Source organism: Podarcis melisellensis (assembly GCF_964234715.1).
Source record: "Podarcis melisellensis genome assembly, chromosome: 1".
In the NCBI taxonomy this organism is placed as follows: domain Eukaryota; kingdom Metazoa; phylum Chordata; class Lepidosauria; order Squamata; family Lacertidae; genus Podarcis; species Podarcis melisellensis.
In genome coordinates this window covers 69,564,656-69,853,013 of record NC_138528.1, presented here as the reverse complement: position 1 = coordinate 69,853,013, position 288,358 = coordinate 69,564,656, and the positions used below count along the sequence as shown (strand labels likewise).

The 288,358-nt window shown below is 41.8% G+C and overlaps 3 protein-coding genes and 2 long non-coding RNA genes across 7 annotated transcripts in view; 3 read left to right on the top strand and 2 right to left on the bottom strand.

Annotated features, from left to right (window-relative positions):
* The first annotated feature begins 113,083 nt into the window (after positions 1 to 113,083).
* Positions 113,084 to 115,973, top strand: LOC309378208. The gene is made up of 2 exons (XR_014171852.1): positions 113,084 to 113,885; positions 115,770 to 115,973. It is a non-coding gene; the product is annotated as an uncharacterized lncRNA (long non-coding RNA).
* A 1,323-nt stretch (positions 115,974 to 117,296) lies between these two features.
* On the bottom strand, positions 117,297 to 253,416 carry INSC (INSC spindle orientation adaptor protein). 2 transcript variants are annotated; one of them, XM_081926123.1, is made up of 14 exons: positions 253,315 to 253,367; positions 249,961 to 250,011; positions 208,109 to 208,179; positions 180,476 to 180,821; positions 179,041 to 179,093; positions 178,579 to 178,702; positions 177,095 to 177,208; positions 169,903 to 170,028; positions 142,157 to 142,328; positions 134,947 to 135,125; positions 123,892 to 123,958; positions 123,636 to 123,791; positions 121,877 to 121,953; positions 117,297 to 119,362 (listed from the first exon to the last, which is right to left on the bottom strand). In XM_081926123.1, the coding sequence occupies exons 3-14, from the start codon at positions 208,141 to 208,143 to the stop codon at positions 119,234 to 119,236; spliced, it is 1,578 nt and encodes a 525-aa protein (XP_081782249.1). In that variant the 5' UTR covers positions 208,144 to 208,179; positions 249,961 to 250,011; positions 253,315 to 253,367; the 3' UTR covers positions 117,297 to 119,233. The 2 variants fall into 2 exon arrangements, with proteins under 2 accessions (XP_081782249.1, XP_081782250.1); XM_081926124.1 differs by lacking the exon at positions 249,961 to 250,011 and having other exon boundaries at positions 253,315 to 253,416.
* Positions 253,417 to 266,306: 12,890 nt separating this feature from the next.
* On the bottom strand, positions 266,307 to 274,557 carry CALCB (calcitonin related polypeptide beta). 2 transcript variants are annotated; one of them, XM_081889429.1, is made up of 5 exons: positions 274,483 to 274,557; positions 272,778 to 272,873; positions 272,108 to 272,230; positions 268,938 to 269,122; positions 266,307 to 266,782 (listed from the first exon to the last, which is right to left on the bottom strand). In XM_081889429.1, the coding sequence occupies exons 2-4, from the start codon at positions 272,861 to 272,863 to the stop codon at positions 268,963 to 268,965; spliced, it is 369 nt and encodes a 122-aa protein (XP_081745555.1). In that variant the 5' UTR covers positions 272,864 to 272,873; positions 274,483 to 274,557; the 3' UTR covers positions 266,307 to 266,782; positions 268,938 to 268,962. The 2 variants fall into 2 exon arrangements, with proteins under 2 accessions (XP_081745555.1, XP_081745554.1); XM_081889428.1 differs by lacking the exons at positions 266,307 to 266,782; positions 268,938 to 269,122 and adding an exon at positions 270,286 to 271,199.
* A 2,877-nt stretch (positions 274,558 to 277,434) lies between these two features.
* LOC309367178 lies at positions 277,435 to 280,504 on the top strand. The gene is made up of 3 exons (XR_014166945.1): positions 277,435 to 277,514; positions 279,374 to 279,526; positions 280,251 to 280,504. It is a non-coding gene; the product is annotated as an uncharacterized lncRNA (long non-coding RNA).
* A 7,731-nt stretch (positions 280,505 to 288,235) lies between these two features.
* Positions 288,236 to 288,358, top strand: part of CYP2R1 (cytochrome P450 family 2 subfamily R member 1) — a 10,421-nt gene continuing 10,298 nt past the window's right edge. Inside the window, exon 1 of the mRNA XM_081926109.1 lies at positions 288,236 to 288,358. This exon is cut by the window's right edge and continues 160 nt beyond it. Within this exon, the coding sequence (XP_081782235.1) occupies positions 288,291 to 288,358 (68 nt within the window). The 5' untranslated portion in view covers positions 288,236 to 288,290.

The following is a 288,358-nucleotide window of genomic DNA, read 5'->3' as shown; positions in this document are numbered from 1 at the left end:
TGTAAAACTGTGCCGGTTGAGATGGAACTCTTGAAGTTGGGCTGTTTATAAATAAACAATTTCAACACAGTGTTCACAGCCAGGAAGCAGTGACTAAAACTGGTCAGAGACCTCTGGCAGCTATTATGGTTAAGCATTTACTCAAATATTTAACAGTTGCTCCCAGTTGCCAAAGGCAAGGAAAAGGAGGTGGGAATGAGAGAGATTCTCCCCTTTGCCATCTCTTAATACTAGGATCAAATGAAATAGATTAGCAGAAGTTTCGGGACAAAAGGAAGTTCGTCTTCAGGGAGCTCATAATTACCATACAGAGTTAGTAATTTAAGACACAGTGAAGTCATTAGTCACTTTCCATCCCACAGAAATAGCTCCCACAAAGTAGTCAGTGTTGGTCACTTCCTGTTCGACAGTTGACATCGTGCTTTGTCCAGATTCAGAAGATCAAGGATACTAAAAACTCCAAGAACTGGTTTAAAGATACAGATAGGTAGCCGTGTTGGTCTGCCATAGTCAAAACAAAAACAAAAAAATTCCTTCCAGTAGCACCTTAAAGACCAGCTAAGTTAGTTCTTGGTATGAGCTTTCGTGTGCATGCACACTTCTTCAGACACTTCTTCGTATCTGAAGAAGTGTGCATGCACACGAAAGCTCATACCAAGAACTAACTTAGTTGGTCTTTAAGGTGCTACTGGAAGGAATTTTTGTGTGTGTTTTGGTTTAAAGATAAATGACTGGAACAGTTCAATCCCGTATATGTCTACTCAGAAGTAAATGTAATTGTTTTCATTGGAGCTTATCCTGAGTTAGCCCATTAGTCCGTCTAGCTTAGTCTTGTCTACACTGACTGGCAGATGCCCTCCAGTGTATCAGATAGCGGTCTTTCCCAGTCATACCTAGAGATGCAGTTAAGGGCTAAACCTGGGACCTTTTTTTGTGCAAAGTGTGTGCACAATCACTGAGCTACAGCCTTTCACTATTTGTTCATGTATTTCTTATTTCAAAATTAAATTATATACACATTCATAGTTGGGGCTTCTTCTGTAGAAAACGTAACAGCAGCCTAGATGTTTTCTAAAAAGGAGTAAAACCCCTGGTAGTTCAATCTGTCGACAACTATTAGCAATGATGGCTAAATGGAAACTCCATGTTCGGAAGTAGCATGCGCCTAAGCACTAAAGTTGTTGTCATCTTACTTGCCCGTGAGGCAATGGGTGGAATTCAATGTCACCTGACTGCTCCCTCCAGAGCTACTTTTGGGGAACACATGGAGAAGAGGCTGGAAAGCCCCATAGCACAGGCAGAAGGACTTCTGCTGATGGGGGTTTGTTAGGTGAGTACCGCCCCTTGTGGAACACAATGGCCAGGTCTATTTATAGCTTGCCCTTTGAGCAAACTAGAGAGTTTAAGTTTTCACACAGGTCTGGTCATGGCCAACATACCCTCCAACACTTTGAAGCCAAAATCTGGGACGCCAGCTTCCTGGATGCCATCTTCCCATTTTTTATCATGAGAGCACGGCAGCCATTTTGGTTTCCATGATATCATGTGATTTTGTGGCGTGGTTTCTGCCCCCTCCTCAAAAAGTGCTTTTTCAGGAATAGCACCCCAAAACCTGCATTTTGGGGCGCTGCACGAGATTGCCTCGAAAAACAAGCTCACAGCAATCAAAGTGGTCACTGTGCTCTCATGATAAAAAGCAGGATTTCCCAGTTTTGGGGGGACACTTGTGGATGTGATAGGCTAAGGACAGGAAGCCGTAACACACCAAGGCAAGGGCATAGCCTGCTGTAGCAACTGGCTACCTTCAGTGTAGAGTAACCAGCAGAAGCAGGGATCCAGCCTTAGGGTGAAGATGGAAAAAGAAATTCCACCCAAATAGTGACCACAGGAAAGGAACTCAGTAGATTGTGATGATAACTTGGCATATAGAATAGAGAAGGGGAGAGAGAGACTTCATTAGCTTAGTCTGAAACAGGAAGAATTAAAGTCTCTCCCAAGCTGTGATAAAGGAAGTACAGACTGCAAAGGGAATACGAAAATGCCTTGTGAAATTAAACAGTGCTTCTCTCCCCCACCATCACCAACGCCCATATCCTTGACAAGAGAGGAAGTCAATGAAAATGATAGACTGATGTTCAAGGAACATAACTTGATTATTCTAGCAGCCGTGAAAAAAGAAAATGTTGCAAATAATTTATCAGGATACTGGAGAATAAAAAAAAAAGTGTAAAAGAAAAGCCCATGACAATATATGCTGTATATTTTGGCATGATAAGTCACTTTGGATAGCAGATAATTTATCCAGCTGTGCGATACATCTCATTAAAGAAGCAACCAGGAAAAGTAACTTCTGATTTGCAGCGTGAAGCTCCATCTATCAAAGAACACCCCCCTCCCTGGTTTCCTGTAACCTAGGAGGCTTATTTGGAGACACCTTGTAAAACGGTGTATTATTCTGCACTACAAAACACATTGTTAACAGAACAACAGGATCATTCAGAGTGCACTTTAATCAATGCAACAAAGAGGGACACTTTTTGTTTTCTGCGAGGTGGGGGAGAGCCCTGCATGATCAGGTGTGTGCATTTAATGTGTTTTGTCAGATAAGATCAAGATTTTGACACGATCCTGCCTTTTCAATGCCTCATTAATATGATGGATTGGAAAGTGTTGCACAATAGCGAAATGAGATGCAATAAACCAATGGCATGGGGTTTTGATGAGACATGAGATGGGGTGGGGTGGGGGAACATATTGACTACATAGAAATAGAATACCTTAGGCATGAAATGCATGATTTCTTTTCAAGGTCAACACTCTTGCCCATCCAGCGCAGCAATTTGGGGGGAGACAAATTTAAAGTAATCACTTTACATGTGTATGCATTCTGGATAGCCATGAGTGCAGCAAAAGGCATACTGATTTCTGCTATGCTCAGGATACACCATGACCCAGTCTTATGCATTGCAGTTGTCGGGATTTCCCATATTATTTTATTAGTAAATAATGTTTGTAGTGTGTTTCCCCATTCTCTGTGCTTTTCCAATGTCAATTGTGAGAAAACATTCCCAGTCTTGAGATCAGTTCCCACTTTTCTAATCTATTTTCATGGAGTTATGCATGAACCTACGCTATTGAGACAGTCTTGTCTACATAACCATGCTTGTGGTTTGCCCCGTGGATTTAGATATTATCTGGAGAAACCTCAGATTCCTCAGAGCTTATTGATGATCCTCAATGAGAAGATCCAACATGGCAGAGTAATCATTCAAAAAATAAAAAGTTCTCACCACTCTTCCACTCCCTCTGCAGTCTGTAGGGGAGTATCTCATGTGTTCAAGGGTATAAACTCAAGTATGGTCAATGCCCTCCTTGAACTGGATTTCCTAGACTAGACACGGGTGGCGCTGTGGTCTAAACCACTGAACTTCTTGGGCTTGCCAATCATAAGGTCAATGGTTTGAATCCCTGTGACGGGTTGAGCTCCCTTTGCTCTTTCCCAGCTCCTGCCAACCTAGCAGTTCAAAAGCATACCTTCCCCTGCGGCGGGAAGGTAAACGGTGTTTCCGTGTGCTCTAGTTTCCATCTCTAGTTCTGTTGCACCAGAAGTGGTTTAGTCATGCTGGTCACATGACCTGGAAAGCTGTTTGTGGACAAATGCCAGCTTCTTCTGCCTGAAAGCAAATTGAGCACCACAACCCCATAGTTGCCTTTGACTGGACTTTACCTTTTACCTTACCTAGACTAGAATAGCACGTCCAGAACCTTCTCCAACATAATCAGGCTCCTCATACACACCATCTTCAGTTGAACTGAAGGCATATGCGAGCATATGTCCTGCAGGTACATTTGAGGAGTTTGATCTTGCGAGGAAGTGGTCAGACTGAATTTCATATAAAGCACACAAGTTCAACACAAATCACATATTGATTTGAACTAATTAGTCAGGTTTTCGGGGGGCTGCAGCCTTCTAGTATGGATTAAAAGCATACCCCATATTTAATTAAATGTGATTTTTCAAAATGCAGCTTGGACATATGCTTGATGGTGCATGAAAGATGCATTATTCAAAATACATATTCCAAAGAAGTATCTTTGGAAAGCGATGACACTACTCCTTACACAGTGAGCTGTCTGAGCTGTAATGGCAACTCTCTTGCTCCATAGACATTAGAGCAAGTCTAGAAACAAATTTATAGCCCTGGTCTAACTGAGACACCCTATGGCTGCCCTGTCAAAGGGGCTTCAGCAATGAAAAGCTCCCACATCATAACATTTGCTGCTAGTCACATGCCTCATGTTGGCGGATTGCATTTCTCTTCTCTGACTCAGTTATACACTGAGAACAAAATACTTGAAACAAATAAGACTTCCAGCTCCTCATTTTGTGCATATGGCGTACAGCTTTGCTTCCTTATATGGCTTGCTTTTTGTTACAGATCAAGCTTTGCAGGGAAAGTGCAATTGAAGCTTCCATTATGTTCAAAAAATCAAGACTTTCAGTTATGAAACATAGAACATATAATTAACTTTATTGAGCAGAACAAAGCATTTTATAAAAACTCACTCAAACTGAATTAATATAAGGATACTTAGCATAATGTGTATAGTTTAAATTACTGCCTACTAATCATCAGGCAGTTGAGTGGTAAAGTTGTTAGACTTTCAATTTGCAAACAGTATCAAAGAAAAGCCCTGCTTTACTTGTTGATGATTTAATAGCAGATAGCACTGACTGGTCTGTCTGGCATCATTTTTGACCGAATGATATGCTTCTCTATCCTGTAGAATCACAGAATCATAGATCCAGTCCGGTATTCTGAGTGCAAACAAACATCCAAACCCAGGGTGAACATGCAGCAGCTGTGCCAAAATCCTAACAGTGCTTCTGCCTGTGATGTACCAAGGCTATTTCTGTGAGTGCAGCAGCGGTGTGTCAATGGTTAATGGATCACTCTACTACTTTGGAGAGGCCTGGGTTCAAATCCCACTGACAGTTAATTAGTTTCTCTTACTACCTCTACATTTTTCCATTTAAAGTGTTAATTACTTAATTCAATTAACCCTTTAATTAATTCTTGTTACTTCTGACTGGTAAAAGGCAGGTCAAGCTGAAGGGAGAGGGAATGACATTTTTTTTACAATTTGTCAGGATCAGAATTTGAATACAGACCATACATTCATAATGCTATACTCCAGACTACTGACCTATTAGGATGATGTTACAGAGGCCTATTGGGCATGGTCTGGAGGCAATGCAGGTAAACAAGGATAATTATTGATGCAACCCTACACCTACTCACCTGTAAGTAACTTCCATCAACATTAATTGGACTTACAGTGGTACCTCGAGTTAAGAACTTAATTCATTCTGGAGGTCCGTTCTTAACCTGAAACTGTTCTTAACCTGAGGTACCACTTTGGCTAATGGGGGCCTTCTGCTGCCGCCGTACTGCCAGTGCATGATTTATGTTCTCATCCTGAAGCAAAGTTCTTAACCCAAGGTACTATTTCTGGGTTAGCAGAGTCTGTAACCTGAAGCGTCTGTAACCTGAAGCGTCTGCAACCTGAGGTACCACTGTACTACCAAATAGACATGTATCGGATTGTGCTGGAAGTGTTGTGAGCAGCACTGCAGATGATTTAGATTCAAGAGACTATTGACCCATTTTACTGAAACTGCAACTGGAATCAACACTGGTAGTGACACATGCTGATTTTTTCTCTCGTGAGGTTATTTGGAAAAGTTGCACTTCTGCTACATAGCCTTTTGCATGAGTGCATCGCTAGTACTTTTTGCATTGTTGATGGAGCGCCATTAAAAAGAAGATTATTATGAGTTATTTGCATTGGGGCAAAACGAGGTTGAGTAGTGATGGATCACCCAATTGTAGTGATGGATCGCAGATGGATCACCCAGTTGGACTTCTGCAATTAGTTTCAGTTCCAAACTATCTGGAAGATATGTCTATGTTATTGGATTTTTTTGGCCTTTAAAAATAAATAATGTATATGAACACACACACACACCCCAAAAAAATCCCATACAACGTTCACAGCATTGTTTAACTTTAAAGCATGGCTTTAAAAATTATGGAGTCAAGGCTGTCTGTTGCGATGTGATGCTCTCACATTTTAAGCAGCAGACAATGAGCACAGTTGCAATTCTTTTGTTGCTGTGGCAGTCATGGGGCAATGAATGTTCCATGTTATTTTGCTTGTTACATTTATGTAAGGAGCAATTTACATGGAGAACATTACTGTATCTGTCATGTTCCATCCAGAGGCACTGATGCAGAACCGCTTGGAGACAGGCCGCAAAGCACTATTGATGCCCATGGCAGAAGAGAGTCAGATACCATGAAACGCTAATGGCGTTAACGACAGAATTCCTCACTTTACCTCAGTAGGAAGAGAGCGTTTAGAAGGATGACTTGTTAATAATGGGAGAGAGATTTCAGTGCTCTGAAATGGTGAGAGTAGTTATGGTAGCAATCATGACCTGTCTTTAGAAAGGTCTAAAGGTTTAGACCAAAGGTCAAATGGTTTAGACTACCAGACGGTTAGGGTAGACAACATGGTGCCCTCCAGACATTGCCCTCCAGTGCAGCTAATGGTGAATGTAGGTGGGAGATGGACAGCTGGAGGACACCATGTTGACTACCCCTGGGCTAGACTGTCAAGGAGAAGGGCTCTACAGTGGTGCCCCGCAAGACGAAATTAATTCGTTCCGCAATTTTTGTCGTCTAGCGAATTTTTCGTCTTGCAAAGCACGAAATCCCATAGGAATGCATTGAAAATCAATTAATGCGTTCCTATGGTCAAAAAAAGTCTAAACAAAGCCAAATTTGGTACAACAACAGCTTATTAACTGCTCTTTAAAGTCACACATACTGTAAAGAGCAGTTCAAAAACTGAAGGGAAAATAAATTAACTTTATAAACAAAACATGTCTTTGTTTTTAGACGTCGCGAGACGTTTTCGTCTTGCGAAGCAAGCCCATAGGGGAAATTCGTCTTGCGAGGCAAATCGAAAACGGAAAAACCTTTCGTCTAGCGAGTTTTTTGTCTTGCAAGGCATTCGTCTTGCGAGGTACCACTGTATTATTATTATTATTTATTAAATTTGTATACCACTCTACATCCTTAGAACACAGGGCAGTTCACAACATAAAGATTCAAAATGAGAACACAAAATACATGATAAAGAACAAGAAGAACAAAACAAACCAACAACCCTCTACTCCCACAAACACATATAAAAGGCCATAGAATGTTAATCAGCCAAAGGCCTGGTTATAGGGAAATGTTTTCACCTGACACTTAAAGAGATGTAATGAAGGTGCCAGGTGAGCCTCCCTGGGAAGAGCATGCCACAAATGGGGAGCCACTGCAGAAAAGGCCCGTTCTCGTCTTGCCACCTTCTGGGCCTCTCATGAAGGGGGCACATGAAGAAGGGCCTCAGAGGATGATCACAGATAATCACATCTGGTTCGGTTCATATGGGTAGAGGCGGTCCTTGAGGTATTATGTCCCTGAGCATTATAAGGCTTTATAGGTCAAAACTAGCACTTTTAATTGGGTCCAGAAGCTAATTGGCAGACAGTACGTTCAGGCCAGGATCAGTGTAATATGCTCAAACCATCTTGCCCCAAGGAGCAAATTGGCTGCCAAATTCTGCACCACCTGAAGCTTCCAAACCGTCTTCACGGGCAGCCACACATACAACATGTTGAGGTAATCTAACCTAGAGGTTACCAGAGCATAGACAACAGAAGTTAGCCTATCCCTGTCCAGATACGGGTGCAGCTGGGCCACCAGCCGAAGCTGATGGAAGCATTGAGGCCAACAGAACCTCAAGTGACAGCAACAGATCCAGAAGTTTCCTCAACTACATACCCACTCCTTCAGAGGGAGCGTAACCCTCTTCTGAAAGTTTCTGAGCTATGAATTCCTTATTGATATGTGCTACAGAAACTTCACTCCCCCCCCCCCCACGAAGAGGTTGGGTTACATGGAAAAATACACTTCCCTGCGAAATGGCTCTTGAGAAACCAGAACTTGAACAGCCCTTTCTCGATAATATAGGCGAGACAAGGAGCTTGTGCCAAGAACTTGACTGATTACTTTAAATCCATGCTATTAGTCACTATGGCTATGCTCTGCCTGTATAGTCAGAGGGAGTAATGTTTATGAATACCAGTTGTTGGAAACAGGAGGGGAGAGGGCTCTTGTTTCTGGGTCCTATTTGAGAGTTTCCTACAGGCATCTGGGCGGCCACTGTGAGAACAGGGGAGAGCATTGTTTTGTCTAAGTGTCATATATTTTTGTGTTTTGATATTGTCAGCTGCCCTGTGAACCTTAGATGAAGCATAGTATAGACATTTAATTAATAATAAATTAATAAAGAATGATAATGCTGGGCTTGATGAGCCATTGGCTTGATCCCTCAGACTCTAATGTTACTATGTGGCCTTCCAGATGTTTCTGTGCTGCAGCTGCCATCATTGGCCACAGCCACATTTTGGTTCTGAAGCTGGAATGCTGCCTCAATGAAACAGCCTTGAGAAAAACCATTGTTTTGCATGACTGGCCTTCTGTTTTGGGTTTTGGTTTTTTTTTTAGGTTTTACTTTACTTTTTCTTTTTCGAACGGGCAAGTTTTGATGGCAAAATCCAAACCCATGAAGCTTCTGCTCAGTCAGGATCCAAACGGCCTCTGGCAATTTGTGAAAACCCTAAAGCTCAGCATTGCTTTTTTTTTTTTTACTAGGCATGAGACAATAATTCTTCAATGTCTTTCATTTGGTTATCAATCAATGCTATGTAGGGAGACTGATGTAATAATTAGCTCAACATAAACAGCGCTCGGTGGTGGTTGTTTTTTTGCTAGTCTTTCACTAACATTTTATATTTTATTACATTTGTTCAACGGCTAGCTCATGGGGGCCTGATCCCCCAGCTGAGACCTCTAGACACTAATGCAATTAAAGCAGAGTAGGGGAAGGAGGGGGGCTTTAATGTTTACACATCAAAGGGAAAATGAACTTCCAAGTCTGAACTGAATCAGAAAAGACAACTGTTCTATGGATCCTGTCCTTTCAGGTAATTGCCTCCTGCACTCCACAAAGACTTTGAATAAAATAAACATTTCTGCATTTAATATCAACATCTGCCTGAATATTTGTGACAAATCAGTATGTTGTAAACTTATGTCTTTTCTGGCATACGTTCTCAGCTGATTACCATATTTCCGTGTTATTTCTGTGAGGATTTCAGTTCCTCTTTTACATTCTCGCATCGTCTTTCTCACTGTAAACATATATTTTGATCTATTTAATTATTCCATTATCAGATATCATATACAGTAGCTGCCCCTTGTAAACTTTGGGGATTGTGCTTAACCCATGTATATTTTCAAGAAGAGACCACTATAGCTTGGATATATATTCCTTTTCCTCTGAAAAAAGAAATTGTGGTTTTAACCACTAATCACCACTAATGGAAGATGCACTTTGCTATTCCTGACTACAATGACATGAAAAATTTCCAAGGGAAGTCAATATTAGATCAATTTAAGAAAGGCACTCAGGAGGGTGTAAAAGGCACCCAACAGGGTTTTATTGTGTAGTACTTTAAGTACCATGGTTGACCAGGGAGCATTTAAAGCTATTTTCCTTTGACCTATGAAGACTTTTAAGTGGAGAAAGAGAACTTTGCAACAGGTACAGTCTTTCTACATTAATTTTCTGATGCATCGTATCATTCCAGAGGACATCAGGACAAATGTTTAAAGTTAATGGAGGGCATGCTGTGGTGATGTGTATCACACTGGAAAGAAGCAGCTGAGGGATGGCACTTCCTAGAAATTACAGCAGTTAGGCAGATATATTCCACCTAGGTCTTATACAACCATAGAACATCCACAAGGGTGTGCAGAAATAGTCAGGGCAAACTTCAGAGACTAGCATCTATACAGAAGATAGGCCCTTTCATCTAATTGCAAAGTTTTCCTTCACTTAAAACAACTCTTTAAATATTTGCTTTGATGAACTCTGGAAAGACACAGTGCGCGAGAAATGTGTACTTATTTAGTATCTGTGCACGAGAAATGTCTTACTTATTTAGTATCTGACTTCACATTATATCATATGGAATGTGGGAAGGTGACTGGTCCCAACAGTTTTTCGTCTGGCTTGGAAAACTGTTTGGTGGGAAAATATAAAACCCCTTCCAGTAGTGACTGGCGTGGTTGGGCAGAGCTGCCTTCCCAACACCGGCAGTGCTGCAGTTTGCCTAGCCAAGGCTGGGCTGGGAGAAGGCGGTTGTGTGGTTAGGGCATCATAGATGAACTCAGGCCAGTGTGTCTGCACAGCCCCAACCCTGGGACCACTCTTCCCTGCCCCATCCAAATGCGCAGCACACTGGTCTCAGGAAAGTGGCTGCTACTGCCCTCTCCAAGTGTGCTTGATGCAAGTTAAGTAACCATGTGAGGGAGGAAAGTGGGGACAAGTGCCCCACCTCCACACTCACCCTGTGACTCTTCTGGCCATGCTCCACATGTTGGCTGGGCAAACTTCTGAACCAGAGTGTCTGCTGTACTCATGGAAGCTTCCTATACATTTTAGATCCTGGATTTTCCCCTTCACAAGCTAAGACAGTGATAGGAGACAAACATGTTGGTCCATGCTACCCTCCCTAAGAACAATAAAGTGCTTGATCTGACAGTTCATTCAACAGCTTCAATCCTTAAAAAAAGCTCAACAATTTTGGTCAGTCCTGATGCATGTTCACTTCATCAAATCTGGAGATCTTTGAAAAAAGTTTGGGTACCCCTGGTTTAGCCTGTTGGAAGGAAACAGAGAGACAGAGCCTCAAGCACAAGAATGAAGGTCTCTTGTCCCAGTGCATTTCAAAAAACACACTGGAGAGCCAGTGTGGTGTAGTGGTTAAGAGTGGTAGACTTGTAATCTGGGGAACTGGGTTTGCATCTCCGCTCCTCCACATGCAGCTGCTGGGTGACCTTGGGCCAGTCACACCTCCTTGAAGTCTCTCAGGCCCACTCACCTCACAGAGTGTTTGTTGTGGCGGAGGAAGGGAAAGGGGAATGTTAGCCGCTTTGAGACTCCTTCGGGTAGTGATAAAGCGGGATATCAAACCCAAACTCCTCCTCCTCCTCTTCTTCTTCTTCTTCTTCTTCTTCTTCTTCTTCCTCCTCCTCCTCCTCCTCCTCCTCCTCCTCCTCCTCCTCCTCCTCCTCAGGGGCGCTTAGATGCCTCCAGGTTTAGTGCTACATGAACACCCCCTGGAATATATGATTCACCTATCATCCCTTTCCTCATCTCTTCTGGAGCATCTCCAAGGAGAATAATGGAAGCATTTACTTCACTTTGCAAATAGCTACAACATTTTTGCTGTACTAGTGTTTTGCAGTGTGATCATATGCATGTCTATTCAGAAACAAGCCCAGCCAGTTAAATAGTACAGTCGTACCTTGGAAGTCGAACGGAATCTGTTCCGGAAGTCCATTCGACTTTCAAAACATTCAGAAACCAAAGTGTGGCTTCTGATTGGCCGCAGGAAGCTCCTGCAGCCAATTGAAAGCCGCGGAAGCTCTGTTGGACATTCAGGTTTCAAAGAATGTTCGCCAACCGGAACACTCACTTCCAGGTTTGCAACATTCAGGAGCCAAAACGGCCGAGTACCAAGGCGTTCGGGATCCAAGGTACGACTGTATTTGCATGTAAATGTGTATGAGATTATAGCCTAAGAATGTTCATGGTCTTTGCACTATTATTCCCACATAGTAGATGTAGATCCTCATTGTTAATCGTGACTTTTCTTTCTTCCTCAAAACAGGACTTGTAAGACACTTTAAAGAGGATTTTTGTTCAGATTTTGCCCTGCCCTACAAACCCTATTTAAATCAAACAAATATTGTTTCTTTATATTGATTTTCCTCTTATAATAATTCCGCCCTGCTGTGCTATTCTGGCTGCTTCTGAGTAGGTGCCATAAGCTCCACAGGTTTGCAGACAATATTAATTTCTCCCTGGGGGACGTTTGATTTGCATTAAGAGGAACAATGCTTACGTAGCTTTCTCTGGGGCTCTAAGTAAATGGGAGCATTATGGCAGTGCATAGGATTGAAGAACAAACAAATGATGCCATCAGATCAGTTTTTAAGTAGATCCACCTGTGCAGCAATGTCCACATAAGGGACAATGGCCTGTTAACAGCAGCAATAAGCCCATTCATTCATGCAGGCTGTGCGGAATGGAACCGTTGGCCGAGTGCATTCAGAAGAACATATTTTAAATAGGAGCAATATCAATATCAATAACTGCAGGTCAGGCATCACAAATCTGGTGTGGCAACAGGGCTCCCTCCATTAGCATGTCAGCACAGGTTGTTATTCATTAGCATATTTCATCGAGGGAAACAAGGAAGGGATGTAGACTGGCTCCATTGATTCTATGTGTTGCTGCTGGGGGTAATTTATTTCATTGGATAAATAAATGAAGGCTTTGTTCCTTGGGAGTTAAGGTCCATTGAGCTCCTTGGGACTGGATCCTGAGCCGATAGGCATAGGATGGTGCTGTCTATGTCTGATAAATCCATGATATTTAAGAGTAAACAAATACCCCCAGCCAGTATAGCTTTTAAACAGAACAACCTGCTATATTGAAAAGAATGTGTTCCTTGCAGTCACTCTCACTGAAACCCAATGGATGGGGAAGTGATTTAGCTGCAGCCAGATAAATTGTGGGCCTCCGAGTTGACTGTGAAGAAGTGCAAGCCTTATTTAGCCCACAAGACAACAAAGTTATTTTTGAAATACCCCCTGCTGTAATATGACCTCTTAAAATGTCAGCAACAAACAGCAATTCTCTGACATCTATTTTGATGATGCATTTCTTCCTTTTAGGCAATGTGTATGTGGCCACCTTATGCTTAGGTAAATTTCTCAAATAACTGAGAAGGAGCACGCCTAGAGCTCTCGGGGTGTTGGGGATGATAAGGTAAAGAAGATGAGTCAGAAATTAGAAGGAAGATGCTGCTGAGCACATTTCTAGGCCTGGGCGTGTATAATGGTTGCAAATGCACAGAAGGCTTGGGAAAGTTGAAGGCATCTCTCACATTGTAAAGAACTTTGGATTCAGCAGAAATAGATCTTATCTAACCTGCATTGTGGGGTAAGATAACACCCCACCAAACCAATTCTGGGTCCTCTTGCTTATGCAGAGGACTTGGGAGTGGGCAAAGGAAATCAGCCCTGAGTGCTCCCTGGAAGGGCAGATCGTGAAGCTGAGGCTCCAATACTTTGGCCACCTCACGAGAAGAGAAGACTCCCTGGAAAAGACCCTGATGTTGGGGGACGACAGAGGACCAGATGGTTGGATAGTGTTGAAGCTACGAACATGAGTTTTACTAAACTGCGGGAGGCAGTGGAAGACAGGAGTGCCTGGCGTGCTCTGGTCCATGGGGTCACAAAGAGTCAGACACGACTAAACGACTAAACAACAACAACAAATGGTGACTACAAATAATTTCTGGTTCATGATCCAAGTCAGTATTTGTGTATCCCGGTGCATTTCAATTTGCATCTAGTTCTGAAATTGAATCAATGAAGATTCCCCCCCCCCCCTTTACAAACACCTTCTTGCTGTTTTTAGAAGTTAAGTTATTTTTTGCATGGCTTGAGTGTGAAGGATTTCCAGCTAACATATGGCAGCATAGCATTCCAGAGATATTTGTTATTCCCTTAATGCTCCAACAGAAAATCTCTTTTAAAGGCCTACACTAAGCACATGACATAACTATCACATGTTTAATGCAGGCAAAAGGCTTGAAGAGTACTATTGGGGAAAACCTACAACTCTCCATTTTATGTACATATTTCCATTTAAAGGAAATCTTATTATACACTCAAGGAGGCTAGACAAGCAATGAAAATGCACCAGCCGACATTACGCATCAATCGTACAAATTATTAAATTTTTTATTTAAAATCATCTCCTCCAACAACCTCTCAGGAGGGACTAAGCTTTCAGTGGTAAGTGTTTGATTTTGGATTTTTTTTCTCCCTTCAAAATATTATTCCTATTCAAACTAACTTCCGAATTTTTTTCTTCTAAAAATTATAAGGAAAAGTATGATCCATATAATGTGAGACAAACTAAGGGACTCTCTTACCTGAATGCAGTCGAGACGTCAAACCAAAGTTGAAGAAGAACCAAGAAACGGTCTGAATTTTTATATTTTCATGAACTTGGAAAAAAACCTGAACAATCTTTGTTGATCCTGAACTTGAAACTTCTGGTCCATGGGAGTGGGGACTACTTGTTGTGTTCCCCAAGGTGATTGGCTGGAGATTTATGGAGTAAGTTAGTCCTTAAGGTGTCTTGGGCCTAAGTTGCTCAGGACTTTGTAAACTAATGGAATCTTGAACCTGGCCTAGTAGTAGAAGGGAAGCTATTTCTCCAGTCTTCTGCTGCCTTCCTGACTGCCCACCTGGGAACACAGGGTGCTGCCCCTAAACTGACTCAGACCATTGGCCCATCTTCTTTTCCAGATCTACCTGGAGATGTCAGAGATTTTATCTGGGATCTTCTGCATGCAAAGCAGATGCTCTACCACTAAGCTATAACCCTTCCTCCTTTCCTGACTGGAAATATTCCTCGTGGAAGGAGTTACCTGATGATGCCTTCCCCCTGGGTTTTCACTGAAGTGCAGGTACCCAGGAAGGATACAGCATGCAAACCACAGGTGATTTATAGAATGAAAGGAAACTCACAAATGCCCCATGACCTCCTTAAAAGCCAGTTGTGTAAGTGCAACTGAAACCCTGTGCCTATGAACATTTCATCGTAACCCTTTGCCCTGCCAATAAACATTTCACCAATTTCCTCTTTCTCATTTGAAAGGTTTTGAATGCAATTTCTTTTTCTCAATGCTTTTCTCTTTCTACAGTCCTACAGAATCAGTGCAAGTTTACCCTGATTTGTACCTGCATTCATTTGCAAAAATATTGGGGGCTTTCACTGACTTGTCGAATCTTTAGTGAGTTCAGCGAGAGCAGCCAGATAGGATACATAAATGACAGGAATGAAGCTAGCTGTTACAGGCTTGCTGACAACTACGGTTGTTGAAAAAACTAAATAATTCAGAATGATCCCCATCATGTATTGATTGAGCATAAAAATTATTGCGAGCAAAAAGTGTTTTGTGAGGGGAGGGAATATAATATGCATGGAGCAACCCCCCCCCCAAAGTTCTTTGTCATTCATTTTTTCCTCACCTCTAGCCCAAAGCTTTGTCTTCAGGCTTGGAGTGAGATTCATTCTCCTGCAGGTAAGTCTGCTGAAAATTCTAGCCTGGGGGTATACTTTTTTGCTTTGTATTTAATGCTGTTTGAAGCTACTTGAGTGAAACTTGTGAAATCCCTAGTATCACAGGAGAGGTTTGTGTTTTCCACTTAACCCCTGAGTTCTAACTGGTGTTCACAAATTGTCTGAAAGACCTGCTGTATGTATCTGTTCCCACATGCTAGGGAAGATCACTTCACCCACTGTAGACCTGAGGTACTCTCAGTTGCAAGCCATCCTTCACTCTGAATATCTCTTTGGCCATATATAGAAAACTCAAAACTATGACGGACTTTTGCGGAAATTAAAGTCTGTTCAAGGAACTATTTTTTTCACACTTACTGTCAGGAAAGGAAGAAAGAAACAAGCTAACTGTGAATCAGCTGTTAATGTCAAAGAGAAGAGTAAAAATTGCAAGGCAGGTGGCATTTTTAGCAGAGGGGCTTTTGGGCATGGGGAAGGGGAAGGGGCTTATTTACACAGACAAGACTAAGAGAGGGTCATCAACAATCAAGAAACAAACGTGATAGCTACATTCACCAAACATTAAACCTGGAAGTTAATATATATTTTAGCACTCATAAAACAAATGTAATTTCCAAGATTACTCCGCGTGCTGAATCTACTTGGCATTCTCTACAGCTTCTTTGCTGCTGTAAGATTCGCATCGTATAGCTTTTGGCAGTCCCAGCAGAGTAAGCTCTTTCCACTAACAAAATACAAAATGCAAAATTAATAAAAGGACCCTTTGAAACTGACAAATGTGCCTGAGGCAAACTATCTGCCCAGCAGCTGGTTAAATTTTAATCAGTTATTTTTTTTCCTTCCCCCTAGTCCTGTATATCTTTTGTATAGAGCTCCCTTGCTTGAGTGTGGCCAAAGTTTGTTAAAAAAAAAACATTGGTGGGTGAATCCCAATGTCTCTCTCCCACACTCCTTTCTGGTATCTCTCCCTCCACTACGTACATGAGCTGAGAGCTATTATGATTATGATTCACAATTAAACTATGACTTCAGACTACACAGAAGCAGTACAATTACTTATTGCTTACAGTGGTACCTCGGGTTACAGACACTTCAGGTTACAGACTCCGCTAACCCAGAAATAGTACCTTGGGTTAAGAACTTTGCTTCAGGATGAGAACAGAAATTGTGTGGTAGCAGCATGGCAGCAGTGGGAGGCCCTATTAGCTAAAGTGGTACCTCAGATTAAGAACAGTTTCAGGTTAAGAATGGACCTCCAGAACGAATTAAGTTCTTAACCCGAGATACCACTGTACTTGAAACGTGAACACTTTCCGAATGAGCAATAGAACCTGATCTATAAGAAAAAGAAAAGCATTTTCTGAGTGTCATTTCTTTGTTGCAATGAAATAGAATTTTTTTTATTGTTATCTAGTCAGTATAACACAGTATTCTAATGATAAAAGGGAAGAAAACACAAAGTATTTCAACATCTTCTTAAATGTAGATTTTCTGTTGCCTTCCTAAGGTGGTGGGGGGAGGGGGCCACATGTCAAGTTTAGAGTTCAATTGTACACATGATTACTCAGAAATAAACCTAATTCAGTTCAGGGGGGCTTACTCTCATGTAGAGATGAATGAATATGACAATTTCAGTTTTTCTTAGTTTCCATTTTTTCCCCATATTAAGTTCAGCATGTCCCATTTCTGCATTGGTTTGTGAATTTTTTAAAGTTCACATGAAAAATCATATACATTTAATTCTGCAGGCAAATTATTCATACCTAATGCATTTTTGTGCTATTTCCACTACTACCTGTATATACAATTTGTGATCACTTTCCCCCATGGGCATTTGCACTGGAGTCCTGCATCGCAAAATTCAGAGAAGAGCAAATAATGAACGATAGTTTCATTTCAGTTTGTGCATTGGTTACAAAAGAACAAAATAAGTAAGTTTGTATTAAAGTGTGAACCAAATGAATTTCTCCCCAGTCAGTACTCTCAGCCAAATATGTAGGGGTGCCCTATAGTGTGATCATATGCAGCTTGACTGTTTATTCCAAGGTAAGTGTGGTTAGATACCAAGTTTTTCTGACCCCACTTTCGAAGCTGAATTCCAGTGTCTGAAGGAGAGGGGGCTGCATGCCATTGCTCCCAGGCCTATGTTGTATAGGACAAAAAAGCTAATAGTTCCTATGAGCTTTGGTGTGTCAAATCTGAATTGCCTCAGGAAGAGGTCCTTTAATCACCCAGACAAAACTGCTTGATAGGGAGAAAGAGTAAGTACCACCACCAACCTTTGTGACTTTAACCAATAATGCCAACACTTGCAAAGAGTTGATGCAGGTGGTGGAAGACATGGATGAAGTCATGTCTAGAGCAGAACTTTTGATCAGGAACAGGATACATCTGAAATTAGGAAAGCAAGTGAGAATTCCAATAAGTGAACACAAGCTGAAAGGTTTCACAAAACCTTGAACCTCACCTGGCCAGCAGAAATGGTCCTATCTTTTTGCAGCAATCAGGAGCAGCCAAAGAACCCAAACTGATCAAAACTACAAATTTAACCATGTTCACTGCACTGTTCATTGCTCACTATCTGCTATTTTCTTGCAAATACGCATGGTATATTATTGTTTCATTGGTTATATGCCAACTACAAAAAAGTCTTGCAGCAACTTGCAGTATAAAATTACTTTACATTTCTAATAGCAACAGACAGAAACCCCGCCAACTTCCGGTCACAGTAACCAATAAATTTTATTTATTTACATTTATAAACCGTTTAATATTTTTTTAAAAAAAAATATCTAAGCCGTGTACAACATAAAAACAGTAAACAATATATCTGAAACAAAAATATAATATAAAACCAATGAAGCATCACTATAAAGGCATAGAGAACTAAATAAGAATAGGAATTTGGGCTTTTCCTGCAAATGACAACAGGGTCCAACTAAAACACACATGGAGATAATGAAAGGTTCTAAAACTCCAATGCTTGGGAGAAAGGGAAAGTCTTTGGCACTGAAAAGGAGTCAATGTAATGTGTACTAAAAATTAATAATACACACAGAAACTAATTTATTTCCTCCTTGGGGTTGGGGGGAGGCCTAGCCTCTCAATTTGCTCCTAGGAGTTGTAGAATCTGATGCTAGCAAAAAGGGTATTTTGTCTAACTTGATGAGGTACATTAAATTAACCGTGGCAGGGCCAGCTCTAGATTTAAGGACATACACAAACACATGGCAAAGTGCCATCTAATGCATCTATTTGCACGCCTCTTTTTTGCAGCACTCCAGGGTAAACTTAAAATGGTGGGCAATTCACAGCCACCTGTTGCAAGGTAAAGCTGAGCTGAGTGAATGGGCATGTAGGGCCCAGTCCACAAGCACCACTAGCCCCTTGCACCTGCCTGAAGATGACCTGACCTGACCCCTGGCATGCAGATCTAGGTTGGGGCAGGGCCGGATTTAGGTTTGATGAGGCTTTAAGCTACTGAAGGTAATGGGGCCCTTTATATGTCCAGCTGTCCTTTGTCGCTTTTTTGTGTTGCATATATGCTATATGGTAATTTATGGACCTAATAGGTATCTAAAGCCACTAGCACATAACAAAATATGTATTTTATCAAAGTAATTGTTGAACTGAAATACAATTAAGAAGAAGTATATTAATAGTGAAATTTTTGGAGGGGCCCCAAGAAAGTGGAGCCCTGAGCTACAGCTTGTTTAGCTTATACGTAAATCCAGCACTGGGTTGGGGAGTTGTTGGTACATGCATTTTAGAATAAATAAAAGGATTGTCCTTTCTAAAAGCAACATATCTTTAAGTCTTCTTTATAATAATGAGTTTTATTAGGGTTTATAAAGAGAAATACAAAGCTTAATATTAAATATATTTTTTATCCAAACTAAAACATTAATCTAAATAAAATAAAAACAAAGAGGGAAAGAGAGAGGGAGGGTATTAAAAGAGAGGGGGGAAAGTTCAGGAACTAAAGAACTAAAGAACATCTCTCTAAGTCCTGAAGAATACCTTCTTCTGAGTTCAGAAGAAGAATTAAGATGCTGTTGACCTATTATCTCCCTTTCCCATACATGTGCTGGTTCAATTCTGTATCCAAGGAAGGAATGGTAAACCTGTACGGATGGCAGTTTAGTGCAGCCCCCCCCCTTTTTTGTCTCAGAACAGTTACTTTGAAAGACAAATAGTATCTGGAATTACCCTGGTCATGGTATTCGTTCAGGCTCTGTTTACTGAAAATGTCCCATTTCCTTTGCCGTCTTATTCTACCACCCATTCATTCTCAAGAAGTTTTCTTATGGTATGATCATCTTATTAGTTGAGACCTCATGTCCCCTTGGAACTGGAGTGATATCGGTGCAGTTCCTTGCGATTCCAAGGGGTCATGAAGGTGTGCCATCTTTACTAGAGCAAAGGCTGCCTTTGCTTAATGTAACGACTTCATTATCCGAAAACCACATTTTGATTAGGAAGGGAGATATATCTGCAAGGATTCTGGAGCTGCCAATTTAGCTGAGCAGCCCCCAGCCCAAGACAACAAATTCATGAGGAGACTTGGTACTAGTAATTGGTTTCTTAGACTTGGCTGCCTTGTGTATGTTTACCCTAATGTTTTCACAGCAGCAATGAGCAAGCTTGTTTCAAAATAGGATATTTCTATATAATGCTGTGCCTGAGGCGTTACAATAAGCCCAGAACGCCCCAGGCAGGACACAACTACACCTCCACATATACACACATCCAGCTTCAGGTGGAAATACTTACTACTATTCGCCTTGAGTAATCACACGTCTTTGTCTAAATTACCCTAATAAGATGGCCCATAAAATCTCACTGTGTAGTTTATTCACCAAGAAGAATGTTCTTAATGTCTGATCTTTATAGCTATAGTTCTGGGCTCACTTTCAATAAATTTTTTTATTAATTACAGATTGTAAACATCAACAATTAATTCCTTTAAGCTAGAGATTCGGGGAAATATGACTAATTCTTATTCACCATCATTACAATAGTAGAATGAGAATAAATCTAACCGATAAACTTTAGTGCTACGCCAAAAATGTCTTCCACACACTTTTTGTTATCATTCTCCATCAATTAATGATAAAAGGAACTGTATTATCAAAGAGAAGAGCAGATTATGGTGGAAATGTCATGGCCAAGGGGTTTTGTGAGTAGGGATATTAGATAATTTAAATGGGAGTGGGAATTGCCATTGTTCGCTTATTCATAATGGAAATCAGTCTCGAATTTCTCAAATTTGGGGTGGGGATGGCTTATGGCCTCATTGGCACCCAGCCTTCAAGCTTCTGCACAGAGAACCTTAATTATGTGTCCCTGCTTCAGTCTTGCCTTGCCGATTTGTGATCCTTAGGTTTTCTTGCCCAGTGCCCCCTGTGAGTGTTTCAGCAAAGCCCTCTGCTTAACCCAAATTCCCAGTTACAGTCTTTTATGATTGCTTGCCTCCTGTCTTTCTGTCCTGTTTTTCCTGGCTTTTCCAAGACTTTGACCCTTAATCATGTAAATTTTGTAAATAGTACTTTTGTCCAGGCTGGTCCTGGCAGTGAGTAACTAGCCATCTGAATACTGCCATGCAATCAAGCACTTTCTCATTCCTTATCACTCAACTCAACTATCTCCCTTCCCCAGAAAGGTCTTGGTTGCCATTTGTTCAGCACCTTGAAATGCTGATGGCTTTTGAAGAGCACTAATCCTTATGTCAAATGAATGGGAGCTTGTTTCAAAGGAATTAAATAATTTCAGAGAAGGGGATTGAAACGGCTTGAAAAGTATAATGATAGGCTTGATGGCTATGTGAATTATCCTGTATTATAACCAGAGGTTGAACAGCTACAAACCAGACATCCCCTATGAGATCTGGATGTTTTGTGATCAGATAATTATGCTAAAGATGGTTAGGTTAATGCATTCACTTAACCTAACTGATGATTTATCTGAGGAGTTTGGTGATCCTGAACACACACACAGGTGAATACAATAAATGAGTGTCTTGATTAAGCAAATGTATAAAAGGTAAAATTATAGAGAAAGTAAATACAGAGGTGCTGATAGGAGTGATCCCATGAGGGATCTATCAAGATGTTTTATGCTGCAAATCACAATAATTGTTTCTGAGCAAGTTCCTGGGGCAGGGAGGGGGGAGTGGGGAGTGGGGAGGGGGAAGCAAAGTGTCTCCTGGACTTCACAGACCCAGTACATGCTGCTTCTCTCATTTGCGAGTGAAAATTCGGCCAATTGCAGAAGTTGCTTTAATATCTTCAGAAAAGGTGTCAGTGTGAGAATCATTCTTATAGAGAAAGGAGTTTGTAGAAATGATAACCTTGACTATAAACCTAAACTTGTAGAGGCCATAGTTAAATGGCAGGAGTCACAGGTATTACCCGTTAAAAGGCTATCGGGTAGCATATTCTGGCTAGTTTGGGCCTCCTCCTAGACACTGGATCTAAAAATCGACTCGGGGCACACCTGGCTTGCTTGGATGTGCTAAATGGAATATTTTGCTTTCATTAATGGCAGACACACACACCCCACCCATACCATGTTACAAATAGCTTTTGAAGCATAAAAATAGTGTCCATGGGCAGCAAGAGCCAAATCTGATATTAAAGAAATATAAACCCATAACAAGTCATTGGGAATATGGAATTAGACACATAGTTCTTTGAGCATATCCCAGAATGCACTTACTGCATTTGAAAATATATACTGAACTGGCACCACACTAGATATATATGGTTGATTTTAGTTCTTGTACTAACTGTGCCTTGAATAATAGGAGCTTTGTTGTATCATAGCTTAGATTTGTTCTTAATTGTGTATGCATGGATAAGGCCTTGGTCTATCTAGGCCAGTGATGGCTCCTTAGAATGATTCCATTGTTGTTCCCAGGATTGCTGGCTGAGATTCTGTGGTCCTTGGGCTGAAGCACTGTCTGGTATTCAACTAAATCACTATGTGAACAGAATGACTACTACTACTTATGCCATGGGACTTCCTCTCCACCACATACCCTGAGTTATCCCCAAATCAGCTCTAGAGCATTGGGGGGATGGACCCAGAACATATTTAGCAGGTGTGCAAAATGAGGAGAGGGAGGGGAGTCTGGTTGTGCAAGCAGAAGTCATTTTGCTTGTGCATGGAGCTGGTTAGCACTATGTTGAATACAACCCATTGTTTCTGAGATTAAATGCCTCAGAAGACCAGGACAGGCACAATTTGACCTTAAGTTACAATTGTGTTATAGCGAATTAGAAGAAGTATCTGCTTTGACTCACCACACAAGACAAAGTAGGACAGCTTAACTGCCTATTTCTCCATATTTAATATTTTCCAAACTTAAATCCTCACTACAGTAATGCTGTTGTATTTTTTTTAGCCTCATTACTCCCACCCCCACCCCCAAAATTACTCTACTCAATATTTTACTTTGCTTGCCTTTTACATCTTGTGTGTAAATAGTTCAGGCATAAATACCAATAGCAGATAAAATTAGTAATATAGTAATTTAAATGCAGGGAGCATTAAAAATGAAAATCAAAGAATACAGCACAGCCTTAATCTTTACACTGTAGTGGTTTTTATCCAAGTTTGCCTCGGTAGGCGCCGCGACAGTGCCTAAGAGATGTATATATTCACATTCAGCAAAGTACTGGAGGTTTTTAAATATATATATAATTTTGCCAGAAACCATAGACATTTATTTTTATTAGCATATCTGAGGTATACATCCCTTTAGTCACCAACTTTTGCCTGTAATGCAAAAGAGACAGGTATTTAAGGAACAATCTAAAAGTATAATTACGGAAAATTTGCATCCCTTTCAAGCTTTTTCTTTTGTAAAATAAGGCAGCAACTGCCATGGCATGAATGACTGCCAGGAACCCAACTCTGTCCTGTCTCTCATTATATACCGGTATATATCAAGACTTGCATTCCAATACAGAGTATAGCATGCTGAAGCCCACCAAACTCAATAGACTTCAGATGCTGAGTTCTGTGTTGGATTGTGGCTGGGCTGTGAGGTCAATTATAGCCCATGCTGTGAGTGTCTCCTAAGGGAGTTTTGTCTCCTGAGTTGCTGAAGAAAGATACAAGTGTGTGAAAATTACAACTAATCCAGAATGCGGCAGCGAGACTGGTGACTGGGAGTGGTCGCCGAGACCATATAACACCGGTCCTGAAAGACCTACATAGGTTCCCAGTACATTTCCAAGCACAATTCAAAGTGTTGGTGCTGATCTTCAAAGCCCTAAACGGCCTCGGCCCCGTATACCTAAAGGAGCATCTCCACCCCCATTGTTCAGCCCAGACTCTGAGGTCCAGCTCTGAGGGCCCTCTGGCACTTCCCTCCCTGCCAGATGTAAAGCTACAGGGAACCAGGCAGAGGGCCTTTTTGGTAGTGGCACCCACCCTGTGGAACACCCTCCCATCAGATGTCAAGGAAATAAACAACTATCTGACTTTTAGAAGACATCTGAATGGAGCCCTGTTTCAGGAAGCTTTTAATGTTCCATGTTGTTGTTCTTTTTCCAGTATTTTTGTTGAAAGCCACCCAGAGTGGCTGGGCAAACCCAGTCAGATGGCTGGTGTATAAATTATTATAAATTATTATAAATTATTATTTTGATGATGATGATTCAAGCAGCAGCATTGTAGGGATCATATTGTGGGAGTGTTTAATGGGTTCTCCATCTAAGCCTCACCTCTGCTACACATATAAAACAGAATCACACCACTTTTACAAAAGTCATGGTTTCCCCCTAGAACCTTTAGGGTGCAGCTCTGTGAGGAGAAGATGGGTCTCATAACAACTCTCAGCACCCTTAATATGCTAAAGTTCCCAGGATACACAGGGCTTGAAATACTAAATGAAAATACAAACAAGTGTGAAAGAATAGCAGCCACCCTAACATGTTTTCCTGAGTCCTAGATTTATGAAAGGGTTGCTGCATCAGGGACACGTGACGTCCAAAAATATATATATAACCTCATTTCTCCCAATTAAAACAAGTGTACATTTTATCCCTTATATATACATACTTACAATATTAAAAATATAAATATATTTATATTAAAGGGGGCACTTTACAAAATGTAAGCATCGTTTTTCGATTTGTAAACCTCTGCTGCACCACGGGTCCTTTCCTTTGGGATCGCTTGTTTTTCCTCTAGTCTTTTGAATCTTTTAAAGCTTCTCTCATTATTTTTGTTGTCTGAAGTTGGGCAATAATGTTACTGTGATTAATTAAGCAAAAAGACATGGAAAGGGGGGGTGGGGTAATCATCAGATAATAAAGCCCTTTGGGTTTTGCAATGCATGAGGTGCAACCAGGACCCTTTATCCCCAGAGGTCTGATTATCTCCAGGAAAACTACACCTCCCTGTACTTGCTGTACAGTTATTATGGAATATCTTTACACTTTATAAAGTAAATTACTTTAATCACTGAAAATTGCCAGTGTTGTGAGGTTTCAGCTGTGAGGTTCACAGAGCTTAATCTGCCCGTTTCAAGTCTGAAATAACCAATAATTGTTCAAATAAAAGCAGGGATAAACCATTATTTAAATGGTGGGATCATCCCTTCAGAGTGGCAAGGACACCTTTTGAACATCTGGTGACATGGGACTCTGATATAACAATAACTCCCAGAGTTACAAACCATACTGTTACCCTTCCAGGAAATCCTTTTCATGTTCATTTTTATTAAGGCAACTCAACACATGTTCATTCACCAATATTTGTTTAAGAGGACAATGAAGCATTTTTGATAGCTTTTAAGTAGAGGTGTGAAAACAATTTTAACTGGCAGAAAATGAAACATAGACTTCTGTGGACTGGGTCTGTCTTCCAACTGCACAATACATTAGCTATGTATGTGAATCAGGTTTGTGTGATGGAGAGGTTGACCTGATGGACTGATTCACAAATGCATGAAGATTCCTTCAGCTCTTGCTATTTGATGCCTGAACATTGGATTACTCTTAGCCAGATGTTCAGGTATCTCTATCAAAAAGTGTAGTGTTTCAGATGACCTCCAGTTATATGATAGCTCTATCTCTGGTGATTAATTCTGATGGATGATTCACCCATGCAAGCCTATAGTCTTTAAATTATGTACAGGCATACCAGGAATGGGTATATGTCTTTTAGATAAGAGGTCTGTTATGACATCTGTGGCTTGTGCTGTGCCCAGGGCTTTTTTCAGCTGGAACCTGCCGGAACTCAGTTCCGGCACCTTTCAGGTGGGCACCATTGCCATTATAAAAGAACAAGGGAGGAATTCATGGTCAGTTCTGGCTCCTCATTTCCTGACATGTTGTTTTTGTTTAGTCATTTAGTCATGTCCGACTCTTCGTGACCCCATGGACCAGAGCACACCAGGCACTCCTGTCTTCCACTGCCTCCAGCAGTTTGGTCAAACTCATGCTGGTAGCTTCGAGAACACTGTCCAACCAACACATCTTCTGTCGTCCCTTCCTTCTTGTGCCCTGCATCTTTCCAACATCAGGGTCTTTTCCAGGGAGTCTTCTCTTCTCATGAGGTGGCCAAAGTATTGGAGCCTCAGCTTCACGATTTGTCCTTCCAGTGAGCACTCAGGGCTGATTTCCTTCAGAATGGAGAGGTTTGATCTTCTTGCAGTCCATGGGACTCTTAAGAGTCTCCTCCAGCAGCATAATTCAAAAGCATCAATTCTTCTATGATCAGCCTTCCTTATGGTCCAGCTCTCACTTCCATACATCACTACTGGGAAAACCATAACTTTAACTATACGGGCCTTTGTTGGCAAGGTGAAACATTACCGGTAAATAGGAAGAGGAGCGAGATCCAATATTTTCTTACCACGTCAGTTCATGGAGGAGCAAAGGGGATCAACCCCACCACCACCTTTGTTCAAGTCCAAAGTATTGGAAAGATCCATGTTGACGTGCCGGATGAGCTCTGTTCCCTCCAAGGACAGTACTTTGACCCAGAGTTGCCCTTCCACAAAGAGAATGGCTTCTTACATTCATGGCAGTCCAGCAAAGACTCCCACAGGCTTTGTGTTGATTCTCCTTTCCTTTTAAAGCCCCTAGCACTTCTTCTGGTGCTGTTCCAGAGAGGACACCAACCTTACAGAGCAGTTTTTCAGGGGGCTTTTCTGACATTGGGGTGGTTCAAAATGACCTGAAAATAGTTTGGGTCCAAAGTCCTTTCAGCCACTTAACACTTCTGCAGCCCAATGCTTGCACATGTGCGAAACAATATACCTGCATCTGACAGACAAGAAGAAAAATATGTGGGCCAGAATTTCTCCTGTGGCACAGTTCTAAAGCACTTCAGTTGGCTTAGACATCCTCTGGAACCACTGGCTGGAAATTGTTGAACACTGCTTTCCTCACTTAAGCTTGTGCTCCTCAGGCAGGAGGGAAGCCCAAGCAAAAATAGCACACTGCAACCTTAGGAGGAAGCAATGAAACTTCCTCCCACCGCCAGCAGTAACTCTTTGTGCAGCTGCTACACCAGCCCACCGCACAAAGGGCATTGAAGCCACTCAGTGCACATTCAAACTGGATAGAGATTTAGACCACCTCAAGAACTGGCCTAAATCCTTCCCTGTAATTTCCCTCTGATTGTTCCAAATGAGTCAGAAACTATTTAAAAGGGGTGTGAGGAAGGAGGAATGCAATACCTCTGCCCTGCTCTGCCAGGGAGACAACCTTTACAGCAGATACAATGAATAGTTTAATAGAGAAAAGGGACTTGCACTTGGTTTAACTTGAACTTTAAGCAGGAGATTGGTTCATGAGAGGTACAAGAGCTCTGAATTGTGAAGATTTGGGAGAAAGGGAGGGAGGAGTGATGCACTTCACATCACATGTCACAGAAGAAAAGAAAATGTGTGTATTTGTTTTGCATCACTGTAGTAACCATGTGAGCAAAGCCCATTAAGGGGCTAATTGAGGGCCAAATGAGTTGTGGTGTTAATGTGCAATTTTTTTTTTTAAAAAAGGTAAATACGCCTGCTGGAGTGTGTGCAAATAGCAGCAGGGAAAGAAGGGGTTAATCCTCCATCCACAATGGCTGCCAGCACAGCAATGATGATCACACCCCTCAGCTAATGCTATTTGCAATTTTCAAAACTTGCATGTTAGATGTGAATATGCATTAATGTAGCATGTAGTTTGGCCCTGAATCAGTCACTCATGCCTCATATGCACCAGGAAAGAAATTGAAGTATAGAGGGTCAAAGGTAAGCTGGTTCTTTCTTATAAGAATGGAAGGCTGCTTTCTACACACACACACACACACATGTGTGTGTACATCTGGAAATTAAACTCCTATAGCTCCACATGCGAGATGCAGTACTAAGATGCACAAAAGATTAGAACAAGATCCCCAAGACGGAAAATTAATAGCTTCATTTGAAAGGACAGTATTTAATGTATGTACCATTTTAACTGACATGTCAAAGTGGGAGAGTCCACTTAGTGACAGAAAAATTATACCCTGCAGAGAGGTGAAAAGCCAAATCTACTAGGAGGAGAAACATGGCGTGGGATGCCATCAATCCTACTTTTAAAAGAAATGTTTAAAATTGTTGCACCTTGCTTGAAGGATAAACTCTAAATATGGTTTTAGATAGAGTGTGCTATCAACAGTCCTCAGGAGAAATCTGAGTTATTGTGCCAGAGGCAATTAACCCTGAGTAATGTGAATTTGTAGCAACCTGAAATGACAACCTGATAGAGGAGGCGATGCTTTTTTTGGGGAGGGGGGGCAGAAAAAGAAGATATCGTTTGCTACTGCTCAGGCTTTCAACCAAAGCTTGAAAGCTCCCCGCAGTAATTTGTTTACCAAGTTGACTAATGAGAAGAGTTAATCAAAAGAGTTTTCTTAGGAGAAATATGACCAGTAGCCTAAGCTCGAATAGTACTACATAGATCAGCCACAGCATATGTTTCTGGAGGGATTCCAAGCAGAAATATTGAATTTGATTACAAGGCAAAGGGTAACGATGTTCAGGGGCATTTTGTAGGAAGGTAAACATAGATTCTTCTTTTTAAAAAAGCAAATTATAAAAGTATTCTGTGGCATCCTTTCCAAACAAAATGAAAGATTAAACGAATCTTAGAAGGGTTGGACTCGGGCACTTCTGTTGATGTTATGTGGCACACAATTGAAAGAAATGAAAAAAACACCTGGGAAGTCGGGCTCTCAGGTGGAAGAGGGAAGGTGTCTTTTGATACGCAGCAAACAAATACTTTTCAAAAGCTAATGGCGTGATCTTACACATGTTTTGTGAGTCGAGGACCTGCCACCCACATAGGATTATAATAAGACACAAAGATACATTATTTTAGGTTAATGGGCAAAATTAGGCCACAACTCTATTGGTTACAGCATGTGAGTAGCATTGGCTTAGGCATTGGATAAAACAGTAATACAGTGGTACCTCGGGTTAAGAACTTAATTCATTCCGGAGGTCCATTCTTCACCTGAAACTGTTCTTAACCTGAGGTACCACTTTAGCTAATGGGGCCTCCCACTGCCGCTGCGCCGCCACTGCCCGATTTTTGTTCTCATCCTATTTGGTACTATTTGTTCTTAACCCGAGGTACTATTTCTGGGTTAGTGGAGTCTGTAACCTGAAGTGTCTGTAACCTGACGCGTCTGTAACCCAAGGTACCACTGTACATGACTCCACCCCTCTTAGCAGGGAGTCATTTCAGGGTTAACAACCAGTGGGAGGAGCTTGTTGATGCAAATACAACTGGAAGCTTCCCCATGATGTCACCGGGGGTTGTGCCATAGCCCTAGCCACCAGCAGGGCATCGGACAGGATCCGCGACCGCCAGATTCCTTTAACGGAATACCCATCAGAGGAGGGGTAGATGATGGCCCATACCCAATCCTCCAATACAGCACACATATTCCAATGGGGGACAAAGCGCTGCCACGGCTGCTTAAATTTAGCTAACTCTTCCCACCAACTAGCCCTACTGACCGGCTGAAAGGCTTGGCTGTGGCAGCAGAGGCAACCAGAAGCAGGGAGCCGAATACGCCTCCCTACCACTGTGGAAAGCTACTCCTACTCACAACTTCTCCCTTCTGGGAGGAATAGAGGCCTTCTCAGACATAAATCCCTCTGTGTTTAGTGGGGCTTACTCACAGGTAAGTAGGATTAGGATTGCAGCCTAAATGACAAACTACATTAATAGCAAAATCCTATATATGTCTACTCAGAAGAAAACCCCATAGAGTTCAATGGTACTTACTGCCATGGAAGTGAACACAGGAATAAAGCCTTAGAAGGAAAAGTTCATAATTTTTTTGGTGAAGAGCTCAGATGAATTGGAGCTAAATCATATACAGTGGTACCTCGGGTTAAGTACTTAATTCGTTCCAGAGGTCCATTCTTAACCTGAAACTGTTCTTAACCTGAAGCACCACTTTAGCTAATGGGGCCTCCTGCTGCCGCCGGGCCGCCGGAGCACAATTTCTGTTCTTATCTTGAAGCAAAGTTCTTAACCCGAGGTACTATTTCTGGGTTAGCGGAGTCTGTAACCTGAAGCGTATGCAACCTGAGGTACCACTGTAAAGTAAGACTGGATCACAGAGAAAGGTGATTCCTGGTCCTAAATGATGTTACTTAATGTCAAGCTAGAAAATAAGTTTAATGAATTACAGTGGTACCTTGGTTCTCGAACTTAATCCATTCCGGGAGTCCGTTCGATTCCTGAAACTGCTTGAAAACCAAGGCATGGCTTCCAATTGGCTGCAGGAGCTTCCTGCACTCAATTGGAAGCCGCAGAAGCCGCGTCAGACGTTCGGCTTCCGAAAAACGTTCACAAACTGGAACACGTTCTTCTAGGTTTGCGGCATTCAGGAGCCGATTTGTTCGACAACTAAGGTACTACTGTACTGGGAGCAGGTAAGATTAGCCCTCCCGACTGACAGCTCTTTTAAGAAGACATGAACACAGCCATTTCACGTGTGCTCTGTCATTTTAGGAACAATTGATTGGATCCAGTGTCCGTTCTGTGAAAAGATGCCAAAGTGAGGTGGAGAAGAGGCGCCCACTGGAGGGAGACAGCTTTTGCTGATTCCCCTTTCAGCTCCTTCGCTCACAGTGTCCTTCCCCAACCATCCACTGCAGTTTTTTGGGGAGCCCCGGGGCTTGCAGGGGAAAGAAGGAATCTGCAAAAATCACCTTCCAACCCAATTCCTCTAGCAAAAGCATCCCATAAGCAGAGCTCTGCTCACGGGAACTCTGGAACCAAGCCATGTGTCATGCTCAGAAGCAAGTATTCCAATATATTAAATTATGTGTGAGGGGGGGAAATGACTAATTAATATTACCGCTGAACAACCCCATAGCATGTTCTAAGGATGGCACGGAGAGAAGATAGTTAGTGACTTGGCAATAGCTACCAGGAAGACAGATTGATTAAACCATGATTTATATTTCTTATAGGAAATGACACATGTACTTTCTAGATATCAAATGAGCGGCACATCTGATGAAGAAACTGAACTCATATATCATTCATGCAGAGATATCTTAAACAGCTACAGTAAATATGATCAAAGTATTTAATTGTAAATTAGGTTAAATATCTTATGAAAGGGTTTGGGAGATAAGCAAAATCTATAAGCTAAATCTGTAGTTACCTAAAACGATGGAGATCTTTTGAGGTACCAAACTTTTAAAACCTCTTGTGCTTCAAAACCTACCATTTTCAAAAACGAAGCAGAGAGCTTTGAAGGCATAAAAATCTTGAGGCTTTCAGCATATTTTATTTCATGGAAGAGTAAATTGCCTAAAATTATGAAAAGCGCAGTGAACAGAATTACAGAACATAGGGCAAAATGCATCCATGTGTTTGTCCAGATATTGTAATAATTAATAATAATGGGGGATTTTATAGTTTTTGTTATTTCATTTTCTTAGTTTGTTCACTTTTGAAACAATAATCAGAAACAGAGACAATATTCCCATTTTGAAGTTTGGGAACTAAAGGGTGAAAAAGTAACTGAATATGCAGCCATTCGCATGTAGGGCTGGTATGAGTGTTTTCCACTGAACATGTCCCCAAAAGGAGATGGAGGAATCTTCCTCAGACATTGAAAGGTAGTGTGGTGTAGCAGTTAGAGCACTGGACTACCACTTGGGAGATGAGAGCTCAAACCCCCAACCTGCCATGAAGCTCAGTACTGTCCACATTCAACTGAGCTTGTATGGCTAATGAAGGCTTTGTTGTTTAGTCGTTTAGTTGTGTACGACTCTTTGTGACCCCATGGACCAGAGCACGCCAGGCACTCCTGTCTTCCACTGCCTCCTGCAGTTTGGTCAAACTCATGCTGGTAGCTTCAAGAACACTATTCAACCATCTCGTCCTCTGTCGCCCCCTTCTCCTTGTGTCCTCCATCTTTCCCAACATCAGGGTCTTTTCCAGGGAGTCTTCTCTTCTCCTGAGGTGGCCAAAGTATTGAAGCCTCAGCTTCAGGATCTGTCCTTCCAGTGAGCACTCAGGGCTGATTTCCTTAAGAATGGATAGGTTTGATCTTCTTGCAGTCCATGGGACTCTCAAGAGCCTCCTCCAGCACCATAATTCAAAAGCATCAATTCTTCAGCTATCAGCCCTCTTTATGGTCCAGCTCTCACTTCCATACATCACTACTGGGAAAACCATGGCTTTAACTATACAGACCTTTGTCAACCACGTCATTCCCATGATCCCATGGACCCTCCTTACAGATGTTCCTACAGGAAGTGGGCTCAGGGTAGAGACAGCTTGCTACCCAAATTGACACCAGAGCTGAAGCATATGAATGAACTTCAGTGGACTCCCTTGAGCCTGGAGGCAATTCGGCAATGATTTCCATTCTAGCCTGTGTTCATCAAACGCAGCACTTTCTCCATTCCTTTGCAGTTCAGCTTCCAACAAAAACTATGTTATTTGGCTCACTGTGGTAGAAATTTATGTAATTAATTATCATTCTGCTATTTGCACCATTCATTTCAACGCAAAGGAAGTGCAATACAAAGTTTAAGAGTGTGTGTGTGTGTTTGTGTGTGTGTGTGTTTGTGTGTGTGTAATATCAATTACATATCATTTGCGGACTGAAAACACCACCACCAGTGAATATTGATCATATTTTCTGGACTGATTTCTGTTCTGGACATGCAACAAATAAGCAAACAGCTGCGGTTTCATTCCCATTTCTTTTGGAATTCTCTGACAGTCTTATCCCCAAGGCAAGTTTACAACACCTGATAACATTCTTTCATAATGTTTTATCTATATCTCAGAGGGTTATTTTTCAATCCTGTTCCATTTCATAAAAACAAACTGTTCTTCCTTTATTTACTTATATGTTTTTAACCTGTTTTCAGAAAGGATTAACAGGGGAAATATATAGAAACCCCATTCCAACTGCTGGTGACCTCGGTCAGAATCTTTGCACTGATAATATCTGCTCACCTGGGACTTCAGGGGAGTGGGGGGTGGCCGTTGCTGCATGGCACAGCTGTGGTGGGTTCAGGGAGGCTGCCATCTTTCCAGGCACAGCTGGGGGAGGGGTGACTGGCACTGCCCACCTCGGGCCATGTCAGACCCACAGGTGAGGGTGGGCAGTGCCCGCTCAGCCAATCAGAGCCTGGGTCTTGGGGCTGTGACCAGCCCACACCTCAGCTTATTTAAGGGAGTGGCCAGGTGTCGGCTACCCTCTTAGACAATCATTGTGGGATTTTTCAACCCAACCACTCAGTCTTCAGGGACCTATCCAGAGAGGGGAAGTGGGCATGTTGCTTATGGACCTTGCTATGATTAATTTGGTCACCGTAGTTTCAGGGCTAGGGAGGAATTTTCTCCTCCAAGCAAACTGGCCGGTTTGTACGTTTTTGCTCGCCTCGTAGCAACCGTCACAACTTTGGCAGGTTAAGCATTGGGCTGCATCCTTCATCACAGGGCTGCCCCATTGGAGGGGTCCCAAAGAGGTGACTCTGTCCAGGAGTCCACTGGTGGACTAACGGGTGACTACATCTCTCCCAATGGCAGCCTGTGGGGGGTTGTGGCATCTAATCCATTGTGGGGGCGACTCTCCAGCAGAAGTTTGACCCCCGCCAGGTTCCTATCTCGTAGCAGGTAAGCTGCTTGGTGGAGGATGCATGCCCAATGCCTTAGCCAAAACCTACTCGTTCCTGTAATCAATAAGGTTGTGGCCTCATTCAACCCAGTACCAGACTCCTGTGTCATTTTTGTGGCACTGCCTTCCGCTACCAAGGCCATTAAGCACCTGTGCCAGCAATCAGCTTTTTCAGTAAGGCCAGTAGCTGAAACATAGAGTGAAAAATGCAGGCCTACACAGGCTCATTATACATTTCACCATTCTGTTGTGGTCATATGTGGTGACATGACACATAACACAGGTTATGACACTTCTGAATACAGCCTACTTACCCACTCCTAATTCTGAGGAGTCATTATTGGAAAAGCAATTGATATAAATATCTGAAAATAAATTATAATTCAGGTTCCCCTGCTTGTAATTAATATTTTCACTACCAAAGCTTTTATAAATTGAAAGGCCATGGAACAAGAATTATTTTACATCTGTGGCTTATAAATGTTACTACCAATACATTATGTATATCATTCTTTAAATGCCATATCCAAATGCATTTTTGTGACTGATCTTAATTTTGCATATGCTTTTAAAGTAGCATTCATTAAAAAATAATCTTGGTAAATTGATGGCAGGACCATCTTTCATTTCATCAATCAACTATCCAAAACCTTTTGTGACAATTTCTTGCACATCACTTAACTACAGTGAGGAAATTATTGTTTTATTCTCTGTTGGAAACTACCCTAAAATACGAAAAACATTAAAAACTTATAAAAAGGGATTTGCTGCGATGTCTCCCAAGCTGCCATTTAAAGTCACTGGAACAAAGTTTGAGAGGGAGTTTATTGTGGGAATTCAGTGGCTCTTCCCTTATGGTACAAGCATTATTTCCGATTTGTGCAGGATCTGGAAACTGAGAGTACAATGGATGAGATCAAATGCTACCATTCCCATCACATGACAGCTCTTGAAGCAGCAGATGCCTTAACTAATGGAAGAGGGGGGCATCCCCTTTCCCTTGAAGCCCTCTGAACCATAGCACTCCCAGAGCATTGTGGGAAAGGGGAAAACAGAGGAAGTTTGTGGAGGCATTATCAGTGGAACAATTGCGCATGTGGAATGGCAGCACTGGGTTTTACTTTTTTAACAAAAAGGTTTTGTGGGTAAAATGACCTATACATATAAGAATAATACAAGGTTGTTATCATGCTGTAGTTCACATGGTTGCAGACAGATGGCGCTGTGAACTACAGCATGACAACAAACAATGAATGGGCAGTCTAGGCGAGTCATGGAGAGATATTCAAAACAGGTCAGGACAACTTCATTGCAGCCCTCCCCACTACCACCACCCCTTGCTGGCTTCTCTTCCTACCAGCCCTCAGGGCTCTGCTCTCAGGATCCAGATCCCCAGGCCAAACTTCACTGCTTATGGCTGTCTTCCTCTTTCCCACACTGCTTTTCCTTGCACCACCTTCCACAAACCAACTCTTCATCATTCTTTTAACTATTATATCAAATTAGTTAATCACTAATGGTTATATCTTTTAACTATTATATCAAATCAAATCAAAGTTGTCACTAACAAGACCAATTGTCCAAATACCTCCAACACTATTATCTGAGTAACGCAAGAATAGGATTTATTAATGGGTTCCCAAGTAGAGGCCTGCCCTTGAGGTGGGTGATAACACAATACATAAAAATGACAATCACTTTTGTTTACATGCCAAAAGAATAGAGACATTTCTACAAGGGCATTAATTTAGTTACAAACTAGTCTTGTTTCCATTATAAATTTCTGTTTGCCAAACCTGGTACACGAAGAACATGGTCTTTACACAGAACAAAGCTTTGTAGCTAGGAACATTGTTTTATGTTCTACTGGACAGAATGTATAAAGTGTACATGTTTAACAGCCAATGTTCTCTACCTTTTGTTTAGCTGAAAATGTTGGATGAAATGCATTTTTTTCCCTTAGCTTACAGCAACTATTACTTTATAGGCCAGTTCTTCCATACTGAAAGAAAATGCATTAGTGAAGCCGAATGATTTAATGCAAAACAGCAAATGTCCCATAACCTTTCACTTTCAAATGTGAATTAAGCTGAAATTCTATCATGCCACATAACTTACATTGTTTTATAGTCTAGTTTAGATATTATGAATTCCTGGATTTATAGCCTAAAAAAGGTTTCAGCTGACAACTGCATGAAATATACAACACACACACACACACACTTTTGCTTTTTGTATTCAATGGATATGTGAGCAATATTCCATATTCCAGGAGTTTGCTAGTGCATCTAGAGCAGTGGCACCTTATACAAAGTTTTGGTTGGCTTTGCTTATGACTTTATCAGACACATTTGTAGCCCTCTCCATTCCAACAACATTCATGATTTGTGCTCCTGTGGTTTGAGAACAATAAATCTTAATATAATGGAGTCAACTATATTACTTCTAATTGAAGACAATCTTGATTGCAGCCGAAGGGCACCATTAATACTCCGAAGAAATGACTAAGATTTCGGCATTTGAAAATTGTAACAGAAAATAGAACTAATTAGCACTAATTTGACTCGAAGATTAAAGACGATTCCTTTTTTAATTTTTAATTGAAGATAAACTCTCAGAACAAAGAAAGAATAATAAGTACTTTTTCCATCTGAAAGGCATTAAAAAAAACTTTTGCATTATCACATTAATATGGGACTATGGGAATCCTGACCCCATTAAAGATCAAATAATAAGCATTTAATTATTGACAGCAAATACATTTTTAATCATGATACATGGGTTTTGCTGTATAAAGAGACAGACAACAAAGTACCTCTGACCCAGAATTTCTTTCAGAAGCCCACGCCACTGTATAATCTATAGCCTAATTTTAAATGGAAAGGTTCACAAAGGGACATGTCATTTTTCTTTCTTCTGTACTACAGATTGAGATACCGTAAGTATAGTGTCTGTGAAAATGCTCCCAAGAAGTACCCCAGTTCTTTCTTAATCATGCACTTAAGCTAAATAATACATTGAATGTGTCATAACCAGGAGGACAGTCATGATAAAAAGTGATTTAACCCCTTTTTACTCTACAAAATAATACTTTCTTTTCTTTACCTTGGGACTAGTTGTCATTTATAATTTCTGACCCAGGAAGACATAATGGATTTACAATGAAACCCTGATGCTTTTCCAAGGAACATGGAGATGCAGAAAATAAGCACCCATTACATTAGTAGACAAAAAAAGAAGTACTTTCCTCAGAACTCTAGAGCTTCATTCTGATGCTGGCAAATAAATGCAATGTTTGTATGGGTTCTGAAAGCATTTTGGGGAGGGGGAGGGCTAATCACAGTGATTGAAGATAAAAGAAGAAGAACTTATTCTGAACCTTCTGCTCGGTGACATGAAGACAAGGAATGTGGGGTGTTCTTGTTTATCCCAGAGAGAGAGAATTTTTCTGCCCTGTAGGGTGATGGACAGAACCACACAACTGTTAAATTCAGCAGTCACGACTAGACACAAGACTGGTCGAAAACATTTTGCTGCCTGAGACAAAATTCCATGTATAAAATCCAGCTGGACTGGCAGCTGACAGGACAGCATGCTCCAGCACACCTGAGCGTGATAGACTAACTTATGGGGTACACAATAAGTCACATGCCATGCCCAGCTTTGTCCTTCAACACTTCACCACCATGCCCCCATCCTTAGTGTTTGCTGCCTGAGGCAGCTGCCTCACTCTGCCTAATAATCATGCTGGCATTGTAGCCAAATAACTACTTTGTCCAGTGAATCAACAACTTCTGTTAGTGAAACCAACTTGGACCAACAGATCTTGGACCAACAGATCTCCCACAAGCTTTGAATTTAGGCTGAAAGAGGCAGAATGAGTGATATGCTTTGTGTTTCCTGCCCATACACTACCACATGATTCTCTGTTTCTCAGAACTACTACTTTTTAATGTATCCAATACTTTGGCCACCTCATGAGAAGAGAAGACTCCCTAGAAAAGACCCTGATGTTGGGAAAGATGGAGGGCACAAGGAGAAGGGGACAGCAGAGGACGAGATGGTTGGACAGTGTTCTCGAAGCTACCAGCATGAGTTTGACCAAACTGCGGGAGGCAGTGGAAGACAGGAGTGCCTGGCGTGCTCTGGTCCATGGGGTCACGAAGAGTCGGACACGACTAAACGACTAAACAACAACAATATATTAATGGGCTGCTTTTTTAAATAAATGTACCAAATATTAGATCCTACACAGTAAACATTCTCAAGTTATGGGAACAGGCAGAACTTAGCCTCAGACAAAACTCCTGCAACCCGATTTCATTAGGGTTGAGGAAAAGTGGCCTCCCCAAATCCCACAAGCATTTTGTGGGGGAGGAATTTTGCCAAACATTTGGAGTGGAGGTCAAATTCTCTAACAGTCCCCCCTCCCAATAAATTATTGTTCTTCTTTGTCTTCTTCTTTTTAATTAGGAAACTTATCTTCTGAGAATTTCTCACTTAAGTTGAAGGGAAACCTGCTGTTGTGGTTCGAGGACCCGACCCCCGCGAAGTAAAATGAAGACACAGGGACACGTGATATAAGGTTAATGGGCTAGAAAAGGCCACAACTTTATTGATTACAGCAATGAAAAGGTATTGGCTTAGGCATTGGATCGCGAAACAAGTGGGTTTATTCACCAGGGGTTCATCACCAGTTGATGCTAATCCAACTATAGGCTCACCCCTGATGTCACCGAGGGTCGTGCCATGGCCTCCCGCCAAGCAGGCTTCGGACGGAATACACGACCGCCAGATTCCATTAACGGACTACCCCTAGAAATTGAAGGCATAGGCGATGGCCACACCTAGCACTTCAACACACCACAACACATTATTCCAATGCCTAACCTACCCACCAATACCACCAAAAAGTTGTGACGATTGCTACGAGGTAGGCGAAAAAACCAAAAAGCCTAATGCCAAATGGAAAAACTCCTACCAGGCCCCCCGGGCAACCGGGGCGACCAACCTAAGGTCCATAGCAAGGCCAATGACCTAAGCCCTAACTCAAAGGGAGTGGAGGGTGGGTGACTCGCCCAGGACTACAAAGAGAAATGAGGCCGGGGGGGGGAGGCTGGCACTGCAGCATAAAGGCTGCTGGACACGCCCCCCCATGGCACCTGGTTGGATGGCCACCGGGGGGGGGGGCGTGAGTGCCAGCCAGGTGAGCTGGAGGCAGGGGGCAACGCCCCCTGCTAGGAGCGGTGCTCGGGCTCCCGTCCACAACCACTCCCCTCTCTTTCAGGGAGGAGAGTCTTTCATTCATATCGGTAGATGAAGGAACAATGAGCTACAACAGGAAGATTAGGCCAAGGCCATATCTTCCTTTAATGTTGTTAAAATATTTAGCATTAAATAAAAATAAAACTGGATCCACAGTTTGGTCCAAAATTCATGGGTGGTGAAATTGTGGAGGCCATTACATTAAATATATTTACGAAGAATGGAGGTTTTCTAGCAGGAAGAGCTCAAAAACGGAAAGGTGGCCAGAAATTATATTTTCTGAGGAATTTTGGCTCAGCCCTTGTTTTCATCATTTGAGTCCCTGCAACAATTAATAGTGCTAAGTCCAAATCCCTTCATCCAAACAATCCATTCCTCTTTGCTAGAATTCATCATTACATGAGCACAATTTGTTCATACAGTTTGTATATGATTTGGGTATACACAATTTGTGTATGCAGCTGTCAGAGTTATATTGCTGACAGTATGCTGAATTGCTGTGGTACATGTCTGTTTCATCAGGTCATACTTCAACAGCAAACATGTGCAGTGTTTATAATATGAAATTTACTATTTTGATGTGCGCACACATATGCAAACCATGTTTTTTTTAAAGCAGCACTGCATCATGGACTTCATCACAGAAATGCAAAATCAGCTTTGCTATAGCAAGAAAACAAAACTCCTCAGATAATCATGAAGCAGAAGCAACAAAAGACTGCAGATTTTGTATAGACTACTAAAATTTTCAAAGTAATGTTCGGGGGTGGGGGGGTTATCTAGAAACAGAACTGCAATATTTGACCTAATTTCTGCTGTTGTCATATTTTGGTGAATGCAAAAGGCATAAATGCCTTTGCATAACGATTCCTCCCAGTCCTATCTGTTCAAGCTGCTTCTACCCTTAGGGCATTTTTGTACAGATATTTTGTTTTGTTTTGTAGTTATGAAGTGCTGATTCAATACATTCAGTCCCTGCAAACCACGCAGAAGTAGGCTTGAATTTCAGATTCTAGCCTCATAGAACTGGGTCTGGAGCTGGGAGGAGACTTAGAAGGATCTTTGGCAGGTTTGGACTGGTTTTTTCAGCTTTCTCCAACCTAAAGCTAAACATCCTGGACTGGGATCTATGGGTAATAACAACATCAAACTGATAAAACCATATGCCCTTCCAGTATCCCCATAGGCTCCATAGTAATATTCTGTTGTCTGCAGGGTAATCCAGAAGGACATGCAAGGTCATTGTGGATTGTAGAGGACAGATGGGAAAGATCAGGCAAAACCATGCACAACTTCTTCCCACACTGATCAAGGCAAGTCCCCCCATATGCTGAGGGTAAAGCTCAGAGAACCCTAAGGGCATAATATGACCCTTAAGTATAAAGCACAAATGATCAAATCAATGTAAAAATTGTTTGCATTTTTTTCTGCCAGTGAAATAGAAGGCATAGCACTGTGTAAATGGCAGGAGTATTGTAAAGTCTGTCATATATTACAAAACACAATAAACATACATTGAAACTCTATAGACTTTCATTCGGGGTGACAGATGACATGAGCTAACCGAGTCCCTGTGGTAACTGACAAAATATTTTGACTTGACTTGCAGCCAGTATAAAAGTTTGTTCTACTACTGTGGAGAAGCTGCAGAAGGAATTATTTCTAAGAGAATATTGGAAAGAATTTTTCACTGTAGTGTAAAACTTGCACACACACACACAGAGAGAGATCTCAAATCGCACCTGGATTCTCATTTTGAAGCCTGTATTTGGTCCTAAATATCTTACTTAAGGCATGAGTAAGTGCTCTAAAACCACACTGTCTAAAGTGGTTCTCTCTTTGAATACTCGAAAATGAGGAAGCTGCCTTATTCTGAGTAAGACCTTTAGTCTATCTATCTCAGTCTTGACTACAATGACTGGCAATGGTTCTCCCAGATTTCTGATGGTAGTTCGTCCCAGATGTAGAGGACAGATATGTCTGGGTAGGTGAGTCATGGGCTGGCTCAAAACATGCCAGAGGCAAAGGGCTTTCCCACACCCCATGTACAAAAGCTAATCAGACAAGGGTCTGGTCATATTTGGAGAGCACTAGACGTTCCAAGTATCCCTATTTCCATGGGACAGTCCTAGATTTTCTTTCTGGTTTCTGCTTTTCCTTGTTGTTGTTTAATCAACTCTTCATGACCCCATGGACCAGAGCACACCAGGCACTTCTGTCTTCCACTGCCTCCCACAGCTTGGTCAAACTCATGTTTGTAGCTTCGAGAACACTGTCCAACCATCTCGTCCTCTGTCGTCCCCTTCTCCTTGTGCCCTCAATCTTGCCCAACATCAGGGTCTTTTCCAGGGAGTCTTCTCTTCTCATGAGGTGGCCAAAGTATTGGAGCCTCAGCTTCACAATCTGTCCTTCCAGTGAGCACTCAGGGCTGATTTCCTTCAGAATGGATAGGTTTGATCTTCTTGCAGTCCATGGGACTCTCAAGAGTCTCCTCAAGGACCATAATTCAAAAGCATCAATTCTTCGGAGATCAGCCTTCTTTATGGTCCAGCTCTCACTTTTCCTGGTCCTGCTTTTCCTTAGGACATCCCTATATTATTGGTTGTTGGAGGGTATGGAATAGGGCATCCCCATTTTTATCAGAGAAATATTGGAGGGTGTGTCAGGTTGGGAAAGGCTGCTATATAATAAACCTGAGGGATATAGTGTATCTCTACTTTGCTTTATGTAAAGCACCAAGTAGCAGACGTTAAGGAAAGCAGCAACAGTAACTGAGTGAGTTTGTTTAACCAAATAATCCCTTTTGGCCAGTGGTTTTCAGTAAGCAGTTTAGGAATCCATTTCCAGACATCCTCATACTGTATATTAAAACACAAGTCTTTTTATATATATACTTCTGATTCCATGTATTCCAAGTAAATCAGTATTAATTTAAAGCATTTCAAGAAAATCAGAATTAAATTTAACATATAACCTGCCCTTACCACCCCCATGGAAAGCCCAGTGGAATTAGAAGGTAGACTTTCATTTGGCCTATACTAAATAAAAGCCTTCACAGTGAGGTCTCCTCTTAGTTTGCTGTGCATTATCCTATCTCTGCTCTGTGTTTGGTGATGCCCTCTATTATTAAATGAGCAGAACCACCATTTTCTTCCGGTTAGTTAAAAGAATCACAGAAAGAGTTTCTTTGAGAAAACAAAGGAATGATTATTTAAGAATGTTCATTTAATAACACACTGCACCCTTTACTTCTGCCTGATGGTTTAATTATTACTAACTCAGTGCAGTTCATTAGGGACCTATTGTACTGCTGTTGGCAAAACAGTAATGTCACTGCATGTTAAATAATTAAAAAGAGTAAAAACAAACATTTTGTTTTGCACCCTGAATTTATAAATTGCTGCAGCGTGTGCATCCCTTTAATCAATAAGTGCTCATCTACTTTGTTTTGCAAAGACTACGTACAAACTATCATCTTCATATTTTTTAAAAATGCGGGTAGGTTTTACTTTTTTATGTAATTGCACTAGAAAGGGTTGCATTTTTGTTTTTTCTGTATATTTTTGTAAAATGAAAAACGATAGAAGGCTAAAGAAGCTGAAATAGGCTCTTCTATATTGGTGTTCCCCATCAGATCTAGAAGGGTAGAAGATAAATCTGGGTTTAGACCAACCTGATATTGAATCAAATCAAATAATACCTCCCCCCTCCCAAGGGGAAATGGTATCAAATAGAAGTACGGACAATACTGCATCCTAAAACTTGCTAAAAAATAATGCCTAAGCCTGCCCTTGGTGATAGTCGTGGAATTCTGCAGCACCCTACCTAAGGAGGTAGGTGTTTCTGTTGGTCCACTTAGCTCAGAGTACAGAGAGTCTCACTCAGTAAACAATAAAAGAGGCTGCAACTTGATCAGTTGGGATTCAAATCAGTAGCTTTATTAATTGAGATATGTGGCCCTTAGTGATGAACCACTCCTGGTTACGATGAAAGAATATTAGGTCAATTTTCCATAGCTTCATTATCCATTGAGGGAGATCATCTTGACCTAACCTGGCCACAAATACTTTCAAATCAGGCTTGGGTCTGTGTGTGAGGACAGCTCTCCTAGCCTCGGGCTAGGTATTTCTTGGCTTGTATTCCCTTCTTCTCAGTTCCTACTGTCTGATCCCAATTCTCACTAACTGGCTCCTTGTCTCAGCTCAGACCTCTGGCTCTGATTACCCCTGGGACTGGTGACTTTCTATCTTTGGACTATCTGCCTCAACTGCTCCTGAAGTCAGCTCCAGTTCTCTTCTTAGGCAGGCTGCCTGCCCTTTTCTGCTCCAGACTTTGGCTTGTAACTATCTCTGTCTCTATGATGGACTTCCTGTGAATTTGCACCAAAGCCCTATCTTCTTGGTTCATGTTTCAGACCATTTGTTCTCAGTTCTCAATGACCCAGAGAAGCTAAGAGATGCTAAACAAATACACTGAACAGCCTAACAAGTATTGAAAGTAACTTCAGAATTTCAGATTCAACATTCCCCAAAGCTGCTGGATTTGGGCTCATCTGAACCCTCAATCCCACAGAGCCACTAAGCAGATCTTTTTCTTTCTTTCTGGTTTCTTCTAGTTGAAGAAGGAAAGTAGTCTAAATCATGGTCAGGAAGCCTTAGGCCCAGGGGACATTCCCCAGGTTACATTTTCTCTTCAGCCATACCCTTCTTTTCAGGCCACACCCCTCATTGGTCCTTACTTTGTACTCTCTTTGAGTGTTTTTGACTGGCTGAAATCTGTCGTTGAGTTCTGAAAATTATGTTTGTTCGCCTGGATACAGAGGTGGGGGGGGTGAACACTTGGGAACAAACCTGCTGAGCAACAGTACAACTTGCATTTCTTGATCCGACTACTTTTCTCTTTGGGCTCACACATCACTGGCATGTGGTCCTTGGGAGGATAGCTGAAAGGGAATGCCACCCTCAGATGAAAAAAGTTACGAGCATGTGCTTAAACTTTTCCCATGGAAAAAATAAGCACATATACACTGAAAGCACACAAGCAATTGTTTACCTTGATTGGATTGGCCATTCAGGGGCTTGGAAGAAGTCCCTTCAGTCAGCTACATTGGGAGGGGAGAAGGGAGATAAATGCAGTAACTGGTATCTGAATACGGTAACAAAACTTTTTAAAGTGTTGGCTCTAGACGTGGCAGTGCCATTCAGGCTCTGCTTCAGGTGGCAATCTGTTGCTTCTTCAGCATATCTTTGCAGATTTACTCCTCCCTCCCCCCGCTTCCAAAAAGAAAATGAGATGATTTTGGAATTTTGATCAGTAATGCAACTTATCACTAAAGTCAACACCAACACTCCAAACATAGGGAAAATATAGCCTTTGATGTGCCCAGCCTATAACATGGTTATATAACACAGAGTAATTATGCAGTTGTACGGATGCTGTGCACAGAAGCTCACAGCTTGACCTGCATCTGGCAATTATTTTGCAAAGTTTTCCAACTCCACTGCATCATCTAAAGCAACATTAACACTCTTAAAAGAGAGAGAGATTTTGAAAGCCATCTGTTTTTTGCTAATGTGGCCTTAAGTCTTAATTTTGCTGCTGCAAAGTGGAGTTATGTCAGAAGTGTTTTATTAAAAGCCGTGGCTTGCTAAATCCTGCCCCTTGCTAATTAAAAGCATGAGTCTGAAGCATTCCTCTCATGTGCTGCCCACTGCAGAAGCAGCAAGCACTAACTTTGCAATTGTATGATACTGAGCGGATCTTTCATTTACAAAGGAATGAATATTATTTTGTGGACATTGCTTTCCTTCTTTTTCTTTTTCCTTTTCAAATCCCTTCTAGCCAGGAACATTGAAAAGGAATTTAAAAGTTCAGAAACATCTGTTTATTCAGAAGTCAAAATGAGGCATCTAGAAGAATCCTCCAAAGGCTGCAGAGGTCAGGCAAGTAATAATAATAATAATAATAATAATAATAATAATAATAATAATAATAATAATAATTATTATTTATACCCCGCCCATCTGGCTAGGTTTCCCCAGCCACTCTGGGCAGCTTTCAACAAAATATTAAAATACAGTAGTCTGTCAAACATTAAAAGCTTTCCTAAACAGGGCTGCCTTCAGATGTCTTCTAAAAGTCTGGTAGTTGTTGTTCTATTTGACATCTAGTGAGAGGGCATTGCACAGGGTGGGCGCCAGTACCAAGAAGGCCCTCTGCCTGGTTCCCTGTAACTTGGCTTCTCACAGTGAGGGAACCGCCAGAAGGCCCTCGGAGATGGACCTCAGTTCCCGGGCAGAACGATGGGGGTGGAGATGTTCCTTCAGGTATACTGGGCCGAGGCCATTTAGGGCTTTAAGGGTCAGCACCAACACTTTGAATTGTGCTCAGAAATATACATAGTAACCAAAATGGGTAGGTGGAAGGAAGATGTTGAAACTTTCTTCCATCCAGACTTAGAGCAAACCTTTCTTTCAAGGAACCTAGAGAGGTTCCTCCACTGATTTCCATCATCACAGGAAGCCTTGAAGGAATGTTAGGCAGAGAGGTATCTGGCCCCAGGGCACCCAGTAAGATGCATGGCTGAGTCAACATTTAAGTCTTAACTGCCAAACCCCACAGGCTTTGTATTTTTTCAGGATAGAATCCAAAATCAGGATTGGCTTGGGAGTGGAGATAACAGCCTGGGGAAAAGGGCTGTAGATAGAAAGTAATGGGCAGAGGAAGACTAGGGCACAAGGGAAAGACCAAGCTGGAGATGGAGTGCAGACCTGTCAATCTGTTAGTGAAGAACTTCAAATTTTTGTTCTGTCTCCACTGACAGAAGACTCAGCTGTTTTAAAGGACTTCCATTTCCTGAGTAAAAGATTGCTCTCCCTTTGCTGTTGTGTTAAGATCTCTGTATATATACAGTATATAGGTTTTAATTGTGCTTTGCTGCTTATCTGACTGTTTAAGTTCACTATTAGTTGTTTTTAACTGTTGTTGGTCATTTTAATATTGTGAGCTTCCCTGAGGGTACATTTATTTTATTAAAGTAATTAATAATTTGAAGACACAGGCCACCATCATGTGTGCGTCTGTGACACATATTCAGACAGTGGTAGACACTATAGACAATATTTAAAACCTAGCCTGCAATCCTAAAACAATTTAATCCTGAAAAATGTATTTGAGCTAAACAGACCTGCTTGGAGAATTCCTCCAGCACATTTAGAAACTCTTTCACCTCTGAAAGTAGGATGATATGTCTATGTAGAGCAGACAGCAATTTATGGAGAACAATAGAAGTACGTTCAATTAGCAGTGATTTAAGATGCTTCAGAACCAGATTAAGAGTGTGAGACCTTTCATCACTATGATAAATTAAAACAATATTTCACTGCATGATAGTTAAAAGGCAATGTGTACAAATTTTTCACTGATTTCTAACTTCCAGTTCACATGCACACATATTTCTGCCATTGGTTTTCTCCATCAAGATAATCCTTGGGCACATATGTGTCTGCAACCACATGGCAAAAGTACACTTTTCACAAGAATAGATTTTGCAGGATAAGGCACGGCAGTGCTTTTGGTGCAGCTGAAATTGCTGGTCATCACTGTAGAACTTATCCGCTTTCCTCCTCTGTAATTGTGTACATACCACGAATTCAAACCACATAGCTTCCCCCAGAAGAATCCTGCAAACTGTAGTTTGGTAAGGGTGCTGGGAGTTATAGATCTGTGGGGGTTAAACTACAGTTCTCAGGAATCTTTGGGAACTTTAAATGTGCTTTCAATGAATGGTGGCCACACAGCCTCAATCCTATGGTATGTGGGTAGGTCCAGTTTACAAGGTGGCATTCTCTGTGTCATGGTGTGCTCAGGTAAGGTGTGCGTGTATAGGGTCCAAAACAACTGCATGAACTGGTCCTTTTTGAACAATAGTACAGTGGTATCTCAGGTGGTGCTGTGATCTAAACCACAAAGCCTAGGGCTTGCCAATCAGAAGGTCGGTGGTTCGAATCCCCGCAATGGGGTGTGCTCCCGTTGCTCACTCCCAGCTCCTGCCAACCTAGCAGTTCGAAAGCACGTCAAAGTGCTAGTAGATAAATATGTACTGCTTCGGCAGGAAGGTAAACGACATTTCTGTGCACTGCTCTGGTTTGCCAGAAGCGGCTTAGTCATGCTTGCCACATGACCTGGAAAAACTGTCTGCAGACAAATGTCGGCTCCCTCGGCCAGTAAAGCGAGATGAGCGCCACAACCCCAGAGTCGTCCGTGACTGGACTTAACTGTCAGGTGTCCTTTACCTTTACCTTTTTACCTTGGGTTACGAAGTTAATTCATTCCGGAGGTCCATTCTTAACCTGAAACTGTTCTTAACCTGAGGTACCAGGTACTCCTTAACCCGAGTTACTATTTCTGGGTTAGCAGAGTCAGTAACCTGAAGTGTTTGTAAGCCAAGGGGTTTGTAACCTGAGGTACCACTGTATATGCACAATACTTGCACACATTTTCACAGGTATCAGGAAAAAAGAGAGGGAAAGCATAAATTGAAGACATGCCAAAGTTTTAAAATAAAGCAATCATACTGATAAAGCAATCCCCTTTATTTGAAGTTAAAGAGCAGCAGCACCAATTTTTAAATGGTTGCATTTCCTGCTTCAGCTCATGTGTGAATAGATCAGCCTGAGCAGGTAAAAAGAGGTTTAAATCTGGCCTGATGAAGTAAAAGCAAGTTAAATGTCAATGAAGTCAAACTAGCCATAAGTATAAACATTGAACCCTTTAGCAAGGCATAGATCTTCTTTAGTTTATATTTATCATTCACAGGAGTGTTTTATAGTCCTGCATAGAGGTTGCCATAAAACAACGTTTTAAGGATCTCTCTCCCATATTTCAGCCATAAATGTCTTACCGATCTGAGAGGTAAAACTACCAAGGTTCAATATTAACAAGTTTATTACAGATGACCTCACCATTGTGTTCCCTATAAAGAAAAAATATTACAAAGCATTAACATATTTTGAGCCTTATATTAATGGAGATCATATCTGGATGTAAATTTCTTTACTTGCAGCGTAATTATTTTTCTATGATAATTTGGTTGACAACGCCATTAGCGGACATCAGACCAAAAAAAATCGTCAATGACATGTAATGCCAAGAGAGTGAATTTTCCAGTCGGGCATGCTGTTTGCAAATATAAATCCATCTACTGCCAAGTTTGCAACCAGAAATTTTGCAGTGAATTTAGTATGTCCAGGAACTGGGAAATAAAGTAACACTTGTCAATGTGCAAAAAGCACAACACAATAAATCCCTCTAGTCCCAAAGGCCCTTTCTTATTATTAAATGGAAATCTTAAATTTAACCTGCATATCTGCTGGCCTATAAAAGACCTTTTATTATGCAGATTTAGCATTAGTCTTAAAATTTTAAAGCTAATGCTAAATTTGCATATTTTTTTCACTTTAGGAATTTTCTTAATGATTTCAAATTAAAAGAACTATTTTGTTTTTATCATGAGCATCAGCTGTCTTGAGCACCTGTTCTGACAGATAGAGCATCAAATTTAAAATTAAATGCAATCCATCGGCTCAAAGAGATGCATCCAGATGCTGACCAGGGCTAGTCATAGGTAGCATACAACTCCCTTGTTACAGCTCTGCTGGCTACTGGACTGTTTCCGGGCACAATTCAAAGTGCTGGCTATGACTTACCAAGCCTTACACAGCTTAGCTTCAAGCTATTTGAAAGACCATATTCCCTCATGTGAACCTGCCTGGGCTTTGCAGTCTTTGGGGGAAGCTTTTCTCTCGGTTCTGCCAGCCTTACAGTCATGCTTGGTAGGGACATGGGAGAAGACCTTCTCAGTGGCTGCTCCCGGACTTTGCAACTCCTTCCCTAGAGAAGCTAGACTGTCTCCCTCCTTGATGCCCTTCTTTGGGCAGATGAAGACTTCCTTGTTCCAACCAGATTCTGGGAACTGACTTTCTATGAAAGGGTTGCCACTGTGAACTTATTGATATGGCTTTAATAGATTTTGTATATGTACATAGTTTTAATTCTATCAACATTTGTTTTTAAATGGTTGTTTTTTCTATGTTTTTAGCAGGTCTTATTTTTATCTGTATGCCACCTGAAGTCCTGTCAGGGGAATAGGTGGGGCATCAATATGTAAATGTATAAATATGTCTGTGCTCTGGTAATCTCTAGGTTAGATTACTGGAATCCGTTATACGTGGAGCTGTCTCTGAAGACGGTTTGGAAACTTCACCTGGTGCAGAATTCAGTGACCAGGTTGCTCAGTGGGGCAAGACTGTTTGAGCATATTACACCCATCCTGGCCCAACTGCACTGGCTGCCTATTAGTTTCTTGGCCCAATTCAGAGTGCTGGTTTTGACCTATAAGGCCTTAAATGGCTCAGGATCGCAATACCTCAAGGACCGCCTCTCCCCATATGAACCGACTTGGACCTTGCAATCATCATTTCAGGCCCTTCCTCGTGTGCCTCCTCCACAAGAAGTCCAAAGGTTGCCCACACAAGAACAGTCCTTTTCTCCCCAATGAGGCTCGCATGATACATCTTTAGTCACCAGGCAAAAATGTTCCTCTTCAAACAGGTCTTGGGCTGATTAACATTCCACGTCCTTTTAAATATGTTTATGGGAGAGGGAGTTATGGGTTCGTTTTGTTTTGTTTTTTCTTACTATGTATTTGGTGTTTTTATATTGAATTTTGATGCTATACAAAATAAATAATCAATCAATCAGGACCTGAGTGCAGCATCAGTCTCCCCACTTGTGCTTCCTATCCTCCAACAATGGAATCGTTCTTTCCTTAGCAGGTAAATGGACCATTGGACACTAGGAATAGCTCAGAAACCTTTCCCCAGCCAACAAAGAATACAACCAAATCAACCTGTGTCCTGCTAAGCCCCCACATTTCCTTAAGAACAGCCTCTCTCATAGTAACATTTTCCACAGTGTCTCTACCCGCCCCCCGCAACAATAGCTGACAGAAAGGCATTATTGGTCACTTGAGAACTCTAAAGAGCCCCTCCTAACCCCAACAAGCCAACACATTTTCCTAAAGCAGGAAATAGAAACTGCTATTTAACCCGACGTCAGGTTTCCCACCCACCTACCCCCCTTCTCAAATATTCTAGGCCCTGTTTGCACAGATGAGGCAGGCCTCACAAGGTAAAAATTATGCTGTTCCCCCTTTTAGTCATTACTATAATTCAAACGAGGAATGCAGAAAATCATGTTTCAAGATGTTACATTTTTATGCTTGCGTGCATGAAAGACGTCCTGAAAAGATAGGCACGATACGGCACTGCTAGGCTCTTATTATTCACCTTCATAGAGGCTTCTTCTTCTTTTTTTCTTTTTGGGTACATTGTGCTCATCACAGCTCAATAGTACCTGACAAACATAATGCTAGTTTTCAGCGAGCACAAGCTTGTGATGTTAATAAGGAAGTATGTGTGGATGTGCTTTTTAAACACTACCATGCAAAGAATGAGCTGTTTTCAGCTAACATTGAGCTGCTAATGATTTTAATGAGAGTGCCTTCTGGATTCATATTTTTTTCATAAAATACATCACACTAAAACAAAAATCAATGAGAAACATTAATTAGGGCCTTTTTAGACGCCTTCTGTGGCGTTGTTTCTCTTTTGAGAAGCACCAGATGAAGAATGCTGTGCTTTATTTAAGCTAAGTTGTTTGACATTTAGATGAGAGAGGGGAAAAAAGGGGGGGAGAAATACTAACAAACACAGGAACAATTTTTGACAGCTCTTTGTCATGCAAGAAAGAAAAAAGGAGGCCGACTGCGAGATGCTACTTTGAAGCCCTGGAAATTTGTAATGAAAAATTTAAGATACAAGAGAGGAAGAAAGATGAGCTATTCATTTGGTTCTGCATATATTAACACTTGTAATTCAAACTAAAGGTTTGCTATGTGTTTTTGTAATTTTGACTCTAATAAATATCTTGGAGAATTGCTTTGATATTCCAAGTTCACGCATGTAGCTTGCATCCATTAAGAAAACGGGTAACAATCATCATCAGGCCTCTTAGTACTAATGAGAAGGTCATTGCTCTTTAATTATCACAGACATGAAGCTGAAATATTTCAAAGGCTTTGCGGATTACTCTGGCTATGGCAAGGCTGTGTATCTGTTTATAAGGCTCCCTCCTCCCTCCCTTGTGCCCTCCCTCTCTCAACTAACCTCCTCCTCTTCCCCAACACACAGAGTTCTTCCATTCCAAAGCCCTCTGCTCCTATGTACATTTCATTTTCAGGTTAAGTCTGTTGTTCCTTGCACGCTGGATTCATCGGGGAAATTTAGACGAGTGGTTGTTAGCAGGGGGCAGCACAGAGTGGAAGAAGGGCGAAAGGACAGAGAGGTAGAGGGGATGTGAGAATGGCAAAATGCTCCTCATCAGTGGGCGCTGGGAAATAAATATCACAAGGTTATGTGGTCTTATTTCCCTCAGCAGGAGTGTTATCCGAGAAACAGAGCGATGGTGTCTTGTAGGGAAATGCTTGCAAATTAAAATGTGGGTTCTCTTGCATCTAATCCCAATGTTTACAGCTCCATTAGGAGGAAGGGGGTTAATGCAGGCAGCAGGGAGAGGAGCTGGAAGCAGTAAGAGATGCTGCAAAACTACTGGCTGATTTACCACACAGAATCATGGAAATGTGTGGGGTGTTATATCGCAGGGAGCAAACTTTTTCTGGAAGTTACATGTTGCAAGTGGCAGGTTTAAATAATGTAGATTGCCTTTGTAGGCAAAAGGCCATTAAAAGTTTTACATCCAGACAGGTAGTGCTGCCCGCCCCCTGCAAAGCTGTAACAGTCACCATAACTTCTTCACGATATACCTAATTTGAGACAGAATTCAGAACATGGCTTTACTTTGAGTTTCAGTCTTGACCACTGGCCATGCTGATGAGGAATGATGGGAATTGTAGTCCAACAATATCTAGGAACCCTAGGTTGAGAAAGGCTGGTCTATGTCATTGTGGTACTGACTTTTATCTTCCACCCCGTGATGATTTCCAGCATTCATTCTGGGTGACTGTCTCTGTCAGCAGTTGGACTGTGAAAGCTCAGCATTTTCCAGCTTTCCTACTCTGCCACACTCCATGCTGCAATCACAACAGATCAAGTCAGGGTTTTTTCCTTAATGCCTTTTGTAAAGGACATAGAATCATAGAATCTTAGTGTTGGAAGGGACCCCAAGGGTTATCTCGTCCAACCCCTGCAATGCAGGGATCTCAGCTAAAGCATCCATGACAAAAGGCCATCTAACCTCTGTTTAAAGACTTCCAAGGAACGAGAGTCCAACACCTCCCATAGGAGTCTGTTCCACTGCTGAACAGCTCTTATTGACAGAAAGTTTTTCTGAATATTTAGTCAGAGTCTCCTTTCTTGCAACTTAAAGCCATTGGTTCAAGTCTTACCCTCCAGAGCAGGAGAAAATAAGCATGCTCCTTCCTCCATGTGACAGCTCTTAACATATTTGAAGATGGCTATCATATCTCCTCTCAGTCTCCTCTTTTCCAAACTAAACATACCCAGCTCCTTCAAGCTCTTCTTCAAGCGCTTCAAGACCCTTGATCATCTTGGTTGTCCTCTTCTGCACACATTCTAGCTGGTCAACATACTTCTTAAATTGTGGTGCTCAGAATCGGACACAGCATTCCAAGTGTGGTCTAAGGCAGAATAGAGTAGTACTATTACTTCCCTTGATCTGGACACTATACTTCTGTAGATGCAGCTTAAGATAGCATTAGCTTTTTTTTTTTTGCTGCTGCTGCTGCTGCTGCTGTTGCTGCTGCATCACACTGTTAACTCATGTTAAGCTTGTGGTCCACCAAGACCCCTTGATCCAGGTGTCCCCCATCCTATATTTGTGCATCTGGTTCTTTCTGCCTAAGTGCAGAACCTTACATTTGTCCCTATTCATTTTGTTAGCTTGTACCCAGTTCTCCAATCCGTTAAGGTCATTTTGAATTCTGATTCTGTCTTCTGTGGCATTAGCTACCCCTCCCAGTTTGGTGTCATCTGCAAATTTGATGAGGATCCCCTCTATTCCTTCATCCAAGTCATTTACAAAGACATTGAACAACAATGTGGCAGAACCCTGCGTCACCCCTCTTGTCAATTTTTTCCAGGATGACAAGGAACCATTAATGAGTACTCTTTGGGTTTGTTCAGTCAACCAGCTACAAATCCACCTAACAGTTACCTCATTCAGCCCACATTTTGCCAGCTTCCTCATGAGAATGTCATGGGGGACTTTGTCAAAAGCCTTACTGAAATCAAGATACACTATGTCCACAGCATTTCCCTGATCCACCAAGTTTATAATTCCATCAAAAATAGAAATAAGATTGGTCTGGCATGACTTGTTTTTGAGAAACCCATGCTGGGTCTTAGTAATCACAGCATCCTTTTCTAAATGCTCACAGACTAACTGTTGAATTATCTGTTCTAGGACCTTCCCTGGTCCTTCTTCAGCTTTCTGAAATTGTCCTTCTTAAAGTCCAGAGTGTGTGTCCAACTACATTCAGTTTTCCCTTGCCTCTGTTATCCTGAAACCCAGGAGAACATGATCACGTCCTCTCAAGTTTTTGAACACTTCCACTTAGTCGATCAGTTCCTCCCTATTGGTAAGGACCAGGTCCAAGATAAGTGATCCCCTTGTTGGTTCTTCCACCTTCTGGGAAATGAAATTGTCAGCAATACAATGGAGGAATTTGTCAGATCTTACACTCTTCGCAGAGTTTGAGTCCCAACAGATGTTGGGGAAGTTGAAGTCCCCCATGATTACTATCTCACTCCTTTTTGAATGTTTGGTAATCTGCTCTAGTAAGGCATCATCCAAGTCTTCCATCTGGCTTGGTAGTTTATAGCAGACACCCACAATAAGGTCACTGTTGTTTCTGTCTCCTACAATTTTTACCCATATACTCTCAATCTGCTTTTCATGCTCCAGGTCATGGATTTCTTCACAAGTGTACACATACTTTATATACAATGCTACTACTCCTCCCTTCCTGTTTGGCCTATTCCTTTTGAACATGTTATACTCCTCAGTTGCTACATTCTAGTCATGAGTCTTATCCCACCAGGTTTCAGTAATGCATACCAGGTCATATTTGTCATCCTGTATTAAAAGCTCCAGTTCATCTTGTTTGTTTCCCATACTCTGTACATTTGTGTAGAGACATGTCTATGCATGATGTACTCTTAGAAGATAATAATAATAATAATAATAATAATAATAATAATAATAATAATAATAATTTATACCCCGCCCATCTCGCTGGCCCATCCCCGCCCATCCTAACAGAATATTAAAAACACGATAAAACATCAAACATTAAAAACTTCCCTAAATGATCTAAATCTAGGTAATCTATTCCAACCATTTAGAATGGGGACTCCCTTCTTTGAACAGAGATTTTTATTTGATTGGCTAAAAATTAGAGCAGTTTCAGCTAACTGAAATGCGAATGAATAATTGCTTCCTTTGACATTGACATACTACGGGGGGGGGTGTAAAATATAGTGATTATTATTATAAATAGGGTATTCCAATGTAACTAATAATTGAGAAAGATTCCCCTCTTATTAGGATTAAATAAATTACATAGAACCATCAGCACATTCTTGCCTGACACTTTTGCTCATAATACTCTGGCAAAGTTAATTGCTCTAAAGTAAACTTGCCTCTTTCTCAATTTTACATGTTCTTCATTGCCACCTCTTCTACCTAAATATTCTCCTAGAACAAGCACCATCTTTCTTATTTCAAATCCTTATCGAATCATATTTTCTCCTCACATGAGTCTCTTACAGCTTCTTGCTGTAGACCTTCTACCCCAAAACATGTAGTTTTCTAGGAAGGAAGGGCAGGGGTTGTGAACTCAATGGGTTTTATGTAGGGCTGCCATTCAAAAATGTCTGGACGCTGCAGATTGACCACTGACTGGAACCATTTATTAGGAGGTGACTCACTTGTTGCAACATCTTCACCAGCCTCCCAGTCTGTTTCTGGGCCCAATCCCAAGCCCTGTGAAGCCCCATACAGTTTGGGACTGGGATGCTCTCCCTTCTCACAAATGAATGTGACCATGTATTAAGAACTTTAACTGTGATTCCTGCATCACAAGGGGTGGGACTACAGTTCTATGAATCTCTCCCTACAGAGGTTTTCTTAAGTGTCTGTCCTGCAAACAAATGTGTTATGTTTGGGATGCATGGATATTTTTGCATGGCATGCTAAAAAATCTGATGGGCCTCCATTCCTGTATGAATCTTTTCTTTCCTTGCAGGCATTTGTCCTGCAGAATAGTTAATTACAACCTCCCAGATGTGTTTGTTTAAAATGTGTAGTTTTTAAAGTTTTTTTAAAAAATAAAAAATAAATAATAATAATCTGGTGCTTCTGACTCTTTTCTTTGATTTTAGATATTATTTTTAATTGCATGCTATTTCTTTACTGATTTATCGCATGCTATCTCTCACCCTCATCTTCCTTACAGAAAATGAAGATAAAATGAAGGTGCAAACTGTGTGTATCACATTGAACAACTTGGCAGAAAGCTGGGATATAAATGCAAAAACAAATAAATATTAAAGGACAGCAGGGTTTTCTTTTTCTTTAATCCCCAAGCATTCTATTGTAAGCAAAGAACAAATTTCTTGCCCAACTCTAATTCAGGGATGGCAAACATCTCTCAGCCCAACGGCTGTAGGTTAAATAAAAATCACACAAAAGTCAAAGGGTTCTACAAACATTCACTCTCTCCATCTTCCATCCAGGAGAGCAAGAAGCATCACCCATCATAAGGACACACATCAATCAAGCAAATGCCCCCAGGGAGGGTACAGAACAGGGACAGTGAGAGGTGTGTTACAGGTGAGTCCTGAGGGCCAAATGGAGGGATCTAAGGGGTGCATTTGCTCTCTAGGCCCCAGGCTTCCCACACCTGCTGCAATTAATGCTATGAATCACTGAAATATTTGAGCACTCTGTTGTTTTTTTAATTGAGCAGAGCCTGGGACTGAAGAAGCCATGCATTCTATGCAAACTAAAATATAGTTATATACCAAAAGAACAGCAAGAGGCAGCTATGCAGATATTATGCTAAAGCATTTAGCATAAGGTTACCAGATTTTTTCCAATGAATCTGGGGACACTTTTCAACTTCAATGGATTTTGTATGGGGACTGATTTGTAAATCCGGGGACTGTCCCCAGGTAACGGGGACGTCTGGTAACCTTACTTTAGCATGACTAGAAATCATTATTAGTCTTCATACTCCATACTTATCGGACCCTTTTCTGCTGAAAGCCCTCAAAACAGTGTACAAAAGTAAAACACAAATCACGACAAATACTATGTAAAAAACCAATTAAAGAGCAACTGAGCTCAGGCTGTAACTCTTGGAGTTACGGCTGACATGGAATAAAAATTTACTCCCATTTCCAGCAATTCTATGTGCGTCTCCAGTGATGCTATTTAGAGAACTGCTGCTACTGCGTTTCTGTGTGTTTTTCCTTCTGTGGTGTTTTTTCTTCTTCTTTTCTTTACAAACTTTGGGGAAAAGATACAATGGGAGATATTCTTCATTGCCTTGGACAGTTATTTACATATGCCTGTGCAAAGCTAAACACACAGAGAATGTGTCCAGTCTGTTCAAGGGAGTATAGGATAGTAATGAGGATAAAGAAATATTGTTCCACCCAGGAGATTAAGCTAACATATAAGAAAAATATCAATAAAGGCCGCATATTAAAGGAAGTGGTCTTAAAGTAGAGAGCTGCATCAAGAAATTCCAAAGGCTGCATTCACACAGCAGTTTTTATCTCCATTTCCCCAACATTTCTGAGGTTTTGGATGATGTAAAAACCACTTACATGGTACAATATAACACAAGTTTAGCACTCATTTCTGTGTTACTTGCTTCCAGAAAAGGAAAAAAAAATGCTTGCAAATAACAGGCATAAGCACTAAAACTCATGCTATTTTCCACTATATTTCTGGAAGTGGTTTCTTACATTTTGTGAAAGTTCAGATATAATGCAGAAATTAACAGGGAAACGTCAGGGAAACAGTATAAAACTGCAGTGTGAATTCAGCCTAAGGCACCTGAGGACAAATCTGTGACCTTTGATTTGCCAGACTCAATTGGTTATCTTCTCTATTATTCACTATCCTCCTTCATTTGCTCAGTGTTGGCTGAATTTATGTGCTCCAGCTGGATATACTTGACAAACAAGATTACATGTGCATAAAACTTTTGCTGTGCATGTTCCTTAAGCTCATATTGGTTTTTAGCTGGAGGAATATGGACTTAAGCTGTTGTATATCAGGCCCTCCGCCCCACCTCTGCCTTGTCCTTTTCAAGCTTAAAAATAAGTGGTTGGGCTGCTTGCCTTGGCATATCATTCTCAGCCAATTAGGTAGCACGTTCCTATAGGTGACATTGTGAATCAATAAATATTCATGGAGAAGACCAAGCAATGATAGGCACACTTTGTTGTTGTTGTTGTTGTTTAGTCGTTTAGTCGTGTCCGACTCTTCGTGACCCCATGAACCAGAGAACGCCAGGCACCTCTGTCCTCTACTGCCTCCCGCAGTTTGGTCAAACTCATGCTGGTAGCCTCGAAAACACTATCCAACCATCTCGTCCTCTGTCGCCCCCTTCTCCTTGTGCCCTCCATCTTTCCCAACATCAGGGTCTTCTCCAGGGAGTCTTCTCTTCTCATGAGGTGGCCAAAGTACTGGAGCCTCAGCTTCACAATCTGTCCTTCCAGTGAGCACTCAGGGTTGATTTCCTTCAGTATGGAGAGGTTTGATCTTCTTGCAGTCCATGGGACTCTCAAGAGTCTCCTCCAGCACCATAATTCAAAAGCATCAATTCTTCGGCGATCAGCCTTCTTTATGGTCCAGCTCTCACTTCCATACATCACTACTGGGAAAACCATAGCTTTAACTATACGAACCTTTGTTGGCAAGGTGATGTCTCTACTTCTCAAGATGCTGTCTAGGCCTGTCATTGCCCTTCTCCCAAGAAGCAGGCGTCTTTTAATTTCGTGGCTGCTGTCACCATCTGCAGTGATCATTGAGCCCAAGAAAGTAAAATCTCTCACTACCTCCATTTCTTCCCCTTCTATTTGCCAGGAGGTGATGGGACCAGTGGCCATGATCTTCGTTTTTTTGATGTTGAGCTTCAGACCATATTTTGCGCTCTCCTCTTTCACCCTCATTAAAAGGTTCTTTATTTCCTCCTCACTTTCTGCCATCAAGGTTGTGTCATCTGCATATCTGAGGTTGTTGATATTTCTTCCGGCAATCTTAATTCCGGCTAGGGATTCATCCAGCCCGGCCTTTCGCATGATGAATTCTGCATATAAGTTAAATAAGCAGGGAGACAAAATACAGCCTTGTCGTACTCCTTTCCCAATTTTGAACCAATCAGTTGTTCCATATCCAGTTCTAACTGTAGCTTCTTGTCCCACATAGAGATTTCTCAGGAGACAGATGAGGTGATCTGGCATTCCCATTTCTTTAAGAACTTGCCATAGTTTGCCGTGGTCGACACAGTCAAAGGCTTTTGCATAGTCAATGAAGCAGAAGTAGATGTCTTTCTGGAACTCTCTAGCTTTCTCCATAATCCAGCGCATGTTTGCAATTTGGTCTCTGGTTCCTCTGCCTCTTCTAATCCAGCTTGCACTTCTGGGAGTTCTCGGTCCACATACTGCTTGAGCCTTCCTTGTAGAATTTTAAGCATAACCTTGCTAGCGTGTGAAATGAGTGCAATTGTGCGGTAGTTGGAGCATTCTTTGGCACTGCCCTTCTTTGGGATTGGGATGTAGACTGATCTTCTCCAATCTTCTGGCCACTGCTGAGTTTTCCAAACTTGCTGGCTTATTGAGTGTAGCACCTTAACAGCATCATCTTTTAAAATTTTAAATAGTTCAGCTGGAATACCGTCACTTCCACTGGCCTTGTTATTTGCAGTGCTTTCTAAGGCCCATTTGACTAGGCACACTTACTTGTGAATAAAGTTCCAATGAACTCAGTGGGGCTTACTTCAGAGTAGACATGGAAGGTCTGGGGTTGCATGGAATGGCAACTGTAGCATGGTTTTCGCTTGAGAAATTAGTAGCAATTAGTATCATAAGATATATGTATCAGACATGTTTAAAATTCGAGATATGGTAGCCTTTATGAAGAATCTTGTTAAAATGTTTTCCTTTTCTCTTCAGCCCCTCATTGAAGTGTATTTTTAATTATGCATCATCACCCATACATAAATTCATTTACGTATATTAATTTTTGCTCCACTTAGCAGAGTGGTCACTTAATTAAATGTCTTCAGTTGTTTTAATGAAATGGGCTGGGCGGGGGAGAGGGAGGGAGGAAAGCTGAGTTTAAACAGACTCTTCTAATGTTGTACATTTAAGCATACTATTTGTTGCCTTTATTTCGGCCCATTTGTAACACTGATACCAGGACATTTGTGAGTGTGAAATTAAAAAGTAATATCCTTTTCTAAAGGCTCTAGACTGTTTAGCAGATTTTTAAATGAAATCAAAATTATACAGATTTTTCATTCTGATAATTTTACCAATTCACTAATTCTTTAATCTTTACAGGTCATTGAACACTTTCCCATTAATGAGAAGTAGTTAAGAAGGAATTTTACAGTTTTTCTTTTCCCCCCTCTTCTTCCCTTCTCTTACCCCCCCTTCCTTTTTTGAAAAATGTTGCATATCATTTGCAAATTAGAAAGAACTTGTTCCATTTATGGTACATTTATTTAAAATAATCGAAAGCATGAGATCTGGCTGAACACTATGTGCAATGACGCTTTAAAACAAATTACCATTTATTTATAAGCAAGAAATAGAGTTTTTAAAAGCACACAGACTGCGTTTCATTATTAATGGTATTCTCCATGCAAAACTGATCTCTTTCACTGTGGTGACGCTAAGAAGAAAAATAAAAACATGTAGAAAGAGGAGGAAAGGCTGCCTTGGAGTGAGCAGGTTCTCCTTATAGAAAAAGTAACTAGAAGAAACCACAAGGATAACTTTCTGCACCTCCAAATGACAAAGTAAAGGGTTGGAAGCAGATGTTCCCTTACTCTGAAGAAAGAGTCCCAGCACTGATAGAATGTTCTACCACCGGAAGGTAAAATATCCATTCTATCAGAGGCAGGAAACTTTGAATCCAACTCAGTATGTATTTATTTAAAAACTACTCTTCAAAATTAATTCTAAAGTTGAATATATCAATGATAAGGCATAGTATTCAACGGAGTTTTCATTAGCATGACTAAGTTAGGGCCATTCTGTAACAAGGCTAAAACAGATTTGAAAAAGCTGTAACAATTTTTAAAGATCTGGAGAAGTATAATAGGTCTTCCCTTGTTCACCAAAAATTCTGAAAGAAAATTTTAGGCTGCCATGCAGAAAATAGAAAAACAGGACAGCCACTGTAACTTTCTTTAAAATGCTACCAGTTCCACATGCAAGGCCAGCTAAACAGGCCTAGCTGAGAGGTCTCACATACATGGATAGACCTGATCCAGTAGACATCCTGTAACCGGACTTTGAAAGAACTCTTTACAGAGTCTCTCACCAAAGGCTCCTAAGAAAATCTAGGTGTCATAGGATTAAAGATTGTTTGAGTTAGCATGTTGCTTTTCCACAATGAGATTTGCCCAGAGTGGCTTACAATAAACATTGACTTATCAAAAGTAAAAAGCATTATAGAGGGTGAGGAAAATCAGTTTACAAAATATATCAATAGGTTCAAATAGCACAAAAAAGTAGCACAAAAAATTAGCAAGCATAGGATAAATTCAATATGGCAAAGAAGCAATCTACATTCATGAATACAAATAAAAAAGGAAATGAACACACAATACAGTTCTTCTTATGAATGGGCACCAGATTAAACATCAGGAAGCAGGGAGTAATAATAATAATAATAATAATAATAATAATAATAATAATAATAATAATTTATTTCTTATACCCTGCCCATCTGACTGCCACTCTGGGCAGCTTCCAACAAAAATACAGGAAACAGAACAACAACATGAAACATGAAAAGCTTCCTGAAGCAGGACTGCCTTCATATGTCTTCCAAAGGTTATATATTTACTCATCTCCTTGACATCTGATGGGAGGGCATGCCGCCAGGTCAGTGCCACTACTGAGAAGGCCTGGTTCCCGAGGGGCCACTAGGGGCACATCAGAAGATGGCTGACAATAACATCTCTCCGACCCACACGAGGTAATTTAGAGGCTGTGATGGGAGTAAATAGCCTCCCTACCCCCCCAGGATTGTGGGGGGGGGACTGCCCTTGCCTGCTGTGCCCTATACCACCCCCGAATTTGTGGGGATGGGGGCACTAGGCACAATGCCCACCTGTGGGATTTCGGCGCTCCTGGACGCCGTCTCTGATCCGCGCCACTAGCTGCAAGAACTTCAAAAGAAACAATTTGGATGAAACGAATGCACATATTTCAAGGAAGGAGGGGGAGTAAAGACTTCTAACAGAAGAGATCTCTGATAAAACAAGACGAGTCGGAGGAACAAGTATAAATCATGAGAAGATACGCCAAGACTCGGTATGGCAAAGGGACTGATGGGGGAGGGGGAAAAAACTTTCCTTTCTTTCCTTTATGTGATTAAACAAGAATCCCCCATCCCTCACAATCAGAAATGTCATTTTAAGGACTTAAGCTGTGGATTTAAGGCTGTGTGGAGATAAACTTTCGAACCAAAGCATGTTTTAAGAAGAGCATGGAATGTATAAGGGCTTTGGAATGACGCTGTTAAAAATACCGTCGCCATATTGGAAAGTTCTGTCAGAGGACTTAAGTCTGGGAGGAGAAATAGAGAAATAGAGCTATTTTTATATTGTGGGTGAAATTCCTCAGAGGGACTTAAGAACGACAGTTCTGTAATTAATGATGGAAAGAGCGATGTTATCTATGAAGGCGATGATATATGGAAACCATCTCGATTTGAGGATTGGAAGAACGGAAAAATTCACACAGGATTATTATTGGTGTTTATCGGCTTAAGGAGACTATCAGAAGAGATCATAAAGAAAAAAGAAAATATATGAACAAGATGTGATGTGGAAACAGCAAGATAAGACTGGATAGAATTATGAACTTTGTTTGGACTGATTTGGACATTAACGCAGTAGCAAGAAGATGATCAGAATCCCCCTTCGGATCTTGAAATATGGGTCCCCTCAACAAAATTTAAAATACGGCTTTGTAATTTGGAATTTATGTGATGTGATTCGATTTGATTTGATTGGCCGGTTAATAAAAATTATTTAAAAGATAAGGCCTGGTTCCCTGTAGTTTCATTTCTCGCAGTGAGGGAACCACCAGAAGGCCCTCCGAACTGGACCTCAGTGTCCAAGCTGAATGATAGGGATGGAAACACTCCTTCAAGTATACAGGACCAAAGCCATGTAGGGCTTTAAAGGTCGGCACCAACACTTTGAATTGTGCTCAGAAACATTTACTGGGAGCCAATGTAAATGGACAGTTCTCATGAGGCAGGGATGAAAGAAGTGGTGTCTCCCAAGGATTTGTATTGCGACTGGAACTTGTTAACTTGTTCATGAATGATCTGGAGTTCAGGGTGAACAGTGAGTCAATCAGATCCACTGACACCAAATTATTCAGGGAAGTAGAAACAAAAAGATATTTCATTAAGCTCCAAAAGGATGTCTCTAAAGTGGATCATTGGGCAAATGCAATATAAGTGTAAAGGGATACACAGTGAGGTAAATAATGTTCTTAATTTCACATCGATGGTGATGGGGGTCTGAACTGGCAGTCACTGACAGGAGAAAATATTCTGAGGTTATGGGGAATAGCTCATTCAAAACGTCAAGCGTGCAGCAGATATAGAATGAGGTGAATCCCATGTTAGAGGTAATTAGGAAAACGATCAAAAATAAAGGTGCCAATATCATAAGGTTGCCATAGAAATCAATGGTGTGACTACACTGGAATAGTTCTGTACAATTCTGGTTGCCATATGTCAAAAATGATATTTTAGATCCAGAAAATGGCAACCCAGACTGACCAAAGGGCTGGAGCAACTCCCCCTATGCAGAAAGCTCACACTACCTGAGGCTTTTTACTTTAGAAAGGGGCAGCTACAGAGGTGTGCATGGTGTAGAACAAGGAGATGAGAAGTTTCACTCCCTCCCACATAAAACTAAAACCCAGTATAGACCCGTTGGACCTGACCTAGTCATGTTCATTAATCTCAGTGGGTTACTTTAAGTAAAACACAATTGAATGTGAGCTGGATGTAAATAAATAAATTAGAGAGGTGTCATGGGTTCCATGTTCTTGGTTCCAGGGTTGCACTCCCCTGCAGCTTGCAGGGTACTTCTGGATCCAACATTGGCACTTGAAGCCCAGGTGGCCTCAGTGGCCAGGAGTGCCTAATTCCAATTGCAAATGGTTTTCTAGCTTTTGGACAAATATGACTTTGCCACACCACTCCATGCTCTGGTAACTTCCAGATTGGATGATCGTAATGTGCTCTACATGGGACTGTCCTTGAAGAGGACTCAGAAACCCCAACTGGTCCAAAATGCAGCGGCCATATATTACTGGCTGTCATTGCCTTTAGAGCTCATAAAACCCCTGTTCTAAAACAGCTGCATTGGTTGCCGATTTGTTTCCAGGCCCATTTCAAGGTGCTCACATTAGTGTTTAAAGCTCTCAATTACTTAAGCTCCAGATATCTGAGAGACTGCCTCCTTCCTAACAGACCCACTTGGATGCTAAGATCAGTAGAGGAAGGACTTTGGTAGTTCTGCTGCCCTCCAAAGTTTGGAGGGGTTGCCCAAGAGAGGACATCATCTGTGGTAGCCTCTACATTGCAGAATTCTCTCCCCACAGACATATGTCTTATACTTTCACTTTACAGTTTGTGGTGAATGCTGAAGATGCTCATGTTTAGCCTGACCTTGGGCACTTGAGTTATATATTTTTAGGACACACAATACTTTTGTGATTGTAAGTTGTTTTAAATTGTTTTAATGCTCCTTTTAAACTGTGGTAATCCACCCTGGGATCTGCTTGCGAAGGGGGGCTAATTAATTTATTTATATTAATAATAATAATCCTTATGAAGGACTCCAGCACCCAGGATAACTGTTTCCAGGATTCCTGACTGGTAGGCTCCTACTATTGCCATAATCAAAATGGCAGACAGGGGGAAGGAATTGGGGCATTACAAAACAACTTCCCAATTCTCTATTCTCACTCCCACCATCACCACCAAGTATGTTTAATGGGAAGAGGTAACTGTGATAGCAGGAGGTGATGGCAGTGCAAAGCATACTAGCTGGACCCTAATATTCAGCTGAATTTGGGCTCAAGTTTGACAGTGTTCTCGAAGCTACCAACATGAGTTTGACCAAACTGTGGGAGGCAGTGGAAGACAGGGGTGCCTGGCGTGCTCTGGTCCATGGGGTCACGAAGAGTCGGACACGACTAAATGACTAAACAACAACGAATAAAAAGTTGGAGATGGAGGTAAACCAGTTTGCCATTGTGAGCCCCTGCCGCTGCTGCCGCCAATTATGAAGTTCAACATCTTCATTAGCATGCGGTCCCCTGGTGTTCACATCTGGTAAGTTGTGCCCTAGTTTTCATCATTTGCTAATGTTTTGACCTAGGTTCACATCTCTTTGGCATTTGAAAATATCAAGATTTCATTTGAAGAATATTGGAACCACCTCTTTGTTGTATATACTTGCTGCTGTTTTATCTGCCATACAAGCTTATCCTTTTTAGCAAAGAAATATCTGTTGAACAGAAAAGACACAGATACAATGTGATTCTTTAGTTCATTTTAAAGTGAGCTCATGGCATTTGTAAAATAATAATATCAACAACAACACCATTTCTTTGAGGCATTTAAGGATCTTGTCATAACAGCTTCTGAAGGGTTTAGTCCAAAGCTTGTAGGTAGCATGCAAACTAAAGTCTCAGGAGTTCATACCAAATGTATCAGCTGAAATGGAAAGAACAAGGCAGTTGCTTTCTCTGTCCCAGTGAGCATGTTATCTGGAGGCCCTGTGAATATTATGTGTTCAACATTCTATGAAAGAATGAACAGGAAAAGCTTTCAAAATGAAGTCACTTGTAAATGCATACCATTTCTCAAACTTAAACTGAACATTCCCATAAACTGAGCTTCTCCCTTACAAAAAGAAAATAATGCAGGAGAACTGCAACTTTTCAAATAACCAGGTGTGCACTTGTATTTGAATTGTTTTAAAGATTTATTACATTTTTGTTTTGTTTTGTGTTATCACTTGTTTGTCACCCTGGGCTCATTTGGGAGGAAGGACTAGATATAAATTTAATAAATAAATAAATAAATAGAGAGCTGTGTTAAAATCTAGAGTTGTGAAATGTACATTAATATACCCCGACGCAGCGATTTGAACCGCCGACCTTCTGATTGGCAAGTCCTAGGCTCTGTGGTTTAACTAGTCTATTTCTTTGGCGATCACTCATAGCTGAGTAAGATTGTCTTCCATGAACATGGTCTTAATGGTGAGTCCATAAGTGACTGTGGAGACCAATTCTGCATCCACACACCCTTTCACAGTGGGGTTTTCAGGTGGGAGTTGATCATGGTGAGGGTTTGCCAAACATGCCTTCTTCTTAGCTCGTTTCTCCTTTTTGCCCTGAGTTCATGCTTCTTCAAAGTCCATAACAGCTTTGGTAAAGCCTGTTCTTTAGTTGGAGTGCTTGCAGGCCAGTGTTTCCCATTTGTCAGTGTTTATACTACATTTTTAAAGATTTGCCTTGAGAGAATTTTTAAACCTCTCTCTCTCTCTCTTTTTTTTTACCACCGACATTATGCTTTCCATTTTTAAGTTTGGAATAGAGTAGTTGCTATGGAAGTTGACAATCAGATATCTGAACAGCATGACCTGTCCATCAATATAGATATAGCACAACAGGCTTGTGAAGAGCTACTTGCTCAGTAACCTATGGTGAGCAAGAATTTTGCCTAGGAGACCATGTGTGGAAGTTATTAGGGGAGAGTTGGCTCCTTGTTCTTTGAGGCCATTAGTGTGTCACATGTAACTAGCACAGGTATGTGCAGGAAGACAGATGGCTAACTCTTCTGAACTTTTTTGCAAAATGATAGCCTGGACATTTCATCTTCTACCTAAAAGCTTCTAACTTTCAACCACAAGTAAATAATGAGTGAAAGGTGAGTTGTATGTCCCATACAATGCTGTAGTATTCCAAATAGCACCACGGTTTCACAAAGTGACAATAAAGCATCATACTCCAGCATACTTGCTGGTGGAGGAGAGAATATATATAAAAAAAAAACATTACGCACATTCTTGCCCACATGGCCAACCATAAAGGCCAATTCAATGAACAAATAAATAAACAACTATCTGACTTTTAGAAGACACCTGAAGGCAGCCCTGTTTAGGGAAGTTTTTAATGATTGATGTAAAGTTGTTTTTAATATTCTGTTGGGAGCCACCCAGAGTGGCTGGGGAAACTCAGTCAGATGGGCAGGGTAATAATAATAATAATAATAATAATAATAATAATAATAATAATAAGTAGTAGTAGTAGTAGTAGTAGTAGTAGTAGTAGTATTAAATTTTAGTCAATCAATCCTACAAATATTTACTCAGCTGCTTCATTAAATTTCCATGTGAACAAAAAGAATGCTAGCATTAAAATAAAGGCCATCATTATCTGTAAAATAAAGAAGTGTTGCAGCATTTAGCACATATCCTGCAACCAGAATTTCCAGAGGCCTGTGTAGGGATCCTGAATACTATATTCATCAAGAAAGGACAGCACAATGCCCGGCACCTGCCCTCCTAATAGTAGCGTTGCTACCACTCCTTGAAGAGTGAGATGGTGGGGAGGTGGGTGCTGCTTGGATGTCCTCACAAGAGGGCTGGATTAGCTCCACTGGTGTGCCTGCACAGCGACAACCTTCCCACTGCCTCCCTCTCCTGATATGCAGTAGTGATGTCACAGCCCACGGGGGGGGGGGAGGCAGATGCACAGTGATGACCCTTCCCAACTGCTGCTTTTGGATGTCGGTTGTTTCCCAGGCAATCTGTGCTTCCTAGTACAACTTCCTGCCCCTTCATTTGAGTATTTCTTCAGGAGAAAGTTCATAGTGAGGGTTAAAAGCGGAGGTTTCAGCTGAAAAAAATTAATTTATGTAACTCACTGCTACATTGACAGCCATGAGGCTTAAAAATAAATAAATAGGTAAAGGACCCCAGTCATGAACGACTCTGGGCTTGCGGCACTCATCTCGCTTTACTGGCCGAGGGAATTGCCACTTGTCCGCAGACAGTTTTTCCAGGTCATGTGGCCAGCATGACTAAGCCACTTCTGGTGAAAGCAGAGCAGCGCACGGAATCGCCGATTACCTTCCCGTCGCAGCAGGACCTATTTATCTACTTGCACTTTGACGTGCTTTCGAACTGCTAGATGGGCAGGAGCAGGGACTGAGCAACGGGAGCTTACCCCGTCGTGGGGATTCGAACCGCCGACCTTCCAATCGGCAAGCCCGAGGCTCAGTGGTTTACACCACAGCGCTACCCGCGTCCCCGCCATGGGGCTTAGATGGTTTCAAAATGGCATTATAGAGGTTCATAGAGAACCAAGCCTGTACAAAAGTGGATCCTCGAAAACTGGACACATTATTGCGTTGAATACCATGTAGTGGAGAGAATGCAGTTGCCTTCGTGCTTCTTCCTGTGAGCTTTTCAAAAGCATCTGTATAGATACTGTTGTGGATAGAATGCTGGACTCTTGGTCTATTGATCATCCAGCAGGGCTCTTCTTAAGAAGATCAATGAAGAAACACTGAATCGGGATGGGAGGATGAAGTCAACATTGGCCTTGACCCTGATGGCGATGTCAACAAGCCATGGAGGAGGAAGTCTGTTTCATCACTCAGGTAGCAACAGGTGTCCTTTTAAAATCAAACTAGATGTGGCATTCAACATGCATGTTTAGGGTTCTTCTCTTTTTAAAAACGAACAGCAGCTGTGGGTGGCCCGGATCTAGACCAGGGCTTCTGTATACAGGAAGTGAGTTAGCCCTTTCTCTCAGACCTTTTTCCTACTGAAAACGATCCCTCCCACCCCTCAGGCTGCTATTCTGCTCCTGAGGTGGCAATTTGCAGCATGGTATGGAGTCTCTGCTTTCAAAATTCTTCCTCGGAATAAGAGCTAAGTTTTTAAAAATGCACATGCTGTTTATGCCATAAGATCCAGGTTTTCAGGGGACCTGCTATAGCTGAATTGTTTGAAAAGACATATGGTATCCCAAGTGTAACAGATAGTTGAATCTCAAGGGGGAACAATTGTTCATTCATCTGGACCAAGTGACATTCTTTATGCAAGAATAATTCCTGATTAAAGGGTGAGTTTTAATGGAAACTAATTAGGCAACCTCTTTAGCCTGGGCATAATGATCAAATGAGCTGTCACCCAGTACCTGATACAATGATCTCACTTGGTACAAGATTTTATTCCTTAGCAATTACACTCCCACATTGCACTCCATGTGTTTATTGCCTGGAGCACACATGTCAAATTAAAGAGCAGCTTATGCACCTGATATTTAATTATTGCCTAGCACTACAGACAACCGGGAAATGTCAAAGCGAGCAGTCCTCCATAGGAGCTTATAAAACTGATATCTTCTTTGGCAAATTAAAAAAAGCAACAGAGAGATAAAATATGTATAGGGCAATTCAGTTGTTGCACAATTTTCCCGTTACAAAATATGGCTCCCTAAATCTTAAATAATTTACTATTGCGATAAATACAGAAGGTTCTGTCGTGGCAGAGGAGCATGGCAAAATGAGCTCATCTATTTCTATTAAAAGGCAGCCATGCCTAGTTAAAGGCTTTTACAAAACACGGTCACATCCGAGTTATTTGTGTCTCGTTCATGAGACTAAAGAACAAGTAGGAACAGGTACAGAGTCATACGCAAGTGTTACAAGGAGCTGCTGCATGCCAGACAAAATACTTTGGCACTTCCGTTATGCTGCATTACCTTAAAAGCATCCTTAGCTAATTGGAAGTGGTCCTAAATTCCTTCAAAATCAAATCACTGCTTTAATTCCAGTTATAATGCACCTAAAATGAAAACCTACAGGGATTTTTTTTTTAAAAAAAAAAGCAATTCCAGAAAATGAAGGCATATTAATGGGAAAAGAAAGTTTTATAGCTAGGCAGAAATCGGAAAAAAAGTTAAGAAGGTGAGAAAAAAATCTTAAGCCAGCCAGTTTTGGAATGTCATCTGATTTTATTTTATTTTCATTTCTAAAAATGCATTCAGTGAAAGCATTCCTTTAAACTTACTGCCCAGCAAAAGAACACCCAAAGAGGAATTCGTTGGTGTCCTGAAAAAGGAAAAGTTGTGCGAGTGCATCTTGGACAAATCCTATTCCAAATAAAGGAATTTAATTACCCGTCATCTTAATTGCACAGTCTAATACTAAAAAGGCTTAATAAGAGTGCTTTTGTATTTACAAAACTGCACAGCTTGTGAAAGAACCCTCAAAACATTTGGCAGGAATCCCAGTCGAGGTATGACTGACTAGAACCTCTAATGACTACAACATGTAAACAAGTGTTTTGTTTCAACTGATAATCATTAACTTCCAGTGTCAGACTTATCCCACAAGGTTTTGTTCACTGTTTCACCAGACTGCTTTACAAAGGCATCTGGGGCTAGGGGAGAAAGCAGGAGGGGGGGGGAACCCACAGAGTGTAACTCTCTCTCTCTCTCTCTCTCTCTCTCTCTCTCTCTCTCTCTCTCTCTCACACACACACACACACACACACACACACACACCTGCAGAGTGCTATGAAGTGTTGTCACCCTTAAACTAAAATGGCAGTAGGCAAACGAAAAAGGTCATGAGGTAAAATTATTGTAACAAGGAACAAGATGCCTTGATGATTCCTGCAATTCTCCGATGGGTCCACTCACTGCTTGATGTAGGCAATTGTGTAAATATGCTAGCTCCCCTGTACTAGCATTTTTTAAAACAGCAGCAGCAGCAAAACTGGTTTTTAGACACCCGGCCTTATGCGCGTTTGTTGTTGAGCAATAGAAAGAGACTGAAAAGCAAATTGTTTTCCCCAAAGTGGCAAGCACGTTGAAACAACTGACAGCTATGAAGACTATAAGAAGTCTCTAAACACTGGATTTAAAAAAGGAAAGGGACAGTCAGGAGCTATGAGAATGAGAGTGATACCGTAACAGCTTGTTAAGATGTTACTGATACACACACACCCTACTTGTATGGTGTCTGACTAAGGGCATAAATTGAGCTTCACTAATTTGTCATGATTGTGGATTGGGCCCAGAATTTTAAAACAGGGAGAGGGAGAATTCATCCATTCAATGGACATGAATTAAACACAGAAAGAAAGAAAGAAAGAAAGAAAGAAAGAAAGAAAGAAAGAAAGAAAGAAAGAAAGAAAGAAAGAAAGAAAGAAAGAAAGAGAGAGAAATGCGGGTAAATTCACCATCATTGCAACAAGGGATAATATGCAAGGCATTTTCACAAAACAGGCTTAAAGCAGATTTTGCTTTAATCCAGTTTGTAATGTCAGCTGAAAAACTTCATTGGCCAAAATGCTGATTAGAACTTAAGAGCCTGCAGGAACAGGCCAATGGCCCATCGAGTCCAGCATCCTGTTCTCACAGTGGCCCCCAGATACCACTGGGAAGCACATAAGCAGGACTAGGGTGCAACAGCACTCTGCCCACCTGCCATTCCTAGCAGCCAGCAGCCGGAGGCATTTTGACTCTGACAGTGGAGGTAGAATACAGCCGGTGTAGCTAGCAGCCATTGATTTGTATTACTGACCCCTCTCATCTGCTTTCTATTCCACATGGCCAGATGTAAACATAAATATCACAAAAGTGGTTTGAAGACACACAATTTAAGGCTTGTGCATGGAAACATCCTAGTGGTAGATTCTTCCCCACAATCTAAAAATATTTCTCACTAAACCATCATTAAGGCTGTAATCCTAAACATGCTTAATACTGTACTGTGAAAAAAAAACCCAGTGGAACTTACATCTGAGGAAACATGCAAATGATTACTCAGCAAGAAAGCACATTTCCCCAGAATTATTGTTTTCTTTTCTATTGGTATATAAATAGATGTTTCTCCAACAATGGCTCTTAGAAGTTCAGCATTTCACTGAATTAACCTCTTTCACTATCTGCAGCAGGTTGGATAATACATTTCGATACAGACAGATTTTAGTTGCACAGTAGCGAGCAACGAAGTTCAAAAACCCCCCAACTTTGTTAAACTATTCTGGGTCAGCTCTGACTTGGCTGAAGCACTGCTTTGAATTCTTACATATAGAAAGGAAGTTTTGAAATAGGATAAATAAATAAGTAATGTGGCTTGTCCAATTTAATGGAATTGGCATTTCATCCCTACATAATAAGGTCAGTAATAAACTCAGCATCTTTACTTGTTAATGAAGTACACCAGATTTTAGTACCCAGTGTAAAAATCTATTTCATGCTTGGTGAGATTTGGTTGCTAAAATAAGTTGTTGTTTTTTCCAGGTACCCAAATCAGGAAGATGAGTTCTAAAAGAATTCTCTGCAGTGACTTTTCTATTGCATGAAAGGGTTTATTCATGCTACTCATACTCTTTGATATAACTCCTTGGGACCGGGATAGCAGAGGAATGAAGAATGCTGGATCCATCATTTTAAATGCCTTTAAAAAAATTAAACGACTGATCTAGCAAGTCTTCAATTGTTTAGTTTTATTTTAAGCAACTGCCACACATCAGTAATTTCCTCCCAGCTGTGCTGCATGTAAAATGGCATTTGTGTCTTTATGCAACATATAGGAAAGGTCAACAACTGACCATTATGCTGCATGTAAATATCATGCTCTAACATTGTTCATAATCATTGACCATAAACATGGTCAATGATTATTAACAATGTTCCAACATGATGTAACACTGAGACATTAGCATTAAATAGTCAGATTGTAATTACACGGCGAAAAGGAAAATTCACTGAAAGAGTTCTGTAGTGGCAAAATGCAAAGGGGAGGCAATTAAATTACTAAAGTTTTGTTTTCTTTTTTTAAGAGGAAGCAAGAGGAGGTTAGCTGTTTCTCGATGTTAGTAGCCTGGCTTCTGGTGACACCAGAGTATAGAGAGACAGGATAGATCTTGAAGAAAAAGCTTTTACCTTGCCGGCTGTCCTTGTAACAGAAGTTCTTATATTTGTATTAAATGTTTGGTTGCATGGTCTTGCTGGTTTTCAGTGTTCTGGAATGCATTGGAAGAGTATCCTTTGAATAAAAGTGTGTAGATAGGCATGTTGGAATTATTTGTATCATGCAAAACGAAAACAAAAAACACCACTTCAGCTGCAGTTCTAACCACACTTACTTAGGAGCAAGTCCCAATGAATTCAATGGGACTTGCATCTGAGGAGACCTGTTTAGGACTGCAGCTTTAAAATCAAAGTACGGTGGGTGGCAGAAGGCTAGACAGCAATCGCTACCTGTATTGCTACAAATATTTATGTAGTTCTTGGCAAAGGTGCATCATTTTAGCTGCATAGGACTGGTCTGATCAAATTCAGTGGAAATGAGTAAGATGAGAAGTGTGAATTCACACTGTTTGGATGTGGTGAATCCCTTCGTTTTCTGTCTTCTTTTTCACTTTTTAAAAAGGACTTGCGTATTTAGAGAAAAATCTTTACACGATGAATTTATTTAAAGCTGTAAAATTGCTTTAAAGGATCAGATAGGAGAAGAAGGATCAAACGGCTAGACAGCATTTGACTGTTAAATAATTGCACTGAGGCAGGGCAAGAGGTAGCAAACCCAAAAAGTTTTCTTTGTATTAAACATTATCCATCGGTAGTCAGAATACACTTTGGTGGGGTTATTCCTATGAAGAACAAAAACTGGTGGCTATCTTTGTCTCTTTGTGATTAAAGTAATGATGTATATTCATTTTCTTAGATAACACATTTGTCCCAAAAGAAAATGTTATTCACATGGTGCTGTTCCATACTTAGAATCAAAGTCTTTTAAATTATTTCAAGCTGTCAATATGCAATCAGAGCTGTTAGGACACATTTTTAATCCTCTTCTAACAGCATTATACAGATGACAAAATGGAGCATACATCCATCTCTCCCTCTTCCCTCTGAATTCCCTACAATTGGCTTTTCCAAGCAAGTAAATTTCGTAACTCCAATTTACAACACTAGGACTGTCAGATTATTTCGAAAGATTTGTTTGATTAACAAAACATAATATATCAACAGATGATTCAGAGATGGTTTTAACTTTAAACTTTAAAATGTTGTCTTTCAACCTCTTTGCAGACTTGTGAAAAAGTAACTGAATTTTAAAAGGATGCTTTATTTCCTCTTAAATGTATCTGAGCTGTTATTATTATTATTATTATTATTATTATTACTCAAAGCAGTAGCTGATTTTCAGTAAGCTTTGGCATTTAATGCATATACGTGTACAATAAAACCCTACAGAACAAAAGTCCCTTTAACATTAGCACGGATGTTAAGTGGCCCAATTAATTAAGCTACTGTAGCACAACTTGATTTTATATATATATATTTTAAAGAGAGCCGTATCCTAGGGGCACAAAAACATTTTGGTTCAGGCTAATCACATTTAAAAAATAATCCAAAATGAGACAGAGCCATTCTTTATCATAAGCACTACAAAATTATTTTTATATATAAAAAAGAATCACACAACTATTTGAACTAGTTGCTGGGTCTATTTGCACTGCAAATTATTTCAGAACACATTTGAAATCTTATTTCATTCCCTATATAGAAAATGAAACCGTTATCTTCTGCTGAATACTCTGATAGCCTGGCACCACCCAATGGCAACAATCAGAAATGCAGATAGAAATTGTTGCAAAACTAGAAAATTTATCTAACAAACTGGTAAGTAATGGCCTTTGAATTTGGAAGCATAATTCCTAATCTATATCAGTCAAGACCAACCACTTTTGGATAGCTTTGTTTTTTTCAGGTGACTTCGCACAGATTTCAGGGATCAGATAACGGATTATGACTGTGGCCCCAAGCAACTAGAAACTAATGTACATGTGTTCTGCGGTATGTCTGCAAAGATACAATTAAAAATCATACAATATCTAGCATAGTGCATTACAATTTCTGGAACTGGTGGAAAAATAATTAACAGGACCATCAGCAATTTTCAAGTGGTCCATGGGAGAAAAAAAGGCAAGGGAACGACTGCCCTATATGGGAAGAAGACCTAGTTTCCAAGACCATTACAGGAAGAAGAAGAAAAGCATGCATACTACATCTCTTGACCCTAAGCAGCAATCACAAATTAATTAATAAGAATTACCTGGATATAAGGAGTGACTATGAAATGGAGGCAGTGAGAGATTTTACTTTCTTGGGCTCTATGATCACTGCAGATGGTGACAGCAGTCACAAAATTAAAAGATGCCTGCTCCTTGGGAGAAAGGCAATGGCAAACCTAGACAGCATCTTAAAAAGTAGAGACATCGCCTTACCAACAAAAGTCCGTATAGTTAAAGCCATGGTTTTCCCACTAGTGATGTATGGAAGTGAGAGCTGGACCATAAAGAAGGCTGATCGCCGAAGAATTGATGCTTTTGAACTATGGTGCTGGAGGAGACTCTTGAGAGTTCCATGGACTGCAAGAAGATCAAACGTATCCATTCTTAAGGAAATCAGCCCTGAGTGTTCACTGGAAGGACAGATTGTGAAGCTGAGGCTCCAATACTTTGGCCACCTCATGAGAAGAGAAGACTCACTGGAAAAGACCCTGATGTTGGGAAAGATGGAGGGCACAAGGAGAAGGGGACGACAGAGGACGAGATGGTTGGATAGTGTTCTCGAAGCTACAAACATGAGTCTGACCAAACTGCGGGAGGCAGTGGAAGACAGGAGTGCCTGGCGTGCTCTGGTCCATGGGGTCACGAAGAGTCGGACATGACTAAACGACTAAACAACAACAACATGAAATCACTCATTTCGCAGTTTGCGTTAGTATGCCTAAGAAGTGGATGGAAGGTAGATTTAAGGGGGTGGGAAAACGAGACCCTCTTATATTGCTCTGTGTACTTTTTACAAGGATGGTTCCAAAGGATAAGAACAGCACAAACAACCCAAGGGAGGGAATTGTAATGTATCCAGGGTTTTTGTTAATGTTAATGAAACTTGCCACTCTGCAGTCTTAGCAACCAAGTCCTACGAAACCCCTTATACAGCACGCAACACTACTGAAGAACTGAGTGCATCCACTTGCATCACGTCGTGGTCCACACTTTGAATAAGACATTCTTTTTTCTTTTAATCTATATTTCAATATGAGACTAATCTAACTCTACTGAGTAAAGCAGGGCACTGGGATACAAACCCTCAGTTGCTTTATTGAATGAACGGAAAGCAAAGCACATCTCAGTTCCCTTTAGCAGTGATCTCGAGAGGCATCCACGACCAATGTGAGTGCTTTTCTTGCAAGGGCACTAGCTAAGGGACGCAAATCAGTCACTCAGCCTAACAAATTTAGCATGAACTAGGTCTGCATATAGATATAGATATACGATGGATGCGTTGATCAATGGCAGCAGATTCAGGTGAATCACAGAAACTGTGAGGGTGCGCTGCACTCAAGGCCATCTTTACCATTCCTGTCCATACTTAGGTGTTGCCAAACTGTGTTTTTTTCCCTGCACAGGCAATGACTGCGTTTGCATAATAATAATAATAATAATAATAATAATAATAATTTATACCCCGCCCATCTGGCTGGGTCTCCCCGGCCATTCTAGGCGGCTCCCAACAGAATTGAAAGCACAATGAAACATCAAACATTAAAAACCTCCCTAAACAGGGCTCCTTTCAGATGTCTTCTTAAAGTCAGATAGTTGTTTATTGCCTTGACATCTGATGGGAGGGCGTTCCACAGGGTGGGCCCCACTACTGAGAAGGCCCTCTGCCTGGTTCCCTGCAACCTCACTTCTTGCAGGAAGAAAACCAGCAGAAGGCCCTCAGAGCTGGACCTCAGTGTCTGAGCTGAACGATGGGGGTAGAGACGCTTCTTCAGTTTTAGTGAGCTCCAGGCCCCACCCCTATCCTATTCTCTCTGTTCTATCCTCTCTGTTCTCCATTGTGGCTCCAAAGAGGAGCTTGGAAGTCATGGCTTTAACTTCACAGTTGCATTTTAATAGCAGGTGATACATTCTAAATAATCAGTACTTTCCTTTTTTATTATTACTTCTTTATTTTGGTTAATTTTCTTACTCTTCTGTTTTCATTTAAATATTTAAAAGCATCAAATAGCTGAAATATTATCTCTTATCTGAAAATATTCAAAGCAGTTTACATTTTCCAGATATAACTTGTTCCTTGATGTTGCATTATTAAGTGTTTTTTCCATTTTCTGATGAATAAGTTACTGTTTCTTTGGTCAGTAATTTATAAAATTGTACATAATTCAGGGGGGATGTTGATGGACTTAATAACCTTTATTGTGGCCCCATTTTAAAGACATTTGGGGTACTTTAAAAATTGCTTTTTCATTGTTGCTTTTCTGTACCTCCTGTCTGCTCACAACATTTTGTGTACTGTTAGTTTAATAATTTAATTTCGATTTGTGAAATAGACAATGAGACTTCATCTAGGATCCATTCAACCAGAGGATTTGTGTACCTTGTTGCTCAGAATTATTTTAGATTAGGATCAGAGAGACCACCTCCTACTCTCTCGTTGTACTGTATAAAATGTTTGCTGTAATCCTTGTTTTTTATTATTTAATATTTTTATTTATTTATTAAATTTATATATTGCCCTTCATCTGAGGATCACAATGTGCTTTACAATATAGCAGCACAAAAATGCATGGCATAGCAACCAACAAAAAACAACACACAAACACAGTTGAACCACATTTGCCATTTCCTTCCCTACTTATTCATTTTGGGCAGATGCTTCTGGAGAACTTCGCAATCCAGATTATTTATGGGCATCTTAAATAAGAAAGGAACCGATACAGATCCTTGAGCTGCTCGCCTTCTCTCCTTTCTTCTCTTTAACCACTCATGAGAGGAATTGCTCTCATTTCCTATGATTGCCAAACATATTCAGAAGTCCTATTCAGAAGCCTTTTGCAAACCTAGTTCCACAATTGCACCACCTCTATTCACGACACACTCAAAGAACTCTAAAAGCTTAGTTAGATAGGACTTTCTTTAGTGGAAGCCATGCTGCATCTTCTGTATGCTTGTTCTCAGTGCTGGATTTACGTATAAGTTAAACAAGCTATAGCTTAGGGCCCCACTCTCTTGGGGGCACCCAAAAAATGTAAAGGAAAAAGCCAACTGGATGTACATTTCCAAAATATAAAAACAAATAAAATAAAACCTACATACAGCAATGGTGTTTTGTGTTCTGTAGGCTCCTATGATGTAAGTAATGGACCCCACCTGCTAGCCTGCTCCCTAAAATATCACTGGTTTGCTCATTTCAATATATAGGGTGCCTACATCCTGTGTGGACTGGTTGCATGGCAACATGCGCAGATGGCTTTAGTTGTCTATTAGGTCCATAACTTACCATATAGCATATATTCAACACAAAAAACAGCAACAATTTGTTGTTCACAAAAGACAGCTGGACATATCAAGGGCCCCATTACCTTCAGAAGTTTAGGGCCTCATCAAACCTAAATCCAGCCCTGCTTGTAATTTTATGTTAAATAATATTTAATAATGGGAAACCCAACCAGATGGGTGGCGTATAAATATATTATTATTATTATTATTATTCCCACCCATTTCCCCAGAACAGACGTTAAGCTGACCAGCCTGTAATTTACTAGATCTCCTCCAGATTGCTTTAAAAAAATTAGTGTTACACTGGCCACTTTCTAGTCCTCAGTTATAGATGCTGATTGGAAACAAACTTATTCTCCTCAGAATATGAACAATTCCACACTTGGAGAGGTGGGTGCCATCTGGACCCAGTGATTTTGTTTGCTTTTAATTTGCTCTTATCTTCAATAATGCTTTCCACCCATTTTCTCAGAGCAGATGATCTGAACTGTTCACCCCTATCCCTTTTTAAATATTGTCGTTAGACTCTTAACTTCTCGATCCTCTTCTTCTTGTTGTTGTTGTTTAGTCGTTTAGTCGTGTCCGACTCTTCGTGACCCCATGGACCAGAGCACGCCAGGCACTCCTGTCTTCCACTGCCTCCCTGCCTCCCGCAGTTTGGTCAAACTCATGCTGGTAGCTTCGGGAACACTATCCAGCCATCTCGTCCTCTGTCGTCCCCTTCTCCTTGCGCCCTCCATCTTTCCCAACATCAGGGTATTTTCCAGGGAGTCTTCTCTTCTCATGAGGTGGGCAAAATATTGAAGCCTCAGCTTCAGGATCTGTCCTTCCAGTCAGCACTGAGGAGGAGCTGGCACCGCAGCAAAAGGCTGCTGTAAACGCCCCCTCGGAGGCACCTGGTTGGGTGCCTGCCGAGGGGCATGGGCGCCAGCCAGGTGAGAGGAGGAGGCAGGGGGCTAACGCCCCCTGCTAGGGACGGAGCTCGGGTTCCCGCCCACAACCACTCCCCTCTCTTTATCACCGTATACAGGAGGGGTTGGCTGGGAGGCACAGCCATCCTAACCTGGCTTCCTGACACCAGAGTCACTGTGGGAAGGTGAGGGATGAGACAGGGAGGTAAATGCTGCTCAAGCGCGCCAGCAAGTGCACCAGATGAGCTTAGCTGGTGCCTCCATGCCGCACCAATCTCCTTGCACCTCTCTCTCTCTAATCTTCAGCCACACCAATACCAAGATTTCTGGTAGGCTTCTGTTGACACCATTCCTACCTGTTTCTTTCACAGTATATTCATAATGGGACATACCAGTACAGTGGTACCTTGGTTCTCAAACTTAATCCTATCGTGGAAGTCCTTTCCAAAAGCAAAGCGTTCCAAAACCAAGGTGCACTTTCCCATAGAAAGTAATGCAGAATGGATTAATCCGTTCCAGACTTTTAAAAACAACCCCTAAAACAGCAATAAACAATGTACTGCAGTCACACAATCAATCAATCAATCAATCAATCAATCAATCAATCAATCAGTAGCTGAACTGGGTTCCACGCAGTCACAAAAACAAAACAAAAAAGAGCCACAAAAAAGCAAAACAAATATCAAAAACAAACAGACGTCAGTGTAACACTCAAAACGAAGCACATTCAGCTTCCAAAAAAAAAGTTCGCAAACCAGAACACTTACTTCTGGGTTTGCAGTGTTTGGGTTCCAAGTTGTTTGAGTACCAAGGCTTTTGAGAAACAAGGTACCACCGTAGTTTTCAAACTTAGTACTGCAGACTCTGATTTCCGATTAGACACAAGCCACACCTTTCCTTTGCCTCTTTAAAGGCCTCCTTCTCCTTATGTCACATTGTTCCGTGTTTAGCCATGCAAACTACCCACAACCCACCAGTGAGACTTCATGCAACATCTGGAAGCCACTAAATGTATGAGGAAGATCATGTTACAATATGGGTTCCATTAATTCAACTAATTTCTTATTTAAGCATTCCGTTTCCAGCTACTGCAAAACCTTTCAACTCTACATGTCTCCGAATGACTATTTAAAAGCTTTTTATTTACCCTCTATGGTGTGTTTTTTTAAAAAAATGTGTTAATTAAAGTAATCTCTTTTATACTTATTAAAAATAAATTACTGCACATTTTAACATTTTCCTCCCTGCAAATTTTCTTCTTAATTAGTTATTTAAACTGTGCTGAAAGTCCCAAGCCAATACATTTCAATATTCATTTTTCCATTTCAATTTTTTGAACAAGGGAACAGTTCCCCTCTTTTAGCCTGAAATTTTTATTTTGAAAAAAAGAAGAGGCAAATACCCACTATAAATGATGGAGGATGCACCAGAGTACCAATGAGTATCTATGGTTGTTATTTTTTTACTTTCCCACTTTAGCTTTTAATGCAGGACAAAGCAAAGTTACAAATCAATGCAGAAAATGCCATTAGTCTGGGGAAAGAACATAACATTTTTTTGTTTTCCCCAAGCTACAGATTGTAATCACAGTTCAGAGGTATGGGCATCTATCCAGACATAAGCCACACTGAACTCAATAGGGCTTACTCCCAGGTAAGTATTATTAGTTTACTTTACTGAATTTTGCAAATCTCCATTTATAAAAAAAGAAAAAGAAAACTTTAGGCATATAACAGCAGATTTAAAAAAACACATTTTAAACAAGATAATGCTATGAAATAGTATTAAAATTTATTATTGTTGTTGATTTGTTATTATTATTTACCCACTCTTCACCCTAAGGTCCCAGCATGCGTAAGTTAAAACTCAGTTACAAAAAATGCAACTGCAAAAAGAACATGCAATAAAAAGTAATAAAATTCAAAGAATTGCTGATATTATATTTAAATTTCCAGTCATTCTCCATTAGAAATCTCCAAGGCCGCTTTCTAAAAAGAAATTTCCCATATCAAAACTGTACCGAACATGGGACAAAACATTAGGGTCAATCAACTTTTAAAAAGACATAGAAACGACCATGTCATCCTATCTAATGTCTGGAACTGCATCTTGACCTGGTGGTGAAAAGATGACAAAATGGACACCACACGAGCCCCACTGGGGGTGGAGGGGGGGAACTACTGAAAAGGCCTCTCCTTTGTCACCACCATCCAAATCTCACAACTCTGTTGCGCAAGCAGGATGCCACAACTGGATACCAACTTGTGAGTGCACAGGTACAAAATGTGTGCCTTGATATTACTCAAGATATTACTCAAGAAAGAAGGAAGGTGTCATGAGGGTGATTTTTAGCAGCAGCCACACATCTTCTATAATCTTTTGTTCAAGTGATGAAGAATGAAAGACCTGTGGCTTAGCCCTATGTATCCCAACAGGGAAAGATGAAGAGGTCTCACAAGACAGAAAGCTGGAATTAGAATCACAAAGAGAGCAGAGAAATTGCTTTATACTGAGTTAGACTGATAGTCTATTGAGCTCAGCACTGCCTACAATAACTAGCAGGGCTTCTTTGGGTTTTAAGCATAAGTTTTCTTTTCCAACCCTAGCTGGAAATACCAGGGATTGAACCTCAAACTTTTTGTATGCAAAGCACATGCTTTTCCATTGAGCACCAATAAGCCACAACCCGTTCCCCATAGAGTCCCCTCCCCTGGCAATCACCCTCATCCATCTTACATCAACACAATTTATCCCGACTCACATTGTTTGGTTATTAGTCTGAATGTGATACCTATGTCATAAGAACAGGATCATTATCAACTGTGTTGAATTAGGGGGTGATGTGGGACCCCTAATAATTGGAATCTAAGGCCCCGTGCTGGAAATATGCTATGTGTGCATCCCAGACCCGAAAAGATGAAATGGGAAATCCCACGTTTATTTTAACTAATCCCCAATAGCTTGTTCTCAGATGTGATCTACTTTCTCATAATGTTACATGCTGATGTTGCATGCAGAAATTAGTATTAATTATTATACCCCCAGGATCCCCAAACATGGATATGGTCCCTCTTGCATGAGAGAAAGTACAAACAAATACAAAGTGCATACATTAAAGTATGCAAAGAGAAAAGGATTCATACACTATATACTCTATATGCAAATCCTCCGATTGCAGCTAATTATAGTGCTGGAAAGCAGGACCAAGAAATCTCTACAATCATGCCCCTTCCCGGTGGGAATAGGGAATAAAAAAAGGCATTTCTTTGTCAAAAGAATAAAAGTTTGAATTAATATTTTTATGTAAATGAGCTTCACTTTTCATGTGTTATGTGTCTCTCCTTGGAATGAATATACACACATACACCATATTTTATACGTCTCTGATTAAAATTAGATGACAGGCTGGGATGCACTTCCAAACATGTCACCCACGTACAAAAGAACAAAAGTTATCGCATGCTTTCCCTGTTCTTCTTCTCCTACAGCAACTTTTGCAATAACAAAAGTGTTAATAAATTCAGTTCATTTTGTAAGAACTTCCAGGGCATTCAGAAACCGTCATAATTCAGGAGGCAGCTGCATAGAAACAAAGCCTTGACAATATTTAATTGAGGCTTTTTTAAACAAAAACAAAAACTGCTAATAATGGCGACTGTATTGTTGGGATACTGTACTATCTGTATGTATTTCATGGCTGAGATCCAAACAGTTCCGTGCACAAGCGGAAAACACTTCTCTGCATGCTCTGTGGGAGGAAGAATGCCAATTTTCTTCTCCAGCTGCATCCCCTCACCCTGTATTGAATGCTGCTCAGGAGAGTCCTGCAACCTTAAGGAACAGCTGGGGGGGGGGGGACAAATGAGAGGATGTGATGGGAATGGGTGGTAAAGCCATAGCATGCATCCATGCGATGAATTGTGCCCTTTAGGTCCCATTCCTTCCTTTGAGGCTGCAGTGCTAGACATGCTTATATAAGAGCAAAATGGGACTTCTGAGGAAAGATGCTTCAAATTGCTCTGTATTACCACCCCCACACCTGCTTGTTTCCATTTTCAATATACGTATTTTTCTAAGTACTGTCTGCACCAGCTGCAAAATAATGTCTCTCCCATATCAGTCTCTAGAGTCCAAGGAAGTGTGATAACTCTCCAACAGTTTGACTCCCCCCCCCGCAAAGGTCACCCATCTCCTGAGACAGATGGGTGTCAGCAAAGTGTGCATCCAATGGATTTTAATCTAACTCTCTGGTGGCCCGTTATGTTTCTGTGATTGGGTGTGTTATAGAAGCCTAACTCATCTTATGGCATGACGTAAAACATTTTTATGTTCAGTGGTACCTTAGTTTTTGAACGTAATTCATTCTGGAAGGTGGTTCGAATTCCGAAACATTCAAAAACTGAAAACTCAGTACGGAAAACTCAAAATGGAAACCACCTCTGGTTTCCGACATTCCAATTTCTGAAACATTCGTCAACAGAGACGTTCAAAAACCAAGGTACCACTGTACAGTAAATTAGTGAAAAAAATTAAAATGACAGGGGGATCCTTAAGCAAAGAGAGATAGTTGGAACCTTGGATTACCAGGAAGTCAAAGATGCTTTAAAGGAGGATAAGCAGACTGCAGAGAAGCTGAATGAATTCTACACACCTGTCTTCACTAGGGTAGGTGTAGGCCAGATCCTTGTAACTGAACTAATGTTGCAGAACTTAGGCAAATGATGGTGACGGGAGACAAAGTTCTAGGACTCAATGACAAATTAACAATGAACAAAACTCCGGGTCCTGATTTTATCAGGCTGAAATGAACTCAAATGTGAAATTGCTCGTCTTCTAACAAAAACACTTTAACTTGTTTATAAGGTCAGCCTCCATAAGTAACAACTGGGAACTGGCCAAAGTAGCACACTTTTTTTAAAAAAAAGCATGTTGATTGGGGGGGTGAAATAGGCACTTTGCACTTAGTTGTTCAAAAAGCTCTGAATAAAGTTTTTTTCAGATTAAATTAGCAGTCATGGGATGAGAGATAGTTCTTTAACCACCAATTGCTGAAGGTCAGAGATTAGAAATAAATGGATAGCTATCACAAGTGTGTCGCCCGAGCATTTGTTTGGGGACTAGGGATGGAAAAGAAATTTGATCCCATTCATATTTAAAGACAGACTTACCTAACGTGTACAAAAATGCTAATGTAAATTGTGCATATAAAGGCATACATTAGTGAAGATAACAAAATGTTATATTAGGGGGAATGGTTTGCCAAAATACATATAAAATCAAACTGCATGCAAAATTTATGAGGATTATTTAAACTAAAATTTGCAAATTGCTGCAGAAATATGGAGAGCTAAATTTAAAATTAGAAAATGAGGGAACTGAAATTTTGTTGTTTCCCAGTAAATTCCACTCATAATAGATACCCTACATTTAACAGTCCTAAAGTCATCATGTCCATTAACTTCAATAGGACTACACGTAGAATGACTAACATTGGTTCCAACTCCATTTATTTAAAATGGAGGTTGGGGTTGAATGGAATTGTGGCCTACCATTTGCAGGGGGCCTTTGGATCCAGAAGATGCCTCTAATAAAGGAAAAGGAGAAGAGACAATGTCATTGACACCCCTTTCCCCTGTTGCCACCCAGAATCTCCACTATATTAGACTCTTCCATGACTACAAGAACTTCTTTTCATAGAAGGGGACCATTCAGTGGCAGTTGCTTGGGCAGTGCAGGCAGGTTACCATTGCTCATTTGCCTGACAAACATTAAGTATTGTTGCCAGCTACTGGGACAGGGGAGGAACATGGCAGCGGGACCATTGGATTGGTGGTGCTGGCAACTTTGCACCTGTCCTTCTCAGGGACCAGCAGTGATACCGTCTGCAGTGGCACAACAACCGCTACTGGGACCATTGCACATAATCTTTCATCCTTATAATGGTCTAATCAAGAGTTAACCTCTTTCAAAAGGAATGTTTTAACACATTTTTCTGGGTATGGATGAAATTTAGGAATGAAAACTTCACTGCTCCTCTAAAATTCACAATCTCTTATTTTCTCCATCAGAATAAACTATAGCATTGGAGATTACAATAATACACTGAACTGCCACCCAGAATTTTGAACTGAATTGCTCCTGAGCTTGTGAAATATGGCTACAGACAGCAGTAACAAATGTACAAGTTAGCATCCTCCTATATTGCTCGTGCCCAGAGTCTACGGCCAGACATGCTGGATAGGAAAATGGATGTACCATATAATTGGCAACATAATGCCCGTGGCATTAAATTCCATTTAGCCTGCAGGCTTCTAAAAGTATGGGGCAATGCTAGCTGATTATGGAAGACAGTATTAAGATATGAATTGCCAAAGAGAGCAAGGTTTTGACATGTATATTAGGTTTATTTTATGTGAACAAACTGATTTACTGGTCACAAAGCGTGTTCTCCCTAACAGAGAGCACGTGTTGCGGTTGGGGAAACAGGCCACCCTGCAGTGACTAGGCAAATTTGGTGAGGAACCCAAGCCTTTAAGTGGTTAACTTTGGGTTGCTGGGGAGTTTTGATTGTTGCCAATTTGGAGGAGGGGTCAGAGTCTTTAAATACAGGGGCCAGACGTAGGACGTCCTCTTGGCCATTTTTGCACCGGATCACCCGCCCTCCCTCCCTTTTATAGGGTGGTTTTTTCATATCGCTTGACCTTGCTATGCCTGTCATGGGGTCGTTCGCCTTGGTGCGGGGGCCTGGTAGGAATTTTGCCATCTGGCTGATTGGCTGGTGCCATTTGGTTTTTGCCTACTGCGTAGCAAATCGTCACAACTTGTAAGGTTGGCGGTTAGGCATTGGTTAAATTGGTGCTTGGAGGGGTAAGTGCCTATCCCTCCAAATGATGCGAAGGGAATTCCGTTAAAGGAATCCAGGGGCTTGCCATTCTTTTCGTCCTTGTCCCCGGAGTCGGACTTGGGCCGTGCAAGCCCCACCGGAACATGAGGGTGAGAAGTGTTAGTCTGATTCCCAGCTTCATTTCTCACCCAATACTTGTTTCCCACGCTGGCTTCCGCTGGAATCCGGAAGGGCCAGCTCTGTCCCTGAGGGCATGGACAGATAGTCAACCAATGCCTAAGCAACCACTCACATTTTTTGTATTTTAATAAAGTTGTGGCCAAAATTATGCCAAAAACCTTAAACAAAAAAAATCATGTGTGAAGTGTGAATTTTTTGGTGGGTGGCATTGTGGGACTCAACACGCAACATCATCTTGTGCGCAACAGACTGATTCATTAATGTTACTTTGGGTAACTATAACTTAAAGTACTTTGTATGTCAGACCTATGGCAAGGGGCTGCATTCTAAAGGTCAGCTATTATGCTGTGAAGAGGCTGGAGTACTAATTGGAAAGATGCCCTCCCTTTCTTTACCACTGGCTAAGATTCATTCCTGCAGTTTATAACATGTTGCAAGCCTCTAGAAGCATTCTGGATTTCTTGGATAATTAAACCTGGAAGAAATAATGCACCTTAAAGTTGTTTCGAGAAACGGCCTTGTATTTTAAAGCATCTCTGTTTTCTTTAGAGAGAACTCTACATTTCTATGATTCTATGTTCTCTAGTCTCTAGAGTAGATTCTATCCATATCTTCAGTTAAAGAGGTTTCACAATTAGCTTTCCTTACTTCTGGGTCACATTCTTTGGCATTTTAAAACCCTCATATAATTTGCAAGCTCCTTATATTGTAAAGGCGAATTGCTGATACTGAAAAAATTATCTACTTTAAGCTGCTTTGAATCAGACTGTAAACATTGATTCGAACCATTTCTTGCATGCTTCTTTGGGTCCATTATTAAACCCAAACTTCACTCCAGCTTGGACCCAAGAAAAGGTGGGAGTTGGGGGAGGTTCTCCTTATATTCCAGTTTACTTTTTTCACAGTGTCGATCTGAATCTGACTTAGACTAACAACAAATGTATACCCTTCTCTTGCATCAAGCTACTTGCCCCTTTGCTCTTGCCCTTCTTCTCATGCCTCCTGCAAGCTGTGGGTCTGAGACGGTGGCATAGCATGGGTTGCTAGTGCCCGGGGTTGAATGGAGGGAGTGGGTGGGTGGGAGGGAAATGGAGACAGTATGTATGCACATCCAACTGCCTAATTGTGTCAGCATCACCCAGGAGATCACAGCTGTAGAGATAAGCAAGGAAGAATCATTCCGTTCTCTGGAGAGGCACTTCCATGGAGAAGCTGTATTCAACAGAGAAGCTGGGTGTTGACATTTCCTGCATTTAACAATTTTGTGCCTGGGCAACCGCCCTTGTGTCCCCTGCACACTACACCACTGGGCTGAGATACCTGTGAGAAACTGTACACTGTGTGAATAAGTACTTCCCTTTGTCTATCCTGCATCTGCCAATTTTCATCAGATGACCCCAGATCCTAAAAATGAGAAATCAAACTAGTTCCAAAGGTATGTAGTAGCTGGGGTGTAAGCCAAGTCAGAAAAGTGGAGGCTGTAAGATCACTAAAGTGAGGATTAATGAAAGCAAATGAATTATTTCTGACAGAATGGTTTGATGTTCAGAGTTTGGGGAAGAACTTATACAACTGATGCATGTGGTTTTCACTGCATGGATGCTCAGCTGGATTTGGGAGCAGATTTCTGTGGGTTCCATTTTTAGACATCCCTCCACTCTGCACAGGAACATCTGATCCTGATTTATTTTTTGCTAGGAATCAGCCTCACACAACACAACATTAGGCCCTATAGGAAACAGAGGCAAACAGCAAAGAAAGGCATATAGTGACAGAATGTAGGACCAGAATGGCAAGATGCAAGTACCTAGTATCTATTTATGAAAAATAATAATATATTTAATAAAATCATTTACGTGTACCCTTTCTGCTTACAAAAACACCTGAGAAAGTTTACAAAGGGTTGGGGTGGGGAACCCTAGAAATGCAAACTTGTACTTAGGGATGCCTATTGAAAGTGAGACTATCAAGGTGTTTTTATTCTGGTCCATGTAAGCCCCATCACAGACTCTTTCTATAAATGCTTTTCACGTGTTCCATCTAATTATCTCTCTATAGTCTATACAGTAGTACCTCGGGTTACATACGCTTCATGTTACATACGCTTCAGGTTACAGACTCCGCTAACCCAGAAATAGTGCTTCAGGTTAAGCACTTTGCTTCAGGATGAGAACAGTAATCGTGCTCTGGCGGTGCGGCAGCAGCGGGAGGCCCCATTAGCTAAAGTGGCGCTTCAGGTTAAGAACAGTTTCAGGTTAAGTACAGACCTCTGGAACGAATTAAGTACTTAACCTGAGGTACCACTGTACTATACTTTTGCAAGAAAAATGGTTGGCACACTGTAGTTTGCATCACTGCTGATAGATGGTCAATGCCAACTGCAGCAGATGATAACAGGAGGTGGGCAAGCAAGCAAATGGAGCAGTGTTGGGCAGCCCAGGTGAGCTGTTGACAATGGACTGGTGTTTAAAGGAGTAATAATAATAATAATAATAATAATAATAATAATAATAATAATTTATTTATACCCCGCCCATCTGGCTGAGTTTCCCCAGCCACTCTGGGCGGCTCCCAATCAGTGTTAAAAACAGTACAGCATTACATATTAAAAACTTCCCTGAACAGGGCTGCCTTAAGATGTCTTCTGAATGTCAGGTAATTCTTTATCTCTTTGACATCTGATGGGAGGGCGTTCCACAGGGCGGGCGCCACTACCGAGAAGGCCCTCTGTCTGGTTCCCTGTAGCCTCACTTCTCGCAATGAGGGAACCGCCAGAAGGCCCTCGGCGCTGGATCTCAATGTCCGGGCTGAATGATGGGGGTGGAGACGCTCCTTCAGGTATTCAGGACTGAGGCCGTTTAGGGCTTTAAAGGTCAGCACCAACACTTTGAATTGTGCTCAGAAACGTACTGGGAGCCAATGCAGATCTCTCAGAACCGGTGTTATGTGGTCCCGGCGGCCACTCCCAGTCACCAGTCTAGCTGCCGCATTCTGGATTAATTGCAGTTTCCGGGTCACCTTCAAAGGTAGCCCCACGTAGAGCGCGTTGCAGTAGTCCAAGCGGGAGATAACTAGAGCATGCACCACTCTGGCGAGACAGTCCGCGGGGAGGTAGGGTCTTAGCCTGTGTACCAGGAGGAGCTGGTAGACAGCTGCCCTGCACACAGAGTTAACCTGCGCCTCCATGGACAGCTGTGAGTCCAAAATGACTCCCAGGCTGCGCACCTGGTCCTTCAGGGGCACAGTTACCCCGTTCAGGACCAGGGAATCCTCCACACCTGCCCGCCTGCAAGAGATGGTTAAAAGGGATTTTAGAGACCAGTTTGGCACCCCACTCTCAGAAGCAACCCCCCTCCACTAAACATTGCTGGAGCAGTGTATAGAGGAGCACTTTGGCAAACCCGCTTTCTAAAGCTCCTCCAAAAATCACTGGAGCAAGGTGAGGAAGCCGCTCTCTAAAGCACTCAGCCCTCCTGTTAAACATCTTCCTGGTAGGAAAGGGTCTGGGTGAGATGTGAGGAACACAAGGGGGGGGGCAAAGCTGTGAAGGAAGCAGGTTGGGGTTGGGGTTGAGCTGAGGAAGGGGGTTTGAGGCAGGCTGTGGGGAGAGGGTTGGGCCAAGCTGGGTAGGGTGGGGTAGGGATGGGGGTTTCATCAGATGTAAAGGAAGGGGTGGGGGTTTGGTGAGGTTGGTGAGCAGAACAAGCAGGTGCAGCAGCCCCTAGTACATTATAGATTTTTAACATGCACACATTATGCATAAATGGATATATCAATTGCTCTGCAGTGTATGTTATTTCCCTATTCATTAATTCTCTAATTTCCTCTGTTCCAACAGGTGCCTTGTTGCTTTTCTTTTTTCTGAAGTGTTGCTTGTTGATTTTGTAAAGGTTTTATCTTATATAAGTTTTATAAGAGAGCCAGTGCAGTGTAATGGTTGAGCGGTGGATGCGTAATCTGGTGAACCGGGTTTGATTCCCCGCTCCTCCACCTGCAGCTGCTGGGTGACCTTGGGCCAGTCACACTTCTCTGAAGTCTCTCAGCCCCACTCACCCCACAGAGTGTTTGTTGTGGGGGAGAAAGGGAAAGGAGATTGTTAGCCGCTTTGAGACTCCCTAGGGTAGTGAAAAAGCGGGATATCAAATCCAAACTCCTCCTCCTTTTCCTCCTCCTCTTTTTCTTTTTCTTGTTTTTCTGCAAAAGGCACGGGGGGATCTACACACATATAAAAACTGTTTTGAAAATGCTTTTTAAAAAAAACATTTAAAAAAATACATTGAATTTTCCGTAAGGCTCACCATCGCCATCTAGTGTCATATTGTATATTGAATTTAAAACACACTAAAAAAGTTTTATTTGCAGCTGTATAGCTGAGTCTGGGGGCTGGAATCCTAACTATTTCCACTCAGAAGTATGTCCCATTTAATTCAAATAGGTTTATTCTGAAGTAAGTGGGATAGAATTGCAACCTTGCTTACAGTGAAATGTATAAACAAACCGAATGTATTGTTTAGTATTGTTCTTTTCACATGTAAAACAATGCAAAGAACCAATAACCAAAACTGAGAAACTGAACATTAGATCAGAATTACTGTGGATCATAGCATTAGCTCTCCTGATTTTTTTTAAAAAGAGAAGTATCTGCACTATCCAAATTTATCCATGAGTGGGTAAACCAAATATCTCTAGCTTGTGTGATCAGGCTAGGAAGACAAACTAGGGTGTGTGTGGTTTTTTTTTTTTGGGGGGGGTGGAAATAGTGGGAAATGAAAAACAAAGTAAATGTTACATGAAATGAACAGCTATCCACAAAGAAAAGGCAAACAACCACACTACCAAAAGTGCAAAGCAAAACAAGACCACCAAATTATGGTACAAAAAATATCACCCTCATGGATTCAGTTCAAATGATCAAAGACCCTGTACAAACCCTGTACAAATGTTACTTTCCATCAAGAAATTAAAAACCCTGTAACTGCCAGTTGCTTTCCTGAAAATTCTCAATGTTCTATGTGGTGTCTAAGTTTACAATAGAGGAGAGACCCTGAAAATTATTGAGGGCAGTGACATGGGTCCCTGTGCCATCAAAGAACCATTAGTTTCATTTTGATATTGTAGTCAATCTTTGAATCGATCTCCAGACATTGAGACTCACATCCATGATTCATGATCTTGTGGAGCTTATAGTTTGGTTTCTATAAATCATCTAGACTTTCCCAGCCCAACTGCAAATGCTGAGGACTGAACCTGGGCTTTTTTTGCATAGAGAGCAGCATGACGATGATAATGATACAAAGCATGTTGTCAGGCTTTGGGGAATCGGCTTCCTCCCCCATGGCTGAAGATAAGCAGAACAAAGGAAAAGGAGTCTTCTTACCAGTCAGAAACTTTAATAATCACAGAGAAAGAAAAAAGAACACATTTCCTAGTAATGGTGGTGCTCCCAATTAAAGAGTACACCCCTTCAGTCCCTATGAACCTACATCACTTCTATGTCTCATAATTTGAGCTTGTCCCCTCTGTGCCTTCTGTTCTGCCACTTTCTGAGCCCTTCTCGACTTTGGGGAGGGCAGTGGAGGAATGCTGTCTAGAGACTGTGAATCTGTTGACCTTCTTCCTTCCAGTGTTTCTTCTCCTAGCTGTTCACCATTCAATATATCCCAGCTTCTGCCTTCTGAACTATGTCCCTCTGCAAACCACTGTTCCAAATCTATACTGTCTTCCTGCTCCTGGGAAGATTCAGGAGCAGGAGCAGGGGGAGGGGGTGGCTCCCACCATTCCTCCTCAGTGCAGCCCTCCGCAGCACTGTCCCTGACACATGCTGTATCATTGTGCTACAGTCATTTACCTATAATATCTATAGGATCATTTAGGTTGGATGAACAAAGGATACCAAGACAAGTGGCTTGCTGCAAGACATCCATGTACCCGCAATCCCCACTTCAAATCAATTTATACAATCCAGACCACAATGATTGGGAAGATTCCTGCATCAATGTAGACAATCCTGAGCTACAAGGACTGGCGATCTGACTAACTCACTTCCCTGTGTTCCTCTGCCCTGTGGGTACAAATTGAAATGCCACATACTTGTAATTTGAAGGGTGATGGAATAAAATCAAGGCGTCTTGAGGAAATACACTATGCTTTTTTAAAGTGGCAAATAAAGCAGAAATTTTCATTAAGATGCATAATGTAGTACATTCTGTAAATTAGAAAAATTAAGACTGGTGTATGGCTGGAGGCTTTAGAAAATGTACACCATTAATATTTTAAATTATGCAGTCGCTTCAAGGTCTTTCTCCATCTTTTCCTCTGTAAGCCTGATACAAAACTTTCATTAAAAATAAACTTCAACCAACATCTTTGCAAATAACTTGCAAGCTAGCTTTGTACACCACATGCTCCCCCCCCCCAAAAAAAAGCTGCTCTGTTTGCTAACTGGATGAAGAGAAGTTTGGATATGACTAGCACTATAATGAGGTTGAATGAGCTTCCTTTCCAAAGGTGCAACTACTGGGTAAGACAGAAGAGAGCCATGATTGTATCACCTATTGTTCGTTTGTTTTTAAAATTATAAGCAGCCTCAGGAGATCCAGGTTGGATCAGGGCCACAGTACTGGGGGAAGGGGCTTAGCCCTTCTGTTGCACCATTTTCCCAACAGAAATTTCCGCCAAAGCTTCTACTTCTGTTGTTGACTGCATGTGTAAATGCTGAAGGGACAAAAGAAAAGGTGGATGTCCTTTATGCTTTTCAACATCTTTATGCGCCCCCTCGCCCAGCTTGTCCAGAGTTTGGGGCTGGGTTGCCATCAGTATGCTGATGACACCCAACTCTATCTGTTGATGGATGGCCATCCTGACTCGGCCCCAGACACACTGATCAGATGTTTGGAAGCTGTGGCTGGATGGTTACGTGGGAGCCGGTTGAAGCTAAATCCTTCACAGACAGAGGTCCTGTGGCTGGGACGGCACAATATGGGATTGGGGGGGCAACTCCTATTTCTTGCGGGGGCGCAATTAGTGCCAGCACCGTCTGTTAAGAGTTTGGGTGTAATCTTCGACACCTCCCTTTCCATGGAGGTGCAGATTGCAGCTATAACAAAGGCGGCATTTTTCCATCTCCGCCAAGCTAAGCAGTTGGCGCCTTACCTCTCTTGCCCTGACCTAGCCACTGTGATCCACACGACGGTTACCTCCAGACTGGATTATTGTAACTCGCTCTACGTGGGGCTGCCCTTGAGACTGACCCAGAAACTCCAGCGGGTGCAGAATGCTGCAGCGAGACTCCTTATGGGGTCCTCGCTGCGAGATCACATTCACCCGGTGCTATACCAGCTGCACTGGCTCCCGGTGGAGTACAGGATCAGGTTTAAGGTGCTGGTTTTAACCTTTAAAGCCCTATATGGCCTAGGACCCTTGTACCTATGGGACCGCCTCTCCTGGTATGTCCCACAGAGAAACTTACGGTCTTCAAATAAAAACATCTTGAAGGTCCCAGGTCACAGAGAGGTTAGGCTGGCCTCAACTAGAGCCAGGGCTTTTTCGGCTGTGGCTCCGATCTGGTGGAACACTCTGTCACAAGAGACTAGGGCCCTGCGGGACTTGACATCTTTCCGCAGGGCCTGCAAGACAGAGCTGTTCCACCAGGGCTTTGGCCAGGGCACAGCCTGACTCCCTCCTTCGGCAATCTTCGCGGAGCTCTGGCCCAATGGTTGCCAGTGGTTTGTTTTGAATTAATTTTATAATGAATGATTTTAGAGTGTTGTGTTGTACTGTTGTACTGTTTTATTGTTGTTAGCCGCCCTGAGCCCGGCTTCGGCTAGGGAGGGCAGGATATAAATAAAAATTATTATTATTATTATTATTATTATTATTATTATTATTATTATTATTAATCATCCAGCCAACGCATCCCTTGAACCAATCTGGTCTGAGAGTACTGAAGGACATGTGGACACCCACGTACACCTACTATCAACAGGTCTGATAGCACAGGATTCTACATCACATTGGGATCCCTGCCAGTAGATCAGGCTCCCTGATACAGAGGTTACCACTGCAATATCAGCAATGGCATGCATGGAGTGGGGTGGAACTACCCTCCTGACACCAGCATCACTGCTGCTTTATCTACAAGCTCCACCCCAAGCTTGTTCAGGTAAGCAGCAGTGATGCTGGTGTTGGGAGTGTGTTTCTGCTTCACCACATGCATTTCTGCTGTCCAACAGGTGAAGGGCAATGGAGGTGAGGGACAGGAGAATAGCGGAAGGGGTGGGGCCAATGAGTGTGACCTCACATGTCCTTCTAACTACGTGGGTGAGGAGGTTAATGACTGAACAGGGCTATAATGTTAACATCATTATGAGACCAGGGCCCCATCTGCACTATACATTTTAGGCTGTAAAGTACCACTTTAAACAGTCACGGCTTTTCGCAATGAATCCTGGGAATGGCAGCTTATTAAGGATGCAGAGAGACCTCCTACTCCCCTCACAGAGCTACATTTCTGAGTGGTCTAACAATCCTGCTTCCGGGGAACATTGGGAAATGTAGCTCTGTGAGGGGAAATAGCAGTCTCCTAACAACTCTCAACGTACTTAACGAACTACATTTTCCAGTAGTCTTTGGATGAAACCATAACTATTTAAAGTGATATGCTAGTGCTTTAAACACATAGTACACTAGCGACTCAGACTGTTAAGGAAAAAGCAGTTTCTATGTGTTGTATATGCAATATAACATTGTGCCACCAGATGGCGACATGGAGTCCTGTTTTTCCCTACCTGTTTTCCCTGTTTAAATTTACAACCCTTTGAACAGAAACACTTCTTTGATGTGTCTAGATCCAGCCTAGGTATGCTGTGGACTGCTATATTTCCATAGTACTTCTAAATATAGGTACAACCAGACCATGTTCTGTCAGATAACAATGTCCTTGCTAGTTGGTCACTCAAAATCTGTGCAGACAAGGCCTTAGTATTTACCTCCAGAATATGTTTCGTCGCCTGGTGTTTTTGACTAAGTTACTAAAGGCTCTCTTTAAAGGAAGCCTATACTGGGCCTTTTACTTTCAGGGATATCCCTAATCTTCAAGGCTTGCATTCCAAAGAGAACACCCAGAGCTTCATCATGGCTATTCTTACCAAACGTTTCATTTGTAAGCCCTAATTTGCCTGGCAAACTCCCTCAGGTTTTCACTTTGTTTCTTTGCGGTGACTTTCTGAGCTATCATTTTTCAATTTTCTCTTTGGATGTTGGTTTCACTGGAGTTTTTCCTTCTCTCTGGCTTTTTTCCTGCGGAAAACATTGAGTGCTGCCATGCAAGAAATAAAAGAGAAATCACGCCCACCGTAACTATACTGGTATTGTAGCTGAATCCTGTTTTTATATTTAGAGGCCACAGAATGTGACTGCCTCCTAAATCCGCTTCATCAGAAGAACTCAGAACATTCTGTTCTTTTTCAGTGCCACTTAGAAAAGTCCCAGTTTGGAATAAGGTTACGCTCCAGGAAAGCATTTCACCATTATGTCTGTCAACAAGAGGGTGGGGAAAACCAATTTTAAAAATCCAAGATGCATTCCTATTGTAGTTGGGTAGCATGTCCCAAAATCTCTAGGATAGGAGGGGGGAGCCATGAAGAGAGGAATCTGGAAAGTTCTTTGGAAATGGACTCCACAAAGCCCTGCCTTAAAGGGGTAGTGCAGAGCTGTTCCTTAGACCTTCGTGTCACCTCTGCAGGAGGGAGTTGTCTAATTCACACAACAATTTCTCAAAATGCCAAATGTGCTCATTGACCCCCAAAACTTGGTGACCCCTGTGCCAGGATATTGTTGCATTTGACTAATCTGTTGGGAGGCTGCCTTCCTCTCCAGTAGATGTGGCTGCTTTGTGTCTCTCGTGGAGTTCCCACTTCCATGCAAGGTTGCATGTAAAGTGGTCAAAAGAATGCCTATAGCGGCTTACTTCAGAAATGTAAAATATAGATGAAATCTAATCTTATAATTTTGAAGTCCATACGGAATGCCTGAATAAGATTTTGCACTGCTCATTTTGTAGGCTGATGTCTTTACAGAGCTGGGAGTCTCCAGCCAAAGCTGCTTTTGCCCACCAGAGACCTAGAGATGGACACCAAAATTGTGGCATTCTCTCCTCCTTAAGGCTCTGCTAACTGCACACATATAGGCAAGTTGTTGAGACTTTTGTTGTCGCCCCGGCTGTGCTTAGTTCTTTGGAGACTCCTGTGTTTTATCTGCATTTCATAGTTTTGGGCTGCTTTGCTATTTGGACTGCTTTGGTTAATGTTTTGTTTTACTATCACATACTTTCTGGTTTTCACTAATTTATGTTATATAAACATGGGCACATTGTATAGAAATGCATTCTTTCATTTGAAAAATAAAGACAGAAAACTGCTAGAGAAGCAGGTGCATTGCAAGGCTCCTTTATGTTGCCCTGCAAATGTGTCAGGTTCCTCCCTAGGGAACCCTCAGTGGGAATCAAAGGATAGTTCAATATTTATGCCCAATTAATCCCTGGATTCTTTCCTGAAATTGCCAGCAACTTAGATGAACAATTAGCAATATGATTCCCCCTCCAGTAGGAAATGGCACCATTTAGACCCTGATCTCGGTGCTGGATCCTGCAGGGGTTTCCCATGTGAAAGTAATTCAGCAGTTCTCATTTCATCTGCATTATTATATGACAACTGCCATGTTTAGGCCACCATCAATTCTGGTAAACACCTACTTCAGCCAATGTAACCTTTTAGAGAGAAAGTCTGGACTTTTGTGTAGGTATGGATAGCTAAAATTGAGAACTAGAGTTGTAGCTCAGAGGCAGACCATCTGTTCTGCATGTGAATGGTTCTAGGTTCAATTCCAACAGAAAATTTAGTATGAGCACCAGGGATTAAATGACTGGCATACGTTTTGTGCATACCAAAAGTTGTAAAATAAACAAAATAGTGTATCTGAAAGCTGGGAAATTTAAAGTTAGTGTGGAGCTTGTTTTCTCAACAATTCAGTTTTAATCTTGTATCACAACAATACCATTAAAAAAATAATACAGGTTTAGAAACAGAGTAAGAACACTGAAGCTGAAAAACAGAGGAAAAGTCCAAAAGTCTAACTCTAGTGCAAAACACAAAGTTATAATATTTAACTGGTCATGTGTCATGTTGCTGTGCAGGGTGTGTTGATTTCCAGGATCACTTACGCAATTGTGGGGTGACTGTGATTATTAAAAATCCACCCTCGTTCAAGGAAAGCAAACTTTCGTGGGCTTTTCCAGATGAAGCTTTTGTTGTTGTCAGCGACCATGCTGAGGAGGACTGCAGTGAGCAGCAATGGTGGGAGCCACCCACTCCTCCTGCTCCTGAATCTTCCCAGGAGCAGGAGGACAGTACAGATTTGGAACAGTGGTTTGCAGAGGGACATAGTTCAGAAGGCAGAAGCTGGGAAATAGTGGGTGGGGAACAGCTAGCAGAAGAAGCACTGGGAGAGACAGGGTTAACAGATTCACAGTCTCTGGACAGCATCCCCCCCCCCCAATTCCCAAGGACATGGAGAGCTCAGTGTTAGAACAGAAAGCACAGAGGGTTCAAACTCAGATTACAAGATGTAGGAGTGATGTAGATTAATAGGGATGGAGGGAGGGTAAGCCTTAGTTAGGAGCACCTCCATTCTAGGGAGATGCTTTCTTTTGTCTCTCACTGTGTTTATTAAAGAAACTAACTGGTAAGACTTTCCTTATGTTTGATCTGCTCATTTACTGCCAAGGGGAAGGAAGTTGACCCCCCAAAGCCTGACAGTTGTGTACTTGTCCTGCATTATTCACTGGGTTTTTCAGTGGGTTGTATATTTAATTTTTTCTTGCTTTTAAAACAAGCAGTTAATCTTAAACGGGGGCTGTCATTGTCATGTCAAAAATTAAGATGACAATTTTGTTTTTGTTTTTGTTTTTTTAAATGTGGCGGATGCACCCATCTGCTGAACTTCGGCTTTTTACATTCTTGCAGGTGTACATTATTACCCAAAGAGAATCAATTATTGTTGGAATCCAGACCTGTGGTCTTAGTAATTGGTATTTTTATCTTGCAAAGATTCCATGTTTATTGCTTATGAAAGAACCCACATTTCATCTTTCTGAATGGGTTATATAGGTCAATCCATCATTTATTTATTTTTTTCAAAAAGAATTTATTAATTTTTAAAATTGTTACAAATCAAACCAAATCACTTTGATTTAATACAATTTCTTAAAATCAGGTTTCCTGCTCCTGTTGCAAACATATATCCATCACTTCCTCCCATAGCTGCTGCATTTCTTATTTAGGGTCCAGTTGCCATCCCTCACTTGTCGCTACACCATTCTTGCAGCTAACTGCTTTTTCCTCCTTCCAAACAGCACCTATGTTACATTTTTATATTTTACATTTATACATAAATATAAAATCCATTTCACGTGTGTAGTCTTTCATATACATTGTTGTTCCAGACCTGGTGTGCTGGGAGAATTAATTACTATCTTCCATTGTTCAGTTCTTTGCTGTGTTTATCACTTTTCATTTTTCATCTCATTGTTAACAACACTTGAAATACAGTTGCTCTCTGAACCTGTCTTGCCCTCTCACAACTTCCACATGTTGTGCTGCATTGAAAGGATTGTTTATGTGGAGGCTATTTAAAGCCTTTCAGAACACTGAAATGATTTTACAAATTCTATGCATCACTATGTATAATAATGCCTTGTGACATGGCAATCACCAACAGAAAGCAGCAAAAGTTTAAAGACAAATGCTTGAATACTCAGCTGATCATTGGACTTGTTTAAAACAATTTACACTAATGTAAGTGCACTGATGTCAAAGGCATATGGAGGGCATAAACCATGCATTAGCAATGTCAGCTCTACCATTACCTCAGTTGTGTATCAAAATAAAATCCTGATTTCTTAACAGTTACAGTTACAAGTGTTGCAGCTCCGAAATTTGTGATATACTGGTTATATAAATTGCATTTGCACTTATGACCATCATTGTCTTTACAATAATTTGAGAGGTAAGTACCATGCATTCATTTCTAATGCACTTTACATTATCATGAAAGCACATAATGTCTGTGTTACTGAACCCTGTGACTGGATACCCTGTAGTGATTTAATGACTTCACATAAGATATAGCACATGATGGAAGAAGACATGTTTTTACCTCCCTTTCCATTATAGGTGATCTGCCTGAAGCAACTGAAAGTGTAACTCATTAACTCATGAACAACTGTAAACCAAATGGCCTTGCTCACACTAAGCAAGGCCTTGTGCAGACATAACTCTTACCATTGGAGCTGGTGGGGCAGAAGGCAAGGAGCCTAACAGTAGGTGGAGCAGAACCAACTGTGTTCAAACATATAACCTACCAATTATATGTTTTCCCCCACAACCTCCTCCTTGCTGAGCTCTACAAGGACAACCCAGTCACAAAGGAGGAGGAAGATGGCAGACAGTGCCAGCCCAGGGCTGGTTGTAACGAAGGAGGTAGGCAAGTGAAAGCTGGCTGAGAGCAGATTGAGTTTGATGTGGCAATGCCCCATTTGTCCTAATGGGCCAGCCTCCACTGCTCTTAGCCATGGTTAGCTCTAGCCATGGTTTAGTGCCTATACACTGGTTAAGATCCACAGTGTTCAGTGAAACCATGATTCACATTGTCAAGTAAGTTTTTGTTTCCTTGGAGGGTCTGCATTAGGGATGTACATATGCCAGCTCTTTCTTGGGACTGAATAATAGAGCAAATCAGGGTCATTCAGTAGTTTCTTAACCCTGAACTGAATCATAACATCAATAATCTTCAGATAAATCAGATTGGGTCCCCTGCAAAGCTGTTTCTGTTCTTTTTAGTGCTAATATAGTTGTGTGTTTTCCTATGTACTGTCTCTATGTTTCTCTAGATCCATGGGCTTTCCAAGAAGCGAGGCTGTCCAAAGGTTGCCTGCAGAGCACTGAAGAGTTATGGATTATTATTTTTTAATTAAAACACAGCAGTAGATGATTTTTTTTTAAAGTTAAAAGCTTCATTTAATTTTTACCCACTCCAATGTTGCTTTGGTTTAATAACAAACAAACTCCAGTGCTCTTCAGAACTCCATGGGCAGCATTCTAGATACACTCACATTGCAAGTCCTGTCAGGTGCCTGTAAAGCCTTTGGAGTGCACAAACAGCCACCAGAAAGAAAAGCTGATGTGAAGCTCCAAGGTTTGAAGAAATACAAGCAAAAATACACAGGAATCAGCAGCCTCTGAATTATTCTAAAACAAGAGACAATCTGCCACTCCCTCCCCCTCAAAGTGAATTATAGAGGAAGGTGGATCCCTTTTACTTCCTTCACCCTGTGAAAGAAAAACCCTGGACCTATTTACCTGCAATCTGCCATGGAGCTGCTCCTGTGTCTTTAAATTTCATCCACTTTGGTCAAAAGTGTGTGTGGGGGGGTTGGTTTTCGTTTTTTAAAAAGTTGTTTATATATTCTGCATTACAGCAAATAGGGGAGCATGGCACTTATGGTTTTAAACCAAGCGGATCAGGAGCCCAAATCACAGATGTAAGTGCAAAGAGCAACTCAGAAACAGATTAGAATTTTTGAAAACACACAGCTACAAAGTGATTCTTGGGGCCTGTGCACAGCTCTAGTTTTTATAGGGAGAGACCAGAGGCTTATTTCTCACTTTGCAAGCACAGAGACTGGAGAGCCTGAAAAAGTGCCTTAGTCATCAAGATCAAAAGCAGAGCCAGCTGGGTCAGTCCAATGACCCATCTAGTTCAGCATCATGTTCTCATAGTGGCTAGCTAGACTGGTTTAATGTAACTATAATGCTTAACAACAGCTGGATTTAAACCCTGGATTTAAAACTCACTTCAAATCATGATTTCAGATTCTGATCTTTGGTCAATTGCTAGTCATGGTTTAGATATTTAATTCATATGTAATAATGATGTCTGCATATAGCCCAACTAGACATTCTACTTTTAGGTAAATGCTCCATTATAATGTAGTATTCAGCGGGACTTACTCCTAAGTAGCAGCATAGTCCTATGCATGTCATGCCACATTTACTCCCAGGTAAGTATGGATGGGATTACAGCCTAGCAGTGCAATTCTATACATGTCTATTCAAAAGAAAGCTTTGTTTAGTTCAATGAAGCTCTATATAGGATTGCTGCCTCAAAGTACAACTACTAGACATGGCAATATGACCAAAAAATACAGGTATAGCAGCAAGAACATAATATTATTACAGAACAATCCCACCTTTTCCATTCATATATCACCTACCCAGGTGGTATGCACCAGTAGCTATTGCCTTATCTCCTTGTTTTTGATATATTAGGCTTAGGAAGCAAACATATACCCCACACTTTCTAGAGTGTCAGGTGGGTGGAATAACCCATGGGAATCCGACAATAACTAAGTAGGGTTTTGAACATTGGTGCCAGCTGTTCCTTGCCAAAGGATGCATGCTGTGATTCTAAACAAGATGCATTTCTTCCACATCTGGCTAGGAAAAAGCTCTTTAGTGGTGGAGGGGGTTTGACATTATCAACCTTTTTAGTATGCAACAAAATATTTTAAGCATCTGACTTTTAATAAGTTAATCCATTCATTGTTTGGAGCTGTGCAAAGTGACATAAAAGCACAATGAAGCCTAATTAGACTTGTTCTGTGAAAGTTAATTTGTCAAACCCAGAAGCATAGTTCAGAGATAAATGCTAATATTTGAAAGTCAAATTAAAGTTGAAAAGGTTTGTAATAACAGTTAATTAACTCTTGTTTTGTTTTTGTCTCAAAAAACTTGAACCAACTGAAATACCGCTCGGTTCATCTTTAACATTTTGGATCACAAAGATAAAAATTCAAAGCTTTGAGAGAAGCCTTTGATGTCGGTATTCTCCACAGATTAGATATTATTTTAAGATCTCTTTGTTTAAAAATTCATTTTTATTATCCCTGCATGAAATGCATGGCAATTCCCCAAATAACTAACCATCAGGGCAATTAACATCTTCGATCGACACCATATTCCTGATAATTAATACAGACTTTGTACCTCCCCTGTGATAGCTGCAAGGGTTTGATTTTTCAGAGCAACTGTTCATTTACAGCATCAGTTTCATCCTAATGAAAATGGATTGTGAAACTTTAATGAACAAGACTTTGCTGTCATTATAATAAAGACTTTGAAACAACACGAAGACCTACATAGCAAGCATCTGACGACATGCATGCTGCTACTGTATATCAAGCCAATTAAGCCATACAATGAATATTTACACTGGTGTGCAGTCTTCTCTCACAATGTGACACAAGATAAACTCATAAAAGTGAGCATTCCATCCCACCCCGACAGTATCTGACATTAGGGTTTAATAAACTAGCGTCTGTAGAGCGATGGGACTTGATCTGCCCTTCTTTCTGAGGTAAACAATTTCCTTTCTTTTTTTAGCCAGAAAATCCAATTTACATACTGTACATATGTTGCTTGTTATGAGAGATTGGGGGGGGGGGGAGAGCTCAACAACAATGGGGCGCTATACATCTACTGTTCAATGTCTGCCTTGAGTAGCAGGTATTTATAAAATCAAGTAATTACAAAAGACATCTGCCAAGGTTCCTAAGCTTGTTACCAAAAGGGGTATTTATCCATTGGCATGGTGTAAAGTAAATAATTGATTTGTTCTGAGGCAGACAACTCCAGTGGGAAAGGCTTTGTTTTGTCAGCACTTCTGCACAAGCCGGCTACAGAAAGTGGTTCTTTAAGCCCCGACTTCACAACGTCTTCGAGATATTTTGGTGGTGATATCATCAAAAATCATCTGTCTCCACAATAAATGCTGCCTCACAGCCAGCTTAATTCCTTTAAAGATCTGAATTGGGGCTGCGGGGAGGACAGGACAGTGTGAAGACTCTAGGCCCGTCTCCTCTTACTTACTTTTTTGAAAGAAATATCTTTAAGCCTCTCATTCACCTAAAATATCGAGGCAATGTACAGCATTAATATGTAAGGTGCAATAAAACACAATAAGGTCAATACAACATCATTGTTAAAAAAAATATTAAGCAATTGCATAGGCCTGTCAGCATAAAAACGTCTTGCTGGAAGTTAATAGTGAGGATGTCTGCTGAATCTCTGCTGGAAGATTATTGCACAGTATGGGACCAGTGACACTAAATGCCTGACTTCTAGTTGAAGGCAGTCGGGATTCTGAAACACTGAGACGGGGGAGCAAATAACAGTGCTCCTCCAGATGATCTCAGTGACCAAGCTGGGATAGAAAGGGTCAGGCAATCCTTAAGATATCCTGGACCCAAGTTTTTCAGGGATCTATACAATACAATAACCTTGAACCTGGCCCAGTACCATATGGGCAGTCAGTGCAGATGTTTTAGCAGAGGTGACACATGCTGTTGACCATCTTCCCCTATCAGCAGTCTAGCCACTGCATTCTGCACCAGTTAGACCTTCTAGACCAGGCCCAATGGCAGCCACACACAAAGCAGCAGTCCAGTCTAGAGGTGTCCAATGCATGGATTACAGTGGCCATATTCCTGATCCGAACATGGCCATTGGTGGCACACCAAACAAAGCTGGTAAAAACAATCCATACAGCCAGCAGGATTCTCCAACCTGTATGTCCACATAAGGATATACCAACGAGAACTGTGAGAAGTGTTAATTTACTTAACTAATTAACAAATTGTATACTACTTAAAACATTTAAGTTACTTCACTAATTTCTTCATATCAGTGGAACCTTGGGATTCCTTTCAACTCTGCAATTCTATGATTCTTTGATTCTGTGAAACGCATGTTACCCCCATATGTTTGCCTTTCAGTAAACATTATTTGGAGAACAGCATCGCAAAATTCGAAGAAGTGTGAATTTTGAAAGATTGTTGTGTTTCAGTTCTTGTATTGTTTCAGAAAGGGTGAATTTGAGAGATTCAGTCTTAAACGTGAACTGGAATTCTGTCCTATCCCTGGTCTGCATATCAGAGAAGAAACAAATGCAAGTCTGGAATTGAGCTGGAAGTATTCAATTTTCCCCTGCATTTCCTCCCCCCCCCATTCCTTTCTGCTGAAAAATGCCCCCCTTTTCTTTATTTTTTAAAAGTATATATATAAAAGTCTTTTAAAAGTATATATATATATATATATATATATATATATATATAGCCGGTGTTTGTCCACAGACAGCTTTCCGGGTCATGTGACCAGCATGACTAAACCACTTCTGGAGCAACGGAACACCGTGACAGACACCAGAGCACACGGAAATGCTGTTTACCTTCCTGCCCACAAACTGCTAGGTTGGCAGAAGCTGGGACAGAGCAACAGGAGCTTACCCCATCACAGGGATTTGAACCACAAACCTTCTGATCGGCAAGCCCAAAAGTTTGGTTTAGACCACAGTGCCACCCATGTCCTCTATACACCCAATCAGTTTATACAAGGTGGTAGAGCCCTACAGAAGAAACCTGAGAAGGCACTACAGAAGACAATTCAATGCCCCTTTGATGTCCTGACTCTGTGGCTACTGATACTGGTACTTCTGACATGCTCTTTCTACTGCAAGCAGTTTTTCCTTCAGCATTTATTTTTATTATTAAATTTCTATACTGCCCTTCATACAAAGATCATGGGGCAGTTTACTATATAAAAACACAAAAATAAATTCATTCAGTAAAAGTTTGCTTACATCATAGGCTGCAATAAGGTTATCCATGGCGTGTGAAAACACAGAACATTGAAGTTGTTATCCAGACAGATTTTGGGCTAGTTGTACTGAATAAATATATAAGCATGTTCACTCTAATCCCAGTCCCTAAACCACTGACATAAATGTTTAATAGATTTGTACCAAGGGTAGACTCTTGTACATGATTGAAGTGGCATGTATTAAGCTGCTAGGTTTGCAGTCCTCCAACTACTTACTCTTAAATAATCACATTGGCCTTATTCACAATACAGACACACCAAGTGTTAGCCAATGAGTTTACTTTGGCACCAACATTGCCCGTGAAATTTATGTTTAACAGATGCACAAAGTCCATTATACACATATTTTGGAACTGACATCAGCTTAGCCAGTGAGACTGGCTGACTCCCTGAAAATACAATTACATAATAAAAGAGTTCAGAATTTTGCTGATTGTATTTGCCATTTCTAGGAAATTACTGTGTGCCTAATAGAGTCTGTTGCCTCTGTTATTTAACATTTCATTTTGTTAATGTTATTAAAGTGTGCAAGTTAAACTATTAGAAAATGAGAACAATTTCCTTTCAGATTACAGCCAATGTTATGGCAAGCGCCATAATGGACTGGGGTGCTGTCAGATCAACACAGCTAAACATTCCACCTGCAAAAATGAGCTCATTGTCTGTGGGTTGTGATCCTCCCCACCCTTCACCAGACCAAGAAACCAGACACCGAGGCTAGTCTTGAACCTCCTGGCCGCACTTCTGCTGCCAAGACTACAATCTTTAGTTTTGAAAAATTAAAGTGTGGGGAGTCTTTCCCTTATTTTTAGAACATATGCAGGATCAAGTCACTGAAAAATAACTGGGCCAAGAGGTCGGTGAAGCAAAAGGTGCTGGAATCAGGAGAATGAAGGAAGGAGTAACATTCACTTGCCTCTTGAGCTATAGCCCATCTTTGTGGCCTTTCCTAAAGGAGAATCGCTAGGGGATTTTGCAAATTAAAAATGCTATATGTCCAGTGTTTTCAGCCTGTTTTGATGGATTGATTGATTGATTGACTTAATTCTGAGTTAGAGAGGCAAAGAATTGTGAGGCAGAAGGCCTGTTGAAATCAATAGGACCTTGAGCACTTTACAATGGCTACACCGTGCTCAGTGTTTCAGCACTGAGAACTACCAGGACTTTATGAAGAAGAACCAGCTTCTCAACATGCAAAGAGATAATGCAGAAAGGAGGCGCGTTGGTGTGTTGCTTTGTGATACTACAAAGGCATTTAGCTCTGCTTCCTTAGACCATATTGCTTGGGGTATTTCTCTCTCTACATTCCTTAAGAGAAGACTTTTGGGGAGAGCTCTCTTTGAAACAAAAGGTGGGACAAGTTGTTCAGCAGATGTGCATGGAAACCAGGGCCAGCCTTCCCTGCACCAGGTAGGCTGTGAACTACCCTGCTGCCCTTAGGAACAACAGTGCAGGATGCTGTCTTACTGCCAGTGTCGAAATAAGATTCAATTGCCAGTCTGGTCAGCTTTTTATTTTACCTGGAATGAGGGTGAGGAGGCACCATCTTATCCTTTGCCTCAGGCAGTAAAATGTCTTGGGCCGGCCCTTATTGAAACATGGCTATATATGGCTATATGGCTATAAAGTTGGGCCAACAAGTGCTTAATAATAATAATAATAATTTATTATTTATTCCCCAGCCACTCTGGGCGGCTTCCAACAAAGTATTAAAATACAGTGGTCTGTTAAATATTAAAAGCTTCCCTAAACAAGGCTGCCTTCAGATGCCTTCTAAAAGTCTGGTAGTTGTTGTTCTCTTTGACATCTGGTGGGAGGGCGTTTCACAGGGCGGGTCCCACTATTGAGAAGGCCCTCTGCCTGGTTCCCTGTAACTTGGCTTCTCACAGCGATGGAACCACCAGAAGGCCCTTTGTGCTGGACCTCAGTGTCTGGCAGAACGATGGGGGTGGAGATGCTCCTTCAGATATACTGGACAGAGGCTGTTTAGGGCTTTAAAGGTCAGCACCAACATTTTGAATTGTGCTTGGAAACGTACTGGGAGCCAATGTAGATATTTCTTTTCCCCTCTTGCTTCCATCTCCTCATTGTCCCCATTTCAGTATTTCTTTTCTTGGATCAATCCTTAGCTCAATCCTCTGCTTTAGGATGAGAGGGCTCAGATAGTCTGCAATGTGGGCATCAATCTGTATGAGGATGTGTGGGTCTTGGTCCACCTTTTCTGGGCTGTGAACAATCTGTGACAGCCGAAAAGAAGTTAAATGAAATTGATGGGTAGGTGGAAACTGGTTAGCCCTGCAAACTTGAAACACAATGCTGAAATGGCTGGCTGGAGGAACAAAATTAGTTTGCAAGATTAAAACATATTAATACAACTCAGAAACTGTCATGTCAGAGATTCTAACTCTAATGCTGGATGACAGCCAATTAATTCCAGTTCTGAACAGAATGTAGCACATCATGCTTGCAGTCTGCTTCACATCACCCAGAATCCTCCTCTCAGGGTATAAAATACTAGAATCAGAATGTTATTTTTGCAAGACAAAAATGATTGAGTGCAAACAAAAAGGTTGGCATAAGTTATTGAACATATATCACTGAACTATCAAGGGTTTCTGGACAATATCATATGACCAGTATGAAGAAGGACTGCAGCCCAGTCATAGGTCGTATGTTTTGCATACAGAAGATCCCAGGTACAATTCCTGCATTTCCAGGTAGGACTCCAATCTGAAGTGCTAGAAAATTGCCCCCAACCTATGTAGATAATAGTGAACTAGATGAACCATTGGCCTGACCTGGTATAAGGCAGCTTCCTATGATTGCATGGCAAAGGATTTAAATGGCTATCCCAGAGCTCCCATCATGCTCTGGAATAAGATTCCCAGATACCTATAGATTTTCACTTGTTGGATTTCTTGCCCTCTTATTTTCCATTTCTCTAATTTCCAACCATTCGAGAAGACCAAAATTTTTGTCTTCTCATAGTTTATAGAGAGTTTGTTACATTCGCAATAGAGGATCAGTGAAGATATAAGACGTTTTAGACCCAAGCTCGTTAAGGATAGTAGGACAGCATCGTCTGCGTATAGTAAGAGAGGAACTGGTTTCTGATTAAGTTTAGGGGCATGTGATTCTATTTTTTGAAGGTAATCTGGCAAGTCTGATAAAAATAAATTAAATAGAAAGGGGGCAAGAATGCACCCTTGTTTTACCCCTTTCGAGATTGGGATGTCTGATGAAAGGTGACCTTTGATGTTAAGTTTGACTTGACAGGTATTGGAAGAGTGTAGATTTTGGATTAGGATCAATAGGCGCTGATCAATTTTTAATTCTGCGAGTTTCCTCCACAACTTTGGGCGGTCAATTGAGTCGAATGCACCACGAAAATCTACAAAAGCAGCGTATATCTTAGATTGCCTTTGGGATCTGTATTTTTCAACCAGATGCATAAGAATAAGACAGTGGTCTAGTGTAGAGCAACCTTTGGAGAAACCTATTTGTTCTTTCCCTGGTAAATTTAGATTTTTCATCCAGGTAAGGAGTTTAGATAAGAGGTGCTTAGCGTAGATTTTCCCTATCACTGATAGAAGGCTTATCGGTCTATAATTCCTTGGTTCTTTTGGGTCGCCATTTTTAAAGATTGGAATAATTATTGATCTTAGCCATATCTCAGGTATGATCCCATATTTATCTATAAGCGTAAACAGTTGGGCTAAGGGTTCTGCCCACCAATCTATATAGGTCTTAAATAATTCTATTGGTAGACCGTCTGGCCCAGGAGATTTCCCCGATTTGAAATTTTTAACTATCTCTCTAATTTCCTCTTCCTCTACCCTTGGCCACTCCTGGAGTTTAATAATTTTATTTTTAGTGGTTTCATTTCCTTTAAGTTCACTATGTAGATTGTTAAATACAGATGTAAAGTATTGGGACCATTTGGATTCTGCAATTGGTGGTAGAGTTAGTTGATTTTCGGCTTTCAATCCTCCATACACTAAGTTCCAGAACGCTTTGTTGTTTTTACTCTGAATTGAGTCAAATAATTGTAGCCATTTTTGGGTTGCGTATTTCTGTTTCTTTTCGGCCAGAATGTAATGATATTTTCTTTTTTCATCAAGATAAGAGGGCTCTAGTTTAGTGCGATTATTTTTAAATGTTTGGCGCAGTTTTCTTTTTAGCTGGAAACATTCATCATCAAACCAAGGGCTAGCGGTATGTTTAAGTACCCAAACTTTAGGTGGAGTACTAAGCTCTACAAACATTTGGAAGATTTCATTATAAATTTTCGGAATATCACTGTAGAAATTAGTGATCTTTAAGTTGGATAATACTTGTTTTCTCAAGTTGGCTGTAAGTTTTTGCCCCACTGCTACACTCATTTCCTGGGACCATTTTAATTGGGTCATTTGTTTGTATTGAGAAGGTTCTATGGTATTGTACTTAATGATTTTGGTTTCGTCCTTTAAGTTAATAGACAACGATAATGGCTGATGGTCGCTTTCAGTGCGCGTTCCAATTTTGAAGTCCATGATCAAATTTATAATATTATAAGGGACAAGAATATAGTCGATGACGCTGCATCCTCGGGGGGAGAAGTATGTAAACTCCCCGCTACTATCGCCTTTTGTTGAACCATTTACAATCTGGCAGCTTCCTATGATTGCATGGCAAAGGATTTAAATGGCTATCCCAGAGGGCCAAACATGCAAGGAAAACAGAAGAGCACAAGATAGCATGGGAGGAGAGATGAAAATGATGGTGTGCTTCCTATCCTCTTTCTGCTGAACCCTCTAAAAGTATAGAACTCCATCTTACCATAGGCTAACTAGTGTATTATGCTTGTATCAAGTATATAGATGTATTGAGAAATACATTTCCTCTAACCATCGCTGTATCTTCCTTCTACCTTCCGCTCTCCCATCCCTCCATTTAGATCAGAGGTAGTTAAGCTGTGGCCCACAAGATGTTGCTGGACTAAAGCTCCCATCATGCTTGACCATGCTGGCTGGGGCTGATAAGAGTTGCCGTCCAACAACATCTGGAGTGTTACAGGTTTGTCAGTCCTGATTTAATAGGCTTTCCTCTTTTACTGCACTTACCACTGCAAGTGCAAAGATTCCTCAAACTCTAGATGTCAGCCAAAAGACACTGAGCAAGCTGACTTGCAAATGCAAAGTGAAAATTTTTACATTTCCAGTAGATGTCAGCACATCTCCCTCAATGAGCACTTCCCTGCTTACATTGTGAAATTATGATTTTGGATTCTTTCTTTTTAAAAGGCTGAAGCTGTGCAAATGAAAGCTTTCCAGTTTATCCAAATAAAGCCATTTTTTATAGTTGTCTTTATTGCCTAGAATGATTTTTAAAGTCTTCATGCAGAACAGACTTCTTGAAACAAGGGAAGTGAGTGACCACATTCTCATCTGAGCTCTTTGGAGACCCTTAAGTGGAAGACTGGAGTTAACCTGCAGTAACTTGGCTCAGCCTCACTTTACATTTGCAAAAAATTGTAGGTTGAAGGAACTACAATGGTACCTTGGTTCTCAAACACCTTGGAACTCAAACACTGCAAACCCGGAAGTAAGTGTTCTGGTTTCTGAACTTTATTAAGAAGCCCAAAGTGCTCTGTTTTGAGTGTTACACTTCCGATTTGAGTGCCACACTTCCGTTTTGAGTGTTACACTGGGATCTGTCTGTTTTTGCTATTTATTTTGTGTTTTTACGGCTCTTTTTTGTTTTGTTTTTGTGACTGTGTGGAACCCAGTTCAGCTACTGATTGATTGATTGTGTGACTGCAGTACATTGTTTATTACTTTCATTTTATAGATCAATGGCCTGGTTAGATAGTAAAATCCATGTTATATTGCTGTTTAAGGGATTGTTTTTTAAAGTCTGGAACGGATTAATCCATTACTTTCTATGGGAAAGCGTGCCTTGGTTTTGGAATGCTTTGGTTTTTGAATGGAACTCCAGAACAGATTAAGTTTGAGAACCAAGGTACCACTGTATGCCACAATTAACTGGGTGCACATCAGTGCTTTTTTCCTAGACAAAAAGGTGCTGGTACTGTGTAGCGAACAGAGGCCTAGTCCGGCTCTCTCTCTGGCAGGTGCACACTCTGCCCTGTGGACATTATTACCCACCAAAACAGCTTCACTGCTGAGTCCTGGGTGGACAGAGCCATAACAAGACTCGAAAGGGAGAGGAGAGGAGCAGCTTATCTTCACAGAATGCCAGCTTCACCCACCCCTGCCCTGCTCTGGGTTTGAAGTTACAAACATGGCACTAGCTGCCTTGGCAGGGTAGAAGTTGCTTTGTCACGGGACACACCTTTGGTTCACCCAGCCAAGGTGCCCCAATGGACAGGTGAGTGCCAACCTGTCAGGGACTGGGCAGAGGAGGAATGGTGGAGACCACCTCCCTAGCCTGACCCTTCCAAAGAAGAAGACAGTTCAGAATTACAACAGGGGTTTGAGGGAGGTCACAGCTCAGTAGCAGATGAGGGGGAAAGCTGGGAGATAATGGGAGAGGAGGTAGATGAAGCACCAGAGGGGGAACAGCTGATGGACATAGTGTCTTTAGAAGCATTCCAGAGCCCCCCTCCCCAGAACCTGGCAGGCATTGAAAGTAGGAGAGCAAAGAGCTCAAAGGCAGGGGGCACTTCTCAGCACCCGTAGTGATGACACATAATGGGAGAGAGGGAGGGGGTGGAGACTCACTTGGAGTAACGCCATTACTCCATGAGGCGGCATTTCTAGGCCTCTCTCTGTGAATATTGAATAAAAAGCATTGGTAAGAACTTTCCTTGTCTTATCCATTCATGGCAACCTACCGTGGGGGATTGGATCCTCTGACGCCTGACACAACCCAAAGTCCTGACCCCCATGAATGAATTACAGTTGGGGACACACACACAAACAAATCCTACACAGCCAGTCCCTGACATTTAAGCAGTGCTTTTTTCTAGAAAAAAAATTTGCTGATACCACATACCATTGAGTACCGACAGAAAAAAGCACTGGTGTCCATAGCCTTGTGTATGAAGAGTCAATTGATCAAATAAAATAGCAATACTAATCAAGTGATCAGCATCAATTCATTAATACAATCCTACTCTTGCAATACCGTTTCTTCAAAATATTATTGACTTTGTAATATTTGCTAGTATGTTCTCTCTCTCTCTCTCTCTCTCTCTCTCACACACACACACACACACACACACACACTTAGCATGTCCCCATTGCTGGCTTCATCACCGTCTCTGTGTTTGGGAGACAAATGTCTCCGGTAGGGCAGCTTTCTGTGGTCCTGTTCGCTCCATGGAAGCTCAGGTTCTACATCATGCAGGGAGCCTTTGTGAGTAGAAAAGTCTGCCTGCTTCAGAAGTTCAGCTCCCAACATGTGGAAGACGAAGATGAAGCCAGTGAATGAAATATAATGGAGGGCGTGCTCCCTGCTCTACTTCTCACATGATGGGAAACACCGTCAAACAGGGCTATTGTCTATAGGAATTGCTATGAATATTTCTCCTCATATCATAAATTCTGTGGGTAATGGAAATCTCCTTCATCCAGCCCCAAAATGGAAAACAAGCAAGGTCCCAATTAAAAAGAGTGGCAACTTAAGAATATGCACAACTCACAGACTTAACATATAGAATAAGAGAAAAAAAGAACATACATTTAAAGAATATTGGAAAATGTTTATTGAATATATGGGAAATAATTGTGTACAGCTGAAAATGCAGGTAGCCTTAAGATAAATTCAATAGTGTAAACAAGTTTTGATGGAAGCAATAATGGAATACTGAATAGTATAGTTTTTGTAAAATATGCAGGGATTTATGATATGGGATTTATGACCATGGAAAGAGAAGAAGGGAAGTCATTGATATCTTAAGGATGTAAAATGAGTATTTTAAATTTTAAAACAGAAAACTTAATAAAAATTATATACAAAAAAGAAAGAAAGCTCCTTCATCCAATGGACACTTCCACCAACAGAATGGGAAGTTGATTTTTGCCCATTCCTCCTCCCTCAGCAGTCTCCTCCTACCACCTCTCATGCTGTTCTAAAACAGACCCCCAACCCTCTGGAGCAGATACAGGAAGCTGCAGAGAGTTTCTGCAGACAATCAGCAAAATCCCCTCCCTTCCTGTTCCACTGATAGAAGCCTCTCTCAGATCAGACACTTCCATCATAACAAGCGACATATTTGGATACAATCGGCAAACTCTTCCTCTAACTGTGCGGGGCTTCAGATTATTCCATGCATATTAAGAGTGGTGTTGCAACATCCAGAGCCAAAATGAGGCAGAAGATTAACCATGTTGCCTTTGAGGTATGGTGTGAATAGAGGCTCAAAGCTTGAAATGGATGGTCTAGGTTCAAATTCTTTGTCAGCCATGAAACTCGCCTGGCAGCTTGAGGTCAGTCAGTCTCTCAGATAACTTACTCAGATAACAGGTTTGTCATGAGGTTAAAGTGTGAGGGGAACGATTGTATCCCACTTCAAAGAAGGCTAGGATAAAATGTAGCAATAAAATAGAAGGAATCAAGAACAGTTCTGATCAGGGCCACCGTGCTCAAAAGTTCACGTGAAGTAAAATAAAATTTAAAAAGCTTATATCTCAGCACCTTTAAATTAGAAATCATTTTCAAGCGCAGGTACAAAATTAAAGGTTGTTTCCTCCTTGAACTCTCCAGGCAGTTTATTAAATCAACTGAAAGGATGGCACACTAGGGAAACAATGAAAGCAGCCAGCCCTGAGAAAATTGGTTAATTATTCACCTGAAGGGTTCCCAGAGACATGCATGCAACATAGCTTTTGTTTTGGTTTTTGAAAGAAATAAGCTAATAACTCCCCTTTACCTGGAAGAGGGGGAAAACCTTAATTCTTTGTCCAGCTTAGCTACTGTGCTGTGATTTTAAGTAAAGTGTCTACTATGAATAAACAGAAAGTAAAGAAGATGTCTGTCACAAAGGTCGAAGACACGATGGCTCTGAAATGGGCAAGAGCAGTAAATCGTGCGGAGGAGAAGAGGTATGCCGAGAAGATCAAAGTCCTCCAAAAAGCGGCGTGTCTAAGCTCCTACGAAATGGACCGAGAAAAAGCCACACTTCTGAAGTTTCTGGAAAAAGTTCAGATGACTACAGGGCACCTAAACAAAGACACTCCCTTATTAAATTCACACGCAGGAGCACAAAACAACCCGTCATCCAAATAACTCCAGACCTACTGGATACTGCAGCTTCTGCTGAAATTATTTCTTTGGAGATTGGAGAAGTTTCAACCAGATTATTTGCTGTGTAGAAATGCTAGACTGCATTCCTTAAAGAATATGGTTTTATTAAGATAGTGAATTCTGCCTTGGACATCAGCACCAATCAAAGTAACTCCGTTTGAATAAACCATGGAACATCCTGGAAAAGGCGAAACATGAACTCTGCTTTAAAAGATCTGCCTGAAATTTGTAGTCTCTGCAAATCTGATGAATTATCTCAAATTCCTGAGCACATCACTAAAATCAAGGCTTTATTTCAACTAGAACTCACCGCAACTCAGTTCCAACACTTCTTAGGTGGGCGCCATTACCATTATAAGAGAACAAGGGAGACTTTCATGGTGAGTTCCGGCACCTCTTTTTTCTAAAAAAATAGCACCGACTAAAACCTTTTCAAAAGAACACTTCAAGTGCTTTGAGGGGGGAGCGATTTAAAAAGCAAAAGCAACAACAGCATTGTAAGTTTTTCTTTGCCTTTGAGAGTCATTTTGATCCCCCAAACAAGACTGCTGGTAGGATAAGCAAAAAAGTTTCCTGTTTCCAGTCACCAAAGTTCAGCAGAAATATTATCAGAATTCCGGATTTCTGGAAGATGACCAGGAAGAATTGGGACTATGCAAATTGCACCCATCAGGTGTTTCTCAATACAAAGCTTGCTACCTTCTCAAGCTGTAACCCTATGATCGCTTACTAAGGAGTAAGGCCCATGTAACTCGATGCGACTTACTTCTGAGGATGCTCATACTATGAAGATATATCAAAGGAGTGTGAGTGGGTCAGGAATTAAAAACAAAACTTCTAACATACTCTTCTGATTCAGCCCCCTTCTCCGGGCTGTCAATATTCTTAACTATGGATGTTTCATGTGGGGTGGTGTGTGTGAAAAGCAGTTTTGGTAAGTTTTAGAAAACGAAAAACAGGTTTTAACAGTTTTCACTATAATTGTATGTATTTTGCCAAGGCATACTAACCTGACAGAAACAGATGCTTACGGCTTTTTTTTTAAGGGGGTATTATGCTGAGGAAAGGGCAGAAACCTTGCCAAATTTCACCTAGATTTCGGGACAAGGGCAAATTACATTCAAGTGCTAAATTATATGTAAACCTGTATCCATATCACCTCACGGTGTAGCCTTATTGGGTTTTCATGTTTTTTATCTGCAAAAAGGCAGTTTAAAGAATGATGATGATACTGATAACAAAAACAGTTTGTTAGAATGTGCATGCTACATTTCACTTAGAGAAGAAAATACTAAGGCAGTTCACAAACAACTAAAAGTCACCAGCTGTTTAATTTTATTTATTCGGTTTAATTTCACTCTGACCCAAACTGGTATATCTGAACATATGTTTATCTGAGCCAGTGGATTCTATTCATTTTCTTTTCACGACATGTTTCCACCTTTGGTTAATAGTTTCATTATTCCAGTTCTATATATAATCAGTTTCTTACATTTTCCTTTTCTAATCTAATAGTTTCCCATCAGTAGAACATAACCTTTTAGTGCCAAACACCTTGAGTGTTACAAAAAGATATAGTTAAAACTATAGCAATTATTAAGGAGGCATTGAAATACTGAGCCAAAACACAAAGGTCTTGCCAGTAGGAGACATGATACATCATGGAAGATATAACAATATTCTCTGTACTGCTGTCAAAGTATCTTTTAAAATCTCATGTCTTAGCGTCATGTACACCCACCCACACCAATTAATATCAAAGGTAAGATGGGTGGGGACCAGAAAGAGATCATCCATTTGTGGATTTCACTTCCCAGAGAGGCCTGTCTGGTGACTCCATCAATATCCTTGCAGTGTAGGCAAAGATGCATTTTTGCTCCCAGACTTTTAAATGTACAGTGGTACCTCGGTTTAAGATCAGCCCTGTTTAAAAACTATTCATTATAAGAACTCTGCAAAAGCAGAAGTAGTGTTCCGGTTAGCGAACTTTACATCAGTCCACGAATGGAAGCCAGAAGGTGGAAGGGCACTGGCGGCGGGATGCCTCATTAGGGAAAGCGCACCTCTGTTTAAGAATGACTTTGGTTTAAGAATGGACTTCTGGAATGGATTAAATTTGTAAACCGAGGTACCATTGTATACCCACTTACCTCCATGGCTTTTTACTTCTGAGTAGACATGTATAGGATTACGCTGTTAATGTCTTTGTTTTTGTAATATTCTATATGTCTATTTTAACTTGTGCTTATAAACCATTTGAGCAGCTTTGCTGACATCACAAAAACACAATCAGTCTCCAGTGAACCTCACCCCAAGGAAACTAAACCCAAGAGATGTGCAAGACCTATGAAACCTCTCGTTACTCAAAGACTGGAATGCGTTTAGCAATATATTCATTCCCTCTGTGTTGTGCATTAATATAATCGAAACAGCTTGGCTTGTGGAATAAAGCTCTTTTGAAACATTGAGACTTAACTCCAGACAAATCTGTTCAGGAACAAGAGAACATTTTACACTTATTTAAATCATCATAAGAAGGTCAGAATTGGACCACTGATGTACCATCTCCTGGATTCCAGTTTGTATGTTAAAAAAGATTTACTTCAGATGAGTATTTGACCAAGGATTCTCAATGCAAATAATCTTTAATAATATTGGAGACAAAAACAAATATAAATAGTAGACTTGGTGGATGCAAATATATGTCAGAGAAAATTATTATTATTATCATCATCATCATCATCATTTTTTGAAGTAAACGTGATTTTACAATTCCCATATTCAGCACATATGCCAGTGTGTGCAGAAGACTCTCTATCATACCTATAGTTTAGGCCTGGCTAGTTCAATGCTTAAATACATGCCTAAAGCATTACCCATAACCTGACAGGAAATCGCTGATATGAGAATGTTTCTGGCAAGTCTGCCACTCAGAAAACAAGAGCCTAACTAAGTGCCTGGCACTTTGCCACCAATTCTTCTAAACACTGAGGTTGCAATAGTTCTCCCACTTATGCACGCATAATTCCCACTGGCCTCAGTGATGCTGACTACAGGATAGGCATCTAAGGCCCCATCTGCACTACTTTAAAGCTGTATCATGCCACTTGAAATGGTCATGGCTTCCCCCAAACAATCCTGGGAAGTCTAGTTGGTTAAGGATTCTGACATTTGCTGGGAGACCCCCTATTCCCTTCAAAGATCTACAACTCTGAGTGGTTTAACCATCAATCCCTTTTTCCTAGGGAACTCTGGGAGTATAACTGTGAGGGGAATAGGAATCCTCCTAACAACTCTCAACATCCTTAAAAACACTTCTCTCCTAAAAAAAAAAACTTCTCTTCTCAGGATTCTTTGCTGGAAGCCATGATTGTCTAAAGTGGTATTTTTCTGGTATAGCGCATATGTGGCATTAGATTCGTAATTTAAGTCGACACACAGTTCTACTGAAGTCAAAGTTTCTTTTCTTATTAAGTGAGAGGGGAAAGGTTTAAAACGGAAGTAGAAGAAATTTTCAGCACAGCACTTGTTCTCGCAAATAACTTTACCAGCATTTAGTCATCACTGCACTCAAAGAATCACATTTGTATACAGCATGACTGATCCTTCATTTTCTAACGAAATTTATGTTAACATTCACCTTTGGATATAAAGCTTTTCGTTTTCCATCATCACATTTTGCAACTGACTTAAATAAGAGCAGGACTGCACCCAATAGCTTACATTGTAGTCTTCTTTGTTTCCATTTCATATATTAATATAGTTAATACTATATATTAATATAGTAAATCAGCTAACACTGTAGATATATAAAGTTGTGGTTGTTGGTTGTTGTTTTTTTTAAAAAAGAAACGGTAAACATTTTAACCAGAAGCCACAGATTTTCTGCACAAATGTGTTATTGGTGAAGATTCTATTCCAGTCTTAATATTAAAACATCATGATGAATATCTGGTCTTCTGCTTTGCGGTGTTACTCATATACAGAAACCCCAACTGACATGGTTTTAAATGAAAGGCAACTCTAGAACAGGTCACTTATGAGCAGGTGCATTATTTAACCCTTTCTCCTGATGGTTTTCCCACTCCAAATCCACCCCCATACATTGCCTGTCATTGCTCACAGTCCAGTTTCCCACTTACGAGAATAAACACGCATATTGAACTGGGTGAAGGGGAACGTGGTTGGATGGTAGAAGGAAAAACAGCTACTGTGGGGCAGTGGGGGAGGAGAATCATGACCTCCACTCTCAAAAGCACTCTGCTTTTCATTTCTGGAAGGTGGGAGGAAGGCTGTTGGGGCTTCCATACATGATTCTGTGCAATTAGTACTTTGCCAGTTAGGGAAATATAAAATGGCTATTCACTACACATCAACAACTAACATAGATCACCCTGCATGTGTCTGTATACTTATCCAGCACTATGTACTCTTCCTGTGGGCTTGCTTTCCATCCAGCCAAAGTTCAGATCATTCATAACTTGATGGCTAGGATCCCTTCTGGGAAAAGGAAACTGGCTGCGTATTGACCCCCTATTCTGTGCAATGACCTGCATACTGCTGTACAAATCAAGGGGGGGGGGTGAGAAGAGCACTCTGTGCTGATCTCCTTCCCTGAGCAGAAATGGCAAAATCATGGAGGATAAGGCTAGTAGCCACGATGGCTATGTATTACCTCCGGTGTAAACTGAAAATGTGCCTGGTACAGCCCTTACTTGCCAAGGGACAATTGGGAGTGCCCTATAAGGCTGCCCCATTGCTACTTTGTGGTCATGCCTTTTCTGGTCTCATATATACAGCAGTTGTGGGGCAGGTGAGCAATAAACTTGAGGAAAACAGGTTGGGGGGCCTAATCTGGTCCACGGCTGCTGATGTAGAAGGTGGAGAAAAGGGCAAGCAAATGCCATATTTTTTGCTCTATAAGTCTCACTTTTTCCCTCCTAAAAAGTAAGGGGAAATGTGTGTGTGTCTTATGGAACGAATGCGGGCTGCGCAGCTATCACAGAAGCCAGAACAGTAAGAGGGATTGCTGCTTTCGCTGCACAGTGATCCCTTTTGCTGTTCTGGCTTCTGAGATTCAGAATATTTTTTTTCTTGTTTTCCTCCTCCAAAAACTAGGTGTGTCTTGTGGGCTGGTGCGTCTTATAGAGCGAAAAATACGGTAATCAAGGAGCTGGAACAACTCCCCTATGACACCATTCAACATTTGGGGCCTTCTCAGTTGGGGGAGGGAGATGAGTAAAGAGAGGCATGATAGGGGTGCATTAAATTATGTGAGGTGTAGAGGAAGTAGATAGAGAGATGTTTCTTTTCCTCTCTCATAATACCTTGGCTTATCCAAGTAATGTGAATGGGGTAGCTAAAGTATGAAATGTGCTCCCACAAGAGGTTAGACAAATTTATGGAGCCTAAGGTTCTCAGTGGAACTACCTCTGATATTGGAGGCAGGATGCCTTGGAATACCAGTTTACAAATGGGGAGAGGGCTGTTGTACTTGTGTCTGCTTGCCGGCTTCTCACAGACATCTGGTTGGCCACTGCAAGAACAGGATACTGGACTAGACAGATCTTTTGTCTGACCCAGCAGGTCTCTTTTTATGTGCCTAAGGTCCTCATTTTTTCCCTATGCTGATTTTTTAGCACTTGAAATAAATTAATCATAAATAACATTTTAGCTACGCTGCCCTATGTAACACTATTTCCTATTTTGGGTTATATTTGTGGTTTGTTCATACAAAGCTTTCTTCCATGTTGGTACAGAGCAGGAAGGAATCCACAAGCCTGGGCTTGACCAACTGCTGGAAATCTGACTCTTGAAGGCCATCAGGGCTGATAACAGCAAGTCGCCGCAAGGCTGCCTGAAATAAAAATGTGACAATACGGTTTTAGAATAAAAATCTGGCTTCATGCAATGCTAGAGAAACATCACATGTTCAGAATGACTATTGAGCTGAGGTTCAGCAGACATTCCCTTGACCATTAACTGATTGACACTATCATAGTGATGTTATTGATTCAGTACAGTTACTTATTTGTATACTTGAAAAGCAGCTGAGACTCATAGTGTGTGTGTGTGTGTGTGTGTGTGTGTGTGTGTGTGTGTGTGTGTGGCCACATACCCCAAATAGCAAATCAACATTCTAGAATTGATTTACATGTATCAGGTATCAGAATGGGCAACATTATTAAACGACAGCATTCCTGTCGACAAAAGTTTCATTATTTATGTTCCCATGTTAGTTTATGTGTGCCTAATTAAGCTGATGCTTCCGGATGCTCCAATCATAAGGATATCTGCAATCTGTAACATTTAGGTTGTGATGTCATGTACTTCTGTGGGAGCAATCTCCGTCAAACTCAGAATAGGCATGTATAGGACTGTGGTACTAAAAACACATACCTTTTTCTCTCTTTTTGTAAAAGCTGTAATATGGGTGCTTGAAAAGAAAGCTAAACTAAACCAGGAGTGGATTTTGGTAATATGGTGCCCTGAGCAAGGACAAAATTTGTCCAACCCCGCCCCCTCAAAATATTTCTTATTTTCTCAATAATTCCTTCTGGTACAGTTGCTTTCTTATTGGATCTTCTCAATGGGCTCTCCAGTGCACTATGTCATAGTTGCGGCAACTCACTTGCCCATCTGACCGTGGCCTAACTTTGAGTAGGTGCCTATATAAATATAGGTATCATCATCATCATCATTATCATTATTTTGTGCCTGCCTCGGTTCGGTGCCCTGTGTGGGTAGACTGCTTTTGATGGTGCATGGAACAACATTAGACTAAGTCCCATTCAGGCTTCTATCGAGTGACCCTGACCCTTTGTCCCTTGCTTTGATTTTGTGGCTTAATTTTGGTAGGGGAATCTGCTGATTTCCACCAAATAAACTAAACTGAATCTATTCTTTTAAAGGACTGCTTAAAACCAAGCTCTCTGAAAGCATCCCTTCCTGAAGACCCTGAAATCCCTTTGCTGGCAAAAGGCACATTCATTTCTATGGGGTTTGTGCCAGTGAAGCACTTTGAGGGTCAGTCTTCATTTTGCTCTCAAGTCCTGCAAAGATTTATAGTGTGACCTCAGGCAAGCCACTTCATCTCCCTACTTAAAACTGTTCAGACTTAAAATTGACATAGGAATTGTCTCTGCCCAGTACTTAGCATACAGCTGCTTCCACCCTGATTGGTGTCTGTAAGCATTACCATTATTTCAAAGAGTAAATCACATGATTTCCAACCATTTGGGGACATAAATATGAGTGCAAAACTCAGTTGCGCAAGAAATATTGTCCACTTATCAACATTAAAAAAAAATGTGCCTATTATGGGAATTATTTTATTGTGTCATCAGATGGGAGGTCACAAAATTCTGAGCATTGCTTATGGCAACATGATAATCTTTTTATATAAAAAAAAATTCTTATAAGCTAACTGCCTCTGCAATGAAAATAAAAAATGATTCCAGACTAACAAGCCTCAGTACATTGTAACATTGAAATCCCTATTTCTGGTAACATCCTGGAGGCAGATTTGTACACAACACAGTGGTAGCAGGAACAGAAGAGACCTAGATCATAGTAAAGCTTGTATACACTTGCTTGCTTGCTTGCTTGCTTGCTTGCTTTCTTGCTTTCTTGCTTACTTACTGGCAAGAGTGCACCTATTAGAGTGTTGTGAGTTGCAGCGGGGCAGCAGGCTGCTTGCTGAGACCCTTCTAACCCCTGGGCCCAGCAAGTCTTAAAATATAGGAAGATGTTTGCCTGGGTGGTGGGCCATTAAGGAGAACAATTCTTTAAAAACAATTAAACAGTTCTTTTAAAAAATCATTAAACAATTCCCATTGCCACTAACCTGTAAAAAGTGCATATTAACAGCATTTAAAAAAATAAAATACATTGCCTAAACTTGCAACAAATCAGTAAACAGACCCCAAAAGCACAAACCCGCAACACCATACAGTTGCCTGCATGGTTCTTTGTTCTTGGGTTTCACAAAGTTCTCAGTTCAAGTAAATCAACAGCTACAACGAAAGGGTTCACAGCATTAACACTCCAAGAAGGTCTTGCTTTTTCCATAGCCACAGCTGTTGGAATGTTAATGTTTGCTCACTGTTTAAGCACATACTTTGCAAATTAAATACCATATTTTTCACCTTATAGGACGCACCGGCCCATAGGACGCACCTAGTTTGAGGGGGGGGGGAATAAAGGGGAAAAAAATTCTCTAGAAATTTATACTAACCAGCAACAAAAGGCAGTTCTGATATGCTCTCTAGATATGAGAGAGACTACAAAACACATCCTACTGTGCTGAATATATTTTCAGTGCATAGAAAGCCCATGGGAAAACTAAAGGCAAATAATTAGATGCACTTACCAAACATGCAACAAGAACAGAATCACTGCTATTTCTTTTGGTAGGAGACCTGCAAAGTTCTATGAGGCGTGGAATACCTATAAATTTTGAGAAGAACATTGAGTAATTTTAAATCTCCACAATTCTCAACATTGCATTAGTGTGATATACTTTCCAGATTTATCCGTTTCAGGGAAAATGATGATGAATTCAGTAAAAAGTGATGCTAGAAAACAAGAAAGGAACTTCCCTTGTGTGTATTATAAAGAGCTGAAATGTGATGTATCAGTTTAACAGCGAACTGTAGAAGCATCACTCAGAAAGCACTCACAGTTCTGTTTTCACAACCAGGGAGTCTCTGTAATTTTGGGGATGTCCCCTTAGTTCTCTCTATCATTATTCTATTAGAAAAGGTATAGAATCGCCCCCCTGCCCTCCCCATTTCCCCACATCTGGAAGACCCCACTGGTGTCACTAAATGACTGTAGAGCAAGGATAGTAATTTCTGCCTGAGAGTCAAATGTGGCCTCCACCATCTCTATATGGCCCTTAAGACTCTGAACAAGACACACCCCTCCATAAACCACACCATTATTGGCACCCAGCCCCTTCCTCTGGTGTTTTTACCAGGCCAGAATGTGTCCTTGAACTGAGATATCTCTTGCTTTTCTGGATGGAAGATGGAGAGCGGTGTGGGCAAACCCACTTTCACAACACCCACCATTGCTATGGAGCCTCCAGAAGAAAACATGGTCCTTGGATTGAAAAAGATTTCCCATTTTCCCTGCCTCTTACTTTTTTCTGATAAATACTGTAAAAATAATCACCTGTGTTTTGGAGGACTAACAAAGTCCCATGAAAGGTGTTTTTTTTGGAAAGCTGAAAATGCTTTAAAAGGAAATGCTGTCATAGTAAGAGATTCAAAAATGAAGAAAAATTGATATATGCACCAGCTGTGATCATGGAAATCATTTAACAGTTGTGCACATGTCAGGTCCCTGCTCAGGGCCAATTGAAGATGTGCAACTTTCACTGTCTGCAGCTTTTTGAATAGTGTTGAAACCTGTTTTGTGCATTTTGGTTAGCAGGCAAAAAAAAAAAACCTAACTCTGCAACAGTTGTGTGAATTGCCCTTCCCACACGCATTTGTCTTCTTTTTGCCTTCACAACCAGACTTTTTCCAATGCAAACTAAACATCCATTGAAGTACAGTGGTACATTGGTTTGCATATGTCCTGGTTTGCATACATTTTGGATTACAAACCCGGAAGTGTGTGTCCCAGTTTCAGTTTGCAACCTTTTTTTGGATTACAACCAATTTTTTTGGGATTACGCCCCCCAAAAATTTGGAGGCCCCATTGGTGAAAGCGCACCTTGGTTTACAACCTGTTTTGGTTTACAAACAGACCTCTGGAACGGATTCTGGTTGTAAACCAAGGTACCACTGTAGTCAGGTAAACTGACCCCTGCAGTTGTAATGCAATGAGCAACATGGAAGGGGAAATCTGTACAGTACTGCTGAAGACATACAAGTGGTGTAGACTAGTTCAGATTTGAGTCCATACAGAAGGATGGAAATTCTGCATGGGTGGGGAAAAAAAAAGCCTAAACAGTAGCAAATGGACTGGCCCTCTGATGTAGCACAGCTGATAAGAGGGTATACGGAGAGCAGATAAGTGAGACCACTTTGACAATCAAAGCAGCTGCTTCCTCACTTTGACGGATGCAGCATTTTGCATATTTTATACAGTGCCAGCATGTTAAGCATTAAAATTCTTACAACTAAGGTTTATGGCTGCATGTGCCACTTCGGGATCACGACTCAGTCGGGCGAGCGTAACCGCGGCTTTTTGCTGAACTCGTTCGCAAGCAGCTACTTCTGGTGAATTCCCAGATGACGATTTCTCAAACAGCATTTCCATTAAAACTTGAACACCTACAAAGGAGTGAAACACTGTTGATAAGCATCCCAGGCTATAGTGAGAATATTCAGGACAAAAAGCAGAATTAAAAAGGATGCAGCATGGTTTGCATACCATTTCCTTGGATTATTTCTGAGGCACACTGGTCCAGGACAGACATGTTTGCTAATATCGTCACAACCTAAATTAAAGAGAAACAACCACTTGAAATATTACATTTCACAATTCTTACCATCACCATGCACTTAAGACATGTCCTTCTAAGCTGCCAATTAAGTATCAGCACCTTCGATTTTCTGGGGTATCTTTTATTGCCACCTTTTCATAGTAGCTCAAGGGAAGCCAGATCATTATTTCCGCCTCCCAACAGTGCTCTGTATTAGCTGAAGCTTCCATAGCAAACCCCACAGAGAGCACATTGTAGTAATCCAGCCTAAAGAAACCAGCGCTTGAACTGCTGTGACCAAGCACTCCAGTTCAGAAATGGTTGTAGCTGTTATACCAGTTGCAGTTGGTAAAAGATGTTTCTAGCCACTAAGACAACCTGGGCCTCCAGTAACAGAACTGCAACAGAAGCACTTCCTGGCTGCAATCCTGCTCCTTTACAGGGAGTGCAACCCCATTCAGGGTAGGCAACTGACAAGCTTCTTGGACATGTGGACCATTCTGTCTTGCCAGGATTCAAGCTCAGCTTGTTTTTCCTCAACCATCTCATCATTGTGTCTAGGCACTGGTCCAAGGCCTGCACAGCCTCTCCCAATTTAAGTATTATGGAGAAACAGAGCTTAGTGTTACCAGCATACTGACAGCACCTTATACTACATTGTATAATGTAGTATAAACACTGACAACTGGGAAGCACTGGCCTGCGAGCGCTCCAATTGGAGAACAGCCTTTACCAAAGGTGTCATGGGTTTTGAAGACACTCAAATGCTTGGCAAAACCTCACCATGATCAACTCCTGCCTGGAAACCTATGTCCCCCCTGTGGAAGGACATGTGGATCCAGAATTAGCCTCCACAGTCACTTACGGGTTCACTGTTAAAACCGTGTTTATGGAAGACAATCTTATTTGGCTACGAGTGATAGCCAAAGAAGAAGAAGAAGATAGCACCTTGCCTAATGACCTGTCCCATATGCTCCACTGAATGTTAAATAGCATTGGAGATATGATAGTGTTCTGTGGTACCCATAGTGTAACTGTCAGGGGTCTGAAAAATGCCCTCCAAATGCGACACTGTGGACATGATCCTGGAGGTAGGACTGGGACCATTGCAACGCAGTGCCCCCCGATTCCCATTCCTTGAAGCCAGTCCAGGAGGATACCATGGTCAATGGTATCAAAAGCCGAAGAGAGATCAAGAAGCAGGAGAAAGGTTGCACTTCCCTTGTCCTGCTCACTGCAAAGGTCATCCATCCATGCAGTCAAGGTGACTCAGTCCCATGGCCACTGCTGAACCCACACTGGAATAATCGGTCATCCAAGACATGGCAGTCTCACCACAATTCTGTCCACCACTTCGCCCAAAAAAGTATTTGTTGCTGGTTGATAGTTGCTTCAACTCAAGGTGTCCATGGCTGCACCACCTCTTTCAAGGCAGCAGGAACCTTCCCCTAACACAATGAAATATTAACCATCTTCTAGAGTTAACCATTCATATACCTCCTGCTTGATTTGATAAGTAGGAGAGACTGGAGTCAAGATGGCATGTGGTCAGATGCGTGGCTACCAGCGTCTTGTCCACATCAGTTGATTCTGTCAACTGATACCAATGCCACACTACATCATATTTGAGGCACTGGGCACTTTGGCTGGAGTTGTAACATCTGCAGTGTCAATATCACTCCAAAGTTATCCTCCAAGTGTATAGGCAGCTAGTCACAGCAGGTCTTCAAAAGCTCCAGAGGTCCCTACCCCATAGTGGGAGTCAGTAACCTAACTCATGATTCCATTGCTAGCATGACTACCATGAGTTGTGGTTGTACAGGTCTGCTCTAGAGGAGCAGGAGTACAACTAATAGGTGAAAATGGTAGAAAAGCTAATTTTGAGAACATCAGGGAAGATGATCCTAATGGTAAGAGCTGTTAACCAATGGAGGTATTGCCCCCCCCCCACTGGAAGATAGCCTTCTGCCAGAGATGCTTCAGTTCCATCCTGCATTGCAAATCCTGTACTGAACACAGAGCTGAACCAGATGATTACTGAGGTATCGTCTATGAGTTGTATTCAAATAACTCATACTAACAGTAGACCCCTTGAGATCAATGGCTAACTACAGTATGTTCCTTGGTTTCAGTGGGTCCAGCATGAGTATGAGTTAATTGGACACCACATCAACTGATGCCTTGCATCACAGATACAGAGCTATGAACCAAACTTTGATCATCACCTCTCGACACAAAAGTCCAGCAAGAAGGAATGTGGCCCTTCTGTGTTTTATGCAGTGCATTGCTGCGCTAAAAATAATAATAATGCTAAACTAAGGAGGTGGCTTGCAAACTAGAAAGTGTGAGAATTGTACATAATGAAATGTACAGAAACACAAGAGCATTTGTTGGGGCTCAGGCGATGCTATTGTAGGGCAAATGCACATGTTTGGATAACATAGCTTGAGGCCCTACTCTGTGTATTCAAACAAACAAACCTCACTGATAGAGTTAAGGAAGCCAAGTTGCCATCAATTTGGCTCTCACTAGGTCATTATAGTAACAAAGGATATTTGTTTTGGGTTGTGTGTCACAAAGGTCTCCTGCTTCCTTCAGCAGTGCCACAGTGTCATCTCTCTGAATAAACAGGCCCACTTAGGATGCAAATGACTTGATGAAATGCCAATAGTGACAGGCAGAAAAAATGGGAACTCAAGACACATCTATGTGTTGATTCAATGTTAATTATTAACAGTGTTTCAGGCATGTGTCCCTTGTTCTAAATGATATCCTGTTAATGAAAATTACTTGCTCCATGGAGAGGCTGCACCCCATGCAGCTTTCTAAGCAAAAGATGAAGAATTCAATTAAGGACAATTTGAATACATGCCAATTATTCCACTCCTTCAAGTTATTTGATTGAATCTTAGAAATGTGTTTGTGTGTGTGTGTGTTTGTATTTGTGTCTTTTGACTGATAAATTTATATCAGCTCAATGACTCCAGTTGCCCCTTATCTAATTATCCCAAAGAATTTCTTTATATGTGCAAGACAAACAGTGACCATCATGGTGCTGGGAAATTTATTCAATACCAAAATTACCCCCCTACATACATGAGACTTATTCAGTACAAAACCTCATTTAATTAAAACCACAAACCTAAGACTTAGCATATTCAATCAAACCAGTGGTCTGTAACCCCCAGAATTCTGTGTCCAAACATAACAGTCATGAGTTACCAGGTTGAGGCAATCCTAGACTTGCCTAATATTCATAATGCCTTGAAATCAGTAACTTGCAACGTAGGTTCCAACTTTACAGTCTAATAGCTCCTTAGAATTCCTTATCTGGTCATAACATTTTAACTGCATTGTGCTTAACAACCATTAGTAGTTTTGCCAGTGACAGCAGGCACAGTACATACAGTGAGAAACAGAGGCAGGCAGGGATAAGATAAGATAAAATAAGATAAGAGGCAATACAAACTGACAGAAAAACAAATAGGCAAGTGCTTTGATTCATCTTCATGGAATGACTTGTAATAATTGCACAATAGTTGTGCGATAAACAGAAGTGCAAAAATTCCAGCAATCTGGTATCCTCAGACAACCATATTATTAAGTCCAGGGTGCGGGACAGTGAAAAGAACAAAATGTTCTTCCTTCCATGCTGCAGCATTTTTTAAACAACAGCAGCGTAGGAAGCTAGTTTCTACTGAGCCTCAGACCATGTAGATCAGTATTGTCTATTCTGAGTAGCAGCAGCTCTCCAAGGGTCAGGTGGGAATCTCTCCCGGCCCCACCTGAAAATGCTGGGGACTCAACTTGAGTGGAGACATTCCACATGCAGGGTAGCTGCTCAACCGCTGAGCTAAGGACTTTCCCTGCAAATAACCACTTCAAAGAGGTGATCTGCAAATACTACCTTTGCTTGCACTGTGCACATTTAGCTCTCTTTTGTGTTATCTTTGTTAGCATTTGCAGAAAGGGGAGGAGCAAGATGAAGGGGCGGGCCTTGGGAATATGCTGCCCTGCGCAGAGCCAACATTTGACGCCTTCCCCCAGCCCTCACAGTCCTGGCTTAAGCCAGACTTTGGGAAGGAAGCAAGAGGCTCTGCGATCCTAAATGCACACATGGGAGCAAGTCCCAATGAACTCAATGGGACTTACATTGAGTAGACACATAGAGGATTGCACTATAATACCATCTTGGAGAGTCTGGGGGAAGAAAGCTTAATTTTGTAGAGAAGAAAATTTGGCAATGACATATAATGGAATTTCCCCCCTCGCTATGCTCTCACCTTTTTAAGAATTAGTGCTCTCGTTTTCTGATGGTCAGCATCTCATACAGCAGAGCTGGGAGTCATTATGCTAATTAAATCTTTAATAGTCATAAGAAAACAGCTTTTCATGAGCTTTATTACTGTCACTAACAAGGATGGGGGAAAATGAATCTTAAAACAAAAGTTCCTGTGTTCATTTCACTAGGTGGCAAAGTACATAAATATGGAAGTGCTAAAATGAGTGGTTAATTATCATCTAGCTAAGCAAAATTGCTTCCCGCTATGTTTTATTTCACTTCAGTTAATTGCATAAAGTCCAGTTAAGGAAGACTTGCAATGTTTCGTCCAACCTTCCTATCATAGATATGAGGGTTTGGGGAGACTGGGAAAGCAGTTACTAATCTTAACATGTAAATTACAGAAAGACAGGAAAAAGGCTTCTATGCGCTATGTGGTCCTTGACTCCAGGTGGTGACCCAATCAAGTCAGCAAAATTAGTTCAGAGGCTTCCATTACACAATGTTGATATGCATCCTTCAAAAAACAAATAAATAGGAAAATATATCATAGATTATAAAAAAAAACCTTAATGCATCCTTTTTGCATCATCAACGTTTGACTTCAATTATCATGTTTGAATATAATGCAGGATTATGACAGGGTTTTTGATAGTTTGTGGTGTTTTTTAGAAGACACTGGAAGCAAAGTAAAACATTTACTTTACCTGAAAAATGTGTCGAAGATGAAAAACCCTGTTCCCAAGATTTCTGGTGCCCTAATCCTATAATTCACTCTGAACAACTCCAAATGTCAGCCTGTATGATTTATATTGATTGAACTGTGGTTGTAAGTTATTTTTAATGTGTTAGTGTGCAGCTACCTTTCTGGTTTCCTTTATTTCATGACAGGAGGGGAAGGCAATTGTTACTGGGACTGCAGCATGCAGGAAAGCTTATTTCTTCCTTCGCCGGTTGCCCTCAGGGTGAAAATCCCATTCCCACACCTCCAAGGGAAAGACAAAAGTTCCCAGTGAGGTGTGTGTCCCCTATACTAGTAAATTATTAAAGAAAAGTGTACGCTCTGCATTCAGTGCAACATTTAGCTAAGTCTTCAGAGTAACACTTTTTCTATGCTGCTCCTGCACATCTGGACCAGGGTATTTGATACCATGGGATCCTCAGAAGGATGGTTCCTCTGCATTGGTTTGTCATGTATGTTTTGCAGCTGTCTGAAGGTTCTTTCAGAAGTTACTCTCCAGGCATTCCAAGAATGAATGGGAGAAGGAGGAGAGGAGCTGCATGCTCTGGCCACACCAGCCCTACTTTTGTGCACTGAGAAGAAAGTTTGGAGGGGAAATATGCACATTCACTTCACCCATCTACCAGGAATTCCAGTCGTGCAGGGTTCTGAATCCCATGGAGGGACCTACATGCATCCCATCAAATCTGTGTAGCCACCACCTTTAGATCTTCTGCCCCCTATGCAAAGGTCTGGGAGTGGAAACAACAGGGGAAGGGAAATTGGGACTGGGCCAGCATGTTGGGGGGGGGGCTTATCCCCCATACCCATTCTTGGAGCACAAGAAGAATAACTTCTGCCATTTGTCTTCATTCAATTCTTATGTCCTGAAAACGCTTAAATCCTTGTAAACAAAACAGGGGTGTATATAGCATAGATCAACACTTATTTAGAATATGGAAATAAATTATTATGGATTCACAGACAAAAGTCATTAGATAGCTCCACCCTAACTGTGTTGCTAGAGTTCATAAAAGCCCATCTCCAAAACTCTGCCCTGCTCTTATTTTTATACCCATTACTGGCAATTGTGCCACTTGTTTAATTTCCTAAGTATTTTGAGAAATTTAATTATTGCAATTCATCATATTCAGCTTTGTTAAGAGAGACAAAACGATTACCTCACCTCTTGCTATATAAGCAAGGCTTCCAAAGTTGTTTTCTAAATGTGTGCTCAGTCACTTCGTAAATGACTGTGTCACACATGCCAGGATGTATTGTGCAAAAAGCTCCAGAGAAACAAAGACGACTTTAGCCAATAGATACGCTGTGATGTAGGCAGAAAAGAAAGAAAAGAAAAAAGAATCTGCTTCTGGGCCCCATTCAAGCTGCTGGTGTGTTGTCCCAGAAAGCCATAAATTGATTGAGCCCTAAATAAATATCAGGTTTGGAACCCACTTTGTAAAGGGGGCCACTTTGGTCTGGAGCCACGGAACGGCATTGCATTGCCTCACTTCATTTTCTGACGCTTTGGATGTCTCCCCATTAACTATAATGGAAAACTCAACAAACAGCTATAACTTCTTTTTTTAGTTTTGGCAAGCACCAAGTGCCTATAACTTCTCCAATTTTTTCCAAAACTGGATGACGTCTGGGGTAGCGGGAGATGAAGCTTGCCAAATTTCAGATAGATAGGTGCAGCAGGGTGGTTTATGCAAGGACAGCCTTTTAAAGTTTACATTTTCTTTTAAAAAAAGGAAGATCTTCCCTTTTACACCAGTTGCTGGGAAGAACAAGAGGTCCTGCCTGTGGGCTACCCATGGGGATCTGATGGACCACTGTGAGAAGAGGATGCTGGACTAGATGGGCTTTGACCTGATGCAGCGGGTCTCTTCCTATGTTCTCCCATCCGTTGCTTTTCTGGACAATCTGTTGTGTATTTTTTTGGAGCAATGCTTGGTGCACACTTTACCTTGATGCTGGTAAAGCCCTCAGAGAACCAGTACCCTTCTCTTTTGGGCAGAAAGGGTGTTTCACTCCTACTTGCTCTTTGTTTCAGAGAGAAACTTGGCTCAGCCCTGAGGCTTTCTTTTAAGAACCATTGTGCTTTGAGCTATCAGCGGCAGTAAGCAACAGCAGCAGTCTTCCACTGGTATAGGTGTCACCCTCCTATTCCACTCTCTGCTCCGAACTGAGGTGCCCAAAGGCACCTAAATCTGTCCTCATTAAGTACTGGTGTGCTTTCTGGTGGAACAGATAGGGGATGTGTCCTGCATCCCTTGGCCTACAAGGGAGTCCATGGCCAGGTTTGGCCAGACTGGTCCTACATTACCTGGAAACACTTAGCTAGTTGCAACCCAGTCATTACCCTATAAACAACTGTGTGTGTGTGTGTTCAACCATCATGTATTAACTGGCTCAAAATGACTGGATATAGAAGATGGGAGACCAGTCTTCAAAAATCTACCAAAAGTACTTACTTCACAATGAGCGTTTCAAGTCTATATAACAGAAGGCATATAGCAGTGAATGGTGTGGCAAGACCCAATGTTTTGGCATTGATGGAGTTCAAGGGATGTGAAGCTAATCAGTGCCAGGTTGGGAAATCCCAGGGAGCCTTGTGTAAGCAGCTCAGACTTTGTTAAAGATATATTTATTGTTAAAATGTGTATGCCACCATATACCCATAGATCTCAGGGTGTTTCACAACATAAATATATACAACTAGGGAGGTAGAGGTGTTCTCAATGCCTTTTCCATGACTTGCAAACATTGGAACATTTTTTAAAGAAGCATTGTAATACCTTCCTTTTCAGGCAGGAGCAGCCAGGCATGGGGAACCACCATAGAGTCTGCCTCCCCACAGCATAGTCATTGCTACTCATTGGGAGGGTGCAAAGCAGAGTGGTGTCGGATTGGTGCAGGCCCACCAGCAGGCCTAAGCAGTACTGCTTAGGCCTGATGAAGGACACCATGAAGAGGCACATGAGAAGAAAAGTGAATTGAAATGGACTTAAATCCACGTGTCCTTATTTGTGGCACAGGCTGTGAAGCACTAGACCGACTGACCTAATCCACCCACCACCTGGATGCCTCCTGAAGTGAACAACTTGCATGTGTCAGAGAAAATTATCTTACAAAAGTCAGCAATGATGCCACAAAAAAGAAAGAAAACACAAATTGCAGTACATTTTCTATTAGGAAAATTGCTTTATTTAAATTTATCATCTTTGTAGAAGCCATCATTGCTGTGTTTGAGGAAATACTGGATAACATTTGATCTCAATTAAATTATCTCTCTTCCATTTTTGGCAAGATGACTCACTGGATAAAAACGTCATTTCTATCCATTTGCTCTTTTAATCATTCTAACTTACAATATATTTGGAGTCTGGCATGGCTAATCCATCCATTTTACTGAATGGAGCGATTTGGTCTTTCAAAGAGAATGCTTATTCGTGTGGTTATATATATATATATATATATATATATATATATATATATATATAAATAATATGTGTGTGTGTGTGTGTGTGTGAGAGAGAGAGAGAGAGAGAGAGAGAGAGAGAGAGAGAGAGAGAGAGAGAGAGAGAGAGAGAGAGATATTATTATTTGTGGAAATAAAGAATCACATTCTTAGCAAATAGGGGTCATATAGTAAGTGATCATATTTCCTGCACCATACTGGAGGACTTTACAGAGAACCCATAGAGGTGATCAAATTATTCCAGGACCAGTTCTCGTCCCGAGCTAGCTGGGTTCTTTGAAGGCCAAACCAGGCAAGATTTCTCCCATGCAATTAGCAGTTGCATGAATAGCTTTAAAAAAGCAAGTAGCAGCTGCAAGACAGCAGCAGTCAAGTCAAATGCTTTAACCCTTTGGCACCTGCTGAGGTTCCACTTTGGATAAGGTGCTGCCCCCTCCCATTTGCACCAATGGAAGCAAGTTGCAGGTGAGGGGGAGAATGATCTCGATCAGGCCTGCAGCAAGGACAGAGGGTTCAACCCCTTCCTTTCCTCCCACCAGCATCCCAGTCTGGATTGGGGGCTCTGTGCCTGCTGTATATTTTTACAAACCATTCACATAGTTGCTCCCACGTATGTGGTAGAATGAGTATTTGTAGCTACCCAGGACCTGACCCCACAAATTACCTCCTTTCTTGCAAAATACGTCAGCATTACATAAGAGCAAAAGGAACGCCTGCTTGATCAGACCAATTGCCCGTGCAAAACCTGCAAGCAAGTCTTGATCACCAGAGAATCCTCCCCTCCTGCATTTCTCAGTAACTATTCAGAAGCATCACTACCTCTGTCCGTGGAGGCAGATCAGAGATATTATGGCTAGTGGCCACTGAAAGGCTTATTCTTCATGAATTCCTATAACCCTCTTTTAAAGCCATCTAAGTTGGTGGCCATCTAAGAGGGACGCGGGTGGCGCTGTGGGTTAAACCACAGAGCCTAGGACTTGCTGATCAGAAGGTCGGTGGTTCGAATCCCCGCGACGGGGTGAGCTCCCGTTGCTTGGTCCCAGCTCCTGCCAACCTAGCAGTTTGAAAGCACCTCAAAGTGCAAGTAGATAAATAGGTACCACTCTGGCAGGAAGGTAAACAGCGTTTCTGTGCGCTGCTCTGGTTTGCCAAAAGCGGCTTAGTCATGCTGGCCACATGACCCAGAAGCTGTACGCCGGCTCCCTCGGCCAATAAAGCGAGATGAGAGCCACAACTCCAGAGTCGGTCACTACTGGACCTAAGGGTCAGGGGTCCCTTTACCTTTAAGTTGGTGGCCATCAGTGTCATGAACCACTTGTTCTAACTCTAAATATCTCTATATAACTCAAAATATCTCTAGATTTCTGTGGCCCTCGAGAAATTCCTAGACTCCAGCTCCCATCGGCCCCAGCCAGCATGGAAGCCACAGGGCGGCAGAGTGCTCTAATGCTCAGGTCCTACTTATGGGTTTCCCATGGGGATCTGATTGACCACTATGAGAACAGAATGGGCCTGATCCAGCAGACCCGTCTTATACTATGTTCTTATGGCCATTGCTTGGGCATGAAGGCAGTTCCAGACCAGAACAATCTGAAGGGCCGTAGGTTCTCCATCCCTGACCTAAAGGATAGTTTGCACTGTGGTAGTGTAATATTTCACACACAGTGTCATGGAACTTTATAGGAGCAGGGTAGACCACTGCTCAAAAGAAACATGGGTGCTGTTTTACTTTTTCATAGCTATACAGCCATAGTAATTTCTCTCATTCCATTTACAGTGCTTCATTTAAAAAAAGAAAGAAGTGGGGCTTTAAGGAAGAGAATAATTCCAGAGCTGCTGGCTTGATGATTGCCAGCAGAGACTGTAAACTGCTGGCTTCTTGAGCCAGAGTGCAATGATGGTTGTTAATTAAGCTTCCGTAGCATTGACGTCAATGACAGTCATTCATTAAGCTTCAGTGGGGTTTTGAATCAGCTTTGTTCAGACTTGTGGGGTTTTGCTGGAACTCACTTGAGCTACTCTTTAAGCCCAGAACTATATGCTCTAACACAGGCGGATGAGTTGCCAGAATCATTTGCCTCAAAACTTTTAAAGGATTATAAAGACTTGCAGATAACGTATAACAGGTCAGAAAGAGAGAATTGTATACATCCTAAATATACAATTTGGAATGGAAGCTTAGAGGAAGGTCCTATCCAAGCTATCACAATTTTGCTATAGCAAACCCATGACCCCCCTTTTTAAATAAAGGCTGTTTCAATGAGTATTTTTACATGGTGTCTGAAATCTTTGCAGAGTTACAGCTGATTGTCACATGTTCTCTAAACCTGCCATGTGGGATGTTATTACACAGAAGTGGGATTTGCTGATGACCATCAAGGAGTTGCAACACAGTAGACACATCACTTAGCCATGGCCCTGAAAACATTGCTCAGAAGAAAATGTGAGCCTCAGGTTGAAAAAGGTTTCCCCACCCCCGTTCTATAGCAATATATAAATGTGTATTCACTTACCTGATCTCGGGAATAGGGACTATCCACTCTCTGTTTGTCACCACAAGCTGCTATGAGAATATTCATTGCATCCAGCTGAAGCAACATCTCACATGCTATGGTATCAAAAAAAGTAATGTTGGCAAGTGCTGCTGAAGCCAGCAGGAAAACCTCTCCAGAGGTGGCCTCTTGGCACAGTTCTAGATATATACAAAACAAGGTGATGAAAATATTAAATTAGAACCACTGGATTATCCAAACAAATTTCTGCTAATGTTTATTAAACTAGCTAGGAGGATCAGGTCCGGATTTTCTTTTAGCTTTGCTTTGCATTCCCCTAACCTTTTAGTTTCCACCTTGGTAACCTGATTTACCCTCCGGTGAAACCCAAAGCATCCCTATGTGTACAGCTAATCACTTCTCTCAGTTTACTTTGTGTGTATGAAATTGAAACTGGCCACTCAGCTTTCGTGCAATACTGGTAAGGATGAAATCAAGAGAAAGTTAAATCAAAATGCACTTAAATCAGGAGTAGCCTAAGTGGTGTTTTCTAGATGTTGCTAGACTAGTGGACTACAACTCCCATCATCCCTGACTGTTGGCCATGCTGGCTGGGCTGATGGAAGTTGTAATTCAATACCACCTAGAACAGAGTTTCCCAAACTTGAGGCTCCAGCTGTTGTTGGACTACCACTCCCATCATCCCTAGCTAACAGAACCAGTGGTCAGGGATGATGGGAATTGTAGTCCAAAAACCTTTGGAGACCCAAGTTTGGAAACCCTGATCTAGAAGGTACCACATTCCCTACCCCTGCTTCAAATGCTTGTCTGTGCCTGTAGGTTGTGCTGGGTTCTGTGGAACTTACCTTTACCTGTGGATTGCATCCTTACACTCCAGTCCACCGAGGGTTTCTTTTATGGCTACAGAGTTTCCCTTCAACAATTTACATTTTCTTTTTCAATAGAGAGGCCTGATCTATGTCCACAAAATGTGCAAGCTGATGGAGTCCCCCAATTAAAACAAATGGAAAAGCCTGAATAGTCAAGAGCTGCATGCTTGTTATCAGAGCATGCACCAAACTCTCAGGACACGATTAAGTCTGTTAAGTGCCACAGTCTACTTTCTCTTCCCCCTTGTTGTTGTTGTTTAGTCGTTTAGTCGTGTCCGACTCTTTGTGACCCCATGGACCAGAGCACGCCAGGCACTCCTGTCTTCCACTGCCTCCCACAGTTTGGTCAAACTCATGCTGGTAGCTTCGAAGACACTATCCAACCATCTCGTCCTCTGTCGTCCCCTTCTCCTTGTGCCCTCCATCTTTCCCAACATCAGGGTCTTTTCCAGGGAGTCTTCTCTTCTCATGAGGTGGCCAAAGTATTGGAGCCTCAGCTTCACGATCTGTCCTTCCAGTGAGCACTCAGGGCTGATTTCCTTCAGAATGGATAGGTTTGATCTTCTTGCAGTCCATGGGACTCTCAAGAGTCTCCTCCAGCACCATAATTCAAAAGCATTAATTCTTCGGCGATCAGCCTTCTTTATGGTCCAGCTCTCACTTCCATACATCACTACTCGGAAAACCATAGCTTTTACTATATGGACCTTTGTTGGCAAGGTGATGCCTCTACTTTTTAAGATGCTGTCTAGGTTTGTCATTGCTTTCCTCCCAAGAAGCAGGCGTCTCTTAATTTCGTGGCTGCTGTCACCATCTGCAGTGATCATGGAGCCCAAGAAAGTAAAATCTCTCTTCTATTTCTATTTCTTCCCCTTCTATTTGCCAGGAGGTGATGGGACCAGTGGCCATGATCTTCGTTTTTTTGATGTTGAGCTTCAGACCATATTTTGCGCTCTCCTCTTTCACCCTCAATAAAAGGTTCTTTAATTCCTCCTCACTTTCTGCCATCAAGGTTGTGTCATCTGCATATTTGAGGTTGTTGATATTTCTTCCAGCAATCTTAATTCTGGCTAGGGATTCATCCAGCCCAGCCTTTTGCATGATGAATTCTGCATATAAGTTAAATAAGCAGGGATTCTCCAATCCTCTGGCCACTGCTGAGTTTTCCAAACTTGCTAGCATATTGAGTGTAGCACCTTAACAGCATCATCTTTTAAAATTTTAAATAGTTCAGCTGGAATACCATCACTTCCACTGGCCTTGTTATTTGCAGTGCTTTCTAAGGCCCATTTGACTTCACTCTCCAGGATGTCTGGCTCAAGGTCAGCAACCACACTACCTGGGGTGTATGAGACATCCATATCTTTCTGGTATAATACCTCTGTGTATTCTTGCCACCTCTTCTTGATGTCTTCTGCTTCTGTTAGGTCCTTACCACTTTTGTCCTTTATTATGGTAATCTTTGAACGAAATGTTCCTTTCATATCTCCAGTTTTCTTTAACAGATCTCTGGTTCTTCCCATTCTGTTGTTTTCCTCTATTTCTTTGCATTGCTCGTTTAAGAAGGCCTTCTTGTCTCTCCTTGCTATTTTTTGGAAATCTGCATTCCATTTCCTGTATCTTTCTCTGTCTCCTTCGCATTTTGCTTGCCTTCTCTCCCCCGCTATTTGTAAGGCCTCATTGGACAGCCACTTTGCTTTCTTGCATTTCCTTTTCATTGGGATGGTTTTCGTTGTTGCCTCCTGTATAATGTTACGAGCCTCCATCCATAGTTCTTCAGTCCTCTGTCCAGCAAATCTAAATCGTTAAACCTGTTCCTCACTTCCACTGTGTATTCATAAGGGATTTGATTTAGATTGTATCTTACCTGTATTTTTCCTACTTTCTTCAGTTTAAGCTTGAATTTTGCTATAAGAAGCTGATGATCTGAGCCACAGTCTGCTCCAGGTCTTGTTTTTGCTGACTGTATCGAGCTTCTCCATCTTTGGCTCTTCCCCCTACCCATCCCTAAAATTATCGTGGCCACTTATATGGAATTTGATTCAAATAAATCACATGCTTGTCCAGCGTTGAAAGCTTTTTGCTCTAAAAATCTGCCCTGCAGATTTCCTTTTGTTTAACATAACACTTATCACTAAAAGATTACAACATCACCCCAGAAATCATCCACTATTTAGCAAACACGTTGCATTATCATTTTCTGAATTGCTTATTAATATTTATTCTAGAAGCATTTCTATTTGTATTGCCACAGATAGGAAGATAAATCATGAGCTAAAGTCCCTGTGAGCAGACTTCATTAGTGGCCCTGGGTTACTACACTTAGCAGCCTGCATTGGATGTTGTTCAAGATGATGTTATAATACTAAATAAAATGTGATTGTATGGACAGATGGGTAAAACTAATTGGTCTGTAAGAGTGTAATTCTGCAATTTATCTTACTATCGTTACAGCCATGCATTTGGGATCTAATCCTTTCCCCCACCCTCCCTAGAAGTTCTCTTAGAAATGCTGCAGACACAGCTATTGTTATCATAACCTTTTAAGTGCCTTTTAATTCCTGTTGCACATTTATTTTAACTCACCCAGCAATTGGATTTCACCACAGTTTAAAGATTAAATATATGAGTAAAGTAATTTAATTGTTCAAGCTATAAATATGATAGAGAAACTGGTGGTTGATTGGTGGAAATGTTTATCTACCCCACCTCCAGATAAGTTGCAGCCTTTTCTGTCTATCTTGACATATCTGTCTAAATCAGGTGTTGCTTGGATGGGAACAGGGCTGGATTTAGGTGTGATGAGACCCTAAGCTACTGAAGGTAATGGGCCCTTTATATGTCCAGCTGTCCTTTGTCAACAACAAATTGTCACTGTTTTTTGTGTTGAATATATGCTATATGGTAATTTATGGACCTAAAAGCTATATAAAGCCATTTGCACATAAGAAAATACGTATTTTATCAAAGTAATTGTTGAACTGAAATACAATTAAGAAGTTGCTGTATGTAGGTTTTATTTTATTTGTTTTTTATCTTATATTTTGGAAATAAAATGTACACCCAGGGGTTTTTTCCTTTAATTTTTTTGGGGCCCCCAAGAGAGTGGGGCTTGTTTAGCTTATATGTAAATCCAACACTGGGTGGGAACAACAGAAAAATATCTAAATCTCTCCATCATAATCCTGCCTGCAATACCTCATCCTCCAGCGTGGCTACAACTGACATGTTTAAACTATGTGTTCTTTATAGCCAGCAGCATCTCTGGTTGGAAATTCTGAGGTTAATGGAAACATAGGGAGTATGCCTGTTGTGCTATCTGAGCATTATATCCTCAGACACAAAACTCCACGAATTCAATGATATACAAGATGCTGCCTTATATACTTTTGACATAAGGTAAAGGTAAAGGGACCCCTGACCATTAGGTCCAGTCATGACCGACTCTGGGGTTGCACGCTCATCTCGCTTTATTGGCCGAGGGAGCCAGTGTACAGCTTCCGGGTCATGTGGCCAGCAGGACTAAGCTGCTTCTGGCGAACCAGAGCAGCGCACGGAAACGCCATTTACCTTCCCGCCAGAGCGGTACCTATTTATCTACTTGCACTGTGCTTTCGAACTGCTAGGTTGGCAGGAGCAGGGACCGAGCAACGGGAGCTCGCCCCGTTGTGGGGATTCGAACCGCCGACATTCTGATCGGCAAGTCCTAGGCTCTGTGGTTTAACCCACAGCACCACCCACATCCCACCACTTTTGACATAGTCACCACCTAATGGCCAGTTTCAAAGCATTCAAACGTGATGAGTGCATAATGTCCTCCTTTTTATCTTGCACTACAAAAAAACTGCTATTGTTACTAGTGAATTTGAAATTTCTACAAAAGCACACAATACAGGACGGGGGGGGGGGGGAGAAGACGACAAGAGTGCAGCCTAAAGAGAAAACAAACTAACAAGCAAAATGGACAGTAGTCAGTTAGGCCACTATCGAGAGAAAATGACATTAATGAGATTAACAGAGTATTTATCTATTCATGGGGAGTCCGGCTGATGGGTCCTGGGTATCAACGTAAGTGCTGTTCTGCCAGTGAAGAGGACCTTTTTTGCTGGGAAAGCACACATGGCCTGTAGACTACTGGAAAGCACTGCATGCATAGATGTACTGCCAGGGGGCAGGGCCCAGAATGAGTTGCATACTAGGGAGTAGGGTGGATAAACATCAATGGTTTTTTTTAAAAGAAAACACACAAATAAATCAGATTTCTTTTATTTAAATCAGGTTTTTAAAAATTTAAATCAGATGTTTTTAAATTTAAAAATTGTTTAACCACATCAGTTAACAAACATGGATATATATGCTCAGTGTTTGTTTTTTCTGGGGGGGGGGGCGCAGGGGTACACATACCCCTAAACATTTTGTGAATCTTTGTACTTTTGTCCATTTACTGTATTTATTTTTCCCGATTTGAACTATAAAATGGTGGTTTTCTTGAGTCAAAATGAGAGTACCCCTAAACTTTTTTTTTAAAAAAAGCACTGTATATACTATAATGTTATTGTTTTAGTTAAATAAATTGTTTAAATTGTATTAAGGAAATGATTGTTTTTCTCCTTCCAATACAGTACAACAGAAAAGATGTCCAAATATAAATAGTTAACTTGTTAAACCTCACAATAATTTCATAATTATCTGTCTATGCATATCTAATAGTATAACCATATCAGTAATTTTTGATATAACTGTAAAAACTACTCTGAAACTTTCTTATTCCAAAAACGAAACCTTCATCTGGTTGTAAATATTAAGATTATACCAGCAAGAATGATTCTTTTTGTAAAAAAAAAAAAAAAAAAATTAAATCAAGTCTTACTGACTAGTGATTTAACTCAATTTGATTTAAATCGATTTGATTCAAATCAAATCCACCCTGCAAGGGAGTGGTGCCTTATAGGGTTCCACCACTCACCGCACATTTAAAGCACACACAAGAATAATGTAGTTTACCTTTCACATAGCTACATTTCCCAGTACTCTTAACAATCTACAGTTCTCGGGATTCCTTGGGTGGGGGTTTGCTTTAAAAGTATGGTGCGTACGCAACCATACATATCTAAGAGTGTCCTGTATACACCTAGGAGCAAGCCCCATTGGACCCAGTGAGACTTGCTTCTGAGTATAGGTGAAGAAGAAGAAGAAGAAGAAGAAGAAGAAGAAGAAGAAGAAGAAGAAGAAGAAGAGGAGGAGGAGTTTGGATTTGATATCCCGCCTTTCACTCCCTTCAAGGAGTCTCAAAGCGGCTAACATTCTCCTTTCCCTTCCTCCCCCACAACAAACACTCTGTGAGGTGAGTGGGGCTGAGAGACTTCAAAGAAGTGTGACTGGCCCAAGGTCACCCAGCAGCTGCATGTGGAGCAGAGACACGAACCCAGTTCCCCAGATTACGAGACTACCGCTCTTAACCACTACACCACACTGGCTCCTCAATCAGTGGATTGTGCTCTTAATACAGGGCTGACTCACCTATGAGGCAGACAGAAGCAGCCACATTCTCTTGGGTGCCCCACCCATCCTGCCACTGCTGCAAAATCTTGCCAGGAAATCTCTTGAGAACTCGCTGAAAGCCACCTCCAGGGACAGCAGGCAGGTGGGGGCAGCACCTTTCCACTTTGCCTCTGTTAAGAGTTTAAATTATAAGCAGATAAGCCTGCCCTGGCTGGCAGAATAAGCCAGTACTTTCATTCTTTAAAATTGCAGAAGCAGCAGGCTAGGAAGCAATAGTTGAGTCAAAGCCAAAGGTCTCTATTTTTCTGGCAGCCTGGACTTGAGGGAGCCTTGCTAGCTAGCTCCTACTGAAGCCTGGAAAACTGAAGTAGTCGACATTCCTTAGCCAAAAGTCTAGATTATCTATTTATAGGAATTTGAAACTGATATAATACCAAGCCCTAATTCAAGATACAGTAGTAGGAAGGGGAAACAAAGGGCAATATGCACCATGGCATCTTCAGGGAGGAAGACAAAAAAGAACACTGACACCTGGTATAACAAAAGATAAAACTTCCACATTTATATGCATTTCCCACAATTTAACCCTTAACTGTCCAAGCCTCCGTGACAGCATCATGGAATTAAATTCTTATAATCAGTTTCAAAATCAACATCCCTTAAGTTTGCTGCATTCTTTTCCAGAAATTTTACATTTGATCTCTGACACTCTACTTACGATTGAAATTACCGAGGCAAATGGTAAAATTGCAGATTAGTTCTATGGAAGCAGGTTCCTTTTCCCTAGTTGCTCATAACCAGCTTGTAGAGAGTAATGTGAGGCAGTCAGGTATACATACTAAGAAGGGCTGTGACAATCTCTTCCATGTTCTCCAGGAAACTGCTGAGATGATGAGTGATGGTGAGTTGAGGAGATGTAATCTGAGCTATTACTGCTGCTGCCTCTGCATGGGTAGCTTGGGAATGGGTATTGTCCGTAAGGATGTCAGCTAAGCATAATATTCCATCAACCTAGGAAGAGGAAAAGGTAACAAAGCTATCAACAACAAAAATAAGTGTGACATTTCTTTGGGGAAAGCCTCCTTCCTTCCTGAAAGCATACGAAATGAGAGAAATCTGTCAGAAACAATGTTTTCAACATGAAGAGCACAGCTTGAGGGGGCAAGCGGTATACAATAATTGTGAATAAAAGGTCATAACATCACTTTGGCAGAAGGCAAGTACACCAGTCAAATCTCCCATTTATCCCTGTCTCTCAGCACAAACTGCACACAACTAAGACATCATAGGGACCATGTACAGGTAAGAATCAGGCCTATCCCAACTACTACTCTGAGCTTGCTGCTTAATTGGGGCTGGAAATAGATATATAAGACCAATACTAGCTCATTCTACTTACCCACCCAGTTCTGATGAAGGCATTCTCTCCACACACAAACCAAACAGAGAAGAGTATTCTTATTTACTAGCAAGAATTTTCCACATCAACCAGCAGCAAGGTTGATAAGGAAGAATCTGGCAAGATCAGGAATGCCCTTCAAGTCCTATTCAGGCATTCAACGCACATAAGGATTGCAGAGATGAAGACCACACTTCATCACACTATGCCCACTCCTACACCCCACACTGGCCCTTCTTTAACACTGCAGGTTCAGAAACAGTTTATCAAACATGAGGTCTCAGGGCAGGGCTGTCCCAGCCATTAGTACTCACAATTGCATTTCACAGGAACTGCCTATGCATGTTGACAGGCCGCCCCTCTTCCAAACATGCTTGAGAAGGGTCCTGAATGGAATGGAACAGTGGGTGGGTATATAAGTAAGCAGAGCCCCACTCTCCTGTTTTATGTGCTGAACACCTGAATAGGCCTTCAGTTATACGTTTAACTAAAAATGGATGAGCTCTTCAAAAGGTTGCCATGCAGTAACTTGAAAATACCTGGGATAATTTATCCTTTTTTGAGGATCTCAGATAATTTCTGAGGCCTCTGAAAATATGTACTTATGGTGTCCATCTCCCACATTCTTGGACTTTACCCCTATAAAAATCTCACCCCACCCTAGGGGCCATTAGAAAACTCCCAGGGTGTGGGAGGGACCTATTCCCCACCCACCCTTAGCAAGCCATGTGCCCCCTCCCCTTACCCTCAGGGATCCTGCAGGGCTTTCTTCCTGAAGCAAGGTAACAGAGCTGCTTCATGTATTTGAATGAAATCCAATGAGGAGTGAGTGGGAACTTAGTCTTTTGCACCTGAAATTTCACCTCTGCAGTCTCCAACTGCAAACTAATGCCACTCCGTTAAATTTCCCTTGGAATGTGGGGAAGATATCAGTTCAGATTGTATCAATTCAGGTTCGAATCTAATCTAATAGCAGAGAAGAATTTGGGAGATGTCAAAAGCCCATTTCACCTGTGAGGTGGCTTTAACAAGCCCTCAAAAGTTTTGAACTGGCTCAGGAGAACTTCACCTGCATCTCTATTCTCAACACTGATTTCCCCCTCCCCCACCCGCCGCATCTCCATCTTCCTTTGGCACAAAGTTCCATTATGAGCTCTTCATCACACAGCATTCAGTGCGTATGTTCAAAGTGTCTCCTCAGTCCTTGTCAATATTTAATGTTCTGTCATTCATCTCCTTAAATTGTTTGTTTAAAGCTTTTGTTGCTCTCATTTCAGTTATTTATTAATACACAATGCCAAGTTATCTTAATTAAATGTCCCTAGCCGGACATAAATTAAAGCATTCGGTTTCTGCTGTCAATAAGAACATGGTATGAGAAACACTATCAGGCTTATGAAAGGAAGTGTTTTTATCTTGGAGATAGTTATGAATACACAGAAGATAAATATATCACTGGGGTATTTATTTTACAGAATACAAATAATGTTCAGCATGGGGTGTTCAGAAATGAAAAAGAAAGGATGTTTCCAGCATTCATTTTTGGAGGGACAAGATTTCAACATCCATCTACTTACCACAAGAGATGTTTCTCTAGTCATGGCAAGACTGGAGGTCAAAGCCAGCCTTTCACATAATTCATTTTGCTCCAATGTATATTTAAAAAATTCCGACATTACAAAATATTGTGTCCTCGCAGGCTGATTTATGATCAGCAAATATACGCGCTTAGATACTATAATCATAAAAAGGACCTGGTTTTGTCACCTTGGAGTCACCTTTGAAGTGCCAAAACCGATTCTGGGCCTAAAATGGATGCTCAAGGGCAAGTCAATAACTTGTATTTTTAAAAGGGTGCCAAATAAATTGTACTGTTTGTCAATTGGGGAAACTATAGTTGTTGGGTAGCATGCATGTTTCATTAATTGTGAATCTCCAGGCCTCGCCACTCATCCCTCACCAGCACTGCTCCATGCTCTTCTAGCTTTTGCCTTACTAAAATGTGTCCTTTTTCCTTTCCATTTTCAAAACTTTATTATAAAGTTGAAATAACAGTCCAGTAAGAACTGTGATAATGACTCTGGCTTTCCAGCTGGAGGATGGAGAAGTGTGTGTATATACTTCCAACTGGAATGTAGCCTACTGTACAAAGGTAAAAGCCATACCTATTGTCCCAGCCACTTTTATTGGGGCCCCTCCCCTACCCCTGACATGTGGCCTCCTATGAGGTTTGTCACAAAGGAATGTGGCCCTTAGACTGAAAAGGGTTCTCTACTCTGATGTAGACAGTGCTGAGCTAGATGGACAAATGTTGTGCCACAATATAAGGCAACTTCCTTTATTCCTAGGGAAGACATGCCATTGTGGACTAGGACAAAATACAGTTGTAGAACTAGGTCAGCCCTGTATAATTTAAGACCCAACAAACTGTGGATCAGTCCACCAGACATGCCTTGCAGCCCACTAGCAACTTGAGAATCTCCCTACTTTTGTAGTTCTAGGCAGATTGCAAATACAGGCAATCTACTGAAGCCTAGTGGACTACGATACATGCTGTATAGAGATGGATGAGTCAATCTGTTGATGATCTGGGCCACTTTTGCATGCATTCGCCTGTAGGTCCATTGTTGCATTTCATTTCTGTGTTAGAATGAACCACTTTATGAATATGTGAACCAAAATGGAGCAGAGACATAAGCAGTGGAGGTGCAGGACTAAACCAAGGCATCTTGCCTCCTGAGGCAGAGCAGCAAACAGCACTTCCTTCAAATCAAGATACCTAGTACAGGTGTGCAGTGACCAGAAGGTTCTGTTCAAACCCCAATTCAGAGTTCAGAAAATAGGCCATTTAAGTTTGAGGCACTTTATACAATTCCTAATTCAGCTCAGGGTCTGTCCAAAGACAATTAATTTCTCTTCTCCCTCCCCTACCCCATTCACTATTGCAAAACCAACTTTTTCCCTTCTGAAGCCCATATATATATATTGCTTTTGACAGAAGTGGATGAAATATGCAGACATGCTTACTCCTTGAGTGGTTAACACCTGCCAAATTAGTTCTATTAGCTTTTGTGCTGGACACTTTAAAAAAGATTCACTTTCTGAGTAAAATTATTCCCTCTGATTACAAGATTGTTCTGTCAAGAAGCGATGGAGCTTCCGCTCCCCTTCTCCACCCCCTGGTGTTTCGTGTTGTGTTGTGTTGTGGAAACATCTATAACTTTTTAATTTTGGAGCAGAAACAGATGGAATCTGTAGGGGAAGTTTTCCCTTCTAAGAGCATGAATTCTTCCACATTTCAGAAGGATCACTGCAGGGTTTTCACTGCAAGGGCAACTGTTGCCCTTTTGGTTGGGTAAGAAAGGGGATCATTTAAGTGTTTTGTGAGCAATTAGTCTGAAAATTGCAGACATCGGGGAGCTGCCCCCAGGTAAGGGACCTGCAACTTTCATTCCCTCTTATTACAAACTTGATGTCTCAGACACAGCAGAGCTTTCCCTCTACCTTCTCACTCTGCTGTTTGCTTTCCATTTCTATCCCATCCTACCCTGGTATTATGGAGTTATGATAAGCTTAGAGACATTATTTTTTCTTTCAGTACATGCTTGTCTACAGTATTTTTCAAAATGTCTGGATTGCCAAAGTGCCACAAAGCACTTCAGGGATCCCTGCTTCAACATGTGCCACTCATACAAATCTCATGTTGCCATTGCTAAGCAAAATGTTAGCCCACTTAGCCTTGATATTTGTGATCTGTTGTGATCCAATGTACATTGTACTCAAGGCTAGCCAAGCTATACTGGCACCTGAGGCAGAGAATCCCACAAGTACCAGTATCCCTCCCTACTTAAATAACTACTAAAATTACTAATAATTTCCTGCCCTTTCACAACACCAAAAACATACTGGGCAACTGCCTCACTCTGCCTAATGGTAGAGATGGTCCTGGCAAGAAGCAACAAATAGCAACAGGGGCCAACACCTCCAAAACCCTCCTGCACTCTTCAGACACAAATTCCTGCCTTTATCTAGTCTGATTGCTCCACCTCAAGATGCAGGTAGTGTCACCATTGCAGAGGCTGGCCGAGCAATAAGAAAAAGGGGGGAAATAGTAGAGAAATGATGGCACGCCCTTAGAACCAAACGGATCAGTGGCTTGTTCAAATCACGGATGAATAAAGTAGTGCAAAGGCTGCCAAGAAACAAATTAGTCTCAGAATAAATGGGTTTATCCTGGATACCCAGGGGATACTGTTGAAGGCTCTGGCTCGCAGGTAAAGAGGCACACTGGGGGAAATAATCATTTAGGAGAAATGTCTATGTATTCTATGCCATTAAAAATGAAGACAAGAGAACAGTATCTTTTATGCAGGGGAAACTGATAAAACAACGATTTCACTGGTGATGTTTCAGGATTTTATTGCAGAGGCAAAACCCCTTAATACTTGCTAACGTCACCCCTGGGAAGGTCAATTTTGTGGGTAGGGGGGCTGGTCATAGCCTAGGAACCCTGACTTGAAACATGCACAATTGCGAATGTTGCTGATAGAGCAATGGCAATTCTTATGGTGCTTATTCGTATGATGTCTTATTGTGATCGACAACTGCAAGGAATCCTGATCAAGTAACAGAAGAAAATAGATTGGACCCTTCTCCTCCTCCTCTGTCACACACCCCATTTTCAACTTCTGGGTATGCTATATCACAAGTTCAAAAAATGGGAAGTCTAATGTGGTATTACATAAGGAGGAGCATTTAAAGCATCACCAGCAACCTTACAACTAGAATACTTCACTACAGACAGAGGAGCTACTAGAATACAGTGAATACCAGAATCACAGAATCATAGAATCATAGATTTGGAAGAGACCACAAGGGCCATCGAGCCCAACCCCCTGCCAATCAGGAAACCCCATCAGAGCACTCCTGACATATGGTTGTCAAGCCTCTGCTTAAAGACCTCCAAAGAAGGAGACGCCACCACACTCCTTGGCAGCAAATTCCACTGTCGAACAGCTCTTACTGTCAGGAAGTTCTTCCTAATGTTTAGGTGGAATCTTCTTTCTTGTAGTTTGGATCCATTGCTCCGTGTCCCCTTCTCTGGAGCAGCAGAAAACAATATTTCTCCCTCCTCTATGTGACATCCTTTTATATATTTGAACATGGCTATCATATCACCCCTTAACCTCCTCTTCTCCAGGCTAAACATGCCCAGCTCCCTTAGCCGTTCCTCATAAGGCATCGTTTCCAGGCCTTTGACCATTTTGGTTGCCCTCCTCTGGACACGTTCCAGTTTGTCAGTGTCCTTCTTGAACTGTGGTGCCCAGAACTGGACACAGTACTCCAGGTGAGGTCTGACCAGAGCAGAATACAGTGGCACTATTACTTCCCTTGATCTAGATGCTATACTCCTATTGATGCAGCCCAGAATTGCATTGGCTTTTTTAGCTGCCACGTCACACTGTTGGCTCATGTCAAGTTTGTGGTCAACCAAGACTCCTAGATCCTTTTCACATGTACTGCTCTCAAGCCAGGTGTCACCCATCTTGTATTTGTGCCTCTCACTTTTTTTGCCCAAGTTCAATACTTTACATTTCTCCCTGTTAAAATTCATCTTGTTTGTTTTGGCCCAGTTCTCTAATCTGTCAAGGTCGTTTTGAAGTGTGATCCTGTCCTTTGGGATGTTAGCCACCCCTCCCAGTTTGGTGTCATCTGCAAATTTGATCAGGATGCCCTTGAGTCCATCATTCAAGTCGTTGATAAAGATGTTGAAGAAGCAAGAGGATATATTCATATTCTGGACACTCCAGGAATTTGAGGATGGAAAACACACCTTTATTCAAGGCTGGCTCTACCATGTACTTCCATCATCCACACAGGGCAACAAGTATTGTACAAATTCTGTGTCCATCTACTGTACCTTTGGCCTCTCTGTTATGTGGAGAAGACCAACTACACACTCTGAACAGCTACCTCACACAGCACATAGTTAAAGTACGGCTCTCACTCTCACAGGAGGCTGTGATGGCTGCCAATTTTTATGGCTTTAAAAGAGAATTCCATTATTTCATGGAAGATCAGGCTATTGGGGCAGTATGTGTCTAAATACCAGTCACTGGAAACCACAGGAAGAGGGAACGCTCTTGTGTACAAGTCCTGCTTGCAGGTTTTCAGCAGGCATCTGGTCAGCCTCTGTGAGAACAGAATGTTGGACTAGATTGGTCCTTGGCCTGATCCAGGGTGGCACTTCTTATGTTCTTATGCCCATTTTTGCATGTGGCCCCAGGAGGATGCCCAGAAAGTCAGTCTGAAAAAGGTTCTCCATTCCTGTTATACATCAATAGTAAGATTGAAAGATACACCCCTGAACTACAATTTGGACTCATCACAATTTAGAAGTAGCTATGCCCTACTTCCCAGTGTTATAGATATCACTCCTTCACCAATCATTTCAGATACATTTTTTATGTTCTTAGGAGTCTAGTTTATTATAAGATTTAGATCTCTTTATTCAACATTCCTGGCTGTTTTACATATCAGTAAGATATCAATAACACAGCAATCTCTTTCAATCATTCAGGGAGATCTCCTTTGAGGTGACAGATTTGCTGACATGCTGCATTTGGAAATTAGGACTTTGTTTAATAGTAAGAATGGATCTAAGAGAATGGACCTTCACTTGGCTACCTAGCAATAAATCAATGCTTCTGGTCCATCCATAACAACTTGCTTTAGGATGCTTTCCCTCTTCCTTATTACAATGATGCAATAAACTAAGGTGTACTTTATACTATTTTGGCCTGATCCTGAAGTGGTGGGGGGGAGGAACTCTACTAGGCCACAACCATTTATAAGTGTCCAATAATAAATTTAAAGAGGACAGGAGAACAATCTAATAAAAGCACTTTAACATCCAAAAAGAAATTGCTGTTCAAAGCATTTATATAATTAGCTTTCACACTGAAAGGAACTTTGGACCGCTGCCCTGCTTTCTGTTTAATTCTGGGGAAGTAATCAGCTAAAATGTCAAGCGTGTCCAGTGCTTTGGCAAGACGAGAGAATGGGTCAGCTGGATAATACAAACAAAAGAACTCTATGAATTCAACAGGATGGTACAGAGACTCTGCATTTGAGGAATATGATGTAGGCAAAAACCTTGACTGTAATGCTAGTAATGTTGGTGATTGAAAAATACCAAAGGCTTTCAGTTAAGAGGGCCCTCTCTGATGCAGTGGAGTGACAGGTACGAGGTTTGGAACATGATCCAACCCACATCAGTCCTGTGTGACTTTGCCTCCCCAGCATCTCTGACAGAAATGCCCCCTCCCCCCGGTAGCCACCCAACTTACACCAATGTTGCTGCAGCTAACTCAGATGAGGATGAGGCAAGGCAGAGTTGATGAGTTCAGGGCTGTTGGCATAGTGAGCCATGCAATGGGATTGTATTGTAAAGAGGACTGATGCACAGTAGGGTGGCATTGAGGTTGGGGCTACTTGGGTACACCGGCAGAACCAATCTGTCATTCCTACCAGTGTCCCTGTTTATCTGTGACCTAAAAAGGAAGTCCTGGCCCACACCCGCCCAGCTGAGCTTCTGCATTGTCAATTTGAAAACAGGTGTCTGTCTTACATCGTTTGCAATGAAGATATATGCAAATATTTTATCTATCCTTGAGCAGGGGTGGAGGAAGGGGGTGCGGTGGGGGCGGACCACCCCAGGTGTCATCACTGAGGGGGGTGACAAAATGCCAGGCAGCACTCACCGCGGGCGGCCTGCAGCACGCCCAAGCCACGCGTCTCTCCCGGAAGTGACATGGTGGCTTGGCCGCCCGCAGGATCCACGCTGCCCCAAACGGTCCACCTGCCGGCTCCCTCTCAGCTGTAGGGTGGCTAAGTAGGCAGGCAGATTCCTCGGAGGCCCCATGGAGTATCCTGCCCCAGCTCGCCCCGCCCCATGGCGGCTGACCCCGCCCCTGGGCGCAGGGCACACACGCCGCCCCAGGTACCCAATTGGCTTGCTCCGCCACTGTCAGAGAGAGAGAGAGAGAGATTGTGTTCCTTTTTGTTCTCTTCCTTTGGACAAGCCTTCCATTTTTCTGAAGGAAGCCTTTTTGCTTATTATAGCTTCCTTAACTTTGCTGATTAACCATGCTGGCATCATCACGGCCTTGGTGGTATCCTTCCTGTTATGTGGTTTATATTCTAGCTGAGAATCTATTGTTTAGATTATGAAAAACCTACACACAGACTGGAGAGATTTGAATGCCTTTTTACTCATTTCTGAGAAATTTCCTCTTTGGAAACCTACACACAAACTGGAGAGATTTGAATGCCTTTCCACTCAACCCTTTCCACTCAGTTTCTGAAAAATTTCCTCTTTGGAAGAGGATTAAAATATATTCATGGAGGATAATTCAATCAATGGTAAGTAGAAATGACACCTAATGGAATCTCCAGGTTCAGAGGCCTATATTCATCAATAGCAGTTGCTGGAAGGAAAGAGCAGGTACAGTCTTTTGCCTTCATGTGGGTTAAAGCCTCAGCGCCTAGGACTTGCCGATCGAAAGGTCGGCGGTTCGAATCCCTGCGGCGGGGTGCGCTCCCGCTGCTCGGTCCCAGCGCCTGCCAACCTAGCAGTTCGAAAGCACCTCCGGGTGCAAGTAGATAAATAGGGACCGCTTACCAGCGGGAAGGTAAACGGCGTTTCCGTGCGCGGCTCTGGCTCGCCAGATGCAGCTTTGTCACGCTGGCCACGTGACCCGGAAGTGTCTCCGGACAGCGCTGGCCCCTGGCCTCTTGAGTGAGATGGGCGCACAACCCCAGAGTCTGTCAAGACTGGCCCGTACGGGCAGGGGTACCTTTACCTTTACCTTTACTATGTATCAACTATCCAGAAGCATCTTGCTAGTAACCATAGAACCCTGGATGCTGAACATTTGATCTAGCCTAGCAAAATATACTTTTGCAGAGCTTTGTGTTGTTTTAAAACTTTGCAAATCCTGCTTAACCAAAGTCAACAAATGCACAAGTGCATATACAGAGCCACACTGGTCTTATGTCACTTTCAACTCTCTTGAGAAACCATTGTCTGACAGCCTTGTGGGTGACTGATGTTCACTGCATTGTCCTGTATTAATATGACAACTTGCTCACAAATATGTCTAATAGTTAAATCTGTGAGTACCACATTTGGGATCCTACAGGCTAGAGGGTGTGAGTCTTTTTAAATAATAAATAAGGCTTTGCTTTATATTCCACGTCTGAATTCAAAACATGACGGTACACCACAAATCAACAGAGGAAGCCACAATCAGAAAAAAACCCTGTCAGGTAACCCATAATAATGATGGACCTAAAACCTGGGACTCAACAAAAGTCAAACAGTAGCACTTCCCACGTAGTTCTCATTTTTATTTACCCTGAGGGATGACAGTCAGGTTAGGCTTATGTATAGCATGGTACCCTTAAAAATGAATTGTGCTCACTAAAAATATATATTCTGATCTTGTAGTTTTAAATAAATAATGTCACCAACACTCAGTAGCATGAGGCTGTATCATCCAATACCTGGCACTTAAGTCTTTCCAAAGAAGGTTATTATTTCAATGCAGCTGATTGTATTTATTTTGTGAGATTTAACTTTAAAACCCTTTGAGTGAAATACCACATTTCATACTCAATGAGTGCCTTTTGCTGTGTCCCTTGTCAAGACTCAAACTAACAGAGGCCTCTCTTGGCAAATTATGATTAATGAGAATAGAGAGGAAACCAACTATGCTACAACTGAAGAAGAAAACACGAATGATCAACAGGTGAAAAAGTGTTCCCATTTGGCACCTGGGGAAAGCAACTACATTTTCCCCAGAAACCCAGAACATAACTTCATCCTTCAGAAACCCAGAACATAACGGCATTCCAGATTTTGAGAGTAAAGGTATTCAATTTATGTTTAGATCTGTAACACATAATTTGACCTCTGTGAATTGTTTTCATGTACGCTGACCTGTGACAGGTGCTTCCCCAGTTGTGGGCTGCCCTATACAGTGAGGTGTGGCTGTCTCCTCATTATTAACTTTCAGAAGAGAGTTAAAAACTCTGTGAGGCATTTGATGGCAGAAATATACTATCCCTGGCAATCTGAAAATTATTAACTGTGAGGATATTATGGATGTCCCTTCCTTCTCTTCCCTCCCAACTGCAGTCAAGTAAGTGGGTGGGATGGAGAGGGAGTTGGACAAAGTGTGTGCAGCTGCATGGCTAGTGAAGGGAAAAGTGAAATTCTTCTCTGGCTCAGATTTTAAAGTGAGTCAGGGGAGAATGTGGTGGTTGCCATGTTTACCGTATATTGAGCTGAACATTATGAGCCTCCAAGTCTTGTATTTCCAAGCCAGGAAATATGAGCCCCAACAATCTCTCAAAAGGGAGAGACATAAGGAGCTAACTCAACTTTAAACCAGGCAGTCGTAACACACTCAAAGAATCATGCAAACTGTAGTTTGTTTAAAGTGCTAGAAATTACAGTTCTGTGAATGGGAAAATACAGTTTTGGGGGGGAAATCACATGCTTTGGATGTACGTCAAATATATGGTGTGATTCTGCACAAAGTCTCTAGTTCTACATTGGTACAGTTTTCATGCTTAATTGGGGGTTTTTTTTATGCCACAGCATGCAATGGTTAAAGAGGTTGCTTATTTGTTTATTTTTCACCTGTGTCACTTTTCAGTTATCAGCTGCATCTCTTGACCATTATCCTACAAATACATGCATTGATCTCTGGATATATATCCTTAACCCTCAACAACTCTCAGTCTAGTCTAGCTAAAGGAATTCAATACCCAAACATCAATTAGGCAAGGTAACAAAGTATTTGATAAGAATTAGTTTCAAAAGAAAACTACCTAAAGTAATTTAGGAAAACAAGTAATACAGTATACTAGACTGTATTCCTGCAACACTTAAATGGCTTGGGTATACTGGCCTATATGAACAAATAAGTCAGTCCTAGCATAAAGCAACTCCCTAACAGTCAAAGTCAGGCAGCACAACTCTGTGTAGGCCTATATATATATATGCATGAAGAATAGCTGTTGAAGTCCACATATCCACTGGATGTCACTGTTACACAGTCCTGTAATTTGAATGCTACAAGAAATAATTGGCAGGCACAAGAATCTGAATTTTAAGTTGAGGTTTTTCTACTGAATTTTCAATCACTGTTCTGAGAGCTTCATTTCATGGCCCCATCTATTAGCAAGAGTTCCTTGAATGGAATTAAGGGCATTGTGAAATTTGTTACAGAGATTTGGTTTGCAGCTTTTAGCCTCCTCTGTTCATCTTCCTCCTCCTCCTCCCAGATGTTCTAATGAGAGGGTGAAAATAATTGTATATACTAGCAGTTGCCCCAGATCTCATCTTACTAGGCATTCTTCAGAGACTCCAAATAAGACAGCCTCTCTCATGGACTGAGACATGTGGAAATGTATTTTACAAATGCTTTGACCTCCCTGAACGGATTTAACATAAAATCCTTAGAGCCATTTTGGATGTCCTGTTGGTTCTCTTTGGTTCTGAAATAGGAATGCTTCCTGTAGTTATGGGAGACCAGTATTTTACTTGAATCAGTGAACTAGAAGAGAGGTGGCCAACATGGTACTCCACAGATGTTGCCTGTCCCCATCAGCCACAACCAGCATGACCAAGGCTGATAAGACATTGGCTGCTCCTGGGCAAGAATTCTAAACATGAAAGTTTCTGCCACATGTAAATATGATAGAAATACATCAGAAACAGAGAAACTGCCTAATCTCTGTCTAAAAGCAGTATTCTCTGTCTACTGAGGTAGAGGCCTCCTGGCTTTGTAAAACTGTTGTTCTTGTGTCTTGTGGTCTAAACAAATTTTCTATATATTAATACTGAGGAAGGGAGGTGATGTGTGTACATGTCTTAACTTTCTTTCAAATTGACTTTTGGTTTTGAAAGTGTGGGGAGGGTGATGTGTAACAAAAGGGCAGCTAAAATCCCCCAAAGATTTCAGATCTTCCCTTACATTGACAGTGGCAGCATCCTTTATTTCTTACAATACTTTAACAACAACAACAACACCACATGGGGGCTGCTATCTTTCCCCATAGAGGCCACCTCAGAATTAGGCTACATCACAATGTAGCAGCATTCCAGCAGCATTATGGGGCAGTTGATGGTGGCTGCTACCAGCACAGGAACCTTCCTTATACTGAGTCAGACTACTGGCAGTGGTTCTCTGGGATTTCAGAAGGAGTTTTTCCCAGCCCTACCTGGAGATGCTGGAAATTGAACCTGGGTCCTTCTGTATGCCAAGCAGATTGATGGTCTACCACTGAGTTCTGCTGCCGCCTTTCGCAAGCACCAGTGACTGCGTGTAGAATATGCACAGAAGCAAAACATATGAGAGAAGATAATGCATGACCAAACTCAAGAAAGGGGATACATTTGTGTAAGCTGTTAGGTTTCAGTTGCCCCTCTGTGGCTGAAGATTTTTCTGATAAATCACCAAGTCAGCAGTATGCTTTGTAGTGAGAGACAAAGCCAGCATGTCAGCAAGTCTACTTCATTATAGTAGTGTGTTTGGCTCCAGTACAGAATATGCTTTGGCAAGGATATTTTGTGCCAACTGAGACTGCTTTTTCTTTATGAACTATTTCAATCAGTCCTGAAACACGACGACTGCTATTGGCCAGTGCCTTTAAATGTGGTGAAGCCAGATTCATAAGCCTTCACAAGCTCTGCATACCTTCCTCGTAACCCTGTGTGCAAAAGCGTGTACCATTCTTGTGTGCTGCTTAAACCAGTAAGGCACCTTTGCTAATACACTCACTGCAGCCCTTTTTGCTGCTTATTAGGCACATCCTGATGTTAAAAGAATGCACACCTGGCAGGGGTAGCTGGCTCAGCCCACTCACCATATAGGCATTCTGTCTCATGCGTGCAACACATAGCATGGAAATCACCTAACAAACCCGGTCAGTAGAAGCACTATGCAAGAGCTCCTGCTTGCTCAATGGAGCTTTCCACCCTCCTTTTTCTCTGCACCCCTTAAACTGGCTTAGGGGGAAAGCCCCCAGAATGATGCATGGAGAGGAGAGGGCAGGTGGTTCCATCTGGTAAGCTGATAATTCTCATGCAGATGCAATGTTTGCAATAGCATGAGGCTGAAGTTCATCTACTACTTGCACACACAACTGGCCACTCTGGTTTTGCAGAGCTCCCAGTTTCATGGAGAGCTGCGTTGTGCACATAAGAAAGTTGCAGACATGCAATGGAGTGTATTGCAAGGGGTGATGCTTGCCATAATGCAGCAAGCCCTACCCCCCCATGCCCACATATATGAAGAGGGTGCCAGTTAGGGTCATGTGTGATGTTGGGGAAGCAGGGTTGGGGGTGTGTGTGTGTAGTGCTTAGCTTTATCTTGGATACATGTTAAGTTTAAGTCATAGGTAGGGACGTGGGTGGTGCTTAAACCACAGAGCCTAGGACTTGCCGATCAGAAGGTCAGCGGTTTGAATCCCCGCGACGGGGTGAGCTCCTGTTGCTCGGTCCCAGCTCCTGCCAACCTAGCAGTTTCCATGCGCTGCTCTGGTTTGCCAGAAGCTGCTTAGTCATGCTGGCCACATGACCTCGGCCAATAAAGCGAGATGAGCTTTTTGGCCCCAGAGTCAGTCACGACTGGACCTAATGGTCAGGGGTCCCTTTACCTTTATGGATCTTTTAAGTCAGCCAAAGGTTTTTTGGTCAAGAGTGTTTTGTGTTCCAGGTTGTGGTGACATCCAGAAGACATTGGAAGGCTGATCCACATAGTAATCTCAGGATGGCTGCTCTTTGCTTTAAAATACAGTCGTACCTCGGAAGTCGAACGGAATCCGTTCCGGAAGTCTGTTCAACTTCCAAAACATTTGGAAACCAAAGCGCGGCTTCTGAATGGCTGCAGGAAGCTCCTGCAGCCAGTTGGAAGCCACAGAAGCCCTGTTGGACGCTCAGGTTCCAAAGAACATCATAAACCAGAACACTAACTTCTGGGTTTACGGCGTTCAGGAGCCAAAGTGTTCAACTCGCAAGGCGTTTGGGATCCAAGGTACAACTGTAATGTTATTTCAGCTCACTTATTAGAGCTGAAATCTTTCAGGCAGTTGAAGGCCATCTGGAGTGTTTTAGGGAGCCATGTTAGTGCTGTTCCACATGCAGAGAGAAAGAACCATGAGCCAAACAGCATGTGTATCTGTGGAGTATTCTTCAGTACATCTGTGGAAAACTCTGCTGGTGTAGATGTCCTATGGGTATGTTGGGGACAGGTGTGAATCTGCAGGATCCCAAGCTCCCTTGTTCATTAGACATGTGGACAAAAATTGCCCCACACTATGTCTGCTCTGGGTCCAGCATTGAGTCAACAGGAAACAAAAAGAAAAATTCTGCCCCCACATCTCCTGCCCTGGCCACAGCAGAGCCATGGATATGGTGGTTACATTGCTACAAAATCTTTCTCCTTACCACCTTATACCAATGACAGGAGTGTTCTGCCTATGATACATTTCCCCCCTTCTTTTTTAGGGTGGCAGGATATAAATATAATAATAAAAATTGTAATAGTTTTGCTGATTACTCTTAGTTGTGAGGAATAGTCTTAGGGTTATACATATTTTTATTATGAAAAATGTAACAATTCAAACTGAGAGATGTCCTGTTGAGCTGGGTCTCTCACCTAACTGGCACTAAGAAAAAGAAATGAATAGAATATTTTTAAAAATAAAAAAGATATATTTTCCTTTACTATTATCTTATTCTCTCTGAGCTTCCAGCATGGTCTGTCTGAAGGGGGAAGGCAGCATTTAAGCCTTACGTTTCTAAATCTCATCACTGATTTTCATTAAGCACTGCCCTGAGTTTAAAAGCTGAGCAAGCTTTTCCTCTCTCTTCAGAAAAGTCAGCTTGCTTGCCAGGTGGGTTTCCCTGAGCTATAATAAAACAAAGTTAGCATTAGTCACATTGGAGATGATTTCTCACATGCTGATTGCGGACCTGGTTATTGCCTCCACTTACAAATCCCTAAATAACATCAAAAGCATCATCAGGTGTCCGTAGACTATTTTTCATTCACAATAGTCAGTTCTCATTCCCTTGTAATGGTGGGCTTTTCAGCCATAAATCTAGTACTAATTCCAATTCTTCAAAATGAAATATTTAGCTGAGGTCTAAATGCTAAAGTCTTTCATATAGTACCAGTGGATTTTGGATTCCTTCCCTTCACCATCACCAAAATACAGTTTTCCAAACAGGATTTAGGGGAAACACAGTTCCGCAAAAGGTCACTCCTTAAGACTTTGTTTCTATTCTCTTAAACACAATAGTTCATGTTAGAGTTTGTCCCTTCCGCATAGGAACTTCCCGTTGGCCTCCAAAAGAACCCCATCCCCAAAAGTAGATCCAGGTCAGGAAAACTTTATTTGTACCTCGTTCTTCAAAAAGATTACCAGCTTTCCAGCAAATTTCCATGTCAGAAACTTGTATTCGAGTTGCAGTAGACCTGGTTTTGATCTTAACAGGCTACCTGTTGCACAGTGAATATAGCCCTTGAGCAACACGATTCAGTCAGGGGCCAACCTTGGTAATATGGCACCCTGAAAAAGGACAAAATTTGGTCCCTACCCCATGTCTTATTTTCACACTGATTCCTTTTGGTACAGTTGCTTTTATATGGATCTTCTCAGTAGGTGCCTGTATAAATTTAGGTATTAGTAGTAGTTGTAGTAGTAGTAGTAGTAGTAATATTTTGTGTCCCCTCAGCTCGGCGACCTGTGTGGAAGAACTGTCAGCACTGCCCAAAATCTGGTGCTGATTCAGGCCCTGTGAAGAGAATGCTTGGTTTAGATTCAGTAGACAAAGTTAAATAGTACACTCCATTATCTCTTGCTCTCTTTTACTGGTGGTTGATAGATGAGATTTAAAGAATGTGATCTTTTCAAATGGATTGATTCCAACAGATGCACAAGCCACCAGGCTAGCAGGTAAATGCCTCAAACAAGTTCAAGTTCACCTTGGAGGTGGTACTGAAGCCTTTGGATGCTTAAGGATCTCGACATAGCCTTTCCTTTTAGAACAGAAACATAATAAAGAGCAGCAATGGTCTTGGAGCCTCACCAGGCCTCCACCTCTGCAGACTACACCTTCAGTAGCACTTTAACCAAAACCCGTATCAAAATACTGCAATCGCAAATAATACAAGCTCTGTAGTTTGGTCGATTTAGATATTATTCCAGACCTTTGTGTACCCTTGTAAATCTGTAGTGCTTTTTTTGAAATATGCTCTGTTCATACTGGTGATTTACAGTGAGGCCACACAAATTGTGCTGGAGCCCCAAAGCAAGAACTCACATACACTTTGATCCTCCCCAATACTTGCAGCTCACAGTGGCTTGGCAAGTAAGCCAGGGTTTAGCTTAGAATGGCATTCCTCAGGAGCCTAAATATTCATTCTGAACCCCTACTGTGGCACGGCATTATGTGCAAATGCAGCCTCTGTGTGCAGGTGGATTTGCTTTCAGGGCTCCTGGCTGCACATTTAGTTCTGCACCTTGAAAATCTGTGATGGTTTTATCAAGTCTGCCATGTGTTCTTCTTGGAAGCTCTCATTGTGCCTGGTATTTCAATGTTTAACCATGACCTTTGCATATTTTTGATGACATTTTAAGCCTTCCTCACCAAACCATCTCTGGTAAATTCACTTAAACCCATATATTTGTTTTATTTAATATATTTATGGACACAGAATTAACCTGTGCTTCCATGGACAGCTATGAGTCCAAAATGACCCTAAGGCTGTGCCCCTGGTCCTTCAGGGGCACAATTGCCCCATTCAGGACCAGGGAGTCCCCCACACCTCCCTGTCCCGCCCAAAATAGTACTTCTCTTTTGTCAGGATTCATCCTCAATCCATTAACTGCCATCCATCTTCCAACCACCTCCAGACACTCACACAGGACATTCACCGCCCTCACTGGTTCTGATTTAATGTGCCAAAACACAGCATATTTCCCACTACTAGTTAATTGAAGAAGCCTCTGGGGCCTTTAACATTATCTGATTGTTACAGATAGGTAGCCGTGTTGGTCTGCCATAGTCAAAACAAAAAATATTCCTTCCAGTAGCACCTTAAAGACCAACTAAGTTAGTTCTTGGTATGAGCTTTCGTGTGCATGCACACTTCTTCAGATACACTGAAACAGAAGTTTCCAGGCCCTTCTATATAGTGAGAAGGTGGGGAGGGGTATTACTCAGAAGGGTGGTGGGAATGGGTGATTGGCAGATAGCTGTGATGAGCCTGTTGACGACTCTTAACGACTGCAATAGGTCTTACAAGAAAAAGCAAGGGGTGAGAAGGTGAAAAGTGGCTTTGTCATGTATAATGAGATAAGAATCCAATGTCTTTGTTCAGGCCAGGTTTCTCCATGGTTTTAAGTTTGGTGATAAGTTGCAATTCAGCAGCTTCTCTTTCCAGTCTATTTCTGAAATTCCTTTGTAGTAAAACAGCTACTTTGAGATCTTGTATAGAATGTCCTGGGAGATTGAAGTGTTCTCCTACTGGTTTCTCTGTTTTGTGATTCCTGATGTCCGATTTATGTCCGTTTATTCTTTGGCGTAAGGTCTGGCCTGTTTGTCCAATATAGAGAGCTGAAGGACACTGTTGGCATTTGATGGCATATACAATGTTAGACGATGAGCAATTAAATAGTCCTGAGATGGTATGTGTGATGTTGTTGGGGCCAGTAATGGTGTTGTCTGGGTGTATGTGGCAGCAAAGTTGGCATCTGGGTTTATTGCAGGCTCTGGTGCCAGTGTCCGTGTTAGGTCTGGTTGTAGTATTATTGTGGGTTAGGAGTTGTTTGAGATTGGGTGGCTGTCTGTAGGCAATGAAAGGTCTTCCTCCCAGAGCTTGAGAAAGAGAACTGTCATTGTCCAGGAGAGGTTGTAGATCTCTGATGATGCGTTGTACTGTTTTAACTTGTGAGCTGTATGTGATGACTAGAGGTGTTCTGTTATTTTCTTTTTTGGGTCTGTCTTGTAGCAAGTTCTCTCTGGGTATCAGTCTGGCTCTGTTGATCCGTTGTCTAACTTCATCTGCTGGGTATTTTAGTTCTAAAAAGGTTTGCTGTAGATCTCTTAGGTGAGAGTCTCTGTCTGTAGAATTGGAACAGATGCGGCTGTAACGTAGTGCCTGGCTATATACAATGGACTGTTTGGTATGTTTGGGATGGTAGCTAGAGGCATGTAGATATGTTTGTCGGTCAGTTGGTTTACGGTATAAGGTGGTGTCTATGCGCCCATCCTGTATTTTTATAGTAGTGTCCAAAAAATGTATTTCTTTTTTTTTATATAAATATTTATTAAGGTTTTTTAATAAGAAAATACAATAATAATGAACATTATTGCTTTGTTTTAACAAAGTTTCATAATATTCTTGAGCTTCCTCACGTCTCCCGCTCCCATTTGCATCTTTAATAATTTTTGTCAAGCAAATTATCATCTTATTTCCAAATCTATGACCACATGCTTAAATATCAATTCTTAATCTATTTTAATGATGGCCAATTATTTATAACCAAGCATCCTTCTTAAGATTCCACTAAATCACAATATTTCTGCAGGTAGGTCTTGAATTTCTTCCAATCTTCTTCAATCCTTTCTTCTCCCAGGTCTCGGATTCTGCCAGTCATCTCCGCCAATTGCATATAGTCCATCAGTTGCATCTGCCATTCTTCCAGTGTGGGTAGATCTTGAGTTTTCCAGTTCTTAGCAAGTAGTATCCTTGCTGCTGTTGTTGCATACATGAAAAATGTTCTATCTTTCTTTAGCACCTTCTGGTCTACAATGCCCAGAAGAAAGGCCTCTGGTTTCTTGGTAAAGGTATACTTAAACACCTTTTTCAACTCGTTATATATCATTTCCCAGAAGGCCTTCACTTTAGGGCAAGTCCACCAGAGGTGAAAGAATGTTCCTTCATTTTCTTTACATTTCCAACATTTGTTATCAGACGAATGGTATATTTTGGCAAGTTTAACTGGGGTCATGTACCATCTGTATATCATTTTCATTACATTTTCTTTCAAAGCATTACATGCAGTGAAATTCAACCCAGTGGTCCACAACCTTTCCCAGTCCTCAAACATAATGTTATGCCCAATGTCCTGTGCCCATTTTATCATAGCCGACTTAACCATTTCGTCTTGCGTATTCCATTTCAGCAGCAAATTATACATTCTTGAAAGTACCTTAGTCTTAGGTTCTAACAGCTCTGTCTCCAACTTCGATTTCTCCACCTGGAATCCTAGCTTTTTATCACTTTTAAAAATTTCCTTAATCTGAGCGTAATGTAACCAGTCTCGCACTTTATCCTTCATTTTCTCCATACTCTGCAATTTCCAGTTGTCCCCATCTTTTTCTAACAATTCCCAATATTTCGGCCAGTAGGCTTCCATATTGGGTCTTTTCCAAGCCTTAGCTTCCAAGGGTGAAAGCCACCTCGGAGTTTTATTTTCTAATAAGTCTTTGTATTTTGTCCAGACATTAAACACTGCTTTTCTGCAAAAAAATGTATTTCTTGCATAGATTGATTCATTGTTAGGTTGATTGTGGGGTGAAAATCATTGAATTTCTGGTGGGAGGTGTCCAGGGTCTGTTGACCATGTGTCCAGATGATAAAAATATTGTCAATGTATCGCAGGTACAAGAGAGGTTTGAGTGGGTAGGAGTTTAGGAAACGTTGTTCTAAATCTGCCATGAAGATGTTGGCATACTGTGGGGCCATGCGGCTGCCCATTGCTGTGCCGCTGATCTGAAGGAACAGGTCATCACCGAATTTGAAGTTGTTGTGGGTAAGGACAAATTGGCAGAGTTTGGTGGCAAAGTCCGCTGTGGTTTTATCTGAAATGTTGTTCCTTATAGCTTGTAAACCATCGTTGTGTGGGATTATCTGATTGTGTCACATCATCCAGTTCTGAAACAAACGGCTTTCAGAAGGAACAAAAACCATAGCCATCATCCTCAAATCTTAAATGCCTCAATATGTTTTGGTCATTTGGGATCCTTCAGTCCCACTCTTCATTTGCAGTTATCATCCACGTAATACTGAACAAAGGAGACTGTGAGATTCGTTCACCAGCTGTAGATGGTAATCAGTGTCTGATGATCAACTAAGATGGCCCAAGCTTGGTTAATGATACCACCATGAAAGAAAATAATGACCTTAGTTGTAATTTAATGGCTGTTATGTCACCTCTTACTGTTATTTATAACAGCCCCAGCTTGAATATGTGATAGTGAGGAAGATCTTCAGTAATTCTATATGCAGTTATGTGTAATGACTAATGATCATCAGTACCAACTGTTCAAGCCAAAAAAACCCAGTCAGAGGTGACATTTTACCAAACACACAGAATTTTAAAGAATCATCTATTGATATCTCTTTTGTCTTCAGTATTTTGTATGGGTGGAAATGTTCAATATACTTGGTACAGGAGCAAATGAATTCTGTCTTTCTGACAGCCTTGTGGGAATGCAAAGAAAGAGAAATTGATTTTCCTAGTCCAGCTTTATATACCATTTTCCTGCTATAAAGAGAAGTTTCTTTATTAAGAAGGTTTGTCAGAAGAATTCTTACGGCTTTTAGCTCTCTAACCATCACTGCATACTTTTTCCATCTTAAACCACAACCAGAATTTTAAACTGGGAAATATCAAACTACTGGAGCAAATTGCCTCAACTTTTGATATTTTAAACAGAAATGGTATTTAGCAACTTGGGATATTTTATGTATTTAAAACTGGCTTTTACTTATCCTGAGCATTAAATGGCAGTTACAAAACTTCACAATATAAAAAAAACTTCTGTGCCCTATACTCAAGCTGTGTACATGGGACTGTTTACTCTGCATCCAATGTTCTCCCACTGCTATTTTTTGAGGCTGCATGCACAAGACATTAGTCAACATCAATCCAGAAGTTTCTTGAGATATGCTGCTGTTCCTTGCATTTTTTCTCAAAGCAACTTCAATCCAAGTAGAAGTCTTAAGCCACATTCACCTAGTGAAGCTAGGTGTGTATATCTGAGTGTGTATATCGCTGGATTATCACCTTGTCGTGGTGAGTGGGCTTGCACGTTCCTATGACACTTGTGAGTCAAGCCATTGGGAGTCTCGTAATCCCAGCAGGGTCACTCAAGGTGGTGAGGTCAAAGGGGAGGAGCTAGACAAAGAATGACCCCAAAAGTCCTCAACAGCAGAACAAGTGGAAGATAACAAGCAGTATGTTACAATGGCTGTGAAGGCAGAAGACGGCTGCAGCAGATAAGAATCTACCGGTCGTCGTGATTACTCATGCCATCGGAATAGAGCCTTACTGCAAAGCCTGTGTGTTGTTCAGTGTGCACTGATCTACACACATAAAACAAATTCACGCACAGGTGTCTTCCAAAGAAGAAGAAAGAAGTAGTATCTGAAGAAAGAAGTAGTACCTGAAACAGCCATTGAGCACAAATCTGCAGCTGGCATCTTTATAAATAGGAGTTCCAGGGGCGTGCTGCAGGGGTGGGGAAACTAAACAGGTAATGTGCATCAGGTGAAGACACCCCCCTCCCCTCTCTAATGTGTACAGCAATGAACAAAGCACAGTGGTGGGAAATCACTTCAGTGTGTTTTATGCTGCTAATGAGTATATAGCCACTGAACGCAGTGGGATATGCTTCTGCCTAGACATGAATAGGATTGCTCACACAAAACCACCCATCCACATTTTTGGGTTTATCACAAAAATCCACTCACAATTCATTAATCCCTGCCTTCTCAAGAGCAATCCGTTCCCAGCTCCTCCAACCAGAAGTGTGCCCAACCAGATTTTTTTTTACTCTTGGCCTCCCATCCAAAATGTCTCTCCTCCTGAAAATCATTGTCATAATGCCCTCAGAAACTATTCCTACACTTAATCCATTTAAAACAAACAATAGACAGTTCCCTCCCATAATAAACTGTGTCCTACCACCCCAAAATGGCTGGACAACCTAAGAAGATTCACAGCATAAATAATTTGCCATTCCTCTTCTCTAATCACAGTCTGTATTAATGAACCTAGATCTGAACAGATGCAAGAGCAACTAATGCCATTATCAGCCTTTCTGCAGCACACACACGATCTCTCCTATCCATTTCTATACAAATTAATGGGTCCTAGCTATCTGGCTCTTCATGACATTTCAAAACAAATATGTTTTGTTCAACGGCAATACCTGCATGGCTAGCTGAATAATGATTTCCACGGTGGCATGGTGCAGCTTCTTTAATTATTGAAAAGACCATGGTCAGGGGTCAGGGTGCTGGGAATTGTAGCCCCAACAACATCTGTAGGGCGCCATGTTGGCCCTCCCTGTTTGAATGCATTGTCTCCTGTCCTATAAAGTATAGCTGCTAATTTATATTGCAGCAACTGGTATTCATTACTGGCTAGGTACTGCATTCCTCTTAAACTAATTAGATATTATTTCTGACTTAAGAAATTGTCAGTTAAGCCCTACTGGCACCATCCAGGCTCTGTCATGGGTCTATAATTCTCTGGAGAGTTGCCCTAATTTTAGTAATAGGCTTATTGCTTATCTTGATCCCACCTGTCAAAGAGTATTAGAAGACTACATCCTTTATTCAAAAATAGCTGCTTTCTTAGAATATGAAAAGGCACGGGACAGGATTCTGTGTGGTAATCAGTTCTTAGCTAATCAATTTAGGGCTGCCTCTGGTGCTCTCCAGTTCAGCACTAAGCTAAAAAACAGGGCAACTTTGCCCAACAGCAATGCAGACATTTGTGGCTTGCTATTCACACACACAGGGCTGGGATGCGGGTGGCACTGTGAGTTAAACCATAGAGCCTAGGACTTGCCGATCAGAAGGTCCCGTTGCTTGGTCCCTGCTCCTGCCAACCTAGCAGTTTGAAAGCACGTCAAAGTGCAAGTAGATAAATAGGTACCGCTCTGGTGGGAAAGTAAACAGCATTTCCGTGTGCTGCTCTGGTTCGCCAGAAGCGGCTTAGTCATGCTGGCCACATGACCTGGAAGCTGTATGCCGGCTCCCTCGGCCAATAAAGCGAGATGAGCGCCGCAACCCCACAGTCGGTCCCGACTGGACCTAATGGTCAGGGGTCCCTTTACCTTTATTCACAAACAACCCAACGCAACTAGTGGCAGCTCTGTGTGGACTGAGCACATGGCTTAAGGCAGTCCTGTGTGTGGTGTTTTAGCATACTCAAACTATGACTGAAAGAATATGTTAAACACCTCAAGATTGGAACCACCTTCCTTATGTATCTGCTTTCTACAGGGATTAAAACAATGGGAGCTTTCTTATGGTATAGTGGATCTAATGCTGGTCGTTGACCCGAGACAGTCTTGAGGTCAGGCTCCTGTTAAACCATGCTTTGGGCACAAACTACATGTAGTGTTAACTACTGTATGTGGTTTGCCCAGGTTCTCCCAATAACGGTGAAATCCTTAAGAGCTGGAGAATTAAGAGGTCGCTCTCCTGCCATTCTTCCAATTTAAGTTTCTGCTCAATAGCTAACATCCAGTGATGAATACAGGACCAGCATGAGTCCACATTGCCAGCTTTCCATGCTCAGTGCTGGGCTGTCCCGGGAAATTACGCCTGCTATTCCTAGGACAAATCTCACATTTTCATTATGGCCCACAGTGCCCAATTTGCACCTCAGGGAGTTGCAGTCTAGTTACTATCTATTACCTACAGACCAAACTCTTTCTTTCTGTTACATTTGTGCTTATTGTTAGCATATTTTCAAAGAACATTTGGAAGTTCCTCCTTGAACAGAGCATCTGAATCATAGAGGGGACACCAACAAAAAATGTTTTGACCAAACTAGTGACATTTGTCAGTCAGAGATGGGGAGGATAAGGTCTGTTAAAGTTCTCGAGGGGTGTGTGCTGACACTCCTTTTAATTTCTCTTGCTACAGGAAGTTGACGAACACTATATTTACAATAAAAAGCCCACAAAATCTTTCATTATTGGAAGCATTTCTGTTGGCTCAAGCACATTGGTGTTCTTCCACTTAAGGAACTTGCACAGGATGTTTCTGTTATGTGTTGAAATTGTAATCTCTTCAGGGAGTGTGCCACACCAAGTTACCACAGCACAGCACTAAATATTCCATTAAGTGATGCAGCCTGTTTTATCATTTTGAATGGACTTGTAGAAACATTAGTGGCTTAGAAAACCAAAAAGGTCATTTTGACCAGTGTGAGCTTAATTTCATTGCTTTGTCCCCAACTCTAATTTCACAAATCTGTTTGCCATTTAAAGTGATGTTTCTGAAGTCTAATGCACCATTAGGTTTCATATAATGTACTGGGGAACAAATTAACACAGCATAATTATACAAAGGAAAGATACAACAGCAGCCTTTTTAAAAAGTAGGAAGGGAGGTGGCTGCTAATCTCTTCCCGAAAGATGGTCACTTGTTTTCAGTTTATGCTTCTGAGAATTTTCACAAGGTGAAAATGAGTGAAATATACAATGAGTGAAAATAGCAGGCAAAAGTGCATTGTATTAGGGGAAACTGCTGTGTGAGAATATGCATATTAACAGAATTTGACACTAAAATGCTAGTAAATGTTCATGATGACTTGAAAAAACAACAACAACCCACAAACTGATCTGGAATTGAGGAGAAATGAACTTAAGACCTGAAAAAAGAGAAATGGAGAGAAAGCAAAATTGACATATCCCCTAATACAGCACAAGACACCATGCATCTCTTCACCATTTGTATATTTTAACTTTTTGTCTCCTTTGTGACATTGCACTTAGATGTGATTCTACACAAAGCAGACACACAACATCCCTGTTCTCCCATTTCCTTTTTTGAAAAAGAACAAGTTTGTGGAATAGGGGGAAGGGTTGTTCTGCCATTATTGCTGCAGAGAGAAAGCCAGATAGCACCAAAGATTCATATTGGTTCACCTCAAACAACCTTTGCTGTATGCAAGAATGCAGAAACTACAGCCAACCAATTGCAAAAGCACTGATAGAAACCACCTACATGGTTAACACAAGATGCATCTCCATAGGATTCGTGCCACAGGTACCTGCCAACAGTATCCCCAGTATTGATAATCTGCTTTTCCAGGGAAATGCTGCTCAAGAAGATCTTATAAATTCCTTTCATTTAAAAATATCACCATCCTAAGCTTATTACAAATGTAGCAGAGAAAGACTTGGGATCTCTTTGCATGAACCCAGCTACAATATGAAAGAAAGAAAAAATATATTCATGGACAATTGGCTTACAGTTCTCACTTACGCTGCAGATGTCCCACCATTATTTGCTTCCCTTCAGGACACTCAATTACAAGACATGTCATTGTTAAGTACAAATGAAATCATTTATCATTAAGCTGAAGAGGCGCATTATTCAAACGTAGAAGATGTGCTTTATGAAATGCGATGTATGAGGTCATGATTTAGTGACTGTAATAGTACTCATTTTCCCAAGTTTAAAAATGGGAAGGGAGGCTATGAGCAATTCAAATCATAAGTGGTGGCATTTTCATGTTTACTGCAAGGGTTTGTCGAATAGCTACCTTTGAGAGTTAAAATTAGCCTGAGTAGTACATTGCTGAAAACCTCTTTCAGATCTTCAGCTGTTATATTTGTCTCGGAACCGGTGCTAATTTACCCCTTATGTGTCACCATCCCTGAAGTGTTGACAGGAAAAATGACTCGAATCTATTCAGAACTCTCCACATTTCAGTGAATTGGGGGAGGTACTGGACGGAGCACAAATTTATAAACCAAGTCATATAACCAATTCAGAGAGAATTGCTTCATGTACTTCTTTCCAGGCAACTCTATATTTACTTTCCCTATGCAAAACTGTATATACTTAGGGTGGAATTCAGTGTTGCACTAATGTGATTGTCACACAAGCATAAACATTTCTGCTTGCCAAATAGAGCAATATCTTCTCTGCTCCTTCTACTGGTTCTCCTGACCGTGCTGAGTATTCATAGCAATTTTCATACTTTGTGAGAGCCAGCATACGGAGTGGTTAGAACAGCAATGGAGAACCTCCAGCCTGCTAGGTCTCGCCTGTCACTGACAGTGTTAGAAACTCAGATATATAAATTAGGTGCCACGTGGCTCCTTAAGCCAGGGTTACAATCACCAAAACGGAATGTCTAGTTGTCCTTTTGGGGCCAGACAGCTCAAAAGTCATATTTTTCAATACATATTTTTCTTCCTGAAATTCATTCTGATTGTGCAGATAATATATCACAGATAGTGTGTGGAATCAAGCAAGATCCAAGGATTCCCTGGCATGCACCTCCAGACGGTGGAGACATCAGACACCATCTTGGTACATGGGCATCTTCACTTGGTCGCAAGTGGCCAAGAGCACCTGGCAAATTTAAATGCTGGCCACGCTACACTCACTGCCTCTGTATGCTGAGAAAGGATGTAGAGATGAAATGTAGTGACAATGGAGGGTGAGTGGATGGGCTTTGACCCCACCCACTTTTGATATTGGCCCTGCCTGGGACATTTTCCCTTGGGGGACTGGGGACCAGGGAGATCCGTGTTCAAATCTCCACTAAGCCTTGAAGCCCACCTTCGGCTAGTCATCACATGCTTATTGCAAGTATAAAATGGGTGGAGAAAGAGCCAATTTACCACCCCTGAGCTCTTTGGAGAAAAGCCAGGGAAAATATGTGATAGGTATATGTTATCTTAGCAATTCTTGGAACTACTCTGTAGGGTAGATCAGATTCATAATGAAGGCAAGATTTAATCCAAAGGGTTCCCAATTCACAGCCCAGTTTTGCTTAGCTGCTACGCTACAGTGTTCTACTACAAACAAAAGGAAGGGAGGATCCAAAAACATCCAGCAGAGGCTGTTTGCTACTTGCTTTATCTCAGGATTGACTGGCAAACTAGTCACTTAATAAAAGTGCTATCTGCATCCATTAAAATAAATGGGTGCAATGTTTGCAACCAGTACATCGAGCAAAAGTCCCTTTCTGGAAAGAATAAATACTTTCCCTGGCTTGGATTATACAAAGTCCTAAGGAGAATACTTTAGCACAGACAGAGTGCTAAGATAATCATACCTTTTCCAGCTGTTGGATTCCTTCCTCCACACAGCAGACAGATGCCAATGTCCTGAGTGTCTGAGGATATAGGCACCTGAAGCAATCCTGACGGCAGATCTTAAAAAGAGCAACAATGCCCCCTTCCTGTTGAAGACAAATCAGGAAACCAGTTGGAATAAATTACCATGCAGTCCAATGCAGTCTTATTTCAGGACAAACTATTACTCTTTTCATAATTTCTTCTATGTACATACCAGCAGCTCAGCAGAAACAAGCTTCTATTGAGAACACATATCTTTTAAATTTAAATTTGTTGCACATATGGTGAGTTACCATTAGAATTTCCAATTTCAAGAGCATTATATTCTCCTGAAATAATAAAATGAAAACTGTTCGTTTTGCACTTCAACTAAAAGTAAGAACACACACACAAATTATGCGTAATTATCCACATTTCTGCTTCCCTGTCTGTAATTACTATTTTCAAATAGGTGTAAATCCTACCCCCCCCCAAGACAATGTTAGCTTTTCTGAGTGTCTTGAATTAGTTCATGAGCAATGTGTTTGCTTTCATAGGCTCCTTGCCAGAATCCAGACCCCAGTTCAGAGGCAATTGCCCCAGGACCACAGTATCTAATGGAATAATAAAATGACAGGCCAATGCAGAAATAAACTTAGTTCTGCTTAGCCTTGCTGAAATTCTGGACACCACAAATTTCAATACTGATTCGAGTGAAAATTATCTGCAGATAAGTTTGCTTAAAATCCTCGGCTTGAGTGGTTTTGCAGTTTCATGAAATTCTTCCCTTTCCCTATTACATTTGCATTACACAGCAATAAGACAATTCAGAAAGCTTTATTGGCAATAGAACAGCCCAAGGAAAGCAAATGAAATTCCATTGATTTATGGAATGAAAATGAAAGGCAAAAGCTGCTCTTGAATAGTCCTATTATCTCCCTGGGAGCTAATGCAGAACAGTGGCCCAAGGGTTGCCATCAACCTTTTCTTTGATTCTACATAAAAAGAATATAGTCCAAGAGTTTAATTTAACGTAGGAAAATATACTTATTCATTAAATTTGCATTCTGCCTTTTCATCAAGCGGTTCTCCAACGTTGCACTTAGTTAGTAAATGGATATGAATGTGTATTTAACCTGGTGGTAAGTAGGAACTGTATCCACTTTTTCATAACAAAATCTGACTATATCTTACTCCATTTCCATACCATGGAATATGCTAATGTTCCAGAAGTGCATGCATTTGAATGAGCCTTGCATTCACCATCAGATGAAGGAGGGCTCTCTCGGTGGTTGTTCACACACCTTCAGGAAGGCTAGCCTGGTGCCTGTGGTCTTCCAGGCACCAGACGAAGAACCTTTAATCACCCAAGGCCACAGGCATGTTGCTATTGCTTGATTTCACTAATAGTATTAATCTATGCTGTGTTCTGCTTACAATTGACAGGAGATACTTGAGCTTCTCCCTGACATTTCCCAGATTCTTCTTGAGGAGGGGAGACATCAGCACGCCTAGCTGCTCATCACCACTGTGGAAGGTCAGTGGGACAATCATCTGTCATCAAAATCCTACTACACAGGCAATGTGTGCCACATCTTGCATCGCACAAGGGCCATAGCATCTAGGCCTGGGAAAGACTTCTGCCTGAAACCCTGGAGGACTGTTGCCATTCATTGTAGACTTTAAAAAAGGGAGCGGGTGGCATTGTGGTCACTGCAGACAATGTGCATGTGTTGCCCTCATGCTGCTTTGAAATGTCGGCAGTAGAAAGCAGCATCCAGGGCCAAGCCTTCACCCAGCCAAGGTGGAGAGTTACGTTGCCTCCTCTGAACACCATTTCTCCAAAATTTGTCAGAGGAATTGCCCTTGCCTCAAAGACCAATTATTTCCTCACTATCACCACTCCTCAGCAAGTTTATTTTAAACTTTCCTTCGCTGTTTAAATAGAGCTGGCTCAAATCATCCCTCACCACTGGCTGATGTGAGTTGCAATCAAACAACTTCCAGAGGGCCACACGTTAGCCCCCCCTGGTTTAAAACATCCTTGGAAGGGAGAAAATTGGCCTCAGAGTCACACTTCTTCAGAGGCCCTTTCCACCACTTCATCTGTGGTATATTTTTTACCTCAGAGTGGCCCTCATTGCACATGAAAACTTCACCTGCCATTTTTGGGCATGTCCCCTGAGCTTTTCAGCTACACTAAAATCAGATTTCCACAAGCAGGAAACCCAAGCTGTGTGTGTGAAAGCAAAGAAATGAAATATCGGAATGTGACATAGTTTTATAAATGTTTGCACACATGACTAAAAAACAATTACACTGCACTTATCCTAAATCAAAGGCAATATGTACTGTGCAGAGTTTGTCACTGCACGTTTAAAAGCCAGTGCAGTTGATCAGTTTACAGAATGGCAGCAGGACCATCAGGCTTCACTGAAGGCCTATCTTTCTTCTCTACAGCCTTATTAAGTGGGAACTTTAAATGGATGACACTGCTAAGTCCCCGCTGACACTAGTGCATTAGCTGGAAACAACTGTGTGACAAAAAGGCTGCACGGCAGCATGCTTTCATCTACCACTGACAGAAAGTGAACTATCAGCGTACTTTCAGCAAAAAGCAAAATATATTAACTGCATAATATCATTTGCAGCTTAACGCATCCACTGAGAGAGGAGATGCCAAGTTCAGCACCAAATGTCCCTGCATCTTCAGTTGCCTTAGTCCGCAAGGGAGACCAGAATGCCTCCATGGAATAGGAAACATTTAGTTTAGAAAAAAGTAAGGGAGAACATGAGAAAGAGGTGCAAAATTATGCACAGTGCATAAAGATAATAGACAAAGGTTTTTCTCCCTCTTTCATAATACTAGAACCTGGGGTCATCTAGTGAAGCTGAGTGAATTAAGTATTTCTTCAGACAGTTCATAGTTAAGCTGTAGCATCTACTGCCACATAATGAAGTGATGGCCACCAACTTGGGTGGCTTTAAAAGGGAACTGGACAAATTCTGGTGGATAATAATAATAATAATTACTTATATCCCATCCATCTGGCTGGGTTTCCCCATCCACTCTGGGTGCCTCCCAAAAGAATATTAAAAACACGATAAAACATCAAATATTAAAAACTTCCCTTAACAGGGTTGCCTTCAGATGTCTTCTAAAAGTCAGATAGTTGTTTATTCCCTTGATGGGAGGGTGTTCCACAGGGCAGGCGCCACTACCGAGAAGGCCCTCTGCCTGGTTCCCTGTAACCTCACTTCTCACAGTAGAGGAACCAGCAGAAGGCCCTCGGTGCTGGATCTCAGTGTCAGGGCTGAACAATGGGGATGGAGACACTCCTTCAGGATATCCGTGGCTATTAGTCATGAGAGCTACATGACATGCAGTATTGGAGGCAGAATGTCTCTGAGTACCAGTTGATGGGTACCACAAGTGGGAGGATGCTACTGCACTCATGTCCCACCTGAGAGCTTCCCAGAGGCATCAACTTGGCCACTGTGGGAAAGAAAATGTTGGTCTGGTCCAGTAGGGCCTTTCTTGTTCTTGTGTTTCAGGCAGAGCATGCAAGCCGATGTGATGTAGAACCTAGGATTAGAATTGACTCTGCACTCTACAGTAACGCCTCTTTGCCTTTCATTTCTGTCTCTCTCCCTGATAGAAGGTAAATCCAGTTTATCATAAAACAGCTGGTTCAAAGAGAAAGCTATTTGGGTACAGTGGGTTGCCATGCAGCTTGGGCAATTTTCTCCATATGCTGCACAGGTCGCACATTGCATAGGCAGCTGAAGGGGGAGACTGGAAGAGGTTCAAAGGAGACTGGCAATGTGGTTTGTTTTTTAAAAAAATAAAGAAACAAATAAATGAAAAATAAAGGTTGCGGGAGACAAAGCAGATGGTTTAACAACTTCAAGAAACTGAACATGTTTAATCTAAGAGGGAAAGGATTAAAGGAAGGAGGCTGCAGGAGCTTTTCAAACATTCTGGCTCCTGAGCGTTAAATGCTGGACTCAACCCTTTATTTACCACAGGATGAAAAACCTGGTGTGATCGAAGGGCATTCTAAATATCAGAGCTATAGGGCTGTGAAACATTTTAATGGAAATCCACTCAACCTCCTTTATTAAAACAGCATTGATTTTCATGGTGTAGCCTGTAATAATAAAAGGATGAATCTGTTCCGTGGAGGTGCGTGCAAGAGAGAGAGATGAGTAAACTGCCTAATTCAAGGTCCCCCTTCTGCATCCTCCAGCCATGCTTTATTTTATTTTTATTTTTTAAAAAACAACCCTAATAGTTATCCAGTTCTTAAGTCTTGACTCCAATGTCACTGGTATGGTGAGCAAGCCGTAAATCATGCCCTCACTGCCTCTTTGATGGGCTCAGTAGATCTCCTTTGGAGAAAACTGTTTACAGGAATCTTAACCATGTTTCTGTGTTTGTCTGTCTGTCTGTCTGTCTGTCTGTCTGTCTGTTTGGTCTTGCCTTATTCTTAACTGTGACAAACACTGAAATAATTTAGAAATAATTTGCTTTAATAGAGCCCATTTTCTACAAGTCCAACAAACCATCCTTAAGATTAATAACCCTGCTTAACTGAGGTCTTATTGTGATGGCAAAGCTTTAAAAAGACAGATTGTTTTTGCAAACGTAGTAAGATTTATGGGTCTGGAATCTGACAGTCCAAAAGGCAGAGCCTAACAGATAAACCGTGATAGAGAATTTTCTCTTCAAATCTTCTGGTCAATATGTACAATTTAATGTATTCAAGCACTATATGTATGCCCTGCTTTTCTTTTCCCACACAAAATTAGAGAAATATAAAATACAGATGGGTAAGAGGAGTCCAGTGGAAGGGGCTTTGATTTCCTCTGCCATGTGGCTCTATAGATGAAATACTAGAACTCTGGGTTATTGAGTAATGGACCAAATGAAGCCCTTTGTTACATAACCCACAAGTCACTTAATTATCAGGATACCAGAATGGCCAATGACTTGCCCTCATGGGTTCCTCAGAGCATTTAGCTGCCTACATGGACAGGAGCACCTCTGGTTTGGGCAGATTATCCTCCATGCTTTCATTAACTATGGTTTCTCTGGTGTGGTTATTTGCTTGGATCATACAGCTTCTGTTCACACAAGTACCAAGCTAACATGGAGAAATACCCATCAATTTTGGGATCATAATGGTAGGCACACTTCTAAAGCAGCTTGTAATTTGGGTTTTAGGTGAATTTCTTTTTTAGGGTTAGACTAACTTCAGAAAGGATTATTGTGTCAACAGTTATTAGCTGTAGTAACTTAATGGAAACTCCAGGTTTGGAGAGTAATATAGCTGATGAGGATGATGAAGTAGTCAAACCACAAGCGATGGCTCTCAGCATTATGCTTGTGAGCCTGACCCATATCAGAGACAGAATGCTGGGCTAAATGAAATGTTGACCTAAGCCAAAGAGACCATTCTTATGCTTGCAGGCTGAGAACACAATCCTAGAGGCTAAATAGCTCTTAGCCATTTATTTGCTGCTCTTAAAGCTGCTTCTTATTTTTGACTGTTCTTGGCACTCTCTTTTATCTTATTTTGTACTGTATTGATTTTATGTAAGCTGCCTTGTGTACTTTTTGTAGGAAAGTAGGGTGTGAATTCAGCAACAATAACCAAAATAAGATACAGCAATAATTCAAGGAACTCACAGTATTATTCCATGCAAATGTATTCAAATGGAAAATCCACAGTGCTCAATAGGGCTCATTTTCCCATAAATGCACATAGGATTTCAGTCTGTTTCATCTAACAGATTGGCTATGTCAAATATAATATATTATATTTACTTCTCTTTGTTACCACTCCATGAAATCTGGTATAACTATGAAGAACCCCAACACAATGCCTAAGCATCAAGTTCATTTTTTCATTGAAACCATTCAATCAAGGTGACTGACAGCCCAAACAACTTCTTGTCAACTGACCTTTTGAAATTAAAAAGATGTGAAGAGGCAATCGATTGAAGTAATAGAAAGTTCCCTGAATTCAAATGATTTTTTTTAATAGAAAAAACCTGTTTTGAAAGAACCTTGTATCTCTGTGAAATTAAGACCACATCTTCTGGTGACAAATGATTCTGCCATTTATTTATTAATTATTACATCACAATTTTATCCCATCTTTCCTCTGTAGCTCAAAGCAGAATACATGGCCCATATTCCATTTTGTCTTAACAACAACCCTATAATGTAGTTGAAATATACAAAAAAAATTTAAAAATGTCCAGTAGCACCTTAGAGACCAACTAAGTTTGTTCTTGGTATAAGCTTTCATGTGCATGCTCATTTCTTCAGATACCTTAATGTAGGTTAGGTTGAGAGCTAGCAGTTCTTGCCCATGGAACTCTCATTCTAGTGAAGCCCATCTGACTGCTTCACTGAGTTCACTCTGCAAAACAGCAACTGTAGCAGGAGCCCAAGGCAGGGTGACCGGTGGTACCTTGGCTTCCTGCTACTGATACATTGCTAGGCTGGCTTGCTAAACAGCTGCTTTGGTTATTGTGGTTTTAATATTGCAATTGTTTTACAATTGTTTTGATAATATTTATCTTGGCAAATATGAGAACCCATTTGGACTGACTTGTGGACATTTTTTTTTTTTTAGCATGAATAGATAGATTGAGATAGAGCTTCAGAAACACTGATTTCCTCTTAGAATACAGAATAGCTTTCCTGGGCATTTCATGTTACAAGACACCTACAAAAGAACACATGAGTACAAGGGCGATGTCAGGGAACTGCCATCAGGGCTGGAGGGAGAGAGCGGGCTCCAGAGGGATTCCAGAGAGCGTCCCGGGATTGGGAGAGGCAGCCCATCTTCTGGGGAAGGGAATCAGCGTAGCACCAGTGGAGAAGGGGGCAGATGGGGGAATCGGCGAGGCGGTCCCATGACTCCTTGCCGGGGACCAGCAGGGAGAGTAAGGGTCCTCCGCTGCCCACACCCTCCTTGCGCAGAAGGCTTCCGCGCAGGGAGAGTAGGCGGAGACTAGGCGTCAAAGAGCTTCTTTGCTGGAAGAAGTTCAAGAAACGCCCACTGACGGATTCTGCCAGTGACTGAGACAGACAGAAAAGGTTCACTCAGGCAACCCAGCCAGGTGTGGCGCTGGTTTACGCACGAGCAACCCCTAGAACCATTACAGGGGGCTTACCTTAGCAATGATGCGGCACAGGTGAGAGCCTTCCTGGGTAAGACTGAACAAGTTGCTGGTAGCTGACTCAGCAGAATACAGATTATCTGATGTGTCTATTTCTCTCACCAGGTTCTGGGCAACAAAGACAAGCATAAATTTCATTTACTTCCACATATACATGCAAACAGAGTGATGTCTAGGGCTTGGCTTCTTGGTTTCTTGTGAATTTAGTTAGCTTAAAGCTTTGTGTTGAAACTGCAGAGTTTTTGTTTAGGGGAAAGTGCCCTTACAGTGGTACCTTGGTTCTCAAATGCCTTGGTACTCAAACAACTTGGAACCCAAACACTGCAAACCCGGAAGTAAGTAAGTAACCCAGTTTGCAAACTTTTTTCAGAAGCTGAACGTGCTCCATTTCACGTGTTAAGCTTCCGTTTTGAGTGTTACACTGAGGTCTGTCTGTTTTTGCTATTTATTTTGCGGCTTTTTTTGTTTTGTTTTTGTGACTTTGTGGAGCCCAGTTCAGCTATTGATTGATTGATTGATTGATTGATTATTGTGTGACAGCAGTACATTGTTTATTGCTTTCATTTTATAGATCAATGGTCGTGTTAGATAGTAAAATTCATGTCAAATTGCTGTTTTAGGAGTTGTTTTTAAAAGTCTGAAACAGATTAATCCATTTTGCATTACTTTCTATGCCTTGGTTTTGGAACACTTTGGTTTTGGAACAGACTTCCGGAAGGGATTAATTTTGAGAACCAAGGTACCACTGTATAAGAGAACAAGGGAAGCATTCATGGTGAGTTCTGGCACCTCTTTTTCTAGAAAAATGGCCCTGGGAAAAGCCAAACTGCATTTCCAAACCCCAGAAATGAGAACATCAGTTTTGAGTCCCAGGAGACCTCAGAGGCTGCATGATACATTCATGGGATGAAAACCAAGCAAATATTTTAATAAATCCAAACATTTTCCTTATTGGAACGCGGCAGCCAGACTGGTGACTGGGAGCAGCCGCCGAGACCATATAATACCGGTCTTGAAACACCTACATTGGCTCCCAGTACGTTTCCGAGCACAATTCAAAGTGTTGGTGCTGACCTTTAAAGCCCTAAATGGCCTCGGTCCAGTATATCTGAAGGAGCTTCTCCACCCCCATCATTCTACCCGGACACTGAGGTCTAGCACCGAGGGCCTTCTGGGAGTTCCCTCACTGTGAGAAGCCAAGTTACAGGGAACCAGGCAGAGGGCCTTCTCGGTAGTGGTGCCCTCCCTGTGGAACGCCTTCCCACCAGATGTCAAAGAGAACAACAACTACCAGAAGACATCTGAAGGCAGCCCTGTTTAGGGAAGCTTTTAATGATTGATGTATTACAGTATTTTAATATTTTTTTGGAAGCCGCCCAGAGTGGCTGGGGAAGCCCAGCCAGATGGGCGGGGTATAAATAATAACTTATTATTGTTGTTGTTGTTGTTGTTACATATAGTTAAGAATATTTACTAACCTTTATTTCATGTGTTAAAGCTAGTTCTATCAATTGGCCAAAATACTGTGCAACTGTGGTTAGAGCATCATTAATACAAGATTTCATAGACTTTAATATCTGCTCATCTTCAATCTGGATGCACCTGAAAGAAAATGTAAGAAAAATAGTGTAATTGTCCCTGTGGTGCTTTAGCCATCATGTGAACAAAAGCTAAGACTTAATCAAGATGTGAGACCAAAGAGTAGCTCTTAATATTAAGGCACCAATTTAAGATGATGACCCACAGCACCAGTTCACTTCTGTTAAGATATAGGCTAAAACACAGAAATTCCCCACTATGTAGAACCACCATTCCTCTACTAACAAAAAAATATTGCATGCACCAGAGCCAACAGATTACAAGCACTAATTAAGAGTATAAAGTGATCCATTTATTTCAAACCAATTATAGCACTGGGCAAAACAAATATTTTATATTACCTTTCAGTAACTGTTGTAAGTTCAGAACATTTTTCCACTAGCATTTTTTCATACTGCAGATGAAAGAGAACAGAGATGTGTTGTTTTAGTGTTATCGTTTGTCTTTGCATTATGGGAAATGATAGAATTACATTGCTTTAAACAGAACCAAAGGATGAATTTTAATTTAAAGTATTTTTAAAGTAAATTTAATTGATTGTGGCTTAGAGGGGCAATTTAGAGCAGGAAATCAATGGGGAAAGAAGTAGAAGTTTTAAGGACTTTCCTCCCACCAACCCCCTGTTTCTCTGCTCTAAGCACCCTCATCTCAAAGTGGCTTTTCTCTAAAACAGGGTTGGGGAATCTGTGGCTTTCTAGATGCTTCTGGAGGGCAACTTCCATCATCCCTGTCCATAGGCCATACTGGTCAAGGCCCATGGGGTTTGGAGGGCCACAGACTTCCCCACCCCTGCTCTCAAAAAGAGGTTGATTAAGCATGTTCATGTAACATTAGTCTGGCATTTAAAGATGCTAACTTGAGAACAATTCTAAGAGATGGAAACTGAGCTGTATCCAATTGGCTGGGTTTTGAAGAGAGTACATAGTGTCTTGAATGCAGAAGGTTCCAGGTTCAGTCCTTGACATTGCCAATCTAAAACACTCAACTAATGAGCCCTACAAGCAGAAGCCCATGTAACGACTTTGAGCAATTAGGTTTGCCCCCTTTCTCTCCCCCGTGTGTGTCCCCTATAGCCCCCCCTTTAGCTCTGGGAGATTCAGGGAAACCCCTGAAACAGCAGGGAGTGGGACAAGGAGAGGGCAGGCCATTCCATTCGGCAAACGGAAATGCTTGTGGGAGCCAGTGTGGCGTAGTGGTTAAGAGCAGTAGATTTGTAATCTGGTGAACCAGGTTTGCATCTCCGCTCCGCCGCATGCAGCTGCTGGGTGACCTTGGACTAGTCACACTTCTTTGAAGTCTCTCAGCCCCGCTCACCTTACAGAGTGTTTGTTGTGGGGGAGGAAGGGAAAGGAGAACGTTAGCCACTTTGAGACTCCTTCGGGTAGTGATCAAGCAGGATATCAAATCCAAACTCTTCTTCTTCTCTTCTCTTGTGCTGATGAAGCTATCTGTTCAACACTACACTGAATTCCTCCCATAGGTAGGAAGTGATGTCAAGGACCCTGACTTACCTTGGAAAGCAAGATGCCTGTCAGAGCTATTGAGCTAGATGGGGAAACAGTCTGAGCTAGTATAGGCAGCTTGATAGGTTTCCCATTATTACATGATGTGTCTATTTCCAAAACCCAAGAGGATGAATTGGTAATATGTTTAGAATACGTTTTATTCAAAACGAAACAAAAACATGCATGTAAAGTTTTCTATGGGGTCTTTCCTTTAAAAACAAACAACATATATATCAGCATTCTGGATGCTGTCATTTCACAGTAATCCTACCTCATGCATTTCTTCCCAAGAATTCCTCTTGAATGTATTGTATTCATTTATCATTGAACGGACATGGCAGTTGACTCTTACTGTCATGCTGTGGACCCTCTGCCACCTGTTCTTCTCTAGTTTTTGAACGATCCTGGTTAGCTCAGTGCTTATAATCCAAGCTCTTTTCAGCAACAGCTGCAAGTTATCACAAGCGCTGTGTTCCGATGACAGAGAAAATTCACTTTGGGCATCTTCTTCTAGGCTGATTGGTTTTGACTGAAGAATACACATGCATTCACAATCAGTCATGAGCTTCAAGTCTTCCATCCACCGTTGAACAGAGTCTACCTGGATTAAATGCATACTGAAAAGAAGGGCGGGGGAGATGAAAATACTACATATTAGTATACTAGCTCCTATCTAGTAAATCTGGCACAGAGCTTCTACATTTCAGGCACAAGATTCAGGCACAAAAAGTGTATTGAAGTTCCATTGGGCATATGAAAATGAATACTGGCTGAATGCTAGACATTCTAAGGTTGTTTCCATAAGCATTAATTTTCCAGATTCTATCAAATATCCACGTTTCTAACAGTGGACGGGCAGATGTATTGGCAAGTCAAAATTTAGGGTCTGATAGAGACAGCCATTTCCTGTTTTTTGTCCCCAAGATACTATATACTGCCTCCATTTAGAGATTATATTTTATCCATAATCATGGCTAATAGCCATGATTATGGATAAATAGACCATTTATCTCAGTTTGAGAAAAAGGCAACAGAATCTACTTTGTTCCAGCTAATCCACTTTATGAACTACAGCTACACATGGTTTATAATTTGTCTGCATGCATAAACTGCACAGTAATGTCCATTCCTGCAATAGCTGACATTTGGCTGAATCATATGTGCCTGTTTAACACAAAATACCCACAAAATTCCTGAGATTATGTTACATATTATATGCACATAAAATATGCACATTAGCCATAGATTTCCCATTCATGGTGGCATTTGCAACTCTGCTTAAAGGTTTGGTCTTGAGTGCCTGCTCCCCATTCCACTCCCCAGCAAGTTAGTAGCTTGTTTTCACTGTGATTATTTAACATGCCAGTCACACTTTTATATAAGACTGGTGTCAGATTCTAAACATTTATTTGGATATCAGTCACAATGATTTAAGTTGATTGCAAGTCTAAGTATGTATAACGAGCATTAGAACCCCAGAGCTATTTCATATCATGATTTCCTATGCAGCAACTCAACTTGACTTGTTCAGTAATTTGGGGGTGTTGAACTAATCTTGTGAATATTGGACACATGTCCAGACCTTGTTGTTTACAGGCAACACAAGAATAAGCACACTGCCAGTTATGCTCAATGGAGAGGTGCTGCATCGTCTGTCACTACAGAGGAGCCATACAGAGAAGTGTACTGACCTTGCTGTGAGGGGATTATTCGCAAATTTAATCTGAAGGTACCTTTGATCTGCAAGCCAAAATTATGACTCTAGGAGGATTCCTTGAGGTATCCAGCAACTTTCCTGAGCTAGCTCCAAAAGTCACAAGAGTTACCTTAAACTCAATCTATGACCAATATCTTCCTTATTATGTGTTGTAGTTTTCATGTGCTGTAGTCTTCAAAGCTGTAATTTGATTAGTTATGTCTTGTGCCTGTTGTATTCTCACACTGTAATAGCTTCTTTCATTCATACTCTTGTTCTCAAGATTCTGATTTGTTTTAGTGGATTCACTTATTTTTCCTGGGTTGCATCCAGTGGTGGTTTTGCCTTGGCAGGAAACACTTCAACTTACACAAGTCATTTTGCCATTCCCTCTCTAACCAGTTTGACCCTGAGTTGCTCCTGAGGATTACAACGGGGTATGGCCGAAAGGGCTGCAGTAGTTTGGTGAGGTTGGCAGCATTTGGGTGCCCTGGGGTGCACAAGTAAAAACATTTCCCCCTAAGGCAAAGCCATTAATTGATGCAACCCCTTATTTGAATGAATATATATATATATATATATATATATATATATATAATATCATGGAACATAAAATCCAGCCCTCATAATAGATTTCATCAATGCATTTTGTATTCAGTACAGTGGTACGTCGGGTTACTAACTTAATTCGTTCTGGAGGTCTGTTCTTAACCTCAAACCATTCTTAACCTGAGGTACCACTTTAGCTAATGGGACCTTCCATTGGCACGCAATTTCTGTCCTCATCCTGAGGTAAAGTCCTTAACCCAAGGTACTACTTCCGGGTTAGCAGAGTCTGTAACCCGAAGTGTTTCTAACCCGAGGTGTTTTTAACCCAAGATACCACTGTATTAGCCTGGCTACATATAAAACAACCATACTAGGTGTCTTTTATAGTCCAGAGTGGAATCTTAAGAACAGCAGCTACTTTGCCTTTCAAGGTGCACAACATCTCCAAACAAGCTGCAAATATATAGCTCTAAGCACCACTATATTACTTCTTTATTATTCTACATTTATTCCCTGGTTTCAGTTAAAATTAAAATCAATAACTGAACCGGCAGAGAGAAACCTTTACAGGCAGGAAAACAGCTTAACTGATTTTCCTGAGATTAATAGAAGTATTAGAATGGCAATCATTCTGAGCCCACACTAACAGCTATAGAAATGGCACTGCCTTTACTGTTCCTCTTAGAGATGCTCTTGGTTCAGACCCTAATTAGATTTCAGGATTCGATGCTGGGAGTGTTGCAAAAAAAGGGAGGGATATTCTCTGACCTGTACCATGAACATTCATGCTGAATGTTTTGGGTATATGTTCGGTAGTTCTAGAACTTGAATGAAAACTATAGTTACAGGCCATTTGTCTTAAGCTTGAATTGTTGCTGGGCATGCATCTTTCAGCAAATGTAATTATTGTGATCCAAACATCTAAAGGAGTCTCAGGGTTCTATAGTAAGAGTTGTGTGTGTCGGAAATAAGAACTGCCTTGTAGGGCAGGGGACAAGAGAATTAGATTTTCACCTTTCACTTACAAGGTTTAATTCATTTAATAGATTTTATCCTGCCTTTCAGTGTATCTCCACTACCCAATCGTCCAAGGCAGTTCATGAGTAGGATCCTGGGTTTGAAATACAAATGCACATTTATGCAAAAATTAGAGCGCAAGCTTTGAAAGTAGAAGGTTCTGGGTTTAATGCTCAGCTTTTTCAGATAGGGATGGGAAAGACTCCTGCCTTAAGAGCAACTATATACAGTACCAAGCGACATGGACCATTGATCGGATTCAGTATAGGACAGCTTCATAAGCTGATATGAATTCACATGTCTTCAATATTATGTTTTCCAATATTCTATAATGCTGTGGGGTTTGTGTCAAAATATTTCTCTAAAATACATGAAGAACAGCATTATAAAAAGCTATGAGAATTATAAATATCTTAGCATTGTACAGTAAGTGTTTTAGACCTATAGATAGATGATGATAGATGATAGATAGATAGATAGATGATAGATAGATGATAGATAGATAGATAGATAGATAGATGATAGATAGATAGATAGATAGATAGATAGATAGATAGATATAGATAGATGATAGATAGATGATAGATAGATGATAGATAGATAGATGATAGATGATAGATAGATAGATAGATAGATAGATGATAGATAGATAGATAGATAGATAGATAGATAGATAGATAGATGGACATTTGTGTAACTGTCTAGAGATGAGCTGTTTGTGTGTATCAAACCCTGCACAGACCTAACAGCAGGTTGAACATGTCAATCTCTGACAAAACTGATCATCTCTTTAGTGGGAAGAAAAACTTTCAGAAGAGCAGATGGCTGGTGCTATTAAAGCTGACATTTCGTTGCTGGCAGTGTCAGAAACAATTCTGCTCATCCCCCAGTGGCAAATGCAGAGAGACATCTTCAACGTGTGCAGTTACTGGTCCAGCCAGGCGCACACCATCCTTTCTAGAGACAGATGCATTGTATTGTAAAGCCTTCAAAATTTGAGAGTTTCCCGTTTATGCCAAGCAGTCCGGTCCAAAACACTTTAGATAATAAAGTAAAATACATGGCTAAACAAAGTCAGTCACATTTCAGGTGAAGTAAAGTACTATTGATTTTCAATGTGATGAGCTCCTAAGTATTGTCATTTCTTAGAATGATTTAGGCTAAAACTCTGAACTCACATACTCTTAAAATATATACAGTAGAGTACAAATGAAATAAGTGGGACTAATCCACGTGAATGGCTTGAGGACTTGCATTTTTCTTCTATTTCACTTTTACAGCAATTCAGAAAAATACATAAAAAACAAACAGAGTCACTACGGATTTAAGGCACCCACAGAAAACCAGCTACTTGATCAAAAGCCAGACAGAAGAGCCAGGTCTTACAACTCAGGATTAGATTTCAATCATTAATCCAGTTGTGTACACAGTCACACTGAAGGTGACTTGAGCAAATGTAATTAGGTACACAACATCCATCTTGGACTCATGAAGACCTGATTCATAAACCATAATGCTTGCAATTAAGCCTGATCTCTTCCATTAAAGACAGCAAGGCTTAGTTGGCTTGTGGGTAATAGCTCAGGTTTAATTGGTATGAATCTTGTGCCATAAATTACTTAGAATATGGATGTGATGCATAAGCCAAAACTGACTTCTCTTCTGTCCTTGGTTACAACCCTACAGTTATGAAAATCACTGTTCTGAAAATCTAAGAGTCTACATTATTTTGAATGGATCTAGGCCAGCGCTAGTCACACATTAGTTGTATTTAGATGTCACAATAAACCATGGTTATAATGAAGGTTGCAAGCATAGCCTCCCCCAGGTTTGCACTTATTTCTCCTCTTCTGGCTTGTCTACAAGGAATTTGGAAGTTTGGGGTTCCATTTTTCATTAGCAAGAGCTTGTCTTCTCTTTCCAGTGAAACAAACTATGTTTATTCTTAATGTGTTTGAAAGAAGCCAACTTCAAACAATGGCTTGTTTCAATGAACCAGAGTTAAGATTAACCAAAGTTTAAGGTTTGACTGACATGTGAGAAGTGAATGTTTCTAAGCTCCTCACAACTTTACTAGAGGAGGGTGGGGAGCATAATTCCCATCACAATAAACCATAATTTATCATGATATCCAAACACAGCCATTCTGTACAGCTAAAGATGAATCTAGGGTCCTTTCTCAGGTGTGTTCATTCTTTTCAAACCATAATGTTGAGGAATCACAGGGCTCCTATCCAGCCCATAGAAAAAAGTATGAAAACCTATGTAAAGAGAGCTCTGCATACTCTCTCTCTCTATCTCTCTCTTTCTCTCTCTCTGACCTAAATTAACTATGGAGAACCTGAAAAACACACATGGTTCAAATTGAAAAACACTCTCTCTACTTCCTTCATTCGGGCCTTTATATTCTTGACATATTTTTTAAAAACCACAAATATCTGTGACAAACATGGTTTAATCGCATTTGACCATATGCCCTAACCAAAATTACATGCTTTCCCAACAGTCTAAAATAATGCTTACAGAGCGCTACAGGAGCCAGTGGGAAAGTCTTCCAGATCTGGGGTGAGTAATAGACAGCCCAAACCTACATTAATTCACAGTATGGACCCTCTTAAATGTGTCTACACATTTACCTTTCCATTTCAACTATACACACACATCAATAATTATTTGCACAGCAGGCAACTAATTAAAGAAATTGTAGTCATCCTGTCCAGCAGAAATTATAGAAAATGAATTGCCTTGAGACAGGTCATTTAAACAAAACAAAACAAAACAAATCCCTTCTGATTATTCAATCCATTTTTTAATATATGCTACCATAACCCCATTTCAGTTGAGGACCACTTTATGCTACACATGCTCTGCTTCATTTGCCTTTTATAACCCATAAGCATCCTATACTAGAGTATTTTGTGAGTAGAATTTATGCTAGTAATCAGAATTTAGCAGGTGCTCAACACCTGCATCTAAACTGTGTTCCCAAAATGTTTGTGTAAGAGCATAATGGTGCTGTCTCCTTGGTGCGGTATCCTACGATCCAGCATAGGATTCAGAGAAAAGGGAGAAAGAAGCCATTTCCCACCCAGAAAAGGGTGGAGGTCCATGGAGATGGGGCACACAGCAATTACTTGTGGGGAAAGCAAATTTCCACCAGTGGACGTCCTAGCACTGGATCCACTTTCCTACTGCAGTTAAGAGCAGTATAAATGCCATAGTCCACAACGTAGTCCACAATGGTAGATAAGGTAGATCGGAGAGCCACAGGTGATATTTAATGCTTTTAGAAGAAGTGTGTGCTAGCTTTGAAAAAATTAGGTGCAAGATGGGTAGAAGTTATATCTGAAACACGTATTCTAAGACATTTCAGCTCATCATTACAAACTAGAAGAGAATATAGATTAATTTCAGTGACACGTTAAATGTCATTTCAGCTGGGGTCATTTTTTACCCTCAAAAAGCCATATAAAAGAATGCATAACAAATAAATGAAAATGAGAGCTAATGGATTGTTGCTAGCATGACACAGAAAAGCAATATTTTTAGAAGGAATATGAAGGAGTAAGCACTCGCCAGAGAACATGTAGTCATTCTGATAAGTGTGCTTAGTTTTTCATGAGCATTCATCCCGATTGGGGTTTAGGGAGGTCATGTGACAAACAACATTCATCCCAATCTGCAATGTTTATGCATTTTCCCACCAAAATAATTTCTTCATCCCACACTTTTCAGTGCAGTGTAGATCAGAGCTTGGTGCAGTGTAGATTGGTGCAGTGTAGATCAGAGCTTGTTTTTCCAGCTGATGCTCACCAGAGCTCAACTCCAGCACCTCTCAGGTAGGCGCCATTGCCATTCCAAGAAAATATGGGAGACATTCATTGTGAACTCCACCACCTCTTTTTCTAGAAAAATAGCACTGGTGTAGATGCACTGGCAAAACCAATCCAGCAGTCCAGTCAGTGCATCCGCGCCATGTCATTTTCCACATCAATTGCCCCTCTTGTCCCATAAGCAGCAGCAACAACACACCTGCCACAAAGCCAGTGTTGGGGTTCCACTCCACTTCTGGAGATATGGGGACAAAGAGCGGGGAAGGGAGGGCAAAGCCATGGAAGTCTTTGAAGGTAAATATGAGGAGTCTGTGCTCCATTCAGGATCAGACAGAAAACTAATGTGGGGATTTCAGGAAGGGTGCTATTGTCTGCGTGATGAGAATGGTAAGGCATTAACCTTGGAGCTTTGTCAGTTTGTGCTAATTCTATTAAAAGCATAACACATTAAAGTTACCACTGTTAGAATCTCAGAATATATACAACAGTATGGCATATTGACAAAAAGGCCATTTATCCCGACGTAACAATGGGGGGAAATAGCTACATATAAAAGCAGCAGTAAAAATAATTCAGGAGAAAAGCACATATCCTTCTGCCAGCCAAAGGTATTCTAGCTTAGGTAATTGAAAAAATATATATCTGCCCTACCTATGAATAACTGTGACTGGCCACATAGTAGCTTGTGGCTACACCCTTTGCCAAGCCAGCTTTGCGATGTGTGTTTTCTGCAATCCTGATTTTTAAAAATCAACTAAATATCAAGTGCATGGATGGAATAATGCCCATGAATTAATGTCACCGGCAGCAACAAATGCTAAATTGGTTGTGCTAAGTTGCATCAAAAGAGTGTTTTTCAGTAACCCACTTTGTGCTCAGCCATTTGGACACAACAACAATTCCTGTGGAAGCCTACTACAACCTACAGTTTGCAGTCACAGCAGCATCCTACCCACCTAGCTGGTCTGGAGCAGCGCAGGATTACGTAGTTGCCAGTGGAGCAAAATTTGGTTCCCATTCCTAAATTGGTCAAAGGATGAAAGGTTCCACACACTGAGAGGCACACACCTCTTCTGCATGATTACATTAACTGGCTTCAAGGCGGGCTTCATATAGGTTGACTTTTTTTTCACTCTGTATGAGTTAGGTCACAACAGACAGATTCTGTGTAAGTTACGAAAAAGCAGTGGTAGGGAGCCTCTGACCTGTAGGCTTTGCCAGAGCTACCCATTTGGCCTGTGAGGCTATTCTGACCAAGTGTCACCCACCTGCCACACATAATGGGACATGGATGATGCTGCAGTCTAAACCACTGAGCCTCTTGGGCTTGTCAATCAGAAGGCCAGTGGTTTTAATACACGTGACAGAGTGAGCTCCCATTGCTCTGTCCCAGCTCCTGCCAACCTAGCAGTTCGAAAGCACGTGAGTGCAAGTAGATTAATAGGTACCACTGCAGCGGGAAGGTAAACAGTGTTTCTGTGCACTCCGGCACTCATCCCAGTGTCCCATTGTGCCAGAAGGGGTTTAGTCATGCTGGCCACATGACCTGGAAAGCTGTCTGTGGACAAACGCTGGCTCCCTTGGCCTGAAAGCAAGATGAGAGCTACAAGCCCATAGTCGCATTTGAATGGACTTAACCATCTTTTCTCGCCTGCTTCTTGGGAGAAAAGCAATGACAAACCTAGACAGTATCTTAAAAAGCAGAGACATCACCTTGCCAACAAAGGTTCGTATAGTTAAAGCTATGGTTTTCCCAATAGTGATGTATGGAAGTGAGAGCTGGACCATAAAGAAGGCTGATCACCGAAGAATTGATGCCTTTGAATTATGGTGCTGGAGGAGACTCTTGAGAGTCCCATGGATTGCAAGAAGATCAAACCTATCCATTTTTAAGGAAATCAGCCCTGAGTGCTCACTGGAAGGGCAGATCCTGAAGCTGAGACTCCAATACTTTGGCGACCTCATGAGAAGAGAAGACTCCCTGGAAAAGACCCTGATGTTGGGAAAGATGGAGGGCACAAGGAGAAGGGAACGACAGAGGACGAGATGGTTGGATAGTGTTCTTGAAGCTACTAGCATGAGTTTGACCAAACTGCAGGAGGCAGTGGAAGACAGGAGTGCCGGTGCTCTGGTCCATGGGGTCACGAAGAGTTGGACACGACTAAACAACTAAACAACAACAACAACCATCTTTTCTGACCAAGCCTCACCCACCTGCCACACATACTACAGGTGTGGTGCAGGAAAGGGTGTGGTGGTGCCAGAAAGGAAAGACATGGAGGACAGTGGTGAACATTTTGAGAGATTTTGAGAGATTGCAGTTGTGAGGGGATTGTTACTCAAGCCAACCTACTCAGGTTGGTGGACTAGGGATCTCCTCTTTGGCCCTGATGGCCTAATTGCCTCTTTTCTTCTTTCCGGGGTGTGAGGTGCCCAATGGCTCTGTGGTGGTAAAAATGGCATTTGACTGCAGAAACTCACCTATATTTCCAAAAATGTTACTAGTGTGTCTGTAAATTTATGCAAAAGGTTAACTGATGGCATTGGGTCATTTCTCTCAGTGTCTCGTTTTTCCAGTTCAATTGTATCAATTCAAAAAAACTGAAAATTAAAATTCATCAGAATTTTAGTGCAAATTTTCCTAATATTTCACCTGATATAAACATTTTAAGCAAATATACCCAATGTAATGCACATATATATTTCACATTTACATCCATTTTTATCCACACTTTTTGGAGAACTATATCAAAAAATTCAGAGTTTTATTGGTGCCTGAAGCACATCATTGTTAAACCTGCAGATGTTAGAAGAATGAATGTCTCTCCATGTAATTCCTTATAACTGACATAGGTGGCTATAAAAATTAAGTTTTTCAGAAAATTATTGTTGATTTCACTCCACCGGCATCGATTGTATTGATCATTATAATTGTACAGATGTAGGTTAGATGCAGCAGTACAGAGTTAATTTTTCTTGAATAAATCATCTTCATTGTCACCAGTGGTGACAAATTTATAAATTATGAATAGGCACTTATTATTACAAAGCCTGGATATCTACAGGGTTAATGAAGTGTTGCACCAACACTTCGGAGTATCTGATGATTAAGAAGTCCAGAGTTGTTGACAGAATATTTATTCAGTTGATTGATATATATCATCTAAAAACATGGTCAAAACAAAGAAGAAGAAGAAGAAGAAGAAGAAGAAGAAGAAGAAGAAGAAGAAGAAGAAGAAGAAGAAGAAGAAGAAGAAGCAGCAGCAGCAGCAGCAATTATAAGGCATGCATGAGAGGCACCAATTCCACAATGAAACCCATCTGGAAGCATCCAAAAGAGAATAAGGTTTAGACTGCATTGTGATTAAAGCAATGTTTTCACCAAATAGTTTGATCCTGTTGAGTATCTTCTACCTGCTTCCAGTACCTGTGCAATCATACAGAACCATTTCATTTATAGGAACAATACTTTCACATACTTCCATCATGAATACTTGTGTAAATGTTGGTACAGCTGTTTTACTGGGATTTCTTTTCAAAGGAAAAGAATACAAATAGTCTTGCCGTGATACACTTGTTGCAAACCAGTTTTTCTAACCCTGGAGCATAGTTTACAGGAATAGTCAGGAAGTCTTTTATTTATTTATTTTTAAAAGTGTGATTTTCCAAATCTGCTGTGGAGAGGCTTACGTCAGATAGAAGCTACAAGTCAGAGTCAGCAGTTCAGCAGGTTCATCTTTGAATTCTTTCACCACTCTTGGGTGAACGCCAAGCAGTCCTGGTGACTTATTGCTGTTTAATCTATTAGCTACACTGAAACATTTCTTCCACTGAAATGTTAATGTGTGACAGCTTTTCGGATATGCTACCACAAGACAATAAATAATTCAAGGGTGGGTATTTCTCCAGTATCCTCTGTCCAAGGAGGATAGACAGATGTAGAAAATTCATTAACCTTTTACACAGCAGTTTTCATGATCCAAGAGCTTGTCACTTATAGTGGCCCAGTTATCCTTCAAAATACCTGAGAAGCTACACTGTCCTTATACCTGAAATACTGATGTTGTAGTAGCACAACTTGTCTAAACGGTTCTGCAAACAAAGCTCTGGACCCCTCCTTTGCGAGGGTATATTTTCCCTTTACGGTGTCCTTCCTTTGTTTCTTGATGTCATCATTCCCAGAAATACAAGGTAGAATCCAATAGAAGACCAGAATTGGGGGGAACAGGGGACTATTTGAATGAGGAATCATGAGAAGCCTGAGACATTTTGGCACCTGAGACAAGCCACCAATTGGTGCTCACCCTAATCTCACCCTGCCAGGGAAGAAGGGATAAGTGAATATCTACCTCAGAAACAAGAGAGGAATAAAGATCTACATTGGGATTTGCTGCCTCTGTGGATCCTGCCACCTAAGGTGGTCCTGCCCTTTTTGCTAATGGATGCCTTTTTGTCAATGGAACGAAGACTACTAAATTCTACCTACAAGACCAATTATTCCTCTCCAACATTCACTAACCAGGTGCCTTCACTGACTTATATATCCACCTAACTACGTACGCAATGTAAGCCATATAACACCAGAGAACTAGTCTCACGAAATCCTGCAGCTTAACTTCTGCTAGCAGGATTCATTTTGCAAGTCACCTGGCACCATAGCTGTATGAATAAGCTAATCACATAAGTTTTGAAATGCATGAATCAGCCAAAAAAAAACCACCCCAAAACACCAATACTTTGCTAACCCTGATCTTACCAACACTTGCAATTTTATCTAGTCTGTGGTGACATCATGTTTTGAAAGGCTAAATCTCAAAAGGAATCGAAATTATGGAAACTCAGAGAATGAGAGAGAGGAGGTGTCTAAACAGGTAGCACCAGACAGATAATTACCGGTAACTGATTCAAGAATATGAAGTCACCCTACTCATTTCTTGTCACTGAATGAGAATGGAGCTCATTCACTTCCCAGTGAACTTCTAAATACAAATTAAGCACTCAGTATTCCAAGGCATTTTTAAAAAAATGAACAATGTTTTCCAGAAAGAGAACACAGAGAACAAAAATAAGCCAAGTGTCCTGCGATGATTGTTGCTTTGGGCTCAAATAAAGTTCCATATTATTATACATGAAAACAACCTTTGGAATTAGAAAACTGAAACAGCAGTGGATGCTATTGTCTTTGCCACAATAGCAATATCATCCTCTCAGGCTTGAGGATGTAACCCCTGACACTAAATATTAACAAGCAGATAGTTTTTCTTCAGGAGCCAATTTGCAATAGAAAATAAATATTAGATTGTTACAAATATATATGTCTCCCTGTTTTACTCTAAGGAAATATGCACATTTAAAATATCTAGATTTTTTTTCCTAGAGTATAAAAAATTCTGTATTATCTTGCCCTTTTTGTAGAAAGAAAGAGAGAGACTTCCTGGCCCATTAAATTGTAAATTAGAAGTTTATAGGCCTGCAGACAAATAAATAAGCAAATAAACTGGCTGGGGTTACGATTAATGTGTGAAACTCAGGAGCTTTACACCTCAGATGTGAACATAAGAGCAGCAAAAATCCAGCCCTTAAAACTCAAATTATCAAACTAAAAACAGCAGCAAAACCAACAATCATCTCTTCATGCTCTGTTTCTTCCTGTGAGATATTATAGTTGGCTAATGTTTTCTAATATTGCTTCCTGTCCTGAGCCCTGCGGGTAGAATGCACACACACACAGCTGTATTAATGAGTAAAAAGATCTAACCATTTAAAGAGCTTGGAAGAGCTGGTTTTCACATCTAACAATCTGAAAAGTGAACTAGCCCAGCTAGCTTCCAGAAAAGAAAATGTCTGTACTGTTGTCCTTTCTGCTCTCTAGCCCCTTAAGTGAACCAGCTTCCCCTGACCAAGTGACACATTGTGCAAGATTTGCTTCCAATTTGTCTTAACACCTTAGCTTAAAATGATGGTGGGTCCAAATGTTTAGACTCAAAATCACAGAAGTACATATTCTCATTCAGTCACAACATCCTGCTATCAGAATATAATACATAGGCTGTCAGGATACGCAGAACTGATTGTTTTGCCTGGACTTCAGTGTTTCCTGACAGACTTTTGTCTTGCAAGGATGTATTTTTAATGAGAGCAGGAAGCTACTTTTGAAAGGTGAGCACCTACTGGAGAAAAGCAATAACAAGAATCCAAAAGAACCCAGGACTCCAGACACCTGCCATTTTTGGCACCGTCAGTTTACAAGCAGTTTTACTTAAAGTCTGTGGAAGCAGTGAGAAGGCTGGTATGTAGAAAAACTTTGGGGCTTGACTATTGTAACAGGGATTCTCTTCAGCGGCAGAAAAAGAGCAGGAGAGGAGATCTGTAGTTTAGGATCTTCCATGAGTTTTGTTTTGCTAATAATTAGCTCCAGTAAGCTGCTCTAAAGATGATGGGGGTCTGGTTTGGGATACCTGTCCTCTCGTGTCAATTCCCTGATGAAACGCAAGCCCCTACAGCGTGCCATCAGAGTGCCACACAAACTCAGATTCTGTGTGGTTATAGCAGTGGCAGGGCAGCAAGGTGGGATGGTTAGGCTAGACTCCATTATGTCTTCCTGATCAGAAGTGGAAAGGTTGAGCTTCTGACATTTCAACCTTGATCATAACGGATAAATCCACAAATGAGTACAACTTTTTACATTGTTGAAGGAAATTTGCTGATTTGCATGCCAAGAGCCCGCGACCTGCAATTCCCTTGTGGCTAACAAACACACAGACATGAGCATTTAGGTTTATGGGTTCAAATAGGCCACAACTTTACTGGTTACAGGTGTGACCGGTTTGGCTTAGGCATTGGGTGAAGCCAAGCTATATCTCGACTCCCACCCATCTGCAGGGAGTCCACCTAAGGGTAAACCACCAATAGGGGGAGCCCTATGATTTACATCAAATAGGGGCAACCCAAGAGGACCCCGTTGGGATCGTGGCATGGCCCTAGCCCATGTCCGGGCATAGGACAGGATCCACACCCATGGATGCCTTTAACAGGATATCCTTAATGAGGAAGGGCAGGCGGAAGTTACAGCCTCCCCTCCATCCAAACAAAGGCTTACCCAATGCCTAACCTCACAAAGTTGTGCCAATTGCTACAAGGTAAGCAAAAACCAAATGGCTGGTACCAATTTGCCAAGTGGAAAAAAAATCCTGCCTGGCCCCAACAATATGTCAGCAAGCATTTGTCCATAGCAAGGTCGTGTCAGAGCAAAGCATGAAAAACAGGGCGGGTAGGTTGGGAGATCTGGCAAAAGGGCGAGAGAAGGGGGCCCTCCGGAAATATTCTTGTATGTTATGAATTGGAAAGGAGAGAAAAATTCTGACTAAACTGGAGTGCCAATGTAAACCGCTAGAATACGCCGAGTTGACAAAAATGTCAGAGAAACTGAGAGGTCATACTGATCAAACATTTATTAGAAAATGGGAAATGTACAAAAAAATACCTTAAGGACTATTGTAATAACATGACATCAGTGGCAGGCCTCGTATGACTTCTGTGGCATGATGGATAATTATAAGAGAATATATTACTGATGAAACTTAACAAAAAGAAAAAAGAAAACAAACAGTGAGCTAGATAGATTAAGTGGTGGGTGCATGATTGGGTGACGGGAAGTCATTAGAAATGCAAGAAGAATTTATTGTGATATGATGTAACAAATATTACCATTTTCTTTTCTTTTGTTCTGGATAAACCTTTTGTTTGTTGTTTCCTTTTAATTTCAATAAAGCATTAATAAAAAATTAAAAAAGAGGAGGGCCCTCCGGCCACACCAGTTTAATTTCCTGTAGCCATACCCCCTACCGGTGCTGATTGGCCATTGGGGCCACACTGGGCATGGCCCCACCCACTGCTGGTGGTGCCGCCGGGACGGCCACAAGGTTGCCCACTGAAAAAGGAAGAATCTTGCCAAAGTCCAGAGAACAGTGTGAACAGGTTTCTGTCCTAGGTGCCTTTAAAGCCAGCATTAGTGGGGGGTGAAGCAGGTGTTTTGTTTCATTTTCAAAATTCGCATGAACATTGTATACAGGATAGAGGAAAGTTACACGCAAAATTTCAGCAAGATAATTGCAATGGTTAGGAGTTAAGGGAACGGAAAAAAATAGTAATTGAGATTCCCTTTGTTTATCTTCTGCTCAAAATAGGCACTAAATTCACAGAAAGTGCAAAGCTGATTAGAACAGAAATAGGTAAAGATAAAGGTAAAGGACCGCTGGACGGTTAAGTCCAGTCAAAGGGACTACAGGGTGCAGCACTCATCTTGCTTCAAGCCAAGGGAGTCACTGTTTGTCCACAGACAGCTTTCCGGGTCATGTGGCCAGCATGACTAAACCACTTCTTGCACAACAGGACACTGTGACGAGTGCCAGAGTGCACAGAAATGCCCTTTACCTAGCTTTCCAACAGCTACATTGGCAGAAGCTGGGACAGAGCAATGGGAGCGCACCCCGTCATGCGGATTCAAATTGCTGACCTTCTGATCGGCAAGCCCAAGAGGAGTGGTTTAGACCACGGCACCACCCACTCCTAGAACAGAAATGAATATGGCCGTGTGGCAGAGTGATTTGAGCCATCCTGTTCCATCTCAAGAGAGCAGGATATTCAGTGGTTATATTTGTAAGAATAAGTATATCAGTACAGGTTTCTCAGCTTAAAGGTCTACATCTATGCAAAAACAGAAGACAAGAAGCATTTCTTTGTCATTACACAATCCTATGCATTTCTTGCTACACCACTCCTCTTCATATAGGCTAATACACACAACAGAAACGACAATGTAATCTTGTGCCTCATTAAGGTAATAGGAGAAAACATGCATAGGATCGCAGTCTGAAAGACCTAACAGACACCAAATACTTAACAGACCTAACAGACACCAAATAATTTGCTAAGGCAAAAAAAATTGGGTCAGTAACATACTAGGCCACTAGCCTGTTTGTCAGAAGCTAAGAGCAAATTCACTGACAGAGCTGTGAAGTCGTTCTGCCAGTTCTCTTTTTATCTTGCTTGTTAGATGTGTCTGAACAATTGGTTTTTAAGACCTGCTCCTCCATCTCTATACAGCAGAGAAGCAAATTAAGGCAATTAAATGAGGAGGTAAATTGGAATGAAGGACAACAACTAAGACAGAAATCTGAGTCTGTGGTGACAAGAAGCTTCAGAATAAGTAATTTTCTAGGAAGAAGTTATTTGCAAAGAGAAAGTGCACACATTGAAAATATATATAATATGAACAATTGTCCACTGATTTGACAGATTAACTGGTGAAAAGAAGCTCCGTGAGCTAGCTAGGTGATGGGGAGAAGGATGTAGTCAATAATAAGGCATGGATCATGGATTAAAAAGGTCCACACATTATATTTTTCACACACAGCTCAGATTCTGGTCAGATTCACCCTCTCTAACTAACCTTGGGGGGGGAAAAACAAGAATATTATAAACATTTCAATATATTATTTATTTCATAAAATGTATACACCACTTGATTGTAAAAACAACAACAACTTCAAAGTGGTTTACAAAAAATGAAAAAACAATAAAATAATAATAATAATAAAAAACAGTAACTTAAAACTTTCTAAAAATTAAAATCAACAATAAACTAAAAGCAGATTAAAACTTGCCTCAGTGTTCTAAGTATCTGGGTGTGCATGTCTAAACAAAATTGCATATTATGCCACACAAATAACAATATTCCACATCTGGGAACTTCTTCAATGTGACTAATGGTCAATGCTGCACGGAGGCGCAGTAGCTCATCTAAAACCATCCAGTGACATAAGCAAATGTACAATTAGATTCCCATTAAAAAACAATTTCATCAACCCACAAGGCTACCAGGAATATGTAGCCAAGGAGTTGCTCTTCAGAGGTAAGCTTCCCATCCACAAATGGAAAAATTCTCATCTCATGACATCTAGATATCAGCTTAAAACATTTCTGGCTACCAGGACACTTAAGGACTTCAATTTGTACTACTGTTTTAATGAGGGTGGTGGTTTTAATGTATATCATTTTAAGCTTCCATCATAAAGCTTTTCAAGAATCTGTACTGAAAACCAGATATAGATCTCTTCAATAAGTCAATAAGGTACATAGGCATATAAAAATGCTTCAGGGTTTTAATAGCAAATAAGAAGATGAAGCACAATAGAAGTCTTTGCTAGAATTTGTATTCATGACCAAACAGTCCCAAACAAAGCATTTAATAGACAACAAAGCCAGAAGCATCTGTGTCAGGTAAGTGCGTCACCGTCAATATTCAACACAAACCAATAATGAAAAATCCCACGCAAAGCACAACCCCATGCAAATGGGATAATAACTCAGTGGCAAAACACTGCTCTTAAAATAGCACTCAGAGGAAGAAAACAAATAAGGGTGTTCACATTTAAACACCTGTTCAACTTCCGGAGACTTCCGGAAAGATGTCAACAACCTGAAGCAGACCTGAAAAAAATTTGAAGCAAGGAGAAATTATACGCAACATAAAAATAGTCACCAGGGTCAGTTTGAAACTGATGGGGTGCTTCCAGACAAGGGCTTAATTTGTCGGTGGGTCATTGAGATATTGCAAGTGAGTTGTTGACAATGGTGTTGGGTTCGGTTGTCTTTGAATACTGCCAGATTCTCCCCCCCCCCCGCAAAGAAAAGGAAATCAAATTAAATTTGGAGAGGGGAAATACAAGCTGGCATTTTGATGCTGATGATGTTGTGCAAAAACTTACAGGCAGGTAAAAGGTAAAGGACCCCTGGATGGTAAAGTTCAGTCAAATTCCATTATGGGTTGCGGCGCTCATCTCTGCATTCAGGCCAAGGGAGCCAGCGTTTGTCCACAGACAGCTTTCCGGGTCATGTGGCCAGCATGACTAAACCCCTTCTGGCACACGGAGGACCGTGATGAGTGCCAGAGCGCACAGAAATGACATTTACCTTCCCATTGCAGCAGTACCTATGTATCTACTTATTCATATTTTTAAAGAATAAAGGTAAAGGTACCCCTGCCCGTACGGGCCAGTCTTGACAGATTCTAGGGTTGTGCACTCATCTCACTCTATAGGCCGGGAGCCAGCGCTATCCGCAGACGCTTCCGGGTCACGTGGCCAGCGTGACAAGCTGCATCTGGTGAGCCAGCACAGCACACAGAACGCCGTTTACCTTCCCGCTAGTAAGCGGTCCCTATTTATCTACTTGCATTTAGGGGTGCTTTCGAACTGCTAGGTGGGCAGGCGCTGGGACCGAACGACGGGAGCGCACCCCGCCGCGGGGATTCGAACCGCCGACCAAGCAATCGGCAAGTCCTAGGCGCTGAGGTTTTACCCACAGCGCCACCCGCGTCCCTTTTTTTTTTAAAGAATACAATTGTCTAAATTACAGATAAATTATTGAAGATGAGAAACTTGCATTAGTCACATCTCATAAAACACAACAAAAGAAGTGTTTAAACTACCTGTGGCAATACTTTTTGGTTGTTTTTGTACGGAAGTTCAATCCAGTTAAAACACAAATAATTCAATATTAATTGGAATTTAAATAACACTAGCTAAATCATATGACATAAATAAAACTAGTTAAAAGTATGGTGTAAAGAAGCTTACAAATGATTTAGCCCCCTGTGCTGCTCCCTTTTTGGGACTCCCCGATGACTGCTGACCCTTACTTCAAATTGTGTCCATTTAAGGAGCCAGTTCCATTGAAAAAGGCATAACTATTAATTATTTGAGGGATTTATCCCCCAGCTCTTCCCTGGGCAGCTGCAATGCAATGAAAAGGTAGGGTTAATTCGACTTGGCTTCAGTGAGTTTTAGGAACCAAGATGTGCATTTGCAGGGTGAGGGCAATATGTCTTTGAAGAACTTGATCAAAAGAAATGTGGAATTACGTACATACTTGGACAGGTTGTACTAAAACACACTAAATCATACCAAGTATTCCATAATCGTTTGGGTATCGAGTCTGCTCTGCGCATCTGGTCTGCATCTCTCTTCCTGACAGTCCTGTGTCTGCTTTCCCACTGCCTCTGCCTGCCAGCCCTCTGTGTCTGTTCTGCTTAGTATGTCTACTCATTCTGTCTGTGTTCCAGTCCAGCGTCGATGTCGCCTATCTACTTTTGACTGCCCTGTGTCCCCAGCCCTGCATGTGGGTATCTGTCTTCTTGAATCTGTCCAATTCTCTGTCTCCCTGTCCAACCCCTTTCCACATGCACTACCCTCGCCTGCCCACTCACTCACTCTGCCTGAACATTGGATGCCTCCTGCTGGGGTTAGACTTTGGAAAAATGGCATCCTGAGTGAGGGCAGTATTTGGAGCACATACCCCATTTCTCCCTTGCCGACGAAGGTCCGTATAGTTAAAGCTATGGTTTTCCCAGTAGTGATGTATGGAAGTGAGAGCTGGACCATAAAGAAGGCTGATTGCCAAAGAATTGATGCTTTTGAATTATGGTGCTGGAGGAGACTCTTGAGTGTCCCATGGACTGGAAGAAGATCAAACGTATCCACTCTTAAGGAAATCAGTCCTGAGTGCTCCCTGGAAGGACAGATCGTGAAGCTGAGGCTCCAATACTTTGGCCACCTCAGGAGAAGAGAAGACTCACTGGAAAAGACCCTGATGTTGGGAAAGATTGAGGGCACAAGGAGAAGGAGACGACAGAGGACGAGATGGTTGGACGGTGTTCTCGAAGCTGCGAACATGAGTTTGACCAAGCTGTGGGAGGCAGTGGAAGACAGGAGTGCCTGGCGTGCTCTAGTCCATGGGGTCATGAAGAGTCGGACACGACTAAACAACTAAACAACAACACCCCATTTTTTTATTTTCACAGGAATTTCTTTTAGAACACTTGGTACTGATTACTAAATACTTCTTTCCAAGTCGTGACTTGCCATGTGCTGCCCCAAGACCCACTTATCAAAGTGCCCCTCAGCTCAGCGCCCTGTATGGGGGACCTTGACTGCACTGCCCTAAATCTGGCACTGATCCTGCCTGCCTGCCTGTCTGTGTATCCCACCTGCATGCTGCATTTGTCTTTCCAGTATATCTTACTGAAAATTGTCTCCTTCTTGCTGCAGTTTGGGGCGGTGTGCTGCTTGCATATTGTGGAAAATATGTCTCAATTGGAGGCCTGGAAAAACTGCCTTCACTGGCATCCTATTCGCTGTGCCTGCCTGTCTCCCTTCTGTCTGCTCATTGCCTCTGTGTAAGTCTGCTAACTGTTCAACATGTCTGTCTGGCCATTGTCTGTCCTGCACACCTTCCCACTTTATGCCTGCCTGCCTGTCTTTACCATGTCTTTCCAATCTGCTCTGTGCCAGCCTTCTTAGAGTATCTATCTGCCTACAGGACTGCTCACTGTTTTTGCCTACTGCCCAAATTATCCTGAGTCCATCCTGTGCCTGCCCGGTATCTTTCTGCCCTGTGGTCTGCCCACTCTGCCTCTGCTGGTTGTGACTGCTCTCCCACTTACTGTATATCTGCTTTCCTGCCAGCGCCTGCGTACCATGGCTGGATCTACACTGACCTGTTAAACTTTATTAGAATGATATTAACAACGGCATACTTGTAAATTAAAGCAATTCTTACCTTTGTTTTTTATGTCAGAATGCAGTCTCCCTACTGCTGGTTACGCCTTCTGGAGTCACATTTTAAGAATGCATTATTAACATTAAAAGTGGAGGATCATGTGTTATGAAAACCATTCCTTAACGTCAAAAACCCTGAGTGTAGATCCGCCCAATGTGCCAGTGCCTGCTCTGCATCCATTGGCCCACCTACTGGCTGGGTTTGGGTCTCTCCTCTGGGTCTGCCTGCCCCCCCCCCTTGCATTTGCCCATGAAGAGACACCAAATTTCAATAAGCTCAGCTTTCACATTAGGATTTTCTGCACATTTAAACAGATGGGGGTGAAGGAGCAAGACTTTCTAAGTCTTGAGAGGGTTGTGGATTCTCTCCAGTGCCTGGTATGTGCAGAACCTATTAGTCTAAAGGCAGCCCCAGTTACAAAGCAGAAAGATTCCTTTAGAAAGAAAGGGCATTAAGTGAATTTATCAGTTCATGAAGCCATCCAACTGCCAGAAAAAAGGCCATACATCTTCCTCACAAACACTAAAAATGCGCAAACATGCACACATGGAAGACACATTGAATCACAAGAGAAGTTTTGATACCTGCAACAAATACTGGGGTTTGTTTTTTTAATAAAAAAGAACTATTTCTCTCCCTGTACTAATGAGACTGAATACAGCTCTGTCCCATGATGACCTCCTTTGCAGCTTTATTTCATTACAGAAAGTGTTGCCATCCAGTGCATCAGAAGAGAGTGATACAAGGGGCAAGCTATTCAGCCGTCTTGGTTCCTTCCTATCTCAAAAGGTCCAATTATATTCGGACCTCTGAAGAATGAAAGGAAGGAGAGCCAAGGCGTGGGAAAGAGAAAGAGCTCCTTTTGAAGAGCTTTGACTGCAGGAAGGCAACCTCCCCTGTTCTTTTTATAGATCGACTGTTCCCTGCTAGTTGCAGGTCTATTGTACAGCAGTGCTCCACACCTCTGTCTGGTGGGTAAAGAACCTTAACTCGGCGCATCCTTCCTGAGTCTCTGTTATTCTCTGGCCATTGGGTAACATTTTGTAAATATCTGTAACAAGTCATGGAGAAGCTTTGAGATTTTCCATAAAGGAATGATGAAGGCTGCTATTATAGAAACCAGCCAACTATCCCTGGACTGAAAGGGACAGAAGGGTATTGAACTCCTTTGTTGTCTGACACTATGCAGTTTTCTGCATGGAGTTCCCTCCGTATGGAATGCAGATAGGAAGACACATCTACACACACACACACCATGATCCCAGATGGCCTACATGCTTGGTCCCCTTTATTCAGAGGTTATGTTGCAGACAAAACACAACACACACTTCTGCATGTTCCTTGCATGAACTTCTATCTCAGTTTGGAACTCATGTCAGCATTCTGGTTACATATTAAAGTTCCTGTAACCTGCCCTACACTTGTCCTTTCTCAGGGACAGCCTTCATTCACCATTAACTATTAAACTACCATTATGTTATACTTCATCAAACAAAACTTCACACTTCTGGAAAAGCTCTGATCTGACCACCCTCAAATATCTATCCTGCTATTCAGACTTTGACCCAGAGTTACAAGAGCACTATGGTCTTGTGTATTTTGCTAAGTGCTCCAGTTTGAGGACCAGCTCTACTCAAGAGACAGCAATCTGCCCTCTGGAAGAACAGAGTTACTGTCAGAAAATGTTCCCTTACAACAGGAATGGGCTGTTCTCCAGAAGCTACTAGGAGCTGCCCAAGGGAGGTAACAGCAGCCATGGAGAGGCCATGGAATGCTCCCTCACTGCCACTGCTGCTCGCGAAAAGCACCAGCTCACCCCCCTCCCTGAGCTCAGCGGCAGCAGCAGTGGCATGGGAAATAGGGACATTCTGGAATCAAATCAGAAGCTGGGTTGGCTTTTGTAATTCTGGAACTCTCCCTGGAAAATCAGGACACTTGGGATGGTATGAGCTACTGTATATGTGCTAAGTGGCCTGGTCTGCACCACTAGCCTGACACTGTCTGGTGTAGTAGAGGACAACTCCGTCCCATTTCATTTAAAAAAGATTCAGCTTCCAGTTCAGTAAGTTCTTATATGTGGCATGGAAGAGAGCATGGTGTCATCTTGTCCTTTGCCTCAAGCAGCAAAATGTCTTTGCTTTTAGCATCAATAAGGAAAATAAAAACACTTCCAAAGTGTTGTACTCCAAAAGACCCATTACTCTTTACTCCAAGAGCCATACTACAACTGCTGCAACATCTGCCAGCAATAATTTATGCACTTAGATTGAACATTAACACATTCATGTTTACAGTATAAATCTCAGGTAACAATAAAAACCCAGATGGGCACTAAAAAGAAATATCAACAGGATCAAGTACTCATTCCTAAAAACAATGTGAAACAATACATAAAGCTTTCAGTATTAAAGCTGCAACGAAAGCTTTCTTAAATATGGTTTTCTTAGAACCAGGGGTCAAATAGATGTTAATTTATAGGGCAAAGGGTTTAAACAGCTTCCTTACATAGATAAATTATCAGACCATTCCAAGCAGTATTCTGGAAAGCTGTACCAGGCTATAAATATGCATGAGGTGACCTTATGTGGATTGTTTCTTCTGATAACTTAAGGGTTTGGTTGAAGCTAACAAAGTAAAGGAAAACAGGAGAACAAAGGGAGGAAAGGTTGCAATGTGTGAGCATATGGAATCAGGAAACGAGCATTTATTTCAGGAATTGAGATAGATTTGCTCTCTGGCTTCTATTAGCTCACAAATAGCCATTGATTTTGAACTTGAAGGACTTCATTCTGGGCTGGGAGACCTATTGTCCTCCAAATATTTTAGGGACTCCAGCTTCCACCAGCCTCTGCCAGCAGGCTCATGGAAGTTGTACTCCAGCAACGTCAAGAGGGCACCCCATTCCCCACCCCTTGGCTGGCAGGGGTAGCTCATTAACATGCTCTGATGAGGCCCTTCTCCAGCTCATTTGGCTTGCTGGATTCAGGAAGTGGGGAAGAATTGACATTTCTGTGGTGGCATCAGTTTAATGTGGTGACACTCTCCCTAGTTCTGGGTCCCTTGCACCAACACTTAATGCCACTCTGCCCCCGAGTAAAGAAACTTTTTATTTTCCCAGGCTTTTAATTACAAACCAGTCTGTTCATATACTCATGCTTTAATGTTGCCAATCTTATTTTCTAGTGTTTATTGAAACTTTACCCGGATCTCTGTTTCTGCTACTGCTGCAGTGGTCTAGCTCCTTCTTAAGTGTGTGGTTGCCTATTGTGCATATTTTATGCTTTCTTTTTGCCTGCTATTGCCAACAATTATTTTTTTATAAAAGGGTAGCCACAAATCTGTTAGATATATAAATAAGGTTAGACAGACACAACCACTGAACTAATACAACTGATTTTGAAGAGTTTGCCTTTTCATGGAAAGTCTTCTATTTTAAAAGCGAAGGTCTGGATTCATCGAACCTGGCACGCTAGCCAAAAGCAAGGCAAGGGCTCCTGCTGGCACAACAGGGAACTCCCCCCTCCTCCTCCATCATTGCCCACGTGCCTCCCCCAGACCTACTCTGGTGGGTCAGGAGAACCCAAAAACAGGGCAAGGTAGAGGGGAGGGAGGATTGTTCCATCTGGTGAGCAGACTTGTATGTCCTGATTGAATTATCAGAAGCGTGAGAGGTTGAATTCCTCCTACAGTCTAGATAGGCTTGGCTCAACGAAAATGTTTTAAGCAAGTGCCAAAAAGACTACAGTGAAGGATCCTGTCAACAGGCAGGGATTTCCAACGTGTTGGTGCTGTCATACTACAATACCAATTTCTTACAAATGTGGAATGGGTATTATGTGGCACCTGTTAACAGTGCCACTTCCACAGATCCAAATGGTCAAGTGGAGATACACGGGGTAACGCGGTCTCATAAGTAAACGGGCCCCAAATGGTTAAGGGCTTTATCTACTTGAACTTGGCCCTCACTCCTGTCAGCCATCATGCTGCAGCATTCTGCACTAACTGCAGTTTCTGTATCAAGCACATGGGAAGACCCACTGAGTACATCAAAGCAAGCCAGTCTTGAGGTCAACAGTGCCTGAACTACAGTGGTCAAACTCTCCTAGAGCAAACAGAATTTTTCCATCACCATGGAGAAATCAACAGAAACGACTCCTTTTGCCAAATCATTCCTGCTTAAGGATGATCTGAAGTCCTCCTGTCTCAGCTTTGTTGTTCAGTGTGTGCTAACCATATCAACCCGAAAGCAGGACCATATGCTATGCCTTCTAATGATTGTGCGGCCAGATTTTCCAGAAACGTGGAGTCATGGGCAATTGAAACACAACTTGAATGCAACCAACCCATTCTACATATTTCCCATGGTAGGGAAATATTTTTCCAAAGTCACTAATTTGATAAAGCTGCATATTAAAGTTATTCCACTACAGTACTGAGATAATGGCATCTATCCATTTTTCTTTGTTCACATAAAGGTATTTCAAGATTAAATCAGATTTTACAAGAGAGCTCTGCGATCTCATTGTTCCTTACAATCAGGTTGTACAGCGAGACACTACAAATATAATGAAATTACATGGGCTTAAGTATAGCAAAGTGAGCAGCATACATAATAGGGCTCCTGTCATTCAGACCATCCATTATCGGGAATTCCTAATTTTAATTTTAAAGCGGGGGTGGGAGAATCCTCATTTTGATAATTTATTATGTTCCTCCTGTAGTACAATGTAACTTGTGTTCACACACGTATTTATCGCTGGTACAAAAAACTTATTTCTTGATTGTGTTGTTACAAAGGAGTGCTGTGTCTCTTGTATACTGATTAACATTAACACCAACGCCCCTGCCCTGCTGTCAAACTGCAGCTCCCGTCACAGATATTTTTCCCCCCCTTCTGGAAATTCCATAGATTTTCCATTCTGGACAAAAGCCATATTGCAAATTAATCAAGAGTAAAAATAAAGAAGGGGGGAGTTAATGTGCACTTTCATTTCAAAATGCTTATTGGCCCAGTCACATGTATCACTTGCATTGTTATAAGTCAGAAATGCGAAGTGAGGTTTTGCCACAATACCCCACCCCTGGCTCTCTAGCTTTTTTCCCCTTTCAGCCATATGTCAATTACAGTTCATAGGTCTGACAGTACAGTACAAAGCCAGCGCTAGGCAGAAATACCCAAGGGACTCCCTGCACAACAGCGTAGAGGGGAAGGGAAAACAGATCCATGATACACGATAAAAATAACAGCTGGTAATTCTTATGCATGTAAACCATAGCTGTGTTAGGAGAAAGGGCCTTCATCCATTGAGGAAGGTCATCTCAGTAACAAAACACACATTTTGCAAGCAAAGGGCCCTGAGTTCAACTCCTAACATTCCCAGAAATGATCTTTGAAATCTTGGAGAGCCATTGCTAGTCAGTGAACACAACACTTCATTTCATTTTACCTTACAGTTTGCAGAATAAAGAGTTATTTCAAATGCAGTAAAATAGACCAAAGGCCAAATATATATTTTTCTAGAGTGAGAGGGACATTCTTAGAATTTCTTTATGGCAAGTTGGCAATCTTTATATGTGGGGCTGAGGGGAACAGATGCTAAGTGCAATAACAGTAATGCCTTATTTTATACTCAGACCCTGAATCAGGAGTAACAAGCATGCTCGGATTGTATGAGGTTCAAATGATGGGGAAGGAAGGGGGTCATTCAGTTAGAGAGACTGATGACCTCCAAGTCTCCAGCTATGCAAAATCTAAAGTTTCACTTAGCTTCTGTTCCTTTGTGAAGAGGATCTTCATGACAAATTGCAAAGTATGTACATAAAAAGGGGGCTTCCTGCCATGCATAAGCCTTTTAGAAGACATAAAGGGACCTCTGACCATTAGGTCCAGTCGTGACCGACTCTGGGGTTGCTGCGCTCATCTCGCTTTATTGGCCGAGGAAGCCGGCGTACAGCTTCCGGGTCATATGGCCAGCATGACTAAGCCGCTTCTGGCAAACCAGAGCAGTGCACGGAAATGCCGTTTACCTTCTCGCAGTAGCGGTATCTATTTATCTACTTGCACTTTGACGTGCTTTGGAACTGCTAGGTTGGCAGGAGCAGGGACCGAGCAACGGGAGCTCACCCCGTCACAGGGATTCGAACCGCCGACCTTCTGATCGGCAAGTCCTAGGTTAAACCACAGAGCCACCCATGTCCCTTAGAAGACATGGGAATCTCCAAATTGCATGTATGTTCTGTTTTGCTAATTCAGCCTTTTCTGACTAATTTGAATAATAGGTGGACCAATCTTTGAATAAGAACAGGGCTTTCTTTTTAATCAGGAACCAACATGACCTCTTTGTGTTAACTTTAAAGAAAAGCATTACAATTTTTTCCATCAATGCTATATGACTCTACGCAGACTGAGTAAAATTTACACCATCTGTGGCGCAAAGTGTTGGGAGATGTGAACATTTGAAGCCAAATAGGGAACATATTCGGTGGACCTGTCCAATAACTAAAATGTTTTGGGAAGAGGTAGTGAAGATAATATCATTAATAACATCTTACACTTCCCCACACTTAGACCCAGAAATAAAACATGAGGAGTTAATATCAAATAGAATAGTAGGTGCTCACATGCTTTATACACAAAAACAGAAAAAATAGGCCGCCACAAACTCTGGAACATACACTCCATAGAGAAGCCACCTTTCAGAAAGATAATTTTTGTATGTTTTGACGCTTGTATCAAATATATTTTTAATATGTAGTACCTGTCAGGAGGTCCTACACACGAGTAGGAGTCCGGCAGAGACGCATGCCCAATTGGCATGTTCTCTCCCTCCTGGTGGGTCGTTTGGGAGATTCAGAAGCTTTCTCTAGCCCAAACATCACAGCAACTGATACCAAGAGGCATCAGCACGCTTCAGGATCAGTCAGCGTACAGACTCAGTAGCGCAGCTTTTGACTATACTACATTTATTTACATATACACACTCAGAGCATCTTGACTTAGCTCCTTCCACTTCAGCATCAGACAGCAAAGAGAGAGAGCAAAGGACAAAAATACTATATCATGGAAACATAGTAATAAAAACATCCTCTCTCCATCACTTCCCACAATGTGGAATGAAAACATACACCGTCATGTGATAAAAACAATCCCATGACTGCAACACGGGAAAAGAATCCTAACAGTACTTACCGCTGAACTGGGTAAGCTAGGAAAGCCATACTCATCTCAACTCATCTGCATGCTTCGCCACAGACCCAAATCTAAAAAGGAAGGGGGAAAATATTTTTCAAAGAAGTTTGAAATCAGGCTAAATTTTTCTAGGGGAAAAATGCTGAGTTTTATTTTACAAATTTCTCAACAAGTTCCCAGGCGACCTTCCAAAAAATTAAAAGTAAATTAATCAAAGATACAGATGTGAATTCAAGAGTAATTTTAAAATAATGTTGGAAGAAACTCTCAGGAACTGTTTCTGGAACAGCAGAGAACCCCCCCCCCCCCAAATATTTATTCATTTGCAATGCTATAGGAAACCTAATCTGGAGACAAATCATCACCTCTGGAATACACAACTATACTATAATAACTTTCTATGCCACTTTGAATACTCTAACCCGCAAATGCTTCTGCCCCATTAATTTGTTATCTCTCAAGGGTATCACTGGCCCTTTGTTGCTTTTTGCAACCGTCTATGGGACCAATTACATGTCACAGTGGGCAAGTAAATGGGCATAAGCCACTTTGATGCCAATTTATAATCTAAAACAAAGGACGGTAGATGGAGACTTAAGAGAAGGATGGACAGGTTGGTGGAAGAAAATCATATCCAATCCAGGTTCATTATAAAATGCAACTGGAGTTAAAGGCCCCAAACATGGAATTTAGAGCACATTATGAAGTATAATACAAACAAAAACATAAACAACTTTATATCTATCCAAAACTTTTTCTGATATAATCTGAGCTCTCATCTTGATGGCTAAACTTTTAAAAAGGTCTACCATTCTAGCAATACACTCATCCTCTCCCTTCATACTGAATTCTAACAACCATCTAACAACCATAGGCCCCATCTATGTGGGACCATGGGGGCCTGGACACTCACAAATTTTCAATTAACCCCCCCCCCAGTTTTACACTACAGGACGTGCACAAGTCATGTCAAAACGCCCCCACAATGTGTGAGAGTGGTGTCAGCACATTGGGGAGCCTGCCAACATCATGTGCACATGCTGCGGTGACATTGGCACGCCCCAGGTACGGTCTGTCGTGGGGTCAAAGTGACACACCTGCTAAGACCCATCATTCTAGCAGGTGAGTGCTTTTAAAGTGGGAAGATAAAGTCGTTCCTAACCTCATTATAATATCTGCAATACAGCAGGACAGGGTAAAGGTTCCTGACAGCCCTCATCAGAAGGGCATATTCTTTCTTCCAGTTGAGTATGGCACATGATTGACCATACCCTCCAACATTTTCAGTCCCTAAAGGGGTGTGCCTTCTGGTCTGGCACTTTGGCACTCATCAGCAGGGCTGCACCAAAGCTCTGGCTCGCCCCTGCTGACTTGCACCAGAGTGAATGTCCCAAAGGATGTACTGGGATCCAGACAGAAGCCGTGATTGGCTTCTGTGATCTGGGATGTCCTACTTAAAATGGGACACTTGGGGGATTGACTTGGATTGACTCTGCAATCATTCTCCTGTTGCACTAAGAACCCATTAGTGCAAAAGCATACCAGTGCAAGTAGATAAATAGGCACTGCTGCAGTGGAAAGGTAAATGGCGTTTCTGTGGGCTCTATCACTCATCACAGTGTTTTATGCACCAGAAGCGGTTTAGTCATGCTGGCCACATGACCCGGAAAGCTGTCTGTGGACAAACACCAGGTCCCTCAGCCTGAAAGCGAGATGAACACCACACCCCATAGTTGCCTTTGACTGGACCTAACCATCCAGGGGTCCTTTACTTTTACCTTTATTGCACCAAGATCTCCACCACCTAGCACCTTCCCTTTTGATCACCAGCAGCAACACTTGAAGGTGGGAAACCAGTTGAGCACTGCTGCTCTATTAACCACTACTGTCTCTGGATTTCACTTGAAATGTCTCCTATATTGCTATGATGATTGCCTCTACTGTACTTAGGAAACATTGCTTAAGTCCATGTATTTCAGTGGATATACTCCAAGTATGACTAATGTTGGATATCACACCTTATCCAGAAAAAAAGGCAGAAATGTAGAGACAAGAGGAGTGTATTAATGCTTATGACTGCAGAAACAATGTCTAATTTTCTTCTGAGATGTTAAGAGAAGAGTAATGGGGGTCTTCAAACAGAAATATGCCCCTTGTGCCACTTGACATCATCATAATGGTCACTAGTTTAGAACAGTTTACATTATATAAAGTTGGCAAGTAAAATTGCTCCAATTGTGGCCCCCAACACAATGACCTTGTTGTTAATATTTTCCTTCCTTTATTCCAAGGTCTGCATATGAGAACCCACAAATGTTCTCTAAATGTGACCAATATACTTACTCATTTAGCCACTCATTCATATAATAACATGGTTTGTTTGGAAATGTTCTCTTTTTTCCTGGAAGCAATATGCCTACTTATAAAAGATGCATCTCTAACAAAGAAATAATACTGAAAATTAAATGTAATAGTGCCGTCTGAACAGCTCTTGCGGTTTAAAATTACATCAAGGGACACTTTGCCAGTCAGGGAGTGTCCCATTTCATAGTTCGGCATTTCAGAAAGTGTTCAAGTTTTGTCCAACTTTTTTTTTAATGAATCTGTCTTCTAAAGTCATTTGTTAAGCAGGAAACTGAAATATCTAAGACTTCTATCATTTATCACTTTGCTCCCTCCAGAATGTGTGTGTGTCAGAAACCGAATTCATTTCTCCAGATAGGGCTCCACTGTTGGAGGCAGTACACCTGCTTGCAAGTTTCCAGTGGGCATCTAGTTGCCCAGAGTAAGAACAGGATGTTGGACTAGATCCAGCAGGGATTTTCTTATGTTCTTAAATCAGGGAGGGAAGGAAGTGCAAGGAGGGCGGCAGCTGATGGTATTATTCAGTTGCACTGTGATTTAGTTGACTACTTTTTGTATGTTTTTTTTTTCTTCATTTTGTTAAGCCATTGCAAATGTTTGATTGCTCTAAACTTCTTGGGTTATCAAACGTGCTCTGAATTGTATACTTCAGGGAATCCAGCGTTTCTTTACATCCATCCTATTTTTTTTTTAATGACCAAAATGACTAGGGGGGGAAAAACATTATGAAATTGCTAGGAGAAGTGGGCATCTCATTCTGCATAATTAACCACAAAGTAGCAAATTGCACAAGTAGCAAACAGCTTGTTTTTAAAACACAGGAACTTGCATTTTAAAAAGGAGCATTTCATCTTTTTATTGGATGTTCAATAATCACTATAAACTGCTAATGTAGTCGGTCATAAGGAAACCTGAATATGACACTTTTTTCTGCCTACACATCCATTAGACAACAGCCTAATGAATTTTCCTCTTTCTAGTAAGTTTCACATGCACTCTCTCAGTAATATGAGTTCTTAGATTAAAAGCAGCTTCCCCTCACCCCAAATTTATTATTTTCAAATATGCTTCTGTTTTGTCATGAATGTATGTTTATCTGGGTGACCTACATATGCAAACATTATTTGCTCCCACCTTAAGAAGGAAGAGAGACCCTGGTTCCCATGCCCACATGTGATTAATTACTTCATGAGAAAGGTGTCCTTTCCACCCTGGACCAGTAGTCATCAGTGGGACAGGGCAGGGTGAAGTGGCATTGCTCACCTGGCTTCCCAACACAGAGATTACTGCCAGTACCCAAGAGGGAGAGGGGCAAGGAGGTTGGCACTATTCCATTGGTACCAATTAAATAAAATTCAGCTTTCGGTCAGGTTGTTTTCTGCATCTGGCATTGGGGAGAGCCCCATCTTTTCCTTCATCCTAGGCAGCAAAATGCTTTGGTCCAACCCAGCTTAGAGTGGTACAGACCTGAGGTCCTGCCACTGAAGTCCAGCTCAGAGGGCCTTCTGGCGGTTCCCTCTCTGCGAGAAGCGAGGTTGCAGGGAACCAGGCAGAGAACCTTTTTGGCAGTGGCACCCGCCCTGTGAAATGCCCTCCCATCAGATGTCAAGGAAATAAACAACTATCTGACTTTTAGAAGACATCTGAAGGCAGCCCTGTTTAGGGATGTTTTTACTGCTTGGTGTTTTATTGTATTTTAAATATTTTGTTGGAAGCTGCCCAGAGTGGCTGGGGAAACCCAGCCAGATGGGTGGGGTACAAATAAATTAATTGTTGTTGTTGTTATGGGACTACTATCAAGTGAGTTACTTAGCATCCAAAGCTTACAACCCAACAAGCATTTTTTGTGTGAATTAATCTGAAAGGTTTTCTCACAATCAAGCAGTATGTAAATTTTGTTAAATAAACCATTAAGAATCATGGGATAATCAAGGAGAGTAGTACCATCACTGCGTTTTATAAACTGCAACTAAAACATGAATGTATATTGAGCATTATGGATTGACCAAAAACCTATGACTGTGTAGAAAACAAAACACATTTCCTGAATGCCACGGTCCCTCTTCTAATACATCATCACATTCTCCACATGGAGGGAGCTAAAAACCCATCTACATCCCAGGCCTCCTAATACCTGGAAGCGGTTTCCCACTTTGGCTGTCCTAATCGCATGTTAACAGTGCCATCGCTTACAGCCCCCAGAACTCTGTGGTGCTGACATGCAGGCTGTCCACTTAGCTTGAGGTCAGAACTGAGGTAAATAGATTACAAGTACTATGCACACACACACACACACACACAAACAACAAACACACACACACTTTCTCAGTGCCTCCACTGGGCAATGTAATGTTTGAATCTGCAGGTGTCAGGACATACTGTTAAAAACCCGGTGGAAAGCAATAGTCGTTTGCCTCATTAAAACTGGGGCTTGCAGTGATAATTTGGTATCAACCGAGCTAGAGTTATATAAATGCATCACTGTCTATTTATTTATCTATCTACACACACACACACACACACTATACTTTGTTCAGCATTCTTAAAAACAAACCCCTAACTAGGCTATAGGCAGCATCCTCTAAAAAAATCTCATGTTAAAAGGCAGTTTGTTCAGGGCTTTTCAAAAGAGGTGATAAATGCCAGTTCAGTTCAATGCACAGCTTGCAGATACTGGAAACATCTCAAAGTGTGTCCCAATAAACAATGGTAGCATTTAACATTATTTGCAAGCTGTCACTAGTATTTCTCATCCCACAGATGATTAAACCCGATTACTGCTTTTGACATTAACCTGAACATTTCAAAACCAGCACTGAAGTGATCAGAAAACATCTTCACTGCTGAAAAAAGTAGCATGGGAAAACAGACAAATGGAAAAGTCTTAGAGCAATTATCTCTCACAAAAGAGTAAACAGGATGGGGTTTATTATTATTATTCCATAATAATCTTCCACGATCTTTGCTTTTATTTTCTCATGCTCTTTCCCCTGAAGAAGAAAGTAGGAGAACTTGGCCAATGGGCAGTACTTGTACATTAACAAGGGAAAGACTTAAGCAATAGGTGGAGAAGATCACAGACCTCTGCTAGCTAGTCAACATCCAAGCTTAATACAAAGGAGCCACCATTCAGAGAAGCAGATTTAATGACAAATTCAGGACAGCTTTACCAAGAAGCCCCAGTGAAAGCCTGGGGCTCTTTCAAAGTGAGAGGCTCACAATCTCAAAACTCTACTCCATTTCCTAGAAAGTGAAAATGACATCTCTCCTCAACAACAGCTTTCCCATCTGCCAATCCTTTATGAGAGCTTATCACATGTTACTAAAATGTACTTAAGAGACACAGAGGAGGGTTGTACAACCCTCTGCACTTCTCTCACATCAGGTAATCTCTGCTATGTGATACCTTAAAGCAGCCCCTGGTCTCTTGTTGATTCGTCACAAATTCTCATAAAAGCAGTCCTGGAAGCTGCTGCCATCACTTTTAGTCCCTTTTAGGGTTGTCAACCAATCAAAATGGTCAACCAATCAAAGAATGTCTACCTGATTAACCAATGACTGATTCATTTAAAAAAACAAACAAGCATGGCTGTTGTGGTTGTTTAAACTCAGTACAAATGCCATCCTCAAATACTGAAGAGAACCAAAATTGCCTCTGATTGTTAAAAGGAAAGCTCAGCATTCATTTTCTTTTCCACTCCTTTAAGTTTACACCTGAACTTAAATAACCTCAAATTATAAAGCAAGTATGTTCTTGCTTGAGAGCCAGTGTGGTGTAGTGGTTAAGAGCGGTAGTCTTGTAATCTGGGGAACCGGGTTCGAGTCTCCGCTCCTCCACATGCAGCTGCTGGGTGACCTTGGGCCAGTCACACTTCTCTGAAGTCTCTCAGCCCCACTCACCTCACAGAGTGTTTGTTGTGGGGGAGGAAGGGAAAGGAGAATGTTAGCCGCTTTGAGACTCCTGAAGGGGAGTGAAAGGTGGGATATCAAATCCAAACTCTTCTTAAATTGCGTTCCATCAATTAAAATTGGCAACAGCCAACTAAAATGTATTTTGTTTCTGGAATACATTTCTATTCTACCCTTCATCAAAACAGATTTCAGATTAGGGTACAATGTTATGGATTATAAATTAATTAAAACCTAATACAATGCAATAAAGTACTAAGATTAGCAATTATAACAAGAGACAGTAGACAAAATAGTAAAACAGACTAATTACACAAATTAAAATGCTTTAAGCTAAATAAAAATGTCTTAACTTTAGGTTATTGGTACAGTAAGATCCGTATAGTTAAAGGTATGGTTTTCCCAATAGTGATGTATGGATGTGAAAGCTGGACCATAAAGAAGGCTGATCGCCGAAGAATTGATGCTTTTGAATTATGGTGCTGGAGGAGACTCTTGAGAGTCCCATGGACTGCAAGATCAAACCTATCCATTCTTAAGGAAATCAGCCCTGAGTGCTCACTGAAAAGACAGATTGTGAAGCTGAGGCTCCAATACTTTGGCCACCTCATGAGAAGAGAAGACTCCCTGAAAAAGACCCTGATGCTGGGAAAGATTGAGGGCACAAGGAGAAGGGGACGACAAAGGACGAGATGGTTGGACAGTGTTCTCGAAGCTACAAACATGAGTCTGACCAAACTGCGGGAGGCAGTGGAAGACAGGAGTGCCTGGTGTGCTCTGGTCCATGGGGTCACAAAGAGTCGGACACGACTAAACAACAACAACAGTAATGTGTGGCAGGTAGCTTTCTTGGATAAAGTTTCAGACAAACTAAAGATTGAAAGAGTCAATGGATTAAATCACACCTCAAAATTGCTAGATAAATGACCCTCTCTCTCAGCTGTCTAAATGTTGCTAAATAGCATATGATTCCATGCAGGTTTCTAGAGTAAAGCTATGATTATATACATCCCAGTTAACATCTGTGGCCCCATGTTTAAGCACCAGAATGAAACTTCTGGGATAGAAAAAGAAAAAGAAGCTGTGATATTTTAAAAAAATGAGAAAAAAATACTAATCACTACTGGTACCACTAACAAGCTGCTACAACACAAAATGAATGAGTTTAGGAGGGGGGGGGAAACCAGTAGTTTTATTATCTATCTCTGCATAGATAACTTCATAATCTTGCTCCAAGGCATGCAGAACTCCCAGAGTCTTGACTTCCGGGTTGGCGCCAGCGCCGAATGGCGGACTCCCTCCGAGCTCCGGAGGGAGTCAGCTCGGCAGGGGCTGGGTCCTACCGCGCCGGCGACGCGGGGACCCTCAAAAACCATGGGCGCTGAAACCCATGGACATGGCGACTCGGCTGGCACCTTTTAAGCCCCCCCTCGACCCGCGAAGGAGCCTTTTTAAAGGCTACGGAACGGGTGCCGGGGGGGGTGGTGCTTTGAGTCCACCGCTTCCCCCTGCCGAGCGAAGCCGCATGCCATTCGACGGAGAGCGCTGACTTCTTCTATTGGAAATTCGGACCTAAAGTATAACCCGTGAGTAATCGGAACTTGGATTTAAAAAGGAGACAAATTTATAAAAATCTGGAGCGAGCGGGGGGAGGCGTAAAAAGGAAGTCAGCCCCCCCTGTTGTAGAGGAGCTAAAGCAAAGGACTTAACATCTAAGATCGAGCGCAAACTTATTTTGACAAAGCTACTAAATTCCGCGATGGGAAATTATAAGATTGAGCTGGAGGAGATTAATGGGATCGAAATAAAAAGCAACCCCCCCCCATGGAACCTGGGAGCGTTATTGACAGAGCGCCGGGAGAAGACAAAGAGAAGCTTTGACAGCTGTCAAAGGGCTGTCAAAGCAGAAGAACAAAAAGAACTTTGTTGCGAGGACTTTACCGGTTACATTTGTTACAATTTGGATTTAAAATGTTTAAAACAAGGAATAAAAAGTTACTATGTCTGGTGGTTATGATCTGGAAGAGAACTGAGTTACTGCAATCCACCTAGAGGAGCTGAGGGACATTACAAGTTGTTGGCATTGAATTTGATCAGAACTCTTTATCTCCTGGGAAAGTGCAGAAATGGAACACTATTTTGGCTACAGAGGCTCACACACTTAAAGCAGACAATAGACTTATCTATTGAAGAATGGAAGGAACTTGGCATTATGTTTTGTTCCTGAATAACAGAGCCTTTGCAGAGAAACTTAGAAGCTTTTGGAATTGGAACATCTGTGCAGGTAAACAGGAAAGGAAAAGGGGAGAAAAAAAAAGAGGAGAGAGATCTACAAGAACAACAAGGACAATCAAGAATTGGACAAAGTTGGAAGTAGGAACATTTGGGACATCCAGACCTGAAAAAGTATAAAGAAGAAAAATTGGAGTCTTTACTCCTAAGTATAGGAAAGTCTGGGTGGAAAAAATGGGCCTTTTTGAGATAGACTCCTTCCAAGATTGGACACATAAAATTAAAGACGACTGGTAAAGGACTGTGGCTTAAATAAAAGTGGGGGCTCCAGGAAGACATTAGATTTGATAAATATTGGGAACGCAACCGGGAAAAGGGGGAGGGAAATTTGGAATCCAAAGGGCGTAAAATTATATTTTATTTTATTATATTTTAATTTATCATGTATATGAAAGGGGAGAACGCGTGGTATGGAACAGGTCGATTTTAGGAGGTGGGCAAATATTTTTAGATTGGGTCAATGGCAATAAGCTTAAATCTGGGATAAGAAATTGCTGAATTTATTTGTAAGAATTGGAATACAAGAGAGGGAGGGGAGGGGAAGTCCTGGAAAGAGGTTATGGAAAATAAGATCTTGAAGTGGGATGCTATGTTTTATATTTTGTTATAATTGGAAATGCCTAATAAATATTATATATATATAAAAAAAAAAGAACTCCCAGAGTCTTGTCCTGGTCAAGGTACTTGGGATGTTCAATTGTAGAGCACCAGCTATTCAGGCAAGGCTTTTCCCAGTGCAGGTACAAGTATGCTGAAAGCCTGGGGAAGTAAAGGCAGGAAAGAGGCAACACTAAGGTCCTGCACAGATGACAAATCTGTGTGTGATCAACATGGAGTGACAGACGATCAGTGCAGGCCAAAGGCGTTTTGCTGCCTGCCTGAAACAGAGCCCAAACAGCTCCCACATTCTTGCTAGGACCAACACTGTAAAATGTATTCCTGCATCATATACACACCAACTCCTGACCATATATCCTGATTGCAATTAGGGGAGCCTTGGCCAACGCAGTTTCACAATAACAGTTATAAATGAAAGTATCTGCTTTGCCACTTTAAACCATGCCACCTATCCTATGGTGATCCTTTTCCAACGATGCTACAAAGTTACTCCAACCAACCAAGTCGTTCTAGCTACTTGGAGCCTCTCCAGCTTGATTTATAATTGGTATAAAAGCACTCACCAGACTTTTTCTACTCCTGAAGAAGGGCAACCAAAAACTTGCATTTACTTTTTGTGTTTTAATATTAGGATTAGATCAATAGCAACCAAATTGTTGCTGTTCTGTGTGCAAAGAAATTGCATAGCATTTTATTGATTCCAGGGAGGTGGAGGGGGGGAGAAAGTGATGGCTGCAAGAAAAGCAGACTGCGTCCTTACTGCAGTGATAAATATAAATCAGTTGAAATACTCAGCCACCTAGCTGTCCATTAAGACAGCAGAAAACGAGAAAATTCTTCCTTTAATTAAAATGTCCAGAGAACATAAGAAAATAGTAAGCATTACTCATGGTAGAACTTCAGGATTGACTCATCCAATCAATGCAAGAGCAGCATATAAGAAGAATCTCAAAAGTTTTAAAGGACAAATAAAATTCACCCGGAGTCTTGAATTTCAGGGCATCCCTTGGCCATATTATATTTCATTTTCAGTCATATTGCATTTCCCTTTTGTGCATCCACAATCTTGCTACAAGTAGCCATGTATCTTATATCTAGATTTATTACCTTTCTGCATTTACTCCATTAATTCATCATTTTTTTAAAAAAAATTACTACTTGTGCAGAGTCTGATATTTAGTAGATGTTTCTGCGTCTCAGTGACACTAGAAATACATGAACAACTGTTCTCAATAAATTTGACATAGGAGGTTTTTCTTTTAAAAATGAATCATTACCAGGGCAGTTCAGACTTCTAAGCAGCCATTTGCCTTATGGTGAGAAAAAATAATATTCAGGCAACTGAAAGCCTTTTTTCCGGGGCACAAAGGTAGATACAGACAATTTAACAGGTTAAGGGAGGCTACTAAAAATATTTGTAGACTTTACCTGCTGACACAGTGTGCTCCTCTTTTGGCAGATACATGAGCATTAGCCCGACTTGTAGGAGGTGGATGGTCTAAGCCAGGAGTAGCAAATGTGGTGTCCTAAAGATGTGCTGGACTACAGATTTCATATTTATTGCCCAGCCTCCATGTTGGCTAGCGTGGATGCAACCACAGTCCACAATATCCCAAGGGACCAAGTTGACTACCCCTCTTATAAGCAGTAGCCCATTATTGCCACCTGATGGCTCAGCTGTGCACACAGAATTCAAGCAGGGTCAAAAACATTCTCCATCTCAAGCCTCCTCTTTAGAATTACAGCTATAGGGAAGCCAACAGGAAGCCTTTGGAGAGATGTTAGCAGGTACTGAATGATGTCCTCAATGGAAAACCATTTCACACTGAGTGTCCCTTTAAATCTACTTCTGGAGGTGGTGAATGAGAAGCTTTTATTTATTTACTTAAGCCTTGAGCTGAACTTCCAAGCAGAAGTTTCCTTGGTCCCAAACTGTGCTTGCAATTTTGAAAAGGTAAGTAAATTGGCTAGTGCTTTGCGCTGAGCTAATATATAAGCCTTAGTTAATACAAGGCAGCCTCTTTGCCATATACAAATGCAGGCCGAAATTGGGCAATTTAGCAAGGCCAGATGTCCAGGCTATTTTATTACCTGCTCATCTCCATTTTTCTCCCCAGAGAATTCAGCCAATATTACTCAGCACAAGCACTGCTTGCAGGCACTCCAGGGAGGGCTGGCTAATTAAATGAGGGGGATCCGAAACACAGCTACACCTATCAATTGTATTATTATATTCATTAAAAACAAAGCTTGGGATAGAAATGCCATATTTTATGCGAATTCTTGATTCTTTTTTTTTTCCCCTTGCAGACTGAATATGTAATTTACAAGAAAGGGGACTTGAAGCCTTAAGTGCTTATGGGCTTTATTCAGCTTGCTGTATTGATGGTCCCATTAAGATGATTCCATTTTAGACCCTCAAACGCATTAAAGCCATGACTTACTCACATCCATTTGGCTAATGATACCCTACTCCTCTGAAAGTAAATGACAGCTATTTACAGTAAATTATTCAATTAGATAGGGAGAGAAGTGCTGTGTTCATTTTATATTGTTTGACGTGGCAAAAATAGAAGTGTGCAAGCATGTAGGTGGGGTGTTTTAATCTTACAGAATCAATTGTTTAATCTACAGCCAGAGAGTAAATAAAGATACTTCCACATGTGGCTGTCAGCATCCAATTACCATAGCAAATATTGTGTTAGATGCTGAAGTGTTATAGGGTCCGTTTGTTTGTCTTTTAATTCTAACCACACAACCCCACAACATGGCGAACAAAATAAAAGAGGTTTTCATAGCTTTCGCCAGCTATTACTTAATTAAAAACACATTTTCGAATCCTGTAGCGCATGTCCAATGAAAAGGCCAGGGCATGTTGGAGAAAACGGTGGAAGTTTTATTTGGCTCATGAACCAGAGATCAGAGAAAGTTATTCCAAAGCCATTAGATCAAGGTAGGAAAGTCATGGAGGAAGGGGTTAGAATCAAATTACAAGAGTGATTCTTTAAACTGCGGCCTGCTGATGACCACAGGTCATGGGCTTGCTTTCAGAAAGTCTGCAAGAGAACAAATCAAGATAACGGGGAAATGCTGAAGCAATAGCTCCCCTTAGTAGGTAATATGATATTGGGTGAAATTAAGGCTTCAGAACTCAGCCCACAAAGCAAATCTATGGTGATATTATAAATACCAAGGCCACCATTAGCCATATGCTCATATGCATCAGTAATCAAGTTAAAGGTGGGGTACCAATGACTTTCTGATGAAATTACAACCATCCTAGCTACCATGGGTGTTGAGGCTCTCTGCACTAACATTCTCCACATAGGTGGATCTCAAGCCATCAGGGGTATCATGAGCCCAACAGCACATCTAGTCACAAATTTTTGTCACTTTGTACTTAACCACAAGTCATTAGGAGGTTCAATGTTACCAGTTGTGAACGCAGTTGGGACAAAGGATGTTTATGATGCTATGTACATTAATTGGCTCACCAATGCCAGAATATCTGTATTATCATGAGCAACTGAAATGCAGTTATTAACTATCTGTACTTGCAGTATTTCATATCCCCCTGACCTCACTGCTTATAACCCCACCCAAAGAAACCGTGTGTGTGTGTGTGTGTGTGTGTGTGTGTGTTATTTGTGACTCAGGATAAGACTTCATGCATGCAAAAGCGTAAACTCTAGTCCATGAAAGCTTATGCCGTAATAAATTTCTTAGTCTTCAAGGTGACACAAACTCTTCATTTGTTTTGGTGAAACATAGTAACACAGCTAAACCTCTGTGAAATGAAACTATTGTCACATTTGGGCCTCTCTTCATTGGCTTCACACTGGTTTAACCAGCATGCATTTCCCTAGGCAACCCTAGGAATTGTAAATTTTACAAAGGCATTGACAATTTTTAGAGCTCACACCAACACCACCTTCTCAGAACTCCCAGCTATTGTTGTCTGGACAGAAGGAAATACTTCTAAAACCAATGCAGGTCTATACTGTATGTTGTAAGCAGCTGTACCTTGTGCTGATGCTAATGATGGCACAGTTATAGCCTAGGAAATCCTTGTTTCTGCTATCTGGAATATGCTTCATTTAGTAGACATATGACTAAATATTGTGAAGACATATCTTTTTTGTCACAGCTTTCACTGAGCACCTTGTTATTTCTGATATCCCATTGTTAGCTGTTCTCTCTCTCTCTCTCTCTCTCTTTATACCACTGTTTTTATACCACTTACAGACATTTAAATACTAAATGGTTTAGAAATGTTTTTAAATAAATAAATATCTCAGTGTATTCAGCCTTGGGACAGTTTCTCAATGGTCATTTCAATGCTCCACTGCTTTCAGCTATATATATTTGCTAAGAATCTAGCCCTTTTTCAAAGAAGTTTAAGAAGTAAACTTTCTTGTTTCAAGAGTTATTTGACTAGACCTTTGTGGAATGGACTGTTTTCTTTCAGTCTCTTTAAAACAGATTTTCCCCTTAGCTTTTCTCTTCGTACAATATCTTCCTTGTTCTCTTTACCGTCATCAGATTAACCATATCCAATATCTGCTGACCTTTCTTTAGCTTAGTAGGAAGTGGCTCACTGTTAGCTTTCTGATATTTGATGATCTTCTAAAACTCCCTTCAGCTTACATTTTACATCAAGCTACCTGCCAGCAAAAATTGCATTGGCTCTGCACCAAATTAGAAAACCACTCTACATCTAGTAGCATTTTCACATCAATGAATGTGTTTGGAGTGCTATAGAGGAAACGCTAACTGGGATGGGTGGAATGACTAAATGTAATTCAGACCGGTACTCACTCTCATATTTCATTAATTTAAAACACAGCAAACAATTGGCATCTTGTATTTAAATCATGACATTAAAATGAGAGCTACTGAGGACAACATAAGATCTACACCATAGGCTTAGAGCTCAGCCAGTGCACATTTAAGTTACGTTGCTTTCCTCAAAGAATCCTGGGAACTGTAGTTCATTAAGGGTGCTGGGAATTGCAGTTTTGTGGGGAGAATACTAATTCCTAAGATTCATTGGAGGAAGTGAGTTTGATGTGCTTCAAATGTATGGCGGGGACTGGCATATAATATTTGCTTCTGCTGAAATAGAATCCTAGGGTTGGCTTTGTACATTACACACAACATGTATAAAAGAGCCTTGGCCAAACTAGCTAGATAAAAAATGGGACCAAGCTTTGATAGTTCTGTAGAAGAGGGGATTTCTGCAGATATAATCTGTCATGCAAACTGCACCTGCTGAAATTCCCTCTTCTACACACCCATTAAAAGTGCAGACATCCTGAGTTTCTGGAACATATACTTGCTCTGTCATTCCAAAGAACACAGATGTGGCTCTGTGAAAAGGGATTAAGAGTCTGCCTTAAGCTTTGACTTTATTGAGTGTGAATCTGTTATTGTCCCTTTAAGAGAAGTCAAAGGGAACTCTGAGGAAAGGAGAGGAACACAGGTTTCAGGATATGTTAAGAGTTCAGTCTGGCAGATTGTGTAGGCCTTTTCTGAGTTTGATAATGTTTTTAACATTAAAAGTTCAATTTTCTCCATCTCATTGCTCTGGTGTGCAGCGCAAACATGTACATGTAAAATCCTCTGCATGTATCCATAAAAATGCAAAGTCTATAAAGCCTTAAGAAGAGTGCTTTTTCCTTAGCTAATTTAAGATCCTTCCAAGGCTAATACTTTCATTATACCTATGTTTGGCAGTTTCCACTTCTCCATGGTGAGATTAGTTTTTTCGTAATAGCTTATCAACTTCTGCATTAGACAGTTCTAAAGTATAAATAGAAATAGAGAGATATTTTAACTAACATACTCAAAAAATGTAGAAGATGGGGGGGACACACACTTAAGTGGCATTAAACATACTGGGACTTACATCTGAGTAAGCCTGCAGAGGATTTGCATTGTCACTTTCTATACCACCCTTAAAAATGTTTGAAAGGCTCTATTCCTGTTTCTGATTTCACAGAAATTGCATTGTTCCAATATCATTCTCGTCCGAGATTATCCCTGGTGGCAAGATAAAGGAATTTTCCAGCCTCATGGAATATCAATGGCATGAGGTTTCTTCCACGTATTGAAACAGTATGAATCTGGTATAAGAGAGTAGACTTTACCTGTTACAGTCACGGAGATGCTTACTAAGAAGAGCAACAAAGTCATTTATTAGAGGAAGTACATAACTTAGCTAGACAAGTTTCAAGTTCTAAGCTAAACTAACCAAGCTGGAGATAGCAAAGGTGGTCATGCTTGTCCCCTTTGTTCTTCTGGATGAGTCTCAAGAAGACCTCACTGCTCTGAAAGAAAAGCGTGGAAGGAAGGCAGAAGTTGGAGAGAGGATGCAGCCTCACAATCAGTTTAAGATCAAAGGATATAGAGGCAAGCACAGTGAGCAGAGGTACAGAGGTAGTCTAGGGATCTGGTGATTCCCTACTCTATGTCTTCTAACCCCATGCAAACCCCTTTCTGCAAGCTGAGTTGCACCTAAACTTCCAAACCCACAGTGTTTCTTTTATTTAAAAAATACTTTTTTTTTACTGCAAGCAAGTGGTGATGTATAAAAATATACCTCCCTCTCTTTTTTGTTACTGCATTCAAAATATTCCCAAGTAGTCAGGATGTGTGATCTTCCCTTATTCATCATCATCATCAACCTTTTATTTGACCGTCAGTCAGAAAAAAATACATTTGTCAATACACAGTTAAAACATCCAGGAAGATTTTAGAACTTAGCCAACACTAAAATGGGCTAAACAGATAGCGCCATAGATCTTCCCTTATTATGTTCCCTGTTACATAACATTACTTAGAATGGGTCTCATCCTTGGACATTTCCACTTGGACCTTGGACATGTCCATCCTTGGACATTTCCTCTGTCCTGAATTAGTCAGGACTCTGCCGCAGATAACATCACATTACTACTCTACTCTCTTACAGAAAGCTTCACACCATGCAGCACAGGGAGAAAAATATAGGTTTATACTTTCTAATCAGACTTCACTCATTGGAGCTTTAGGAGTCAAACTAATAATTACATTAGCTATGTTTCTGTGCCTTCAAGTGCAGTGGCTTAAAAAAAAAAAATTGCCAAGAAGGGGGAATGCTATCTGGGTTGACATGCACACACACCACTGCCCCTACAATTTTCATTAGAAAAAAAACTCCCTTTAGTTTTAGTGTTTCCCTCCAATCTAGATTGGGACGATCACCAGGGGCAACACCCCTACTAAGACTAGAGTACAGTACCAATCAGAATTGGAGTCCACACACTAGCAATTTGTGTGGGGTTTTTTAAGACAAACACCAAAATCCTGCACTTAAAAGCAGTCAATGTAACAACTAGTTTGGCCCCAAGTCTCTTTCCTGTTGTTGAATGTAGTTAAAGTTTAAAATTTTGTTTTTCATGAGGCATTAATAAATTGTTCCTTTGCAGTGAATTAATGGAGGAAAAAATGGCAAGGTTCCTATTTCTACATAGTGAGAGGTCCCTGAGCCCATCGCACTGACTGTCTCTACTGAGGTCATCACTCTCATTTGCAAAATAGCTCATTTTTGCTGTTCTTGGTTGCCAAATAAAATGCAGACAAAATACCATCAATGTGGGGAAGAGAGACAAGAAGGAAGAGAATCTGGATACAGAATGGACCAAAATGTAAGCAGCTCTCCTCACTGAAAAGAACGTACTTCACAGAGACTTGCTGTCCTCTACACATGTACCTGAGCCACTTTCAGAAACTGGAGTAGTGCCTACAAAATGTCAGCCACAGCTCCTTAGTAGGCAGATGACAGCTAGTACAACTAGGCACATTTTGTTTCTTCATTTTACTCTTCTCTCAGAGTGCCTGACAAATATCCTTTCCTGATACATAAAACATAGAGCATGCATCAGTGTTTTTATATATGCTGGAAGCCACTCAGAGTGGCTGGGGCAGCTCAGTCAGATGGGCAGGGTACAAATAATTTTTTGTTGTTGTTTGTTTGTTGTTGTTGTTGTTTTGCTCACAGACATCAACACTCAGCCCGGAAGCTGCCAACAATTTCTACACACACTGAAAATTCTGGTCAGTAGGCATGAGGAAATGGCAAGGGTGTGTGTGTTTATTTTTTAAAAAAAAATCAGTCAGAGAAGGTCTGATTAATAAGAGAGAGACTGAAATGAGGAAAGATGGAGGAAGAGACTCTATATTGTCCTGAAATTGCAAAGGTGCTGGGAAAAGTTTCCTTCCTCTTCCCTACATTCTTTGCTTACTTAGTTACTTCCTGGTTTGAAGCAAGCCATAGCTTGCCAATCAATGCGTCTCAACCAACAAGTTGTGGTTTGCACTTGTCCTCTAGGATCAAACCCTAGTTTGCAATCTTGGTTTGAGGTTAAGCACCAAACATCATCTGCTGGTTGGGATGCAATAACAAACTATGGTTTAAAGGTAAAGGTAAAGGGACCCCTGACCATTAGGTCCAGTCATGGCCGACTCTGTGGCTGCGGCGCTCATCTCGTTTTATTGGCCAAGGGAGCCGGCATACAGCTTCTGGGTCATGCGGCCAGCATGACTAAGCCACTTCTGGCGAACCAGAGCAGCGCACGGAAACACCGTTTACCTTCCCACTGGAGCGATACCTATTTATCTACTTGCACTTTGATGTGCTTTCAAACTGCTAGGTTGGCAGGAGCAAGGATCGAGCAACAGGAGCTCACCCCGTCACGGGGATTCCAACTGCCGACCTTCTGATCGGCAAGTCCTAGGCTCTGTGGTTTAACCCACAGCGCCACCCAAATCAGGTGGGAAGGGCGGGAATCACTAATTCTCAATACACAAGAGAAAGGAGTGTATAAGCATGAGTTTTATTCCAGGCATGTTTACACAGTGGCAAACCATAGTTTGGCACTACATCTGGACCAAGCCTGAGTGTTTTTGATCACTAGTTTCTTTAAAATAAAATACAAGAAGCAGTGTGTAAAAAAGTGTTTTTCAAAACCTTTTTAAGCCCATTAACTTATGAACATTTAAAAACCAGTAATGGAAAACATCAAGAGTTCTAAGAATTAATACTATACAATTTTTTCTGAAAATTAGTTACTTTGTTTTTAACATATACAGTAATTTAACTCTCACTATGTACATTCTACAATCTAAGCTATTCTGACATTTCCGCCAACTCCCTAGAAAGCATCTGCTTCTACCCTTCCTTTCACTGGAACATACATCCTCAGGCTTGTGTACATCCATGAATTCAAGTACAATTGTTTGTATCAGTGACTATTTAGCCAAACAATTACTGTATTAGAAAGCAGGGAAGGAAGTTATGAAGGCTTTCATATGGTTACCATTTCCAAGGAAACCACTTCCTTATACTAAATTGCTCCATGTACTTGTCTAATTTTGCACTGGGCATAGGAAACTGTTAATGGGCAAAAAGGGAATTGACTCAGACCAGGAGCAAAGCTTCCATATTTATTTATTTATTTATTTTACATTTTTATTGACATGTTAGACGCTACTCCTAAAACTGGCTTTCAAATATATACCAATGTTTTTTTAACACCTGTGTGGCAAAAACATTTAGAAAGTGAAGCTTCTGGGAAAAGCTTCACCTGATATAATGCTATTAAGGTTACAGAGTCCCACATCATACCACTGGAAGATACAACCTAAGGTGTATATTATAAAGAACAATTAGACAGTTTCCTTTTGTATGTCTAGCTGGCCAGTAAATAGAGGAGCACATAAGAGACTATTACTGGAAAGAGCTGTGGATGTAAGCATCTTTGGCACATGATTTTAAGTGCCACAACAGCAGCAGGACCACAGCTGTCGTAAAAAGGGCTTCACAGCCAAAGAACATAATTATGATGATCAATTTATTCAGAATGATTAAGGTTCTTATTAATGCAATTTTTCATGACGGGAGGTTCGCTTGCCATAATGGATTGAGCAAGACTGTTCCAGACCTTAAGAAACCATTAAAGTAGGAACATCTTGTCTGCTCAAGAAATCACAAAAGCAAGTGTCCATGTGTGGGTAGGTTTCAACAGCAGTTACATTTTCTGGTAAAGTGTGGACATTTTGACGTGAGAGAAAATTTGAAACTAGGCATAAGTTCCCAAGGAAAGGAACTGAGTTTACATTACACTTGAGAGACAGTCATGAAAACAAGGACTCTGTAAAGAAGAGTTAACAAAGAGACAATGATGAAATGGAATGTGATCATCTCAAAGCAATATTGGGCCATGATAATCAGTCAGCAGGTGTCACTCATTGTGTTGGGGTAAAGGATGTCCCAAGCCAGGTCAGATTTATTAATATGGGACCTCAGCAAAGAAGTCAGTTTCTAGAGACATTAGACATATTGAGAGGTGACACCTTAGTCATCTGGTCCACATGTCACATTCAACCAAAACAAAGGAGAATAAAACACAACCTCCGGAATGCAATATAAGCAATCAATTGCAACACAAGCAAACCAAGCAGAAATGGTGTGAGCCACTACTGCTAAAATATTCTGAAACAATTCTATGGCACTTTAAGACAAGGACTGAATTCAGACTGTATGTCCATATACGGTACATAATGTATCAGTAAACGCATGTGACAAACAATGGTCTATACTACTTCCCACTGAAGTTTCCCAAAAAGCACAAGAGATCGGAAGGAATTCAACACCACACTCAGATGACTGTTCTGTCACATCAAGTAGTTTTACTTGCCAGATGGAACAATTCCCCTCTCCTCCCAGCCCCCCCAACTGTTCCAGGAGTTCTCCTGGCCCCTGGCCCCCAGGTAATTTCAAGGGATGTAGGAGGGTTGAGCGCGGGCAAATCCCATTGTACAAGCAGAAGTCCTTGTGCAGGACTTCCATTCATTAGCTGAATTCTGCCCTTGTTTTATTAAGTTTTGTCTTTTTAAAAAATGCAAAGAGTATCAGTTGTGGCTGATAATTATCAATACTGCAGCAGAAAAATTGGGAAAACTTAACTCTTTCATTCCCAGCTGAGATCCTGGGGAAAATCACTTCTTGGAAAGTGCAGTTTTTATTGGAAGGAAATTCTTCATTGGCACCAACAGAGGATTTCCCTTAAAGTGCCAGCATTCAGGATCTCAGCAGCAGAAAAAATGTTTAACTCCCTTCCACCACCTCCAATTCCAATAGCACATTTTATATCCTATCTAGTTTGGCCCCAATCTCCATCTTTGGTCAAAACTGATATGTTCCACATGCCAAAACCTTTGCTTCTAGCCTCCCTCTCTGTCATTACAGCTTTATTGTTGGCTGCCTCAAACATGACGATTTCCAAACACAACTTGTATTTCAGTGCAGTAGAATCTACGCTAGGATAATCATGGGACAATTGCAAATCACAGACATGCTTCCTGACTCCCCACTACACTGAAGTACTGCTCACTTTTCCTAAAACTTCATTCTGTCCATTTCCATGTTGCATTAGGAGGGGGATGATTCATGACTACAATGAAAAGGGCAGATACCATATCATTTGCTAAACCTCTCCAGAGTGTTCTGTGGATCTATATGGGCATTTATGCCTTCCCAGCATCCCAAAGGCAAGCATATGTCAGTCTTGTGTTACACAGCAGATTTTAATATTTCGCCCTCACGGGTCACGCGAATAACAAAGGCCTTCTGAAATATTCATTTTGTATGGTGCCTGGCATGTAGATCCCTTCTTCAATAATGTATGTCATGTGAAAAGTTTACAAAAGGAATAAAGAGTGGAGGAGTAGATTAGACAAATATGACTGGCAACTGCTGACAGGATAGAAAAGCACAGCCACATACTTTTCCTGGCACAATTATACATCCTTTATTAAGGTCTGCGGTTTGTCACAACACTCTATTTGAGTACCTATTGTTTCAAAGAAAGAGAATTGGTGGGGGTGGGGCGGCATTCAATGCTAATTGCACTTTCCTTCAGCACTTGAAGTATGAAGACTGGGTTTTACAGCCAAGTTCAAAACTTGTATCTTCTGCCTCTCCAATTGACCTTAATCTTAGAACTGCTTTTCAAAATAATACTAGCTACCAGTGGCGTAGCGTGGGTTGTCAGCACCCAGGGCAAGGCAAGTAATTTGCACCCCTAACCCGTAGATTTGCGCCCCCTAACCCTAACCCCCAGATGTTGCGCCTGGTGCGGCCGGCCGCCCCTGCACCCCCCACGCTACGCCACTGCTAGCTACAGCAGCAGCATAACATATATACATTGCATTTCATATTTTCTACACAAAAAACACTTAAGCCAAAGTACCTGCATAGAGGAAATGCACATGGGGTAACATATAATGGCAACGCTAACATTAAAAAGTAGAGAGCAACACAATGTGGAGAAACAGAGCAAAGAAACATCAATCCCCACACACATTGACAAATCTCAAGAGGAAGGGGATATGCAATGCCTATGGCATTCAAAATAATTGAGTGCATCTGACATGTCAGGAAAAATTTCCACCACCTCAACAGGATCAACCCACAAAGAAGAGGAAATGAGATCCTGGCAAGCAAATTGGAACTGCTTTTGGTATGTTGCATTTTTTTGCCGGACTTCTGTTGTTTTCACATGACATATAAAAATACCCACATATTCCCTGGACTTCTCACTAGAAGGAAACAGTTGACAGCAAAGGATTGCACAAGGGTCTATGTACAAAAGTGTCAGTGTTGTATGAAAAAGTGGGAGTGACACGACAACTTACAAACACTTGCTTGTACACTGCACTGCACAAGACATTGGGGAGAGAGGTGATTTTTCCCCACAGTATACAAGCTGTTTGGCAAACAGGTCTCTTGATAGTTAGGCATAATAGAACTGAGCATGCAAAAAGATGCAATATGTAAAATGTTTATTATATTTCTTTCTTCCTTGAGCTGTGGGAAGAGGTGGAACAGAAAATTAAGTTAAACCTCACGGCATGCAAGGAATCTGTGCCAGTAGTATATCCTTTAGAGGAGGGGCCGGCAACTGTTTTGGGCCTGGTGGCACATTTGCAAATGGGAGAGGCTAGCATGGGCCCCACATGTGCATTGCAGCTCTTCCACCACCAGAATAGCTCCCACATTACAATTAGGCTTGAAAAAAGCTTACTATCGGCTAAAGTTGGCTCCAAGCCTAATTTCAGAAGGAGGTGGGGTGGGTTTGGGACACCCATGAGCACTAGGGAAGGCCTCTTTGAGTGTGTGTGTGTGTGTGTCCACCAGCACTATACTGTTGATCCATTCTTTAGTGGAAGCAGGGAAGGAAAGTATGCATTTTTCTGTGCCAAGGTCACAGATTCCCGAGTAGATTTGTCATTTATATGTAATAAACTGCTATAGGAGTGACAGTGGAACATAATAGCAGGTGCAAAGTTTATTGCAACTGGAATGGATGGTGGAAATATCCCATCTTCATGTCTAGTCAGCTCAGTACATCGTGGACATGGGATAAAGCCAAGCTACTCATCATTGACCAACACACCACAGGCTGCTGGAGTTTTGAATGGGCAGGAAGTCCCAGGAGAACCTGGAATGTGTAGCTCCACCTACATTCCAAAGGGGGAATGGTATGGAATGGCATGTTAGAGATATTGAATGGAATCTTTGATATGGACCTTGTGTAGAAATAAATTCTCTCCATCACAAGAATGTTTTACTACAGAACAGGCTTAAATACTAATTCCAATAAGATAAATGCTACAAAATAATAAAGTAACATTTCAAGCAAGCAAATGCAATGGGGTCCAGTCCTTTATGTAGTTCAGTAAACGTTCTCCTCTCTGGTCCCAAGATCCTAGGCTTGTTTATCACTGCAGAACTTGTATGCAACTGCTGCTGCTGCTAGCCAGCTAACTCCAAAACACACACAGGCTTCTCAAGTTTCAGCTTCCTGCTGTGAGAGCTCTGCAGCTCCTGTTTTACAGAGATGAGTCATCAGGTAGCTTATCTCAGTGTAATGGGAAAATACCAGCCTTCTCTGACGCTTTTGCCAGAGTGGAACCTTTTTGCCTAAGGTAAATTTCCCATTACAATATTTTAAATACAGTGCATTCAAGCACAACATTTTGTGTACATATAGCTTTAACAATGTAAACCACTGCAATATAGATCACAGAAACACCACCGAAATTTCCCTGGCCCCACAAATCTTCTTTGCGAAATCACACTGTCAACATCCTCTCTTAACTGAGGAAAGCAGGAAGCCTTTTAAATGGCACCCCTGCTCTGAATGTTGGCCTGTTTGTTTTTTTAAGTCAACTAAAACTAATTACACATTTCACATTAGGCTTCAGTGGCGTTAGGACAGTAGACAAAAACAAACAATTAGCAATGAATAATTTACTTGGAGCTTATCTTTGTTTGTGTATTCCTTCCTTTCAGGTGTTGAGTACCATGACTCTCAGTTGAGGTTTGAAGAGTGGCTTAGATTGGGGCACTCATTTATATATGGCTATTGGTGGCACTGTGGTCTAAACCAAAGAGCCTAGGGCAGGGGTAGGCACCTAAAGTCCGGGGGCCGGATGTGGCCCAATCGCCTTCTCAATCCGGCCCACAGAGTGTCTGGAAATCAGTGTGTTTTTACATGAGTGGTGTTATGTACTGAAGTTCTCACCCTGGGCCAGCAGGGGGATACTGTAGATAGTTATGCAAATGAAGGATCGAAAGTGACGTTCAGTGATTGGATAGTTTTAGAAAGTTGCTACAGTTACATTGTTCTGGAGCTCTATATAAGCAGGCTGACTGAACTCTTCAGTTCAGTTCTGTTCTGGCCTCTGAAAAAACAAGAGCTGTTTGAAGAATCGCTGTGTCGTCCGATATGTTCACCCACAACTTAACAAGTAGAATGTGTCCTTTTATTTAAAATGCATCTCTGGGTTATTTGTGGGGCCTGCCTGATGTTTTTACATGAGTAGAATGTGTGCTTTTATTTAAAATCCATCTCTGGGTTATTTGTGGGGCATAGGAATTCGTTCATTATTTTTTTTCCAAAATACAGTCTGGCCCCCCACATGGTCTGAGGGATGGTGGACTGGCCCACGGCTGAAAAAGGTTGCTGACCCCTGACCTAGGGCTTGCCTATCAGAAGGTCGGCGGTTCGAATCCCCATGACAGGGTGAGCTCCCGTTGCTTGCTCTGTTCCTGCTCCTGCCAACCTAGTAATAATAATAATAATAATAATAATAATAATAATAATAATTTTATTATTTATACCCCGCCCTCCCCAGCCAAGGCCGGGCTCAGAGCGGCTTACAAGCAATAATAAAAACAAGATGAATGATTACAACTTAAAAACAAAAATAAAATACAACATTAAAATAATGGAACATTAAAATATTAAAATGTAGCCTTGAAAAGCACATCTAAGTGCAAGTAAATAAATAGGTATCACTCCTACGGGAAGGTAAACAGTGTTTCCGTGCACTGCTCTGGTTCACCAGAAGCAGCTTAGTTATGCTGGCCACATGACCTGGAAGCTGTATGCCAGCTCCTTCGGCCAATAAAGCGAGATGAGTGCCGCAACCCCAGAGTCGGTCACGACTGGACCTAATGGTCAGGGGTCCCTTTACCTTTACTGGTAAGCAAAGGCTCAGTTCTGAAGGCACAGGCCAGGATACAGTGCATACTGTCAACTTGACCAAGCACTTACACATCTGCACCAGAGCATTATGTTTGAAGTCATTTTTGGAACCACTGGTTCCTTATCTCACTGCAACTGCTCATTGAAAATTATTGAATCCTTTAGGAACATAGGAAGCTGCATACAAAAGTATGCTGGCATGCCTCCATCATCTGTGCTGTGGTTTGATTTCGGGTCTCTGTGTATTTCACCATCCATTCTGGTTTTAAAAAAACCAAGCAAATCTCACATCATAGCTGGATATTTACTCTGAGGGCTGAACTAACTTGGGCACACAGAAATTACTCCAAAGCTCACATTTATACCTGCTATAGCTAAAATATCTCCTTTTTCTCAGTCTGACAGCTTACAATATGATATGGTTAATACTAGTTCTCAATACAATGGGAGGCTGGGAGCAAGGTATTGAGAGAGAGCAGCCAAATTGCAAAGGATGGATGTTGGGAATATGATAGCACTTCTAAGTGTGTGTCTACTTGTGCAAATGAGCACACACAGAACCACCAATAACCGACCTATTGGTATACCATGAACACTGAAACATTATTGAGGGGGGGAAATAAGAACTATTGTAGCATCCACATATGACGGAGAACATTATGCCATTGTTGAAGCATTGGATCCCAGCCTAAAAGCAATTTAAAAGCTTGGTTATGCCCAGTGGGATGTTTGTCCTTTATTCTTTGAAAGGCATACATGCCATATAACAACTTTTGAAACTTCCCTCTGTTTCAAAACCAACCAGCTGTGCGGCTTAAATTGGAGGGTTGTGGGGTTTAGGACCCCTGACCATTAGGTCCAGTTGTGACCGACTCTGGGGTTGTGGCACTCATCTCGCTTTATTGGCCAAGGGAGCCGGCGTACAGCTTCTGGGTCATGTGGCCAGCATGACTAAGCCACTTCTGGCGAAACCAGAGCAGTGCAAGGAAACGCCGTTTCCGTTGTGGGGTTTACTGTTTGGGAAAAACATCCACCTAATATAATACTTCTGTGATTCTTTAAATCCAAGACATAATAAGTTTCCAATTAACTAAAAACTTTTTCAACGCAAGTGCATATTTACATAACGCGTTTGTGGGAAATGAGATGCTTTATCTTCCCAACAGGACAAACTATTGAGAAGATATTCCTACTGAGAAGATCCAGCACATTATCTAACACATCGAGGCAGGATCATTAGCTGCTCAAAGTCAACATCTCTCCACCCATTTGACATGCATCAAATGAGTATCTGGTCCCTTATTATGTAATGGCCAAGTTATCATAAATGTGCAAGCATAAGTAGAATCTGTATGACTTACTATATCAGTAACACAAGGTTAATTAAGAGACGCACATGCAGGCAGTAAAAATTGAATCTAATCTAAAAATAGCTGAGCTATTGACATGAAATCACTTTAAATCATCCATTTAAAAAGAGCCTGCTGTGCAAATGCAAAACATGCTTGTATCAGACAACAGCCAGAAATGCCCCCGATCAAGGCCCAGACTGAAGACATAGTTCAAGGAAGAAACCAGATGGATGAATCCAAGCAATTATTCTGCTTATTGAAAGTGGACATGGGATCAGCCAGGGTCAGTCAGGATCAAAAGCTGGAATATTAAGTTAGAGCAGAAGAACTCAGGGGTCAAGGATCAAAGATCTAGCGCAGAGCAGCTGAGAACAATATACCCAGATGGCATACATGAATTTGCGATACAGCATCCTCGATCCGTTTAGTCCAATGCAACAATGCAACAGAACAATCAAAACTAAAGGAAAAAAATCAATTCAACAAAGGCAATGGAGACTGCCCCTAACATTGGACTCAAATAAAGCATGGGTGTCTATAAAGGCCATTGAAAGTAATTCTCTTTATGTGGACCTATGCCACTCAGATGTTCGATGCAACAAGTGGATTCCAAGGGTCTCTAAGATGATTTGGAGAAAGATCCTACAGACCTGTGGGTTTTGAGGAGAACCGGGGAACAAGACCTCCAACAAGGGATTGAAGACTTAGAGTGGAACAAAGTTTGGGGTTGCTCTCCACGCATGGACAGGAAATGATGTTTAAAGATATATTGTTGGCATTCTGCTCTAGTGAAATTGTCTTGCACCTAAAAGAGCCTGTCTCTGGTTCTGCCAGCATTGCAGACCATGCCACAAAGCATTTTAGCACTTTTGAGGGAAATGTCCTTGTGTGGTAAGCTCCTGGTAGGAAGTATTCTCAGAAATTAACACTATACTGTGTAACTAAACAAGCCGTTTTGCCTAATCCCACCCTGACTTTGCTAAATATCTGAAATGAACCCAACAGAAATCTTAAAAAGTAATGAGTTCCTTAGTGTCCTTTGGAAGGCACAAAGACTTGTAATCATGCATTTTGGAAAAAAAATCTTTGAAGGGGCAATGATAAAGACGTGGCACAATAAACTCTGATTTCTTGCCATTTCTGAAAACACAACACATGAGCTTCAGCTAGCTAGCAGGCAAACCAAATAAGACCCATTCTATGGTGAATGTATAGATTTTGCTATGTATGTAAACCACAAAAACACAGGAAGAACAGCCCTGACAAAATATTTGAAACTTGTGAAACACTTGAAAGTCCCCTCCTCCCCTTTTCTCCCACTTGTGCATCTTTCGTACTAAAGAAACCACTTACATGAAGCAATTGTCTTAAATGTACAGTGTACTATTGTTCTGTCATTGTAATTTGAGTTATGTTGAGATTTATAGGCATGTCTACCATCCTCTGTTTTTTAAAAAATAAAATAAAAGTTAGCTCCATATATTTGATTACACAAGCTCTAACCTCTTTTGCCCATGTTGTAAATGCTGGTTTTGAAACACCAATATAAATGTAACCTCCAAGACTCAAAAATCTATTTTATCAATGTTTTTTAAGCCATCTATATATATTTCAAGAAATTCATTGCAAAATTTAAGTTGGAATCTTACTGCTAAAGTTAATGTATAGTCTCTACTTTGGCATAAAATCTTTCAGAATACCACAAAAAAACCTTTGCCTCCAGTTACTGAGAATGGAAGAGAGTTGTTGTTTGTCAAACTTATTCTTGACTTTAAGGCATATAGCCATGAGTGTTTGAGAATCTGGAACTAGCAGTAATGTTATTACCAACAGAACGGCTGAAAGACAAATACTATGTCAGCTGTTGTGAGCCTGCATAAGGTTAAGCAAACTGATGACTCTGAGGGATTGAGAATGACAACTTATTAGCAAAGCTGTACTTTATAATCAAGTGGAAGAGAAAATTACTTCTAAGCACACATCATACACATAGCAGGTTGGTGGGGAGGGCTTGTTGCTAAACCATATTTAACAAAAGAGGCAACATGGCTTTAAAATCAGCCTTCCCCCTCCTCCTAATTAAATGGACCAAGCCTACATCAAAGCTCAGGAAATCTTCTTGTGCCCTTCCTTGCACAACTACCTAGTAGAGTAGGCCAGCTGTATCTTAACTAACCAGTTTCTCCTGCCACAACTTCCCTCCCCAGGGATCACAGCACCAATACTCCCACAGCGTGAACCCAAGCGACCAAGGAATATGAGAGATTTCAAGAATCGGTGAGATTGGCAAACACACACTTCAGACCCCAGGAACCAAATTAAGGCATTTTATTAAGAATAGAAGGAAGAAGGCAAATGAACAGAGCAGGTTAAGATTAAAAAGAGCTTTCTGGGCCAAGTCTATCAGCTCTTAAGCTATTTACTTACAACAAAGCATTTAAAAATAAAGCTGCAAGGATGGTCAGTTGTAGGTTTTCTGCTGGTCAGAAAAGGATGAAAGGAACCTGAGGGTGGGTGGGACAGGTATAAAGGCTGCATACAGCATCTCATTTTTAAGGGCTCCCTTTCCCACATTGATTTGAGTGACACCAAGCTCCTTTGGACCAATTGAAGTCCATAACTTGTTTGGCAGGTAAAGGAGACTGACACCTTTTGGGAGTGGGTTGATGCTAGATGCTTAGTGGAAAACATCACTGGGAGTTTTCCAGATTGCACCTTTCCTGTGGTTTGTGGCTTCAGGCACTGACTGAGTACCCGTCATAGAATCATAGAGTTGGAAGAGACCACAAGGGCCATCATGTCCAACCCCCTGCCAAGCAGGAAACACCATCAGAGCACTCCTGACATATGGTTGTCAAGCCTCTGCTTAAAGACCTCCAAAGAAGGAGACTCCACCACACTCCTTGGCAGCAAATTCCACTGTCGAACAGCTCTTACTGTCAGGAAGTTCTTCCTAATGTTTAGGTGGAATCTTCTTTCTTGTAGTTTGGATCCATTGCTCTGTGTCCGCTTCTCTGGAGCAGCAGAAAACAACCTTTCTCCCTCCTCTATGTGACATCCTTTTATATATTTGAATATGGCTATCATATCACCCCTTAACCTCCTCTTCTCCAGGCTAAACATGCCCAGCTCCCTTAGCCGTTCCTCATAAGGCATCGTTTCCAGGCCTTTGACCATTTTGGTTGCCCTCCTCTGGACACGTTCCAGTTTGTCAGTGTCCTTCTTGAACTGTGGTGCCCAGAACTGGACACAGTACTCCAGGTGAGGTCTGACCAGAGCAGAATACAGTGGCACTATTACTTTCCTTGATCTAGATGCTATACTCCTATTGATGCAGCCCAGAATTGCATTGGCTTTTTTAGCTGCCGCGTCACACTGTTGGCTCATGTCAAGTTTGTGGTCAACCAAGACTCCTAGATCCTTTTCACCGTCAGTCTCGTTCAACGAAAATGGAGGGCAAGAAAACCTTCTTTTTTATTAACAAGCCTTACAGTGCACATTGAAATACACATCCACTCATAACATGACCAGAAAAAAATCAACATCCATTTTCCTGTCAACTCTTATTAAATCTACTTGGCTTAAAATCCCCATGTTTCACAGAGTCATCATCTTCCCCAGGTAGCTTCTCACAAAGATTGATGTGACTTTTGTACATTCCTTTCTAAATCTCTCAGCAAAAGGCACAGGGATTTGCAAACCCCTGGACATTTTATATGACATCTATGTTTTGTTCCAGATCTTCCGCATCTAAATCCATCTGTAAATATCCCAAGTTCTCTGCCGTACAGAAACCTCTAGAAAAATAGCATGTCAAAAGCCAAAGGATGGCAAAACATCTTACTTTGTATGCTAAGCACCTTATGCAGATTGCTTGCCGTTTAAGAAATTAAAGAGCAAAGTCGTGACCTAATGAAAAGGAAGGGATTATTCTTCAAATGCTTTCAGGTGCCAGCATTTTTGCAATTTTATGCTTTCCAAGTTCCCTGAAGTCACGCTGTGGGTGGAGAGGGCAGTCGTGAAACAGAACACGACACAATCATGCATCTTGTCAATATTGTGCAAAAGGAGAGTTACCACAAATAAGCCCAAATTCTGTATGCGTGTGTGCTGTTAAATTGGAGCAAGGGAAACGGAAAGGTTTCTCTCTAAAAATGAGACTCCAATATTCTGGCAAACTCAAATTGTCTTCAAAAGAAATAAATCCAAAGTTGACTTGAAGACGAAGGGTACTTCCACACAGCAGTTTACTGTGGACTCAGTGCAGCACATGCTTGGAAGGTTTGTGCCATATCCACATAATGGGACTAACACGTCTCTCTGCTGTGAGAGGACTGCTGAAGATGTATTATGTTGGGGCAGGAGCCATAGGCGTCAACAATCATCTCTGTTGTTTTACAGTGGCGGAGCAAGCCGATCGGGAGCCTGGGTCGGTGCGCGTGCCCTGCGCCCAGGGGTGGGGCCAGTCAGGGCAGGACGCTCCGCGGGGCCTCCCAGGAGTCTGCCTGCCTCCTCCCACTCAGCCGCTTACAGCTGAGGGGGAGGCAGTGGGCAGACCGTTTGGGGCAGCGCAGAGCCTGCGGGCACCCAAGCCACAGAGTCACTCCCAGGAGAGGCACGTGGCTTGGGCGTGCTGCAGGCCCACGGTGAGTGCCGCTCAGCATTTTGTCACCCTGCCTCTGTGGTGATACCCGGGGCAGACCACCCCACCAAAATGCATAATATATGGGGAAATTGCTTTACAAAGATGTGTACATTAAGAAATTTACATACAACAATGCGGAATTTCCATTACTGTTGGTTTTTTAACAAATAAAATTGCAAACAGCTGTGGAAGTTTGGAGAACTGAGGGTAATATTGGAAAAATGAGTGACTGAAATTGACCTGCTTTTCCACCGGAAGGCGTTCAGAACTTGACAGACAAAACCCAGGGGCTGCAGGCGCAATCCCAGATTCCTCCCTCACACGACTGGCATCACGGAAGCATAACACATGAACAAGGCTAATGAGAATCTGCGTTCTACTTAGAGAATCTCTACTTACGGGAATGGGGAGAGGAAAAGAGAACAAAAAAATGTACCAATTACCCAGGTGGATGTATGTCTAGTGAGGAAGAGCACAGACAAAGCCCCCTTCAGCACTTGCCTTTTAACAGAATTTTCATCTAGGCTGCAGATGTCACAGTTCCTCATTTGCATTGTTAAGAACGCGAGGTGGTTTATTTATTTTTTTATTTTAGAGCCCTGAACTTTAATCTTTTCCAAAATATATATATATATATCGTATTAGGTTTGAACGGAAGAACAGGATATCTTATTCTCACTTATTTCAATGCATCTTTAGTCCCAGATAACTGAAGAGTGGATCTGAGGTGGAAAATAGTTTTGCGGCGTTTAAAACTAGAAAGTGTTGTGTCCTCATAGAACCCCTTTCATCTATGTGATTACATAAACGGATGCTCAAATCAACAAAGATGCAGAACAATCTATTTATATAGTTTCAATTGCTTCATCCCCCTGCCACTGCCGCCGCCACGAATATAGATTAAAGAAATCCAGTGTTTCTATTTTCAAATGCAATTGGCTGGAGTCTACCTTTGCTAAATAGGACATCAATGCATGGGCTAATATTTACATTATTTTAACTCTGTAGGCTGTTACTTTGCCACACAGTTTATGAACCTGGCTTTTAACAAGAGATTTGTGGAGAAAGGAAAATAATCCAGAGGCATCTGTTTGGCCACTGTGAGAACAGGATGCTGGACTTGATGGGCCAAAGCTCTTATGATTAGAAGAAATGAATTCTAGAAGCATACCTGCTAGTCAGGGAGCAAGTACTGGCAGCTGATGCTTCTCCTGGATGACCTAGGAACATAGGAAGTGGTCATAGGACAGAGTCAGACCATTTGTACAGTACTATGCACTTACTGATGTTGGTTCTTTGAGGTTTCATAGTGGGCTCTTCCCCAGCCTTATCTGGAGTTGTCAGTAATTGTACCTAGGACATTTTCAAATGCAAAGCTTGCACTCTACAACTCCCATCATATTGCCATACCAATCACTTCCTCCACATAATGGATACCTGGCTCTTTAGTAAGACTTACACATCTTACAAACCTAGACATCAATTATATGTTTCATTTTGCTAGAACAAGTATGATACTTAAACTTTGAATGCTAGAATCGGTAAAATATATAAACTTTGAATTTATTTCACCAGTGTTTCTATTACATTTAATGTTTCCGAATATCTTGAAAGAAATTGCTTTGATGCTATAGCTATCAATGCAAAAGAGATCGATTGCATAGTGTATTTAGAAAATGAATAAACTATCTTGCAGAGACTCGCATGCATATTATGAATTGAGCCACTTTTTCATTTGACGTGTTCCAGAATCCATCAGAACTAGCATTCTGCTGACTCCATTTGCCTGAAGTTAATCATCATAAGAAGAATTGCATTTAGATACAGTTAATTGTCAAATCAACATAATATAATCAAATCAAATTTACTAAAGCATTCCAAAGATATGTTGACTTCCCAAGCAGCCAAGGTTAGATTGGATTCTTCTAGTTAAAAACTAAATTTAACCTTAATCCAGAACAGATTTAACCAAAGGACTTAATTGTTGAAGAAAGGGTACAGAAAATTAATCCATAATTTTATATTGCATTCCTTATTTTTTCTCCAGATCACAGTATCTACTTTTTTTTGTATCCAGGATGGTCAACATGCATCCCATGGGCTCTTTTCAAGAGCAGCCACAGCTCAATGGTAGAGCAAATAATTTGTATACAGAAGGTCCAACTCAATACAAAGCAGCTTTCCATGTCCTGGCTGCAAAGAATCAGCTGACTCTGTTCATAGATGTAATGAAGTCCCACCAGTGGCGTAGCGTGGGGGGTGCAGGGGGGGCCGGCCGCACCGGGCGCAACATCTGGGGGTTAGGGTTAGGGGGCACAAATCCACGGGTTAGGGGGCGCAAATTACTTGCTTTGCCCCGGGTGCTGACAACCCATGCTATGCCACTGAGTCCCACTGATGTGCAAGACTATATTCATACTATCTCTACCATATCTCCCTAATCTAGCCTGTTTGCATGGTTTGGTAGCTTATTGACAAATTCAGAAGGTTGTGTTTTATTATATTCCCATTAAATCCTTAATCAAATTTTCACAAATTTTATTTTAAATCCCGTACCAAATCAGAGAGGGTGGGTGGAAGACTACACCTACACACACACACACACACACACCCTTCGTGTTTTAAATCATATGCAATTGTTTCTCAGAAGCACCTATGTCTCTGATTATTAAGGTATAAGGAAAGTATTGACATGAAATGGTCTTGGGACAGCCTGCCTTTTGGGCCATTTATTTTAGAATATATCACTTTGCCCCTCCTGTTTATACCATGAAAGAGCTTCCTTTTATACTTTATAATCCTGAAAAAGAACGTTTAACTAAGTGAAACCAGTGAAATGTAGTCAGATGTATGAAGCACATTAAAAAATAAGAAATAAACAGAAACCCAAACAGAAACCCCTAATGTCTGCCGGCACTGTTGCCAGTTAAAAACAATGCATTCAATAGCAGTACTGAGCCCCAAACTAACAAAGAGAAGAACCGAGACCTAAATGAACAAACAGTCTGGAGTTACATGTTCTTGCATTGTTCATAACAGGCTATTTTCCCCCCAGGACTTGAATTCACAGCAAGCTTCTTATGTGCTGCAGTCAAGGTCTTATAGCTCTAAGAATGTCACAGCCTGCAACAAGCATTTCAAGTGGACCATGCAGTGTTCATCTGATCACATTTCAGTGCAAACAGCTAAATAAAGAATGAGAAGTCTTATATAAGTCAGTGTTCACTGAAGACACTTACGTCCATAGCTTTGAATCCATTTTATCTGCTCTCAGTCGCATCAAAGCAAAAAATACTTTTCTATTGTCCTCATTCTTCTAGGGGGGAAAAAACATTTTCTATTTGCCAATTTAACAGATGAAACATTTATTTTCCAGTTGGTGTAAAGTAACAGCAAGCTTATTAGACCCGATACTGATCCTCCCTGGAGAGTTCCAGTGAGCCAGTCACAAAAGGTGCAGGTCAGAGAAACGAAGGAATTAAAAGACGGCAGGCAGGAAAGAGAGAGAAAGTGGTTAAACCAAGCCACACACGCTTATCCTTTTGTTTGATGGGCTTCTAAAGGGAAAACATCAGTGGTTCTTATTGATTCCTTTCCCAGTTTTTAGCTGTTTTGTACAAATTTATTATGTGCTCATCTGAAGGCACACATTGCAACCCACATAAGCTTTTGCAAGTTTACATCTTGTGGTTTTACCCCTTCCTAAATTTTGAAAGTGGTTTATAAGAAGAAATAAGGGATATGTGTTGTTATCTTTTGTTGAAATGGGGGTTAAACATCTTTTTTGCCATTTTTCTTTCATTCTTTCCTATTCACAGTTTGGAGACCTTCACAGACTGCTTGGGTTTTCATCATCCTGAATACTATTATATTCCCTGCAAACTTGGGCACCCCACTCCTGATTCCAATTCATTTATGAACAGATCTTTGGGAGACCTCACTGCTTATCACCTAGCAACTATGCCATGACGGGCATATTTATAAAATTTAGGCTACAATCCTTTATCCATGACAGTAAGCTTCATATCTAAGTAGACATGTAAGAACATAAGACTACAAGGTGAGCATGCTGGATCTAGCCCAGCATCCTCTTCTCACAGTGACCAACCAGATGCCTGTAAGCTGGCCATGAACCCAACAGCACTCTGCCTACCTGCAAGTCCCAGAAACTGGGATTCAGAGGTTTGATGCCTCTGATGATGGAGATAGAAAATAGCCATTGTGGCTAGTATCGACTGAATTTGTCGAATCCTTTTTTAAAGTCAACCCAAGTTGGTGGCTCTCACTGTCTCCAGTGGGAGCGAGCTTTAAAGGTAAAGGTAAAGGGACCCCTGACCATTAGGTTCAGTCGTGGCTGACTCTGGGGTTGCGGTGCTCATCTTGCTTTATTGGTCGAGGGAGCCGGCGTACAGCTTCCAGGTCATGTGGCCAGCATGACTAAGCTGCTTCTGGCGAACCAGAGCAGCACACAGAAACGCCGTTTACCTTCCCGCCAGAGCAGTACCTATTTATCTACTTGTACTTTGACATGCTTTCAAACTGCTAGGTTGGCAGGAGCTGGGACCGAGCAACGGGAGCTCACCCTGTTGCGGGGATTTGAACCACCAACCTTCTGATCGGCAAGTCCTAGGCTCTGTGGTTTAACCCACAGTGCCATCCACGTCCCTATGGGAGCGAGCTTTAGGTTTTATTAAGTTATTTTGTTACTAACATGCTTTCAGTGGTCAAGCCCAGGATACGGCACATGTTGTCACTCATTGAGGCACTAACTAGATTGTGCTATTACAGTAGAACTTCCTCCCAGGTAAGCATGGCTGGGAACGGCTCACCTTTCTATCCTCTGGCACGGCAGATCAATAATCCGCTTGCTTTCCAGTCTGTCGCAGTGTGTCTGTGCCACAGTAATTTGAGGGGAGAAGTGAAAGGGTCAACCAGAAGGGAAGGGTCAGGTCAGAAAAGACAGCCGATGAAGGATGCTTGCTTCTTGTGGAATCTAGAGCAAAGGTCACTCAAAGCAGACAAGCCGTAATTCACAAGCAAGTAGCTTGCTGCTGACACCAAATTGTTCAGGGTCATTAGAACAAAAAAGGAACTGTAAAAGGATCACTAGGTGAATGGGCTGTGAAATGGCAAAGGCAATTCAGGGCTGATCCACACTTCCTTTTGCTCTGCACTTTTCCCTGGGAAAACCCAACGGTTTAGCACTGAATTAGAACAAACAGCAACTGGGTTTTCTGCAGATTGCCATTTGTTCTGATTTAGCGCCAAAGAGCAGATTTTCCAGAAAGCAGCAGGACAAAGGCAAAACCACTCAGACCCATGCCTAGAAAGTGTGGGGCAGCATGCTCTTCTGTTCTTTAGGGAATTTAAGTCTACCCACAATGTACACACCACTTACCATTCTTTATTGCTGTAGATTATCTTACATAATACTATACATTTTGAGTAAAAAATTGCCTTTAAAAGTAAGTCATTCCAAAAAAATAAAACGCTTCATAGTTTTTTCACTTCATTCCACAGATTCTTGATTTTTCTCTTATTATTTTTTTATTCCTTGGGGAGAAATGGAGAGAACTTTCCCCACAAGCCTTCCCAGGTCCCACCTCCCTAGGCTTTCATATGTCTTCTTACCTTCAGTTCACATCAATATTCATATCTGACCTGAGGCTTCTATGTGGTGGAGAACTGGCACTCTCCAATCCAATGTACCAATGTACCCTGCAAGTGAAAACATATGACCGTGGCAGAGCCAGCCCAAGACATTTTGACATCTGAGGTGAACTACAAAATGGTGCCTCCCTCCCTGCCAGAGAAGAAGGGGTGAATGAAGATCTACATTGGGGGGGGTGTAAATATCTACATTGGGATTGGCCGCCCCTGAGGTTTCTGCCGCGTGAGGTGGTGCCCTCACTCTGCCTCATAGGTGGGCCAGCCATGACTGGCGACCTTCAGACAAGTGTCTGATAATGTGGAGGCCTGTTCATGTGATATCTCTCTGAAAGAGAGGGAAGGAATTGCTAATGGGTCCTTTGTGGACTAGCTATTCTTTGAAGACTAGCTCATACGTCATTATCAAAGCCTGGGAACCTGTGGCCCTTCAGATGTTGCTGGACCCCAACTGCCATCAGCCCTGACCACTAGCACTGCTGGAAGTTAAAGTTCCCCACCCCTTCATGGCATCACCACTGTTCCATTACCACACAAATTCCCTGAGTATCATATGAACAAGAGCTCTGTAAAGACATGGTCTTCACTTAGGGAAGACAGCAAGTCAAGCTCTCAGGGACTTTTCTCATTTATGTATCACTCTTTGTTTCTTTCCATAATTATAAGGAATGGAGGAACAGTTTTCCTGAACAGAGGACAGGCTGTATCAATCAATGCCCTTGGCTTGTTATTGTACAGGTTGCCATATGTTGCTATGGAAACATACAATGGAATGTTTTCAGCTCAAATCTCAATTTCACTTTTGTTACCAACAACAAAACTCTCCACACAATTCAACACCAAAGACTCCATTAGGATTTTTTTTGTTTACTGCCGTATTTAGATTTTATACCACAATTCATTTCTATTCTTTTGCAACCTATTCTCTAGGCACTCCAAAACAATACAGTGATTATTTCTCATTTAAATTTGAGCTGTCTAGTAACAAATTAAATTAGGCACTCATGATAAATGCACACTAAAGTCATGATGGTTTCTAGGTCATGACAAGTATATGAGGATCGGAGTTGTTAATTTCAGCATCTGGATTTTATACTGAAGTAGATGTGTTAGTACCACTCACTCTTAAGTGAATAACAAAAAGGTGTTGAATGGAGTTCATTGCCTGCTAAATGTGCATAGGATTCTTCCACAATGCAAAGGCAGAATGCATCAGTCCTGGGAATGAAAAGGTTTAAAGCAGCTGGCCCTCCAGGTGTTGCTGTCCTACGACTCCCATTGTTCCTGGTCACTGGGCATGTTGACTGGGGCTGATGGGAGCTGAAGTCCACCGGTATCTCGAAAGAGGACAACAAGTTCCCCATCCCTGGTTTAAAACACTAAAGCCCTGATGAAGTCTTTGGTGGACTCCATATAGCCTTGCACCTTTCTACTTCGGAAGAGAGGTATTCAGCAAGCCATCTTGTTTATGTCAGTGTCAGGGGAGCTTTACTTGAAACTTCAGCTTGGGGAACTGGTAAAAGACCTTGGGTAAAATCCAGTGCTGTGCTAATAGTGGGCGCAGGTGGGTCGGTGGGTGGGTGGTGGCCTGCAGTTGAAGGCAAAACCAGGTGAGTAGAAGACAGCAAAGGATAAGACTTGTTTTCTTGAAGAGGAGGAGCGCTTATATGATTAAGGGCCAATGTCAAGGGAGTCCCAGTGCATGCACAATAAGCATGGGCAAATCTGTTGGTTGTGGTTTGTCTCTGCTTCTCATTTTCCCAATCAATTATTTTTCTCCACATTTCCACATCAGCAGGCGATTTTATTTTATTTTTAAGCAAGTCCTCATGAAAAGTCATCAGCATTTCAGTGCAAATTTCTCCTGCTATTTATAGTCTCCTGCAATTTTGCCTATACACTTTTTCACGAAGCAATTCTGCCTAATATCACACATGGAGTTATGGTAGATCATGGAGGAGAAGGCTAGCAGTGACTATGAGCCATGATGGCTATGCTCTGCCTCCACAATTACAGGCAGTAATGCTTTGAATACCAGTTGCTGAAAACTACAGAGGTGTGTGCTCTTGTGCTTGGATCCTGCTTGTGGGTTTCCCAGAGTCATCTGGTTGGCCACTGTGAGGACAGCATGCTGGATTAGATGGAACATCAGCCTGATTCAACAAGCTCTTCTTATGTTCTTACATATTTGTATGCTCTTTTTGCTAATATACATTTTATCCATGTTTCTAGTTTCAGGTAGGTAGCCGTGTTGGTCTGACGCAGTCAAAATATATACAAAATTTTAAAATTTTTAAAAATTGTTGGTCTCTAAGGTGCTACTGGACATTTTTTTATTTTTCTATATATTTCAATTTTATCCATGTGTACAGATTTTTGTACACATTACCTAGCTGGAGAAATGTTCTGCAGAATTGTGAAGGGTCTGTCTTATAATTCACACATAGGTTTGAGAAGTGTGGATTATGTAGTTTCTTGTTAAAACACAAACAAGATTGAACTCTCCTCCCCACCTCCACGCACACATTCCTAATTCACATAGGTAAAAAAAAAGGTAAGGTAGGTAAAGGATCCCTAGAAGGTTCAGTCAAAGGCGACTATGAGGTGCGGCACTCATCTCACTGAGAGACACATTTACAACTTATTCATACTGAGAAGTTATGCTATGTATAAATTATCTGAACAGCTCTAAAGAAATTGTAATAAGGAAGAGATAGAGGTTTTCGAAAGTATAGTAGTGCTTACTGATGGTCCCTAGGCAAACCAAGTAAAGTCACTGTCCCAGATCACATGCAACACTCAGTCAAACCATTACAGTGGTACCTCAGGTTAAGTACTTAATTCGTTCCGGAGGTCCGTACTTAACCTGAAACTGTTCTTAACCTGAAGCACCACTTTAGCTAATGGGGCCTCCTGCTGCTGCTGCACCGCCGGAGCCCGATTTCTGTTCTCATCCTGAAGCAAAGTTCTTAACCTGAAGCACTATTTCTGGGTTAGTGGAGTCTTTAACCTGAAGCGTATGTAACCTGAAGCGTATGTAACCTGAGGTACCACTGTACTTAACATGAATTCCCAGACATGCAGCTTCCCAGCGAGAAGATCGTGGCTGTTTTGCACCTTCTCCAATCCTACTGCTGCCACATTGCTGTGAGATAAAGCCATGGTTTGGCATTACATTTGAGCCTGGAGCAAGATAAACCATGAGTTCATACATAAACCATGACTTGGATCACAGCCACGTGAAGTTGTAGTAGGAGCAGAGGTGGTAAAAGCAGCCACGATCTCTCCAGTGACCCGAGCATATGTTTGCTTGCCCTAGTGTTATATCCAAACTTGGTCTAGCTAACTTTTTATCTGCTAAGAATTCCTCAAAGGAATGGTAGTTATATATGGCCCACATGTAGATTCAAAGGGCTCCTCATGCCACTCTTGGCATCTGGTTTGCTGCTAAACTTGGCTAAGGAATAAAGAACTGGAAAGATATAGCACCGCTGTAGATATTACAAAGAGAACTCCACAAAAATTTATAGATGTGGGTGTTTTGTGTTATTTGTAATAACTTTTCTACACAACCATGTCTCATTTTCACACATAGCCATTCAACCATCTTTAACACACGCACAAACTGCTCATCCCTCCCTGTCACAAACTACTGGAGCCTATTGCGCGATAGGTGCTCCTCATGCATATACACTTTTTTGCAGCATCAACACCATGTTGTCAGCATCTAAATGCCAGTCTCCCCCACTGTCCCATTTTAATTCAGATTGACCCATTCCACAGAAAATCCAATAAGCAAAAAACACACCACCTGTTACAAATGACCCATTTGCAATACCTGAATGACCCATCAATACTAGTAAGGATTATTAGGCCTATTAATAGCAGTAAGACATAGTATTAAAGTATTAACAGTACAAAAAACACCCTGACACACACACTCTTCACAAATATACACACCCGGCTTGTTTACTTCTTTAAGACGACAGAGAAAGGGAAGGGCCCTCTGAAAACTACCAGGGGTGAGAGGGAAGCATATTTGGGAGCCAGACATTTTGCCACATGAGAAGAACGGCATTCTTCTACTCGAGCAACCAAACTGGAACTTGGCTTTTTCTTCAGTACTAGCAACAACACAGTGTCCTCTGAGGACATTAGGATAACTTAAGGAGTGCAGAGCAGGCTATGTGGCAGACGTACATCTTTTCCTCAGCATCTCAATTACTGCCCGCTCCCCTGGCAAGTTTCTGGTGGTAGATGCAGCTGCTTCACTCTGTCCTTTTCCTTTGCTCCCTTTAGGCCAGCTGTGGGGAACCTGTGAGTTTCCAGCGGTTGCTGGACTACAACTCCCATCACTCCTGATCCTTGGTCATGCTGGCTGGGGCTGCTGGAAGTTGAAGTCCAATAACATCTGGAGAGTCACAGGTAACTCATCCCTGCTCTGGGCCATAGTCACCATTCTGCAATTGCAACTTCAAAGCGGAGACACAATCTTGATTCCTATTAATGCGCATAGGACTGAACTCATTACCCTTTTTCTCTTTCACACGAATAATCAGTACTACTCTTCTGATTCATTCAAGGAATCCCCTGCTTGTTTAAATTATAAAACGCCAGCAGCTTCTGGAATATGGCATATATACAACTTCAAAAAACTTTCCCCCTCAACAATGGAATGTGGTTGTTTTCTTTCCAGTAACATTACACCGAAATAAATGAAGAAGCAACCATATATGAAAACATCAGTACTGTATAGATAAATCGCCTACAAAAGTTTTAAGAAACCTCATGACCATATATACAAAGATAGACAGGACATAATGCTCAACAGCATTTGGAAAAGATTGTCAGAATTAACTAAACTTATTCGGTAAAATGAAGCAAATTTACCAGAAGGATTGATATCCTGGTGGGCATTAATGCAGTCTCACAGGCACATTAGAAGACTGTGAATGTTGATGCATCACTGTAATATTCTTTTGTTTTCATTTTTCATTCTATAACTCACCAGTGAATATCATTTTTTTTATTTTTTGCTTTGTTATCTTCATTTACCAACTAGTTTTGTAATTCTTCTTATGCATACAATTTCTGGCTAAAACGCAGGCAGATGCAGAAAGTAAACGGAATCGCTGTAAAGTAGAAGACTCCAGGGAATGCACATTCAAAACTTTTTCATAACTATTTTCCATGCTTCTTTCTGCTGCTTGCTTGCATATAAAGCAGAGTTATCATTGAAATGATCTAAAGAACAATTGGGAGGTCTGTTTTTATGACAACTGTTAGAGAGTGAACAATTTTAGTGCCAAGATCACTACTGGTATTTGATATTCTATCCAGCTGCATATAAAATAACAACTTTAAGGAACTAAGATAGTCACTCCACTCAAAACCAAAGAAGTAAATACTCACTCGTTCATATGACGATGTGCTCCAAGAATATGGGGAAGTCAAGAAGAAAATCTGACCGAATGATGATAAGTCACAGAAAGTTAGACAAAAGGAACAGTCAACATCAGAGGCTAACCAGTATAAATCCTCTCTTCCTTCCCTTGCTTGTATACTCTTAAAAACTAAATGCAGTGCATTGAAGAAGGGAAACCCACTTTTCAGCAAAGACTACAGCCTTCTGTCAGTCAAACACTGCATAGTTTCAACTAGGCATCTATCCAAAAAGACATGGAATTATTCTATTTTTGTCTCCCATTGCAGTAGAAACATTTTTACAGATTTGTGGCAAGGGCTTGAAGTTTTATGGTGGTCAGCTGGAGGAGGAGAAGCATAATTAAAGGCCCTGGTGAGGTTAAACTAGCCCAGAGAAAAGGAGCCGAGCACATTCAAAGAGCAAGATAAACATAGATGCTTTTTTTTCCCAGGGGCCTGTAATGGAGGAAGCATCACACACAAATAAAAGTGCCAGATGCACTATACAGGAAAAATCTGTAAATGCAGTTTAATCACAAAAATGTTTAAAAACTGTCAAGATTCTTTTTTTTCCCTGAAATGAAATTTTGGACTTTTTATATTTAAAAAAAGACATAGCACAAATACATTTACCATCTGGAGAATGTCGCAGGTGTTTCCTTCAAAAGCAAATCTTACTTTGCTCAATCGCTTACGATAACTAAAGCACATCTTTTGGCACTATACCCACCTTCTAAGGAGTTTCACTGAACACAATGGGACTTATTTCTGAGTAGATATGTATAGGTTTGCACCGTCAAGAGTCTTCTCCAAATGTATCGTTATGTGAACAAGCAGCATGCTGTCACATCCTGCTGAAAAGTTCCCAGTTCACTCTTCCCTTGCTTCTGCTCTTGACTACTGCTCATGGTTTGCTGGGAGAGCATGTCTATATGTCGCACGCAGTCAGCCTCCAGGTGCTTTCTTCCTCAGCACAGCGGCAGCAGGATTGACAGAGGAGTTAATTCCTAGAACCATCGAGTCGGAAAGGGACCTGAGGATCATCTAGTCCAACCTCCTGCAGTGCAGGAATATGCAGCTGTCCCATATGGGGATCAAACCTGCAACCTTGGCATTCTTAGCACCATGCTCCAACCAACTGAGCCATCCAACTGGGAGCTTTTGAAAGCAGTGTATAGATGTTGCTGGACTCCAATTCCCATCAGACCCAACCGGCATGACCAATGGTCAGTGATGGCAGGAGTTGAAGTCCAACAACATTGGCAAGACCACAGGTTCCCCATCCCTTCCTTAAAGCATGGAAGCAGGCCCTTGGGCACTTAGAAGGTGAGAAACCAGGTCACGAGCAAAGCAGGGTAACCTATCATCTCAGTTTCTCTGTTTTTCCAGGGATGGTTCCCATTTTAATAACTAATAATAATAATATTTATTATTTATACCCCGCCCATCTGGCTGGGTTTCCCCAGCCACTCTGGGCGGCTTCCAACAGAATATGAAAATACAATAGTTTATTAAACATTAAAAGCTTGCCTAAAAAGGGCTGCCTTCTGATCGCTATCCTAACCCCCCCCCCCCAAAAAAAAAAACACAACACCTTTTGTTTCTATTTGGTCTTTTAAACTAGTCTCTTTTATTCTCGCTCCTCTCTGAAGTCTACTTGGTCTGCTTGGTTGCTTTTCTGCTAGGGGACGTTGCTTGCATTGTTACTCCTTAGTGCTATTCTACCTCCCTGCTGGAATAGGCCAATGGCCCATCGAGTCCAGCCCCCTGTTCTCACAGGAGCCTACCAGATAACTATGGGAAGCCTGCAAGCAAGACCTGAGTGCAACAGCATTCTCCATACTTGTGAGTATCAGCAACTCGTATTCAGAGGCTGACTACCTCTGACAGTATAGACAAAATATAGCCATTGTGGCTAGTCTTAAAAAAAGGTAAAGGTAAAGGATCCCTGACAGTTAAGTCCAGTCGCAAACAACTCTGGGGTTACGGCACTCATCTCGCTTTACTGGCCGAGGGCGCCAACGTTTGTCCGCAGACAGTTTTTCCGGGTCATGTGGTCAGCATGACTAAGCTGCTTCTTGATAAACCAGAGCAGCACACAGAAAAGCCGCTTACATATTTATCTACTTGCACTTTTTCGTGCTTCCGAACAGCTAGGTTGGCAGGAGAAGGAACCAAGCAATAGGAGCTCACCCCGTCGTGGGGATTCGAACTGCCGACCTTTCTATTGGCAAGCCCAAGGCTCAGTGGTTTTACACCACAGCGCCACCCACGTCCCTGGCTCGCCTTATCGCCCATTAATTTGTACAATCCATCCAAGTTATTCCAGTTTCTTCGTGGACAAAATCAGGCCAGTTCTAAGTTCAGCCTAAGTGAGCAGGGAAATGTTTAAGCATCTGCAAAAACAAATGTACATACCATATTTACTCCATATTCAGTAAATACGTGGGTTGTGCCACCAGGCAACCCAAAGCAAGCCATATGCAGCCACTGCTTCCACTGTTCCTTCATACTCCTCCGATATATATAGTTTAGCCTCCATTAATATCCTCTCATTGCACACCATTTGAGAAGTCTGAAAAGGAAGCCTTGGGATATGATCACAATTTGCACTGCATGTATCTCACTAGACTAGGGGCACTGAAGAGAACATTGTCCGTTGAAAAGAATTGTCAGCAAAAGAGATCATATCTTTTTCAGACAGCAGAGTTTTCCCTCCCCAATACTTTTCCCCCTCTTTATTTCTCAGCTCAGATCTTTGCATATCTTTCTTGCTGCCCAAGAAAACAGCATAATGGGAAACCCACACAGGAAATATCCCAAAAATATGCATGTGAGGAAGCCACGAGAAACTGAGATGCACACTCAACTCTCTGCGCTGGAAAGGTGTGCCTCTGTTTCTTTATCTGGAACAAGATTTATTTTCAATTGGATTCAAAACTACATTTGTTTTTTGCTGCTTTTGAAAGAAGTAAATGATCCCACATGTGGAAATTCTATGCTTCCAACATGAAATGCAGACGGGGCACACCCAATGTTGTTTTTCCCCCCTAAAAGCAAGAAAAACCTACGCTTAAGAAAAGTGAACGGTATATATAATTAAGCAAGCCAATACAAATGCATCAAACAGCATTTTCTTTTCTTAGCTTAGTAATTGTCCCTTAAAAACTAAACTATCTCTCTACAGGATGTTAGTCTGGTAAATTACAGGTTTTGGCTGAAATCTCTCTATTTCTCAGAGAACAGGAGGATTCGTTGCAAGATCCCAGCAAAGACAGAGTAGACTACAAAGCTGACCCTGCTGCTTAAAGTTTCATCTTTTGAAAAACTCTATATACTTACAGTTTCTCACTTTCTTAGATTTCTGAAGAACAAACTGCTCAGTTAGATTTTCTCTAAACTAGCCTGGAGGAATAAATCACCACTGCAATCCCTTTTGTAACCACTTGGATCTATTCTTTGTCTCCTCATTCTCCTCCCCTCACGTGGCTTTCCTGCAAACTTCTGCTCTTTCCTGGATGGGAGCATTTACTAGAAGTTGATTTAAAGAAACAGTCACCCTAGGCAGAAAGCAAAGGCCATCTTCTTCCATCTACCCCCACATGCTCAGATTCATTAAAAGAGCATTGGCAGGAAGTCCTTAAGGATCAAGACAAAAAATAAGAGTGAGTGAGTGAGTGAGTGAGTGAGGAGTACATGGAAGAAGAACAGGTGTCCTGACTTGAATTAAACTGATTTCAAAGAAGTCTTTTCTAGAAGCTGGAAACAGGGACTGGACCTAAGAAAGAAAGAAAGAAAGAAAGAAAGAAAGAAAGAAAGAAAGAAAGAAAGAAAGAAAGAAAGAAAGAAAGAAAGAAAGAAAGAAAGAAAGAAAGAAAGAAAGAAAGATCTGTGCAGCAACAGATTGATTCTTGATCTCTTTTTCACAGAACTATTCCCTGAAGGGACCCTACAGACAGAATGGGAAATTTCACAAGGAGGAGAGCCTACATAGTGGCCTACTTTGCTGCCTCTATTGCATCCTTATTGAGCCGTCCAGCAGAATTTTTCTGGGCAATGCAGGGTCTTTTTCCATCTGGCCAGAAGGAGGGGCAGAACCTATAGTATCTTGCTGTGACTCCACTGTTACAGCTGTTGAATCTCAAGGGGTGTCCAGAACACTGTCTAGTCTTATGTTGGATGAGTTTCCATTGGTAAGGCTTGAGGACCTAGGTGTTCCCTAACAACCTCTTTCCCTACCCCGGGCTACAGCTCCTTCCCTGCATCATTCATTCTATTATCATCAGATTAAGCACTGTTTCCCTTTTGGGAGAAAATAGAGGCAAAGTAGGTGTTGAAGTAGTTCCACCATCTCTCTGTCACTCAATAGCATGTCTCCACCTTCTCCACACAGGGGACCTACTACTTCCTTGTTCTTCCTCTTGCTTTGAACATAGCCAAAGAACCTTTTATTATTATTTGTAACCTCTCTTGCAAGCCTCAGCTCATTCTGAGCTGGCCTTCTCCCTGCAAGTAGTGGCTGCTCATTTATACTCTCCCATTGTGGTTTGCCCTTTCTTCCATTTCTTATACATGCCCCTTTTAAATTAGAAAGCTCCATATGCAGCCACCACAGTTTCTTTAGATGCCTCCCACTTTTCTTCCTTTCTGGAATTGTTTGCCTTTGTGCCTTCAATATCTCTCCTTTGAGAAACTCCCATCCATCATGAACGCCCTTCTCTTTGAGTATTTCTGGCCATGGGATCTCACCCAGTAGTGTGTTTCACTTCTCCTGCACCCAGAAACTACACTGACTGCTCTATGGTTTCAAGTGCAACAGTTGGGGGATGGGGGAATGGAAGTAGCTATAACACAAATGAGCTTTCTTTCAGGCTCTTTCCTTTGACTTGTAAAAAGAAGGCATTGTTACTGGTGATCATGCTCATATTTATTTGTCTGAGATACTGATAATGCCTCCAAGGGCTTCTCATAAGTCTAGACATGTGTCTCAGTATGAATGTTGTGCAGAATATTAAGGTTCCGGGGTCCATCCATCTGCTCAAAGATATAATGAACTCTTCACTCAGCAAACCCTGTAATTATTCTCAGGATAGCTCTGAGGGCACCAGGCATGTATCATGAAGAAAAGGTTTCATTATCTCCTTAGCTTGTGAATAGGATCATTTTACGAGCATCCTCTGGGGAACGATTTCTTATATTGTTCATAGCCCCTTGGGGCAATTCATTTTAAAAAAAATTTCTCTAGGATTGCAAGCTGACCAAGGCTTGGCCTGCTCCAGTGACTTTTCAGCATTATCTATCAGCATTATCTAAGCTGATCTATTGATCTATGTGTAAAGATCAAGCTGTTGTCAAAGGCACAGCAGCAGAGGTCTGTAAAAAAGCAAGTTGCCAACCTAACCTTTTTACAAACCCTATAAAGCAGGACTGCTAATGACAGACTCCCTCTCTGTGCAGATGCACAAGAGGTGTTCCAACTGCTGCTGCTACCTCTGCTGAGCCTTGGCAGAACAGGTTGAACTATATATTGTTTTAAAATGAAGGGTGATATCGAAGACTTGCAAGGGGTCTGTGCAAGAGATATGCACTAACTCAGTTATGTTATCTTGTGTTTGTGCTCTTTCTGCTCTTTTTTCACACCCTGAAAGTCAGCATATAAAGTATGTGTGCAAGTGTGTCTCATCTAAAGATACATTTTAATGCTTCAGAAGCACTGTGTTATTCAAAATTATGTAGATTTGATAGATTAATTGGTCAAACAATGAAACTAGTATGTTTAATCAGTTACTGTTTCTTTAATCGCATGACAGCCCTGCTGTTCATGTGGTAATAATGATATATTATTATTTCTGAAGTGCTTTTCAAACGAAGCACATTATAATGAATAAAATTAAAGACAAGCCCTCTCAATTTCTAGTCTAATAATTGCTGCATGTAAGTGCGCTTGGGAACAGGTAGAGATCTAATGCGATCAGAATATTTTCTGTTGCATTACTGTTGCCATCAAGTGTATTCAACAGAACTTATTTCCTAGCCATTACTGCATAATTTAGAAGCAAATGAATTATTCAGTAAAACAATACACTGTTTAGTCTGGCATTATTTGCTGTCAACATCACACATTAGATTCTGCTGATAGCTTCTCCTTTTCTCACATAAACAATATTTGGACATCATTGCAGCAACTAAGGAGAAGCCTAGGGTTAGCAAGTGCTTCTAATATTAGAAATGAAGTTTAGAAGCTGCCTTTCGCAGCTGTAGACTAGATAGAAATTCATCAGGGGAAGCTTCCGTCCTCTTTGTTTTGCCCTAGTGGGGAACATGTGATCCTTCATATGTTCTGAGATCCCATCAGCCTCAGCCATCACCGCTAATGGTAATAGGAGTTCCCATCAAAAAGCAGAATGTATCTCCATGCCAGAGAGAAACTAACCTGTTGAATTTCTGAAAGCAGCACAGCTTTGAAGGCACGGATTTCTTCTTTAAGACCTATGCAAGCGTAGTGAAAATATCGATGCTCATCATGGGAGTCCATGCTTTTTCTGGTTTATTTCAACAGAAAAATACTCTGCTTGTACAATTTTTTGATACTTTATCTGGGTATACATTTGCATCTTACTTGCCCAATTTGTACTATGTTTGTGAAGTACATCTCTATCTTATGGGGGAAATAGTTCTCCTACAATACTGTACCTTCACAGAAGACAGCTATGTTATCCAAGGGATAAGGAACACCAGTGCTATTTTTCTAGAAAAAGGGGTGCCAGAACACACCATGAACGCCTCCCTCGTTCTCTTAGAATGGCAATGGTGCCCCTCTGGGAGGTGCTAGAACTGAATTCCAGTTGGAAAAAAAGCCCTGAGGAACATCAATGCCATGGGATGCATTTAGTCCTCTGGAATTCCATGTCTGGTTATCAGAACTCTCCCCAGGCCACACCCCTACTTTTGGACCCTCCTTGAATGCTTTTCACTGGCTGGGATGTGTCATTGAACTCTGACAATGCTTCTGAATTGGGTGGAGGATAGCCCTTAGAACTAAACCAATCAAACATTCCCAGTGTAACAATGAAACAGACCCCCCTCAACGTACACTCTTGAGAAGATCAGTCTGATCAAAAAGGTTTTCCATGAGCATTTCCAAGAGCAATTGCCCTCCCCTTCCAAAAATCCCAAGATCCCAGTTGGCTAGGCCGCTGCACCCTCAATTCCCTGATGGACCTATCTGAGCATAGCTGTCAACTATTTAAAGGGAAATTCCCTTATTCTGAATAGGATTCCTCACAAGAAAAGGGAAAAGTTGACAGCTATGTATCTGAGAAGGGCGGAAGATGTCTATTAGACCAGGTGTGGGGGAAGTTTGGCATTCCGGATGTTGCCGAATTAGAGCTCCCATCCTTGCTGGTCACTGGCCATGCTTGCTAGGACTGATGGGGGTTGTATTTCAGCAACATTCAGTGGGCCAAAGTTTCCCACCTGTATGAGACTAAGAAAAAAAACAGGTGACCTGGTGCTGCTTCTCCTTTCTAGAGTGCTTTTTTAAAAATGTCCCATGCTAAGGGGTTGGGGGAACAGATGGACTGCTGGCTGTTTCTCTCCGACTTCCAAGCCTCCTATTTGTCCCTGGACCATTGCTCCTGAAAACTCCGTTCAGCCCTGAAAAAAGCTGAACAGATTGGTAGCAACTGCAACCCCCTCCATTCCCATTAAGGCAACCCACAGAGGGAGGAGCTTTGTAGGGAAGGGTCATGATGGCTCAGTGGTAGAGCAACTGCTTTGCATGTACCCATGTTCAATTCCTGGCATCTCCAGGCTGGGGGAGACCCTGGTGTGAAATCCTGGAGAGCCGCTGCCAATCAGTGTAGACAATATTGCACTAAATGGACCAATGGGTTTGACCTAAAGCAAGCTCAGCTGTGAGGGATCCGTGCTGGGGCAGAAGAAGGGCACAAGGCAGGATCTGGCATCTTCTTCCTCCAATTGCCCCACTCCAACCCCACATTGTGAATAACTATATGTCTGTACTTGTAATTTAGAATCTCTATTATATTCATGGACCACATCAAAACATTGCTGCTGCTGCTTCTGCTGCTGCTGCTGCTTCTGCTGCTGCTGTTGTTACTTTCACCAATTGCATATGAAAAGCTCGTTAAGATTCTGGAAAAGATTTCAATGCCTTCTTCTATGGAAAAGGATATAATCAGTCTGAACAGTGCCCTATTGTGTTACAGCATGAATGACGTATTGTATAAGATGAGAAAACGACTGTAAACAGCCATCTCATATTTTTAAGTGGTAAATGCTGCACTCGTACATTCTATGTCTCCTATGCCCTCTAGCTTCAAAAACTTGCATTTTTCACTCCTTAACTTGAAAGTGTTTACAGTACTTCACTGCTATTTTTCAGTTTTATGGGATTGTTGTCTAGAGATACAGAGCAGGGAAATTGTCTCACTTTGCTTCCATGTACAGTTATAGAACTGCAAGTAATTCAAACATGCATCAGTTGAAGTGGTACAGCCCTCTCAGGAGATGGTTACTATTGGTCTGGAGGAAGATCTGATGCAAAGTGCCCATGTCAAAAACTCCCTCTGGAAGGGAAACTTGAGCGTCAAGGAAAAAACTCCTTTGTTATAAAGAGAGAGAGAGGGTAGCTTCCAGTGTAAAATTGGACCATGTCAGCTAACACAATTTTTAATTAGCTCTGTCTGTGATTTACAGTATTGTTTTTATATCTTCCAACTCTTTTTGTCAGGGAGATAAAGGTAAAGGTAAAGGGACCCCTGACCATTAGGTCCAGTCGTGACTAACTCTGGGTTTGTGGCGCTCATCTCGCTTTATTGGCCGAGGAAGCCGGCGTACAGCTTCCGGGTCATGTGGCCAGCAGGACTAAGCCGCTTCTGGCAAACCAGAGCAGCGCACAGAAACACTGTTTACCTTCCTGCCGGAGTGGTACCTATTTATCTACTTGCACTTTGACATGCTTTCGAACTGCTAGGTTGGCAGGAGCAGGGACCGAGCAACGGGAGCTCACCCTGTCGCGGGGATTCGAACCGCGACCTTCTGATCGGCAAGTCCTAGGCTCTGTGACATTTTTCACAATTGGGGAGTTGCTTTGGTATTGATTATAAATCAGAATTTCTTCTATTCTATTTGAATCAATGAATTGTATCTAAGGGAGTCGATGGATCTATGGTCCATTGTTAACGTATAATTCACCAACCTTCCATAGTGTAAAGATGAAGTGTGACACCAAAGTGGGGAAGTGTCTTTGATATATACACAATTTTTAGTTACTAAAAATGACTGGCAAAGAATCAGAGGGGTATGGGCTTAGTGAAATGTGGGAACTCCAGAAAGATACTAGAAGTGGAGGGATATGGGGAACGCAACAGGGAAAGGGGGGAGGGAAATTTGGAATCCAAAAGTTGTAAAATTATTTTCTTATCTTTATTTTATATTTATCTGCATTATATCTGAAAAGGGGGACCTCGTGGAAGGGATTAGATCGATCTTAGGGGATGGGAATTTGGAAAAAATTTGGGTTATTGATGATGAGTGTAATTTGGGGATAAGAATTTGTTGAATTTAATTGTTTATTTGGAAGATTTGGAATACAAGAGGGGGTGGGGAGGGGAAGTCTTGGTTATTGGAAAAAAGTTTATAAATTGGATTTAATTTGTTTTAATTTGGAAAATCTTAATAAAAATTATTAAAAAAAAAAGATATATACACAATTTTGTTTTGGCTTCTGGGATCAGCAACTGTATAATGGATGTATTACCTATTTGATTACATGTGATTGGTTTCATGAGTGTTTGGTATATTTGAGGTGTTTTTGCAGATGCACACTATTCCCTAAAATAATGACACTTGTATTTTATTTATATATTTTATTAAACTATTTCTATCCCACCTATTAATTTATTATGTCTGACTAATCCTATTTTTTAACTGTTTTTGCATAGTCATCTCTCTAAAGTCTCCCCCCTCCCCATGAATTAATGAAGCTTAAGTGGATCTATATTGCTTTTTAATCCCATCTTCTGCACTATCTAGAAAAGAGTACATTATGAATAGTTACACTGCTCCACTAACATGAAAGTTAATGTATTAGTAAGTATTTATAAAGGATATGCATTGCAAAAGGTTTGGAAACAAAACAAAAGATCAGAACACTATTTCATTTCATTAGGACCCCAATTTCTTCAAAAGGGTTCAAGGCAGATAAGAACTGTGCAACTCTTTGGCATTAAAAGGAAACAAGATAACAATTAAATGTCAATTGCAATCAGTCTGGAATAAGACACAAGCAATTCAATTCCCCTGTAAATTTGGTTAAAAAAGAAAGATAGGCACAGCACTATCTTCACAGAAATGGAACCTGGTCCAAAAGATTAAACAAAGGCTTAATCAATTTAAACAATTAGGAGGGTCCTTGTTTGAAAATGCTTAATAGTTACATACAATAACTTCACTGTTCGCAAACTATTTTTGTTTGCTCACAGGAGATAACAGGAATCCAAATATGTTATGCTGTGGCGGGGGGATATCGTGAGGGAGGGAAACTGCTTCATGGACCATCATTCACAGAAATGTTGAAAGGAAACATCTAGGTGCATTCAGAATATCTGCTGAGATGCTCAGAAGGTCCACCTCCAGGTCTATGCAACATATGGAAAGAGAAGTGAAAATATGGAGGGGGAAATAGGAGCCACACACCTTCCATCTCTGGCCTCCTCACACTTCCAGGTCCCACCTCCAATGTCCACACATTCAGTGCAACATCAGAAAGGGAGAAACAATACACACAGAGATGTGGTCGCATACCCCATAATATGATTGGGAATCCTGCACAATCAGGGTTTCTGACTGCATGGAAAACCTATACATATACAACTGCATTTGTATGTACTCCCTTTCAGACATCACACCAAACATGCAGAGATGATGATCTGAGGCAAGGCTGAGAAGCACATGTGCATTAGGGGCTGGGTCACAGGGCTACTTGCCCCTCCGCACAGCAGATATGTGAGTGGTCAGAAATCTTCTGAACATCCATGAAACAGTACTGACCTTGGGGTAGTGAAGCCTATAATACTGAGAGACTGAGCTGACAGCACCGCATGAAACATGTCTGAACATTCCAAGTTTTCAGGAAGCAACCTCACTTTTGTGAGGGAAGGGAAAGTTGTCAGTTTGGCTAGGATTAAATTCCATACAGGTCATACAGCTTTGTAGGGCAGCCAGAAGAAAAATATCTGATGAGGGAGGGAAGATAATGGGAGGGAAGATAAAATAGAACACCAAGGGTAAGTGAATAAGGTGTGGGGGAAAGCAGTGTTTTGAGCTATATCACCAGGCAAAAGGCTTTCTCAGCAGTGGCGCCTGCCGTGTATAATGCCCTTCCATGAGATGTTAAAGAGATAAATAATTATATGACCTTCTGTAGAAATCTAATGGTAGCCCTTTATCAAGAAGCTTTTAATGTGTGATGTTCTGTTGTGTTTTTGTATATTCTGTTAGAAGCCACCCAGAATGACTGGGGCAACCCAACCAGATGGTAGGGTACAGAAAATAAACTGTTGTTGTTGTTGTTGATTTTGGCAGAAACTGTACTCCACATATAAGTTCTTTATTCTCCAGTGAGAGCCAGGACAACAGGCCTCCTTCACTTAGTGAAGAGGTGGATGGGCCACAGCTGGGCATCCTGCATTGTCAGGGCATGACTCCTTCTCAGAATCATAGAATTGCACAGTTGGAAGGGACTCTGTGGGTCATCTAGTCCATCCCCCAGCAATGTAGGAATATGCAGCTGTCCAATATGGGGATCACCCTGCAATCTTGGTGTTATCAACACCACACTCTAACCAACTGAGCTATCCTACTTTGCATGCTTGCTGGTCCAGCCATGTCTTCTAATAAGCAGAACCTGGATGGAACTTAAGGAGTCACGGAGTAATGTGCTATGGCCACAGCACACCTCCCTTCTCTCTCTCCCACATTGTATTGCCATCAGGGCAGGATGCTGTGTTAATGCCCTCCTAACACACCAGTCGGGGCACATGCCCTCCCCTTACCCCCTCCCTCGATCTGGGCCTGGTTTTGCAGAAGTGCTACTAATGCTTACAGCTCAAACAAAAATAAATGTGAGCCACTGGAGAGCTGCCTTTCTGAAATCCAGGTCAGTAATATATTCTCAGCAAAATCTGCCACCCTGTAAGTGAAACCCTGACCCCATTAAGGCAACGGCAAAACATCCATGGATTTCAGAGAGCTGCAATTTTCACCTTGTGGCCATGGTAATTATCTATGTTCATGCAGGAAAGAATAAAAAGTATACATAGCCTTACATTATCTAAATAGATTCTTTTTAAAAAAATATAAAAATTACCCACTCCACATGCAGACATTCCATCTGACTGTGTTGGATGTGATCGCTAAAACCAGAATTTACTGCTGTCTGTTAAATTTTGCTTTTGGCAAGGTTCTGTGACAGAAACAATAGCATTAGCCCTGCTTAGGTCTTGCATAGAAAGCTAGGAAGGCTTTCACAAAGATAAGTTTAATTCATCCAATGAGAGATAAGCAAAGAGACGCAAATAATGAGAATTACCGGACAAAGTGGATGAAGGTGGGTCCTTGAGTTAATTATGTCAGCAGCATCATATTGCATAACAGATGCTAGCTTCTCTCCCACATCTGCTTTACCATCAGAGCGCTACACTAAGACCATCTGGTGAGATTCTGTGAGTCAAAACATGCTTAAATTTACATCAGTTGTCCTATACAGTATAATGAGGGTTGTTTGGGTGTTGCATTTTAGAATCACCTAGAACAGCCTTCCTCAACCTGGTGCCCTAAAATATGTTGAGGGACTGCAACTCCCATCAGCCCCAGCCAGCATGGCCAATAGTTAAGGATGCTGGAACAGGATATGCTGGACTAGATGGGCTGCTGGCCAGATCCGGCAAGTTTTTCTTCTGTTGTGTGAAGGTCTACTATGTGCGCACTTGTGAAGAGGCCCATGGTCTGGAGCATGGAAGGCAGGTTGAGAGTATAGGGGTAAAAATTGTAGGAGAGGAAAACCACAGTGACCTTACTGTGGGTGTCTGCCATAGGCCTCCAAGCCAGACGGAAGACTTGGATGATGCCTTCCTAGAGCAGATTAGCAAACATTCAAAAGAAAAGAAAGATATAGTAGTCATGGAAATCTTCAACTTCCCCAATATCTGTTGGAACAAGAATGTAAAGTCCAAGAAATTCCTCAATTGCCTCACTGACAATTTTATTTCCCAGAATGTGGAGTGGGGGGGCGGGAATAAGGGGGTCATCTATCTTGGATCTGGACCTCACCAACAGGGAGGAACTGACTGATGAAGTGGGAGAACTGGGAACCTTGAAAGGAAGTTTTCATGTCTTCCTGGGTTTCATGATAGAGAGGCAAGGGAAAGCTGAGTGCAGTTGGACATGCACTCTGGTCTTTAAGAAGGCTGATTTCAAAAAACTTAAGGACTATGGGTGAGATCCCATGGTCAGAAATACTCAATGATAAGTGAGTCCAAGATGGATAGGAGTTTCTGAAAGGTGAAAAGGTACAAATGCAGGCGATTCTAAAAAGAAAGAAAAGTAGGAGGCAAAGTGTGGCTGCATAAGTTGCTTACAGATGAGTGGAGGTTTAGGAAGGGCATGTATAAGAAATGGAAGAAAGGGGAAATCACAATGGATACACAATACATACACAAGTAGCCAGCAGCTGCAGGGAGAAGGTCAGGTGGGCCAAAGCTCAGAATGAGCTCAGACTTGCAAAAGAGGTTACAAATAATGATAAAGGTTTCTTCAGCTATGTTCAAAGCAAGAGGACGAACAAATAAGTAGTAGGACCTCTGAGTGGAGAAGACGAAGAAATGCTATTGGGTGAAAGAGAGAAGGCAAAACTGCTCAACACCTACTTTGCCTCTGTCTTCACCCAAAAGGAAAGCAGTGCCCAACCTGGTGATAACAGAATAAATGATGTAAGGAGACAGCTATAGCCCAAGATAGGAAAAGAGATAGCTACTTTAAATGAATTCAAATCTCCAGGGCCGGATGAGCTGCATCCAAGGATTCTAAAGGAGCTCGCGGGTGTAATTTCAGAGCCTTTGTCTATTATCTTTGAGAATTTTTGGAGAACAGGTGAAGTCCCTACAGACTCGGAGGTGGGTAAATGTTGTCCCCATCTTCAAAAAGGGGGGAAAGGAAGACCCGGGTAATTACCGACTGGTGGGCTTGACATCTATACCAGGGAAGGTCCTAGAACAGATAATTAAATGGCTGGTCTATGAGCACTAACAAAATGATGCTTTACTAAGACCCAGCATGTGTTTCTCAAAAAACAAAGAAGAGTCTCATGCTGTGGACATAGTGTATCTTGATTTCAGTAGGCATTTGACGAAGTCCCCCATTATATTCTTGCAGAGAAGCTGGTAAAATGTTGGCTGGACAAGCTAACTGTTTGGTGCATTTGTAGCTGGTTGACTGACCAAACCCAAGGAGTGTTCACTAATGGTGCCTGACTATCATGGGTGGAAATGACAAGTGGAGTGCAGCAGGATTCTGTCCTGGGCCTGTTATTTTGTTCAATGTTTTTATAAACAACTTGAATTAAGGAACTGAGAGGATCCTCATCAAACTGGAGGTTTTAAGCAGAGGTTGGATGGCCATCTGTCATGGATGCTTTAGTTATGATTCCTGCATTGCTGGGGGTTGGACTAGAGTCACTCGATGACCATTGAGGCCCCTTCCAACTCTACAGTTATACGATTCTATGATTCCGTAATGGTCTGCCCTGAGTTGACAGAACTGGCTTTAGAATCAGCTTTCAATTGCAGTGAACTACACAGCATTAATCTGACATTCAGTATTTTTAAAAGCAGGGGGTTCCTTTTCTTTCTATAAAACACTTTGTTTTAAATATAGCGTTAGCCAAGTTTTCTGGTGATCATTTTCCCAGTTTCCCACTCCTAACCAGAAAACCTCTTTCCAGGAAAAGACTCAAAGTGACAGCCTGGTCAAATTGATTTCAAAGGCGACTCGTATTTCAGAGCCTTACAGTCTGAAATGGCTTCTCTGTGTATTCAGCATCTTTGTTACAGCAGATGCAGAGCTGGCCCACCTATGAGGCAAGGTGAGGTTTCTGCCTCTGGCAGCAGGATCCAAAGGGGCAGTGGAAACTGGCCTACAAGGAATGTGTTACCCACTGCTGTTGCCGTCTGGCACCAATGGTTGAGGTGAGCTCTTTAGAGGCCAGACCTGCTGCCTCCTCAGCACCTCCCCTGGATGCCACCTCTACAGCAGCCTTTCTGCAAATAGGAGGTGTTGCTGGTTTCCTCCCACCCTTGCTCCCCGTGTAGATCTTTATCACCCACCCCTTTGTTCCTGATTTAGATCTTCGTTCATTCTTTCTTCCCTGGTTGGGAGGCATCATTTTGGGGTTTGCCTTGGATGCCAGCCCTGAGCAGATGGATGTCTTCTGTTTTGTGCTTCCTTATGATACCCTCGCAGCATGTTTACTCACAAATCTCTTTTGCCAAGTTCACTGTGTGCTAAGGATTGAAGTTTAAATATACTTAGAGCTCAGTCCTATAAATGTCTACATGGAATTCACTGAATTGAGTGGATTTGCATCCTGGTAAGCATGCCTAGAATTGTAGCCTAAAACTACCCAGCAGCCAGGAATGTATGTTTTCTGCAATCCTTGATAAACCGGCAGATTCTCCATCTACATCAATCAGCCTTTGTGATCCTGGTGCTGCCACCCCCAAGTTTTGGACTATAGGCTACAGCATGGAGACTGATGAGGATTGGTCCAAAACATCTAGAAAGCAGCTGACTCGGGAAGGCTGATGTACATCCTCACTCTCAGTAACAAAGGGAAATACTGCATGGAGAGAAAAACATTAATTTCTCCATCTTATCTATCAGAATGTAGACTCTGACTTGCTGTAGCACACAATGGTCATAGCCATGACTAGGGTTCCATTGCGCTGGGAGCAGACACGGAACCAAAAAAAAAATGGCTTTACATATGAGGGTGTCTGCAAACAAGGGATTTATTGGTTTAGAACATTCAAATTGTTGCTTTCTGTTCATATTCTATAGCATCAGACATTAGATAGAACATCCAAGTGCCGTGCTGAAATTTAGCAAAGCTCTGTTGAATCTGATATCCAACAGTGACCACTGCCAAGAGTTTCAAATATCTGCATAGTAAATCAGCAATAAAGAAAATGTTTAAATGAAAGATCAGTTTCTCAATCCATGTGTATCTAAAATACTTTTTTTAATCTTGCATAAATTCACAAATGATACAATATTGTAAGTGTATTTTTTTAAACATACTGTACAATCATGTCAGTTAACTGTTTTACATCAAGGCACAGCACACCATATCTTACAGATATACCTTGATAGGCAGCAATTTAGTGTAATCCCCGAGATTTGGCAGTATTGCCAAGATAAATAGCATGGGTCATATTTCACAGATATGCTAGAAGATAAATAAGTAAATAAATAGATGCTGTCACATTTTATTTGAAATAGAACTGCATATAAAAAGAATATACAATAATTTAATTTGAATAATTATCTTGAGATATATATATCTCTTATATATATAACAGAAGTGCTTCAATTTAATTTCAAAACAAAAACATTTCTTCAATATTAGAAGGATGCAAAAATGAGTCTTTTATTCGGCCATCTTGATTTATGGAAGAAAGTTGCTTTCAAGAGAAATTAAAAGGCGTTTGCTGCTCAGTTTCATGGCAATCTGAAAGAAATCAAATTGGATGTTACACAAATTTGATAGAGCAATCCTATGGAGAGGAGAGTGATCTTTGATGGAGCCACCTACGCCCTACCACGTAGCTTTTCTTTTCCTGCTATTTCTTGGGGGTTGGGGTTGGGGAGAGAATGAGGAATGAGGGAAAGCCTTTCTTGGCACACACACCAAACGCCCTGTGCCAGGCCCCAATGCCAGTACAGCAGCATTTGTGGTGGCACTTTTTTCCACTGCATCACATAGACATCTGGCAATGCTGGGAATTCAGGGAAGCCCAAGGCATCTTGGCCCTTTTCTCAGGGAGCATTGAACTGCTTCCCAACATTTTCTGTTTCCACATACCTGAGCATCCCAGAAATGACCCCCCTGAGTAATTAGGACACTGGGTAACTGATTGCCACACCTCATACAATGGTTGTTGGGTTTAAAAAAACCCAAAAAAACCATCAAAGGGGGTTGTTTTAGGAAGCGTTTGCTTGAAAGGTATTAGGGCAGTTATGATATGCCAACGGATGACCAGATTCATGTTTCAGCATTTAAATTAGAAAAAAATACATTAAAAATGTACTCTCTCAAAAGTCATCAATTCAGATTGGTGAGATATTAGAACCTCAGGCGACCTAAATGATGAAGAAAACAAGGTGATCCACTTCTACAATATCTGAGCCATCTCAGGAGCAGCCTTGACAAAAGTGACTCAAATGGTTTCTAAGGACAGGAAGAAGAAAAATTCAGAATTTGTTTGGATGGCCTGAGAGCAACACTGTATTCTTACTACTTTTCTGCACTGATGCCAACTCACCCCATGCTATTATACTAGAGGAGAATCTTAAGTCAAGGCCAGGGATCTAGAGTGTCCATTCCTCACCCTTTAACTTGGAAGGAAAATCTGGAAGCATTCCAGGAGAAACAGAGCTAGCCGGCAGTGCCAGTTCAACATCCATTTCAACCCAGTGGGGAAATCTCCATGCAGAAATATACAATGCTGTGGTAACAGCACAAGGAGGCAGCACCTTAAACACTGGTTTAGGAAAGCAAATCTAGACATACAGAAGCAACAGGTGCTTTCTCTCTTTTCTTAGCTATTGCTGATTTTAATTCCTATTTTGAATGCTTTTATATACTTGTTTTTAACTGTTTTAAGCAAGAATTTTAATGTTCCATATTCTATATTTTTTAAACTACTTACAGATTGTTTTAACAATCAAGTTGTATGCACTTTTTGTTAAATAAATAAAATAAAATAAGGGGGAAATGGTGGGATCCTGAAGCTTTCTCCCAAACCTAACTAACTCCAGAGGTATGTGGAAAGACTAGAGTACAGGGAAGTGAGACAAGAGTATGGAGTCTCACCGCCATCTTGACCTCTAAAAGAAAATCCTACCGCTCCCATGACATTTCACACATTTCATTCACTAATCATTAAATGGCAGTAGTTGGGCAGACTAAATGCATGGCAAGTAACACAAGGATTCTAAATGAAACCCCAGAATGCCTGCATTACATGTTAAGATGTACAAATAATTCATTTGGTTTTATGATTGTTTAATATTTGGCTTCCATGAAGCATCCATTACTTGGCCAATAAATTTCAGTTCTTGTAGCTGAACCATTTCAGCTCCAGTCCTAACCCCCACTGTATACAGTGGGGCTTCCTTTTGAATAGGAAAGCATATGATTGCACTGTTAACATCAAATGCAACCATGAAGATCTAGTTCTGCTATGTTTATTCCAACTAAATATTAAGGTGGAAAAATGACCATCTACATACTTTCTCCCTAATATCCTCCTGAATTTGTAAAAAAAAAACACCCAAAAACCCACAAGTAATTTATTGATGAGAGGGGATGGTTTAGAGATCCTGAAGTCTTTCAGAAGTTGCTGAACTACAGCTTTGATCATCCCCAGCTAGCATGGCCAAAGGTCAAGGGGTTACAGGAGCTGGAGACCGACAAACTTTAGAGGGACACAGGCTTCCTATCCTTTCTTTAAAAGTAGCAGGTGAAATCCTGTTCTTGATTTGAGATTTTGCTTTTCATGCTCAATGAGGTCCAGAATTCATATGACATCCAGCCAAGCACTGAAATGTATATAAATCAGTAAGACATTGATATTGCTGAAATATGTCTGTAATGCACTTACCATATTCCAGGGGTCATTCAGCAGATTACATCTGAACATTTCTTCTTCGCCTGCCAAAACCTTTTGATCCAACGTTGGTGGGTACAAAGTTGTTCTTGCCCACTCCTCCTGACCTACTCAGGAAGTCTGCCAAACGATGGGTCACACAGGTGGCTGTGTTGCATGCCCTCTTCTGAGTTGTCACGCTGTTTTCCGAAAGAAAGAATTCAGATCTGAGAAACAGAGCACATCTTTCAACAACACCACATTTTATAAGCAAAATCCTGGAAAATGCCTGAGAAAGTAAAATTGTGCTGGTGCTTTATATCCATATTTAAAAGATTTCTATATTGGGTTTGCTCAGGCTTGAAGCAATGGACTTCTGCAGTGCTATAATGACAGACTGCATTTCAAAGAGACCTTGACATTTGCTCTATGGCTTCCCAGATATTTCTAACCATCAGAGATTGTAATCCTCAGCCTGATCGCTCAGAAGTAATGTTTTTTTATTCAACAGATGTTGTCTGTAGTCAGGCAATGCAGTGGGCAGATGACTGCCCCTGAAAATGCAGTTAGACCTGCTTAATCAGAAGTGAAGCACATTATCTCAGTGCTAACCAGGAAGCAAGTATGGCTAGCCTTGCAATCCTTATAATGGAATTATATGCCCATCTGTTCAGAAGGAGGCCCCTCTGACTACAATGGGTCTTACTCCCAAGCAAATGAGTATAAGCTTGCTGCCTTGGTGCACTGGAATTCAGCCAAAAGGCAAATCATAGCATACTGGCACAATGGCGCAAATGCCATCTGTTGGGAGAGTAAGGGTGTGAGAAAGATGCCTTCACTTCCTGTTTGTGGGCTTCCCAGAGACATCTGATTGGCCACAACAGGAAACAGGATGCTAAACTAGATGGGCTGTTCTCATGTTCTCAACCTTGCAAAACCAATCACTTTTAAGTTCCACTGATTTCAGTGGAAAAATAAGTACTGCCAGGGCTTACACTCAGTATAAAAAATAATAATTGGGATGTTTAAATTACAAGCAGACACACCTTGTAAATCAAGGCAGACTGTACAATGTAACCACAAGGGATACTGAAGAAGGCCCCATTCTCCACATGTTGCTAGCCAATATAAATTACTCCTGTACCTTACATAGCTTCATGCAAAATCATTGAACAATGAAATAGAAATAAAGTATTAAAGCTCTTACCTGGATGATTTCAATCAGAATATAACTTTGGTAACTGGCTAACGTTTCTAATATTTGCAAACTACGTATTGTACTGCTACAAATAGTATAATGGGTGACTGATATATATATATATATATATATATATATATATATATATATATATATAGTCAGTGTGAAGTTTCCCACTGACTTCACTGGAGAAAAATTGTCACCCTGCGTATTCATCCTGCACTGAGCAAATATCTTGCATTTTTAAAAGGCTTATTTAAGCATGAATCCAAAGCAGTCACCCTGAGCTGAACACCATTAAAACCATGCCCAGAAAAGCCATCTTTTTCTTTTTCTTTTTAACTGATTTGCACCATTCATAAAATAGACCTAATCCTTATAGAAAAATAGGTTTATTGAACAGTTGCATGGCCAGGCATGAAAGAAACATTTATTTATTTATTTTACAATGCGTAGCCAGAAATCAAAGGATTATTATTTGTAAAATAAACATCTAAGAAAATCAGTTGAAAATTCGAGGCAATGCTAGTCCTTACTCATTTTAATTTGGCATGTTCTATTCCCCAGTTTCAGCCAAGTCCCGTTCCCCCCCCCCCATATATGTGTTATATTCTTAACAGCTGCAACCCTAAGGATGTCGACTCAGAAGTCAGTCCTATTTGACTAAATGGAATTTACTCACAGGTGTGTGTGTGTGTGTGTGTGTGTGTGTGTGTGTAGGATTGCAGCCTGAATTTCCTAACTTGAAGTTGTTTCACTCCACATTCTCACTCAAAAATAGATTCAAAAGAACATAGCAAAATTAGCAATCAAGGTTAGATCCACATGCATCAAAAAAGAGGAGGAAAAAATATAAGAGGAAGAGGAGATGAGAGCCAATCTAGTTGTTTCCGAGGGCTTCCTCATAGTTTGCATAGCGTTCGTTTTCCAGGTCATTCAGCACATTCCTTTTCTTGCCAGGAGTTCCAGCCCCGACGTCAGTACGAGGGTAAGTTTGCAATTTGTGCAATTCTTGAGACAGTTTGCCCAACACACAAGTGCTCAGGTTGGCACAGCGTTTGGAAATAGGTCTATCCAAGCTGCAAGGGGAAAAACATGCCGAACAAAGTAACAGAAAACCATGCGCAGTCATCATGCCTTGTTATATCCCATCCCCACCCCTAGCCCAGACTCAACGAAAACCACAGCAGGAGACCAAACGACCAACAAATAGGCATTTAAAAAACGACAAGACAATCTCGACGCAGTGCCGGTGCAACAAGGTCCATGCAAAAGGGCTCTGTCGGAAGGAGGATCGGGCTGTAGTAAATGGCAAGTGATTAATCGCTCGCTTGCTTGGGATGCTGACAGTTAGCGATCCCGGCGGGACGCGAGGAGGGACAGTTCAAGATCATCCGGCATGCATGGTGAGTCTCATTCATCAGCATGCTTTGCAACCGGAGCTCATTAAGGAAGTGCAGGTGCAATTGCAAGACTCGGCCTGGAGAGGGAAGGGGGGCGCTGCGTGCACTTGGAAGGCCGCCTCGCCTCTTTTCAACGGCATGCACTGACTCGGGCGCGCGCAGAAGCTTGAGTTGTGATGAGAAGAACTCTGTGCATTTCTCACGGGGGGGTGGAATAAAACCAAGACGTACCTCTTGCTGCCCCACTTTACTCTAACCCCCTTTCTTTCAACTTGCAAGGCCTCTCTCTTTTTTTTTACGAGAAGAAAAAGTAACTCAAGAAGAAGTAACCCAAAAGAGAGCAAGTTAAGAAAAGAGCAATCTGAAAACCCCAGTTCATGGCTATCAGAGTGGGATCATCAGGATGGCGGGACCCAAGGTCTCGCAGGAGCTGGGTCTGCACATCCCAGGGAGGAGAAGAGGTCCCATCAGCTGATCTGCCAGGAAAGAGCCCGCACTCCCAGAGAGGAGAGTCCCCCCCCCCGCCCCGATCCCCGCTGCGACCACCCCTTCCTACCTCCCCGTCGACCTGTCGCTCTCCTTACCTGTTCCCTTCGCTCGCCCGCTCCAGCTCTTCCCCCAGGTATTCCTTCACCAGCGCGCTTAACAACCGCCGGGCTTCGTAGTCGCCCATGCTCCCTCGGTCTGTGACAGGCTCCAAGCCAGGTCTGTGGGGAGGGAGCGAAGGGGGAGAGCTCAAGGCCAGAGGCGCTCTCTCAAAGGGAGGGGTGCTCAAGGGGGCGGGGGCGGGAGGGTCCTTTTTCCAACCCAACTCATCGATCTGCTTGGGGGGGGAGGGATCACAGCACCGCACACGTGTAACTCGTCCATACACACGAGACCACACTCGCTGAGCTTGTTAACTGGGCGTCGATTGCCCTCTCCTTTTCTTCCTTAACGAACACAGACGAGTGTCCCTGTTTCACCACGCGCTGAAAGGCGTGGGAGGTGGGGGAAGCCTTTTTTCCTTCCCTGCATCACCCCCACCCACCCCACTAGGCTGATCCGTGTCAAGGGATCTTGCCCAAGCGGGCAATCGCGCGCACTCGCGTCCCTCGGCGCCAAGCCTTCCGTTACCCGCCCCTCTGCAGAACCGGCCGCGTTTCCTTTCCAAATGCTGCCCCAGGCGCTTTTCTGGCGATCGCCAAAGCCAAAGGGGCGTTCAAGAGAAGTCTCTGCATGCAGACCCTTGTCCTCCCGCTTGCTGCCTCTTACCTTAGCGGGACTGCCCGGGAGCTGTCCATCAGGCACACCACCAAAGCATAGACAGCCAGGAAGGAGCACATCTTCACCATGGCCATAGCGTTGTCTCTGCAAAATCAACAGAACTGCCGTTCAGAGAGGGGCCATTTCCCACGCTTTGCATTTTTCCGGATCCCATCCATAGCTGTCAACTTTTCCCTTTTCTTGAGAGGAATCCTATTCGGAATAAGGGAATTTCCCTTTTTAAAAAAGGAAAACGTTGACAGCTACGATCCCATCCTAACGCTGGAATCCTGCGCAAACTCACTTGGGAAGAAGCCCCCCACTGGATTACGGCCAGCTCTGCGTTAGCATGCGTAATAGGATCGAGGTTCTAAGGATGCTTTAATTTCCTAGGGTTTTTTATAAAGGGAGGGAGGGTCATGGGATCATCTGCTATTTGCATCTAGGTCCCCCCCCCCCAATTTGGTAGGATTTGTGTGTGTTTTATTTTCGAAGTGTTATCTTCAAAGAATGTCTATGTCGCCAATGCTCAGGTAGGAAGAAAATTGGGAAATTTCGCAGAGTTGATATATAGCTGGAGGACAGAAAGCAACCAGGTCAATTTCATCAACAGATGGGGACCAATACTATGAAATCGTTGATAATATTCACGCCATGCTGGGAATCGTGTCGAGCGCGAAAGATCAAAGGAAAACGAATAAAATGCGGCCAGATCTGCATTTATAACTGCATGTAGAAATTTTGTGTATTTTGTTTTAAATTGAAAAGAAGGGTGGGGAGGCATAATCCTTTGCGCTGAAATAAATGATTACTTGAAAAATCGGGGGGAGGGTGTCCTCATTTAAATAACTAGCCCTGTTACGGAAATGAGGATTTTAAAATTGTTTCTGAAAAACAAAATCCAGGAATTATAAGGAATATAATACATTTGCATACGCAATACTTTTGTTTAAAAAGCTCTGTGGCATCGTAAAGGAAACTAATATATTATGCCAGGAGTTGAGTCTCTAGTGTCCAGATGAGTTCATTACGGTGAAATCCTATATATAGCTACTCCCATTGAATTCAATGGAGACATCTTCCTAGTAAATGGGTATAGAGTTGCAGCCCTACTCATTTTGTAAAACGGTTCCTCTCCCCCTCCCTGCCACGCCTCTGGGTCCAACACCTTCCTGCACCTGATGGAAGCAGGCAGTTCCCTTTTTTTGCTCAGACTGCAATAAAATAGTTTGAAGGTGCCACGAGACTCTTCTTTGCTGCAGCAGAGTTACTCTCGGGGGCGGTCATCCCCAGAGGAGCATTCCCAATTACACGAAATTAGGTTTCTTGAAGGCATCTCCCACGTGCCCTTTTTGCACGACTCTTATTGATAAAATACTCAGAATTAAACGGGCAGCCTCTAGTCTACACGAACGAAAGGGGGATTTTCACCTTGCAGAAAGGGAAATGGTTTTAAACTGCCGTTCTGCAACCTAGGCGTTTCTCTGCGCTCACGCCTTTTCCGAAGCAAGTGACTAATAAATAATACCTGTCAAAGCATATCTGGGGGAAAAGCCGTTCTGCTCAAGAATCCAAGGAGAGAAGCACGAGACGCCACAAGACCCAGCAACAGCCTAACATCCTCCGAACTAGAGGAGTTGCAAGTTCTCCGCCACTGAGAAGCCTTTTCAGCACTCCCTGGACTGGAAAGTCAATAAAAGGAGAACGCACTTACCTTCAGATGCAAAGCTTGTTGAGGAAAGCGTAGTGCAGGTGGCGGCCTCGGTGTGCGTTTCCCAGTCGTGATGGTCTTCCGTGCCCAACGACCCCCTTTTATATCTACCGCCAGGGCAAAAGTGTGTAGGCGTTCGACGAGCTGCCCGCCAGCCAATCAGCACCTCGGTTGTCAACTATAAAACCAATCCACGCTTGACCACGAAACCCCAGCTCCCGAATTACGTCATCCTCCAGTCACTGAGTATTCCATTCACAAAAAAAATTGCCAGTCATTTAGGCACATCTGATAGGTTTATTTGCATTGAGGTCATCGGACGAAGAGAGAGAGAGAGAGAAAGGGGGGGACGCGGGGAGGGGGGAGCGGGACATATCAGACGATTAATGAAATGTAAGGGAAATCGTCTCGAGTCATTAATAATATCCAGGCCACCCCATACTCTCATCCCTACAAAATCTACCGTACCTTTTTAATGAACAAACCCAAAGGGCAGGTTATTTACTTATTAGAGGCGACATCTACTGCAAAAAATGCTGCATTGCAGAAAATGGAAGTTGGCAGCTTTCCTTTTTAAAAACTTCTTTGTGTATTACAATGGCCATAGTGGTGCTAGTGGATGTGTAGAGAATTCGGCTCTTGACGTTTATTACGGAGTTGGCATCCATCCCTGAATAAGCGCAAGGCTCTCGCTTCACCAAAACCCAGCGAGCATTTCTCTGGGGAACACTTTTACAATGCACAGCCCTTTTTTATCCCACACATTAAACAATGTGCATCTCAATCCTATGCATGTTTACTCGGAAGTAAGTCTCTCAGTGCTCAACGGATCTCACCCCCAGCTAAGTGTACATGGGATTGCAAACCTTATTTGCAATTGCGATCCGAAGCACAGGGAGGGGATATTTAGGATTGCACATAAAGGCCACACCGTTCCTGTACCTGTGAACGTGACAGTGACATATCGCCTAACCTGCTTCGCAGAATACCCTAGAGAGCCTTTATAAACCCTTTATAAAGGTTGACATCCCATGTGAAGCTACTTAAGAGTAAGACCTCAGTGGTGACAGCCTTCTGAGGCTGCTCCGGTATATTTCCCCGAGACACCGAATTTAACAAAGCTGCGTTTCCTGTGTAAAATGTTTAAGGTCTGGTCACTTTGGCAAGGGCGGGGGGACCTAACGAAGAAGCCTGCGGGTCGATGGGAGGGATCAACGAAACTCCATTCAAACACCAAGTCAGGGGAGTCACTCGTGTTACCTTCAGGTTAATTTTTGCACAAGCATCAAAGAAAGCTGAGGTGCTGAAACCTTTGAACACCCTTCCCCCGGTATCTAAATCACACTAGGCAGAAAACCAGAGCAGTGGCGTAGCGTGGGGGGTGCAGGGGGGCCGGCCGCACCGGGCGCAACATCTGGGGGTTAGGGTTAGGGGGCACAAATTACTTGCCTTGCTCCGGGTGCTGACAACCCAGGCCACGCCACTGAACCAGAGGCAGCCTGGTGATCCATAACCCCACTCCAACCATTGAATAAATGGGGATTGAATCAATGGGGGAGGGGGTGCCCTGGTGCAAAAGCAGACCCTTTACCTGTTTCTCACCGGGAAGATAGGGGCCATTCTCCGTATTTCTGAATAAGAATCGTGATAAGTGTATGTATTGAGTTATACAGAGGTACCTCGGGTTAAGTACTTAATTCGTTCCGGAGGTCTGTTCTTAACCTGAAACTGTTCTTAACCTGAAGCACCACTTTAGCTAATGGGGCCTCCTGCTGCTGCTGCGCCGCCGCGGCACGATTTCTGTTCTCATTCTGAAGCAAAGTTCTTAACCGAGGTACTATTTCTGGGTTGGCGGAGTCTGTAACCTGAAGCGTATGTAACCCGAGGTACCACTGTATATTTAAGATCTCTGCATTGTGGAGATCCGCCGCCAGCACTTCGAGCGCGTTTGCCTTGCTCGCTACAGCAGGTCCCCCTAGAGAGGGGGGTGCAGTGCGGACGGGAGGCGCGCTACTGCCTTGGAGCCCCCGAGGGCAGCGCTGCCCCGCGCAGGGACGGGCTCAGGGCGTCCCCAGCCAGTCAGCCCGGAGAGGACCGACCGCCGCTCGCCTGCTCTCTCTGCCCAATGCAACCCTGGTGCCAAGAAAGAGCCCCCGGCGTGGCATCGCGGGGGGGGCGCAGCTCCCCGCGCCTCTTGCTGCAGGAGGTGGCAGCGGACAAGCCGTCGGACCGCACGCACGCCAACCCCCCTCCTCCCGCCCGCCGGGGTGTGTGCCTGTTCCCGGCTTGAAGTGGTCACGTTCCGCCCGGCAGGGCTCCAGCTGCTCGGCGGAACCGCGGGCACTTGGAGCGCCAAGCGCCGCGTCCGCAGCGGAGGTGGAGGAGGAGCGGTGGGGGGCGAGGAGCGACAAGGGGCGAATCCATCACTCTCCAGGGGACTCTTAGTCATGGCCTGGCTGCCGCCGAGTCGTGCCTGGCGCGGGGACACCTGCTCCTCCCGGCAGGATGTTTGGGTTCCCGGGAGGCGCTAGACATAACAATAACAAGCCACCTTCGCAAGGAAGCCGGAGGGGGAGGGGTGTGTGTACTTTTCCCCCTTCGAGGGGTGTCCTTTTTTTCTCGAGAGGGAAATCTCGTAATCCGCGGGAGATCCGTCTCTCATCGGAAGCCGGATAGTTACAGATCGCCTCGTCTCCTCTTTGCGCCTACACAGCAAAGCTTGCGTGGCAGCTTCACTGGAGAATCAAACCGCGTTTCCTCCCCCCGTCCCCCGGTAGGATTAAGAGGATTCCTGGTTTATCAATCTTCCTTTAGCAACAAGAGAAGTCCCGGCTCCGTCTCGAATTTGCCACGTGGGGGCGGGGTCTAAAGAGGGCGGGGGAGGGGAGGTTGTTGGGTAGCTTGTTTGCAAAGTCCAGAGCACGTCCGATTTCTCTTCCCCTCGTCTTTCATAAAAGCTTAGCGAGGGCTCCCCGGTGTCCTCGGGGCCAGCGCGGGTCTCTCTCTGCTTGGCGCCAGGATGATCCCACGTGCAGGTGAACCTGGGATCGGGGAAAGGGGGCGCGCAGGCGGCTTTAGAGGCGCCAGGGAGGGCTGGTGCTCAAACAGCCCGGTGTCTGGTTAGTCCCCACCGGGGAGATTCCTGAGCTCTAGAAACCTTTCCCTGCCTTTCAACGCTTTGCCTTCTCATTTGTGGCTGGGGGAGCCGATACAGGCTGGGCAGCAGCAGATAGCTAAGGTGTGGGGCAAGGATCGTCCCGGAGCATCAATCTAAAATAGGGCGGCGGGAAGAGACTTTCTCCACAGCCACCCTGGCCTCCTGCCACGCTATATCTCTCCCCCCAGTCCAGACCCAACCGGGTAATTTTTTTTCCAGAGGGTGATGACCAAAAGGACTTTCAAAGAGTAATGCTGGATCCGACCAGCGGCCCATCTAGTTCTGCATCCTGGTCTCCCAGTGGCCAAGCTGGATGCCCGTGGGAAACCCGTGTGCCGGACCCCAGAGCGCTCTCCCCTCCTGGGGGCCAAGGGATGGATGGGGAAAGGCAAATGGCCACCGCGAAAAAAATCTGTGGCTGCCACAGCCCTGCCAAGGAGGATGTGGAAATGCCCTCCTCCTGGTTAAAGCGAAGGGTTTCAGACGTGATTCCAAAGTGAGTGCCACTCTTAACAGGAGAGCGGATCCTATTCTCCTGTTAATTTTATCACCGGCGGTCAATGCCAAACCACCCGTGAAAAAGCAAAGAGAAATTCCAATAGATATATTTTTATTTTAAAAGAAAAGAATGCTTTTAGGTTTAGAGCAAGATCAGATTGGGGGTGGGAAGGATGAAACATCACACCTGTAACGTTATGGTCCTGAACATTTCCTTCTCTGCAATGTATGGCACCGAGTAGGCGCTCAGTCCTCTGCTTGGGAACGAATTAGTGAAGCGGTTTCTGGCGGAAATTTCTAGATGTCCAGCCGTTAGAATAAAGAAGAGCGTGCCCAGTATTTACTCCTGAGTAGTCTCATTGGATAGATGGGTTATGATCGTCGAAGGCTGCGAGTACAATTTCTTGGGAGTTAAGTCCTGCTGAACCGATTACTGTACAGTATTAGCAACTTCTGAACAAACGCACATAGGATCGCGCTGCCCATTATGTAGGCGACCGCTTGAGGCACGCTTTTTTGAGAAAAGTCTCATTGAGCAGTGAGGTCTACCTCTGAGCAAACACGCTCGTTTCCCAATTCATTGGATTTGGAAATAGGAGGGAAACAAACATTTGGCACCTGTGTGGTCAGCCTGGAAAGACTAATAAAACAGAAGTCTCCAGTTGGCAAAATGTAAAAAGAGAATATTTTTAAAGCTCTATATGAGAGCCCCCAATTTCCCCTTACTCTTTCGGGGGCTCCGGTGCCTTTAAAACTTGATTGACAAACAGAAACCCAGCAGGTTAATACTTCCTACCATTTCATGTGCTCAGCTTCAATATGCAAACTTCCCTGGCTGTTTCTGGCCAAAGGAAATCGGTCCTTTGATCTCTGACGTCACAGCGCAACCCTAGCCCTGTTTACTCAGAAGCGTGTCCTATTGAATCCAGTGCGGGATTACTCCCCAGGCGTGGGGGGATAGGACTGCAGCCTAAACTGGCAAAGTAAAATATGGTGAAGGATCGCAGCTCAGTGGCACGGCATCTGCTTGGCATGCAGAAGGTCCCAGGTTCAGCCCACAGCGGCAGCGAGGAGACACTCCTCGCCTGAAACGCTGCTGCTTGTCCGTGTAGAGAAAACTGTGCTGAATGGACCGTTGTGCTGCTGTGTGGAATCGTCTGGCAGTTCCCCGGTGAAGATCTGAGGGCTGCAGGCACAGCAGAATCACAGGAAACTTTAACTCCTTTCCTCTCTTAAAAGGGCTTTATTTCTTTATTCATTCATTCATCCGTTTCGTCTGAATCAACAAACACCCTGTTTAGACACAGGATTCAATATTCCCGCACGAAGCTCAGAGCAAGCAGAAAGCAGTCGGGTGCTGACCAATCCAGGACCTGCCTGATTTCCTATAATGTTAGTATATGATTTTCAGGCACAGGGTCGACAGCCTGGACGTGGGTAAAGCTACTGTTTAGAATCCCACATAAAATGTCCAAAGGAGCGTCAAATTTGATCTCAGGTAGTGGTTGGAGGGTGAAGGGGTCTAGAGACAACCCCCCTAAATCTCTGACGTGCACAGGGATTGGGTCAGAGCAGTAGTAAGGAGTTGCAGTTGTCTTGGGGGGGGGGACAGGATTGCTGGGTCTAAAAGAAACGTTAAAGCAATCTTGTAGCAAGAGTTCGTTGCGCTTTTCACAGAATCATAGAACTGGAAAGGATTCCCCAGGGTCATCTAGTCCAACCCCCTGCAATGCAGGAATTTTCACACACACACACACACACACACACTTTAAGGAAGGAGGGTGGGGAAATTGGGGAAAGAACAACTTGTGTGCTTGCTATTGAAAGAATCTGTGGGATACTCCTCAAACCAAGATGCTCTTGAGCCACAAGGGTTGAGAACTGCTGGGTCCTTGTGAGGGTGACCAGTCCTCAGAAAGGAGCAACAATGCCCAGCGCTTTAATGGGATGGGGATGTCACAGATGCCCTGGTAGTGTGGCTAGTTGTTCAGCAAGTGATGGACCTGGGGGCTGAGGTCTAGGGCCTCACAGACAGCGGGATATGATGGAAGCAGCTGCAAACAGGCCCTGCTCACCACAGCATCTTTCCTTTCCCCTTTTTCTTTTAAACTTGCAGGGAGGACATGGCCAGCTGGACATGTATGTGGCCCTCCTCCAGATGTTGCTGAACTACAAAAACAAATTTAGACAAGACTTATAAAATATATTGAAATAAACAGGGTTTGGAGTCTTTCAAAACTTGGTTCAGAATGTCTCACCAAAAAATGAATTCCCCCATGATTCACAGCCATTAAGAAAATTAGTGTCACTGTGGGCTCATTCTAGCTTAATACCTCTGGGACAAGTGAACTGTTCCTTTAGCCAACACTTTTTTCCTAAAAACTGAAAGAGTTAAAGAAGCCAGCTGTCTTTTATAGCAACTGGCTGCTTTGCAATCAAAATGAGTCAAGCAGCATGCGAATGCTCTGGGTTAATCCCAATTTCCTGCTCAGCCGCAGCCAACAAATGTTTTGAGCCAACTCTGATGACATCAGTTAGGGCAGATCTACTCCACAAATTTAAAGCATATCTAATGCATATTTAAAGTGCGTGCCTTATCCCAAATAAGCCTGGTAACTGTAGTTTGTTAAGGGCTCTGTGAACTGTAGTTATGTGAGTTGGAAACTACAGTTCCCAAGATCCTTGGGGTGGGGGGGGTCATGTGCTTTAAATGTATGGTGTGGATCTGCCCTTAATCTGTTGAGAATAGCAACCCACAAATTGCTGGATTAAAACTCCCATTATTCCTTTCCACTGGCCATGCTGGCTGGCTGGCGTGGATGGGAATTGGAGTTCCAACAGCATCTAGAGGACCATAGGTTGACCTGATGAAAGAGTTTACATAGGGACTACATCTCAAGGCGTGCGTCTAACCCAAAGCCTTAGGGTTCTTAGACATATTCAGGTGTACAGTTTGACCCATCTCATCACTAATGTGACAACTTTTTGCTCCGAGTTATGATTTGTTGACGATGAGTTAGAGTGATGATCTACCCACAAAAGTCCAGGTAAGGAGAGGAGAGTTATTTCTGATCTAGGAGTATCATCAAGGTAACAAGCCAGAGAGTTCAGATGGGAGAAGTGAGAAGTTTGTTCTGTCTCCTCCCCCTCAGTCACTATGATCCCTTCTGCTATTCTGTTGGGCTCACCTGGAGCTCCCACCACCCACCTCATTTTCTGCATCCATCTTTGTTTCCTGACTTCACCACTTATATGAGAGTTCCTAGAGCAGGTGGAAGTGCCAGGTGGATTTGTGTTTACAAGAATAAAAAAAAACGCATTTCTGGAAAAAAATGTGTTGACTATATTGTATCTGTTAAGCAATGAATTATTCTGTCTCTAAGCGCAGTAACTGTAAATACAGTAATTTAGCCATAAATGTAGATAAATACAGGTAGGCATGCTTGTCCATAAGAATAAATCCAACAGTAAAAAAAGCGTAGTGCATTTTATTAGGACCAGAACACTGTCACGAAGGAGTGAGCAAGCTTCCCCAGAATCTTCTTCAGTCTGGAAAATGTCATTATAAATATAATAATGACTTATTACGACACAGTAAAATTAAGCAACATGGTTGGTTGAACTGACTCAGCTTACAGGATCATTTCCCTTTCTTTTTTTGTTTTGCTTGAAAAGGGGTGGTTGTTTTCCATTTAGTAGTTGAGAAATTTAAGACGAGCAATTTTGGTGAGCAATATTTGTTGAATCCTCTTTCCCTCCTCTATCACTGTGGCTATAGTTAGTGTATCTGTTACAATACCAAAAAAAACCCCTAAAGTTGTGTTCTATCTGCCTCACCTAAATCACCCTGAAATCAGCTGAGATATTGCCCAATTATCTAGTTATCCCTTTATTTATTATTACAGTTCTATCCTGCATTTCCTCCAAAGAGCTCAGCTTTGTATACATAGTTCCTATTTTATACTCACAACAACCCTGTGAGGTAAGTAAGGCTGAAAGACTATGAATGACCCAGGATCACCCAGTGACTTTCATGGCTGACTGGGGATTTGAACCCTCCTAGGCTCCTAGACTACCATCCAACACTCTAACCACTACACCAAACTGGAACGTCTCCTGCTTCTTGTACAATGTTGTCTAAGCTGTCACTGTGCCATAAATGCCTTAAACCTACCAACAGCTATTTAATTTCCTACATTTTTATTCTTCACTTTGCCCAACGTTTCCTCCATGGGCATGTGGACAGTGTTGCCAACACAGTCCCTGATTGATTGCCACAGGCTGTGCTTCTGCTGTTTCTGTCATTTTAATGAGGTTTTTTTTCTATTTCTCCCCTCTTGACCTGAGCACATACAGTGGTACCTCGGGTTAAGTACTTAATTCATTCCGGAGGTCCGTTCTTAACCTGAAACTGTTCTTAACCTGAGGTACCACTTCCTGCTGCCGCTGTGCCACTGCTGCATGATTTCTGTTCTCATCCTGAAGCAAAGTTCTTAACCCGAGGTAATATTTCTGGGTTAGCAGAGTCTGTAACCTGAAGTGTATGTAACCTGAAGCGTATGTAACCCGAGGTACCACTGTATAGGAAACAGTAGCCATTTTCCTGGTGTTGTGTTGAAGTACCTTCCCACCGGTAGAAGGTAGAGTATAGAATTGTTCCGTTCAAAAAGTAAACCCTCATTGAAAGATCATCTCATTTAATGTACATTTGGCTCTTTATTTACTTAATATAAAACTCACACAGATTTAAAGGATTTGAAAAAATTGTTCCCCTGGAAGGAGGGGGGTGGGCTCATGACAGCACAAGACTCTAGCCAATCAGTGCATTGGGAAGTGCTGTGCAATGGACTCCAACAGGTGGGTGAGACAGCCTGTCAACCATCTAATGCAGGCATCCCCAAACTCAGCCCTCCAGCTGTTTTGGAACCACAACTCCCATCATCCCTAGCTAACAGGACCAGTGGTCAGGGATGATGGGAATTGTAGTCCCAAAACAGCTGGAGGGTTGAGTTTGGGGATGCCTGATCTAATGTTATGCTGACACCAGGTGACTGACAAGTGAATTGTCCCACCACCCATCAAAGTTGGCCCATGGTGGGGGGAAAGGCCAAGAAGGTCCAACAATGTTTCTTCTTTTATGCTGCTATGTAAAATAGTAGAAGGAGGTGATAGATCCAGCACCACAATCAGTTCCCTGGCACTGGTTGTTCCTGTATAGAACACCATGTCTGTATTTCTTCAGTAGAAATTTATGACCTCACTGAAAATGTGCTAACTTTCCTAACATAAATTTAGATAAGCATCTCATGATACACCCATGAATTCATAGATGCCTTCATAATTTCTCATTTAGATTTATTTGCAGATGGAGGAGGATGTTCCCTCGTTTGAACCGTCTCAATTGCTTCACACTACCATGGAAATATTTTTCCATCAGTTATTTTCAAAGCATATAAAAGGAACTCGTTTTTGTAGATTTGTGTGGGCACACAAATTTAATAGGATGTTAAATGGAGGCTGTCCTTAAATTCAGTAGAATACCCTGCCTGTCGTGGAGATCTGACATGATTTGGTCAAGCCAGTCTAAACCATACATGAAAGCTGTTCAAATTACATAGTCTTTCAAATTACAGAATCTGGAGTGGAAGCATTGTAAGTGGACTGCACTGTAAATGATTTGGAAGCTCAATGTTCCTGCTTTGAACATGAGGCTCAATTATCGTGAGATAGATTTATATCCCCATATCTTTTGTACGCCAGCTGGAGAAGGCTGTGCTATGGAAGATAGCATTCATCTCTCTCTCTCTCCCTCCCTCTCTCTCTCTCTCTCTGTGTGTGTGTATTTGTATATGGGGAAATTTTGCTCCAATATACATTACTTTACATTTGCTTGCATTGAATTGCATTTCCCATTTTACAACCCATTCATTTACTACCCATTTGGAGAGGTCCTTTCTTTTAATGACCCTGAAAAAATTGGTCCCATCAGGAAACTTGGGACCTCACTGCCCAACCCTAACTCCAGATCAGTTATGAACAAGTTAAAAAGCACAGGTCTCAAAAATAATATACATAAATAATAATAATAATAATAACAAAAAGGTTAAAAAGTAATAAAAAGAAAGTATGACAAAAACTGATTCCAAGATTTTTGCGTGTACTGTTCAGAAATTTCCAAGGGGATTGCCATGTTGCAGCAAAAAGTTCTTGCCACCAAAACATTTTAATTAAGATAATAGTAAGTATTTCTGATAGTATCAACATGACTTATGATTAATCTTCCAGATAAAATCTTCTTGGCACCTCATCTACTGAAAGTCTTATGAAACAGAGTCTCATACTCCAAATGAAAAATTAGCATGCTTATTCAACATGTTTTTCCTTAAAGGGAAAAGGAAAAGAAGTTTCTCTAAAGTTTTTTTTATTATTATTGCAGATTTATGTAACATTTTGTTACGGCTGTTCTAAACTAACTATTACTGTGCTGAAAGCTGTCCTCCAGTTTCCTGAACATTTTCTTTCACTATAAAAGAGGCATTTTAATTGATTGATTGATTGATTGATTTTGCCTCATTCTCAAGGCAGATGAGATTTTTTTCATTATTCCTTTAGTTTTGTACCTAATTGATTTGTAAAAAAAACAAAGACAAAAACAAACCTGGGTGGTAGTGGTGGCAGGAATGCTCTGGAGGAATTTATCTTGAAGTCAGCAGAGCTTTTGACAAACTTTTCCAAAATATTTTGATTAGCAAACTGGTTAAGTGCATGCTAATGATGATGTCACCTAGTGGATTCATAAATGGTTAGAAAACTGTACACAAAGAGTGCTCATCAAACTGGAACAAGGTAAGGAGTGAGATGCTGCAAGGCTCTGTCCGAGGACCAGTACTCTTCAACCTTTTGTATCAATAACTTTGATGAAGGGGTGGAAGGAATCCTTATCAAATTTGTTGATGATGCAAAACTGGGAGGGATAGTAAATGCCTTAGAAGACAGGAACTGTATTCAAAATTACCTGAAGAGCATGGGAAACTGGGCTGCCAATAAAATAAATTCAGCAGAAACGCCAAAGTTCTGCATTTAGGACTAAAAATAAAATGCATAGGTATAGGATGGAGGGCCGGCCCCAGATATTGGCACCTGAGGCAAATAAAAAATTGGCATTCTCCCAACTGTAGCTTGTGAAGGGTGCTTTTAAAAATACAGCTGGGGCTCCTCACCCCCGCATCCTAATGCTGATCTTCACTCCTTGCTTGTTTCTGATCCTGATCTTCACTCCTCTCTCGTCTCTGAATGTCCCTCTCCCTGAGAGAGAAAAACGTGCTGGCTGTGAACCAATTCCCTTGAGCGCCTTTTCCATCACCCACCTCTCTCTCGCAGCAGCACACAGTGGGGGGTGGCAGGCACAGACATGCCACCCATCACAGCTCTCCAGAGTCTGCTACCTAAGGCGGTTGCCTCACCTTGCCTCATGAGCAGGCCGGCCCTGGCTTGGCAATAGTACACGTGAAAACAAAACAAAAGCAAGCTGAACATGAGCCAAAGAAGTGTGATGTGGCTGTGAGGAAGAGGAAGAAGATATTATTTTAGGTTGTAGCAGTAAAGGCTTCCAAGCTGCAGGAAACAATAGTTCCACTTTATGTTGCACTAGTCAGACGTCATCAGTACAATCTCCAATTCTGGGTAGACAAATTGGAATGAGTTCAAAAGACACCAAAGACAATTGGAGATGTGGATCATAATTCCTATGAGGAGGTTGTAGGAACTGTGTGTGTTTAGGCTAGAGAAGACTGGAGGGAAGAACATGACAGCACTCCTCAAAGACCTGAAGAGCTGTCACTTAGGCGAAAGACATAATCTCTGATCCTCAGGGCAGTTCACAACAGTAGTGTAACTAGGGTGGTGCAAGTGATGTCTGAACACCAAGTGCAAGATGGGTGGGAGGAGATTCACCACTGCCTACAGAACGCAACTTAAAATCATTATTATACCATGAAATCTCACACATTCAAAGATGATTTTCACATTTATTTAGTTATCTGAAAATCAAAATTACCCACATGTAATTATTAAAACCATTATAAACAGTTAAGATTAGTTTCGATCATCCCTTGTGACAAATTTAATTTTTTTTATAACAAAATATGAAAACATATATGAAATGTGTTCAATTATTGTTCAGTTATGGAGGGCAGGGCTAAATCTAATGAGCTTAAGTTACAGGAGGGTAGATTGATGAGTCAGCCTAAGGAGATGTTTGTTGACAGAAAGAGCAGTTGTACAATGGAAGGGCTCTCTCTATTTGCAAACATTCAGTCAGATGCTGGACAGCCTTCTGTTGGCCACAGGAAGCTGCAGGGGATCGCTCAAAATCAGACAGAGGAACCTTCATTTATCTTAGGATCCAAGCCAATGTTCTTCGCTGGGGTCTGTTCACACATTCTGTTGTTTATGATCAAGCCTACAGTAAACTGAAGAAGTACATTTATATGTGAAACAGCCCTTTTCATACCAACTGGTCTTGGTGTCGATTCTACCACAAGGTAGTAGCAACCATGATTCAGGTGGTGAGCCACTACTTGCAAATAACTCACCACATACTGGGAACTGCTTATCATCATCATTTTTAATTTGTATACCGTCTTTCTATCTTACAGTACTGAAGGCGGTTTACAAGCTGAAGAAACAAAAACTGCACATCTTACTGTAATCTAATGCAATACAAAAATGTGATAATAAAGCATAACTTTAAAATAGGTAACCTGTATCAAAAAAGTAGGGGACGCAGGTGGCGCTGTGGGTTAAAGCCTCAGCGCCTAGGACTTGCCGATCGAAAGGTCGGTGGTTCGAATCCCTGCGGCGGGGTGCGCTCCCGCTGCTCGGTCCCAGCGCCTGCCAACCTAGCAGTTCGAAAGCACCCCCGGGTGCAAGTAGATAAATAGGGACCGCTTACTAGCGGGAAGGTAAACAGCGTTTCCGTGTGCAGCTCTGGCTCGCCAGAGCAGCGATGTCACACTGGCCATGTGACCCGGAAGTGTCTCCGGACAGCGCTGGCCCCTGGCCTCTTAAGTGAGATGGGCGCACAACCCCAGAGTCTGTCAAGACTGGCCCATACGGGCAGGGGTACCTTTACCTTTACCTTTATCAAAAAGTAACATTCAACAATCATTAGGATAGTATTAAATAATAATAACAACATATAAAAGTTAAACAGAAATCCACTCAGCAGATACAATAAATAATTTCTAAACTATAATAAATAAAACAACAGCAAGCCACAGTACGTAAAATAATGCAATACAAATTGAGAAGCAGAGACTAGAGGGTGGAGCAAGGCAGATGGAAGGAGGCCTTGGCTGATGGAGTCTCTGCCCTCACAGTTCTTCCTTCAGGAACAGCTTCCATGAAGTAAGTTAAAATGCTCTCCAAGTGACAGCCACTGCTTTGTAAGTACGTACACACACACTGAAAACTGCAAGAACAAGGAGTTTCAGGTTTGACAACTGGAAATGCTACAAATTAAAAGAGCATAGAAATGAGTTGTTCTTTTAACCTTTGCTGTGAGGATGGGGCAGCCAGCGGAAAGAGCTTAGCACTGAAAGGACGAGCTTTTGCCGGGAATTCTCAGGCTTTCAGAAACGGGGAAATCCCTGCCTCTTTCCGAATGCCCCCCCCCCCCGCTGCTGCCCCTGACCTGAATTTGCTATCCGGTGAGCCTTCCCCGCCCCTATTCAAATCAGTTTGCAGCAATTGCTGCCTGTTATGCAAGGAAGAGCCCTGCTCATGATGAAGCAAGCTTGTGTGGGGAGATAAACGCGAGTCTTGGCGGGGTGGGTGGGGAAGCCGCGGCGGGAGTTGCAGCTGCTCCCGTGGGAACTCCCGACCCCCCAGCACCCCACTCGCGAACTGTCCCCAGGCGCAACTCCAGAACAAGCGCGGCGCGAGAGGAGGGGCCGGGGGAAAAAGAGCGCGAGGTGGCGCGGAGGCTCCACCAATCAGGCTCGGCTTCGCCTGACGAGCGCTGCCGGCGTCCTATAAGAAGACGCGGCAAGCGGGCCGAGGGATGTTGTTGTTTCTGCGTGTTTGGAGAAAGAGGAGAAAGGGAGCGCGAGAGCAGAGCCCGCGTCTGGCTGGCTGGGGCCGGCAGGAGCGGGAAATGTGGTCCGGGGTCCCGGGGGTGGGCTCGGTCGCCGCGGCGGCTGTGGGCGCCGGCGTCCTCGTGCT

Coding starts and splice junctions, on each gene's coding strand:
- INSC (XM_081926124.1), bottom strand. CDS start 208,143: ATGAGTATGGCTTTCCTAGCTTACCCAGTTCAGCG. Junction 180,822..208,108: donor CTAGCTTACCCAGTTCAGCG/GTAAGTACTGTT, acceptor CCTTCTTTTCAG/TATGCATTTAATCCAGGTAG. Junction 123,959..134,946: donor GTCCCTATTCCCGAGATCAG/GTAAGTGAATAC, acceptor TCTTTAATTTAG/GTTGTGACGATATTAGCAAA.
- CALCB (XM_081889428.1), bottom strand. CDS start 272,863: ATGGCCATGGTGAAGATGTGCTCCTTCCTGGCTGTCTATGCTTTGGTG. Junction 272,231..272,777: donor TCCCGGGCAGTCCCGCTAAG/GTAAGAGGCAGC, acceptor CCCTCCCCACAG/ACCTGGCTTGGAGCCTGTCA. Junction 271,200..272,107: donor CGGGCGAGCGAAGGGAACAG/GTAAGGAGAGCG, acceptor TTCCCCTTGCAG/CTTGGATAGACCTATTTCCA.